General features: G+C 35.1%; 19 protein-coding genes and 3 long non-coding RNA genes across 41 annotated transcripts; 8 read left to right on the forward strand and 14 right to left on the reverse strand.

Annotated features, from left to right (window-relative positions):
• Nucleotides 1–4087: 4087 nt before the first annotated feature.
• Nucleotides 4088–45173, forward strand: BmMET2 (juvenile hormone resistence protein II). 3 transcript variants are annotated; one of them, XM_012693418.4, is made up of 10 exons: nucleotides 4088–4439; nucleotides 25584–25756; nucleotides 36046–36203; nucleotides 36367–36554; nucleotides 37645–37813; nucleotides 38381–38612; nucleotides 40066–40307; nucleotides 40387–41278; nucleotides 41455–41528; nucleotides 41609–45173. In XM_012693418.4, exons 1-10 carry the CDS (start codon nucleotides 4186–4188, stop codon nucleotides 41672–41674), a joined length of 2448 nt encoding a protein of 815 aa, XP_012548872.1. In that variant the 5' UTR covers nucleotides 4088–4185; the 3' UTR covers nucleotides 41675–45173.
• Nucleotides 45174–45175: 2 nt separating this feature from the next.
• Nucleotides 45176–76235, reverse strand: LOC101746809 (BTB/POZ domain-containing protein Tiwaz). Its single transcript, XM_012693449.4, has 5 exons — nucleotides 74831–76235; nucleotides 52800–52963; nucleotides 50607–50812; nucleotides 47204–47358; nucleotides 45176–46908 (listed from the first exon to the last, which is right to left on the reverse strand). Exons 2-4 carry the CDS (start codon nucleotides 52961–52963, stop codon nucleotides 47210–47212), a joined length of 519 nt encoding a protein of 172 aa, XP_012548903.2. The 5' UTR covers nucleotides 74831–76235; the 3' UTR covers nucleotides 45176–46908; nucleotides 47204–47209.
• Nucleotides 76236–76278: 43 nt separating this feature from the next.
• Nucleotides 76279–118203, forward strand: LOC101746951 (uncharacterized). 4 transcript variants are annotated; one of them, XM_038011886.2, is made up of 6 exons: nucleotides 76279–76491; nucleotides 112686–112883; nucleotides 114390–114458; nucleotides 115331–115465; nucleotides 117538–117611; nucleotides 117861–118203. In XM_038011886.2, exons 1-6 carry the CDS (start codon nucleotides 76414–76416, stop codon nucleotides 117952–117954), a joined length of 648 nt encoding a protein of 215 aa, XP_037867814.1. In that variant the 5' UTR covers nucleotides 76279–76413; the 3' UTR covers nucleotides 117955–118203. The 4 variants fall into 4 exon arrangements, with proteins under 4 accessions (XP_037867814.1, XP_062524655.1, XP_037867816.1 ...); XM_062668671.1 differs by lacking the exon at nucleotides 76279–76491 and adding an exon at nucleotides 86273–86418; XM_038011888.2 differs by lacking the exon at nucleotides 76279–76491 and adding an exon at nucleotides 106762–106918.
• On the reverse strand, nucleotides 78947–82447 carry LOC100302628 (cold-related protein; the record flags this gene model as incomplete). The annotated part of the gene is given in 2 exon segments (NM_001163917.1): nucleotides 78947–79073; nucleotides 82357–82447. Coding segments are annotated over 2 exon segments (218 nt in total), but the record flags the coding sequence as incomplete, so codon positions are not given.
• LOC101741399 (serine/threonine-protein kinase OSR1) lies at nucleotides 85526–99200 on the reverse strand. The gene is made up of 11 exons (XM_038011885.2): nucleotides 98870–99200; nucleotides 98064–98188; nucleotides 97562–97655; nucleotides 97225–97369; nucleotides 96797–96962; nucleotides 96415–96562; nucleotides 95791–95993; nucleotides 94838–95017; nucleotides 93700–94721; nucleotides 93042–93243; nucleotides 85526–92816 (listed from the first exon to the last, which is right to left on the reverse strand). The coding sequence occupies exons 1-11, from the start codon at nucleotides 98943–98945 to the stop codon at nucleotides 92742–92744; spliced, it is 2436 nt and encodes an 811-aa protein (XP_037867813.1). The 5' UTR covers nucleotides 98946–99200; the 3' UTR covers nucleotides 85526–92741.
• On the reverse strand, nucleotides 99554–102361 carry LOC134198922 (uncharacterized). The gene is made up of 2 exons (XR_009973207.1): nucleotides 101034–102361; nucleotides 99554–100621 (listed from the first exon to the last, which is right to left on the reverse strand). It is a non-coding gene; the product is annotated as an uncharacterized LOC134198922 (long non-coding RNA).
• A 2993-nt stretch (nucleotides 118204–121196) lies between the features above and the next one.
• On the forward strand, nucleotides 121197–145915 carry LOC101741681 (putative fatty acyl-CoA reductase CG5065). Its single transcript, XM_038011900.2, has 8 exons — nucleotides 121197–121359; nucleotides 137475–137674; nucleotides 137758–138066; nucleotides 138495–138690; nucleotides 140544–140742; nucleotides 141729–141968; nucleotides 142134–142391; nucleotides 142473–145915. The coding sequence occupies exons 2-8, from the start codon at nucleotides 137477–137479 to the stop codon at nucleotides 142627–142629; spliced, it is 1557 nt and encodes a 518-aa protein (XP_037867828.1). The 5' UTR covers nucleotides 121197–121359; nucleotides 137475–137476; the 3' UTR covers nucleotides 142630–145915.
• Nucleotides 124467–125360, forward strand: LOC119628955 (uncharacterized). Its single transcript, XM_038013103.1, has 2 exons — nucleotides 124467–124661; nucleotides 125001–125360. The coding sequence occupies exons 1-2, from the start codon at nucleotides 124467–124469 to the stop codon at nucleotides 125358–125360; spliced, it is 555 nt and encodes a 184-aa protein (XP_037869031.1).
• A 2002-nt stretch (nucleotides 145916–147917) lies between the features above and the next one.
• Nucleotides 147918–151438, reverse strand: Tpi (triosephosphate isomerase). Its single transcript, NM_001126258.2, is given in 6 exon segments — nucleotides 147918–148303; nucleotides 148637–148843; nucleotides 150057–150166; nucleotides 150270–150381; nucleotides 150679–150798; nucleotides 151380–151438. Coding segments are annotated over 5 exon segments (747 nt in total). The 5' UTR covers nucleotides 150790–150798; nucleotides 151380–151438; the 3' UTR covers nucleotides 147918–148096.
• Nucleotides 151439–152414: 976 nt separating this feature from the next.
• On the forward strand, nucleotides 152415–156083 carry LOC101747083 (geminin-like). Its single transcript, NM_001279475.1, is given in 5 exon segments — nucleotides 152415–152755; nucleotides 152829–152947; nucleotides 154703–154834; nucleotides 154911–155037; nucleotides 155887–156083. Coding segments are annotated over 5 exon segments (486 nt in total). The 5' UTR covers nucleotides 152415–152746; the 3' UTR covers nucleotides 155986–156083.
• Nucleotides 156084–162448: 6365 nt separating this feature from the next.
• On the reverse strand, nucleotides 162449–164897 carry LOC134198926 (uncharacterized). The gene is made up of 2 exons (XR_009973211.1): nucleotides 163881–164897; nucleotides 162449–163394 (listed from the first exon to the last, which is right to left on the reverse strand). It is a non-coding gene; the product is annotated as an uncharacterized LOC134198926 (long non-coding RNA).
• Nucleotides 164898–164984: 87 nt separating this feature from the next.
• Nucleotides 164985–180938, forward strand: LOC101747219 (protein disulfide-isomerase A5). Of its 2 annotated transcripts, XM_021350459.3 has the most exons (13): nucleotides 164985–165237; nucleotides 165794–166038; nucleotides 166119–166326; nucleotides 168643–168771; nucleotides 169289–169389; nucleotides 169968–170119; nucleotides 172364–172494; nucleotides 173575–173736; nucleotides 174353–174494; nucleotides 175136–175338; nucleotides 176315–176492; nucleotides 178512–178753; nucleotides 180653–180938. In XM_021350459.3, exons 1-13 carry the CDS (start codon nucleotides 165214–165216, stop codon nucleotides 180728–180730), a joined length of 1995 nt encoding a protein of 664 aa, XP_021206134.1. In that variant the 5' UTR covers nucleotides 164985–165213; the 3' UTR covers nucleotides 180731–180938. The 2 variants fall into 2 exon arrangements, with proteins under 2 accessions (XP_021206134.1, XP_037867845.1); XM_038011917.2 differs by lacking the exons at nucleotides 175136–175338; nucleotides 176315–176492.
• Nucleotides 180939–190946: 10008 nt separating this feature from the next.
• Nucleotides 190947–193756, forward strand: LOC101741824 (uncharacterized). Its single transcript, XM_038014101.2, has 3 exons — nucleotides 190947–191043; nucleotides 191647–191705; nucleotides 192069–193756. Exons 1-3 carry the CDS (start codon nucleotides 191026–191028, stop codon nucleotides 193585–193587), a joined length of 1596 nt encoding a protein of 531 aa, XP_037870029.1. The 5' UTR covers nucleotides 190947–191025; the 3' UTR covers nucleotides 193588–193756.
• Nucleotides 193757–203163: 9407 nt separating this feature from the next.
• Nucleotides 203164–206977, reverse strand: LOC101735522 (uncharacterized). Its single transcript, XM_021350417.3, has 3 exons — nucleotides 206862–206977; nucleotides 206248–206306; nucleotides 203164–205551 (listed from the first exon to the last, which is right to left on the reverse strand). The coding sequence occupies exons 1-3, from the start codon at nucleotides 206901–206903 to the stop codon at nucleotides 203397–203399; spliced, it is 2256 nt and encodes a 751-aa protein (XP_021206092.1). The 5' UTR covers nucleotides 206904–206977; the 3' UTR covers nucleotides 203164–203396.
• A 15493-nt stretch (nucleotides 206978–222470) lies between these two features.
• LOC101735659 (uncharacterized) lies at nucleotides 222471–226314 on the forward strand. Its single transcript, XM_004929780.5, has 3 exons — nucleotides 222471–222577; nucleotides 224495–224726; nucleotides 225292–226314. Exons 1-3 carry the CDS (start codon nucleotides 222560–222562, stop codon nucleotides 225426–225428), a joined length of 387 nt encoding a protein of 128 aa, XP_004929837.1. The 5' UTR covers nucleotides 222471–222559; the 3' UTR covers nucleotides 225429–226314.
• Nucleotides 226315–226542: 228 nt separating this feature from the next.
• Nucleotides 226543–227467, reverse strand: LOC134199779 (uncharacterized). Its single transcript, XR_009974401.1, has 2 exons — nucleotides 227206–227467; nucleotides 226543–226747 (listed from the first exon to the last, which is right to left on the reverse strand). It is a non-coding gene; the product is annotated as an uncharacterized LOC134199779 (long non-coding RNA).
• Nucleotides 227468–232217: 4750 nt separating this feature from the next.
• Nucleotides 232218–234156, reverse strand: LOC119629212 (protein dissatisfaction-like). The gene is made up of 2 exons (XM_038014258.2): nucleotides 233857–234156; nucleotides 232218–233521 (listed from the first exon to the last, which is right to left on the reverse strand). Exons 1-2 carry the CDS (start codon nucleotides 233937–233939, stop codon nucleotides 232465–232467), a joined length of 1140 nt encoding a protein of 379 aa, XP_037870186.1. The 5' UTR covers nucleotides 233940–234156; the 3' UTR covers nucleotides 232218–232464.
• A 1411-nt stretch (nucleotides 234157–235567) lies between these two features.
• On the reverse strand, nucleotides 235568–240075 carry LOC101735804 (putative uncharacterized protein DDB_G0287191). 6 transcript variants are annotated; one of them, XM_021350466.3, is made up of 6 exons: nucleotides 239756–240075; nucleotides 239089–239141; nucleotides 238566–238680; nucleotides 238330–238483; nucleotides 236642–236971; nucleotides 235568–235847 (listed from the first exon to the last, which is right to left on the reverse strand). In XM_021350466.3, the coding sequence occupies exons 4-6, from the start codon at nucleotides 238344–238346 to the stop codon at nucleotides 235826–235828; spliced, it is 369 nt and encodes a 122-aa protein (XP_021206141.1). In that variant the 5' UTR covers nucleotides 238347–238483; nucleotides 238566–238680; nucleotides 239089–239141; nucleotides 239756–240075; the 3' UTR covers nucleotides 235568–235825. The 6 variants fall into 6 exon arrangements, with proteins under 6 accessions (XP_021206141.1, XP_021206140.1, XP_062527437.1 ...); XM_021350465.3 differs by lacking the exon at nucleotides 239756–240075 and adding an exon at nucleotides 239307–239373; XM_062671453.1 differs by lacking the exon at nucleotides 238330–238483 and having other exon boundaries at nucleotides 239756–240073.
• Nucleotides 240076–241193: 1118 nt separating this feature from the next.
• Nucleotides 241194–243530, reverse strand: LOC101735933 (protein EFR3 homolog cmp44E). 5 transcript variants are annotated; one of them, XM_021350469.3, is made up of 4 exons: nucleotides 243298–243529; nucleotides 242181–242249; nucleotides 241579–242082; nucleotides 241194–241484 (listed from the first exon to the last, which is right to left on the reverse strand). In XM_021350469.3, exons 1-4 carry the CDS (start codon nucleotides 243316–243318, stop codon nucleotides 241461–241463), a joined length of 618 nt encoding a protein of 205 aa, XP_021206144.1. In that variant the 5' UTR covers nucleotides 243319–243529; the 3' UTR covers nucleotides 241194–241460. The 5 variants fall into 5 exon arrangements, with proteins under 5 accessions (XP_021206144.1, XP_021206145.1, XP_004929839.1 ...); XM_021350470.3 differs by having other exon boundaries at nucleotides 242181–242289; nucleotides 243298–243528; XM_004929782.5 differs by having other exon boundaries at nucleotides 242336–243528.
• Nucleotides 243531–245538: 2008 nt separating this feature from the next.
• On the reverse strand, nucleotides 245539–258956 carry LOC101736058 (uncharacterized). 2 transcript variants are annotated; one of them, XM_038013961.2, is made up of 4 exons: nucleotides 258828–258956; nucleotides 248965–249105; nucleotides 246528–246601; nucleotides 245539–246248 (listed from the first exon to the last, which is right to left on the reverse strand). In XM_038013961.2, exons 2-4 carry the CDS (start codon nucleotides 248986–248988, stop codon nucleotides 245861–245863), a joined length of 486 nt encoding a protein of 161 aa, XP_037869889.1. In that variant the 5' UTR covers nucleotides 248989–249105; nucleotides 258828–258956; the 3' UTR covers nucleotides 245539–245860. The 2 variants fall into 2 exon arrangements, with proteins under 2 accessions (XP_037869889.1, XP_062524695.1); XM_062668711.1 differs by lacking the exon at nucleotides 248965–249105 and having other exon boundaries at nucleotides 258828–258889.
• Nucleotides 250963–251969, reverse strand: LOC105842174 (uncharacterized). Of its 2 annotated transcripts, none has more exons than XM_012693603.3 (2): nucleotides 251699–251969; nucleotides 250963–251516 (listed from the first exon to the last, which is right to left on the reverse strand). In XM_012693603.3, exons 1-2 carry the CDS (start codon nucleotides 251828–251830, stop codon nucleotides 251205–251207), a joined length of 444 nt encoding a protein of 147 aa, XP_012549057.1. In that variant the 5' UTR covers nucleotides 251831–251969; the 3' UTR covers nucleotides 250963–251204. The 2 variants fall into 2 exon arrangements, with proteins under 2 accessions (XP_012549057.1, XP_012549058.1); XM_012693604.4 differs by having other exon boundaries at nucleotides 251586–251828.
• Nucleotides 251976–262485, reverse strand: LOC101736195 (palmitoyltransferase ZDHHC3). 3 transcript variants are annotated; one of them, XM_062668702.1, is made up of 7 exons: nucleotides 262194–262485; nucleotides 261238–261406; nucleotides 260676–260834; nucleotides 260280–260471; nucleotides 259982–260203; nucleotides 259698–259910; nucleotides 251976–259101 (listed from the first exon to the last, which is right to left on the reverse strand). In XM_062668702.1, the coding sequence occupies exons 3-7, from the start codon at nucleotides 260814–260816 to the stop codon at nucleotides 258943–258945; spliced, it is 927 nt and encodes a 308-aa protein (XP_062524686.1). In that variant the 5' UTR covers nucleotides 260817–260834; nucleotides 261238–261406; nucleotides 262194–262485; the 3' UTR covers nucleotides 251976–258942. The 3 variants fall into 3 exon arrangements, with proteins under 3 accessions (XP_062524686.1, XP_021206028.1, XP_004929841.1); XM_021350353.3 differs by having other exon boundaries at nucleotides 261215–261406; XM_004929784.5 differs by lacking the exon at nucleotides 261238–261406.
• Between the last annotated feature and the right edge of the window lie 1594 nt (nucleotides 262486–264079).

A 264079-nucleotide genomic window follows, 5' to 3' on the forward strand; every position in this document is an offset into this window, starting at 1 on the left:
CGACGTCGAGAAAATAAATTGACGCGGCATTCTCTGATGCTTTTGTAACGAACAAGGCATTCTTGAAAGTAATATAGTTTATTATTTTCTAGAATCAAACAATATTAGTTAATTGCAATATTGTATTAAAGATATCGGGTTATTGGAGCAAATTCATTTTATAATTTCCTTTTCTATAATATGTAATATGATACGAGCCGTAGATTTCTCTGTACTTACGCTGGCTGAAAACATTATCCGATAATAAGTACCTTGATGGCTGCTTCAGAGGGTATGTATCAAGGTTTTTTTTAAAGTGAAATACACAGGTGTCTTAACCGGTGCCTTTTTTACGGTCTTTTGACTATGTCACTATGTTTTCTTGGTATAATGCTTTGCTATATGTTTAATTATTTTTTATTGCCCTTGTAGGCAGACGAGCATACGGCCTACCTGACGGTGAGTGGTTACTGCCGCCCATGGACTTCAGCAATGCCAGGGGCAGAGCTAATCTGCTGCCTACCGAATGAAATCACCAATACGTTGAGTTTATAACACTGGCAAGCTGGATGGCTCGATAGCCGATGAGGAAATCCGGCTCTCCCTCATCGCTATTCGGTGTAACATACGGCGATACAACAACGCGGTTATTCGTGTCCGTAATTAAAGTTTGTTCAAATTGATACATAGTTCTGAAATTGGAAATAAAGTCTACATGTTTTTATAAAAAGCGAACAACGCTTCAGATTTCAAATGTGCAAAAATTCGCAGCTGTAGATAGAAAATTTGGAGCCGTCTGGGTAGCCATCAAGAGTCCAACTTCACAAGCGTGCTTTCTAAGAGCTACGTAATGCTGCCTGAGGATTTATTTACAGTACACGCTGTACCCGAAACAATACAATTAAAGAGTGATGATACCATCTTATCCGCCCTGGCTGATGAAACTGCGGTCTAAGTTATCTTATAACGACTTATCAATCTTAGGACTAAATGGAAAAAAATTAAATGGTACTATAAAAAATTTAAAAGCAATTTGTAAATAATTAATCTTTGCTAGCGATAAACCGAATTTGGAAATTTGGAAGATCGCGCTGAGCCTATGTAACTTTAAAAAAATATGTACCAAATGAATTTTTTCAGCACATGTTATCGGGTTTTTCAAGATTCTGTACCTTAGGTTGCGATGGTGAAATAATGGACTCCCTTATTTCAACACGGATAAAAGAGCTGCGAAGAGAATGTCCGTAAAGTCTAAAATTCGCATTGACCGATCAACGATTGAAATTTTCACAGTTAATTGAAGCACTAAAGATCAGTATGGAACGAATTGTGGAATATTACCTCAATATTTAAATACCTGTACAAATGAAAATAGTTCTCGTTGGGTATTTAATAACGAAATTTATAACCGTTAATGAAACGCGGACTCACCAATATGACACAGACTCAAAACATGAATCCGTACAATAGATAAAAAAAGAGACGTTTAAGTTAATAATAATAAAGTGGAGATATTGACGTCCGAGCTTATGACAACAGCTTTCTGGGATTACGAAGGTATTTTATTGATCGATTACTTGCCTAAGGGAACTACGATGAATGGTCAATATTATGTCAATATATTGACTCAGGTTTGCGAGGCAATCATACAGAAACGACGAGAAAATTGCCGCACCGGACTATTTTTCATCAAGACAACGCAACACCGCACGGATTGCAAGAGAGGCCTTAACAGACACAGATTTTTCAAAAATGGATCGAATCCATCCGAACGTTTCTTTTTTTCATAATTTAAAAAAGACTCCGTACGCAGAAGATTTTCCAATGACTACATGATGAAAGCTGCGATAGGCCTTCTTTTTAAAGACAAAGATAAAGGATATTTTAGGGTCCTTTAAAGGTTAAAATTACTATAACAAAAAAACTCTTCAGCTTTTTGGATGAGATTAAATTGATCGTAGATCAATTAGAAACATCAAGCTGCTTATGCTAATACCAAATAAAATATAACTTTAATTACAAAGATAAACGCTTATTATTAAAGTTGATTCTAAATAAGAATCAGTTGAGTGGAATATTTAAATGTTTTCCACTGATAATAATTTTTAATCATATATATTTTTAATTATCTATATAGTTACATATATTTTTCATGTTTAACTGATGATGGTTAAATGGTAATTTTAAATATATTTCAATGATTCTATGTACACATATGAACTTGTTTCTGAAATAAATCATTTTCAATGATTCATTCATTAACCAAAATGTCGCTTCAACCAAATAGCCTTCACCCCTCCATAATCATATGAAGAGTTTACCTAAATTTAATTGACACCTACCTAGTTATCCCATGACGTAGCCCCCGACGAATATTTTCGGATATAAAACGATCCAAGTGGACAAATTTACCGAACATACTGCTATTTTAGAATGCAACAAGCATAAAGTACTGATGTTATCACATCACAGGTCATAGGACGTAGCAGACAATAAGTGGGATTCTCTGCGTCCTACGCGTCTGACCTTGACGACCTCATTATAGAAATACTCTAAATGAATCTATTGAAGTACTTCGAACCCAAGCCTTCACAAAATAAGATAAAAACAATTTTGGTTAACTTTCAATCTTGGACATTTTTTAATTATTATTGAAACTCAATCATGTATCTTTAGTAATATGGAATAACAGTTTTAAGGTAGGATCCGGCCGTCTTCGCTTGTAATTTTTTTTTTAATTTTGTTGGTGCGTACTAAAGAAGTAGTAAAACGATATTTTTTGGGTGAAAGGTTTTCTTAGATTTTGAAAGTAATCGTAATTTTTTTATTCTTATATTTTTTTAATTATATATTTTATAGCAAAGATCAGGCATTTGTTATAGAGAAATTAAATAGAAACAAAAATATTAATATTATGTATCTTGTTAAAAAGAAAAAATTAGTAAAAAGCATTTGATGTCCGATTTTATTCAATTGTCCCTTTATCACAATTAAAAATAACTCGTAAAAACATGAGGTGAATTGCATCAACTTCTAATAATAATCGCAATGTACTAATTGTCGCGATACACTACAAAACATTTTTATTTATTTCTCGAACACCGGCCAATTTACCGTACCGCTTACCGTAATATTTTCACCCAATCCAAATTCTCTTTTCAGAACGTCAAACTTCATTTAATATGTAACTTCATAAGTTATCGCGAATCTTAGTCAAATTCAAAACCTGATTTCAAAGATTCTAACGGTCTCCGTTTCATGGACGACGTTGTAATCAATAGTTAGAATGTAAATAATGAAAGCGAGATTGTTTTTATTTTATATTATATTTGTTTTTCAATGCACTAAGTGCAAGTGTAAAATTTTAATAAATAGCAATATGGGCTTCGCATTTTTAAAACAAAATCAGGGTAATTAAAATTTAAAACAATATTATTCTTCTGTCTGAAGCGAAACTGTATTTCACTACATAGTATAAAACAAAGTCGCTTTCTCTGTCCCTATATCTCTATGTATGCTTAAATCTTTATAACTACGCAACGGATTTTGATGCGGTTTTTTTTTAATAGATAGAGTGATTGAAGAGGAAGGTTTATAAGTATAATAACATCCATTAAATAGTGGAGAAATCAATAATAAATTACAGTTTCCGAAGCAAAGCGAGGGCGGGTCGCTAGTAAAATATAAAGTAAATACCTTAAGTACATTTCGAGAGTGTCTGTATTTTGAAAATCTTGCGTGCGAACACTCGGGATCGTGTCATAGAGAAACGTATTTTCTTCAACTTCACACTGATCAATGAGTGCCGAAACTCAGCGTTACCCCAAATAAATCAACCAATGTCTTCAATATTTTTATTTTTTTATTGCCCTTGTAGGCAGACGAGCATACGGCCCACCTGATGGTGAGTGGTTACCGTCGCCCATCGACTTCAGCAATCCCAGAACAGAGCCAAGCCGCTGCCTACCAAATTGAAATTTTAGCTAATAAAGTAAATAACAATACGAATATAGTTGAAGATCGACTTTTATCTGGCTAACTACGTGTGTGACGGAATCGTGGCCAGATAAAGGATTTGCAGTTTGTTTATTATGCGTTGCAAGGCGGCGCGGCGCGGGACGGGTGTCAGTGCGCGCGCGATGCGTCCGCCGGTGCACGCGTGCAATTTTTGCGCAGTACCATCCCACCTATTGTAAAGAACGCAACATGGCTGATTGGTCTCTGCTGCACCGCGAGTGGGCCGACTATTACAACCCCTATCTATACCAAGGGTACCCGCCGTACCAGCAACAAGGGGTGGCGGTTCCACAGAATGCGCCCCCGCCGCAAGCGCAACCGTATAATATGCGGCAGAATTCGCCGGCTCTGGCATTGCTGCTGAATACGCAGCGTAACCAGATGCCTCTAGATCCTATTATCTGTCCCCAACCCAGCGGAAGTGATGAGCAGCCACCCAAAGTGTAAGTCACTATCGATCTTGTACATTTATACATTGAATATAACATGATTTGATATTATGATTTGTTGTATAAAAATTCAATAATTCACTACTGCTTGTCGTTGGTTATTTTTTTGTAAAATTTTATCCAATGTATTAAACAATGATGGGATATTATACACATAGACTTTAAAGCAAAATTCAAATCATTTTTATTTATTAGATTTTTTTATTGCTTAGATCGGTAGACGAGCTCAGAGCTGATATAAACGCACCACCCATCTTGAGATATAAGTTCTCAAGAATAGTTACAACGGCTGCCCCAGCCTTCAAACCGAAACGCATTACTACTTCACGGCAAAAATAGGCAGGGTGGTGGTAACTACCCGCGCGGACTCGCAACAGGTCCTACCACCAGTAATTACGCAAATTATAATTTGATTGGGCGGGATTGATTTTTATTACACGATGTTATTCCTTCAACGTGGAAGTCAATCGTGAACATTTGCTAAGTACGTATTTCATTAGAAATATTGGTAACCGCCTGAGATTCGAAAACCGGTGCATCGCTCAACACGAATGCACCGGACGTCTTATCCTTTAAGCCACGACGACTTCTGGATGCTGTTACAAACCATATAAACACCAAATTAAACACACACATGTAACATTCTAATTGAATATAATTTGAGAAAATTAATTAACATTTTACTAGTTCACAATATCTTGATTATGATTTACATTAAAGATAGTCTTAACAAATACTAATAACCAGTGGCTAAACAAATGCGCTCTTGCCTGCTATTGAATTTCCTAAAATTAAATTCTTGTTCATTCGACACATCTCACTTCAATACTTCACAAATCACCGAGCCAATCGATGATTTTTGATTCACTTAGTAGCGCGTTTAGCAAAATTTATTCACTTTTCTTTATATAAACTAGACACCCAATTGAGTAAATTAATACGTATTTTTCCTTTACTTTGTAAAGTTACTAAAGCTACGGTACATACACACGAATCTCGAAAATAGAAAGCACAAGGTATTTTTCGTTGAACTTCCAGAATATTACGGAAATTTCTTTTTCATTTATAAAGAATATGGCATTGAAAAAAATAATGAAATACCAAATAAGAAACTCTTGGTGACACCTATCTACCTTTAGTTGGGGCCTTAAAACATCCTTAGGACCGCGGACTGCCCCAACTACTGCTGACCGCCAAGTCTCACATACACCGCGTGCCCCCTACGAGCGGACATCTTGTATTAGGTGCGGCAATATGCACGAAAAAGGAAATTTAGAAAAAAAAGGGTGCGTGTACTTATGTACGCGCGTAAGAAGCTTTATTTTTATTAAATTTATTTATTTTTTTTTAAATATTAAATAATTATAAAAAATATTTAACGTTAAAAAATTAATGCTAATAACACTTTTTTTTACGAGTGTACATGCGCGAAAGTTCACCTGCGGCTATATTCAGACTCGCCAAGTTACGTCGGTCGTATTGTAATGAGCGATTTAGTGGGCAACTTCTCACTCTCATAAATTTTTCATAACGCGCCTAAAGAAGTATAAATTCAAAAAACACTTGTCTACCTTTAACTGAATATGCTTTAAGTTTCGTCATTAAAACGCACGGTAGGGGAGAGGGCGAAAAGGCGCCTTTTGGTTGTTAGAGCATCGACTAACGACCGTCGCGTCTGCGTTGACAGACTACACAAACCCACACCGGGTCCCCCACATAGACGTAATACCGACATGACTAAGGCTGCACGACAATTTTCACCCAGAATGACAAGATCTCAGTAATGATAGAAAATAAACCTGAAAAAAATCATTCTTGTTTTGGTGAATTATCAAATTTTATGATAACAATCGATAATTTCATCTTACTTTCACGTCATTATGGATCCTCCCGATCCATTAACGGTGCTTTTAGGTACCTCAAGCACCGGTCACCGTCCTCGCCGAACCCATCGCTTGTGACGAAGGGCTCGACGAGTAAATTAACCCATAGACACAGACCATTGAGTTTCTCGGCAAATCTTCTCAGTGGGTCACGTTTCGATCCGGTAGTAGATTCTGCGAAGTACTGCTCTTGCCAGGGCCAGTGTTAGCAACACCGGTTTGAGCCTCGTGAGCTCACCTACACGTCAAGGAGAAGTTGAAATAGCCTCTCAAGGCTATCAGCATTGGTAGCGGGAAAAAAAAAATATTTTTTAAAAGGAAATGAATGAAATCCAATACACTATCGAAAGTACTTAATATAAAATGCTGCAATAATTATTTAATCCAATGGTATTCTTTATTTATTGGCGAAGATAGATGCATGACCTCACAATCCGCTCGGTCTTAAATCGATCCTATACATAAATCGCAACATAAATGCCGCCGTTGAGACATTATGTAACAAGCTAGCAGCAAACAATCGCGAGTTAGCCAAGAATTCTTAGTTATAAATGATACTGATTAAAAATGTATTTGCTAATATTTTGTAAATTGAGTACGTAAGGTAACGTATCATTATAGGGCTAAGCTGTCAACTTAAAATAATTAAATGCAAAATAAAAGCGTATTATGAAACCACGCAGTACTACCACCGCTCTACCAGCCTATCAATATAGGTACCTATATCAGAATCTATATCTGCCGTGGAGCACACGATCACATAGGCAACGACTTGGCTTGTGCCCCTAGTATTACCGACGTCCATTAGCGACGGTAACAGCTCATTACCGTGTGGGCCATTTTCCCGTATTTTTCCCGTACAAAAAGAATAAAAAACATATCAAATCATGATATTCACTTTTGCAGAGTCTGATAAGACTTTAATACGATATAGGTTTACCATAGGATACCAACGTTACAAAGACGTAAAAAACTAGTTAAATATATTTGCTTTTCAAATAAGTCGCAGTGTTTCTGTCGTAATGTTGAAACATCAACAGATGAATTTTCTATTACATATTAAAGAGCTGCAGAAACCTAGCGACACGAACCGTATCGTATTTTAATGAGCAAATATTATTATCATACCTTTTTTTTGCTGCAAAAATAGACAAGGTGCTAGAGAGGTGCTACAATAGCTCTAGGGTTGGAAGTTTTCCTCATCGACCGTACTTACAAGACCTGTACTGACGGGCTTTTTTTTCAAAGTTTGGACATCTTCTTGACAGGGTAAAAATTCAATACACGAGAGACAGAGAAAAATGCCTTTGAAGAGTTTATTGTCTTCCATACCCTTCACCTCTTCAAGAAGGGGACAAGAAGAATTGACAAAATTGCCACTGCGCTGGCAGAGATGCGTTGATAACATGGGCGCATATTTCAAAGGATAAAAAAAAGACTTTAACTTTCTGTAAACGAAACGGGAATTTCATAGCTAAAGATTTAACATATAGAATATCATTTTATAGCTTTAATATAAACATAGCAGTGATCGCGTTGAAAGCACCACACCTTAGTGCTATGACCGAGCTTGACCTGTTAAGTAGGGCTCTTTAGACGGATAATATTGATGAATTAAAACCTACATTCTGAAGGTTTTTATTTTCGTACACATTTTCTAATACATTGCAGATTTATAAACGATATAATCAGATTTATGGATTTAATCTTGATCTGATTTTAGACATTACAACTGAAAATTGTAAAACTGATTTTAATTTAGACTATTGTTAAGAAGTAAATCATTTCATCAGTTGCTAACTATACTTTCTCCTCGTACACACAGACATATTACATTATACTATCTCAATTAACTTTTCTTTATTGACTCATAAAACACAACCTATCCGTAATATTCTGCCAAAATCAATAAAAAACGCATCACGTCCTTACGGATCTATCAAATCCAAAATACGGACCCTTGTATTAGACGCCTTCAGCTGTAATACCGGTCACTCACATGCGCACGAATACGCAAACCCGCAAGTGTAGGACGACATTTGCAAATGATTATGCAAAGTTTTCGCTGCATTCGTGGTTTTCCAAGCTGTGTCGGTTTTTTAACAGACATAAAAGCGCGCGAACCGCGAACCTTCGCGTAGTCTCCCACACATTCGTTTGCCCAGTTGCGCCGACAATTGCGAAGGTAACGGATGTATCGCCATTTTCATAGTTCGTGACGTCTACTGTGTAGCGTATCTTCATCAAAAGAAATCCCTTAAAAACAGCATGGCTGTTGATGATGTCTGGGAAAGAATTGAAAACTCTTTTTCTCTTCAATGTTCTATTGACGAATTAAAAAGGAGGAGAAATTCGTGAGACATTCGTAAACAAGTGTAGGAGGAAGCGCAAACGGGTTCGCAAATTGAGTATGCGAACCCATTTGCACAGCCGCTAGGTTTGCGAATGAATGTTTGACGGCCCTTCATTGTACGAATGTTTGCGCGCATGTCAGTGGCCGGCATAACATTAGGAGCCGGCTTAGAGACCCCGGTAACCATACTCGTCGAACTCGGCAAGGGGCTTGTCGTGCAACCTAACCCATGCATCAGCCCGCTGAGTTTCTCGCCGGATCTTCTCGGCGGGTCGCGATTCCGATCCGGTAGTTGATTCATCCGCGAAGCAGCTGCTCTCGAGTTGTTAGGTCTCCTTCGGAGGCGCTCGGACGGCTGGTAGCTAATTCCACCCTTCCCCCTGGCTGAGTCTTTGGTCACCCACCTGTCCTGGTGAAACTAGAAAGGCCGCTTTTCCAACAAAAATCAATCAATAATAAAAAATAAATAAAAATGAAATCGATAATGTCGCACAACCTACACACTATTTTTAAGTACGTCCCAAATATTTCGTTAAATTGACGTCCACGTTCCATCTTTTACATTTTATGTATTTCAAGCCAGATGATTCTGTTCTTAAGTAGTCTTTCTGGCTAATGACGTGATAATGGCCGCCTTAACCCCCTACTATTTCCACATCAACCGTTCAGAGTAGTCGTACCAGTGCTTTCGTTTTATTTCTCTATGATTCTAAGTTTCAGCATCTATTACGACGAGGTGATCTTTTCGCAGGTACGACTTTAATACCCATCCTGTCTACTTCCTCTGTTCAAAGTATATCTAAAGTATATTCAAAGTATCTGCAACTAGATGACTCAAAGATCTTACATTGGACAGTTGTAAACATATCCTTTTGTTCTTTAAGTTCTAGAGGCGGCTTAATCACGATGACACGTATGCTTGTCCCTTTGTATACAGAGGATGTATTTATATCTGCTTTTTAACTAGTAATTCTAGCTCACTGAGTTTCTCGCCGGATCTTCTTAGTGGGTCGCGTTTCCGATCCGGTGGTAGATTCTGCGAAGCACTGCTCTTGCTAGGGCCAGTGTTAGCACTACTCCGGTTTGAGCCCCGTGAGCTCACCTACACATTAGGGCGAAGCTGAAATAGCTTCTCAAGGCTATCAGCAACGGTAGGAAAAAAAAAGTAATTCTTAGTATACGCTTTTTTTTTTAATTTAGTTTGCACAAATTTCCTTCTAGTAACTTCGAATTCGGTAAGATTTAGGTATAGTACATACATACAGCTGCTATGTTTCACTACACGCGCTGCATGTGACGTGTGAACGCGCATTACTTTGATGATAAAGCCTTGCTCTGATGCATTATTGGAGCGAATTAACAAAATGATTGGACACATCAAAATAACGGACACAAAGGCAATAAATATTAAAAAAAAAACTATTCGTTTTTAAAAATTTCCAAGTCGTAAATGAAATCGCCTAAAATACCCTTAGTAAAAGCAAACCATGTTTGTACAAAATCGTTACAAGATGAACGGAAAAAACCCTAACGAGTATCTTTTGGCTACGTATGAAAATTTTATGAATATCTCATATATCGAAGTATTTTTGTCGTTTCTATAGCAATTTCTCCTCCCCCACATGACAAAAATATGCATACACATCCTACAACGTTCTTAAAATACTTTGAGACATCAAATGATTGCGAATACAGTTCTTTTATAAACAAGTAGGCAGGTGGTAGGTTGTATTGTTATGCAGCGCGGTTAGGCATCACTGTTATTTCTATTTTTGCTATTTTAAGGATAGCACAACCATAAAATATTAAAATTAAGACTTATAGCTCGTGTCTTAAGACGGGTAGATGGAGGCATTCCTATCCGTGTTTTCTACGGCCCCTTTAACTATTTAGTACCAGGTGAGCCCTGAGCTAATCTACCTATATCTACCTATGAAGAATATTACCAAACCATATCCGATCCAAGCGACTGGGCAACGCAAAGCCGCTGTCGCCCTCTTACAGTGAGTCGCAATTGCGATCCGATGGTAGATTCAGCGACTGTCCTTGCTAGGGCTAGTGTTAGCAAATTCGACAGGATGAGCCCCGTGAGCTCGCCTACTCGTTCGATAGGAAGTCAAAAAAAAAACGAAAAAAATAGACTAGAATTGAAGTTATTCATTTATAAACCACAGTAGACACAATGGCTTAGTTTTAGTTAAGATCAACGTAATCGAATTACAACATATCAAATTTTTTATCACACAGCTAATTTTTTTAAATCACAAATTGTGTACCCAAAGATTCAATGATTTATTTAAACAATATCTTTGAGTGCAATCCACCGAATAAACAAGTATCTTAAATGCTATTATTTCTATACAAATCTGTGGCTTTAGCCTGTGCCTAGATCATATTGATAGGTTCATTTCAGACTCTGTAGCCTGAGTGAAACTATCAACCATAAAATCTAGTTACGCTCAGCTCTGATGGAGAACTTTGTAATAGCTTGTGATACAATTTATGATCGCTTGTGAACTAATGCAGTTACACAAGAGCGTAGGACAGGATAGTTTGCTTGCTCGCAACTGAATTGAAACATAATAATTTCCATTCGATCAATGAGTGTACTAGAAAATCGTAAAGTCGGTTACAGGCCGTCTTAGATGACTTTAATCCTTTTCATTATAATAAATACGGAGTATTTAGAAGATATGTAATACGAATTGTTACACAATTCTACGTTACAATACAATAATAATTGCATCTGGAATTCAATTATGGTATTTAGATCTATGTACGTTCACGTATTATGTCACTGGAGAATTAATTTGCTCGTAATATCGACACTCTAAAAATTCGGGCCTACGAAACGAAATAAAAAAAAATTTCCTAACTTGACATTGACTGGGCGGCGGGATGGATGTAATATGGTCTGCAGCAACCCTGTCCCGCCATTTCAATAGCCCCGACTGGGTTCCGGTCTGGTCTGGGGCAGGGCGTCGGCTGTGAGGAGTTTTTAGTGAGGTTCAACTCTCACATACCCCACCTGCCGCGCGGATGGGGATCAGGCGATATTCTCCCGCGGAAAACAACAAAAAAAACTTGCAATAACTAAGGCAAATCGGCCCGGTCAAATATTAAGTATTACCGCCGAAAAGTGAACACTCGAAAAAATTTATGTTTGTTAAATGAGATGTCTCTCATAAATGGTTTTCCTCTAAATTGTGTTTACATGCAACCTTCAAAATGAATAGATTCTGCCTTCGGTCATATCTCACGTACGAGCATACTACTAAACTGTCTCGCTCCTGTTTAATCTAGCTGTCTACATGAACAAAATACAATTTAATTTATTAAAATTGAAAATATTTATAATATCATAATCTAATACGCATTTTTCAATTAATTTTGGTTGTAAAATACAAAAATACGTACAACAGTTTGCTAAATTATGAAAATCCTCATAAATATTTTTTTACTTACAAACGTTTGTTTAACACATTAAAATCTATACAATTATTAGTTAATTATCAATTAAATCGTACCTGCACTTGACTCACAACAACACCATTCTATGGTAATTTAAAATATCTGATAAACATAAATAATCTGGTGATCGTTCGATCTTGAGGAAATAACAAATACTTGAACATTTTAATGCAATACTATGCGCTAGTGATACATATAGAATGTTGATTTCAGTTTATAAAATTAAAATGAGTTGTGTTTGATTGGAAGTCGTCGTGGCCTAATGAATATGACGTCCTATGTACCAGACAATATTTAAAAAGAAGCAGTTGCGCTTATTGTAATAAAATATGTATATCATTCCCTTATCTTCAACCGTTGTAATGATAATCAATCCCTAGAACAAATACTTTTACATCATACGATATGTCGTCATCGCTGTCTTGTTGCTATAAGAAATTTTCTTTGCTTCTCTGTTTCACAAGCGATTTTTTTTTTATAATTAGCCACTGACAGCTTTCATAAAGTTATTAAAAAAACGTTCGGATTATTTTTAAACTTGTTTTCGAATTAACAATATAACTTTTTTTTTTATTCTTTATTAGAGCCATACACCTATTAGGTTAAGTCGGCTACAATATAACTTAAAAAAATAAGAAAACACGTAAAATGAATTTAAACCTTGAGATGGCAGTGATTACTGTCGAATTTCGTTTATCGAGCGAACTCTATATTTACATAAGTAATATAAATATCTACCTACTGATATAACAAACATTATATTTTCACCAAATTATTAATATTATAAGAACTGTTTACAATCACGAATATTGCATATTTTAAATAAAATAAAAGAAATAGTACTCTTGTAGCCGAAATCTTAAGCAATTATATCTTTCACAAACCTCTCACTCTTCTATACTCTCCTTAAATTAGTACTTTATGTGTGTATTCAAACATTTAACTGTATAATATATGTATTTGTGCTTTTATGTGTTTTATTGATAGGGTAAATGAGCATAATTTAATTAATAGGTTTAAAAAGTGTATAATAATCTTCAATTTTCGATGCGAATACACGATTTTTATTTATATTTTCACAATATTTTGAGAGTTTGTCCAGATATAATTTTTACGAAAAAAGAGGGCCTTGATTTATTATATAATAATATAACAAATACTGCGCTATTAAAAATAACATCGTTACAATACATAACTCGAGATGTTCCTTGGCATTTTTAGTTAAATTTATAATCAATTTATTTTAGAATAAACAAATACTCAAAAACAGTTGCACGATTTTAATGATAAAACACCGCGTTAATTAATTCACACAAATCACCCTGTACGCTATTTACGCTAGAGCGATACTACGATGAATTGATTGATTAGTGATAAATACAATAGATGATTTATGGGTGTGTCGTGGTAACAGTATCTAATTATTTTGAAATGCCGTTGTCATTTGATTGAATCTTTATGATGGTTTACAAATAATTCTTGCAATAAAGATAATAATTAGAAGTATTAGATGTATACATTTTTTTTGTACGACTTGGCCATCAACCGTTCTACACTGTAATGGTGAGAGGGGCTGCTAATTTTAAAACTTGGCATGACTCGTCGCGCCGCACTAGCTTTAACGCAAGAACGCCCTTGCACTTTTACTATCAGATTTTTTGAAACAGATGCAATAAACTCTAAAAAAAAATTGTGATTCCATTAAATTTACACCATACTATTACAAAAAAACATAACTGTCTTGAAAGGTTTTTTAATCGAAGCATATTAGTGTTAAAAACAAAAGTATGTCTTTCAAAGAAACATTGTTAGATTTAATACTGAATTAAATTTATTCTATTAAATAAATTGAAATTATATGTATATAATATATGGTAGGTACGGTAGGAGACTTTTAAATAATTACAGGTTATATTTTATTTCCGATAGATAAACTTCTATAGAACGATTCTATCGATTACTGTCATATGTCATAACAATTTCTCATCATGATTTCCAATGTGGTTGGTACACAGTTCGCAAACTACGTCGACATATTATACATTCATAACTTTCAATTTCTCAATTTGTCCCTGCAAAATCTAATGTAATAAATATATATTAATATATCAAAATAAATGTTTCGTTGTATATGATCTATGCGCTCGCATGTTTTTTTTTAGTGGAAACTGAATGTTTGTACAGTTATTTTGTAGTTGTATGTTCTTCTTTTTCTTATCAGCCCACAGACCGGTCCTGCGTTGCTTGCATCCAGCGGATCCCCGCGTACGTCAATAGGTCGTCGGTCGATCTTGTGGGAGGCCTACCCACGTTACGTCTATATATTAGATTGTAGTCGTCGTGGCCTAAAGGATAAGACGTCCAGTGCATTCGTCTGTAGCGATGCACCGGTGTTCGAGCCCCGCAAGCGGGTACCAATTTTTCTAATGAAATACGTACTTAACAATTCTTCACGATTGACTTCCACGATGAAAGAATAGCATCGTGTAATAAAAATCAAACCCGGTAAATTATAATTTGCGTAATTACTGGTAGTAGGACGTCTTGTGAGTCCGCACGGGTAGGTACCACCGCCCTGCCTATTTCTGCCGTGAAGCAGTATAACGCCCTTCGGTTTGAAGGGCGGGGCAGCCGTTGTAACTATACTGAGACCTTAGAACTTATATCTCAAGGTGGGTGGCGCATTTATGTTGTAGATGCTGTGAGCTCGTCCACATACTAAGCAATAAATATACATATGTATATGAAAATATCAGTGAAAGTTTTTTTATTGCCCGTGTAAGTGTGTTTTCGTTAATTTTCGACAGGACGCGAGCTAATAGTTTTAAAAAACCGATGCCTTTCCTTCTTCAATTTATTCCTAATTGAATCTTAAATGTTTTTTTTATTTTTTATTGCTTATGTGTGAGGACGAGCTCACAGCCCACCTGGTGTTAAGTGGTTACTGGAGCCCATAGACATCTACAACGTAAATGCGCCACACACACATGTTCACGTTTAATAAATTTTTTAACGTATTCACAATAGCAAAATCATAAGTAATGCTAATTATTAAAACTTATCTTTAAATTTTGCGATTTAACTCGTAGCTGTAATGCACAAAACAAGTTAACTACTATGGTAAAATAAGAACGCGCATAAACACATGGATCATATTTCACAAATACTAAGAATAATAACAAGGATCCTGTTTATACTTGGAAAATTTATAAATCCATTGCTTTACATTTTTTTTTTCTTTTTATATATCTTGATTCTCCTAAACCTTTGAACGAGCTCAGCGATTACATGAGTCCATTGACATCACCGTGTGAATGCCGCCTCCACCGTGAGACATGAGGTCGAAATCTCAATTGTATTGTGTAACGGCTGTAGGTACTGCTCTTCGAACATATGAGCGTGTGACTACTTACTTCGCGCCAGAAGTAAACAGGCGAGCACACTCCCCACTCAATATTAAGGCAATGTTTTTTCACTGACCGGGTGCATTAGTTAGCGCCCCTGATTACTTAACCGGGGGTCGTGGGTTCGATTCCCACACCAGGAATTCGTGTTAATTTGATATAATAAAAATATATATAGTATAATGTAAAAAAATAAAAATATTTGTTAACACTGAAGCTCGTCAATCGTCAAGAACATAGTACTTAACTGTTTTGTCTTCACTAATCAATCGATAAGATGTTAAAAGTGAATAAGAATAAGAAAGAAATAAACTCAGGCGCATAATCAAATAGCACATCAAGAGGTTATTGGAGCCCACACCTATTCCTGGGAAAGAGAGAGAGAGAGAGAGAGAGAGAAAACCCTAGACTCTTCTGATCTTGATACTTACCTACTGCTGTATCACAGTTACATACACATTTTAGCAGCATAAGCCTTTTCACAACACGTCTTGACACTGATCAATAGAGTTAATAAATTCTTCGCATAAACTTTCATATCACAAAATAAACATAAATGCAGTCGATCAATGAACACAAAATGAAATTCGGCTTAGACTTAGTTGAGCATTTAGCGCTTCGATTAATTAAAAGAAACAATGACGAACAATGACATCGATGATCTGACTTACAAATTCTGTTCTAAAATTTGATTTGCGGGAAAACGACAGGTAATAAATAAATAATACCCTCTAAACGCCCATCACAATTTTGCAGTTTTTAATTTTTTAATTGCCGTATAGGCAGACGATCATACGGGCCACCTGATGGTGAGTGGTTACCGTCGCTCATGGACGTCAGCAATGCCAGGGGCAGAGCCAAGCCGCTGCCTACCTTTAAAATCTTTAGTAATCGATTTCTTCGATAATCTTTAGTTAAGATCTTTAGTAATCGATTCAAATTAATTATCCAATTTACTTACGTTTGATTCTAATTTTACATTTGGCTCCCGGCATTGCTATTGTCCATAGCCGACCCTAAATTCTTTACAGTATATCACCATCTACTGCAAAAAAATGTTTTGTGATTTCCGACGAAAAACTTTTATATCACAGAAAATGAAGTCGTTATTTTTTTTTCCTTTGAATACCTTACAACTTCAAAACTTTTGAAAGGATTCTAATAAGGTTTTCAACATTAATTGAGACATTTCCCCGAAAACACAACCACAAGAACACAACGTTTTACCTTTCATGCACAGAAATGTAAAATATTTTAAACTTTTATGACTTCGAAGAAACATCTAAGAAACTGCTTTATGGCTTGCGCTGGCGAAAAATTGCGCATTAAAAACACAGTGCAAAATCCACCATACCACTTCAGTATTTTGTTGGTAAATGATTCATTTAATTATAGATAAATTATTAAACGACATAAAAAACACAACTGTATTAAAAAACTAATTAAGGAGCGATAAATATTATATTATAATATAACTAAAATCTTAGTGAAGGTATGGCCGACGGGGACATTTAATTAAAATATATGTACCCAGTATATTTAACGCATTGTTTTTTCTTTTCTTTAATATATTATATACGGGGTGTTCCAAAATTCGATGATAACCTGTTACTAAGTGAGAAGTCAACTGATACCAGTTCTGGAAAAAAAAACGAAAAAAATTCCATGACACTTAGTTAAGTTATAGAGGTTTTTTTCAGAAAAAATTAATATGGACCCTTAGTCGCATTTTTACGTACTGTGATTACAGATTTCATAATGATGATGCTGTTATTCGCAACCAGAAATCAATGTGATAGGCATCGTTAATTTATTAAAACTAGTGGTCCCACCACTGTCCCGCAGTAGTCGAAATTCGAATTTCATATGAATGAAATCTATAAATTATCAGTGAAAATGGTGGAATTTCGATAATTGGGCGAGCATTAGTTTATTTAGGCCGAAAAACCCAAGAAAACTACAAATACACTCAAGTGACATCGCAACTATCTAACTTAACATTTCTGAAGTCGGGAATTCACAATCAAGGACCAAAAACACTATACGAAAAAAGATTGAATTCGCGCTGAATTAAGAAACAAGTACAAGATGAAATCATAAATATTTATTGTAGTCAGTGAAATGGTAAATCAAACTAGGAATAACAATATTTATTGAGAGCCTGCCAGTGTCACTATTATAAGGAAATCTCCGTTTTCTTCAACGAAAACTCTTAGAGGTTTTTATGTCGCAGCGCTTAATCCACTCCATTCATAGGAAATTGCCTTCGCAACTGAGTCTGGAGTGCGATTTAATAAGAGCTTTTCAAATTGTGCAACCCCGTCAGATTTATAATAATATCAATTGAATATGAAGTGTTATTTTAAATGTAATTCATAACTACATAATAACAATACATCGACTAGCGAAAAGAAAAATATTTGACAAATAAACCCGGAAATTAATAAATACTTTTGTTATTACTAGTATTAATAATAATTATGATGCAATCAATATAAACCATTAAAATTGTTTGGATCTCGATTTTTTTCTTAGAATCAATACGAATAGATACGTGCAAAATCAATCATGATATTTGTTTACTGTTTACTTGATACAGCCAGCTTAGAACATACAGTAGAACGGCCTTGTATGTACGTGTACATACAACAAAAGCAATATAAATTAATTTAATATACCAATGATTGACTGCAACTAAGTTTGCCTCGTAAAAGAATAAATTTATGAATAAATATACATACATATTTATGAATACACAAGCGGCCCGCTCCGGCTTCGCTCGGGTCTATAACAAAAATTTCAACGATATTTGACATTGTTTTATTTTTTTTAATAAAAAAACACTTATTGAGGCATAACTATAACAGTTAGACATATGCTGTCGCGACATTTTTTGTAATTAATAATGTGTTTTACAAAGTTGTAGTACATTATTTTATTCTATCATCGATAGTTTTCGCAGGGAACGCGATGTAAAGAATATTTTAGGTATTTTTTTTATACCTTGGGTTACATTATTGGAGTTTTAGTAAAGATCCCTAATTTTTTTCAAAAAAGATTATAACCTATGTCACTCGGGAATAGTGTAGCTTCCAAACAGTAAAAGAATTTTTCAAATCGGTTCAGTAGTTTCGGAGCTCATTCAATACAAACAAACAAATCTTTCCTCTTTATAATATTAGTATAGATAAAATTATGGACTGTTTCTTCTGCATTTAGCTATCAAGCGACCGGAGCCTGAAGCGGGTTTCCAATTTCTTCGAACGTCATACGTTTGTCTTTAGATCGGCGCGGCAATCCGCTATTATGCCCGATACCTAAAAGAAAAACGTAAAACCAAAGGCTGTGCATAATTTGTTCAACGTTGTCGTTATAATAATTTCCACATACGTATGCATATACGTTATGGACAATAGCTACTGTTCTAATAACGCTAGCATAACAATTGTACACCTGTGTCGAAGTGCAGATTATCTTGTGATCGTCACATACTTTGCCTTTGATGATTGATGAATGTTAATGTAAGAACTTGATGTCGTTGCCATTCCACTCTGTGTAAAGTAACAAGATGATTTGATTGATTTTGTAATTAAACTGAAAATACAAAATTTTGAAGCAAAGATATTGTCTTTGATTTATTATTTATTTATATTATTATATTATGTTACATTATACACAGATTTTATTTGATAAATGTTATCTAAAGACAAAATTTATGTATAAAAGTAAGAATGCGTTTTTTTTTTCGAAAAAATGACAGACACTTTTTATAGTCAGTAGGAAATCGCCGGACTTCCGCCCTCCACTGTGGATGGAGGGCGGGGCATGTAGGAGTCAAACTGACTAAAACCTCCTGTCGCTCAACAACCCATGTCCGAATCTCGCATGAGACAAACTCATGAAAGAACAAAGAGGGGAAAGTGAAGTGCTTAGAGCGGAACACATCTTTTTTTTTTATTGCTTAGATCCGTGAACGAGCTCACAGCTCACCTGGTGTTAAGTGGTTACTGGAGCCCATAGACATCTACAACTTAAATGCGTCACCCACCTTGAGATATAAGTTCTAAGATCTCAGTATAGATACAACGGCTGCCCTACCCTTCAGACCGAAACGCATTACTGCTTCACAGCAGAAATAAGCAGGGCGGTGGTACCTACCCGCGCTGACTCAGTAGAGGTCCTACCACCAGTAATTACGCAAATTATAATTTTGCGGGTTTGATTTTTATTACACGGTGTTATTCCTTCACCGTGGAAAGTCAATCGTGAATATTTGTTGAGTACATATTTCATTAGAAAAATTGGTACCCGCCTGGGATTCGAACATCGGTGCAGCATCGCTCAACATGAATGCACCCGACGTCTTATCCTTTAGGCCACGACGACTTTTATTTTAAATCACCCCAAGTGAGTAGTTTAAAACAATATTTACTTTTATTATTGTGTCCTGTATTTTATCATCTCTAGTAACGATTTATGAAACATGCGTTTTATGTTTACAAAGAAGCGCTACGACTATTAAATTCTATTTAAAAAGGCAACGAATGATTTGTGATCGAATGATGCCAATTTGGTGACATCTTGCCATACCTGGCCACGGACAGTCATATAAACTACATATAGTTCAGTATCAACATGAATACATACGTTGTAACAAATTGATAATAAATTATGAGTCCTCAAAACGAACTCATTAATAAATTGAACAATAAAAATTATTAAATTTTTCCTTAGGCTTTTTTAGTTGTTCCTTATACTAACTAAAAAATAATTTAATAAAAGTTAATCAACTAAAAGTAATTAATAAAAAGTATTTAACTAAAAAAATATTACAGATTTACCGACTGTACTAGGCGTACGTACGTATCTTACTTTGAGATGCATACATCATGTTGTTTATCACGTTTGAAGTCAACATCACGATAAAAACAATATGCAAATTTGGGATAGAAGGTAAGACCGATAGACGATGATTAAATAAAACAGAATGGATGTTTTCTAAAATGATTCCTATTAAATTCTTTAAATATTTATTAATACACGAACACTTGTTAACAGTGCTACACAGGACGACGTCTTCTACCGAATCATCTGATCGACCCCTTCATTCTATAGGTAGCTCATCATCAGTATATTTTCCGTTAATATTATAATTAAAATATATAAGTAAACTAACTCATTTAAACAATCACATTATGCAAAACACAACTCACGTCATTTTGTTATTTGAAACAATAAAAAAAATCATGATTTTACATATGCCGGTGTTCGATTTCAAATCAATTGGCTATTATCAAACACAAAGTGCGTCTCCTAGCGAATATCTAAATGACATGAACTGCAATTTAACGATCATTGTCCTGATTAATTTTGTAAACGAATAGAATTTTGCGTAAACAAAATTATTGCACTTTGACTCGATTTGATATTTTGCACATTAATTTTCTGATATCAATTTGCAATTAACGATGTTTTGCTTTGAACTGAATCTTGTAATTTTAGAACAGGAATACATTAAATATTCACTGGTGGTAGGACATCTAGTGGGTGACCCCGCACGGGAAGGTGCTACCATCCTGCCTGTTTCTGCCGTGAACCAGTAATTCGTTCCGATTTCAATGGTGGGGCCGTCGTTGTACTTCAAAAACTTAGAACTTAGGTCTCAAAATAGGCAGCAGAATTAATGTGGTTGATGTTTACGGACTCCGGTGTAAGCTCGTCCACTCATCAAATAAAAATATATAAAAAGGACCCGTATGGTCAAGAGGAATTTTCGACTATTTGCTTGAGCACAAATATATTTTCACCAATGAATACCAATAAAAAAATTTGGACAAATATTACAATACATAATAATATCTACAACAAATCGAACTTAAAAAACTCGGTATTCTATGATACAATTTATTCACTATATTCAAAGAGAGTAAAATTATTTATATTTTGCTACAATTTTCTTCAATGTTTTTGTTTTCATACAATATCACACCGGTACTAGAGCGCAGTGACGCTGTTTTTTATGCAACACCTACTATGAAAAATAATACTGGGTGTTATGAGACCGCTTCCAAAAACTAGTCGGGGACGCGAGACCGTGTGGAGCGCTTCGTGATTTGTCGGTGCCGCTCGGAGCCGTTTCGGCAAGCCAATCGCGGCACACTTATTTTTTCGTTTCGTTTCATTTCGTTTCATCGAGTTTGAAATCACAACGATTCTAAAGAAGTTTCACTTCAAAAACATTTTTAAAACGTTTTATTAGCATTATTTACGCTCCATCATGTTAGTACAGCTAAATGAAAGGATAGTTTCACAAAAAATACATTACTAAAAAAAGCGGAAGCGGTCTCCTAACACCCAGTATACATATAGTTACATGTTCTTTTGACGTTCAACAAGTACTTTCATTTTTGTTGAATAATTTTTTTTTGATTTGATTTGATTTGACATGTGTGCGACTAAGCAAAAACAAGATAAGCTAAAGGCATCAATAATAATCTACTCTATGATAATTAATTCGCTAAGTTATTTTTCCGATAGCCATTGTTACAAAATGGAGGTGCAATCGTCATCAGAATCCCTATTTTGTAACGAAGACTGTGTAGGTATGTTATGAAGTATCACTATTGAATCCTGCGCAGTTGTGATTTAATCAATTTAAGATTACAATAATACGATTACAAATTAACTTATTAGAGATCCGACATTCTAATAGCAATAAAACAAGATATTGTTTTTCAAAACTAAGCGTGGGCGAGATTTCTGAGAATTTTTATGTAACTTAGATCAACAAAAAACAATTTGAACAGGACGTTCAATACCGTTATGATTGTAAACTTCAGTATATTTCAAGGATGTTTCGATTGAATCGCTGTTAACTAAATCGTAATATTTAATATTCAACGAATTAATAATTTAAAACTCATTTTTTAGGAACGTAACGCTGCTTATATCGACAATAAATATGAAAGGTTCGAAGAAATTTCTGAATTTAATTTTTTATTTTCCCCGTACTGAAGTCCGAATTAAGCAATTCTTGAAATCAACACTCAACCTTAATATATAATAAAAAAATTTAGAATGGGCTTAATGCGTTTATATTTTCTAATGAATATGTAAGTAAGCTTTTTGGCTACGACAACATCATATAGTTCCAGGAAAATAAAAATATAAATAAAATATGCACATTGGTAAAGTGGCTCTAGGAGTCCATAAAAATCACGTTGTGAATGTCACAACCCGCCTTTTTATTTTTTATCGCTGGGAACTTCATTACCCTTAAATGAAATTTCTCTTGTAATAGGGAATGCTGTGTATAAGAAAAACGACCTAGCTCACTTTGTCCTTTCCCTGTCTCCGGGGTCAAGTGGTTTGCGAGACGCTTTGTCTATCTTCTCATTCTCGCTCTTCCTAAATTGTATCTTTTCTCTCTAGACGTAACGAATCTGTCGAGAATTAAATATTACTCTCAACGCGCCTAAAGAAATTTCACTTCAAAAACGCGAGATTAAATCGTAATTTGAATTATGTAGTACGAAAAGTATCCCGCCTTTGAGACAACCGCTCTATATTACTATTGAGACTTCGACCTTGCGTCTAAAGATGAATGTCGGCATACGCTTTATTGTGAATATGGGCTCCGAACACTGACCTAAGCGCAATGAGGTCCGTGAGATAGTTTACTCAAGTAAGCGAAAAACAATTTACAATTTAATACAATTATTAACCTTATAACTCAAACACTAAAACATAAACTACCTTACCTGGTCGCTGTCTCTGGGAACACTAATATAAATAAGTATAGATATATATCTAGTCAGCCATAAGTTCTGTTACAAATGAAAACGCATTTTTTTAATAAAGAAATGTAATATTATTCAAATTTATACATACTTATAGATTAAAGTTTAAGCAAAAAATAAAAATCTATTCGAAATGGCCACCTTTGGCTTTAATCTATGGATTTACGCACTACTTTCAAGGGAAATTTTGCCACTGCTTGCTTCAAATATTTTTTAAGAGACTCGATATCGCCGTGTCGTTTAGAACAGGCCAGGGACCTCGAGGCCGAAATCTTGGCTGCGGTATACCGGCGTAGGACACAGGCCTTAAGTCGGGGACGGTCACGGTTTTGTGTTTTTTTTATTTTTTTTTATTGCTTAGATGGTTGAACGAGCTCACAGCCCACCTGGTGTTAAGTGGTTACTGGAGCCCATAGACATCTACAACGTAAATGCGCCACCCACCTTGAGATATAAGTTGTAAGCTCTCAGTATAGTTACAACGGCTGCCCCACCCTTCAAACCGAAACGCATTACTGCTTCACGGCAGAAATAGGCAGGGCGGTGGTACCTACCCGCGCGGACTCACAACAGGTCCTACCACCAGTAATTACGCAAATTATAATTTTGCGGGCTTCACTTTTATTACACGATGTTATTCCTTCACCGTGGAAGTCAATCGTGAACATTTGCTGAGTACGTATTTCATTAGAAAAATTGGTACCCGCCTGCGGGATTCGAACACCGGTGCATCGCTTCAACACGAATGCTCCGGACGTCTTATCTTTTAGGCCACGACGACTTAATCTTGATCTGATAATGGCGTTCCGTGAGGCTGAGGAGCGGGAGTGGGATCCCTCTTTAGCTCCTCAGCGCGGCGGGCGGAAGAAGGCGGGGTGGGCGGCGCGGGCGTGAAGCTCCCGCTCAACCCCCGTAGGGACTGTTGGGTGGCGGGTGCGGGGGCGCCCGGTACTCAACTGTCGGTCCGGTGGTGGGGCGGTGCAAGGTGGCTACTGTGCGCCGCCCACGGTGTATCTCCCGTGACGATGTCGTTCGGGATATTTCCGGAGATGAAATCCCGTCTTATCATCAGGACGGGTACCGGCGAAAGCGGACTTTCGGTCTTCGGCGGTACCGTAGGTCTGGTGTAGCCGGTGTGGTGGAGCTCGATGGGGTTTAGGCTGTAGTGGCTGTGCGGAGCGAGCGCCTCGCGCGCCTTTTTCAGGCGTAGTCTCCTGCGAGGAATCCGGCGAGGTGGAGGACCTTGGCCCTCCTCATCTCCCTCTTCCTCTCGGGAGGCGCCGGAATTCGACATAACCCGGTTCGTTACCCCCCGGACTGGATATCCGTAAATGGATACCACAACGTTAAAAAAAAATAGTAAAAAAAGGCCATGTCCTCTAAAACTGACTATAATTTGAAGTCTGGGCTAGATGAGGATTCTTATAAAGTCCGGAACGTTGGTTTCAAGCCAGGCTCGGATAGTTCGTGCTGTGTGACCAGGTACAGAAACTTGCAGAAAAGTCCACGGTATATTTTTAAAAAGTGTCTTGCTGAGAGGTTTCACAACATGATCCAAGACAGTATCGTGATACGCTTTGGCTTTAGTTTTCACTCCTTTTTCACAAAAATGTAGTTTTGTGACTCCTTGATAAGACACGCCCCACCAAACCATAAATGACAAAACGAAACAATACGAACGACGAAAAAATATGTGAAATGGCGTAAAATTGCAAGAAGTTTTTAAAATAATATACATGTTCCAAATTCAAAATAATTAAAAAGGTTAAAAAAAGAAAAGTTTTTATGTAACAATATTTATGGCCAGATTATGGATTATCCAGTATTTATGGATATACAAGCTTTTACTTGTATTTCGCTTACCTACGTAACATTAAAAACAAAGCGAAAAGGAATTTATAAAAAAAAAACCATTCGTTTGAAAACGTAAAAAATTGTGTTTATTTATAAATATAATGAAGCACACAGCCAGATAAAGTCACCCGTCGATTGCACACCTACGCGCTCGCAAAAACCATGATAAAGGCACGTTTCGCACCGTGAAAGCCTTTCTGGCTCCGGCTGGCATTCGCGTCCCATCGGTCGTCGCAGGCGAGTGGCTACAAGAACCGCGTACTTGTAATGGACCTTCGTTCCAAAAACAACAATAGAATAACTTGTATAAACGTCGAATCGCAAACCTCTGGTACTGTGCTTTCTATATCAAGTGACGGATCGTCTACTTTCAGGGAGAGTCCTCGAGAATTACGGAATAAAGCTGAGAAGCAACGGCGCGACAAGCTGAACCAGTCCATAGCTGAATTGGCGTCTATGGTACCCCCTGTCGTCGCTTCTAATAAGAAGATTGACAAAACAGGTGTTCTGCGACTTACCGCTCACTACTTGCGCGCTCACCAGTACGGTACGTCTTACTTATCTACTACCTAATTTTACCTAAACATAAATAATATGGCGAATATTCAATCATATTTCCGGGAGCTACATCTAATTTCATTCGGAGAAAAACAAATTAAATTCACGTAGTTAATGTCAATACTAATAATAGTATTTACTAATAGCGCATATATAGTTAGAATTTGTAGCCACTAATATCCAATAACTGCATATTTCCATGTTTGATTGGTGAACGATTTGAATGATACCAAGTATAAGGAAGTTTTTATCAAATTATCTTCGATCAATTTACAAGTATACATTTTCTGTTCAAATAATTTCTTAACAGGATTGTACTAGACAAATTATAAACAATTCGAGAATCTGACATATTAGTTCAAGTGCGCTAGAAGTTAAAAAGTATATCACTGTTGAATCCAACTAACGAAATAATCATTGAAATTCCTACAAACCAATTAGTTTTAACTAATTTTTTTATCGTTTCTTTGTTATTAACAAGTACACGAGTTTACAACCCACCTGAAGTTAAGTGAGTACCGGAGTTCGTAGACGTCAGCATTGTGAATACGGCCACCCACTGTGAAAAGTCGTGTGTGGTACATAGTATTTATCATATTTTCTTTTATTCGCCATAACATTGTTTTAAAATTACCTGGTACTGTCTGTGTGGTCGTCCTTCGATACCTCCTCCTTAGATTACGTCAGGTCATTTTACATACATACACCTTTAAGCGTTTATCGCGTAGCAGATGTTTTAGTAATTTCAGCACAAATCACACCCTCATTAGGTTCGGATTACTTTGAATTTAATCTAAAATGATTAATTTGGTATTTGTTCCATCGATGTCTTCTACTTATATTCATTAATACAATATATACTAATTTTTTTTAGATAAAAATAAGCGTGTTTTTTTTTACAAAATTCACATATGTGATTTGATATTTCAAAAATAGTAGTGCCAAACATCAGTTTGCTTAATCGCGGCTAACTGGCTTACAATATCAAACAAAAGCTTGCCATAAAATTACATTCAAAATGTTTTCGCATCATCGGAACATTTAGATTAGACTTAATTAGGTACCTAATAAATACTAGTTTACCACCAGTCGACTATGGAAACAAAGAGAGAAGACAAGAATCCAGATCAGGATTGCAAAAAGATAACAACAGGTGAGCCATTTTACGATAAGGTAGTCAAGAAAGCTCACTTGGAGTTTTTTTTAGTTACTTTGTACTATGAATGGCATGTTTAGTCGTTATTGATTTTGTAGTCAAATGCAAGCTATCAGAGTCTGAACAGCTATTTTAGTTTACTTTAACAAACGGGTCTAGTAGCACCACCTCTTTCTGTGGGTGTCGTGAAAGGCGATTCATCGGATAGTCGGCAGCAGCGTTCTCCAAATATGATACCAAGAGATGTTTTCACCACCAACTTCTACTGGGCATATTGTTTTCCCCCACGAGTAGGTTACACTCTCCTACCATGGAGAAATCATGTGTTCTGCTTTCAAGGATATGACAGTTGTTTTACAATAGGTATCAGACTCATGTCTCAAAGTAGGCGGCGGCATTCACATTGTGATATCTATTGGCTCGGCTAAGCTGCTTGCATCAGTTGATCCGTGGCCGCGTTCACCCATCTACGCAATAAATAAATGAATATGCAATTTCGAAAAGGGCACATCTCTGAAAACGTAAAATGTTCAGGAAATGAAAAAGAAACTGATTATATTCTAAAGCAGTGTAAAATTTAAAATATTAAGTTTTGAGATATATTTTAGTGTTAATTAGCAATTGGAAATTACTGGAATTATTATAAAATGGGTAAGCCTCAAAACTACATGTATATGAAAAAACGTATTTGACAAAATATTCGAAATGTACCCTTTTCGAAATTGCATATTCAAATAAAAATCAATCTAAATTGCAATCTATTCATCAATAGATTAAACATAGACAAAACACACCGGTTTTCTACAAACCCAAATAATAACTTTTTTTCCCCTAACTAATCGTTGATAGCCTAAGAGGCTATCCCAACTTCACCCGGACCGGAAGGTGAGTTCACGGGCTCAACCTGAGAGAATTGTTGGGAGTAACGCTAGCCCTAGCAAGACCAGTGCTTCGCTGAATCTACTACTTCTTCTTCTTTTTCTCCACCTTATCCCACTAGGTGGGGTCGGCACAGCTAATTTTTAATTTTCGCTGAATCTACTACTATTAGAGTTTTTATCAAAATATGTAGAAGAATTGCGACAAATGCACCGCACAATTCACTTTTTAAAATACGCTTTTTTTAGCTTCAGACGTATGTATGTTAGTATGTATGTTTGTAACGGAATCTTTGAACATGATTTTGACCCCCTTCAAAACGTCGGATTAACTCGAAATTTGGTATACTTATTAAGGACCGATGAAAATATAATATTGAAAAAAAATTTTGAAAAAATATATTGAGAAGATTAAAATTCAACTAAAAAATGAAAAATAAATAATAGTTTAAAGAAACTAACAAAATACGCTTTTATAGAAAATTCAACTAAAAAATAGAAAATAAAATTTAATAAATTTGAATTAAAAATAGTGCAAGAAAAAATATTTTATTATAAAAAAGCGTGGGGTGCTTTTCAGGATATTATCAAAATAGCCCTTCTACTCATATCTGTTCATAAAATATTTATAGGTACTGATACCATGCACCCCACGCTTTTTTTTACATTAAAATCATTTTTTCTTACACTATTTTAATTCAAATTTATTAAAATTTATTTTCTATTTTTTAGTTGAATTTTCTATAAAAGCGTATTTTGTTAGTTTTTTAAAACTATTATTTATGGTATTGGTTGCTGTTGTATGTGGTTTAACAATGTGTCAGCCCTACATTCATTTATAAACCAATAAAATTTTAAATAGAGTTTTTACCTCCATTTGTATGAGTAATAGCTCTGACAATGGCAAAAGCTTCGTAATTTTTTTAGAAACTTTTTGGAACTATATCTTTACATACTTTTTTCAGAGGTGTTCAACCCCACGGCTGATCGAAATGCTTGAAATTACGCCGTGTTTTCACTAAGCTCATACAAAACATGACTCTTAATTATTTATTACGTTTTTATAAGGCAAATATAACTCACACATCATTATTATTCGTACAAACTGAAATAGGTGAGAGCAAAATAGACGTAGTGTGGGCGACACACAATTTTCCATGGAATTTATAATTTCAGACCGCTTTTTGCGTCATATGCGGATAAAAATCGATGTGACACTTTCGTTGAAAACTACATGTACATTGCTTCTTCATCTTACTTACTGGAAATTGAAAATTATACATGCGAGTCTTTAAAATGTATACAAATATAGGAAATTTCAAAACATAAGGTATTGCTCATGTGTGCCGTCAAAGTATTAACGCTGCCAAATTGTAAATTTCTTCCAATGTAACGACTGCAATAAGTCTGCGAGGAAACAAATTACTGAAACGGATATAAACATCAATTATGAAATACAAATAAAGGAGAATTTGGATTTACACAAATAAAGCTGATGTTGAAATTGATAATTTAGTGCTGCTGTGAATTTTAACGTATTTTAATATACTTATTTTAACTTATACTACAGGAATTTAATAAAACTGATAATTAGTATGACGCAATTATCTTGTATCTACCCGTGCGGACTCACAAGACGTCCTACCACCGGTAAGGTTTATGGTCCCTTAAAAAAATCATGTACCCCGCGTGTTAAATCATGTTCAAACACATGGCTCCTGAGATGTTCCTTTAACCGCGGAAATAGGTAGAAATCACTAGAACTTGGGTTCAATGAATATGCCGGATGGTACGTGACAAAAAAGGCCTATGGAAACGCGCTGTCGATAAACGCAGCGGTTCGAGATAATATGGATGAACTCTGCTCCGATGGCGGGAGGCGCGATGATAAAAAGGAGATGAGAGGATCATCTTAAACAGTTTCTCAGAGCACTCTTCATGGAACATACGGTACAAAATTCAGAGGGAACCGAAGTCCCTCCGCAGACCAAGAGGTTCCAAACGATCCGTGAGAATGAGATTATCGACAATCCGAACGGCCCTCTTCTGTATGGAGTCAAATGGAAAAAGCTGGTATAATGAATGAAACAAAACAGCTATAATTTTTTTTTATTGCCCTTGTAGGCAGACGACCTGGAAGCGCATTGCCTGGAGGGCGGTTGTCGGGAGCATGGGCGACCTAACAGGTCCTACTGCACATACAGCGTCAACGCAACCACGACCACTCTGATAAGAGTGTCCGACTGAGAAGAAGAGGCAGACGAGCATACAGCCCACCTGATGGTGAGTGGTTACCGTCGCCCATGGACTTCAGCAATGCCAGGGGCAGAGCCAAGCCGCTACCTACCGCAAAATAATGAGTTGGCCCCTCCGTTGCTTGCGTATTTCCTCGCGCAACTTTATTATTTGTCCTGTGTACAAAGTCCCCGTAATAGTGGTACCATAATTAAGGTATTGGGTTATTGCTTTCCATGGCTGTCCCAGAAAAAAAACCACCCCATTACCTTAAAATGGCGCGGATGGAATAATATAAAATTTCTTCAAAGTTGGAAATGTCGATTTTTTACAAGTCATGGACAGCTTTTTTCGTTGCCGGGTCATAATAGTGAAGCCATGTTTCGTGAATTGTTATGAATCAAGCCGAAAGTCGGCCAAGATTTTGTTGTAACAAACAAAAACACATTTGTGAAATTCTCAGTCTTGTTTGTTTCTGCGCGACAGAAAGCATTTTGGACACCCAGCTAGCTGCCACGTTTTTTATGCCCAAATGTTTGTGTATAATATTATGGACAATTCCTATAGAAATCTTCATTTCATCTGCTATAAAACCAAACAGTAACACGTCGATCCACCAAGAGAATGTTTTAATTTTTTTTTATCTTTTGTTCAGTCACTACCGATGTAGCGCGTCCCGTGCGGGGGGGGGGGGTCGTCGTTAATGTAACTTCTTCCTCACTTGAACTCAGCACACCAATGCGCAACCGTAGAATATGGAAGAGCATGAACCCCTAATGTTACTTTTAAGTCTTGATTTACCAGCTCCGCGGTAAAAAATTCAAGCAAAGATATTTTATTACCGCGCGAACTTCAATTTTATCCATTTTTAAGAACACGTACCGACACGGTTCAAACACGACTTCTACATATTTATTTTAAAACAAAAGAGACTTGATTGCTTTTTTATTATTATTATATCTAATATTTGGGTTATATCTGCTAGTATTTTTTTTCCAAAGAGTATCGCATTATTACTGTTAGGGGTAAAAGTATGAAATTGTCGATTGTTACTGAAAAATTGAAAAAAACCACTCGAATTTTCATAGTATCATCTTTCTTGTCTAAGCTGAATAAAAAAAAACAACTGAAAGTCGATAATCGAATGTTGCACATTTTTTTAAAACAAGAAACTCATAGGTACCATTTGAAAAAGTTTCACTCAAAAGTCTTAAACCATGAAAGTTCTATCAATTCTATTCGAATTCTATTCAATTCGAAGGACCTATTACAATAAAACGGCAATTTCATACTTTAATCCCTATTATTTATTTAACACCCCTCGTAATTTGATAATGCTTGATTTTCAGAATAATATCACTGAATATTAAATGCGTCATATTTTAAAACGTAAGTTAATTCGGATATTAAAAAGGGCAAGAAAATGTGCTATAAATAATGTAACGTCTATTTCAGACAAAGTTCATAGTTAAGTACCAAATAACTTTGCAGCTAGTGTTTATTACGTATTCGCCATTTCACACACACACACACAAACTAGAATTTACTATTTATAAATATGGCTTTATTTTTAAATATGTATACAGTTCTAGTAATTCGATAAAAAAAATACATTTTGCATTGTACGGAACGTAGCACATATCGGGAGCGTTTACCAACGATTTTTGCTTTAAATTGCTAGCTTATTGTTCTAATTTCGTTCGAAAACATGAAATAGATATAATTATTATTGGTAATATATGATAATATGATTAGTTTCAAACAAAACATATTAAAAAACTGTTCAGCAGTTTTGGGGTGATGCTTGAACGCATTAACACAATATAGACGGACAAAAAAAACAATTTAAATCAGGTAGGTATATAGGTACAATAGGTGTATCTGAAAAATAAAAAAAAAAAAATTTTTATCGTCATTGAATAAAATGTACGGTTAAATTTTCCGAGGTTATATTGGAAATACTAGTCATGTTTGTAAACAATAGCGAAACTATGTTCTCGTTCAAATATTACCCAGCTATCGATACAGCATCTGTTTGACGCCTTCTGAACAAGAAACGTACACACTGTGGCGCAGTTGATATTAATGTAGTTCTATGTTTCAATTTGTAAATATTTTCTAGTTTCGCCACATTCCACAATGTAATTGTTATTTGTCGGAACGCTAACTCCATCCACACTAATTACGCGCAACGATGCTACATTTATCCGGCAAAAACGACGAACACCACATCCAGGAGCGGCGTTGAATACAAATAGTGAATCATTCGTAGTAGGATTATCAAGAATGCAGGTGCATATACTTTGTATCATATCATATTCTTGATGGTATGTCATATTCTACGTACGCGGACATAACTTTGATACGCTAAAGATACTGATACATATGTACGTGACTACTTCTCGGTTTGTTAGAAGACTAGTTTAATTGTTTAAGGGATATGTCTCAATGAATTAAAAAGATATAGACGGCATGAAATCATAAAATTATTTAGCTTGGCTAACGAAAATACAAAAAATAATCTGATTTAACAGTAGAGGGAAAGCCTTTGATATACCTAGTCTTGCCATAAATACTGTTACAATTAAAAATAACAAAAAATTCTATTGCAAATAACATTTATTACTTTTACAGTGTGTTAGTTTAATACATAAATATAAAACAATTTAAACTATAAAAAGCTTATTCGAAGTTGTCTCCATTGGCTGCAATACAGTCCTTTAAACGTTGAGGCCAGTTATCAATAGAAGCACGCACTCTTTCCATGGGAAAAATTTTCACTGCCAATCGTACGGATTGTTTTATCGACTCCAAATTATCATGGCGTTTAGAGCAAGCCGTACTCTCTAAAACTGACCATAAATCATAATCCAGCGGATTAAGATCGGGACTAGACGACGGCCAGTCTTCAGCTCTGATGAAGTCCGAAACGTTCGTTTCCAACCAAGACTGCGTAGACCGAGCTTTATATCCTGGAACCGAGTCTTGCTGGAAGGACCGTTCTTGATTATTGAACATAGTGTTGTTAAGGGGCTTCACTACCTTGTCAAGAATGGTATCTTGATACACTTGTACCGATGTTTTGATACCTTTTTGACAAAAGTATGGCTCAGTCACTCCTTCATAGCTAATACCCCACCAAACCATCACTGAAGTCGGATAGTGCCCACGTTGCACTCTGTCGACTAATTGGGAAGCTTCCTTAGAGCTTTGAGCATAAATACGGTCATATTGTTTGTTAAAATGTTGCACAATTGTAAAAATTTTCTCATCCGTAAACAAAAAATTTTTATGACCTCCCTTTGCGTACCGCTTCAGTAGTTGTTTCGATTTTACCACCCTATTCTCTTTTAGATTATCAGTTAAGAAATGACCAGTACGTCTCTTAAAGGCTACAAGTCCTAAGTGATCTTTTAAAATACGCGACATGGTTCTAGGTGCTATCTTCATCTCCCGAGATAAAATCTTTTGCTTTCGGACAGGATTTCTTCGAATTCTTTCCCTTACTGCTTTGACCACCTTTTTCGTACGAACACTACGTGGACGGCCAGATCTTTTTCTGTCACAAACAGAGGAGGTCTCATTGCACTTATTAATAGCCCGGTACACAAACATTTTACTAATACCAAGCGTATGGAGAGTTTTAAAATTTGCATTTGGCTCCATACCTACTTTGTGTAATGCAATCACAGCGATTCGGTTCTCTTTATCACCCCACTCCATTTTAATATCGCAAAATATTGTACAATGTATTGGCGCCAAAATGAGAAAATTCAATGAGCAATCATATAAAAATGACAGATTCCAAATTCATATGTAATATTTTGTTTATTTTTAATTGTAACAGTATTTATGGCCAGACTAAGTATACATTGTGTACATAACAGAAATGCGCCTTAAAAGCGATGACTCGTTGCTCGGATTAAATGATTCATAAAATTAGCATATTCATTTTATATGATACACATATTATATCAAGAATCCAAGAATGATTACAAATGTTAAATGTAGGTGTGAAATACTTGCATTCTTAATAATCTGATGATAGGCGTTTAATGGCACCTTTATAAATTCAGTATGAAACAGCAATTATTTTATTCAGCTGTGCAGATTATTTTTTGTAAAAAAAACTACTGTTTTCAAGCGGTATGTCATAGAAATTTTATGCGATACATTCCGAGTAATATTTTATAAAGTAATATTCAGTGATGAATTCTGACATGCCATTCAAATAAATTAATTTACGGCCGCCGCCTAACGAATATTGTATGGTTTAAAAGGAATTAATTTGTATGATTGTTGCAATAGCAACAAAACTGCATTTAGACATAAGTACGTACGTATTATACTAGCGCAAAGTGCAGATCTATTCTTAGCTGTGGCTCAGATTTGTGTCATTTCTGCGTGAGCAGGAACATGACTTCTCCATCCTCAAACAATTATTAATTATAATAAGATTTTTTTTAAATATCAACACAAGGTAAACATAAAAAAAATACAACGTTAGCATGGTTGATGTTTGAATTGATAAATACTCTATTTCGTTTTTCAAATTTGTACAAACTACACTGACCTATATATCTGTGCATGTTTTGATCATAACCTTATGCACTTAGATAACTCGCACCGCGTTGCATATTACTGCATGTCTCGAATTATAAACAGAATGAGTCAACTAGATATTTGCGTAGCAAAAAATCTAAATTGCTATAAAGATAACTTTTTTTTTAATTTTCTAAGTAGGTAGGTCATATTAAGTGGCTATCGGAACACCGCTATCTGAACTACACCGCCCACAAGGAGACATGAAGTCCCTATTACAACATTTACTTTCGAATCACTTCCACGATGATGGAATAGCAACGTATAAAAAAATTTAATCAGCATAAAATATAATTTGCCTAATTACTAGCGGAAGGGCGTCTTGTGAGCCCATACGGGTAAGTACCCGGCTTATTTATGGTGCGAATCATTAATTCCTTCCGGCTTGAAGGGTGGATACAACCTTTATGCTATAGAACTGAGATTTAGACCTCCATATCTCAAGGCGGATGGTTTCATTTACGTTTTTGTTGTCTACGGAACATAAGATAAATAATAGAACATAAATAAAGAACCGTATCGCATGAATTTGTTGTGGCCGATTATGATTGTGGATCGACATGACGATCTAGGTCTCGAGCGACCGTAAATTTATGAAGTCGACGTCTGAACGTCACTTCTCTACACGATAACCCTCTTATCGTGACCACCACTAAGTATCTTCCCGGCTCAAATAGCAGTCGACTACTGTTGACGATGGATGGGCCTAATCCAGTCTCAGGGCCGTTAGACTGTTTGGTTCTAAAACTAGAACCAGCCATAACACAGGCTACACCATCTTGGTAAAACGGAAAAGGCTACCCAGACAATAGCTATACCGTCATCCGGAAAAAAACGCGACAATAATATATATATATATATATATATATATCTATATAGCACTACAGTATTACTTAGTATTAATTAGTCTAAAATGTGGCATGCTTATTTTTATATAGACAAGTTTGCAATATCCCTAATTTTAGACACTTAGTATCATAGAGGAAAAAGTAAGTATGTACTCGTATCAATATCAGTAGTATTATAGTATATTGTAGTATTATAGTAATATATTATATTATAGTATTATAAACAGTATTATAAACAGTATTATACACTATTAATATACTATTAACTATTTAAAAATTAATAAAGAAAAAAACTAAAAAATTAAATAAAAATCATAATTTATAATTGAACTATGTCAAAATGTTCGTATTCTATTTAAAATATTATTTTAGGACATAGATAATAATATATTTAAGATATAAACTTTAGTGAAAAAAATACTACGCTTTATGTTTATAGCAAGTATGTATTAAATACATAAAAAAAATGTAATCAACCTTTTAATATAATCCAAAATATCATAAATATAATAGAAAATAAATTAATTTCGATGTCGGTAATTTTTATTGTTTTTCGTAGTTTTCTGCAACAAAATGGTGCATACGAATCCCGATTTCAACCCGGAGTTCACCGACGCCGTGCTGAAATTATTCAACGGATTTTTGATTACTACTACATATAGAGGCATAATTGTCGTGGTGTCAAAAAATGTACACCAATACTTGGGTTTCCCCGAGGTGAGAAGCGTATTGTTAATTTTAGTAATGTAACGTTTTCATTAAAACTGTTATTTGAAGCATTAAAATATTCAATTAACTTCAATATAATTTTGGCACAATCGTTTAATAACCAAGAGACCAATATTGATGCCATTGAAACACCATTTCTTTATGCATTCAGCTTGACCTCCTGGGGCAGAACCTGGTGAATCTGACTCATCCGAGAGATCGCCAAATGCTGCTTGAGAAGCTGAAGCCAAGAAGCCAAGTTTTAGGACCAAACGGAGAGCTGTTGATTCCAAATGAGCCCGATGGTGTTTACAAAGTTGTTGAGGGGTTGCGTCGAGAAAAAAGAAGCTTCACCATCAGGTAAAAAAGAAGGCCAAATTTGTTATGAACACTCCCGAATTAGACATATACTGTATGAATTTTTATATGGTCTTTTTTACTATTACATTTTTTCAATATTTTATTTATTAAATAATTAAGTATATTCGGTTTTCACTCGACCACTTTTACGTTTTAATTTCACGTTTTTTTTTAAGCTATTGCATAGATTTTATCGCGGGCCTTGAGAAAGGAATCGTGAAATTCCGTAACGAAAAAAACCTTCCACCCCTCACTACGCCTACTATGTAGCTCGCGTTCAACACATTCACACGTTGCGCTTGTGTAGTGTTTATAGTAAGAAGTCTAAGCACCGATTTATGTACTATCAAAATATGTGATATAATTTCGTGGGTAACACAACGATAGCGCGATTCAGCTTTTGCGTCAAGCGCCATCTATCGGCGACAAACGGAATTGTAAAATAGAAAATTATATCACATTACAACGCGTTGGGCGTGCCATTTTCTATCGCTTAGTCGAAGAATTTTATTACTACTCCTACTACTCATTCAGTGATTGGAGTGGCATTAAAAATAAACTAGCTAAACCGTTGATTCTGGGCGAATGAGAATTAGAACTAGCATCCAAAGGCGTGTCTCTATCCCATGTAGCGCCCTCTACTGAGTGCGCAGTCAAAATGGAATACTCACAATGTAGCAGATTCATTGAAAGTTAGCCCACTGAGTTTCTCGCCGGATCTTATTTTATTGTTGTTTTCATATTAAATTATTATTGTCGATTTATAATTGCATAAGTTGATAAAAATGCTATGCAATAGCTTTACCGCGGCAGTCTCCGAGTGCCACACGTCTTTTTTTTTTTGACGTTATAATATTTTCGGAACTATGAAAACCGACGACAACCATGATTATAAGAAATTTCAGATATAATATAATATAAATATGATGATTGAAAACACGAAATTATACTGTAAAAGTATTTAATTACTAAACACTGTAATTTTAAACTCAAACTTATAATTTCGTTTCACACCCTAACTAGTTCTTGCTTAATAAATTGTTCGAGTTTAGAATTTACGGAAAATTCGAAGTCGTCATATTATATGCAGGTTGAAGAAGCAGGGACCACGTTCCGAACCAACGCAGTATGTAATGTGCCACATCGAAGGCTCATTCAGGAAGGCGGACGGTGCCAACCACACACTTAGCCGCTGTTGTCAGGTGGTGCGTCGCTCTCGTACACGTGGCGAAGCTCCTGAATGCAGCGGAAACGATATAGTAAGTTTTGTTGAAGTGCTTTTTTAATTAATTTTTGGATCGAAGTTCCTTACGACAGGCTTGGAAGAGATAGGGATTTTGCTGCGCGACCGAACTGTAAAAAATGTGATAGTAAAACCGTAAGAAAAAGTCCGTGGAATAAAACCGTTAAATGAGACGTGCGCAGGCGCGGCAGTCTTATACACAAGCGAGTAGTGTATATTTTGTAATTATTTCTATTTCTATGTAATTTTATGTTGTCAAACAAAAATAAAGATACCTATTTTGTTATTTTAATTTTAATTGATAATTTGAATTACGATTTTTTTTTTATTTTACGTAATTTATTATTTCCTAAAAAAATCAATTTCCTAAATACTTTCCTGTACTTAAATAAAAACTAATCAGCAAAATTTAAGAGAAAAATCAAGAAAACTTACATAAAATTGAGCACGATATTTTTTTTGCAAATTGTGTCGATTCTACATTAGCCAAAGGAACTTCGTTCCTACCTGGTGTCCGACGACACCACATCTTTTTTAAACAACATTGTTTTTGGTAGTACATTTTTTTACCTGTAAATTTCAGGTGTTCATTGGCGTCGTGCGTCCGTCAGTCGAAACCTTCCATTCAGAGAGCCGAATGGAATCGTTTTGTATGGAGTACCGCACTCGCCACTCTGTCGATGGACAGATCGTCCAATGCGAACAGCGTATCTCGTTGGTCACCGGCTATATGACCCACGAAGTCAAGGGCGTTAATGCCATGAATTTTATGCATCGCGATGACGTGCGCTGGGTCGCCACAGCTCTACGAGATAGTAAGTCCGGCTGGTATTAACTAATGCAAGAAATCGAAGGTTTGATATAAAAACCGGCCAAAGTCATTTCGGATCTTCTGCTACTTTTTCGTTGAACAAGAAAGTTATTTCAAGATATTCATTAATCTTAAAATGAGATAGTCTTATCTAAGCATGTATCATTCAATTCCGTCGAATTCAGGATCACAGGTCAAAGTCTTAGTACAATTAAAACTACTTATCTAAAAGGCGATCAAGTACAACGAACAAATCACGTATTTTTTCTAACTCACATATTAGAAATCTAATATATTTAGGTTTCAGAAAACTTCACCTACAGAAAACTCCTCAGTCGGCTTCCGACTTGTTACTTCAGGGTGATCCCAAATATTAATTGTCAAATTAGAATAAGTATATTCTCAAGTCGTTTTATTTGATACATTTCTATGCATGCAGTGAATTGCAGTCAGCGTGTCTACACAGTCTTCCTACAAGCGAAAATTATCCAAGCATTACGCGAATTCTTTTAAATGAAATTAAATTGTAACTTTACTAACAAGAAGGAATCTAAGATAATTGATAGCAATAACTGAGTTTAATTTAATTTAAAATCTACAGCAATGAGAATGATCAAAATCAATCTTTATTTCATCAAGGAAATGTCAATTGCTTAAAGACAATATTATTTTTACATATACTCGTACATGTATATATTTGTTTAACAAAATCTGTTTAGGAAGCTAAACGAACGCATCAAATAAATATAATCCGACAAATTCGAGAACTAATAGATACATACAATCTAAAAAACAGGATGGGTGGACGGGCCGTCAGTAACAAATTAAAAAAAACTATTCAAATGCGACTTTATTTTCGAGAATTCCATAAGTTCACTGCTTCATGTTTAGATATATGGATATATAAAACTTCGCCTGCTTGAACTGCACTTTTAATTGGTTGGGTAGACATCCCTTCTGCTCGGCAGTGAGATGAAAGATAAGCCTATAATTTTTCCTAGGGTTCAAATCAAATCAAATCCTTTGAAAACAGCAGTATTTATCTATTAATTTTTTTATTTAATTATTTCGAAATGACTTGATGTTGTAAAAATTAGATTTATGACATTTTCATTGCTTTATATTAATTAAACTTTAACAGTTTACGATTGGATTTCGAAACAACATATTACTTTGTATATCAAAGCGATTTTAATAGTTAACAATTACTTTAACTTTACTAAGCTTTACTGTACTTAAAAAATATCATTTATCTTAGAACATTTACAAAATAATTTAAAATAACTTACTTTAAGGCAAAGCGAATTGAATACATTAAGAGAATTCGTCGCTTAAAAACACTTAACATACATTATTTTTTTTAATGTTTCAATGGAAGTCGACATTAATCTAAATGGAATATTTAAGGAAACGTTTTAAATAATCGCTGTGTTTTTAAGCGTAACATTTGTTTTTAGTGTATGATCAACATCGATTGTTCGGAGAGTCCTGTTACCGTCTGATCACCAAAAATGGTCAATTCATTTACATGAGGACACGTGGCCATCTTGATATTGAAAAAGACTCTAAGGCTGTAACCACTTTTGTTTGCACAAACACCGTTATTGGAGAAGAGGAGGGAAAGCGTTTGATCAAAATGATGAAAAAAAGGATCGCCTTATTGACAAAAACAAATGACAAACTCCTCAAATATGATGAGGTAAGTTTTAAGTTTTAATCATTTTAAACTAAATAACAAGGTCAGTAAAATAATTTCAACACTAACGTTTGAATTAAAGAATGTAATTGAAACCTTTCAGGGTACTTCAAATCAATTGGTTCCAGTCGAAGATCCCAAGCAGCTTGTGAACGTCGTGTTACATATGGTCACAGATTTGCCAACATCAAAGCCAGGCATAGCTTTGAAACAAAATAATCCTGCTTCTCCATCTCATAACTTGAGCATAATTCCACCAAAGAAAGAGCGTATTGTAAGTGGGGTGGAAAAAATTTACACCATTTTCAAAAACATGATGGGTAATACCCCTCCAGTACAGCAGACGCCAACTTGGACAGTGGATGAACCACAAGATGCTATTTTGGATATTAATATGATAAACCAGCCATTATTTGCGACTGAGAATTCTTCTCGTATCCAAGAAATTGATGAATCGAACACGTTTGAAATTTTCGATATGCCGTCGACATCGACCGCTTTGTGCCAAGTGGAACCAAACTACTTTGAAGAAGGGCAGCTAAATGTCACATCTAACAATTTAATGTTTTCCGAAGCAGTGGCCGTCGAACAATATAATCCCGAATTTGGATTGACGGCTACTTCACCTGACGTAACATATCATGATTACTTAAATGTACAGGAAAATGAGATTACATTGGATGACTTCATATTTCCTGAATTAATTGACGAGCCACAGGGAATACAGAGTCCTACTCAAATTAAATACCATTTGGTAATCGATTCTGAGCAAGATTTAAACGAAGCTTTCCAACAAGCCAACAAAAATTCTGCTGCGAACCTGGAATCTGACCTCAACAAAATTGGCATGAAGCGTCCAAATAACTTTTCTGAAGTAGCTTCAAGTAACAAGAAAATATCTAACCCCAATATCGTTGCTGAGAACGACTTCTCCAGTGAATTTGCGTGTCTCGAAAGTTTCTTGGACGATGTCAGTAAGTAATTTTTTTTACAAATATAGTATAGTACTAGTACACGTGTGTGTAGTCTCATAATTTGATAAAAGCCTCTTTTGCGTACTTTCACTTGCCTCAATCAAATTACAAAATGTTACCCACTTTCGCCCAAAATAATCTGAAAATAATCGATAATTAAACTCCTGTTTTTTCAGCTCTGAACACTCAGATTGAAACGGCCATTAAATCCTTGGAGCAAACCATCGATCCTAGTTTCCCGGAATTGTTGGTGGGTACACGAACTTTATTAAAATGTCTAATCAAAGAGTGAGCTTTTTTGAAATGTTGAAAACGTATTTATTTTTTCAGATTTCATCCGAGGTTCAAGAAATTCTTGGCAAAATAGAAGAGGAACAGAAAAACCAACAACAATAAATATAAACCTTTTAAACCTTTCTAATATAAATGTCTATGTGTCGTGAGGTTTACCCAACGGAGAGTAGATAATTACGTCTAAAGTTTCATAGTAAGTTATTGGAATAATATCAAAAAGAAAATGCAATCAATTTCATTAGGCTGCAATGCGAATTAATATATCTTTGTGTAACTACCATTGAAACATTATTGCTGATTTGAAATTTCCATACTAGTTTCACGAACCTTCTAAATAGGTTTCTCAATATTTTCCGAAATAATTGTAGGATGTACTTCACGTGTTTTTTGTCTCTGAATATCATGATTTATGTAACTTATACGAGTATTATTATGTTCACTGACATTACAGATTGTTGAATTCATTTAATTTAACTTATCCATTATTTGATTATTATTACTTATCCATTATGATGGTTTAACATTTTTTTGTCATCATCTGAACTTTAGATACGTTTTTGTAGTTTTATTTTTTATTTAAGGATTTTATTATCAGTTACGTACAATTTTTATTGGAATCATAAATATATATTTCTTTGTTAACTAACCTAACTTAAATACTATTGGACAAATTAGAAAATTAAAACGTGGTTCGCCACATGAGCTTATAATAATATTCCTAAATATATAATATTTCTTTGGAGAAATTCAAAAATTCATATTTTAAATACAAAAAAAATAAAGTTAAAAAAACTTTAAGGTATAAATCTCAAAAAAAAAATCTCTACCAAAGTCCTCTACCAAACCTAGTCTTTTTATTTGTATCTTTTGTGAAAACGACACGTACAAAATCAAAGCAAACCAAATAGTCTTGAAACACTTAAGATAATTTTAAACCTAGGTTTTTAATTTACGTTTTGTAAGACTGAGTAAATTTTATTTGTTGGGATTTACATCTTTACAGTATTGTGTAAGTCGCTCAGCATTTCATGTTATTTTTTAAATAAGTGTCCCATTACCCTTTTTCCGTTTATTTTATTTTTATGTACATACAAAATACTCAATGCATGATTAAAATTTGCGGATCAATACGACAAATGTTGATTATGATTAAAGATGTTAACTAACGTTTTGACATAATATGTAGCGATATGTACACAAATTCCGTAGACACTTCGAAATTATCAATTTTATTCCAATGTATACCTATATACTACATACATATTAATTATTGTCTAGATATAGTCTTTTGAGTGAAGGATCTTTTGTCAAAGATCAAAGAAGGCGTTTTTGTTGAGATTTTCTGATGATGGATTTTTGAGGGTTGGTTTTTAAAAAGCATGGATTTTGGAACGTCAAACGAGAACGGATTAATTTTAATGTATTGTCGCGATGAAAAATCACGTTTCTATTATAATAATCCTTAATATAGGATATCACCAGAAAAAATCAAAGTAAGCCTATTAGGCGAAACCTTTTTTCTGTGCTAAGCTCACTATCTAGTACTAACTTTGTTAGCGACCGCCGATAGATGTCTCTCTTGGCTACAGAGCCAAACACTCAAGAACCATATCAGTTAAGATATAGGACTATGATAGTGATTGAGAATTTTCGCTAACTACTGTACCCTTTAGGGAATTCGCTATCAAAATATTCCATAAATATGTTAATTTGTGATTTGTATCCGAGTGTAATTAATTGTTTTCTACACATGTTTCTGGCACTAATGATACAGTGACAAACTTAAATCATGCTGTGGAACGTATTATTAGTTTGTCTCTAAACTTCATCGCGACATTTTAGGCTAAGTTTTGATTAATTTTACAGTTAAATCATATTAATTTGTAGCTATTAAAAACTTCAGTGATCTTTATTGTATCGCACCGTGACCGATCATAGAACAGGGGGAAACCAAGAATTTCATGTAACATTAAATGAACAAATGATTCTTAGCTATAAGTATGCCATAATCTGTTGGTAGTAGTTATATTATCTTAATATTAATTGATGTTAGATGCTCCAAGCGTACTTGTAGCGGTGAGCGTAAGATTCTTTTCATATTATTTTTTATTAATTTTGCTTAAAAAGTAAAATATATATATTTTTTTCTATGTCCAGATTGCCAAAGGTAAAGATGACTAATATGTTTTCAAAACCCCTCGAAATGTTTATACGACTGAAGATAAAGGCCTAAACCTTGAAACATCCATAGAGTTCAATCAACCGTTCATTAAATTTACATTTATAAATAACGAAAATAAAATTATTCGCATTCATACTGTCAGACGTAGTATATTGATGACTATTAATACCGAGATAACATATGTACGATCGTAGGGGACGTACTTTGTCTTCATGAGCAGAGTTCTGGTGCCAATAATGCAGAATGTTCTGCCAACAGCATTAAACTTTTATATAATTGTTGAATCTAATCAGACTGAAGTTACTATAGATTAGTTTTTTTTATATATATACTTTTAAAGTCGGCAGGCTGCATAGATAACAGCACTTTGACAATAGCAATCGTTTATTGGATAAAACATATCCAGGGCCGCTTTCTCGTATACGGACCGGCGAATATTATTAGGAAGGTTACTTTTATACATAATTTAAACAAACGTTAGCTACACTTAAAAAGAGAACGCCGTCGCATTGCCGAATGCATCTATATAATTGAATATGCAATTTCGAAAAGGGCACATGTCGCATATTTTGTCAAATATGTTTTTTCAAACATGTAGTTTTGAGGCTTACCTACACCCATTTTATAATAATTCCAGTAATTTTCAATTGCTAATTAACACTAAAATATATCTCAAAAGTTAATATTTTAAATTATACACTGCTTTAGAAAATAATCAGTGTTTTTTCATTTCCTGAACATTTTACATTTTCAGAGATGTGCCCTTTTCGAAATTGAATATTCAATTCACTCTTTTTGTAAATCGTTTAGCCAATCTGTTTCATTTCTTGGAAAATTAAAACATCTAGTCTCACGATGTATGTACGATGTTAGAGTAGCACAACGTCGACGATATGTCGTCATCGTGTCGGTGAATGTAAAAGCTCCTTGACGGGTATAGAATAGCGTGTCGTAACGTGTAACAAAGACGTTCAGTGCGTTACAATAGTGCACCTAAAATCAATTTAGACAATGTTTGTAAAACTTCCTGTTAAATACATATTTATCTCAAAACACACATAACTACTTTGGTTCAAGGCCTTCGGATCGCGATGTTTGAGCTGCGTTCAGACAGGGTCGGTTGTTCGAATTATGTTTAAAAGAAACCTTACCCTGTACACATGATTATAAGGTAAATTTCGCCTTCACAAAAATTGGCGCTTCCGACTTTGTGATTTCTTGATGCAATGTATCTATGTTAATGAAACCTGGAATTCCTGTCATCATATCATAAATAGGATTACAGTCAATAGTCGTCGACGCTGTCAAAGATCATGTTAATAACAGTCTTATTGTCACCAGCTTGTTATCTGTGTAAGTTTTTTTTTATTTCTTATTAATCTGTATTTATGTCTAGTAATTAAATAAATAATATATCCACATGAGTGTTTTATTTATATAATTCATTGATTATTACACTAGTCGCATTTGAAATTACATATCCTTTTCATAGATTTTAAATGTATTAAGCCTAATGTAAAGACGATTAAATGATTATACATTGTCAGTTATAGCATTCGTAAATTATTATTTGGCCATTTTTAGGTTATGTACGTTGTCTTCTGTTACTAATCTGTTTACTTAGATGAGGTCGATCTATCAATATTTTGTCTTGGCATCGATTTAATGCCGACAACACACTGCCGGCGACCGAGCTATAGAGGTTAGCCGCGTGTGTACCGCCGGCTTTAGAGACCTCATGCTAAAGCCATAAAGTAATATTCAATGTAAGACCGTTTACAAACAATTTCATTGTAAATTATTTAACTAAATACAAAAAAAATTAATTCAAATGCTCCAGACGGATAACGTGCTATAAAAAATTTAATAATAAATGATTTGGCTTGAAACAATTCAGCAGCACAACAAAGTCACCATACAAAAAATTTACATAACAAACTATTATAACAACATCGTTAAAATCCCAAAATCAATGACCATAACGCATTTCGTATAACAAATCTAATTACATACATAATTTTTTTCTAATTTACAATTTAATAGAGAGAAAAAATACAATATCCGTTGAGTTCGTACAAACGAACGCTATTTAGGTACTAAATGCGCTTTTTTTTTACGATGTAGGAAATTTTAGAAAAACAATTGAAACTTTACAGAGTACATACGTCAGCTATAAAAAAAGGCGAACAGCTCTCGATAAAGTTTTAAATAAAACTTCTTCTATGGTTTAATGTCGTTTTCATTATTGTCGTTTTCAGCCAGGCCGTCTAACTTATGCTATAAATCCTTTTTTTGTTTTTTTTTATGTTTGAGAGATTACTGGTGGCCCTGGAGGCCTTTTTAGTTTTACCAGGACAGGTGGGCGAGCAAGGGCTCAGCCAGAAGGGGTGGGATTTGCTAATAGCTACCCGAGCGCTTCCAAAGGAGACCTAACAACTCAAGAGTAGCTGCTTCGCGAATGAATCTACTACCGGATCGGAATCGCGACCCGCTGAGAAGATCCGGTGAGAAACTCAGCGGGCTGATGTTTAGGTTAGGTTGCACGTCGAACTCTTTGTCGAGTTCGACGAGTACGGTTACCGAGGCCCTATTCCTAGTGTTAGAGCTAGAGGTGTCTAATGCAAGGGTTATTGGATCTGATCGATCCGTAAGGACGTGGTGATAAATCCTCTAGCGATTCAACGATTATGTCTATGTCGCCTGCAAATCGAAGGCGTGAGATGTACTTGCCGTTTAGTTTATTGCCCCGTTCCCTCCACGCGAGAGTCCTGGTGCAAGATGTCAGTTTTCATTTAACCTTAAAGTTACATTTATACTGAATAAATATTCATAAAGATTTTATGTTAGATTCACTGATATCATAGCAACACGAAAACGTAAGATATATATCGAGAGCTGTTACAATAACATCCAATTTATCTTATAAAACAACTCTTTTATTATAAGTACTATGTTAACAAAAGCATACAATTTGGAATGATATGAAGAAACTAACTAGTGACTTAAATAATGACTATACTACAGTCTACTTTGGAAAAGAGATTGGCGATTTTTTTTACGCCATTTTTACATGTTCGTATACTACCCTCGGAAACTGATGTAATTACAAGCGGCGCCTTTTGAAGTCGTTAACCGCTTGCGAACGTTGTGGTTCCTGTAAAATGAATACATAGATTACAATAGAATAGAATTATTTTCATTGAACACTACAATTACAGCTACAGTGACAACGATATAGTTTGAAACAATGCGTTTTAAATAAATATATTCTACACCTTAGCGTTCAAAGTACTTAAATCAGTATTTGTAATTGATCTTTGAAATTTATTAAAAAATGAGTTGCCGCCACGCATACAACTGAATGTAATCGATAAAATATATAGGTGGCAACCCTACTCAGTAGGAACAGTACGTGTCACGTGTGAAGCTAGAAGAAAAGTAGCTATAACCTCTATTCATGACCATCGTTGCTGCAGCCGGTCTCTTTCCTGCATGAGGAGCTCGGTCTCCTGCTTGAGGCGATCGCTGGCGTCGCTCAACCACTCGCACTCATGCTTCACCCCCTCACGCCCATGTTTCAGTTTCGACAAAGCGAACACCATGTCTGAAGTACATTAAACGGGCATCGTTTTAATGATCTTGTAACATAATTGCTGAATATTGACGAATGTTTGTTAATGCTATTCTTAAGAAATCTTAAAACAGCGATTAATGGGCCAAAAATACGTAATATGATCATAGAATAGTAATTAAATGTATAGTCATTAATAGTAAAAAATACCAAGTACTATAAATATTAGATAAAAAAAAACAAAAAAATGGACAAAAAGTTACTAAATTAAATTAAATCAAAGAGCACTAAAACAAATTGTAAGTGTAGGTAGCGGCTTGGTTTCCCCCTAGCATTGCTGATGTCAATGAGCGATGGTAACCATTCATCTACAGGAGAGCCGTATGATTGTTTGCCTACAAGCGCAATAAAAAAATATAGCGGAAAAAATCATTAAGAGTCATTTTTCTGTTCGCTATCGGTCAATAACTTTCTATAAAAGCTATCTAGAACAAGACGCAGCTATTGGACTAACAGGACATTCTGGATTCGAATGAGTTCAGATCAGCCAATGGTATCAAATGTACTCTAGTAGAGTCTAGTCTAAAAGTGATGATTTTATATTAGCTTACTACCACCACACGTATAGTTCACTCAAAATGTTAATTTAACAACAGAAGGAATATCTATGAAACTTGGCTTCGCAAAGCAACGAACATAATTTCGCCCTGCAGACATCAGTAACAAATGATAAGTATTTAATAAAATATACATTAATTTTATTCTAAAATCAACTGGAGTGTGATGAAAATGCTCCTGAAATAAAGAAGAATGAGAATGTTCGTGATCTTGACAGTATGATATTCAGAATCACTATAAAAAAAGTATATCGGTAAAATAAAATCTGTCCGAGAGCTCTGAGGATTTTATGACCCCAGAATCTATTTTCGAAATCACACCATCCGCTGCCATACTAAAGTTAATGACCAACAGTAACTAAAACCACCAGGCGGGTCGTTGGTTTGTTTATGTATTAAAACTAAACTAACTGAACAGATCAGCTTCTAGCCCACCTGACGTGGCGCTATCAAAGTTTAGGCTAAATGGAAAAGCCATAAAAAGTTCTTAAGCTCTGCAATATGTCCGATATCTAAAGATAAAAACTTCAAGAATTAGGGAGGTAGGCATGAAAATAGACAAGAATATTACTTCCATATATGGACAATAGCTATAAAAGAATATAAAAGAATCTAAGATGTCAATTCCTATATATGTTGGAGTATTTCTACTTTCGGGTAGCGACATGGTAAGCGGGCGGTCTTCGTAAGTCAATAAAACCAGAAATGTTAACTCAGAGCGTATATTACGCAGGAGCGTTCCGTCTGATACGGCGACTCGCTCGCTTCTGCGCTCGAGAGTATTTTTTTTTTAAACTACTTATGCTGATAGCCTTGAGAGGCTATTTCAGCTTCGCCCTAACGTTTGTAGGTGAGCTCACGGGGCTCAAACCTGACGACGATGCTAACACGAACCCTAGCAAGAGCCGTGCTTCGCAGAATCTACCACCGGATCGGAAACGCGACCCACTGAGAAGATCCGGCGAGAAACTCAGTGGGCTGTGTCTGAGAGTTAATTTACTCGTCGAGCCCTTCGTCGCAAGCGACGGGTTCGACGAGAACGGTGACCGGTGCTTGAAGTACCTAAAAGCACCGTTAGTGGATCGGGAGGATCCGAGATGACGTGTTTTGGGCGACGTCGACTGCCTTCTATTCTGTCCGCAGGATCGGGAGCCCGCTCGAAAGACAACAACGGAGCGTTTTTATAGCAAGGTATCGTGGTGGGACGATGTTGTTTACGACTCTTATCTTGCATGTGTTGTTTTCGATGAATGCTTGCACGTGTTGTTTGTCGTCCCATCTTTATTAGTCATGAACTAATGGTTTATAAAAACACGCGCCGATATATATTCTGATTAATAACCCAAATATTATGTTAATATCCAAGGTTGTTCCGAATGCAGTATAGCATCATTAGAATTAGGTGTCGCGCCTAGTCCTCAGTCTTATGTACAGCGGGTTGGAGATTTATGAATTTCATGATTGATAAAAAGATAAATAAATATACTTAAGCTTAGCAAATGAATACTGCTTTTAGCTTATGTTAAGGATTGGTCATACGAAACATTAAGTACCGTTAGTAAAAATTACAGTAAAATCTCCTTATTTCCACTTCTTTCATTCGTGTTTTCACTATTCGCGATTTAAAAAAATGCGACCCAATTCCTACATTCGCGGCTAAAGACTTCTGTATTCGCAGATCTAATCGGTACATCGATTGGTACATACACATTAATAAGGATTCCAATATATAGGTATGCAACCGAATATCCTTTGTAAACGTGCTTTTCCATATTCACGGTACATAAATCCCACAAATTAGGAGCTTTTACTGTACACAAATAGAACATTTCGCATCATTTGAAATTCATCAACCCGTTTGCAATAATGCGCCTTTTGACATCAGATCATCCAGATCAAAAAGCTATTCACTAACCCAAATTGATACATGAATTCATTTGACCTTTGATGTGATTTATCGCATAAATATACTAGGAAAGCTGATGGATTGATTTCAACACACAACAATGATAAACATTTACTAAAAATATTAACGTAGAATAAATTTCCATCTTTATGCATAACTTTAAATATACTTAATTGTATTATATTATAGCAGTCCGCTATACCTAAAACGAACAAAATTTTAAAACATAAAAATAAGTATTAGCTAAGGAGATATGGCTTTCAGTAAGCAGCAGTTACGTTGTATCCCTGGCCTGCATATGCCCATGAGCGACGGTAACTACCCAGATTAGGAGGACTGTTTGCTCGGGTACTTTTACAGTCACGTTCCTTTAATTCTAATATGGCGCAAGATTCGAACATTCGAGAAATCATTCGCTGTGTGACGCATATCTAAACGAATATCATCATTTACCCATGGAATCGATGTTCGTCCTATGGCTTACCTGTATTTTTTTAAATAGCGTCCCCAATTTAAAGTAACCTTAACTATTAAACGTCCCATGTTGGGCGCCAGTATTGTTTCACTAATCTACACGAGTGGATAGGATTATGTATGAAGATCGAAATATATATAAAATCTTGGCGGAGTATAAAACAAAATCGTAACTCTACTAACATTTAAAGTGAAATAAGGCAAAGTCGACTGTACGCTTGGTAAAACAAAACTGACGATCTCTACTTATTGTGTAAATTATTATTAAAACAAAAACAACTCACGATCTAGTTCGAAGTAGTGTGCCTCGTGTAGTAAGAGTTCCATATCGGGGAAATCGGTAGGCAGTAATAGTTTTTTATTACGCAAAAAGTTGAGAATGTGACGGAACATGCCACCGTCCCTGTCGATGAAATAATGCTGCTTCAGCGTATCCAGTACGATGGGAATGGTTCCGTTGAACATCTTGCCGAGGCGAGACTCCGGATAACTGAAAATGTTTCGTTACAATTTTAATTAATAAATATATATTTTTTTTAGTACTCGTGACACACTATTGCCATTAACACGTTTATATAGCGGACACACTACCACGTCTGTCGCATTTTGACAAAATATTGAAGCCAGAAATAGGGTAAATATACGTATTCGTTCTTTATATACACAATAACTCGACTCGATTTTGTCTGTGTGCGAACTTGACAGGATATTAAATTTCCCATTCGAATTGAGGGAAGTGAAACGTCGAATTTTTCAGTTCGTATTGAATCCCAACAACTAAATGGAGATTTAAGAGTCTAAATAATCATGATCGCATTTAAAATCGGTGTTTGCTATAATTAAAATCGTAACTGCCTGGCGAGGTTAACAATTGGTGGGTGTATATTTTAGTGCCCTCGAGCGAGATGATTAAAAGAGTGCGGGTGTATTGGGAACACAGCACGTCCCGCAAAGCCTGCGGCTACACCGCCCGTAGGCGCTTGGGCCCGACTAGCGGTCTCTCCATCGAGGAATAACACGCAGAGCGTAGATAAAACAAGCTTACTTACAATCCAATCACACATTCATATAGCGTATTATATAATCTACTAGCTGTACCCGTCCACTTCGCTGGGCATTTAAAATTAACATTATTATTTCTCACCCCCACAAAGATTCTCATCATGAACGCCCCTAAAACTGGTGTAGGGAGTCCAACACTCATATAAATATTAGCCTATCCATTAAGTACATGTATTTTCTACATGGATACCAAGTTTCAAGTCAATCGGATGCATGGTTCACTAGTTATAACGGAACATCCGTAAAAACCACTGTAGATTTATATATTAGTATAGATAATAAGGCAATCATTAGAGACATAAATTTGAAAACGATTCGTACGTTTTACCTTCAAGGTTCAAATTCGACAGCATTTCATTCTCATCTCAAATTTGGTATTTTCGATAGTATAATCTGTGCCTACAATACTGCTATCTATAATTCCGCTTTGGTACATTTTTTAAATTTTATTTCAGGAGTATTGATTAAAATTAGTTTGCAGTCAGATAACAGTTAAATTGAGTTTAGGATATCCTCCACGGGTCATGTAAAACAAACCTTCAAAAGAGTTGTTTGATTGACTGTTTTCAGGAATTTTTATTTGATCCCCAATAATAATAATAATAATATGATCACAAGACCCTAGTTCGCGATGGGAGTCAGAGTTATTATTAAATCTATATGGTAGTTTGGAGTCGGGGTATATTTTTCCTGATCTCGCACGACGTATAAAATACTAACAAGCGGAATTAAAAGATCTAAATAGTAAATTTTGATGTCTAAATTATGAATAAAAAAATGTGTTTTTGATTTATTTGGCACAGTTTTGTTTCACTCAGCTTCTTTACACTATGTTAGCAAATCGCCGCGATTGTATCTTTAAACAGATGAAGTTTTTATAAAAAAGGCTACGAGTACATTGTATTCAGAAAAATGCACAGTTCCTAAGAAACAAATGTTACCCTTAAAAGTATTGCGGCGAAACTTATCCACTTATTTACATGTATTTCTTTAATTTAGTAAATATTTAGACGTATTTTTTTAATAAAAATAGTCGTCTTATGTCATGGCCCGATTTAAAAGGCTGGTACACTGCCATCTGTCGAACAGTTATATAAACTCTATACTTCCTGCACCTCTACAAAAACTGAATTTGGAATTCTGTAAGACACATACATAGATTTTAGTTTATTTAAAAAAGTAATCGTTTTTCTTCCTATTGCCTACGTCTAGTAATCACTCAATAACAGGTGAGCGATGAGCGCGTTTGCCCATCTGCAGCCGTACAATAATATTTCATAAATATGAATATAGAATGTTTTCAATGTAGTAAAAACATGGCACATATTTAATGACACAAGGCTACCATCTGGAAGCAGTTGTATAGCATACATCTTTAGTTTTGTCTAATATATTCTAATATACTTATTACTTACGCAGTTAGGGTTTCCAGAGAAGATGTGTAGATAGTTCCGCCGACATCAATATGTACCGGGGCGTTATACTTCGTAGTCGCTGCAACTCTAGGGATGCCGGGAATTGGCTTCTTCTCCATCGAGCTACCATCGGGCTGGGGACTTCCTGGTTTAATTGGCAACATCTGAAATAAGTTATTGCCATTATTTTAGGGTTAAATGGTCATTGAAGCCCAAACAAAACACACCCCAAAAGTCCTCAACAACGTCGAGAAATAAGGCCTAAATCTCTAGCCAATGTTTTACTCTTAATTTTGATACCAAATTATAGTATTAACTTTTTTTAACCAATATATGTTGAGAGCCTGAAACTGCATAAATGTATTTTGTAGGTTATAGTCCGTGGACACGAGTTTGTGATCCGCCAGCGTGGGAGCATCCTGCAATCGGCGACCTACTGCCGGCGCTCTCACGAAACACCGCATCAGTAACTCATAACCACAATTTAACGAAATACCGGCGTGCAAATGTGAAATCCAATGAGGATAATCACGTTCTAGTACTGGTTGCATCTTTCTACAAATTTAAGTTGATATTGTATTTTGTTTTTACATTTACAAATCGCCGATCGATAATCGATATCGATATTAATCGATTACTATAATATTGTTTTATTCTTAATTAAAATTGATGCTAAAAAATAATGTCGCATCTCTAATTACATAATCCATAATAATATGGCTATGTACAAAAAAATAAAAGCTACGGCGATTACAGTGCAATTTGTGACGTCATAGATGGCATTTTTGTCTTGATGGTCTTTTTTCATTGACAAACGCCTCTAAAGTATTGACATTTGCAAAGTTGTTAAATGATGCAGTGCTTGAACCGCCGCGGGCACCCACCGGACCAAGTCCAACTTCAATTATTTTTTATCTCTTGAATGCATCTCCGGTGCAGTCGTCTGGTGGCGACCTATCTTGACAACTTTACACCTAGCGCCCTATTCAACAGAAGAAAACCTTTTTATGAAGTGAATGTCTTTCATTCGTGACTACGGAATCATAAATTAATGTCTCAAAGAATTATATTTAATATCAAAATGAATTTATAGCATTTTAACAAACGGATTGCTAGGCAATGAATTTGAGTGTTTTATTGTACTTATCGAGTATACTGATTTCGTACTAAATAGTTCCAATTTTTGATTGGATGACACGACCGAGGCTTATTACCATTTCAGAAATTGAACGTAAGCGTTCGCGTACGAAAAACGAAATTAATTCCAGAGAGCCCATAAATTGACAAGACACAGTTTCAACACAGGTTGCCGTGCGATAGAACCAGTTGTAAAATCCGGTAGCGATATTCCGCTACTGTATTGAGGTAAGGTAGCAGGCCGCTAGAGGGTGTGACGTCGCAAGACCAAGCCACCACTCTTACCTGTCTGGTTTCATTATAAACATGCCGCGGGGTGTTTGCCTGCTCCGCGACAACCCGAATACCTATACCTAATCATTGAAAACGAGTCAGTCCAATAAACACGAGTGATTTAAGCATTATCGGCGCGCGGAAATTCAATCCTATATAATTTTTTTATTTTTTTTGCAAAATCGTTTGTCTGATTAACAAAGAAGTTTATTCTGTTGTTAGTGCTTATTTCAATGATTCCCTTCTTATACAATTATGAATTGATGATAACGAGAGGTATTGCTTTGGTTTTACTATTATCAAGTACACGGCATTGTCCTTTAGCATATTACTTATACTATACTATTATTAAGTAAATTGATTGTGCAATAATTCAAAATAATTTAAAGTCTATCATTTTACTTAGTAAAAATGCATTATGCAAAGCATGCAGTTGTTGATCTCTGTTAGTAAAAAACTTGCTTAACGTGCTTAGTACTTATTAATTATGAAAACTCTTTTTATGAAAAATGTATTCATAACCTGTTAATATTCCAAGACTTTTACTGAAATAATTTTCAAAATTAGTGCTGTTATTGCATTTTTTATCAAACTTTATTTATGTATGTATAGCGCATTTCTATGTAATATTCTAATAATCTCCAGGGCACATAGAAATAAATATATATGATAGTATCCGTACATTAAAATAATTACTTACTGTTATTTCATTAAGCATAATATTCTATTTAATATAACTAGCGTCGATGATACGACGACTGGGTCCACATGTTCATTGTAAATACAGTTTTTTGCGTGAAGCATACCTACATTTTTCCTCATTATTACTCTTATTTTTGAAAGATTTGTACTGTGCGGCAAAATATTAAAAAACCCTCGAATAAAATTAAACGGATAGATATCACCATTCTGCCTATCTCTACTACGAAGCAAACATGTGTTTCGGTCTAGGAATAGAACGGGAATACTACGATAGAATTATAATTATATATAATATAATTTATATCAAATGTCACAACGTGGGTGGTTCTCGTTACGGTGAGTATGACTCCACTAACCACTCAACATCTAGTAACCATTTTATTAAATTAGAACAAACTTTTTACTGGTGGTGGGACCTCTTGTGATTCCGCGCGGGTAGGTACCAACCATCACCCTGCCTATTTTCTGCCGTGAAGCAGTAATGCTTTTCGGTTTGAAGAGCGGGGCAGCCGTTGTAACTATACTGAGACCTTAGAACTTATGTCTCAAGGTGGGTGGCGCATTTACGTTGTAGATATCTATGGGCTCCAGTAACTAATTAACACCAGGAGGGCTGTGAGCTCGTCTACCCATCTAAGCAATAAAAAAAAAATAAAAAACTCATTGACAGAATAATATTGGTCCTTAAAAAGTTAAGTAACTACGAGTAATCATCATGAGTTAAGAGCGGAGAACTAAACGTACGCGGAAGTATTCATTTAGCCGAATACGAAGGAATAATAATCTTTAAAACGCATCGCATTTTTCACAATTCGAAACAAAACGCGAGGCGGAGACGAAGCCCGAAGCGATCGTGCGCCCCTACAGTCTCTGGTGCGCCCGCGGTCCCACCACCGAGATACTCTAACAAAGAACGGCACACACACACTCCTTATTACGGATAGCTACTTTTTATTTATTGCTAAATGGATGGACGAGCTCACAGCCCACCTGGTGTTAAGTGGTTACTGGAGCCCATAGACATTTACAACGTAAATGCGCCACTGGAAATATAAATTCTAAGGTCTCAGTATAGTTAAAACGGCTGTACCACCCTTCACACCGAAACGCTTTACTGCTTCACGGCAGAAATAGGCTACTTGACGTTCTACGTTTTGAACTACGTTAAATTGAAAACGATTAAATATAATCTTATTTTTATTGCATTATTTTAGGTAAATACTTCAATCACATCCAACTAAACTTACCTACACTTTAAGCAGGAAGTCAGTGAAAATTCCAAATGTAGTTTTTTTTTTTTTTTTTCCTACCTCAGCTGATAGCCTTAGGGGCTATTTCAGCGTAACCCTAACGTTTGTAGGTGAGCTCACGGGGCTCAAACCTGATGACGATGCTAACACGAACCCTAGCAAGAGCCGTGCTTCGCAGAATCTACCACCGGATCGAAAACGCGACCCACTGAGAAGATCCGGCGAGAAACTCAGTGGGCTGTGTCTGAGAGTTAATTTACTCGTCGAGCCCTTCGTCGCAAGCGACGGGTTCGACGAGAACGGTGACCGGTGCTTGAAGTACCTAAAAGCACCGTTAGTGGATCGGGAGGATCCGAGATGACGTGAAAATGTACTGTACGGGTGTTTGTAAGTCAGTAGACGCAATCTATCACCAGGCTGGAGATTCGATGTCTAAGTCTCAAATGTATTGTAAAACAACTCATCCGTGACTAAATTGATAACTTTTACCATCTACCAACTATGAATCAAATAGAACACAAATATTTAATTCACTAAAAGAGTTGCTTAACAACTGACCAAAAAAGCCTTTTGCAATAAAACCGCAAAGGCGATAACCAAACTGTTCGACAATAAACACAACATTTAGCTTTTGACCAATATCGTGTGAATTATCAACGATACCTATACGATTTATAATCAAATATACATATTACACTGTGCCACGGGACCAGATTTTCATTTGCTGTCGGATTCCGTATCTCAATGAAAGATATTTTGTATTAAAGGTCTGCGAACATATGTTCTTGTTTCGTTTTTGTTTCCGTCGTCGATAAATAGTGTTAAACGTGAAATATATAATTATACGTATTTCCACTGATATAACTGACTAATGTCATGTTTGACAGTGTGAGCGCACGCAGTATTCTTTTCTAGACATATGATAGTTATGATTATTCAGAAATACGACAAATCGAAGCGGAAGGCGAATTAACGCGGCCTTACAAGAAACATCCTCAACAACTTAACGATCAAGCAATAAATGGAGCTAACTGGACAAACATATGTGTACAAAAAAACTAGAACATAGACGACCTACAAAATTTGTGGTGGCCTGAAGAATATAACGCTGGATTTAATCGTAGCTAGCGATGCGATGGCACTGTTCAAATACGGCAGGCACATATCAACTTTTCAAATGGAATGTGTACCATACTTACATATGTTCTCGTATTACTTCCACGACGAAGGATCGCCGCGATGGTTTAAATATGAAATCCGCAAAAATAAAATTTAAATAATACGTAATGTTATACAATTCTGTACTAAGGCGTTTATGTGCCCGCACTACTTTTGCGAGCGTGCCTTTTTCTGATGCGAAGCCACCGGCTTCTGGCAGTTCCGGCTACAAGTGTGGGACAGCCTTTATACCATATAATTGACACTTACACCTCAAGTTCCAAGACGGATGACGGCATTTATATAGAGATGTCTATAGGCCTCAGTAACGTCTTAAAACCGGTGGGCCATTACAATAACGTAATATTAAAAAAAAGAGTGGACTCTCTATGAAACTGATGAGATTCTCTGTTCAATACCCTATGAGATAAAACGAAAATACTAAATATTTAACAAAATACACGAAACGTTACAAAATCAACCAGACCGACGACCAGTTTTAATAAAGTTATTGACTATTTAAACAGATATATGGAAATCCGGTGCGTCTAATTTAACGTGTGGAATTTACGAAATCGAATTTCTAATAGATACGAATGTAATGTCGAGTACGCAGGTTGCCAGTGCACACATTGGGATTAGTATAAACGTGATTGAAACTACTCTATCCGGTAGTATTAAACGAATTTCATAAAAAAATACATACGAAAAATACATTTTTATTTGTGAACAAAAAGTCTTTCAAACGCCACCTATTTCTCATATTTATAATATCATCCCAGAAACCTTCATTGAGGTAAGAACAAAATCTCTATAGAACTGAATAAACAAAATTAGCGAATACGAACAATTTTTTTTTAAACTATATTAGACGTGAAATAGAAATCGCAATTAAAACGTAATCTGAATCACTTAGATGTCAGCTATATTAGCTACATAATATAATATATGGATTTTTTTTAAAGGTACAAGTGTAAACCGTTTTTGCTTGATTATACTCATGCTAGGATCTTATATTTAATAATCTCCTTTAAAAAGTCTGTTCAAAGAAGGCGTGGTGCTTGCGGCATAGCCTTAGGATAAACTGGCCCTTCTATTCGTATTGTAATTACTAGCTCAAGGCGATCTCTTCCAACCCCGACTTCGTTTGAGGATAGAAAAATGCGCTTCACAGTCAACAGAAAAATTAACTTGAAGAGTAATAATTAATATTTTCCGTTAATAAAAAAATATGTACATAACCCTTTTATATTATATATATTTTAACCCTTTTATTACGCTTCTTTTAAATATTTAGACTTGAATTGAGTGAAAGTTCGAAATAGTAACGTATGTGTGTGTTTATCAAAGATTTCAAGTTGCCGTCAGCAGCCACTGGTTTGCAAGGGCATGATCAAAATGCTTACAGTAGGGTGAACTTTATGTTACCCCTATTATATACTGAATAAAATCAAAAAGGCAAATTTTTGTAATTTATGAAATACAAGTTTGAAAGTTCATGGGTATGGTAAAATAATATGCCATTTTCAAAAACAAACAATGAAATACATTTTCGCTTATCATTTTAATCTGTATCTCGCCAAAATGATACTTTAGTTTACGACGTAATTTCACGAATGGCAGCTACGAGCAAACAAAAGTTTCACCAGGTATATACTTAGATACGATTCTGCGACTAATTTAACCAGATACACACACCGCGATATGAGCTCTGAAAAAACTACACAAAAATTCGATGTTTCGCTCATACAAAAATTTTCGAAGTAAGCAGAGAACAAGAGTTATTGACGTATACCGACACAATAGAATGGTCGTAACACAATGTCGAGGCCGTCGGCGAAGCCCCAGGCCGCAGCGCCCTTCCCGTTTATCAATAGTTTATGTTTGCGCCCGCGGCCGCTCCATGCTTAAGCCACTTCCCACTAGACTATGAGCAGAGCTTTACCTATAGCTTCACATCAAAGCAAATTTAATACGTCGTCAAACATCAATAGTGTTTTCCTTGGATGTTTAAATATACAGTTCAGTATTCAGTCAGTTCAGTCAATGAATATTCAGTTTATTGTCGCCATGTCTTTAGCAGGCTTATGAGATTCTTTATTTAGATTCTTTATCTTATGAAGGTCAATATAGGAACAATCAAAACAAGCTTTGATTACGCCTGGCTCGTATTTAGTACACATAAGGACTACTAATGCATACCTAGTATAGTATTATAGTAGACCCAAGTTTCTTGTCAATTTCAAAGAAAACTGTGAGTCGTATAATTGCCACTTTTAAAGTATTTACGAGATGGAATTCATCAGAAAATTGATGTATTTTACGAAACAGTTTGCGAGCATTGCTTAGTTCTACTAGTAACTAAGAAATGCATCTGTGACCACCGCAGGCAATTAACTATATTTTATGAGGCCTTTTTTTTTTTAACGCTGGGGAATCCATTTACGGATACCCGGTCGAGGGGGGTAAGAGGCCGGGTTATGTCGGACTCCGGCGCCTCCAGAGAAGAACAGGGAGAAGAAGAAGACAGGGGTCCTCCTCTTCTCCCAATTCCTGCCGGGAGACTACGCCTTGAGAAAAGCGCGCGAGGCACTGCACGGCGTCAGCCACCAAGAGCTACCCCGCAAAACCGACTACCGACTAAACCCCATCGAGCCCCACCACTCCGACTCCACGAAACCCACGGTACCGCACAGTGCGCGCCGAAGGCTCGCCGTCGCCGGTACCCATCCTGTTAATAGGACGGCACTCCATCCCCGGGAAAACCCGCAGGACGTCGTCTCGGAGACACACCGTGAGTGGTGCACAGGAGCCACCATGCGCCGCCTCACCACCGGACCAACAGCCGAGTACCGGGCACCCCCGCACCCGGCACCCGACAGCCCCTACGGGAGATGAACGGGAGCTTCGCGCCCGTGCCGCCCACTCCGCCTTCTTCGCTGAGAAGCCGAAGAGGGATCCCACTCCCTTTCGCGCTCCTCAGCCTCCCGGAACGCCATGACCAGGTCGCAAAACCTGGTCATGGCCTCCCAAGAATTCTGGTCCTCTAACATGCGGGCGATGACAGCCCGCAAGGAGAGGTCTCTCCCCACCACCGCGATGAGGTCTCGCCGCGAGCGCTCCCAACGCGGGCACGCTTCGAGTGCGTGCTGAGCGTCATCGTCCGGATGCCCACACTGGTGGCAACCCGGATGTGGCTCTCTTCTGCAGACCTTCCACAGGTACCTCCCGAAGCAACCATGCCCCGAGAGGACCTGCGTTAGGTGGAAGGAGAGCACGCCGTGTCGTCTATCTGACCATGCCTCCAGCACGGGCACCAGGGCCTCGAGGGTGCGTCGGCGAGTGACTGAAGTTTGGCCAAGCTCCTCCAGCAACCGCTCCCTCCACTTGGCGTACGCCAGATGACGCGCAGCACGCCTCCACCGACCGACAGCCCACGGGCCGGGCGTCCGTCCCCGACTCAGGGACTGTGTCCTGCGCCGGTATACCACAGCTATATTTTATGAGGCCTAACTTCAGTATAACCTTGACTTCTTTCAATTGACAGATATTCGTCAACTCTTCATGCAGTGTTTCACGTCTTGGTCTTATGCAAATAAAACACATAAATCGTTTATTTTAAAAAACTCTTATAGTAGAAAACTATGTATTATAAAGTATTTACTTAAAATGTTTACTTTATATGATAGATCTATATAGTATAGACCTCACTTTATACTAGAAGAATATATTTTCGAAGAAAGAAAATTAATTATAATTAATGAAGAAATATATATTTAAATAGGTTTTGTATAGAGATTGAGAAATTTGCTTTTTTCATCTTGTATCCTAGTGTTTACATCACTCGTTTTTAAAACACCGGGCGTCGTGCAATTTAGATCAAGTGCTGTTCAAAATTAGCAGATTTTCAATAATAGTTCAGAATAGTTAAAAGACAAGATTTTAGCAATGGGCAATGACATAATACTGGTGGTAGAACCTCTTGAGAGTCAGCGCGGGTAGGTACCACCACCCTGCTTATTTCTGCCGTGAAGCAGTAATGCGTTTCGATTTGAAGGGCGGGGCAGCCGTTGTAACTATACTTGAGACCTTAGAACTTATATCTCAAGGTGGGTGGCGCATTTACGTTGTAAACGTCTATGGGCTCCAGTAATCACTTAACACCAGGTGGGCTGTGAGCTCGTCCACCCACCTAAGAAATAAATAAAAAATACTACGTATGAAATTAACGCTATTTAGGCTACAAGGCTATAAGGCTACAAGAGGCTACAAACCTTAAAAAAAAAAATCACAATAAATTTTAAGCCTCATCCTATTTATTATGCATTCCAATTTTTTTGTCAATGTCTACAAGAAGCATGTTAACACATATTCAAGCTAACAGTGAGTTTCTACATAAATTTGCAAACTGATGTTGGTTCTGTACGACATTAGAATTATTTAGTGATGTACGATACGAGTTTTTGTTGTATAGTTACAAACATTTTTACTCGGTATTTTGAAAACGGATTTATTTTTAAATAAGATATGTCTTTTTAATTTATTGTTTGAAAGCATATGTTGTAAATCGTGAATATGCAAATGATATTAAATTTTGTATTGAGAGGGTGTATGAATAAGTTGGGTAGCAGCAGCCGCGGTCTCGCCTCAGGCGTATAGCCGCCGGCGAACCACGCCGCCTCCGCCGATGACGCGAAGGCATACCTAGCAGTGCTTCAGATACCTCGAGCAACTTTACCCGAGGCGTTCATCTGCAGAACAATCATTTTGAAAATTATTCCGAAACTGCCTTAAGCATTCAAGTCTGAATCATTGCCAACGTTCAACTCACCAGTGCCTTAGGCTTTTAGATAGATAAATCCAAATGTGAATCATAAAAAAGCGATCGTCAGGTACTAAATATGTAACTTCATAATCAAATTTTCGTATGTTTAATAAGTTTACTCGTACAATCAATGTTGGAACAGAAACATTTTTAAAGATCGCTTCATTGCACCATTGAAATCTTCATTGCAATTAAAATCTTACCGTAAAACGTGAATGAAAGATCCGTTGTGAAAAAATAAATGACTGAAAACTGAAACGGTGCTATAGCCTCGGGGTAGCGAGCCAGTAACGTCATACGATAAATAAGTATTTACCGCCGCAGTCAGAGGTTTTATAATGTACGAACCACGCTCGGTGCGCCCATCGCTTTAGGCCAGCGGGTTGGAGCCTACAGCAATTTTGTTGATGTTGAAGTTGATGCCACACGCGAATACATTTTGATGTATACTTTTCGTACTGTAATATTTACATAGTTCCGTTCGAAATTCCTGCGCGCTCTGTTGTTTTCTGATTAAGTTCGATGCGGGAACATAGACTATGTACATACATATAGCATTCACTCATCTTTCAGCCTTTTCGTGTCCTGGCTACACAGATTACAGAACAAATATTCATAAAAAAAAGCCAATACTAAACCTAAACTAGTTGCGTTTTTGTAACGTTTCTTCCGAGGAAACTTATGTAATCAATGCATTGGATTAAATATTCTAGCTGACTGACTAATTCGTCAATGCAAAGACTAAATTACTGGAACTACAAACTTGAAATAATACAAATAGTATGTGTATAATTACAGTAATGAATGTCCTTTCAAGACAAAATCCTGGATCAACCGCGCGAAAACGGGGCGAGTCGCCAGCAATGTTTAATTTATTTTTTACGAATTAGATTTAGTTAACCCTAACTATATAACTATAATAACTATAAAATTTAGATTCTAAAGTTTAAGAACCGACGTTTCTTTAATTAATTAGTAATGAATAAAAAAACTGGTATAATTAACAATTAACAATTGACAAATATGAACCACAGAACCTGACAACTGATAACCGTATACTTCGTAAAAATAGAGATGATGTAAATCAATATTTTTACGTAAATCATTATCTGATCAAATCTCGACAGCATACAATGTCAATAAAATATTATTATTTTATAGGTAATGACTGGAGATTCTTTGGAATATCTGAATTTTTGAAACCGGTACACTTAACTGAACACTTCAAGTTTTAACAATGTAAATTGAGTGCTTTTTACTTTCTTCCATTGAAATAACACATCGTCGGTACGAATGGTTATGAAATAAACAAAGTAAATTTTAATTAAAATTAAAACATCACGGAGGTCGCTTGAGCGGACTTTATTAAATATGGATCTGTCCCGCGGTTAAGCTCGCGTTAAATATGTAATTATAATGAAACATTTGGTATCCCTGAAAGTGGGCAAACGGTGATTATACAGGCATGCTCCGCCGCCTCATCACGATTTTATTGGCCACTAGAGCCCGGTGCTTCGAGTGCAATTTTAAGCCAACCAATTCCCAACCAAGCAGACACCAATGGAGAAGGAGATCCTTACGCGGAAGTGGCATTAAATTGGTCACATATTGAGGAAGACCGATACCTACCTATCAAGGAGAGCACTGACCTGGAAAGTGTCTGGCAAAAGGAAGAGAGGCCGCCCCAGAACAACTTGGCGTCGCTCGGTGCAGCAGGAGCTAAGGGTCTTGGGTATGACGTGGGAGGCGCTAGAACAGACTGCCCAAGACTGACGTAAATGGAAAGATTTGATTCGAGCCCTACACCCCAGCAGAGGGTAATAAGAAAGAATTATGATGTTGATGAATTCCCAAACCATTCCTTTACCGCTTCCCGAACCGCAACAATAGGTAGTCATAATCGTTAAAGATCAGTTTTGTCTTGCTGCAGAAAGTGTTTCCAGTATTATCTCAATCAGCTTGCCAGACTGCCGGCAGTCAGATGACAGTATTTACTCGCTTAAACCGGCAATGACATAAGCAACGTTACACGCGGTAAAGAAAAAGCCACATTTGAATTTACAAAAAGTAGCCTTGAATTAAATAAGTGTGTGGCTAAACGGAAGGTCAGAATTCAGGACATTAATAGGGAACAAAAATATGGTTTGTTGACGAACTGAATGAAAAAAGCGAGGGACGCTGTTAAAATGTTAATAGTATATCAATAATAGTGTTTTATTTGTAATCGTTTATTAACAGAGCGTGTTTATTTTGTATATTTTATACTCTCAAATTAACATATTTAAACAATGCGGTGGTCAATACAATATTCAGAGATGCAAGCCAATAATACACCGAAAATAATGTACATATTACATATTATGTATATACAAATTATATACATATGTCAATTGTTTGAATCGTCTATCACTTATTTATAGCATAGCACAGCCTTAGTTTGAGTAGTATGTAGTTTGAGCATCTCGCTATCGCATTACGTATTGTTTCATCGACGTACTGTCAAAACTCTAACAAAGCAAACGAACAGAAACAATTATCTATACTAATATATAAATCTACAGTTGTTTTTACGGATGTTCCGTTATAACTACTGAACCATGCATCCGATTGACTTGAAACTTGGTATCCATGTAGTAAATACATGTATTTAATGGATAGGCTAATATTTATATGAGTGTTGAACTCCCTACACTAGTTGCGGGGGCATTAATGATGAGAATATTTGTGGGGTTGAGAAATAATAATGTTAATTTTAAATGCCCAGCGAAGCGGACGGGTTTGTACATTAAAAAGTACTTTTGTTCGTCCGCGTAGAATAAATTACATTTCGATGAATTTTGACCATTAGACGAACACTAGTTTAAATTAACAAAATAAAAAATTAGGAAACAGCGGTGGCGCAGTTGTTAGCGCTCTTGACTGGTAGGCTCGATCTTGGGTCGTGGGTTCGATTCCCTCGCAAGCAATCGTATCGTGAACAAGTTTGTTTGGCCTCTATCTGGGTGTTTAATACCTAAATATTTATATATTTTTACGTATACAACTGTACTCAACGTATATATCTATACATATATCAATATAGAGCATCACCAGTTGATATTGCCAATAATAAAATTCTCGATGCGCTTCTAAACCTCTAATCTGACTGAGATGAAACTAACTAGGTACAGTTACTGTTATTGTGGACAGTTCAAAGACTTCTGTCATAGTACCATAAAAAATTCAAGAGTATCCTTCAATATACCGTCTAGTGCTGTAATGTTCCGATTCGCGATTAAACTAAGCTTGAAAATTGTAATTTTCATAAGAACTAAGCGATAACGTAAACTGTCTCTAGAGGCCTGGATCCATGTATTTTTCTTATTAAAGTAATCCGAGTATTGTGAAGACATATTAATTTTATATTTGACGTAAGGTTATAATCTAATTATTTTTGACCCTTATCACTTTTCAGCACAACTATGCCAGCGTCAGGCTGTGAAGATATATCCACAAACAAGGTTCAAAACAATAAATTATCCCGAAATATTTTAGTATTTCGAAAACATGACATTTTGTTTTAATGGTAAAACTTATTATAAAGCTTGCTACGCTAATTTGTAATTTATTGTTTGTATGCGTGTTTCATGTGTGTTCTGCTAAATGCATTGATCCGAATAAAAGTGATATGTTCGGTTCTTGTTGGTATTTCTTGAATCGCGTTTTTTTAAATTTTTTTTTTATTTTTTTGATATTTTTGGACGAGCTCTCAGCCCACCTGGTGTAAAGTGGTTACTGGAGCCCATAGACATCCACAACGTAAATGCGCCACCCACCTCCAGATATAAGTTCTAAGGCCTCAAGTATAGTTACAAGCGTTTGATGTAAAAGTATCAGTAAATTCAACATACGACCAGCATGCTTGTTAAAAATGTTATTTTTAATACCCCCCCCCACTTGACCGTTGTATTCAACACTTATTTAAGCACCCGAATATCATAATCCACTACCCAACATGAAACGTGGAATCGAAGTCTTCCTTCACAACCAAACAAGTTGAATATAAACATTAATTTAATACAAACTTCTAAAATCTCTTCAACAATTTACGTATAAAGAGGAATGACACCTAAAGAGGTCGCTAACAGAACATAATAAATTAAACAATAATAATTTAGGGGGATAAAGTGCTGCGTTGTCTCTTTCGACTGGTACGTGTTGCAAATTTATTAAAATATTTTGCTGCCGATTGGATTCGTAATCAAAACAATTTTATGTGCAATACATAGTATCGCTATCGGTGTCATGACTTCTGATTTTTGACTGACATTTCAGATTTCTATTTTTAAACAATAGGTATGTTAAAACACTTGCAGGCCTAATAATGGCGGAAAATTTCCTAAACTCATCATTAACTATTAAAAGTATTTAGTTATAGTATTATTTTAATTTTCATTGCATTACATTTTATTTCTATTTAAACATTTACAACACGCTTCTTTATATGATTTCGAATGTATGCTTTTATTAAATCTTAATGGAATAAATATTCATATATATGAATCCAGATAATAAGAATTTTTAAGATTAACATATAGTATACCTATACAGTATCGTAGTTATAATAACTCGAATAACGTGGTCGACTTTCAAATATCCTGTTTAAAATTCCCTCAAAGCTTTTAATACAAACTTTTACTATATTCATTTAGGAAATTAATAAATATTTTTAAAAACGAAGCACGTATTTACGGACATTTTATTTGCGAAAGAACAAAAAAAGATTATTCATAAAGTCTTTCACACTACCTACATTACATAGCTTGTAGTCAACTAAGTTTCTCGATTCCGGGAATACCATCTGGTATTCAGCACACCACTGCCCTTGCTAGGGCTAGTGTTAGCAAATTCGTCAGGCTGAACTCCGTAAGCTCGCCCTACGCGTTCGGCGAAGCTGGCATAGCCCCTCGAGGTTACCAGCATAGATAGGCATAAACATAGCTTGTAGTTAAATTACCACAAAAGCTGGTATTCTGCCCAGCCACTCGAATCAACTGAAATCATAATACGCGCTGAGCTGTACATGAATTCTATGCTACAAACATACATATCCATACGAAATAATGTAAGCTAATCAACATTTTAACAGAGAAAATATATTATGTAATATTTGAATGCCTTTTTCTTAATTATTTCTTTATTTTTATTGCTCAGGTGGGTAGACAAGCCCACGGCCCACCTGGTGTTAAGTGGTTACTAGAGCCCATAGACACTACATCGTAAACGCCGCTACCCACCTTACGATATGAGTTCTAAGGTCTCAGTTTTTACAGTACAACAGCTACCCACCCTTCAAATCGAAACGCATTACTGCATCACGGCAGAAATAGGCGGGGTGGTGGTACCTACCCGTGCGGACTCCCAAGAGGTCCTACCACCAGTGATTACGCAAATTATAATTTTGCGGGTTTGATTTTTATTACACGATGTTATTCCTTCACCGTGGAAGTCAATCGTGAACATTTGTTAAGTACGTATTTCATAACAAAAATTGGTACCTGCCTGCGGGATTCGAACACCGGTACATAGCTATATACGAATGCACCGGACGCCTTATCCTTTAGGCCACGACGACTTCCAGATACGAATAATTCACTTTACATACGCTGTTATCAAAACAGTAGTAGGAAAAATTAAGTGAAGAAAGTAAAAATTCATGTTGTAACTAACGGTAGATATCATAGAACATGATAAAAACCTCAATCGTGCTAACGACATTTCCAACATCAGTTTGGATAAACAAGTTCGGGACAACAACATTCGGAGCACCGGTCGGCCGTGTATAAAACACTCGCTCGGTGGAATATGTTCCTTTAGTTATTTCCCGCCAGAAAGGAGAAATATTTATCAAAAACGACAGTGCAATAAATTCATTTCGAATCACTTATTACTCTTATTATTACCGTCGATACACTTAAGTACAAAACGAGGGCACATGCCCCTAATGCCAGGAAGGACAACATAGTCATTTGTTTATATTCATACTGAATTTATTTTATTTCAATTAAGGTATTAATGATAATACAAGCAGCGTCTTCAATCTATGGATACTAATCTTATACCGTCTTATCTTAGATATGTTGTGAGTCCGCACCGTGCCCGCTGCAAAAGAATCATACGTACCCAGTTTAAATAATGCAAGAGCCGCTAAAAGATACTTTTTTTTATGAAGGCTTACTGTTGACCCGGAGACCTTTGCAGCTTCACTAGGATAGGTGGACGAGCAAAGGCTCAGCCAGGATGGGATGGGATTTGCCAACAGCTACCCAAGTACCTCCAAAGGAGACCTAATAACTTAAGGGCAAATGCTTTGCAAATAAATCTACTGCTATAATCGCGAACCTCTTAGAAAATCCGGCGAGAAACCCAATGGGCTGATATATAGGTTAGGTTGCACGTCGAACGCTTTGCCGAGTTGGACGAGTACGGTTACCAGAGTCCCTAAGTCTGCTCCTACGAGGGCTGCACTAAAAGTATCGAGAATGGAATATTTCCACTGTTCCTGTCATATTAAAATATTTTTAATTGAAAACTCCTTGGTTTTAAAAATCGAATACCATTTATTTATTTTAAAAAAGATTCTCGGTCTTGTCACGAGGTTTTGTCAAACTTGTTTAGTCGTTGAGAAAATGGAATTGACTCGAGAAAATTCAAGAGCGATGATTTATTATGACTTTCGAAGTGGTTTAACACAAAAACAGTGTGTTGACCGGATGATTTCTGCATTTGGTGATGAAGCTCCATCCAAAACCACAATTTATCGCTGGTTTACTGAGTTTCAACGTGGACGTGTCAAGCTCAGTGATGATCCCCGTCAAGGTCGTCCAAAAACTGCAGTCACCCAAGAAAACGTTGATGCTGTGCGTAAGCTGATTGAAGAAGATCGACATGTGACATACCGCGAAATTCAGGCAACTTTAGACATTGGCATGAGTCAAATACAAATAATCTTGCATGAACAATTAGGTGTAAAAAAGTTGTTTTCCCGATGGATACCGCATTCGCTCTGTGAAGAGCAAAAAGCGGCTCGCGTTACTTGGTGCGTCAGAGCTCTCGAAAGATTCCACGCAGGATCCTCAAATGCTGTATACAACATTGTATCAGGTGACGAATCCTGGATATATGCGTACGAACCCGAAACAAAAAACCAGTCACTAGTTTGGGTGTTCGAAAATGAGTGAAAGCCAACAAAAATTGTTCGTTCACGGAGTGTTGCAAAAAAATGGTGGCCACGTTTGTCTCCAAAGCCGGCCATGTTACGACTATTCCTCTTGAGGGACAAAGAACGGTTAATGCAGAATGGTATGCTAGCATTTGTTTGCCACAGGTCGTTTCTGAACTCCATAAAGAGAACTGCAACCGCCGCATCATCCTCCATCACGACAATGCGAGTTCTCACACCGCGCACAGAACAAAAGAGTTTTTAGAGCAAGAAAACATAGAATTATTAGACCATCCGCCGTACAGCCCCGACCTAAGCCCTAATGATTTCTATACTTTCCCTAAAATAAAGAATAAATTGCGTGGACAGAGATTTTCATCACCTGAAGAAGCTGTGGACGCCTACAAAACGGCCATTTTGGAGACCCCAACTTCCGAATGGAATGGTTGCTTCAATGATTGGTTCCTTCGTATGGAAAAATGTGTAAAATTTCGCGGAGAATGCTTCGAAAAGCAATAAATACATTTTTAAATAGTAATGTTGTGTCACTTCGTTAATTCCCGAAATTTTCAGTGCCGCCTAGGTAGAGCTGAAGGTACCTAACGCAACAGTTATTGGAACTGATGGATCCCTAAGGACCGTTAAACGATACAATTTCGATCACAATCTCTCAAAATGGCTGCTTGCGTAGAATTATCAGTAGTACAACTATTGTACCAAAGCGAAACTTTTTCAAAATACGCAATCAAACCGTGAAGTCTGCTTACGGTCATGTCAAGATTGGCAACAGCACAATCCGCTATTTACTCACACAGTCGTGCGAGAGCTACCGCGAAATTTAGCGTTTCTATTCTAGCTACAGGAGTAACATCTTTTGAATAATTTAACTAGATCTCGAGTCTCAAAGCGAAGGAACCCTATGGTTCGGGTATTAATGAACACTGCTCTAACGTATTCACACCAAACGTAATCAAGAACAGTCTAGATTCATTGAATAATTGTTTATTGCTGCCATAAAATCATTAAATTTGAAGCTTATTGTTGTTTTTTGTAATTAAACGCTAAAAATAAGATATGTTTCTTTTGAATTGATTGCATATGCGATTGAATGAGCACCACGTGAATTGAGGCATGAGGCCTGAAATCTCACTCTCAATTGTATGGTATAGTTTAATAACCCTTTATGTACCCTAACTACCCTAATTACACTAACTATAATATATTTTAGCGGATTTGATTTTTACGACACGATGTTAATATTTCATCATGGAATTTCTTTTATTAATATTTTTTTTTTTTTTATTAGGTTCCCGCCTGTAGGATTCGAACATCGACCTAGTCATACGAGTACACCGGACGTCTTATGAATTAGGCCACTCAGATCGTTGAAAATAAAAAACTTTGTACGGCCTTATTAAGTAGATAGTCATAATTAATTTCGCTCGAGCGATAGCTTTCTTTGGTACACTATCTATCTGGTGTCAGGTTATCGGAGCTCAAAAAGATCACCTTGAAACGTTCGCATAAGACAATTTAATTAAAATAACGGCCATCCTATTAAATTAATTGCAACGTTTCCCGAAAACACATTATTAAATCCCGTGCATCTTCAAAAAACGCTTTCTGCCACAATTAAAACACTTGGACTGATAAAATATACATTTATAAATTTGGTAATTCACAACCGCTTAACAATTCTTCAAATAAGTTGTTTGGCTGTAAAATGATCAACAGCTTACAGCATTCATTTTTCTTTGTCGCCGTTCAAAATTGGTTCGATTATAGAATAAAATCATTAGTGGGCTCACTTATTCAGCACATCGGTTAGTGTGTTTCCTCTATTGTCATTCATGAACAAAGATAACGAATAATAAAAATCGAATGGACTATAAAAATAGATAGTTATTATTAATAATTTTAGTATGTATTATTAAATAGTATTATGTATTCCTAATAAAATCTGTGAACATATATATAAAAAATCGTAATTATGAAATGTGCCGATGATATCCTTTATATTATGCATCATACACTTAAATTTCAAATCTTACTACATATATGATATCTCACACTCACGATATAATGTGTTGACAAAAAATTGGCAAACGTTTTTTTATTGTTTCGACTAATTACTGGTGGTGGGACGCTTGTGAGTCCGCACGGGTAGGTACCACCTCCCTGCCTATTTCTGCCGTGAGCCAGGAGCAGAGCCAAACCGCTGTCTACCGCTTCTTCAAATCAAGTAGACCGCAAGCTCGTCTACCCATGTGGGCAATAAAAAATATACTTTCCTACTCTAAGAGTGGTGACTTTCGTCTGAGACTTTCGTCTGAAAACGAATATGTCTGATAAACAACATTCACTACTTTGTCTGGCCATAAATATTGTTACAATTAAAAATAAACAAAATATTACATTTGAATTTGGAATCAGTCATTTTTATATGATTACTCATTGCGTTTTCTCATTTTGGCGCCAAAATATTGTACAATATTTTGCGATATTAAAATGGAGTGGGATCATAAAGAGAACCAAATCGCTGTGATTGCATTACACAAAGTAGGTATGGAGCCAAATGCAATTTTTAAAACTCTCCATACGCTTGGTATTAGTAAAATGTTTGTGTACCGGGCTATTAATAGGTGCAATGAGACCTCCTCTGTTTATGACAGAAAAAGATCTGGCCATCCACGTAGTGTTCGCACGAAAAAGGTGGTCAAAGCAGTAAGGGAAAGAATTCGAAGAAATCCCGTCCGAAAGCAAAAGATTTTATCTCGGGAGATGAAGATAGCACCTAGAACCATGTCGCGTATTTTAAAAGATGACTAAGGACTTGCAGCCTATAAGAGACGTACTGGTCATTTCTTAACTGATAATTTAAAATAGGGGGTAATTTAGAATAGGGCGGTAAAATCGAAAAAACTACTGAAGCGGTACGCAAAGGGAGGTCATAGAAAAATTTTGTTTACGGATGAGAATTTTTTTACAATTGAGCCACATTTTAACAAACAAAATGACCGTATTTATGCTCAAAGCTCTAAGGAAGCTTCCCAATTAGTCGACAAAGTGCAACGTGGCCACTATCCGACTTCAGTGATGGTTTGGTGGGGTATTAGCTATGAAGGAGTGACTGGGCCATACTTTTGTGAAAAAGGTATCAAGACATCGGCACAAGTGTATCAAGATACCATTCTTGAGAAGGTAGTGAAGCCCCTTAACAACATCACGTTCAATAATCAAGAATTGTCCTTCCAGCAAGACTCGGCGCCAGGTCATAAAGCTCGGTCTACGCAGTCTTGGTTGGAAACGAACGTTTCGGACTTCATCAGAGCTGAAGACTGTCCGTCGTCTAGTCCCGATCTTAATCCGCTGGATTATGATTTATGGAAGTTTTAGAGAGTACGGCATGCTCTAAACGTCATGATAATTTGGAGTCCCATAAACAATCCGTACGATTGGCAGTGAAAATTTTTCCCATGGAAAGAATGCGTGCTTCTATTGATAACTGGCCTCACTGTATTGCAGCCAATGGAGACCACTTCGAATAAGCTTTTTATACTTTAAATTCTTTTATATTTATGTTTTAAACTAACACACTGTAAAAGTAATAAATGTTATTTGCCATAGAATTTTTTTTGTTTTCCTTTGTAACAGTATTTATGGCCAGAATAAGTATATTTATTATCCTCTTATTGACCTGCTTTAATGAAAAAATACTAGTCAATTGAATAATAGTAATAGGTAAGCCAATCCTCCTCTATATGTCCTATATGTCCCATATAACAGGGTTTGTGCGAAACCGTGTTATATGGGACAAAAACTCTGTAAAAAAAAAGGAGAGTAACTTTTCTGAACGAAACATCTCAACCGTGCCTGTATTTACATTTTTACCTATTACAGATAAAAAAGAAGCAGTAAAAATTCGGTTATTCTCATAAATTGCGAATCCATAGTGCATAATGTAATTTTCTAAATATTTTCTAACAAAAATCTCGTTATCGTATTGTAAAATATCGTATTATAAGATTTAGAAAAGAGTTACCCTTATAAGAAGGGTTAGATACATGTAATACATTGTAGTTTTAATTCCAGAAGGTGCATGTAACGACATTACGTTGCATACCAGCCGCATTGACTAGTGTCAGGTTGGTTTGTTTTTTTCACGGATAAGTACTTTTTGGCTAATACTGCCGAAAGGTAATTAATCCTTTGAAGACTGGGACAATCAGGACCAGACTTATTTTAAGAACCACCCTGTTCCTACATGAATTAACTAGTATTGGAGCATAATTTCTGAAATTTCCAAATAGTATCACATTTGTAGCGTGAAAATATTAAATAATACATAATAAAATACGACATATAATAATAATACGTGATATTGAATAAAGTTGAATTTTAAAATAAATGTTAGTCGAAACAAAAGTATGTATAACCATATAACTAAAATATTTCTTTGGCGAGACCAATGCGAGCCTCGTTATTATAATAATCACATTTTTTTTTCTAAGTGATGATAAAACTTCTTGAAACTTCTTTAATAAAACTCAGAAACACGTTTTTCGTTCAACCCTAAATATTACCGCCCTTGAAATTCCGTTGCCCTAGGCTTAAACTCCTAGTGCCGGTAGTGCAAAACCAACACCCGGAACAACGGTTCAATAATAAGTACCATTGAAAATTCAAGCTCAAGTCTCAAGGTGACTGTATGATGTATATAGCCCAAAGATAATGAAAATACTGCTTCTGTCATTTGTTATTAGTGAATTCTAAATTTATTTAAAAAAAACATGACGTTCTTTAAAAAGACTGTAATTATGATTAGCGCGTCGCGTGTGTAAAATAATTCCTAAAGAAAATACATTCAGAGACAAAACAAAAAAAAAGTTATAAAATAAAGCTAATGCAAAAAAAATGTGCTTCAATCTAGATTTATCAGATTAAAAACTGGTAGGTACGTGGCTTACTTTCAAAACATCAAAAACGAATTGAGTATCTCCGGATTAGCTCCGGAATCGAAAAACCTAATTAAATTCTGGTAGATCAAATTGAGGTACCGAGTCGTAGCAACTTTATCTAATGTAGAGTTTCAAATAAAAAAACGTACTGAGAAATTTTTCTGAAGGTTTTTTCGGACGTTACCTAAATCAAAGTGTGCTGTTGAAAAAAGTGTGCTGTTTCATATTTGTATTTTAAAGCTTAGAAATAACGAGTTTACCTAATACTAATTTAATGGTACTAATTGAAAAAAATATAATACAAATGTAAAAAGTTGTTATTGCATGGAATATAGTAAAATGTATATTATTTACACAGTCTTAAATAAAAAGAAAGTATGAGAAAGTAAAGCGTACTATTATGTCTTAAAACTTATTTAATAGACATAATTCAGATTACCTATGTCCTAAAAATAAAATAAAAAACAAATAGTATTTGTTAGTAGTAACTTTCTTAACATTAGATATTTACAATAAAAAATTCTTACCTTGAATAGAGGATAAATTTTGATGAGTTGCGCTTAAATTGGCGGCAAATAATACGCAAACGCGACGCAGCCACACGCAACTGAACCTCCGAGAAACTTGATACGAGTTCAAATGAGAGTGAGTGAGTGAACTGATTGAATACCAAGTCGCTAGTTTCAAGTGTTGCCAGTTGATAGAATGGAAAATACGGTATAGACAAGAAATAGGAACCAAAGCAACATGATTAACGAATTTAGATTATCTTATCTATCCTGCTTGATTTATTATTATTGGATCCGAAAAGGAAATTTTTACAAATTAAATATATTACGAAAACAAGGTACATATTATACAGTTTGTCTTCTGATTTTAGGATATTAATATAATGATGCAGTTGTTACTTTTTTCCTGTCTAGCCCACATGCGAATCGTAGTTTTGTTGGGAAAATAGACATCTCAACAATGACATGACATCTGAACAATGGTGTTTAATTGAAAAATGATGATGAGCCGAATTTTTTTTGGTATTGTTAAATTGCCATTTACTTCACTACCACGAATGGGCGGACTCGAGAGCTAAGCTGTAAGTGCAGTAGCTTTCTATCGAGCTCCGAAGCTCCTCTTAATAAGGTCGATAAACTCGGAAAGTTTTGCGAAAGAACCCAGTGAGAAAGTCTTGCAAGAACCTCGGTGAGCCAATGCTATAAGCTTAGTGTCTTATTGTTGAGTTTGATGAGTACGGTACGGTAATCTGGTTGGATTTGATAGAACTAGTATCACTATCACCAAAAGCGGACCAGTGAAACCCATAAAGATAATGATGAAGTAATGGAAAACTGAAACATCAGTAATGTGTGAGTTAAATGAAGCCGTAAAGATATACAAAAAATAGAAATAAAAATCTTGATATCTCGCAACATAATAGTCCGCTGGTAAAATTCATTGCTAGCGCTGAACTTAAATTATTCACATATTCGATTTATTTAAATATTCTGATTTTCTTCACTTTGCCTTTAATAAGAATTTTAGTTTTCAGAATGATTCCTAATTCTTCTGATTCAATTATTTCTCGCTGGCATTTTATTCTAACTCTACTACATTACACTACACAGAGCAGTTTAGTTAGTTCAGTTTGTTATTTGCAAATATTGTTCACCAGTTTTCCACTGAATCTAAATTAATGTGATTGACGGTTCAAGTTCTTTTTAAATACTTCTACTATAAATAATAAGCCAAATGCAAACACTTTCCAATACGGTACAAATTTAATTCAATTTAAAATCTGAATTATTTTTTATTATATATCTGGATAACGTCGAAATATTTTATTTAATAGCAACCCAAGATGAGATTATCTGAAAAAACTGCCATCTAGCGATTAATGAGCACACTAACATGTAAGGCAACATTTTATTTGTTGCTCTATTGTTTCAGTTGCTACGATTTGTTAACTCATTAAACTCATGACATTCTATAGATGGCACTGAATTATTCGAAATATCTTTCTATGGGTTTCTTAAAAGGCACCTGACATTTACTAAATGTAAGGAATATTGTAAGCCCGCACGAGTAGTTACCACCACCCTGCCTGTTTCTGCCGCGAATGAGTCGTGTATCTCGAATTGGAAAGCTGGGACACCCGTTATACAATAAAATTGGGATGTCGACTTCACATCTGAAGGTCAGTAAAGCCACTAATTTTGTGATGTGTCTAGGCTAAGGTAAGTTTTTACTAATTAGGTCGTGAGTTCTTTCCCCATCTAAGGAAATAAAGTTCAGGAGTCGAGTGAATTCTTTTATTTTGTAAATTTAGCATTTCTCATGCTTAAAGGTGTGTAAATGTTGGTTTTGTTGTGTGTAATACTGTTTGTTAGCTTATTACCGTTTTGCATATGTGAAACTGTAAGTGAATAAAAAAGGCACTGGATGTAGATTCTTGGTATCCGCTAAAAAGTCTCAGTGAATTCTTAGCATTTTATAAAGACATGATAACATTTCATCTCACCTCATTTCATTTGAATTCATTCAATTTCATCCTAACTAATTAACCAATTTATTATTAAACATTTAAATCTTACTTCTTTTCAATGCGCATCATTTTAATTTTCATAGTCATATCAAAGTATATCGTGTATAACATGTCGATGTACAATAAGTAATATCTGAAGGCTGCTTAAAGTCAACGCTGGCCATATTAGCATGTCAAAAAGCCAATTACCATACTGAACAAAATAAGAATAAGAAATTGCGGCCTATGCTCACTCGTACGCGTATTTTAAACATATTTTATCTAGTCGTTTGGTATAGTTTCTGCGAGTCATTATTTTCAGAGAAGAAGAACATCTCGCTTAACAACCGATTGGCAAATGGCCCTAGTTCAGCGTCTGTTTTGCTAAAAGTAAACTCTCACTAATGTAAGTAAATTCTCATTTATTCTGCCACAACAACAGAAATGACACTACCTTACTTTGACATGTAAAAATAAAATCGTTATTAGAACTTTTTAATTGCGAATATATTATTTTGGGAAAATGTAATGTATTGGAAAAACGTAACGTAGCTAAGCTTCCCACAGTGTGAGTGTATCCAAGCGCGCAGCGCAGGATCGGATATTGTGGCCTGATAAATTTGGAACATAATATATTATTTCTAATATCCCTTCGTCGCCTCGATGGGTTCGATTTAAAATACTGTGAAATAAAGTTAAAAAAGTAATAGTAAAATAGTATGGATGCTTGTCGAAGTCCGTGTGACCAACCATATAGGTTGCTTAGTATTAATTCATTATAAATTATGTAACTATAACTTTTTACGATTTATTTTCTCATTCCGCACGCTCATAGCTTAGAGAACGATACTACCCGTTCTCCAGCGAAATCCTTGATAACTGCTCACAGAAGAGATGCAGTGGTGCGTGCTATTACAGGAACAAAAGCAATTGACACACAGACTGCAGACGCGACTTGGACGCGGCAAAGCACACGCTCGCGCTCGAGAGATTCGGTGCTGTGTGCGACTGACAAATTATCGCAAAACCGGCTAATAGCTGCCGAGCTTTATAGCTGTGATACTTGACTGCGACGAATCTCGTTAGTAGATTGCTAGTAACCACGAGCCTGGTAGCTTTACTGAACGTGTAGACAAGCTCACGATAATCAACCTGGAAACTTTGCAAGCACTAGCCCTAGCAAGACCAACGCTGAATCTGCCACGCGAATCGGAACATACTGAAAAAATCCATCGAGAAACTCAGTGATCTGTACCTGTGAGTTAATTTTCACGACGAACCCTTCGTCGCATTGGACGGGTTCAACGAGAACGGTGATCGAAGTTTGGATTGCCTAAAAGCATCGATAGTGGATCGGGAGTTTGCAATTTGAGAGTGCTACTCGACTACTGTGTGTGCCACAATGCTCTATTTAGTTGAAATTAGCTTCGAACAATATCTAATTAATTTGAATTTGAATTAATGGTGGTACGACCCTTAGAAACGAGTTTGCTCATAAGACTTATTCCACAAATGAAATATTAGAAATCCGTGTAATATATTTATGGACACGAAAATGAAACAATATCTTATATTAAATTTATTTTAAGATTAATATTAAATCTAAGCATAATAAAATAAAAATAATGTAAAATAATGTAAATGGGCATTATATAAACATTTTACATTTCAACATGTTCCTTAAATATTAAAGCTAAGTTTAACCATATAGTTTGATTATATCATTCGTCGGTAAGAAGACACCGAGTTTCTTCAGACCTGTAAAATTAATGATTTTTAAATAACACTTATTGGTAAGGAAATTATAGTTACTGGAATAATAAATTGAGACCGTACTATATTTTTTTTGCTTAGATGGATGGACTAGCTCAAGGCTCGCCTGGTGTTAAATGGCTATCGGAGCCAATTCAATTCCATTAAATAACAGGCGAGCTAGTCCGTAAACGTCTTGAGCCCGAAATAGTATTTACAATATATAATTTTATAGGTTTCGAAGGGTTAACCACTGTACTATTGTGGCTTCTGGTAATCACTTACCATAAACTCGTCCATACAAAAAAAACTTTGTTACAATTTTCATTTTTTGTTTCTTCTTCATTTAATTTGTTATAATTTTGAGAAGTTACTTACATAGCAGCAGGCTACTCCAAGGTGCGCTTGGTTTGGACATAGAAATTGCGAAATCGTCGATATGTTGTCTGGATCACATTCCTCCGTGCGCACGCATATACCTCCTTGTCTGATGCAATCCTCCTCTAATAAAAACACAAATAAATCAAAGATTATTATCATCATAATTATTATTAACATAAATACGATCGTCGCGACATCGATGGTCGCGACGAATGAATCAATCGCAATACGATCCATTCATGGTTAACGGCATATTTCCATTGACGTAATCAGGATGGTTGGTATTAATTATCAGCTTTTTGCACTAAAGTGTTGAATAGCGCTGTAATGGCATCCGCTGCTAACCTCAATATGTTACCCGCAGAATGAAAAGTCCTACTATATAATAGGACTTTAGAAATAACATAATAGAAATTTCCATTATATAGTTGGAGTTTTTTTTAAATAATTATAATTAAAATTAATAATGATTAATAAAAATCTGACAAGTTCAAACTATTAGTTAATTATCTGATACCTATTAGATTCGGATGAGAGTATTATTTATGATAATCTTACTTTTTTTATAATAAACACTGTTTTTTGTTAAGTACATATTTGTTACATGCTTACTGACGATTTCACTTTTGATAGCGTAAATAAAATAAGTAAATAAACATTATTGTAATTTATGATTAATGACAAAAGTAAATTAAGAACGACAAATGAAAACTATCACAAAGATTTTAATCTTTACCTAAAAACACAATGTATTATTCGCAAAACAGGAAAAGGAAGAAATTGCCTCTAAAAATGATTTTGTTTCTTCAATCAAGTTCCTATTATCAAGATTTTATCTCCTTTTCATAGCTGTGTGGAAGATGATTTTTATTTAGTTTTGTTTTACCGAAATTATGTTTATATTATTGTATTGCATTAAACAACAGAATCATAATATAAGATTCATAAGTAGTTCTGTGTACACCACACTTCGTCATAAATTTTCAAAATATAATTTTAGTCGCTCGTGATCCGAACAAAATGTGGCAGCTCCAGTATGATTTAACATTCACGTTGTGAGTCGAAAATTTATTTAAAACATCACATATTATTACACAGATACGCTTAGATAAAAAAAATCACAAATCGTAATGGTATTTATTTTACGCGGGAAAATTTAGGAAATGAAATAAAAATATAACGTTAGTACATAGTTAAAAAGTGGTTTTCTGGAATGATCAAGAAGTATTGATTACGAAGAATATTATTTGTGCAGTCTCATTTAACGAACTCGACATCTTAGTGCTTCACCGTAAAAACTATTTAAAACCAGACCAAGGTCTTGGATCGGGAGACAAAAAGAGTCCAGACTATAATTCTAAATTATCAACAAGAATTTAATTTAATTACGAAGTACAGAGATAAAATTCTTAAAAAAAAATTATATTTGTTATATTGATGTTATGAATTTATAAATTGTATTTGTTAATCGAAATATCAACGTTATTTACGTAGATTACAAAAATATAGGTCCCGTAATTACAGGAAAATTCTTAAAATATATCTAGAAGCAAAAATAAAGCCATTCATAAATCTCTGTACTCAATCCTGTCTGTCGGTCTGAGGAAGTTCTTGAATCGGGTCACCTTGACATATTTTTAGATATCTGCTAATGGCGTATTCACAGTGAAATTCGAAAACAGATCGGTTTAATGTTGAACAAACACTATGCTGTTTATTTAGTTTGACTCAACTGTTAACATTTTCTATGGTAATTAATGAACATAAGTTTTTTTTTTTAAATTCTATCTCAACTTATTTTACTCCCATCTTGTTCCTTGGTGGCAGAAAATCGTAATTTATTTTTATTATCATTAATAGTTTCGATTGAATAAATTAAGAAGCGAATTAAAACTAATTTAATTGAATTAACTAAATTACGTTAAAATGAACATGAACTAATAATATAACAATTGGACAACTATTTACGGTAAACCCGATTCTTCTAAAATCATTGCCACGTCACTGATTTTAAGTTTGGTTAACTGCACCAAATAGTACCTATCTATTTAACTCACGCTGGAAAAAAGTATGTCTTTCAAAAACACGTGTCGGTCGGGCTTGCATTTTTTCCTGCCGTGATGAGTAAATATTGTTTTCAGGGAGGAATCAAAAGTTAACTTAACTTAACCTTTGTTATTTATTAAATTTATTTACCTCTAAGAATTAGATAAAGTGTTACAAGAGAACCAGAGACGTGGAAATTGAGGCGAAGAGCTTGTGGTGGATTGAAGCCTTCCCTTACTCATATAGAACAAGGAGAATGCAATCAATTGCAAATGATAATATGAACCAATAAAAATATGCAAAAAAATAACACTACATTGCAAATAAATCGTTTGCGAACTTATGTGTTAACAAGAACAAGTAAGCATGCGCCAAGAAAATAAAAGAATGTGTAATTTATTATATTATAATATTTAACCAGGGCCGTGAATGGCACTTTTCTATCTGAAAATAATGCTCAAAAATCGAAATTTCCATCTCGACATGATATGAAATAAAAATTAAATACGTACATTACTGCCCACCCGATAAAAACCAGTGCGCATCGCGATTATACCTATCAATGATCAATACAGGATCAAGGTACATATGCACGTTAATAAATAATTTTATTGATTCAATCCGCCCATCCTAAGCAAAAATTAGATATCATGAATTGGACTACCAAAATTAAAAACATATGGTGGCCGACCGATTTGGCTGTGCTGGCTCCCACTAGGAAACCAATCATACACTGTCATAAAACCGTATATTTATGATTTTTCTTATTCATTTTAATGAAATTAAAACATTAATAATACCACATTTCTGAACAATGTAAAAAATATAATATAGGTATAATGTATCAGGTATAATTGCAAATTGTATCAAAAACTTGATTTTTTGTTGTTTTCCAAACCAATTAAATTAAATCAATAAGCAAAATTAAACTTTTTAGATACGTCATGTATCCTTTCATTAAAAAAAATGCGTTAGGCATTGCCTCAAAACATTTCTAGTATTACCTACACAAGTCTATCACGCTATTAAAATTTAATAATTTTTAATCTATAATTACAATTTATGTACATACGTTATGGTATTCATATTTCGATATCCAAAACTGATAACATTAAGCACATTTGAAATTTTTGCTAATTCTAAAAACGTCTTCTATTGTTCTTTGAGCTAGTTAACGATGTTGTTATCAGTCATTCACTAAAGCAGATTGCGGTTCACGAAATTTCTAAGCTTCTAGCTTCCCTCATCGAACAAATAGAATCGCCAGCTTTTAAGCATGATTGTCACAAAATTGTTTAAAGCTATCAAACGAGCTATTGCGTTTCATTAAAAATCTTAACAACGTTAAAACTAACTTACCACTGAATGGTGTTTGTGTTAGCAAAGGACTGCTGCACACCGTTACTGCCATTAGCAAAACAATGACAAAAACACATTGTATTAGTTTCATTTTTAATTTTTTAGGTGTTGGTACCGCTCCCTGCGTTCGGTTGTAGTGGCTTACGAAGTATACGCACGTTGCAAGACATGACGATCGTTTTTATAGTCGCGAACGATAAACAACGTTGCGAACGCGTCAACATTATTTTCTACTACATTTATTGTAATTCGAACTACTTGCGTTTGTCATAATATACGGATTGACTGCATAATTTTCCACAGGTATAGTTATTGAATCATGGTTCACTATGCCTCAGACAATCAATGTACCTATTTATTGTAGTAACTTTTCAGAATGAACACCATTGATTTAAATATACACTCTCTGATGAACACCCAGTTAAAGTTTTCTGGAAAAATAGGTACATATTTTTGTTGGAAGTAATCAAGTGTTTCAAATTGAAGCATTGGATAGCCATTAGGTATATAACCACATAATAAAACTATAACAATGTATAAGAACTATTTATGCAAGGATTTCAGAATATAAAAATCTCTCTTAAATTCGCAAATTTGCAAAGATATTGTTATTACCAACACAAATGATTATTGTGTCAGAATTAAATACGTTCTTGACCTTGATATGATTTGTTTGTCGGCTACTAGTATGACCTGTGGGCCTCCCCGCTCATGTGACTATATTTAATGTATTTTGGGACGTATTGTAATCTTTCTCGGAACTCTTTTTAACGTGTTAAATTATTTACGATGAAAATGTAGTTTTAACCTTTTAATAGCCGATTCTCACTTACCCAGAACAGCTTCGATGACATACCCTGAAGTCACACTTTTAGGAATACCTAAATTGACTTCAGATTAATTTTTCAATAATTGTAAGATATAAAGTCATGATTATTATGGAGTTGTAATTCAAATAAGAGTAAATAATTCCTGAAAAGGAAACTGTATCAAGTCGTGGAAAAATTGTTTCTTCTGACAACTGAATCTTTAGTAAAACATTTTGTTGAACGAGAATTAGTCTAACTTAGTGTGAGTATAAAATGATAATTATTGGACGATATAGGTACTAGAACTACAGAGACTTGGTACAAAAATAACTGAAGGAACCTAGGTTCAGAAATAATAATTTTACAAAATAGCCTAAAATAATTTTCAATATTCATCTATCTTTGCGACAAGTGAAGTCATTTAGCCGTATTAAAATTATGTATCGTCCTGTGGATAATCTCTTCTTAGTTTGACAGAAATTACAAAGGAAAAATCTTCCACCGAGCGAGTGGTATTGCTACCGACCGATAGTCTTTATAGTTTTATCGGAACGAATGGGCGGGATTGAGGGCTTGGGGGGCAGGTTTGTTAACCACCCTAGCAGACCCTAGCAAATTATCATACGGTCCACCACCTTCGCTCATGGACGTCAGCAATGAAGGAGCACAGCGACGCCGTGGCCTACGGCTGAGAGCTCCCATTTGAAACTCGCAATCTTGCAAACCTTATTTGTCATATGTCATAGCGCTCTGAAAATACATACACAAGGGGAGAGCTCATTCTAGAGCTCGATGGCATATAGCAAAAAGTATCTCAGGAAACGCAGTATGGATGAATGCAGCGATTCTATATAAAGGAATATAGAGATAATCTCGAAAAATCCTCAAAGCTACTAAATGTTATTCTAAAAACTTGAACATCATACTCGTATGTAAATACGTTGCTAATGTTGCTAGCGCGAACCGGATTTCTTCTACACTATGATAACCACTGATATAGGGAACATAATCATGAAATTCTTTTTTATTGTGTTTGGAGGCAAACTAGTTTACGAGTCACATGATATTGTTGGTCATCGGCATTGCCAAGGGCAAACCTAACGTCTACCTATATACCTATATTATAAGACTTAAAATGTCGTTTTAGAAAGCCATATCATATCTCTGCAGAAAACTGGAGAAGTGCAGTTGACTTCCAATAATAATTTATATAATCCACAAAAAAATTAGAAGAATTGCTAGGTAATACACTATAAACAAACATAGCAATGGTGGTAGTTATTATTATTGCTGCGGTGTACTCTCCCACATCGGAGTGATTTTAAAAACTAGAGTACGGAAATGTTTTAAACGAATCTTAGAGCATTAATTTCAATTACTAAATATTTAATTAAAATTCACCGAGACAAAATACGTTCCAGATCCTAAGCATTGCAACGATGTGAATATTTTTAACTGCAAGTTTTATGTGTTAAAATTAGGTCAGGGCTAGTATAGATTAACGTTTTATTTTCAAACATTGCGCTCCAAACAGATCTTTCCGTGTTATGATGAGAAAATAAATTGGGTCAGTTTTTTGTTTATCGTGTAGTGTAAACATGTGAATGAGCTCACAAATCACTTGCATTAAGTGGTTACCGGAGTCCATGGACATATAAAATAGATGACGGTACTTTAACAGCTCTCGTACTCTTCAAAAAGAAATAAGTTTCAACTTCGCTAGACGCCCTTGCCACCACTAATTGCCGACTCTAATTTGCGGGTATGATTTATTCATTACACTCTCTTTTTCCCTCATCTACTATTTATTTACTGGAAATAATAAACAATTTTTCTAATGAAATACGTACTACGTATACTACGTAATAAATACCAAACCCGCAAAATTATAATTTGCGTAATTACTGGTGGTAGGACCTCTTGAGAGTCCGCACGGGTAGGTACGACCACCCTGCCAATTTCTGCCGTAAAACAGTAATGCGATTCGGTTTGAAGGGCGGGCAACCGTTGTAACTATACTGAGACTTTAGAACTTGTATCTCAAGGTGGGTGGCGACATTTACATTGTAGATGTCTATGGGCTCTGGTAACCACTTAACACCGGGTAGGAAGTAGCTGGTCCACCTACGCAAAAAAAAAATTAAAAATATCCTGAACATGTGTTAAGTACCAATTTCATTAGAAAAATAGTAACTGTCTGCGAGATTTGGACACCCTCATAGTTGCATCGCACAGTTGGAGTACATCTGGCGCCCTATCTTTTAAGCTACGACGGTTACGAAATATTTCACATCTATTTGGTTGTAATTTGATTGTTCCTCTAGATATTATAACATTCAATTAAAATGAAAAAAAATGAGGTATTTCCATAAATTTAATAAACATTTACTTCGTTTTATTTAGATTATAACACACAAAAATAGGATTACTTATTTCCATATAAGTTTGAGAATACATATTCGAAGACTAAGATAACTAAGCTAACACCTACGACCATCGATAGATATTAAAAAATATCTTATATTTAAATCTAAATACAGGTACTTTGGGTACTACTAATATGGCTCTACAAAACATATGTATGAAGATAGTATTATTAGATAATTCAGTTCTAAAATGAACTTCACATGTTTCTATTAGTACTAATGATAATATTATTGTGGTAAAAATAAAAAATAAATCAGATCTTATTTCTAACGCAACAGGTAACCGTATTATACATGTTGAATGATCAACAGAGATGTACTTGTTCTTATATGTATAATCTTATCTAATAATATGAGATTTATATTAAGGAAGATGCAAATGCAGCATAATTAAAGTTCTTTGGTTCTAGTTAACTAGTTACCGATAGACGTGCGATTTAAAAAAAATCGCGTTTTATACAACGTGGCAACTCGGTTTTAGCTCAATCAGTTACGCGACATCGTCCGCACCAAGGAGTATGTTATCTAGTCATGTATAAAAAAAAAAAGAGAACCCGAGCAACAGATTCAAATAGATTTTTATCGTCAACGAAGAAATCTCGTATTTTTTTAAAAGTCTATTATTATTTATTCGTTGAGTTTGCGTACTTCGGATATCACGTGATCGAAAGATGTCTTCAAACCATTGGTTCGCGTGCTCACTTAATCGAAAGTCTTAATCTAATAAATGCTTGCAGTACGAACAGATAAGATCCGCAGATAATTATTATAAGTTCTAGTAGTGGTTGAATCCTTTCTATAATTTCTCTACGTGAGTTGTTCGAAAGGTTCGTTGCTTTTTTTTTTTATTTAATGCGAAAAGTTATTAAACTAAACGTTGACTTTAACAAACTTATCAAACATTAAAGAGTATTTAACACACTTATGGGCAGGTACTGTAAGCTCAATGATAGAAACTCGACCATAATTACAGCTTAAGATTTAAATTTATTTTATGTGATTTATTCTCTTCTTTTATATTTAGTCTTTTTGAAGAAAATAACTTTTCCGAAAGGAAACCTTTAAACTAAATATTTTCAATCATTATTACACTTAACAGCCAAAAATATTGATGGGTTGAGAGCACATGAAAAACTGATACTTTAATGTTTTGTCTTTTCCAGTTAAAATATATTTTGAGTAAACGAATTTACTAAGAAAGTAACTTTAAGTTTGTGATAGTTTATAAAATAGTAAAATACACATCATACTATGTTTGTCGAAAAATATATCATCGATTAACGTTTTGTTTTTTGGTCATATTATTTCATTAATTAAAGAATATTATTATTGGCAAGGTCACCCGCGATATGCGGATAAATTTTGCGAACGCGCATTTACGTGCGATAAGTTTTTTTAATAACAAACCACATATTGACATTTGACACGAATATTCTAGTAATTATTGAATACTTGTACTTCCTTCGTATTTCATAAAATCACAAATTATAATAATTGGAACGTTTTTAATTTGTAGAGATTTTAATTGCGTATGTTGTTGAAAAAAAAAGGAAGTTTGATATAAATTTAAAATAACTTAAATTCAGGCAGATTACTTAATTGCTAAACGTATCGTCGCTGTTCATATTCTATCGAAGCTGACGCAATTCGCATCGCGCGATAGGAAAGCTACGGATAGCATAAACGCAAATTTATAATCTATATAAATAAGGTGAATATAAAAAAGGTGAAACGAAAACAGTTAAATATAAATACTATTTTCTCCTGTTTTCGAACAGATTCGATTTTTTTCTGTTTTGTTTACTAGCTATTGACGACCTTTAGTGTTATCAATAAATAAAAACTGGAAATAGTCGGTTAAAAAAAGACACGGCGCTATAATTAAGTATCATTTTCTGCTCTGTTTTTCAATAGCTCTTTTATTTTGTCAGTATAATATCAACTATAAGTAAAAAGAATATTTCAGATGTTTCCCGACATTGCATTAGGTATAAAATCTATAACAGAATGCAAGCGAAAATATAAACATAAAATTATTTGGAATCTTGAGCTGTCAATGATTATGTTCGTATTTCCACCAATGAACGACGACTAACTAATCTAAACAAAATATGGATAGCTGGCGGTCACCTGTAAATCGAAAAATGAAGAAAAGCGCGGTGTTAACAATGTCGTGTGAAATATGAAGCACCTTTGCTTTCCAAAATGCGATTTCACGAAATTTGATAATGTTAACAATTACATTACCTTACTTTTGGTTTAGCTTAGCAAATCAGTATTATTTTTCGTTTATGTTATGAATTAATGTCTTATACACGATGTATTATTAAATATCATACGACTAATAAATTAATTTAAAAAAATTATAATACTATTTTCTTTTTCATTGCACCCAATTTTAAACAGTTGAAAATCAGCTGATACGCGTCACGTGGTTCGTCTAGTAAAATTTGCATTACATCGCGGTCGAATGCCAACTTATTAGCTATTTATGTTAAAATAGTAGTTAATTTTATTTCAAAAGTTCAACTTCAGCCAGGTTAATTTAATTGCCTACAAAAATTAGTTGGTTTGCAATAGATCGAAATACATTTTCAGTCCAACATTAATTGATCGAATGTTTCAAATTAATCACACATTTATAAATTAAATCGATCAATAGCTACAAAAATACGCAATTTTTGGATATGCTTTCAAAATAACGATATCTTACAAGATATGTTTAGAATTCTTATTGTCAAAATACTGTACTTATAAATAAAATCAATACTAATGGTAGGTTCATTTATCATCCGCATTTCATTTTAGTTTTGTTTATTATTGAATTATTTTTGAAGTATCTTTGTTAACCGCAAAATATATACGAAAGATGAAGGACACTACCAAAGTAATTAATGTGGTATTTCTAATTTAATCAGATTATCTCTAGAGGTCATTTATTTGTTTTAATTACGTAGACAATGATACTCAGAGGACAATTACCGATAAAGTAACATGATCAAACGTATTTTCTTGTATGAATTGAAAACAGTTTTTTTTTATCAATACAAAAAAACTATACTGCAAAAAGTCTAAAAGATTTTTTTCGTCAAATTAGCTTTGAGTGCGGTCCAAAAAATTATCTGCGGCCTCGTTGTCTAAACTAGTTAATTCAGAGCAAAATAAAATTATTTTAGTAAAGTTAAACTTTATAAGCATGCTAGACAACAATCCTTATTAGATTAAATTTTCAATAAAATATATTCTATTTATCTCTAAAGTATACACAATATAATAGGTAATAATAGTAGTATGTAGTAATATAATAATAGTAGGAGCTGATTTATATTGATCCAATAGTCTCGGACAATTCCAATAATAACGAATAAAGTCACTAGAGCTTGTTGTTAAACACGTGCTAAATTTATACGTAACCGAGGCATTCGCTAAATGAATGCGTGACAGTGAGTGAGCGCGACACAATTACATTTGTTCTCAATACTGATTATGAGTTACGCAGACGGAAAATACTGCAACGAAATAAAAATGGTCAATGGCCATTCGTTACATATAAAAAAAAAAAAAACTTAATTTGCATACCATTTGGTATCTTACACATTTACCTTGGATCAACGTAAAACTGCTTAACGTCACATTTAAGTACATTTAAATAGTAGAGTTTTATTTTTTTACGAAACTAAAATAACTTACTACTACTATAATAATCAAGATATAAGATTTAAAATCTTTTGCAAAATGCAATATGGAGATTCTCATAAACATCAAATTACTATCATAATTTTATTGATAACCTTACATTAAGTAATGAATTACATTCCAAACTAGTGTTAAGATGAGATTACATTATAAGGTGACTAAAAGTCACAAAAAGAGTTATTTTTTTTTTATAAATTAACATTTAATACTGTTAAAGGGATCGAACCCTTTAATATAGAGATTAAGAATATTTCTTCATCGCGAAATTAACAAAAAACACCACAAATCTGAAGCGAAAACTGTAATTAAACTATACAAACCTTAAATCTCGTACGAGTTTAGGGAAATTTATCAATGTATAATATATTATAGTATAAATGTTGCGACATAAGATAAAGCACATTTCCGAGGAAATATACAGGGTGGCCCATAAGTCCTTTGAAAAGTAAAATTTGAATAAAACGAACAGGGCGCGCGTGAGCGGTGCAGGGGAAGCGGGGGGAGTAACTTCGGTGTCTGGGAATTTAGTCGCGATGGAGCGTTTTACCGGAGCGGACCGTGCGTTTTGTGTGCGCGAGTTTTATAAAAACGACAATTCGGCAACCGTTGCGCGGCGTAAATTTCGAGAACACAAAGGTTTACACAACTTTGACGACACTCCAACTCTTCAAACGATTAAGAACTGGGTTGCTAAGTTCGAGGAGACCGGTTCGACGTTAGATAAACCGCGGTTGGGTCGCCCAAGGACGTCACGTACGGAACAAAACATAGACACAGTGACACAGTCTATTCGCGAAAATCCGACACAGTCAACTCGTAAGCGCGCCAGAGCATTAAACGTATCCAGGACATCGTTACAACGGATTTTGAAGAAAGATTTACATATGCACCCTTACAAAATTCAGTTGGTTCAAGAATTAAAGGAAACTGACGGTATTCAAAGACAAAATTATGCGAATGAAATGTTGAATCGGTTTACTTCCTTCAATAACATAATGTTCTCTGACGAGGCTCATTTCCATCTTAACGGGCATGTTAGTAAACAAAATTGCCGCTATTGGAGCCCCATCAATCCAAAACTTAAGCATCAGAAGCCCTTACATAGTCCGAAAGTGACTGTTTGGGCCGCTATGTCAGCCCATGGTATCCTAGGGCCTTACTTCTTTGAGGATGGCAGAGGGCGCGCAGTTACTGTTACGTCGGAGCGATATGTGGCTATGATCGAAGAGTTTTTCATACCAGAATTGCAAAACTTTTCAGGCTTTAATGCCAGGACGTGGTTTCAACAGGATGGGGCCACTTCTCACACCTCTAACACTGCTATGCCCGTTATCCGTCAACTTTTTCCTGGCAAAGTTATCTCTAAGAGAGGAGACATTTCCTGGCCTCCACGTAGTCCAGATCTGACTCCGACGGATTTTTTTTTGTGGGGCTACCTTAAGGCTAAAGTATACGACACAAACCTGCAGTCAATTGAGGCCCTAAAAGAAAACATCCGCAGAGAAATGACAAGCATTTCAGCAGTGACGTGCCGCGCAGTCATCGACAATTTTAGACGTCGTTTGCAAGAGTGCCGTGATCGCAACGGATTACATTTAGGAGATGTTATTTTCAAAAAATAATTCCCGTTTTTTAAGCTTTTTATGTAAATAAAAATTTAATTCATAATGTAATTAGTTTTATTTTAATAAATTTTTTTTCATATCAAAGGACTTATGGGCCACCCTGTATATTGATGTTAAATCATTATCATCATAACTGATCTATTTATTTCAGTTGTCTTTACACTAAAATACATCAAAACCGTAAATTCACGTACCTTTCATAGTTTATGAATTTAATTTAAAAGGAAAGGGGATTAAAAGTTACACAATGTCCAAGGGGAACAATCCCCAGAAACAGAGATAGTAATTAGTAATGCTGATAATTCCAGATTTGAAATAATCAGATCAGCTGACGCCCGAGGTCGACGACCTCGTGCAATGGGGGATCATGCAGATTCCTTCGCATTAGATTACGCCTTCATGAACATACTTTTTCTAAGACCAAGTGCTTAACTTAGTAATTAGCCTTTTTCTTTCATATTTAACCTTTCAGAGAAAGAATCTGTACCTATTTCAAAGAAGATGCACTAAAATAATTATTAAATTTGTACATACGAAACAAGTTTTGCACTTATTACTCGCCTTAAAAAAGTGCATTAAATTTGAGGATTTGAATTCAATTAATCTAAAAAATTAAGGATTTATTAACAAAAGTACATTTAATATTAGTAGTAGTACCTACCTATTTGTTAAATTCCATTGACCGTTGCCTAAAATGAATCGCCAGATGTTAGGGGGAACAGCAATCTATAGATATTACAACGTAAATGACGCCTCACACCTTCAGATATGAACTCATTTTATTGTATAACGGCTGGTCTACTGTTCCCGAAATCAGAAGGCAAATCTACTGCACGGCATAAATAGGCAGGTACTATCTTTTGTTCACTCTATGATTAAACAGCGTCTGATAATTTAAAGGTGTAAAAAGTAATATACATTGTTTTTCAATACAAGATAATGGAATTCCCAGAATTATTATTACTAATATTACAGATGAGGAATGGATGTACAATAATTTCACAGAAATTTTAATATGAACCATCAAAGTGTGCCTAGAAAAAAACCTTTAAGTATATTTAATTTGAAACAGGCAGTATAGATTAATAAATCCAACAATTGAACTTATTAAAAAATCAATCAATAATTTAATTTAATCAAAAATAAATCAAATAGTACTACCAATAACCTATGTGCCTATGTTTCTGGATTTTGTGCTAAATCGACAGTCAGATCCAAAATATAATGAAAACTCATTCTTTTCAAATTCCCTTTTTAATATATACCTGTACTGTAAGTCTTCACCAGTCTTTCAATCACTTTACTCAGTACTATAAAAATTCTTAATAGCCCTGCACTATAGTTCAAGATCATTACTTTTCTTTCTAGCTTCATTCAAGCCTGTTTTAAACATATAATTTAATTTAATTCCCGGCATGCTGTTCTAGTTTAAGCTATCCTAACTAGAATTCTGTATTTCATACACAGCACACTATCCACTATAAATTAAGTTTGATATTGAATCTGTTAAGACTACGATTCTTTGGTTTGATGGAACACTAACCAGCGATTTAAAGTAACATATAAAAATATTGCAAGTCACTAAGCCCAGCTTGTTCATAACCGTTGAAATCTAATATAAATGGTTTCATAAATTAAAAACTATCGAACATATAGAAAAATTACAATACGACCTTCAATTGCCTAAAATTCATATGGAAGTGTTTCAATTTCTGCTCAAAAAACTTCATTCTTGAATTTAGTTATCAATAGTTTTCTGTTTTTATATAGAAGCTTGTCCTAGTTTTGTTCATTATATTCAGTACACCAATGCTACCCAATCTTCAACATTACTCAACGATTGTTATTTGTGCAAATCCAATCAAAGCTTTGTCGTCATAAGTTTGATTGGGCCTGGATGAATTCTGTGAAAAAATGGTTAATATTTATTAATCGATGTTTATTTTTCTTAAATAACGAAATATTGTTTTGATATGGGTACATGTGACTTTTAGTGGAAATTATTGCTTTATTATCTAAGGCCTCAATGAGATCAGATACCCATAGAACACCCCAACACACCATAAGTGTATTCATGCAAAGACCTTTGAAATTTGTAAAGAAAAATGTTAAAATTTTACTTTTCTTACCAAATGGAATGTAATAGCTTTAGGAGCGGTCTGCATAGCAGCAACATGGCCATTAAGTAGTTTTGCCAAATTCGACGATATAGGCACTGAATCATTAGGGTCAATCAACCCAGCACCTACTAGTTCTGAAGCTATCCCTTCAGCAGTGTCCTTCCCAATGACGTACTCAAATCGAATGTCATTTAACTCGCCGCGAGAATTCCTGTTAAGTTCAATTAAGAATCAAGACCTCTGTAATTTTTCAAATACATAGAAAGAAGAAATAATAGAAGAAAATAAAATAGAGCTTTGTATATTATATAAGCTTAAACAGGTATTGAATTTTCGTATGAAGATGTAATTTAAGCATTTTATCAGAATATTTTCATAAAAACTCATGATGGACATAAGAAATATGCCAGTTTTTTTTATATAATGACAGCTGCTAAACTATGTAGGCAGCTGTTTGGCTGTGTCTTCGGCATTAGTGATGTTCATGACCTATGGTGACCATTTACCATCAGCTATGGCATATGCTGATATTTCCTACAAAGGTAATTAAAAAAATTTAAACTGTTCACCCAGAGTTGTGGTAAAGGTATATAGATAAATCCATAGATTCAGAGTGAAGAAGAATATTACGTATATATAACTAAGTAAATTATTCAAAGTTACAAACCTCAATCTTAGGACCAAATTGACAACTGTGGGAACAATCTTCATAATAACAGGTTGTGCTTTTGGTGGTTGTTCAGGTTGCGACTGCGACTGAGTTGGTTGTGGTTTTGGTTGCACTGGTGGGGGTTTTGGCTGTGTTGATTGCGGGTTTGACTGTGCCAATTGTAGTTGCGGTTGTGCTGATTGGGGTTGCAGTTGTGTTGATTGGGGTTGCGGTTGTACTGATTGGGGTTGCGGCTGTACTGATTGGGGTTGCGGCTGTGCCGATTGGGGTTGCGGCTGTGCCGATTGGTGTTGCGGCTGTGGTGATTGGGGTTGTGGCTGTGCTGATTGAGGTTGCGGCTGTGCTGATTGCATTTGCGGTAGTACTGGTTGTAATTGCGGTATTGACGATTGCAATTGGGGTAATACCGATTGCATTTGGGGTAAATTTGACTGCAGTTGCAGCATTCCCGATTGCAACTGTGATACACCACATTGCAGTTGTGGCAGAGCAGATTGTAGTTGTGGCAGAGCTGTTTGCAATTGTGGCAGAGCCGATTGCAATTGTGGCAGTGCTGATTGCAATTGTGGCAATGCCAATTGAGGATGTGGTAGTGCCAATTGCGGTGGCATCTGTGCTGATTGCGGTTGTGTGGTTGCCGCCTGTAATTGATTTTGCGCCTGCACCAATTGTGATTGTAACTGTAGCGACTGTGGTTGGGGCTGAACCATTTGTGACTGCGATTGCATCATTCGCGGTTGCGACGCAATAATTTGCGGTTGGGATTGTGGCTGTGCCAACAATAACTGCGGCTGAACGACTTGACGCTGTGGCTGCGCAGCTTGCGGCTGCTGCGATGTAGATTGAGATAGCGGTTGATCTAGTTGCAATTTTTGTGCAGGTAGCTGTGTTTGGTGTGGTTGTGGCAATGCCTGTAGTGATTGGGTCTGAGACATATTCGATAGTGGTTGCGCCTGGACTACTTGAGGCTGTGTTTGTTGCGGCTGAACTGGCTGTTGCTTAGAATCAGTTGAAATTTCCTATTAAAAAGAATAATCAGTATTAATATTAATGACAGCTTTGTATTCTTAATGTTTTTAAAATACATGAATGTCATGCAGCTTAATAAACCTGAGTGTTATTGGTGTAAACTTACGTCTTCATTTTCACTGGCACTAGATTCTGCCTTTTGAATCTTGTTCATAGGAAGTTGATCATCTTTGGTAGGAGTATCATCATCGGAATCAACACCGCCTTCCTCTTCTTCACTCCACACCCATTCTCCAGTCATTGTACGATGAAGACGACCTGACGTAGCAGAATGCTTTTTGCTTGCCTGGAATATGTTCTTATTTTACACTACTATACATGAGTCGTCTATTATCAAAGGCGGCAATCTGTACATTTGGACAAAAATTTTTTATTGATATGTCAATACAGATTTATTTGAATATAATCGTCTCCTTCAAAGAATACGGTTCAAAACCTGCATTAAATAAAGGTTAATAGTTAACCTGTTATTTATCTAAGATGTCGTTCCGAAGAGTTTTGTGACTGCCAATGGAATACAAAGTCAATAATTCGTTTTTCTGATTTACCAATCATTGTCCAAAAGTCAGATTGCCGCCTTTGATAATAGTCGACTCACATCATGTAACATCAATATCACGTTGAAAAGTAAAAAGCTTGCTATAACGTTTTATCATCATAATTACACCACTGGTTGTGAAACAATAATGCAAAGTTAAATATGATGTGAAAATTTGAATACTTAGGCTTAAATGGAAATTGTTAACATTAAACTGACCACTAATTGGTTTAAGTTATAACCATATGAATACCAATTATCCATAAACTAAATAAAAATTTACATTTTGCCACTTTACCAAACTTTAATATAGTCTTAGGTTATTCTGTGTGCAAAGAAATATAAATGTCAAAATGTTAGGTTTAGAAAATTTTATGGTAGTTAGCACTTTATTGAAATGACAACGAATAACACCTAAGTTGTCTATATATCAAATGTCTAAAATAATAAATGCAAGATTAAGCCTGAAAGGTATATTTTATTATGATTACAGCTCCCGGTAACTAAAAAGAGCACCACACCTTTGTTACTCTAGTTTCCATGCTGGGCCCTATGGCAACCAAAGTTTGAGTTAAATATTTTCTATCTTTGGCTTTTTTGAAAAAAGGATGCTTTAACAACTCTGTAGCAGTTGGACGCTTGGTTGGATCCTTTTGTAAGCAATCCACTATCATTTTCCTGAATGTTTTCCCATAAGCTTTATATTGATCTTTTTCTTCAGCTCCTAAAACAATAAGTATGAATAAAACATACTTAAATTCAGAAATGTTATTTTTTTTTTATTTACACATTTAATTATAAAACCTGATCACTTTCATGTCTACCTTATTCTCAATAAGTACTTATACTCAAAATAATTTTATTTCTTTCATTTTTTCATACAACAGTAGGCAGTTTGACTGTGTTGTCAATTTACCTACAAATCTTACTTACCTGTCAAAAAACTTACTCTGCAGACAATGTTATTTATATTATCTTGTTCAAATGTTGTCTACATCTGCTATTCAATAATATACTATCGGTAGACTATTTAGTGTCTGTGACCACTTTTGATAACACTTAATACTTTATGTATAGACAATACGCATTATATATAAATCTTATGTATAGACAATACAGAGTGAAGTATAAAGTACTCCACGTACCTGTATCTAAATTAGGAGGATCATTCTGCAATGTCAACATCAACACTTTCATTGGAGGGTATTTATGGTATGGAGCAGTTCCTGTAGCCATTTCTATGGCAGTTATTCCAAATGACCAAATGTCAGCTTTGAAATCATAGCCATGATCCTGTGAAGGCAATTTTTAAATCATACTGAAATTTCATTTCAAATTGAATGTAGTTAAATAATGCCTACATAATTAAACCATTTTATTACAAGCTGTCCCCAATATAACATGGTTACATTTAATTTGTTTAAAATACAAATTTCAAGATGAACAAAATTATTTTACTGAGAATTGTCATTGCAGGCCAATTTATGAGCACACTTTTTTGACATTATGCAACAAATGATTATTTACTTGTTCCATGACTTCTGGTGCCATCCAGCATGGTGTACCAACAAAAGTATGTCTAACTTTTTGTCTAGACATATCTCTACCAGTAGCCAGCCATGCAGAAACACCAAAATCTGCCAACTGCACAGTTCCATCTTCACCTAGTAATATATTACCAGCTTTGACATCCCTAAAACAAAAAGTATAATATATCCTTACCTTTAAATAAACCCAATAAGATCTACTTCAAGCAATTCGCTACTATGCAAACATCGCTATGAATATTTCAAACACATGGATATTTTGTAAAATGTGTTCACATAATAATATGTTCGCAATAGCAAAATTTAGATGTATAACATTCAATATAATACACATAGAAAGCAAAAAAGTAACTTATAAAAATATAAAATAACAAAAAAATAAAACATGCATATTTCAGTTTACAATACCTGTGGATTTGTCCATTGCTATGGAAATATTCCAAACCTTTTAGCACTTCCTTTAAAACAGTAGCAATTGTAGCTTCATCAAAAACTCCATTGACACAATTGCTTACTCTTATTTTATGTTTGATGACATCTAAAAGACTGCCTCCTGTAATTACAATATCATTTAGGTTGGAAACTACTAATATAGATGATAGATTTCATCACCTTCTTTCATTAATTGATTGTATGTTGTAAAACATAAAACTTTATTTACTAAAGATAACTTAGAGTTTTATATGAAACAATTTGGTTGTACTTGTTTTATTTTTTATTTTACCTTTATTTATAATGAGTTTACCTTCAAGAAGCTTTAAGATCAACCACAGCTCATCATGCACCACAAAACTTGTATAATATGTAACGACATTCTCATGATTACAACTTGACATTGCCTGAAAAATTTAAGCCATATGTAAACTTAAATTTTGATAAGATTTAATACTGTCTATAAAACATTACGTAAATTCCTCATGCGACATTATTCCTACATAATTATAATTTTCTGCAATCTCAATTTTCTCATAGACAACTTCTAGTAAAATCATCATTATATTCTCCTGTTGATGAGAGCCTTTCTTACAAGAATAAAAACACACAGAACTGGCTTGCCTTTTTTTACACATAACATACTAGCTCACTCTAATAAGACTACTATGATAAGTATTATTACTTGAAAATTCCCAAACATAGTAAAAGTATTGAAAATTAAAGAGCCAAAACCCAACTACAAACTATGAAATTATAAAAAATAAATAATTGTATTCATAACTTTATTGATCCCTTAATGAAAACACACTTACCTGTATTTCCTTTAATAACTCATCCATCGAAGTATTCCATTTTTCTAAATTTATTCTTTTTATAGCACACTTTTCACCTCTTGGCTTACAGTATGCACTGTACACTACTGCTGTGGCACCAACACCTAGAATTTGCTGATTAATAATAAAAGCACCAAATATTTCACATAAAATTTTGTTTATTTATAGTTTAGATAATACACATGCAGTAGTCATCTGAGTAATGTTATGAGCTGCAGTATGCCCCTTTTTTATGGATTTTTACCATCATATGTTATCTGTCTACTTATATTTCAATACAAAAGACATAGTTCTCTAGCTACTGATTTATTCTCTCCTTCATTTATTCATGATTAGCAATTAATTCAATTTTTGAATGAAAACTTTAACTATAAATATAAACTAGCCTCCATTACTGTCAAATAATCAATAACTCATAACCAAATTATAATAAATTCTATATAATGGTAGATATTGGTCACGTTGTTTGATAAATTATTAACAAAGTGATATATTTCATGTATTCTTAGATCAATTTTATTTATGAAGTTCAATGTTGTTGTTCCATTATTATGAATAAATTTATATTCTCTGTACATATGTACTTACTTTATATTAACTTTTAGTATTAATATTTATGCCTATCAAACTTGTTTATAACAATCATTTGGGTGAAATTACAAATAATTTTCAAGAATTTTGTCTATCATCAGAAACATGGACATCATGAAATAAAATTTCTATGAACATTGTGGATATGTAGAGAGAAATTTATTTACAAATATTTGTAACAATATTCCACATACCGATTACATCCCCTATTTCATAGTCATCTTCGGTATTTGACCAAGGAATCGTGTTTGTGTTTGTACTGGCTGCCATTTTGCGCGAGAATAAATTTCCGATCCCAGCAGCAGCCGTACCGATCGACAAACGAGCTGTCCGCGCATATGACGACAGCGCATTTAGTTTACGGTCACATGCTCCCTCCGATTTCTATGCATATATAACAAACTACATTTTGCAATCTTAAAACAGCAATTCACACTAAAACCCATACAGGTTTTTAATGACAATGGATTATACAGATTATAATCCATTAAAAATGAGAACCTAAGTACCCACTGAACAGAGACTAACGGCATCTATTGTTCAGATAACGATAACTATTAAAAAATCGGAACACTCCTCACCTATCCAATATTTAGATGGCGTTCATTATGAATGGGAGTTTTAAGAAAAAACTGCAACTGGGTGATTTTCAGAAAAATTAACCCACGTGACGATCAGGAAATATAATTTTGGGATTAAATGAAATTGCTTAAATTTACTTTGGTATCAAATTATATGTAATTAACTAGCTAAATATGCTATTTAAATTAAAATTTTAATCATAAATAAGAGAAATATTCAAGTTTTTCGGTCATATGTTGACGGAAAGTGTTCCTGTACGTCACTTAATTTATTCAGTCAGAAATAAAACAACCAGGTATTGAAACAAAATCAACTTATATTAGCATAAGGATATGCTAAAAATGTTTCCAAAAATTTAGCATAATTCTATCGCAATTATAAATAATCAGCCAAATAGTTTCATTTTCGTCACTTCTTAGACACATCGCCCTAGAAAAGTTGTTGTTTACTAATGATACGTGTTACAAATTCATAAATCAAGCAAAGTGAGGAATTTTCGGCAATAACAAAATTCTAATAGTTTCAAAACTTAATACTCTAAAGAAATCTAGATACTTTTAAAACTAGTTTTGTACAATTTAGAATATAGCACAGTGACTATTATGAAAATTGCGTGACGAATAGGAATAATTTAAGCAGTATCCACACTGCCAATTTAAAACACAGTCACAAAGAGCGTAAAATTAAGATTCATTAAACCTTTTTTTATACACATAAAAGTATTCAAAGACTTAGGAGTCGTTGGTGATTATTTTATATTTTTACTTACACCTACCTACAGGATTATTTTTCAGAATTTTGCTTTAATTTTTCGCGATATCGCTTGGCTCTTTCTGCTGCGCTAAGCGCCATTCTCTACCGAACGAAATAATACTTTCTCCAATAACTATTAATTATTTCCTCCCACGGCACGTTGGATGCAGATGCCAACGGACCGGCCGCACTGGACATCAGTTGAAGAGGCCTATGTTCAGCAGTGGACAGTGGACAGGCAGAGATGATGATGATGATGATGATGATTTCCTTCCAAACCTCGCGCTCGTCTTCGGGAAAATGATCATAAATAGAATGCATACAAAAAGAGCACCAAAAAATGGAGCACTGCAGTAATTTTCTAATATCGCTTTAACTCATCGCAAGAGTAAAATGCTGCAGTTTTATACTCTTGTTGATTTTTCGCTGACATCCGAAATACTTCTCAGTGATTATGAAATGTGTAACAGGCCAGGGCCGCCTGGCATTATTAATGTAACATTGATTTAAATCAAAACATGTTAGAATTTTGTCAACGTCCCAATATACTACCATATCGGCTAGCAGAGCGATCATACATACGAGTAGGTATGTTAAATGCGAACTTATATCTGAAACAAGAAAAGTACCATTGTTTGTAGTAAAATTGGATAATATATCTATAGCAATTTTTTCAGTCAATTTAGATTCAAATCCAATGAGTCGTCACGGCTATTACGTGCGTACAAACAAACAATACAAATTTTACCTCTTAACAAATTAGGTAACACGTAGAGAAGTATCAATTACAGGATTAAATATTTCGTTGTACACTAAGCTTTATAATTCAAGTTCGTCACGATTTTATTCCGGTAGTATGTCACATGACGCTCAGGAGGTGACGTATTCATACGACAAAACTTTTAAAATTAAAAATAACTAATACTCTGTTAAATTAACTTGTTTTTAGTTTTATTAATCTAATATAGGTTAGTTTATATTTTAAACACAATATGCCAAAGTAAAGAAAATTGGTTTATTTACCTTTAAATACTGTCACTATCTAGAAAACTTTTTCTGCACGCCGAAGACAACAACACTTTCGTCACAGATTTTGTCGCAAATAAAGTTTAAACAGTAATGCCGGTATAGTAATCGGCAAACTTCTTGAGCAAATGACCTTGACTGCGCAGAACCGAATTTTAGATCACTTTGGTGGTGAGGATGAGGCGCGACGGCAGGGGAAATCGTATCGAGCGCGTTATTGGTAGATCAGTCGAACCTTGCGTCCCGCACCGCGCCCTCATTCCGCTTGCTCCCAAAAGTACGCTTGCGTACAGTGGAAAGTCTATCGTTATTAATCGTTACGTTATTTGTTATAATTGCTTGTGGACTTTGTTGCCATTGCTATTTGTTGAGTGTTTGTTGATTTTTTATAAAACGTACACCATGCCGTGACAAACTGGTGTAGTACTTAAAAGAAAGAGTAGAAAATTTGTGTACGACGTATATTGCTTCATTATAAAACAGGGGAAGAATGATATGGAAAAATTAAAACAGACTTCGGAAGCAACAAAAACATCAGTGAGTACTGTTAGGTGCATTATTAACGAAGCTAAAGGCTCTGGCTTGCTCGCCGTGTTGCGGACTCCGGGTAAGAAAAGATCAGGGAAGAAGAAATTTACCGGAATGCATAGTTTCGTTCAATCTGTAATAAAAAGATGTAATCATAATAACTACATAACAAGCAGCGAAACTCCGTACCGTAGAAAGGCTTCGAAAAATTTAAAGAAGATATAAATTTTAATGGCTCGGTATGAAGTTTACGACGAATTATGAAAGAGCTAGGCTTCAGATGGAAAAAAAACAGAAAATAATCGGAAGCTGGTAATTGAAAAAAGTTACATTCGATTACTACGAATCGAATATCTTCAAAAAATAATTAATTATAGACAAAAAAGTAGACCGAACCGACCGAGTTGTAAACTACACCGATGATCCCTATGTCGACTCATCACGATGATAGCAACTCGGGTGATAAAAACAGTGATGATGATGGTCAAGATTATGATAACGAAAAAAAAAATTACAAATACCAGCTTCGCTTCAACTGAACCAAGACCTGGCAACAGCTCTAGTTTTGACTTAATAGAAGGAATATCTATTTTACCCCAAGATTAAATTATTACAATTATTAACCTATATGTTTTGTTGATGTTCTAATAAATATATAAATAAATACATATGTTGATTTTAATAATTTAATTGCATTATGACGCAGAGTAAGTAATGTTTTTGCACGTGAGTGTACCATGCGCAAACTTACCCCCACTACGTCAACAAATGCTCAAGAAGTTTGCCGGTTATTATATCAAAATACGATCACAACGTTGTTAGGAAAGTAGAAAAAACACAAATTAGTAGATTTTGTCTTATGTAAGATATCAAATTCGCCGTGACGATACCGGATTTTTCGGTACTATAGTTTTCGTAGGACAACATTAATTTAATGATATTTCTTAAAAATAACCATACATTAATCACATAAAGACCGAAAAAACACTTTTAGATATAAAGACATTATGTTCGAACACCTAAACATACTCAAAGCTCAATAGTCTACAAGTACGAAGTATTCGAAATCTCCGAGAGCACCGTGGGACACAGGAAGTCATCACCTCCTGTGGTGCTTTTTTTTTTAAATATAAATATATCTATCGTCTTTTAATGGTGTTTTTCAATTTAACTTGATTTTAAAATGTCTGCCTTAATCATATAACATTTTACATCTACATGTGCCATATAAAAAAACAAAAATAAAAGTGTTTGAAGTTGTGGGACAGTCCGATTTTGCTAGTCATTTTTTTTGAAAAACACCCAACTACATAATGAACATTCATTCTTCTTTTGATTAAATGATTCAAGTTGGATATTAAAATGGTTTGTTAAAATCGTTTATTTTTGGCGTTATAGAATATACATATGGCATACAGAACATGATATAGGAAATACTCTAACACCGTAAGTATAATACAATAACAATAATCTTTATTGAAAGCTAAATGATTTCACACATTCATTCAGAATACCTACATTTATTGACAAAATTAAAACAGTCCTTTCTCAACCAACTATATTCCTCAAGCAACTTGAAATTAGTTTGTATTATCTATTGTAAAATTAACAAGTAATAAGCTGCCAATAGGCAAGATCCGTTTTCACTAGCCACTAAATCAAGTTGGTGATCAAACTTAAGCACTAATTATATATTATTATTATGATATTAAAACTACGTACTTTTCCAAGAACTCTCTGAAAGCGTGATCGGACTGTTTCAACCGGCAAATTACTGTAATCAAAGAAATCATTACCTTTATTAGCATTGTTTGATGTAAATATCACACAACGCTATTTTGTCCTAATAACTAGATTTAAAGCAAACCTTATGTCTAGTTTTTGCGCGAGGTCTTTTATCTAGTTTTAACCGCTGGCCTTTTACCTAGATTCTACGGCAAAAGGTAAACGAATCTCAAATATTATTTGTACGGAAGCTTATCTTGAAAATGTTGCTTGCTAGATTCTATGAAAACCGCTAGAACTCTCACTAAAATAACGTACCTAAAGTAAATAAAAAAACTAATACCTTAAAATTACTGAGCAGAAGGAAATAATCTAGCTATGAATTTGTAACCATACTCCCTCGTCAACTACATCTCATTACTTTTTATACCTACTTTATAATTACCGTTACATTAACCACGCAACGTAGGTAATCGTATCAATTTTATTTACACGCAGAAAGAATATACAGCCACAGTGACAGTAACACTCGGAAAATCCTATTTGAAATTGTAACTTTTTTTTTTTTTGTTCCTACCTAATCTGATAGCCTTGAGAGGCTATATCAGCGTCGCCTTAACTAGTAGGTGAGCTCACGGGGCTCAAACCTGATGACGTTGCTAACACGAACCCTAGCAAGAGCCGTGCTTCGCAGAATCTACCACCGGATCGGAAACGCGACCCACTGAGAAGATCAGGCGAGAAACTCAGTGGGCTGTGTCTGAGGGTTATGTAACTTCAATTTACCTATAGTAATCGGCAAACTTCTTGAGCAAATGACCTTGACTGCGCAGAACCGAATTTTAGATCACTTTGGTGGTGAGGATGAGGCGCGACGGCAGGGGAAATCGTATCGAGCGCGTTATTGGTAGATCAGTCGAACCTTGCGTCCCGCACCGCGCCCTCATTCCGCTTGCTCCCAAAAGTACGCTTGCGTACAGTGGAAAGTCTATCGTTATTAATCGTTACGTTATTTGTTATAATTGCTTGTGGACTTTGTTGCCATTGCTATTTGTTGAGTGTTTGTTGATTTTTTATAAAACGTACACCATGCCGTGACAAACTGGTGTAGTACTTAAAAGAAAGAGTAGAAAATTTGTGTACGACGTATATTGCTTCATTATAAAACAGGGGAAGAATGATATGGAAAAATTAAAACAGACTTCGGAAGCAACAAAAACATCAGTGAGTACTGTTAGGTGCATTATTAACGAAGCTAAAGGCTCTGGCTTGCTCGCCGTGTTGCGGACTCTGGGTAAGAAAAGATCAGGGAAGAAGAAATTTACCGGAATGCATAGTTTCGTTCAATCTGTAATAAAAAGATGTAATCATAATAACTACATAACAAGCAGCGAAACTCCGTACCGTAGAAAGGCTTCGAAAAATTTAAAGAAGATATAAATTTTAATGGCTCGGTATGAAGTTTACGACGAATTATGAAAGAGCTAGGCTTCAGATGGAAAAAAAACAGAAAATAATCGGAAGCTGGTAATTGAAAAAAGTTACATTCGATTACTACGAATCGAATATCTTCAAAAAATAATTAATTATAGACAAAAAAGTAGACCGAACCGACCGAGTTGTAAACTACACCGATGATCCCTATGTCGACTCATCACGATGATAGCAACTCGGGTGATAAAAACAGTGATGATGATGGTCAAGATTATGATAACGAAAAAAAAAATTACAAATACCAGCTTCGCTTCAACTGAACCAAGACCTGGCAACAGCTCTAGTTTTGACTTAATAGAAGGAATATCTATTTTACCCCAAGATTAAATTATTACAATTATTAACCTATATGTTTTGTTGATGTTCTAATAAATATATAAATAAATACATATGTTGATTTTAATAATTTAATTGCATTATGACGCAGAGTAAGTAATGTTTTTGCACGTGAGTGTACCATGCGCAAACTTACCCCCACTACGTCAACAAATGCTCAAGAAGTTTGCCGGTTATTATACCTACTTCGCTATTGGTTTAATCTAAGGGTTTTCTGGAAGAAATTGCTTTAAGCAAACCCCATAATAATCCACTATAGTTTTATTTGCTTATATATTTTATTACGACTATATAAAAATATCTGACCATTATACAATAAAAAGTAGCCAATTCAAGAAAACAAAAAGTATTTACCGTCGTAAAAATCTGAAGATAAGTAATTAATTGGTATAAAAGAAAAAAGTGAATCGTTTGCCCTTGTGTTATAAATAAAATATTTCACGAAGAAATTAATTCTTCTCCATTCATTTCATTAGAACACGGATTACTTTTTCGTGTTTACGTTTCACTGCGATATTGTCGGAACAATCACAGCGGTCGTCGATAAAGCTGCTTTAATCTAACTGTTGTTAAAACTGGCAACTAATATACAAAATGAAACTTTTCTCTCAGATTAATAATTTGCGTAGGTACGAACCTATTATGGACAGGACTTATTTCCATCAGTTATAAAAGTTTCTACGGTTTGTGGTTAGCTTTTTAGTTATGTTAGTATTATTAAGAAGATAATAGTCTACCAAGCTATGGAAAAGCAAACACTTGGACTGGATCTCTCAAAGTAGGTGTTGGCATTCGAGTTGTGATATCTAGCTGTATTCTCGTCGGATCTTCACAGTGGGTCGTGTTTGCGATTCGGTTGTAGATTCAATGATGCAACCCTCTTGCTAGGGATAGTGTTAGCAAGACCTAGCTCACCGACCAAACCGGTGAAGCTGGCATAACCCTTCGAAGCTACCAGCAATTATGTAAGATAACGTACTAAGGTTACTAATGGTAACAAAGAAAAGTACTAAATATGCGGTGAAACATCAGCTTGTTTGCCCATTTACTACTGCTACTACATGGATATGTTTCGCCCACGAACTAGTATAGTAGACGTAACGTGAAATCCATCGACCATCATGTGATATGAGATCGAAGTTTAACTGTTTACATGTTAGAAAAAATATTATTGTACTGTTCTCTAACGCCAGATCAATTTTGCTTTGGAGCAGAGGCTGGCAAGACCGACTTAGCCACCTACCTATTTTGGCAATACATTACTCGTGAGAAAGCGTTGTAAAACTCTTTGTTTTCTGTGTTCTTAGTGCGAGTTTTCTAACGTTCTCGATAGCGTAAAAGTTAGCTCATATTTGTATGGAATGGGATCGTTTGCTTACGTTTGCCGCTAGGGGCGCTGTCGCAACTGCATACAAAACTGGATTAACTTTTACGCTATCGAGAAAGTTGAAAAACTCGCACTAAGCATACTGACCTGTTTACTGCCTTTACCCCACCCGTACGTACGTACGCATATAACGATTCTAAAATACTTTTTTAAATTGAAAACGATCACAATAAGGGCTAGTATAATTGCACAAAAGTTACTTTGGGCATCCATGTTTTTCCAACAACGGGCTTAACATCAACATTTTTATTAAAGCAATTGTAAGGGATTGAGATGATAACTCGTTATATAAAAGGCGAACAATACTGAACGAAAATCATTCATACAATTTCACGAGTTGAATCAGTTCTATCTACGTAATTAAAATATTTTGAAAGTGCGCACTATGTCCATAAAACATCTCATTATAAAGGTAAAGTTGTAAAATATATTAAATGTCAGAAGTACTTTAATTACGCTTAATAATTTTTAATTCATTTGTAGTCCGTCTTTCGGTGACCACATGATGTAAAATAGATATTACAAACGTTGATAAAATATAATAAGATTATGCATTTTTTTAATTCGTGTAAACGTATAAAATTACACTCCGTCTCCATTTTCATCATTGATACTTCTGTTTCCTGAACAGTCTCGCTGTATCCAAGTAAGCTTCTGAGAAACAAAACAGATCTATACGAAAATAAAACAAACTACTTATATTCGAAGCTACATTAAAAGTTGTTACTTACATGTTAAAAAATTATTCTATAAAATATAATGACTCACCTTTGGTTCGAGTGAACGTTGATATTAGCTTCAGTACCGGATGCATTATCCGGCAGCTCTTCTATTTTAAAAGTTTCGCAAAAACTACTACGCATTTTTATGTAGAATGCACTGAAACTATGAATTAAGGACTGATTAAACATATTGTGTCTGCATATATTAAGTGTCATCAGTTTCCTGAGTAAAAAATTGTGACTAGAATTTGACTTCCATCTAATAGATAACTGTTTCCATCACAATGCAATTTTAGTGTAAATAATAAGGGAAACTATGTAAATGAGAAAAAAAATTTAGCTAACATCTAAATAATCTATAAACCTATCAGAATAACTCTTTTGTGGTTTTTTAAGATAGGCAGACGGACTAACATTTTAACTGATATCAAGCTTTTATTGGATGGATCGCAAAATTTATTATTTATTATAAATTATTTATTATTATTTATTTAAAAAAGACTTAGATGAGAAATACCGGCTATAAATGACTGAGTTGTGGCAAATACGTTTAGAATATTGCCCATACAATATCTAAAATTTAGTAGTAGCTCGATAGACAAAATATCTAACCACTTTAAGTAATTAATAAATTTTAATAAAATCAAAAAAACTGTTCTTAATTTGCCACTTATTGTAAGTATTTTCGAATATGCAGTTAGATTCCAAATAGGTACGCGTATTTCAAAGAATGGCTTCTCATACAATGTTGCAGGCAGTGGGCCGTTCTAAGGGATAAAGCTGACCTTTTTTGCGTTCATATTCACTATTATTTTAATGATTTTAATTTTATAATTATTTAGTTAATTTATTTATTTATTTTTGATTATAAAATATAGCTGATTTTCAATTTTACAACGAAAAGTTTTTTTTTCTATTTGATTTTATTACAAAAGGAAAACCAAAAAATACAATTTTAGAGACAACAGAGATAAATATTCATCCACCAAGCCAAGCGCACGTACTTGTTATTTTAAGAAATTCATACAAACGTAAATCTTCAACGTAACACGTGCGTGGATGGCAAATGCTACTAAATTATAATTTTTTACCATTAAATAGATTCATACTAATATTACAATGAAATTATTCTATAATAACTTTATCCAAGTGACTAAAAACAAAAATATACATTTAATTCCATTTCAGCGCAGGATACTTAAATGTCGGCAACATGACCAAGGACTCGATATTCTTTCTTCACTTGAATCTCACTAGTATACATTACTTACTTTCGTTGACTTCTGATTGAAGTATTTAATTCGTATTATTTTCTTTTAATTATTTCATTACATATAATCAGAATTAGTTATGTTAGAAGAAAATCTATTTTTAATACCTTACCTTTTTAGAACAGTTGAAACTATATGAAATATAATTACAAATATGTATTTTAGCATATTAGTTAGATTAATGTTAAATTAAAATTCACTTAAACGAATTTCTACTCGAATAACTCGGAAATATAACAATGATAACATCACGCATCAAGAGAATTGGAAGTAATGTGCGCAAAAGTCAACCCACGGGCCAAAGTTGTGACCGCAGGGTTCGCCGATCACAGCTAGTTAACAATTTATTGAAATAATGCTTCAGTCTTTGTCCACTGCGTCAACACATAAAATTTAAATTTTTATTCACAAACTATCAGTTGAATTTATCAAGAACGGCGCCTCAAATGTTAGAAGCTTTCGTCTCCTTTATAGATCAAATTAACGCTTCCACCATTACTGCACTTTTATTCCAATACTCAATGTAAGGTAATGCTCGCGATATTCTCTTTTAGAAACAATCTTTTTAAGAAACGTCATCAGTATTGTTTCCTTAAGCAAATTGAACATCGTCTAAGGGAAAACGAGAGAGAACAGCTAGCTACATTCGCTTCATATTGCAGAATCACGAGTAAATCTATTATAACATATTAATCTTATTACCGTTTCGACTTTGACACACGCTTCTGCTACATCCTGTAGTTAGTATTAATCTTTTGAAACATTTCAGAAAAATCTTAGTAACCAATATAAGATTCTTATTAAGTAACATGCATAACATACTTAAAACATTTTTTTTTCTTGTATCTACTTAGATTTTAGTTTTAACATTTTTAATTTTTATTTACTCCCAACTGTTTCGAACTACTGTCGTACAGCATAAGTGGCTATGGGTCGATCTACATCTACAATGAAACTAATTTGGTACCTACATACATATATGACGAAACGCATATAGTAGGATATAAACTAACAAATGAAGAGATAAACGTTAAGCCCTAATTGGACATCAGTATTTTAGAACGCGAATACGAACCGGAAATAAAATGTTTCTGAAATCGGTAGACACAACAACGTAAATATCTCCTCTCACTTTAACATGAGATCAGAGCTTCAATAAAATAACAAATATCCAAGAAGACACCCCTACCAACACAAGTAGGCTCGTAATTCTCGTCCGCTCAAATACATATGTATGTCGATATCCTCAGGACTAAGAATTGCGACCTCTATACATAATTTCATCAAGAATTGTTATTCCTCCTTTTATACCTACGAGCCGCTAAAGCCGTCACAAATGGTAGAGACGCGCGTAGATCGGATTTGATTGTTCAGAATTGTGATTCTCCGTGGATTCTTTTTTTCAACCTTACCTGTTACACCGTTTTTCAAGGTATTGTCTAACCCTTTCTGGCAATAGGTCGAAAGTTAACGAGAATTCTGGTTTCATCCTCATCATAACATTAATAACTTAACATATAATTTAAGGGAAAAGTTAGCTCTTATCTTAGCTGTTAGCGCCTATGAGGATGCTTAAATCGTGTAGTTTTGAAAAAATGAACTCCGAAACATTTTAATTCATTTTTCTTTAATTCGAATGATCAAATTTTCACGATTGTTCTAAACGAAACAAAAAAGAAGACATATCTTAATCTAAACCATTTGTTAAACCATTAGTATTGATATCACAGTAGTATTCATTATAACATGTGCGCACTCACGTTCTGACGCACTGTTACAGTGCTCATACCGCCCGATTAGCCTCATGTCTCTAGGTAAACTGTATGAGCGTCTGCTTTACAAACGCCTCAGAGAGTTCGTCTCATCCAAGAACATTCTTATCGATGACCAATTCGGATTCCGCACAAATCACTCATGCATACAACAGGTACACCGCTTCACGGAGTACATTCTCGTAGGGCTTAATCAACCAAAACTGCTCTACACAGGAATTCTCTTCTTCGACGTCGCAAAAGCGTTCGTCAAATTGTGGCATGACGGTTTGATTTTCAGACTATTCAACATGGGCGTGCTGGACAGTCTCGTGCTTATAATACGTCACTTCAGAGCGACTGCTCACGGCTGGAGTCTTGCAAGGTTCCGTCCTCTCCGCTCCTATTCAGTTTATTTATCAACGATATTTCCCGGTCGCCGCCGACCCAGTTAGCCTTATTCGCCGATGACATGACCGTTTACTACTCGAGTAGAAACAAGTCCCTAATAGCGAGGAAGCTCCAGCGCGCAGCCGTAACCCTCTACAGTGGTTCCGAAAATGGCGCACATCAACCTTGGTGCTCTTTCAAATAGGGAAACCCAACCCGTATTTCCTCCGGCATTAGAAGGACAAATCTCACAACACTGATCACCCTCTTCGGCCAACCAATACCCTGACCCAGGAAGGTCAAGTACCTGGGAGTCAACCTGGATGCATCGATGACATTTCACCAGAACATAAAATCAGTCAATCAGTCAGACTACTGCCCAAATCCTGATCACGCAAGAGACAGTCACCGTCGCCCTAGACATGTCCTTACTGATCCATCAGATCCAATAACCGTTGCATTAGACACCTTTAGCTCTAACACTAGAAGTAGGCTCAGAGACTCCGGTAACCGTACTCGTCGAACTCGCAAAGAGTTCGACGTGCAACCTAATCTAAACATCATCCCGCTGAGTTTTTCGCCGGATCTTCTCAGCGGGTCGCGTTTCCGAAATCTGATAATAGGTTCATTCGCGAAGCAGCTGCTCTTGAATTGTTAGGTCTCCTTTGGAGGCGCTCGGACAGCTTTTAACTAATCCCACCCCTCCTGGCTAAGCCTTTGCTCGCCCATCTGTCCTGGTGAAACTGGAAAGGCCTCCGGGCCACCAGTAATCCTTAAACCATAAAAAAACGATGCTCAACATACATACGTGTCAGCACCATATGAAGCTTATCAAATACATACTACTAACATAACGTGTGAATTTCAAGGCTCCGTAGCTAAATAGTAAAATCCCTTAAAAAATCGTGCAGTATCGTTAGCCGTTTATTATGATACAGCCGATTTTTGATAGTAAATGTACGACCTATTGTACAACGAAAACTAGGACTGTCCCTTGTATTATCTAACATAGATAAAGAGAAAAAAAACCAAATAAACACGTAAAAAACCAGATGCCATTAAATTGTATTTATTTAAAAACAATACCAGTGTCACTGCGACCTGAGAATCGTGATACTTTAAGTTAATGTAAACTGTAGATGCATTATACTCATGTAAGTGACGTAAAAGAATATAAATTTTAATGTGATATTTTCTTTGTTATGCTAGCTCTCTCGCCTCTGAATCTATTATTACTGTTATTATTTTTAGTTTTTGTTGTTTTTTATTTATTGATTTTAGTCAGTTTTTTTTAGTGCAAGCGCTTTTAGATTTTTAGTTACTAGAGTTTAGAGTAATCAATTGTTTTAATATCATTAATTTTTAAATATGTAACGTTCATTATTTTGGTAATAAACCAATAAATATATTTCGATTATTATGAACTCACAGTTATACCGCTTTTCAGATCAGAAAACTTGTATATTTCAAGAAATATTTTATTTTTATCACAAATGCGAACATTCATAATATTACCAATTTCATGGCAAATAAGTGTAGGATAGTATCTATTTTTTACACTTCAATGTACCTACTACGAGTATCACGAAAATACGATTAGGTTACAAAATTTTGTAATGAACTCCGCTGACTTCAATCTGCTGTAACTGTAAATCGCTTTCAACTATAACTGTAACTCCCACAATAATATTAGAAGAAAATACAAAGAAGAAGAGAATCGTCTTTTTGGCTATTCATCTTGAGATACCGATATATGCCCACATAGCACCCGCAGAATAGAAACTATATTGTTTCACCAATTAGTTTTCACTCACGAATTGTTCTTGTTTCTAACTTCTCACTAAATCCTTTTGACAAATGATTTTTTGACAAAATCATCAATTTGAACAAAGCCCACTAGTTTTAGAGCCTCTAGGTCTACCTATCGAGTACCTATCAATATTATACTATTTCTAGCTCATAGCATTTGAGATTTATGATTTTAATAATATTATACATTTATTGCCATTTCAAGCTGATAGTTTAACAATGAATTATGTCGGCAGGCGTTATGTGTAACTTTATGTCTCGGGTCGATGAGCAGCAGTGAAGAGTCAGCCAGAGACTTCATAGAACATGTTCTCCGTATCCCGAATCCTGACAGAGTCCTCAATTCAGTTCTTGGAAGGCTTGAGAGAAACAGACAAGCATTAGCTAAGGAAGCACGTCTCGACAACAGCGATTGTCAAGACTCTGAGACTGTGGTAATTTATTATTGATTTAATTCTTTACTTTGGCACAGATTCCGAATTCGTGTATTAAGCCGCATGGTAAGCTACCTTTATTTTGCCTACTTATACCACAAAGCGTTACGTTGCGGTTTAAAGGGTAAGACGGTGGTACAATAGAGTCGAATCGGAGACTTTATGTCACTGTCCTCGAACTCGTGACTTGCGACGAAGGGCTCGACGAACGAATTAACCCATAGACACAGCCCACTGAGTTTCTCGCCGGATCTTCTCAGTGAGTCGCGTTTCCCATCCGGTGGTAGAGTCTGTGAAGCACTGCTCTTGCTAGGGCCATTGTTAGCAACACTCCGGTTTGAGCCCCGTGAGGCTACATGTTAGGGCGAAGCTGAAGTAGCCTCTTAAGGTTATCAGCATAGGTAGGAAAAAAAGAAAAAAAAGAGAAAAAAGAAATAAAAAAGGAGACTTCATGTCTCAGGATGGATAGCAACACTCTATTCCAATTTTTTAAATTGCGGAATCACGAGTCTTGGTAAACCGTAAGCCCGTCTAACGTATTTCTGCCGCGAAACTGTAACTTACTTCCTTATAAGGGTCGAACATCCGATATTAATGCAATCGAGACTTTGAGTTCATATATGAGTTCCTAGATGAGCGACGGTACTGAATTCAACTCAAGTCATTGAATAACCAGCCCCACTGACACAACCCAGTGAGTTTCTCGCTGGATCTTCTCAGTGGGTCGAGATTCCTATTCAGTGGTAGATTCGGCGAAGCACTGTTCTTACAACAAGGGAACAAGTAAAGCTGTCTCTCAAAGTATCTCAGGCTAGGCTCATTGAGCTCCTAGGTCAGGGAAGCTGGAATAGCCCCTCGGGGCTACCAGTGAATAGCTTAGACAAAAATCACAGAGAATAGACCGCGAAGTCATTCACTCGTTTGTTTTACTTACCTATACGAGTAAGAGTACGTAATAGTAACACTGACATGTGTAACTGATATATGTAATAGTACCATTTTACGTTCTTGAGTTGTTTTTCGCTTTGGTTTACATATAATATTGACATTTAAAATAAAATACATTTCCCGTCTTTTTTATTGATAATGCCCGTGAATAGCACTGAAAACACTGTACGTAAGTAGCTGTTTTGTCATTGACCATTTATAAATTGATTTATGTGCATTTTAAATATGTGCCTTAAAATCTGTACGTGCTACGTCGTCTCACCTTTTTTGGACTTGATATGAGGGCGGTTAACTAGGTACATGATGCTTCAATCAACAGCAGTAGTAATTTGGAATGAAAACTTCATGTTGAAAACATTATTTTGTCATAATAAATACTCATAAATGACTGTCTCGCTTCGTTATGCGAAATATATTATACATTCGGTGAAGCTAACAACGTGCCGCATATATTTTATCCTGATGGTACTAGGACAAGCACCTCTTCTGAATTACAACACATACAAGCCAATAAAACGGGATGTATATTTTAAATATTTATTTACTTTAATGTTTCAGGTTTTGCCTGAGTATACTGAATCAATACAGCCTTCGAGAGAAAAGGAATTGAGGCATGTGACTACGCAGGTAAGATATAATAATAACTTCATACACCGTTCAGTGTGTCCAAAAACCTATTGAGGGATTTTGATCTAAATTGAACTCTATTTGCTATTATTGTCAATTAAGATTAAAAACAAGTTTATCAATTTATGATCAAAACCCATGAAAAAAAAAAAAAAAAACCTTTGAAAAATAATAAGTACGCTTTTACTAAGCAAGTCGCAAATTATGTTAAAGAAGTTCAGGTCATAATGCCTGATCCTTACTAAGTCTTACATTATTTGATTACTTTCTAGTTGGAAAACATTTTCCGAAAATAGTAGATAATTAATTTAAGTACCTAAAATATTTATATGTGCCAACGTATACAAAAGGCAAAAACAAATCTTAAAAGCAAATAAATAAAACCGTAATGTGTAGTTAAATCATATTTTGGTATAGGTAGATTAAGTATTGGATTTTAACGGAATTTGTAGTAAATCTATATTTACTACAGTAAATATCTTCGAGTGCCTGACGATGTTATCAGAGCATTACACGGTAACACGTAAATAATACTCGTCTTAGGTTACGTACAACCTTCGCAACGGTATTATTTCACTGTTATGTAGACAACAACGGAAGAAAGTTGGACTTTTAAAATCTCATCAAGAGCAATGCTGTAATGACGTAACAACCAGGCTACTGTTAGAAGACAGATATAGCTTTAATATTTCGTCATAGAGTGATTGTTAAAGAGGACACGATAGAATTACCAGTTGAAATTGTTAGTTGAATAATTCTAAGCTTCAAAAGATGAATGCAGTTTAAATTCTATCAACTACTATAGCTAACAATATATACTAGCAATCAATATAAGATCATATAATTATGTATAGCCGAACCTTACTTTTCAGAAACATTACCCAATCTGCCATCTCGAGAGGAAGATAAAAAAGTTGAATACCGACGAATACGAATATCGACCCGCCTACTACGAAGAAGTTCGATGCACAATGGCTACAAGTGAAGATCTCGGAGTAACGAATGAGGTATACAATCGACTCTACTCTATCGACTCTCGACTCTATTCTATCGTTAACTTGTTGTTATATTTTCTTTGAAATAAATAAATATAAATAAAACCCACTCTTGTGACCTAGAATCTTCAAAAAGGTCGGCAGCCATAACTAAATCTTTATCATAAGATATTTTTGCAATTAAATCATGCCACACCAAAGCTAAATATTATTTTAAAATTTACTCTTATTGCCAACTACATTATTTCGATCTAATCGATAAGCATTTTTTTCGGTTAAGCTGATTCATTAGCTCACAGCCAACACACCTTAAATTACAAAATTAAATATAAGAGGCTTGTTCAATAGTGACAACACGTTACATTCTCCTTGGAAAGAAAAAAGATACTGACATGTATTAGATATAATAACAATAATAATAAAGCAATCAATTCTTTGTTATTTTAAAAAAATAGAAGTCATTTGTTTACGATGTATCGGAAAGTGTTCATAAAAATGGATAAAATTCGAGTTTGCGCAGTAATATCTCTGCTTGAATTTTTTTACTACGAGGCTGACATATCATGACTCGAGAGCAACATTAGGGGTTCATGCTCCTTCATATTCTACGGTTGTGCAGTGGTGTCTTGAGTTCAAATGAGAAAGAACTTACATTAACGATGTCCCTCACACGGACCTACGTCGGTAGTGACTGAACAAATGATTTAAAACTGGATAAAATTGTCTTGACGAATCATCGTGTTACTGTTTCTTTGTAACAGAACAAATGAAAATTTCTATAGGAATTGTCCATAATATTATTTATACACAACCATTTTGCTATGAAAACAGTGTCAGCACGCTGGGTGTCCAGAATGCTTTCTGACGCGCAGAAACAAACAAGACTGAGAATTTCATAAAATCTGTTTGGGTTGTAACACACAACGAGATCTTGATCGATTTTTGGCAGGAATCATAACTATTGTCGAAACATTGTTTCAAATTTGTAAGAGACCGCCATCTCCAACTTCGAAGAAATTAAGGTGCTTTCATCCGCCGGTAAGATCATGTGGGCAGTTTTTCTGGGACAGCGAAAGTGTGGTAAAGATCCAATACCTTAATCATGGAGCCACTATTATAGGGACTTTGTACGCAGGACAAATAACAAAGTTTCATGAGGAAATACGCGAGCCACGACGTGGCAAACTCGCTGAAGTTATTTTGTATCACGAAGATAAGCCCCCATGCACAAGTCCCGAGCTGCGATGGCTGCCATTCAAGAAGCTGGCTTTGAAATGATAGAATATCCTTCATATTCACCGAACCTAGCTCCTAATGATTCTTACTTATTGCTGCGGTTAAAGGAACATCGTAGAAGCCATAAATTTAAAGATGATGACGAAGCGGTCGCCCCGTTATACGATTTTTTAAGGCATCAGGAATATAAAAAAGGGTTATTTTAGCTTTAGAATAAAAATATACAAAGTGTAATAACCTCAAAGGTGACTACGTCGAAACATAAAATTACTTTTGATCTTCGATCAATAATAGTCTTTTGATAGTAGATAGTTGCGTCATAACCATTATCACCTTTACACGTTTACCCCTAGTACTTTTATTTAATTTTGATATAGCCGTTACGTCGTGTTTCAGCTACGGTCCAAATACGCAGCCTGCGCTAATACGTACTGATCACTTGTTTATGAACAACTTCGACAATGAAAGAAAAACATCGAATAATAAAAATCAAACCGCAAAATTAATAAATTTGCGTAATTATTACTTATATTAATAACGTAATAATTAGGCAAATTCATTAATTTTATGGTAGAGCGTTATTAAAAAATCCGTGGGTAAATGCCACCATCGGCAGACGTGCCGGACAACTGATAAACATATAATACAACTGACATTTTGACCATAAATCATTGAACATCATTGTTAAGATCGATATTTCGAAACACTTTTGGCACAAATACTCTTTGTATTTCCTATTATAATAATCTAATGAAACTATATTTAGAACGAATTCAACAGCAAGTTTTCAGTTTGGATTCTATTTCTTCATTCATTTATATACTAATTATAGAATGGTCGTTTTTTAGATTTGTTCGAGTCTCGGCTTTTCTTGCGTTCAATGGAATAAGACCATACATTTGACAAGGAGGCGGTATTCCAGGTATAAATAGAAATATTTATTTATATAATCTTCACAGTCATACCAACTTCCTACCAAACGTAAACGATCTGAACCAGTGCGAGCGGTTTAAGAATATTAATAGCATATTTCGAATCAAACGACTCATTTTAATGAATAGCTTTTAAAATTAACATACGTTACCTAATTTGTTTTTGACGATTTTGCTAGTTTTAGCGAAATCTAAACGAATATATTAAATTAATTTAAATACCATTCTCGATTTTCTAGTGATTGTTGGGAGACTAGGACGCTGGTGATACCTGCTGGATGCGAATGTATGTGGCCCGTATACAGACTGGGCGACATGAAGTTACACGTGTAAAGCATACCCTAAATAAACGTAACCTGGAGGATTGATTGATCCAAGTTTGCACAACGTTGTAAGATAATAATGTTTCATCCAGTTACTTAATTATTGTTTAAATTAACTTATATGGAATAATACATGTTTAATAGAAAAAAATAATGAAGATGAAGTTATCGTCCTGTTTAAGTGTATTATTTACTTAATAAACGTTTATTGTTAAGTATGTCTGAAATCCGTGGGCCATTATTAAAATGCTACCACATATTTCATTATATTTTATTGTCAAATTTTTTCAACAACTTACGATTACTGAAGTTCCAGTGACATAAAGCAAGAATTTAGTTCTCTGGAAATTGAGTTAAATCCCTTTTATGAAGTCAGTATATAAAAATTAACACAAAAAAATATAAAAAAAACTTACGGGCTCTTTACCTACTTGTGGATTATATTTTACAATAAAAGTGCATTTTACATAAAATTAAAGCACGCATGTGCTTATCAGTATCAGCTAGTAACTAGTTTTATCATAAAGAGGGATTTTCATTAAATATACAATAGGCAAAGGAAGACAAAAATATTAAAAGCTTGTACCTATGTACTTTGATTGTGATTTATTTTATTCAATAAATGTATAATAATGCATAATCGTAGGTATTATATAGAGTATATAATAAAACATCGTAATTTTATTTAACAATTATTTAATTATTTAACTTTAGTTATACCATGTTGAAATATTTTACTTGGATAGCACTAACAGAATAACATGTTCAATTAAAATTATTATAACATAACTAAAATATAGAATACTAATCTAATATTTAACATTTTTATGTTAACTATTTCATTAATAATTTAAACTATTGACACCTATTCCAAATATTGGCACACTTACTCAATTTTTGGTAAATTGAAATTTTAAAAAGACTTTACTACACTAAACTCGATACAGCGTGACAATTAATTCAATAAAGTTTATTTTTATAGTTGAAAGAAAAACATAATTTTTTTTATGGAAACACTCGGTTTTAGTGAGCGTTCAACGGTCGATTAAATCGATTATGAAAGAGTAAATATAACCTCCAAAATTTCTACCGCCGAAAAGTTTGACCATAGATTATACACTTAATATATTTGATAGTTTGACGATAAAAAAATTGAACTGAAAATACACCCTAACATGTGTATTCTATTCTATCAAAACTGACTTAATTCAAAAACATGCAACAGGATCGTGTATGTCTACTTCTTTTATAAACAAACCTCACCTAATTAGTTTAACTTTTTTTAAATATATTATATATCTTCTATCCCTAAACCCTCAGTGGCTGCACCGATATTGATGAAATGTCTTTGAAGCTTAACCCATACATCAACCCGCTGAAATTCTCGCCAGATCTTATCAAAAGATCGCCATTCCTATCGAGATTGCGATCCGATGCAGCTACTGCATTCGCGAAGAAGCTGCAGTTGAAAAACAGTTAGGTCTCCTTTATAACCTCTCGGGTAACTGTTAGCAAATCCCCCTCCAGACTAAGCCCGTACTCTCCCGCCTGTCCTGGTGAAAAACTGGAAGTGGAAAAACCTCCGAGGGTGTCGCGTTATCCCTCATTCCTAAAAAAACATCTGACTGATGTTGTCTATGTCCCTTTAAGATGATTTCATAAATAATTATTTTTTCAATATTTTTATGCCAAATAAAGTAACTTCTAAGGTTAAATTCTACGGTATAGAAAGTATCTATTAAAATTTCGTTTAATTATAGTAACAGGCGAAGTAATTATTTTAAATAATTACTTGGGTGGGTGGGCCTGGTGTTAAATGGTAACTGGAGCCCACAGACATCTACAGCGTAAATGCCGCCACCCACCTTGAGATATGAGTTCTAAGGTCTCAATATAGTTACAACGGCTGCCCGACCCTTCAAACCGAAACGCATTACTGCTTCACGGCAGAAATAGGCGGGGTGGTGGTACCTATCCGTGCGAACTCACAAGAGGTCCTACCACCAGTAATATAGAAACTTCAATAAAATTCAATTTAGAAATCATACACAACATCAGTTTCACTTTTAAAGTCTAATTTATAGGCATAATATTACATCAACACGTAGAGGGGGTAACTTTCTTATCAATCGACGAAATAAACAACTAAAATGAAGCCAAAATGGCTACAAATAAACTTATTTTTAGTGTGCTGCCGCTAACTGTATTGCAACTGCAACTGCTTCGCGAATACATTTACTACCGGGTTGGAATCGCAACGCAACTCGACAAAAAGTTCGTCGTGCAACCTAACCCATATAAAAGTCCGCTGAGTTTCTCGCTGGATTTTCTCAGCAGGTTGCGATTTCAATCCCAAAGCTCTTTGTAGAGTTCGACGAGTACGGCTATCAGGGTCCCTAAGCCTGCTCCTAGAGCTGCTCCTGCTAGAGCCGAAAGCGTCTAATGATAGAATTAACAGATCTGATACATGCGTAAGGACGTATTTAGGGCGCCGACGGTGACTAGCTCCTGCATGCCAGAGCCGCGAAGTAGTCAACGGCGACAACAATGAGGCGATCATCATGACCTTATGGCCTTATCGAAGTAATTGAATTGATTTCAAAACATTTTTTTTGGATGGCAGGTGGAGCATGTCGGAGTCGAACCGACTAAAACCTCCTATCGCTCAACAACAAACGTCCAAACCTCGCATGAAACAGAACTCATGAAAAGGCAAAGGGGGAAAAGTGAAGCATTTAGTGCGGCACATCTCTCCCGTCACCTTCAAATATTTCAAGACAGCAATAATATGCGAAATTTAATGAAATGTTCCAATTTTTATGATTTAGAACTCAATCTTTGTCTTTTAATTTCTAATGAACTGGGATGCTGTGAAATCAACAAATTGCGATTGACAGACATTTATCACAATACGCCTTACTAGGTAAAATTCGGTAATTTTTTTAAGTCCTCGTATGAATCAGGAAAAGGTAGGCAGCGGCTTGGCTCTGCTTCTGGCATTGCTGAAGTCCATGGGCGACGGTAACCACTCACCATCAGGTGGGCCGTGTGCTTTTCTGCCTACAAAGGCCATAAAATAATAATAATAATATGTAAAAATATTTGAATCTATATACTTAATGGGTTTATTTTCCTAACGCCTTACCTACACCTATTTCTCAAAGACACAAAAAATAATTTCAAGTACAGCAGCTACTCCGCCCCGCGTTCCCATTTAGAGTACACAATCGCAATACATCTGATACCCCCTATGACAATTGTACTCCACCTCGTATACAATCTTATACGGCCACTTTTACTTACTGCAGGCTCCACCGGCTTTATCCATTCAGTCGGCTACAGGCTGTACGCGCGCAAGTTTGTTTGCAATCGCCACGCAACCTTTACACGCAACGCGCTAAGCAAAATCAAAACAGTAAGTGTGTATTTTTTTGTATCTCTATTTCAGTTACGTAACCATCTCGCCTGATAGTTTAACATACGAAAACAATAAATATCTCTGGAACGTTCCTTTTTTTTTCTTTTCAAAAGATAGTAGGTAGGTACAAAGCGATGCTTCGTTCAACTTTCTCGTTTTATAATCTCGTTGAATGTGTAGTAAATGTTACTTTTATAAATTGTATCATGATCATTTTACCGACCTTCGATACTCGTACACCTTACAAAACACTACTTATATCAGATACGATATGAAATTCTAGTTCTTAAAGCGATGATGCTTTACTTACTACTTACTTTAAAAAAACTCCGACTTATAGAAGCGACGGAGTTTGTTTAAACTTATGTATTAATACTTATTTTGATCCTTACGAAAACTTTTTAATTTTTATTTTCTTTGGCGAGGGCTTGTGTCTTCATAAATATATATAGGTATGTGATCATCAATAGAACACATTATGTCAAGTAAGAGTGTTAGAACGAAATTTGCAAAAATTAAAATAAAACAAAGGTTAACCTATATACAACGGAGTTTAAACAAGAAAAAAAGAGCTTACTTTTACAGTTCGGTTGTATTTATTATTAAATAGATTACTTTTTGTTGAAATTATAAATTTGCAAAGCGAATGAACCTTTGTATACAATTTTTAAGCTGAAGTATTTTTATAATACATATATCCGTATTGACATATTACATGTATTGTATTTAATTGTGTATTCAAATTTAAAATTATTGATAACTATTGCGAAATTTATATTCTTACAGAAGCTCAGTTAATGTATTTGAAATTATAAAGCACTTAACACATCTTTTTCGCAAAAAGCTCCAATATATACACGATGCCTAGTTAATCAGATACAAATAATTGTGAAATACCTACAATTTTGAGGTGGTAAAACACACACAAACGTTCAAATGTTAGGACACTAGCTCTAACGATAAAAAAATCGATCTTTCATCAGTTTAATGAAATTAATTGATAAATTCAAACTTCGGAAACAAAATTTTAATCATTTTACACGTATAAATCGATTTTTTTACTTTTTAAATATGCAATATTTTTGAGCGATTCACATGCTATGTCGGCATAACTACTACGTCGCATATTTTACACATTTTACATACTTCTTATTTTTTCACTTTTCGGTGGGAGCCACCCTTTTCAATTTCTTTGAGAAAATTCATATTAATAATGATATTAGTATTTCAGATCAAAAAACAATAGTTGAAAATATACCATTACAAGCATTTAAATATATATTTTTTTTTTTTTTTTTTTTAAACTTTTTTTTTTTTGCATTCTTCCGCAGTAAATATAGCGCGTGCTATAATTTCCCAAATAAAGAAAGGTGGTAAAGATACGAGGAGGGATCAAAAAGTAGTGAGAACAACATACATCCTTGGTAAGAAAAAAAATATACTGGCAGGCATAGCTCAGATCACCTCGTGATCGGAGGCGTCCGCGTCGGGGTCGGGGTGACCGGTCTTCGGTACCTCGGCCTCGAACTGGACGGTCGGTGGAGCTTCCGCGCTCACTTCGAAAAATTGGGCCCTCGGCTGATGGCGACAGCCGGCTCTCTGAGCCGGCTCCTTCCAAACGTCGGGGGTCCCGATCAGGTGGCGCGCCGCCTCTACATGGGGGTGGTGCGGTCGATGGCACTATACGGTGCTCCCGTATGGTGCCACGCCCTGACCCGCGAGAACGTCGCGGCGCTGCGACGTCCGCAGCGCGCGATCGCGGTCAGGGCGATCCGAGGATACCGCACCGTCTCCTTCGAGGCGGCGTGCTTGCTCGCCGGGGCGCCACCCTGGGACCTGGAGGCGGAGGCGCTCGCTGCCGATTACCGGTGGCGTAGCGACCTCCGCTCTAGGGGGGAAGGGCGCCCCGGCGAAGGAGTAGTTCGAGCGCGGAGGCTCCAATCTCGGCGGTCCGTGCTGGAGGCGTGGTCTCGCCGCTTGGCGGACCCGTCGGCCGGCCTCCGTACCGTCGAGGCGGTCCGTCCGGTCCTCGCGGACTGGGTGGGCCGCGACCGCGGATGCCTCACCTTCCGGCTGACGCAAATGTTGACCGGCCATGGTTGTTTTGGCCGGTACTTGCACAAGATAGCCGGAAGGGAACCGACGGCGCAGTGCCATCACTGCGCGGACCGCGACGAGGATGACACAGCGGAACACACGCTGGCGCGTTGCTCTGGATTCGACGAGCAACGCGCCGCCCTCGTCGCGGTCATTGGAGAGGACCTCTCGCTGTCGCGCGTCGTGGCTACGATGCTCGGCAGCGATGCGTCCTGGAAGGCGATGCTCGACTTCTGCGAGTCCACCATCTCGCAGAAGGAGGCGGCGGAGCGAGAGAGGGAGAGCTCTTCCCTTTCCGCACCGATCCGTTGCCGTCGAGCCGGGGGCCGGAGGCGGGAATACGCCCGTACGTCCCGGCCCCTGTAGGTGGCGGTCTCCCCCCGGTGAAGGTCAAGGGGCGACCTGAGGGGGTGAGGCCGCGCGGCGCGCTACCAGCACTCTAGCGCGCTGCCGTGGAGTGAATAGAGCGACCGGTCGACGGTGTATCGCGTCCCGACCCGGCAGGCTGGTTCTGGTCCAGCGGGGTATTCCGGGACACCAGCGGCACCGTCTGGGCGGCCCGACGGGCTGCCGTACCGAGACGGCCGACGTTTCAGAGCCTTCGATTCGCCTCGAAGGCTCCGTCGGCTGGGCGTCCTTGGGGTGAGCCGCGCCGTCTGGTTGTAGTGTTGACCGCGGTAGCCCCCCTACCTCATCCGGGTTCTGACCTCGGAGGGGATCGGGCGTCGGGTGTAAGAGTGCAGGGGAGTCGTTTAGTGGGTGGGTCCTAAAATCCTTGGGCCCGCGGTCTGCTCACAACACCATGCAGATCGTTGAGTCTCACATACCCCGCGCGCCCCTTTTGCGCGGGGACCTCGTAGGAGGTTCGGCCCTCTACCCGAAAAAAAAAAAAAAAAAGGCATAGCTCAGATACATATTTGTAATAGTAAGAAAAAATCTTCGATTCTCTTTTGTTTTTTTCTGAATGTAGTCATTTGTTTGCTTCGTGTCAGAACGTGTTCTCGAAAATGGAGAAAAACGAAGTGCGAGCCGTTATTAAATACCTCTGTATAAAAAAGTTAACGACCCAAGATATTCATTGCGATTTGGAGGCAACATTAGGAGAGTCGGCTCCGCCGTATTCAACTGTCGCAAGGTGGGCTTCTCAATTTCGAGTAGGGAGAACGAGCACGGAAGACGAAATCTTTGGGTCGTCCATCGACGTCAGTCACCCAAGAAAATGTTGTGAAAGTCGAGAAAATTGTATTGAGCGATTGAAGAGCTGCCATCCGATACTTAATACAAGAAACGGGCATTTCATATGGAAGTATTCAATCCATATTGAAGCAATCTTTGAATATAAGAAAAGTCTCCGCAAGATGGGTGCCAAGAACGTTTACCGACAGTCAGAACCAAAATCGACTTGACAATTCGAAGATATTGTTGGACAAGTTTTAAGAAGATTCTTAATATTTTGGAACTCAGAAGGGATATTGTTGATTGATTACCTGGAGCGTGGAACCACTATTACAGACCAATATTATGCAGCTTTAATTTTCAAGTTGAGAAATACCCATAAAAAAAAGGAGAGGGAAACTTCGAAGGGGCGTGCTGTTTCATCACGACAATGCACCCGTGCACAGGCAGTTGCAATAGCTGCCATTCAGCAAGCTGGCTTCGAATTGGTTGACCATCCCCCTTATTCACTAGGTCTGGTGCCTAGCAATTTTTACCTATTCCCCAAATTGAAAGAATACTTAAGGGGAAACAGGTACGAAGATGATAACGAAGTGATGGATGCCATAGAGAGCTTTTTGCAGGATCAAGACAGAACTCTTTTTTTAAGGAGTCGAAGCCTTGCAAAAGCGCTGGAATCGGTGTGTAGAGAGACTCGGGGACTATGTAGAAAAAGAAAGTATTAAGTTATCAATAGCCATTATGTTCTATCTCATTATCACTACTTTTTGATCCTCCTAGTAGAAACAATTCCATTTTACACGCATTCACTCTACATAATGCAATATATACAAAGAATAAATAGAAATAATAAAGTTTTACTGCAATTATTTTTTTAAATAGAGACAGCGGAACTAATTTTCTATTCGGTTCGTTAATTTATAAATTATATGTTAATCCACTCATAATAACCAACCTGCAGTTGTTACGGTATTCTTTCCGCATTTTGATCATCTTATCTACAGTTTCCATCTTAATAATCCTTAAGTTATAGGTGTTTTTAATAAGGCCCATTTTGTCATTCTCACGACACCATCTCTTCAAATTACAGCTTCCTCTTATCCCTTTCTTCGGTCGCAAACGTGTTTTTCACTGAAGTTTTTTAAATATTTTGAATTTTCCTACTAAGTGTATGAAAATTAATATCAAAAATTGAAATTTTATAAACTGTACTAACACAATACAAAAAATTGTAATTACATTAGAATTAAAAATAAATTTAAATATCGCCATTAGGTATTATTATATTATAGTATGTATTATTATTATTATTATGTGTATTAAACACTGCCTCGCCTGAGTAGACGGCAGGACACATTCCGGCGAGGTGGTCAACAATCAGCCAGAGCGTTAGGGACTATTAGGCGAGAATCCGGCGAACTAGAGGGGCATTGTCCAGCAAGACTGCTTTTTGCATTTGGGCCACCACCGACTTTCTCTTGAAACCAAGCCTCTCGAGATGTTTTGAGAGGCTTTTAGGGACCAAACCATTCACCAATACAACTACCGGGATTATTTCTGTAGATACCACCCTCGCCATGTCGGTCACCTCGTGCGACATGTCCAAATATTTGGTCTTTTTATCTGCCTCGGCCCGCACGAGGTTCTCGTCGTAGGGGATGGTGATATCCACCAGAAATACCCGAGACTCCATCTGGTCCATCAACACGATATCAAGCTTATTCGCAAGAATAGTCCTGTCCGTGATGATGGGTCGGTCCCAGTAGAGCTTGGCGCGGTCGTTTTCGAGTACGGCGTCCGGCTGGTACTTATTATACGGTAGCCGCTGTTCGATGAGGCCATACTTAAGGGCGAGCTCGTGGTGGAGGATTCTGGCTGCTTGGTTATGTCTGTGCAAGTACTCAGTGTTAGCAAGCATAGAAGTATTATTATTATTATTATGTGTATTAAACACTGCCTCGCCTGAGAAGACGGCAGGACACACTCCGGCGAGGTGGGTAACAATCGGCCGGAGCGTTAGGGACTATTGGGCGAGAAACCGGCGAACAATACCTACGGGCATTGTCCAGCAAGACTGCTTTTTGTTATTATTATTATTATGCACCGTTATAGGTATCAGAAACACTTAGCCGAAGTGATTATTTTTGCGATGTATTGACATCTTGGAGAAAAGAGTAAGTAAAAAAAAGCATGTAACAGCAGCTACCCTCAAAAATAAAGAGATCACATTATGGTGTGTAGAAATATAATGTGAAAAAATAAACCATTTCGAAATAACAATATTTGCATTTAGAATATTTTGAGAATATTATAGATAGCTGCTCTTTGAATTACAATTAAGAGTATTCCTAGCAAGACTATAACGTCATAGATTGAAAACCTATTATTTTACTATTTAGATCGACTTTAAGAACACTAATAATTATGACACTAACTGCGTTTATTAGTTTATGTAATTATAAATACAGACAATTATCATCAATATTGTTGAAAATCATTTTTCTAAATAGCGAAATGCAGCTAGTTTTTATATATAGGATTTATTACGTAAACCTGTAGTGTCCTGGCCATCAGTAAGTTTTAATTATCAATCATTAATCTAGTTTTTCGTTGATTTCTTAAAATTTGTAAAAAATAAATGCTGCACTGTAAACATTTTCAAGAAACAAACAATTGCGCGTAAACATATTATGAACACAAAATAAAATAAACATTCCTCGTCCAATTTGGGCCAAATATAAAAACGATATATTTTCTTAATACATATATGCGTATGCATAAGCTGTGCGTAGTATATGCAGCTTATGAAAACAAAGACAAAAGACCCTACAAGGTCCAAGTGTCAAGCTAATATTTGCCATTCAAGACAATATAGGTACTAAATGACTGAATAGTCTACTATATAGATCTATGGAATAGTCACTTAGTCTGACATAAAATATCACCATAACGATATATTAAATCTATGAAGAATTCCAAATTAAAAAAAAAAAGTATTGAGTCATTAAAATCAAAAAACTTTTTCTTTGTAGGAAAATATAATAAAAAATTTCATGTAGGTTATGAAATTAATGACTATCGCAATAATCGAAACTTACCACAGATTACAAATGTGAAATATTTTATGGGTGTGTTGCATTATCAAAATGTCTATCATAAATCAATTTTGTTTTAATTTTAGAAAAAATTTGTATGCGGATTTTCCATTTATTATTCCATTCCATTTGTATTTGGGACATCTTAGCATATATTTTCATAACATAATTTACATAAAAATGTATTCGATATGTTAAAATTGTTGCGCTCTCACTATCGTGGTAGGGGGGCTTGGCATCGGAGGTACGCAACAGAGGCGCAAACTTCAGGGCCACAATAAAAGTTAAGAACGAGAATTTAAATCAACGTTTAATTGTACCATGGTCTTGAATCGATCGAAATTAACGACTTAATTGGAGTCATTAGCGCCCAAAGCAAAAATCAGATTAATATTCAGATAAAGATTAAAATAGAAATCCACTCACCGACAAAAGATAGCTAGGTATGTAGGTGAACACGAAAAAGCGAATTCATGCGTAAAATTATATAATAAGTACTATTCTAATTTAAGTTTTTAATATATGTTTGTATATATTTCTTTAAAACAAGCATAATGTAAATCTAAACTCTAGGTATCAACTTTTAAAGAAATATTATGAAAATTTAATATTATAGAAAATTTTGTGATTATTTACTATTGCAAAGATTATCTTCTACAAGTTAAATTTAGTTTGTAAATATTTAATTCTTACGTAATTTGAATTCGTCAAGCATTTCTGAGCAAAACTATGACTTAGATATTCGTGGTGTGTATCACTGAGTGGAGAAAGAAAAAAGGTAGTGGAGACTTCTTACGCTAAATTGTAAAACGGTTCAGTTACTAGATATTGTAGTTGTTTTGTTTAAATCACTTGCTATTTTCTTTTCAAAACAATTTTAGATGAGGGCTTAAAATAATGTTGCCTATTTTATAAATTGCAATATATATGTATTATATTTGGGTTCTTATATATCCTATTACATGTCACTACTTTGTGAAATTTATTCGATTCGCTTTCATCGTATAAAAATTCAATTTGCATCCAAGCGAAGTGTTTTGCCACGCTTTCGGCTGTGATTAGAAATCAAAACACATTTGGCTTATACAAAATTTAGTATGAAAGATCAGATGTAAATAATAACGTGTGTTAACATCCAAACGCAAAACAGCTCAAAATTTTTAGCACTTCACATCAATTACTTTAAATTGCAAAATACCGACATTACGATACGCAACTCAAGTCATTCAGTAGGTCAATACAAACAACTATGACGTAGTTACATATAATAAATTCGGTTTTAGACTCGAGTGATACTCTGGCATGTTTGCCAAGGCTGCTACGCATATCCTGGATAGAAAGCTGAATTAAGGCATCTCTATACTACGAGAACTAAGCATCATCACATGACTTCCAACTTCCTCCGTGGAATAACTGATATAATTCAGAAAAAAAACCTACTATCTTGAACGGCATGCATGGGTGCATACGCCCACAGTATGCTTTCAGATAGGTAGATATTGCCCATAATCTTTCTATTTAGTTCTGGAATCGACTAATTCACGTTTTTTGAGCCTAGTGGCCTGCCCATCTTCAAACGATGTTCAAAAAGTTCTAATGGGTAGAAGTAGAAGTAAGGTTCAACATCCACATACCTACGGTCCCACATACCCGCCGTGCGGGTGGGAACCGGCGATTTTCTCATGTGGGAAAAAAAAAGCGGTACCAAGAAACTTGGTTTTGTCGCCTCTGGAATGGCTGATCTCAGTGAGCGATCGTAACCGCTCAAAATACCACAGGATGTTCGTTCGCTTCCTTCGAAAAAAAATATCAAGATCACCTAACCGTTGATAGAGCTAATTTCGAAATCATAGTCTCGGACGGTATACGTTGCTCAATACTCAACATCGAGCTGCTTGCGAGTAAATTGTAATTCGCCAGAAAGTCACGAGGTCACGACCCTCAGTACCGCAGCGTACGATGCGTAAATGAGACATCAGCGTTTACATCACTTATTTAATCTCCGACGGTGTTTGCCCACCGAAGCTGTAAAGCATTTCAAACGTCAGAGTTTTGACTCATATCAACGACACGACAAAAAATATTAAATCTTGTTATCCTCGAACTTTTAAAAGCTGCCTCTACTTCCTCATTATCTTTCTTTTGTATAATATTATAATATGTATTTTCGATATTGTTGTCTGATCGGCCGAAACATAATTTTAGGGTACTAATAATGCTGACGAGAAACGCGATCACTGCGTTACGTGCTCGTCCCTTCACGGACTATATTCTCAAAGTCGCCATAGCCGACATAGTATTGTTGTCGATTTAAATTTACTATAGAAAAGAATCCATCATCTAATTTTTCAACTTCGCTTTTTTTTATTGCACTTGTAGGCTGATGAGCATACGGCCCACCCGATGGTAAGTGGTTACCGTCGGCCATGGACTTCGGCAATGCCAGCGGCACAGCCAAGCCGCTGCCTACCGTTAAGTACTCTCCACAAGCCTCGTTTCAAGAAGGACATATCATAGCGCCCGGGCAACACCGTGGAGGGGAGGTCATTCCAAAGTCGGATAGTACGTGACAAAAAATATCTCTGGAAACGCACTATGGATGAACGCAGTGGCTCCAGATAGTATGCATGCACTCTACTCCGGTGGCGAGCGGTGCGATGGTAAAAACGAGATGATGGAATCATCTCAAACAATTCTTTCTTCATCATCCTCTCAAAAAATTATTTCTTAGTCTTTTCACTAAATTCTGTACCGATTATAATATTGCTGTATTATGCACTTTATTAATACTATATATGGCCAATGCAAAAATATCGCAAAACAAAGCTACGTTCTTTCATTCGCAAATGGAATAATATTTGCCAATTTATTTTACCACTAACTAAACCTCGTTAACCTTTAAGGTGATGAAATTATTTATTTAACAGTTAGTATAGAAAATAAACTACTTACAGTCAATACGATAAACCATTCATTGAAAATACTTGAAACGTCATGTTTATTGAAATTTTCATTCTGATAGGGAGGCAAGGACAACAGAAGATTTGTGGTATGAGCAATATGTTGTTATGTTAATATGGCCTTGTTCTATTGTCTCGTCTGTGCATGTTTCTGATACTCATAAGAAATGAGGGCATCTTTTGCTACTAGGAAATTAGAACGTTGAATGTGAAACTTTTATTTGTAATATCGGGGTATCCACCCCGATAAATGAAAATGGTTTATAAAAAAAACAGCTATACATATAGCTTAAACTGTAGTGTAAGTTACAATTACCTAAAGGATATAGTTATCGATTAATGTGATTTAATAATATACATTACGAAAATGCCACTAAGTGCACAGTTGTTTGCGGTGAGACGAGTGAAACGTGATCTTACGAGTAAGTAGTAAGCACTCTGACATTTCATTTAGGGCTACCATTAATTCATGTTAGATCGCGAAAAAAATAAGACGGTTACTTTTACTTTATTCAACTTATCGATCACTACATAGTATAAAACAAAGTCGCTTTCTCTGTCCCTATATCCCTATGTATGCTTAAATCTTAAAAACTACGCAACGGATTTTGATGCGGTTTTTTTTAATAGATAGAGTGATTGATGAGGAAGGTTTATGTGTATAATAACATCCATTTAATAGTGGAGAAATCAATAATAAATTACAGTTTCCGAAGCGAAGCGAGGGCGGGTCGCTAGTTTTATTATTATCTGCATCTCTTTATCTATTATCTGTTTGTCAATTCATTATTTGGTTGTGATGAAACTTGGTACATTTACTGTGGTCAGCTGCAGCAGTTAATATCATAGCCCCATATAAATAAGAGAGGTGGCGCGCGAGTAGTTTCAAGAACTCGATGCTTTTCATAGATTTAGTGATAGTAACATCGGGGCCTGTCGCTTTATTAGTAATTTATAAATGCCAAAGTGTCATAGGTTATTTATTTAAATAAAGTTACGTCATAATTCTCCGCGAGCCCTACGTAGTGCATGGGGTTTCTCGCAATTAATCTAAGCCCAATCTTCATTAAATTTCGAAGAAAAGAAAGTGGCAATACAGTTAGACAATTTAACATATTTTGTTAATATTCTGTTTAAATATCTACCGATAGAGTCACCTGCAGACTATTCATGATTACCTATTAATTAGTTCAATTAGCACACTGATTTGCCAATAGCTGGCTTACCATTTCCATGGAAGGTTGGAACTTTTGTGTTTAGTAACTCTTAGTAGGTACACTTTGCCTAGTCTTCGGCATACTTCTCATAATTATACACAATCTCATTATTATTTAACACACCAATATTTTTTATTCCATGAGAATTGCCACGAATAGTTTTGACAATAGATATAAATATAAGATTCAACAATTCATTCTTTAGAAATGAAAATATGTTTGTACGGGTTTTTTTTATTTAAAGTAGGAAATCATAAAACCATGAACACGCTATCGTTTCATTTTGGTTTTGTTTCGCCTTGAAATAAATTAAGATGTGAATTATTCAAATCATTTCGCAATGAGCATTAGAAATCTGACAACTTCCACACACGGAAATTCAGTTTAAATTTTGTAAGTAAGCCACTGACAGAATTTGATTATTTTTTTTGCGCTGTATTACATAAATCATACAAGAAAATATTTTAATAAACAATCAATATTTTTTTTATGTAATGAAATTCTATACTGATTCTATATTCTATAAATATCTATTTCTATATTTATTCGTGTTTTTCTAGTACTAGACGTCTTGACGAGCTCTTGGCGTATTATATAATTGTCAGGGCCTGTAGAAATCACTGTGACTGCTCCATGACTAATGCTTCACATCAGAGCGCTTGACCTATCATCGTGGAATCAATCGCGGACATTTGTTAGGTATATATTTCTTTTGAACAACTAGCGCATGCCCACGAGCGGTATACCATACCACAACATATCACATTCCTTAATACGAGTACACTGAACTTGTGTACTTCAATGATTGTGCATGCTAATCTTGAAGAAGGATGAATGAATTTGAACATAATCCACTTATAGGCTGCATAAAGATATCCCTGGTCTTAAATTATTTCGTTTAAACTTGATTAAATTAGTAGGCGAAACTAAAAAAAATAATTTTAATGGAATTAGTGAGATGATTATTGCTTGCGTTTTTAAAACCGTGATCATGTGGTAAAAAATATAACTCAAATATGTTTTTTAAAGAAGTTGTATAAGTTTTTGTTTTTAACAACCTATTTACGATTTTAAACCGGTTTACATATTTATTCATACACTAACAATGAGGAATAATAGAATCAGTGAGATGATTATTGCTTGCGTTAAAAACGCAAATACGCACGCAAACTGTGATCATGTGGTAAAAAATACAACACAAATATGTTTGTGTATAGAATTTATATATTTTTTGTCTTTAACAACCTATTTACGATTTTAAACCGGTTTACACATTTATTCATACAGTAACAATGAAGATACCACACCAGCTTGTATCTCTAGGCTCTACCACTCGCTTCATGTAACTGAATAACGGTCGTGTTAGTAGCCAAATTTCAAAGCTAAAGCAAGCCTAATACTAAACGTCCAATGTCATTGTGGTATCTATCTATCTATGCCGTGGGTTGATCATTGCGCAGAGACCAATTTTCCATAGCAGTTAACTAGGTAGTTAGCATTGGTTCACAAACGACCTACACGATGAAGAAATACCATCGTGGTTTCGTAACGCAATCAAATCAAATCGATCTTTATTTTTCAACACAGTAACACAGTAAGGCTTCATTTAATAATTTCCACTATAAACTCGAAATGTTATTGAAGTTGAAGAAAAATCGTATCATCATTCATCATTATCCTGCCCTTCTCCCAGTCACCTGGGGTCGGTGCAACATGTTTTCTCCTTCCATACTCTTCTATCATATACCATTTCTTCGCTCACTCCCCTCTTACTCATATCGTCTTTCACACAATCTATCCATTTCTTCTTAGGTCTACCTCTTCCTCTATATCCTTCCACATTCATAGTTAACACTCCCTTACCAACCTCATTTTCATTTCGTCTCATCACATGTCCATACCATCCCAAACGCGCACTCCTCAGCTTCTCTGTCACAGGTGCCACTTTCAGACTTGAAGAAAAATCGTATATCATACAAAAATTGCTCTTGCCGAACAGTTATGAATTCAACTAAATATATTATTATTTAGACTGTAAATTTTAACAATGAAGTAAATTCCAACGTATTTCTATTTATGTACTGAGCGTTCCATAGGTTAAAACCAAAAAATATACGGTGAAAATAAAATGAGAAAGTTAAAATACATATTGCAATCTGAAACAGTTTATGCACCTTTTGCCGGTTCAAGATTACTATAAAACGTGACTAGAACTTACCTGTTTTAAATAGTACATTTACAATGAATCAAAATAAAATAAAGTCAACAATGGTAACATTGAACTCGTGGTCTCTGAGTTCAAGGTCGAATTATACGTCGTAAAGCATTGACATGAACTGCAGTACCATGCATTGCGATGTCGTAAGAACCATGTTACGACAACTTTATGAACAACTTTATAACAATAGACATAGTAGTTGGAGTGTGTATTGCGTCATAAAATCATGAAACTGTAAAGTAAATTATAATTCTCATGATTATAATTATATGAGCTACGCTGCACATAAATAGAAGTAATTATTCTAGCCATAACATTTTATTAGGCAACATTATCTCAGCAATGTAATTAATACTGTAAAATCAGACAGAAATTATTTTTTTGCTCAGGGTTTTTTTGGATATCGTAAATTATAAAAAAAAAAAAATTAAATTACGATATTTTTTTCGAATTTACTGCAAAAAGTTTAATTACATACCACACACCACTCTTGTCTGGGTAATTAACTAGTGTTTGTAAATGGTATCTACACAAATTTCGTGTATTCTTATGTTCCTCTCGTGTGATAATATTGAAAATAAAAAATAAATATACATAATAACATTAATTTCACCTTTAGCTATCTATTTATATAGGGTCAAGGGTCCTAGTTGGTCTTTAGCTGGGCTTTTAATACATATTATATTAATAATAAAATATACACAAATCAGTCGCAAAATCCCGTAAGTACAGGGAATCTTAGTTTATAGCCAACCGTGTGTGATTTATCCTCGATTATTTATTATATTTATTTATTTATTTATGTAATGTAATCCTACAACATAAATTTATCCAACTACCAGTGGTCTCGTTAATATGAAAAAATGCATACGTATCAAAGACCGATAAAAATACTGGGATGATGATATTACTTAGACCTAATATCCTAATAATAAAAAAAAGATTATTTTTATATTAATTCGGCTTGTAATTATAGGCTGTTTTTTAAGTTTCTAAACTATGTTTAATTATGTATGCTTAGATATTCATGAGTGTTAAAAGTCAAAGGTTCGTAGTTTCGGCCATCTGCCAGCGAAGTCCCTAAAAGAATTAGACAAGGTCTAATGAGAGAAACCCATTACAAAAATGTATGGAATCAAAACGCAGGACTGCTTCAAGGCAGAATGACAAAATCTCCCCGTGTAAGTTTGGAAGACGCCCTACAAGTAGTGAATGGCCTGATAGCGAACTCAATATATAAATATAAAATATTTAGTGTATGCCACTTGCACATTCTACGATAAACCCGTTTGTCGCTTTTTAAGACACCCGCGGGAAGTGATCGGATGATGGCATTCTTTATGGCAGGCCAATGCCAAACAGCGAGCATAAATATATTAGTGTTCTCGTCTCATTCCAACAATTGGCTTCATTAGCGAATATCCAAAACATATGTATCTAGGTCTGGTCTAGGTATCTGAGGAATTGTTTGAGATGATCCCCTCATCTCCTTTTTATCATCGCACCTCCCGCCATCGGAGCAGAGTTCATCCATATCATCTGGAACCGCTGCGTTCATCGACAGTGCGTTTCCAGAGGTCTTTTTTGCCACGTACCATCCGGCTATGGAATGAGCTCCCCTCCACGGTGTTTCCTGAGCGCTTTGACATGTCCTTCTTTAAAAAAGGCTTGTGGAGAGTATTAAGCGGTAGGCAGCGGCTTGGCTCTGCCCCTGGCATTGCTGAAGTCCATGGGCGACGGTAACCACTCACCATCAGGTGGGCCGTATGCTCGTCTGCCTGCAAGGGCAATAAAACTAAGAAAAGATTGAGCACTGGCACTGTATATAAATTTTTAGAATGTAGGTACCTAATTTAATTTTTTTTTAACTCTACCCAAAATCGATTTAGTAAAAATAGCATGGGTTATTTTTTTGCTAACATTCAAACTTCTGTTTAACTAGATCAATAACATTCAAATTGCAAAATAAAATATCTACGTGAAAGTAATGAAACTATATACCTACCCGTTACTTTATTTTTGGTAACAAACTTTCAACGTCACAAGAGCAACGAAACTTTCTATTTCAATAATGATGATGTTGATTCTCAAACTACCTGGTAGATTTATTTATCGCTGGGCTTGAAATGTACAATCTAAAAAAATAATTATAATGGCCACTCGAGATAACAAAAAGGTTTATTATTCGACCAGTCGATTTCACATTTTTATCCTTGGTCGAATATTTTCCTACAGTTACGTGATTACGTTAGCTTCACACTAACAATTAAATTACGTTCTCGACAACATAGTATGAGTTACACACAACTTATTAACTCCCATGCACACAACCGAGTCGAATATTTTTCTACACAGTTTTACGTGATTACGTAAGCTTCACAGTACCAATTAAATTAAGTTCTCGACAACATAGTGTGAGTTACACACAACCGAGATGAATTATTATTGTTATGTATATTTTAATGTATACTGTTGCTTCATAAAATTTACATACCAAATTTTATGACCAAAAAACGGAACGCGTACGAAATTGGCAATTTTGAATTTTAAAACATTTCTAACCCTCAGCATACCAGAACGAAGGTTGATTTCGCTGAGGGTTCATCTCAAAATCTCACTTATATTTCTATTATTTAATATGATATGTTATTATATAACTAGTATGATCAACTTTCAACCGTGCTGTCTTTTTACAGCTACACAAATATTAGACAGGATTAGATATTATACTCAGGAGAATTACATGTTTTTTGGTATGTGGTCATGACAGCACGGACAGCAAGTAAATGTTAGTCATTGACGTTGTTCACATATATATAGACACCGGTAACCACTCACTACCCGGTGTGCTGTGAGCTCGTTCATCCGTCTACAGTCTACGCAATAAAAAAGAAAATTAATAAGTAGTAGCAGATACACTTTTTGATTATAAATATTATTATTCTACTGTATTTGTTAGAATCTTATTAGTTACACAATTTCTTATGAAAAATATTATTCTTCCTTTTCTTCTTATTCTTATGAAAGCTTAATCATAACTCACAACTTTTGCCTTTATTGCATCATGTTGTGACAACTCTTGTATGTGTCCTTTCGCGTATAAATTACTGTTTTTTTTTTGGTTTGTTAATCTTTTTAAATCAAACACTTATACATATAAAATTATCCAAAAGAAGTAGTCTATCTAAAAAAACGTATCAACATTTTATTTATTTGAAAATAAGACTTCCTATAAGTCTACACTCTACTTCGTATTTTTTATAAAAATATGTCATATTTTAATGTTAAAAATAACACTAAAACGGAACCTATGTAATATAACAATTAACTAATGTTAATATTATTATAGGAATGTCGTCGGCTACCAGTGTGAGGGATTTCTACGCCGGCAGAAACATCCTAGTAACAGGCGGCACCGGCTTCATGGGAAAAGTTCTTGTGGAAAAACTATTGTATTCTGTACCAGAAATCGGTAATGTGTATATTCTAATGAGACCTAAGAAAGCGAAAACGGTAGCCCAACGACTCGAGGACTTGCAAAGGCTACCGGTATGCTAATTCAATTGAATGCTTAATGTATTAAATACTATCAGTGTTTTTTCTTCTATTTGTTGAATTCGGGTTTTTTCCAGCTGTTTGATCGATTGAAAAATGAACGACCAAACGCCTTAAATAAAATTAAAGCAATACAAGGGGACGTTCTCTTTGAAGATTTTGGACTGTCTAATTTGGAGATTGAAAATTTATCCAAAGAAGTGACGGTCGTCTTTCACTTCGCCGCCACGTTGAGACTGGAGGCCCCTTTGAAAGATAATGTCAACATGAATACTTCTGGTACATTAAGAACGATCAAGGTTGCGAAGAAATTAAAAAACCTTCAAATTTTTGTGCATCTTTCAACCGCTTTCTGCTATCCGGATTACGAAGTATTAGGAGAAAAGGTATTTTTTTTATATCTCGATTATAAAATTAAATAGCTCAAATATTGCTCGCGTGCCGTTTGACATAGGTAATGTTAATGGCGCTATACGCTTGCGTAAACTAGCTGATCCGGCAGACATCGTAATGCCTCAAACGATAAATAAAAGACCTAAACTTTTGTATAAAATAAACTTATAACAAAAAAAAGGAATCCGTCCGACGGGGGGGACATCAAAGGAAAAACTAAATTGTTTTTATTTCCGAGCATTTTCATATTTATCTAAACCTTTTAAACCTTCTCTGGACTTCCACAAATAATTTAAGACCAAAATTAGCCAAATCGGTCCAGCCGTTCTCGAGTTTTAGCGAGACTAACGAACAGCAATTCATTTTTATATATAGAGATAATTAATTACGTAAAATGATAGTGGTATTCGGTTAATTTCAGCTTTACGCACCACCGGCGAAACCAGAGCATGTAATGCGTTTGATAGAATGGCTCGACGATCGGCAACTCACACTATTGACACCATCCCTTTTAGGACCTCATCCGAATTGTTATACGTTTTCTAAAAGACTAGCAGAAAATGTAGTGGAACAAGCCTACAAGGATCTACCAATCGTGATAGCTCGCCCAAGCATAGGTACCTACTTGAAAAAATATATATATAATACTAGCTGACCCGGCAAACGTTGTGTTGCCTTAAATAAGTTTCTAGGGAAATTCTACTGTAGAAAAAAAAACCTCCTTTAACCACATAATAACTCATTATAAACAAAAAAAAATATCCAAAAAAATTCACTTAGGGGTATGAAAAACAGATAGTAGCCGATTCTCAGACCTACTGAACATACTATTGATACACAAATAAAACCAAAAAAACATGGCTGAAAAATGTATAGTATTGTATAGCTCTCAAATATATTAGGTGTATAATCTATGATGTATAGTGAGTACGTAAGACAGGAGACCGGCTTCGTCCTCATCCCTACTACGTGATGTTTGCTGGATGAGTGGTGACACCTGGCGGGGATAGCTGATCGATTGATAGTTGATCAGTAGTCGACCGCCGAGGGCGGGAGATCAAATTCAATTTTAAAAAAATCATAATTAAAGGAACTTGATATTATAAACTCTGAATAAGAATTTATCGTACTACAATTATAATATTTGATTGCCATCTTGCAACCTTATTGCGGATCTGTGCATAGAATAAAAAAAATATTAATCGGGATGGAAAAATAGGGGTTGATCTTATAAGAGTGAAAATTGAGAGTAATATGATTTTTTTTATTTTAAGTCATGACAAAACAAAATAAAAAACTTGCCGAAAAAATTAAAGTTTATAATTAACAAATAAAAAATAGGGGTTGATCATAGAGGGATGAAAAATTGAGAGTAACATCAGATTTTTTATTTTAATTCATGACAAAATAAAAATGAAAATCTTGCCAAAAAAATTAAAGTTTATAATTAACCAATAAAAAATAGGGGTTGATCGTAGAGGAGTGAAAATTGAGGATTGTATGTATTTTTGTATGTTGTATCATAAAAAAATAGAAATTAAAAATTTTGTCTAAAAAATAAATAAATAAATTTAGGGGTGGACTACCCCTAACATTTAGGGGGATGAAAAATAGATGTTGGCCGATTCTCATAGATACCGGATAAGCACAAAAAATTTCATCAAAATCGGTCAAGCCGTTTCGGAGGAGTATGGCAACGAAAACTGTGACACGAGAATTTTATATATTAGATATACTTTGAGCGTTGCTCACAATCATAAAGCTCTTGCTGTAGGACAGTACTAGCTTAGGCCTAGAATAGTGCCAATCCATATCTACCCGTGAGTGTCGTGATAGGTGGCTAAGAGATTCACCGAGAAACGCAAAGCAACTTGTGTACTGTGCTGGCCAGTGTACTGTGATCGCCAACTTTAGTTTACTGGATGTAAGGCATTGTAAGTCTCCGCGGCTAGGTCCACCATCTTATTTCTGCTGCGAAGCAGTAATGCAGCTTGAAGAATGGGTCCGCCGTTGTGTAATATTAAAGTGACATTGACCTCGTGTATAAAAGTGAATGACAGTTGTGATGGCTATTGGCTCTAGTAAGCACGTTATACCAGTGTGCTTGGTGCGAGTTTTTTAACGTGCTCGATAGCTTTAAAGTTAACTCAAATTTGTATGAAGTTGGAACGTTTGCCTACGTTTGTCGCTAGTGGAGCTGTTCCGATTTCATACAAATTTGTGTTAACTTTTACGCTATCGAGAACGTTAAAAAACTCGCACTAAGCACAAAGGGGGACCAGGTGAGCCTCTTCACCCGTCTACAAAATAACCAAATCAAAGCAAAGGTCTTCAAAGAAATGTGGAACAATGTAATTGAAAAAATGTCAAGATTTGTTATTAACATCTTTTTACTTCGGATTACTACGATACTTAGGCGTGTTTTTTGTTTCTTAAAGCTACATATAGTATTATTATTTATGCATTTCAGTCTGTCCATCATATTCGGAGCCGATGCCAGGTTGGGTTGACAACCTCAATGGACCAGTCGGAGTTATGATTGGAGCTGGCAAAGGAGTAATACGCACTATGCTCTGTGATGGCACCCTAAGCGCTCAAGTAATACCAGTAGATATAGCTATCAATGCAATAATAGCTATAGGAATGATTGAAGGAACAAAAAAAGAAAAGTGAGTAGTGGCTCAAGGCTTTAAAGGCGCCCACAAATTATTTCAAATGCCCGTTAAATATTTTTATTAATAATTCTAATTTAAATTCCTGCCTATATGTTTAACTTAATAAAACGGATATATTAAAGATGGCAATCCGAGAGCACTTTATCGAAAAAAAATTTTAATCAAAAAAATACTGCGAATTTCAAATCAATATTATGCAATAAATTGAACCAGCGAACAGATCCCAGATAGTAATATAATCAACATTATATATTTTATATTTCGATAAGAACGCAATTACAATATAGTTTACAGTTAAGGGTAAAAAAACATGTCAAACTTTTATTACTTACTTAATTATTGAAAGAAAATGGGTCTTGCGAAATCGTGCCGACTGTTGTTCTTATAAATTCTTCAATCGATCGATCGCTTTTTTTCGAGAAGATTAACCATTCCTAAATTAAGTGACAAGTTGTATATTTTAAACCTTAGAAGAATCATTATAATCAAAGTTATTAAAAGACGAAAACAAGATATATATACCTCTCGTACTTCAGTTCTTAATTTTAAAAAGCATTGATGAGTAGGCGAGCTCCTATTGATGTTGAGAATTTATCTTTGCCTCTACGCATCTCAACCTGAATGCCGCCAAACAAATTGAAACATTATGATCACATGAATCAACTCTAACTAATTTGGACCAAAATAAAGAGTTAGCTTGGCGTTTATTTTATAATTTTGTCTAAACGTTTGTCGTAACGATAATTAAGACTAATATATTATGAGACTTTTGTCCAGATATATAAAATAGCGTAATTTAAATTTATAAAAACCATAAGTTAGTGTAAATGGTGCCGCAATTAACACGCACAGCTAAAGCACCTAAAATTAATTAAGAAATTTAGGTATTGATCGCAACATCTCAATAAACACATATAAAACTAAACAATAAAATCGCATTAAATTTTTGCATCCCAAACCTATTCTGTACGAATTTTCAGATCATTAACAATCCCAGTTTACAATGTAAACATAGGCCACCAAAAACCCATGACTTGGGGGGATGTACTCACCGTCGCGAAAGATTACGGAAGGAAATATCCACTCTCTTGGCCGCTGTGGTATCCAAATGGAGATATAACCACCAACTACACACTTCATGAAATTCGCCGTATATTCTACCACCTTGTACCCGCCTATTGTATAGATTTCCTTCTCTTCCTAATGGGACAGAAACGATTGTAAGTACCCACTATTAAAAAGGCATTACAATTCTGTTAATTGCAATTACAAGTACCTAAATACAATTCGCTAACGTTGAACAATTTTTTTTAAAGTATTTCACACATCTGTCTTCTTCATTTTCGTTATCGCTATCAATACTTAAAACTATAATTCAATTTCAGCATGGTCAGAGTACAAGATCGAATCAGTCAGGGTTTACAAGTTTTGCAATATTTCACAATGCGGCCCTGGTCCTTCCCGTGTCCTAACTTTGACAGTATCCCATCAAAACTGAACGAAGAAGAGAGAATTATCTTTAAAGTAGACGTATCTGATGCTGATCCTGCTGAATATATGAAAAGGAGCGTCGAAGGTGGCAGAGTGTTCTGCTTAAAGGAAGATGTTACCAAAATACACCTCAACCGGTCATATCACAATTTGTAAGTAGCTTAATTATGGTGATGTTAAATATTGAAATCTGAACTGTGATATTTTACGTAATATTATTTTCTTTGTTTCAGCCTCTTTGTAGTGCACTGGGTCTGCAAGATTCTATTTTGGCTTCTTATTTTGTCATTTGTTGCGGCTTATTTTGAACCTGTCAGATATGTACTATCACAGGGCGAACCAGTGGTCAAATATCTTCCATTCGTAGCTTCTGCTGTATTCAAAAACTAAGTGACTATTCTTCAAGTATTGGATCTTTTCATTTCAAAAGTTAAAAAACAAAAGAAGAGTCATAGTTAACTGTTCTTGTGAATTTTTGGTATAATGACCAATAATTTAACGTATGTGACATTTTGTAGTTTTGAGTATCGAATTAACATTTAGTTCAAAAGCTTTGAAAACAATTCTTAAGATGGATCGATGTATCATTATTAATTATAATTATGCAATCTACGAAATCCGACCGCGTTTATTGTGTTCAGCTTTGAATATACATACGTATTTTTTCACATTAATATATTATTATGTGCATCACTATAAAAACTTTCGACATGAACTTTTTACCTATGTGATTATGATAGGTTGTTTACTTTCGTCGCAAAAACCTACGTCAGATAGGAAGAAGATTCTCGGTTTATCGGTTTTATTGTAAGAAAGTTAAGGAAGGCAAGACTTTTTGACTCGCGCGGTACCTTTATGCCGATGTCATACTTTTATGTGGTTTTGGTGTTGTGGTTAGTACCTATATAGTTTTTTATCACTGAGGGAGGGATATTCCGCTAAAAAAAGATTTCTTAAAATCCTAAATCATGGATTTTATAAATATGTAAAAAAAAACTTACAATGTAGGTATGTACTAAGAAAATTAGGTTAAGCTTAATTAGGTTAGTTATGATTTATTACAAAATCTAACCCAGAAAAGTCAATTTTCGTTCCCAGTATGACAAAAATCATATGTATGGTCTACTTAGGTACTATATACTTGTGTTCTGTTCTTGATCTTTATCGAGTTTTTATCGATACTTTATCGATGTTACACATTATTGAGTAATGTTCGTAGGTAATGACGATTTTTAATGCCATATCATGGGCATTGACTTTTTTTAAATGAAAAACCATATCGAGGACTGAAAATTTTAGATGCAAAATAATTTTTAATTATGTACTAACATTTTAATGAAATATCTTTGTCCTCTAATATATTGATTAGCTTTGTTGGAACAGACAATTTCGTCTAAATATTTACTCTTTGTAAGACTCAAATGTCAATTTTTATAAAGGCCTTAAAATCTTCAAAAAAAAACAATTTGTCCTGATATTATTGATAACCTCAACACTTTTCTAATTTCAATTACAGTCTAAGTCTGAAAGTAGTCAAGACTTGAAATCTGTTAAGACAGTCTTGTTTATCAATGCGGTTTTTATCAATCCGAACATAAAATTAAGAGAAAAAAAATCAGTGAACGGGTGACATAGATGAAAGGAGCACCATGTCACAGGAAAAAATCTTTATGGCAATAGCTCAACTTTCTTGTGCCACTGGTGATATCCCGGTGACCTTGAAATGCGATAGTTTGTTCAATTAATTGTTAAAAAATTTACTAGTGAATACTTATGACATTCTTAAATTAGTTTCTTAAATAGGTCTTTATTGTTATTTTATAAAACAAATATTAAAATTACAGAATTTTTTATCAATGCTGTCTGATTAATTCGTTCATGCGCCTTCTTTCCGCTTCTTTTTTAAGTATTAAAGTAAATTCATGTCACCATTAATAATTGATATAAGAATTTTTGCGAGCAGAGGTATATACGTACATTTCCACTGAAAATAAACCATTTTCATTTAATATTAGAAGCATCAGCATAAAATATAGTGAATTAAAATTTATCAGTTTTACGTAATTTCTGCTATTCACCTAGATTTAGAAATGTTTAAGTTTAGTGTTAGGTACTTATCTACCTCTATATTTTAAGTTCAGCTTATGACCCCAGATACCTTAGCATTTTTTCACATAACAAAGCGAAGATTTCATCAATATATAAATTAGTACAACCTACTGGCTAACTTAACGCGGCCTAGATACCTACTTGTTGCATGTAAAATAAGCAACTAGCAAAAAAAATTTTATTTTTTTCCTCCCGTATCATTTCATCGTGTTAAACAATATTACGACAGTAATAAGAAGCGAAACTCATATTCCTAATACATCTATCTTCGACTTTCAAACTACAAGACCGGGTCGGTTTGAATCACTACGTTACATTCGCCACTTTCGTTCGCATTTATAAATCCTACTGGTGCTAGAAAGAAAAGTGCTTTACTGAATATAATCTAGAAAAAAAAAACTCAGAGAAGTCGTTAATATTTAAAATCCGGTGTTTATGTCCAATGCTTAGGTAGGTACCTACTATCACTGTTTTTTTTCTTTCCTTTTTTCCTACCTATTCTAGTAACCTCCAGGGGTTATACTAGATTCACAGAGCTAGGCTGTGTTTTATTGATCTGTAATTCGATCGTAAAATTTACAAGAATTTTAATTCGAACTGTGGTTTTCGTGCGATTTTTCCGGCTTATTTTTAATTCACTTTCAAATCAATTCAATAAAAATGTAGACTTTAGAAGTTTTATCGGTAACGTATTTAAAGAAAGTGATTGACTGAATATTATCTGATATTAATTAATACCCAACTGACTACCGCGGTCGCCTAAGTAAGCCATCACAGGTTCAAAGCATCCAGGTGTTTTGAAGTGAAAACTTCTTTAGAATCGTTGTGATTTCAAACCGGATGCAACGGGAAAAACGACAGGTAAGAGACACAAATACAAAAATGTGTAGGTTGAAGCCAGCAAAGAATGAGACAGAAATATACATACTATTTAATACAGCGCCATCTGTGAGATTTTTTAATACTAACGTATGTATGAAAGCTCTTGTAGTGAATTTTAATTTAGGATTGTACGTGAAATTAAAATATCAATTCACAGAGGGCGCTACCTTACAATTATTTACTAAAGACAAAATTTTACATATACTTAAGACGTTTAGGATAATTGTATTTTAATTTTGGAAGGTTTCACTTCTACCACGTGTGAATTGCACACATGTATTTTTTGGATAACAATTTAATTTAAGGCATGGTTGTTGTGTAATTTTCACAAACGTTGCCGAGCAAAGAGTAGAAAATCTGGGAACAGCAGTTCGCTTACTGCGACGAGCGGTCAACCTAAGCACGGTCCACTAATCACCTAACAAATCTCCCTTCATACTGATTTCTCGAGTTCGCCCACACATCTCGTTCATGCGACAAGTCCTGCTAGCCAACCGCATTCTTCATTCCAAAGAAGAAAAACAAACAGTAATAATAATTTTGCAAATTATTCGTCTAATTTGTAGGTATGTTGTAATTAATATAGATTGGCTTGGGAAATAAGAAATTAGATCGGTGGTGTATAAATGTAGTTTTGTAACATTTTTCATGTTTTTTATTAAATAAAATGTGTTTGTAACATCAATGTTTTGACTATTTATTCATGACTGGCTTTATGCTAATATCATCTAAGTAATGTCGTTCAACTGAATGGTCGCATACTTATAAATAATCTGGTCTTTCCCAATTGTCATCATAACCCATGTGTTTGGACACTAGAAGAGAAAACGTTTGACCACACAGATATTTTTTTTTTGTTTTGAAAATACCTATTCTACTAACCTCGAAGGGTTATACTAGATTCACAGAATTAGTAAGTGAGCTCACGGGGCTCAAGCCTGACGACGTTGTTAACACTAATCCTAGCAAAAGCAGTGCTTCGCAGAATCTATCATCGAATCGGAAACGCGACCCATTGAGATGATCCGGCGAGAAACTCTGGGCTGCGTCTGTGCGTTAATTTACTTGTCGAGCCCTTCGTCACAAGCGACAAGTTCGACATTATAATACATTATAAATTATAAATACATTATAAATATTTACTGACAATCACGCCACGTTAACTAGTCCCGTGGTAAGTTCGTAAAGAACTTGTGTTACAAGTACCAGATAACGGAAATAAATGTAAGATTTTTATTATACACATACATATATTTAATATACATCTATAACCCTGGAAAATACATTTTATATTATTCACACAAATATCTTCCCTTGGCGGGATTCGAACCCGCGACCACCTTGTGTAGTGACCATGTCACTTACCACTACACCAGACGGCCGACAAGAACGATTACCGGTGCTTGAGATACCTAAAAGCACCGTTAGTGGATCGGGAGCATCCGAAATGATGTGTTTAGAGCGACGTCGACTGTTTACCATTTGGTCCGCAGGATCGGGAATGCAGTTACCGGCAGCCACAATGAGAGGGTTCTCGTGTCGTGCCATTTTCTCGAAGTGGCGCATTGATGCCTACTGTAAATACTTACTGATGGACTCTAGGTCCATATCGTCGTGAAGATCCACATTTCTCACAAACCACGGTGCTCCGACGGCTATCCTGCAAAAACAGGATTGAATAGTTTGAAGGGATTTTAAGGTAGTGGGTACCGTCTGAGCGAGCACTACATAGGTCATGACTGGAAGTATGCAAGTTTTTTAGTTTCACCTTATTACAAATGGACAATTTACTTCGCTTGCAAATCATCGAATAGAAGCAAATCGTTCTAAGAATGCCAAGTAGACTATCTTTATTTAGAAATACTTGTCCAATATGAAGTCTCTAAGCTTAGTTACATGATGAATATTCTAGTATAAAACCATCTGGCTATAAGATATAAGATAGCACAAAGAAAAAATGGGAGATGTTAAAATATAAATTTGAAATTATATTTAAAAAGCCATAACGTAGTACTGAAATTCTTAAAAACAATGCCGACTACATCTCATGAGCTGGATGATTGCCGATTCATAATAAAAAAACTTACAAATAAACTCTCCTCAGGTCATCCAATCTCATTTCTACAGGATAGCCGTTGAAGCGCCGACCCGTATGTATATTAATGTAGCGTCAGAAGGCTACTTCGACAAAACGGCACGACACGATAATCCTCTTATCGTAGCTCCCGCTAATTATATCTATATCCGACCCAGACGACGGGGCAACGCAAAGCCGCCGTCACCCAAAACATGTCTTGTCGGATCCTCGGGATCCAATCTCGATGCTTTTAGCCTCTTCAAGCGCCCGTCACCGACCTCGTCGTAACCGATGAGTTCGACGAGCGAGCTAACCTATAGATACAGCCTAGTAAGTTTCTCGCTATATCTTCACAGTTGGTCGTGATTCCAATCCGATGATAGATTCTACAAAGCACTGCTCTTACTAGGGCTGGTAAATTCGCTCAGGTTGAGCCCCTGAGCTCACCTAGTCGTCGGCACGTAGATGAAGTAGACCAGCAAATAGGTAGCAAAATATATATATATATATATATACATATAATTATATTCTACTCTTCCACCAATCGACTGACTGCAGTGATAGTAAAATGCATTAAATACATCATTAATATTATATAATATAAAAGGAATACAACAAAAAGAGCAAAATTTATTTCAAATACATTGATAATAAATATTCATAAAAGCATGAAAAATTATCACTTACACATGATTACGCTTAAAGAATATGTTTCATTAAAAATAATCTATGTTTGAAGTAGCATATCAACAAGTGTGATAACATTTTTTTAATAATCAATGCATTATTTTATTGATTAGCATTTACAATTTCTACAAACTCAGGCTTAAGACTGGCTCCACCAACTAAGAAACCATCAATGTCTTTGCAGGATGCAAGCTCCTTAGCATTAGCAGCTGTGACCGAGCCACCGTACTGAATACGTACAGCGTCAGATACACTCCCACTCACATTGGCCGACAACCAGTTACGAAGAGCATGGTGGACATCTTGAGCCTAAAAGAAATTTAAAAGTAAACAACAACTGCAACCTTTTTCTGCACTTATAATCCAATTAAAAAATAATCTTATAACTTTTAGACATGACAACAAGTACTTTGCTAGACGTAAGTCCAAAACATATTATTATCATAAATTAATATAATATTATGTACCAATAAAATGCAGTAAAATACTATTGATAAAATTAATTGGTAAACATGCAGACTACAGGTTAATAATATGATGCAATACAAATATGGACATAAGCATAGAGATAGGTCGAATAAACTTAAATCATAATTAACATAAATAAAACAAAATGTGTGTAGAGTTCTGTGATAAACAAACCTGTTGGGGAGTAGCAGTCTTGCCTGTACCAATAGCCCATACAGGTTCATAGGCAAGCACAATATTTTCCCATTTGTCACCAATGGCCGATACTAAAGCTTTTAATTGTCTAAAAACAACTTCCTCAGTCTTGCCAGATTCTCTCTCTTCGAGAGTCTCACCAATACAGGCAATGACTTTCAAGCCAGATTCAAGGGCATGAGCAACCTGGTAAAAAAAATTACAATAAATGGACAGAACTAAATTGAATAATACCTATCCCATCTTTCAAACTCAAACACCTGGTTACTTTAGAGCACATATAGATAAAACACATAACGCATCCTAGTGCACACACGACACTACCGGCACACTATGATGGCCGTTTTGACGTTTGTCCACCCATGAAGTTTCGTATTAATAGTAATTACATTTGTGTTCCGTACCGTACTTATTTACCACACAAATCAGCATTTGTTTTTCGAAATTCAAACCAACCCAGATACGATACGTCATTGAAGAAATAGCATTAGAACAGGGGCACAGAGTTATACGGTTACCGCCTTACCATTGTGAATATTATGCAAATGAGTTGGTGTTGGCACAAATTAAGGGATATGCTACAAGACACGATACAAAACCCCCTTTACCACATCAAAAATGCTAAAAATATTAGAAGTTTGTGAACATGTGACTAAAAGAGACTGGGAAAAGGTTGTGGAAAGAACTGTTAAACTAATAAGGGAAGATTACGAAAGAAATCTGAACATAGATAATATTTTAGAAAACAAACTTATAATTAATGTAGGTGATGATAACAGTGATGACAGTGAAAATAGCAGAATGGACGTATCTGATTAAATATAGCCTTTTGGGGCACTTTTTTTGGTCTCTTTTTGTATTAATTTATTTCTTGTAGTATGTATATTAATTTTTATTCCAATATACAGATCGTTCAAATATATTAAGTAAGCATTTATATTTTTGTTTTATTAAACTTTTTTAATCAGGTACTACCTGCAATAAAAACTTAGACTTCATTACATTTTTTGGAGAATAAATAATAATTGACAATTTACATCACTATTGTAGTATGTCAAAATGGCCCTCATAGCGTGCTGATAGTGTAGCTAGTGCTTAAAGTGGGATTTAAGAAAAAAATTAGAAAATACAACACAATGAAAATACTAATAGAGGTCAACAGATTTATAGTGCATTATTTAAATTTTGTCTTAGCTTTGCACTTTGTTAGCTTGTTAATTAATACATGATTAGTCTGATTATTATAAATATACCATTGCACAAAATACTGCGGTGGAGTACTGTGCTAATCATTTTGAAACCCCATTAGAGAAATCAAAAAGGTTATGCTATAAGCTCTCACAAGCTTCATAAATTTTCATTAAAAAAATACATTTAATGTATCAACAATTCAAACTACCTTTTCAGCAACAAGTTCATCTTTTTCACCAAAAATTGTTCTTCTTTCAGAATGACCAAGTATAACCCAATTTACTCCAACGTCTTTGATCATAGCGGGTGAAATTTCACCTGAAGCAACAGTAAAACATTACTTAGTACTCTGTATATCATAATTGGAACATTGTTTTGATGTTATACAAAAATTCCGATAACTATGATAAACCACATTTACCAGTAAAAGCTCCTTTTGGAGACTTCCAACAGTTCTGGGCTGCAACTTCGACATTATCAGGAATGATAGTCTTCACATAAGACAGGTAAATAGCAGGAACACCAACAATTACCTGACAACAAGTTGATACATTTCTCAAAAAAGTAACATTGTCACTTAACAAAATAATGAAATTTGTTTTTTTTTTTTGTGGAGTGAACACACAATATTTAATTAAATGCATATGACATACAATAAAAGTAGTATGTTTAGGAAGACTACAGCCAACAAAAAATCAGTTTTCCTGTTCAAACTACTTTTAAGAAAAAAGTCTTAAAAGATCATATTTTGAAAAGCATTGCTTAAAATATAATAAATTGAAGCCTAAATCAATTTTAAAATTAACATTATAGTATTGAATTTCATTTACCTCAACATTAGGATCTAGAGGTCCCTTTTTTAGATTATTAACTATTTCGTTGATTTGATTTTTGTCACCATTCATCTTCCAGTTACCTCCAACAACAAATTTGCGACCCATTTCTGTTATCTGTTAAGGCAATATAATATATTATTAATATATAAAGCAAAGTGAATATATTAAGGTTTACCATGTCAATCTATATTAGATAGGGAGTAACAGAATGAAAATATGATTTTTCCTTTATGCAAGTTTTTTTATGAGCTTCTCTACAGGGAGATATTGCAGCCCGAAATGTGAAGCCAATGTCATCAGTCGTCTCTTAAGAAATGATGTTAAAATCTTAACTTTATTAATGTAACGGCTGTACTGCCCAATAATTGGGAAGACAATTGCTTTGGTTCAGAAGCCGGATACCAGTACAGATCCGTGCAAACTGTTAGCAGACCGTAAGTTGACGAAAAATTATGATTTCATAATTTTCCTATGAAGATACTTACCTATTATTATTTAGTTTAGTATAAATAAATAATTATTCGTGAAGTTCTTATATTACTGGATTGTTAGAAGAGGGGTGTTTAAAATTAGCAGAAATAACACAGCCGATAACACGGTATTTATTTCTGAATTTTACTTCTTCTAGATTATTTATACGATAGGACTAAACAATTTGACTTTTTATTAAGTTAAACTAAAAATATTTAACTTACCTTATTTGAGCTTCCAACTTTTCAACAAATATCGTGTATCAACTGCAGTGTACTGTTAAGTTTAAGTTACCACATACGACAAAAATAAATTAAAACGATTCTTTTTGAGCTTTCTTTTATCAGACTCTAAAATATATTTTTGCAATTGGTCACTTTCTTCTTGATCTTAAAATCTGTCCAATCACAAAATTGTTAGATAATAGGCAGAATGTTTATCATGTAATTTAAAATAGAATAAACAACGAGAACAAAATTAAGAATAACGTCAATGATGACCTCTATGACATTGAATATCAAAGATAATTTTATTTGATTCGTCCATTGAAAAGGCAAAGAACTCATTGAATACAAATTAATCTTAGTTATAAAAGACCAAGTCATTTGAACAAATCTGAAATGGAACGAATACATTAAATAAAATGAAATTAAAATAAAGGAACTCAGATGAGATAATAGAGAGTAAGTATACGATTACATGAAACGAAAGTCGAAAAGCCACGTCCAGCTTTCTTATTTAAATTCCCGACTCGAGCACTGACACGTTTACAAGTTTTTTCTCCTTTAATTCAATTATGGTACAATGAAAACTTCTTATTATCAATACCTTACATTAATGCTGTCTTAGTTTCATTTCACACAACTTACTGACACATACAAAATATGTATTAGAAGTGTATTGAGACTAGTCAAAATGATGTATGTATAAGGAAGACTATGATACACCGACAATATATGACATATATACTGACAATGTCCGAAAATAGAAAGTTATATAAAAAAAAGAAACCTGGTTAGTACAAAAAATCCATGAAAGTACATTTCAGTAAATTTTCATAATTTGACCGAGAGCTTAACAATTATATGTCATCTAATTTCCACTTGGAATTATTTTTTCATGTAATTTAATTCCATGTATTTCATTTTGTTTCATTTCATTATAAATTTCAGTTCATATAGACATTTCTGTTATCTAAGATTATTATGATAAGTGGTGCGAGTCTATTCTGTTTAAAAAAAATTAAGCTAATAGACTAAAATCAATGCAAACTTCAAACAAACGTCAAATGATTTAATTAATTAAATTGTACCTACCTACATACCTTACCTACTTACCTACATGTAATAGCTACGTACTTACGTTTATTTCTTTTTCGTTAATTTAATTTAATTTAGTTTTTTTGGTATATTCTTTTCTTAATCAATTGTTTTTCTTTTTGTCGATACGGTTCAAATAAATGACTAAACTGTCAATTTTGACCGTTGGCATTTTTATATTAAGAAACCCTCGATAAACATTCAAACAAGTTTTAATAATTACTAATGCTCTGTTTCTTCTTACATCACTTTGATTCATTATTTTATTCATAATGAGTGAGGTCAGTGTTAAAATCAACTTTATCTAATTATCGCTATTAGCAAATGTTTTCTTAAAATAAAAATCTATTCTAGCATTCTGGCGAAGAAAGCAAAATAAATTCAAACACTGCAACAACTATACTAAAATCAGTCGACAAAGATTTATTGGCTGGTCGAAAGAAAGGCAGCATCAAGGAATACTTCAGTCCAAGGTAAATATTAAGTATCTATATAATAATATATTAAATTAATGAATAGCATTCCAAATTCCAGCAAAGCTTTCTTGTACTTTCCTATTTATAAATTTAGCTAACAAAAGAAATGGGCAGGATAGTTTTAACAACACTTGAAGTTCTAGCAATAAAACCCACCTGATAAATTTTACCTACTCAACCCAATTTTCTGCTTGTTTGTTTTGTGAAGGGTGCTCTAACCCATTTGTATTGCAATCTCATATAAAAACTGTATCTCCCAATTTTTTAGTAAAGTTAATACCTGTCTAGAACGTTTGCTTTGTCTACAGTGCCATTTAACACATTCATTTGTAGTATTTTCTTCAGTTGTTGACATATTTAAAAGTACTTTTAAAGCTTAGACAAGCATTTTTATTGTCATTATATTCTTTTTTACATTCTAAATTTTAGTCGTCTTGGGTTGAATTATAAATGTCTTTGCAAACACAAAAGGACACAACCAAAGTTTTTATTTAAGACGAACACGAAATATAGAAAGAAGGAGAAAGTACACAAGAAATAGATAGTCCAAACAACACAAGCAGGTACACGAAACAAAAAGCAAAAATTATAAAAGGCGTAGAACAGAAAAGATAATACGGGATGCGCGCTCGCAAGTCAGATTTCGACTGGTGGCGGTGGATCGGTAAAAATGCGACCGATGAACTAGCGAAATATATCGCCGCCGCTATACTTCAGTTATCGCCTGACTTTGCTTGTGAATTTTATTTTGTTTAGTGTAATTAATGTTTTGTATGATTGTGAGATAAATGAATGTATTGATATAAAATAAAGTATGTATGTGTTGTTGTTTAGTGTAATTATAATTAAATAATATAAAATAAATAAATACATGTGAGTCACCCACATAAATACTTAAAGATGTTACTTAGATGTACAAACTATTGAAATTGATATTTTTCACTGGTGGTAGGACCTATTGTGAGTCCGCACGGGTAGGTACCACCGCCCTGCCTATTTCTGCCGTGAAGCAGTAATGCGTTTCGGTTTGAAGGGTGGGGTAGCCGTTTAAACTATACTGAGACCTTAGAACTTATATCTCAAGGTTGGTGGCGCATTTACGTTGTAGATGTCTATGGGCTCCAGTAACCACTTAACACCAGGTGGGCTGTGAGCTCGTCCACCCATCTAAGCAATAAAAAAAAAAATGAATAAATGCAATATTGTAATAACTGAGCACACACAAAATCAAACAGAAATGATGAAAATTATTCACAGCATGTAATGCAATGTAGATAGATGCCTTCATTGTTAACTGTGTAATACGGAGTATTTACCAATTTTAGTAATTACAATATGTAAATTACGAGACATTTTCAGTCAACTTCAGTATGTTTGAGTTGATCCTAGCTTGTCTCTTTAACAACATACCACAACACACAGGTGCAGATTTCTTCCCTAAGATCACTGTATTTATCCATAGTGTTTCTAGAGATAATATGTACTAATAAAATATCTATTACCTGGCTGTAGAATTGAATTCCCACCGTGGTATTTCCTGAGCATTATGATATTTCCTCCTTCAAAGGACATGTGATATTCATTCTCAGTCATAGTTGGTGAACTGGTTGTGTCCATGACTTTGATCATGAGTGATGATAATATTAGGCAACAAGTGGTTCAAATGAATGATGGAATTTGTAAGATAATTATCAATAACTACTAAATTAAAACTATACATAAAGAATATGCTAATATCTATAACTATTACAGGAATATTGTGACTAAGAAGAAAAATTCATCTAAATCTATTCAAGTAAATTTAGATAAATGGATCTCAGAGAACGACTTGTGCCTTGAAGTTCCTTCTGAAACCTATTGGAAAGTTGTTGCAGAAAAGAGAAGGTAATTTCATAGAAAAATATATAACAAGCAGGACATTATATTAATATCTTTATGAGCATTGCTTTTAAATTTTCAGGAAAGCTTTAGCTGAAGCTTTGAATGAAAATGAAATTTTACATAAAAGTCTTTCTTTGTTGACAGAAGAAAACTTAAAATATAAGAAACTACTTGATGAAGCAAATAGTTTCATTGAAGTGTGCAAAGTAAATAACTTTTATATTACTTTTTATTGCTTAGCATTAATTTTATGGTTTTCAGACACAAAAAAATAGTTGTTCATTGACAGGATTGCAATCCATGGGTGTAAAACAAAATATGGAATTTATTAGTTTATTCAATTTAACACAAAAAAATAATAATTATAAAATTTTAAAAGTTAACCATCTAAAGAAAAAAGTTGTACAAATGTGAGTCACACTCGCACCCTGACATTTATGTGTGAAGGCTAAGGCTCATGCTGACTAGTTGTCAACCTGTGCCATAAAAATAAGGCGGTTAATATAGTATTTATTAAGCTCAGAAGTCAAACTGTAGAATAAAATGAAAAATAAACATGAATACTGAAGAAATTATCAGTATAAGTTATCAAGTTTTTATTTGAATTTCGTCACTAAGTAATTATAGCTATATTATGGTACATTACTTTCAAGCAAATCATAGAATAACTATTGAAATACCCCAAAGAGTAAACAAAGTCTTAAAGATAACGTAAAGTGTAAGAATGCACTATGTCTAGTATAAAATTAAAATGTTCATAACTTCCTTAATATCAAGAGATTTAATGTTGTTTTAATTGAAGGGTCCTATTTATAGTAAATGTCTTTTGAGAAGAAAAATGTAAATGAGCACAGGACTCCAATTTTATTTTATTACAGTTTTTTGCTATTGTGATACAATATGTTGAACCTTAAACATTGTTGTTATCGCTCAGGAGGACTTTTAACCAACAAGTGTATATATAATGTAAAGGATTTTAATTATCAGCTTTATTTCAATATACAATTTTTGTTTTACTGTTGCTGTCTTTTAACAATACTTCTTAATTATTACAGGAGTTAATGTCAGACACTGCTGATGATACTGGCATTGAAATAGATGATACTAAAATATGCAATGGCACTATTGAAAATGGAATTGAACCAATAGAATAAGCATTACTCCTTATCATAATAAATCATTATAACTGATCCAAAGACAAATACAGCTTGAATAAGAGATCTATGCTGTGGTTTGTGAAATAAATAAACCAAAAGGAGTGTTAAATACAGCTTGATACATGGGCTAATAATAATGTTTCTGAGGTCAGATTCAATTCGTAAAAATGAATTATCGGACGAAATTGATAAAAATGAAGCCTTGTAGTTAGCTGTTTAACAAAACTAGTATGTATCGTAAACTACCATGTATCATAATGTTCTGTTATCTATTATAGTAGTAATATAGATTGTGTTTAGTGTATAAGATTGTACATATTTCAATTAAATTTGATAACAGACATAACTCTCCAATATTAAATAGAATTATTCAAAAATAAAATTGGATATTTTTTTTCGCCCAAGCGACTGTTTCGACGAGAACGGTGAGTGGTGCTTGAGGTACCTAAAAGCACCGTTGGTGGATCGAGAGGATCCGAAATGACATGTTTAGGGCGACGTCTACTGTTTAACATACAGTCCGCAGGATCGGGTATGTAATCTCCCACGGCCACGACATGAGGTTTTTCGTGTCGTACCGCCTTCTCACAGTGGCGAACTGATACCGACTGAAGATACTTACTGATGGAGTCAAACTCCAGATCATCATAGAGATCCGTTCCTCATGAACCACGGTGCTCCGACGGCTATCCTGCAAAAACGGGATTGAAGTGGTTTCAAATTAGTGCGGGCCGCGTGAATCAACACTACACTTGCATAGGTCATGACCATCATTAATTGTTTTATTTTGTTCGTCGTGTCTGTGATAGCACACAAACTTGTGAAAATGCGAAAAACGCAGGATGTGGCCTCCAAAAGGTTCATTAAACTTCTTATTTAAATTCCCGCCATTTTACTGAATGGTTAATTTATTTCATCTTACACTCATTACGTCTTAGATCACCTCATTTAATTATATTTTACTAGCTGACCCGGCAGACTTCGTAGTGCCTCTATCGATAAATAAAAGACCTAAACTTTTGTGTAAAATAAACTTAAAACAAACAAAAGGAACTCGTCCGACGGGGGACACGTCAAAGGAAAAACAAAATTGTTATTTTTATTTAATTTTAATAATAATTCAACCTTCTCTGGACTTCTACAAATAATTCATGACCAAAATTAGCCAAATCGGTCCAGCCGTTCTCGAGTTTTAGCGAGACTAACGAACAGCAATTCATTTATATATATATAATAATATATAGATACATTTCATTTCTTAATGATAACATTCATTTACATTTTAATACATTTCGTTCCAACTCACTTCAAACGACAAAACTGAAATAATACACTTCTTAATATTTAAGAAATAGGCGGCTTCGGCTTTTGGTACAGAAGAACTGTACGGACTCATTATTACCTCTACGATGGACGAATCAGAAATGTAAAATAACAGGGCTTTTTGATGGGAAAGCTAGGAGCGAAGTTGCCCAAACTGTTTTATTTGTAAATCTAGGGTTTTTCAGGCTTCATTAAGGAAGGACGGTAGTTTATTAAATGTTAAGTACCTCCATCAAATATATGAACCTCATAAATAAGGCCGCGCGTCCAGGACAAAGGATCAGATTAGTAAAAATAGGTTGATCATCTGGACATTCTCGAGCGTGGTTAATTTTTTTTTTTATCTGGAGCAAATAATTCAAGGATAACGAAAACTATATAATCTTACGATTTCCACAAGCCGAAATAACAAAAATTTGTCTATAAAGTTGAACGCGTGCAGCTGCGTAATGTATAATCCCCTCTCCCCCTTTTTTGGAACATGTTTTTTTAAATTCTTGCAAATACAATAATTTTACTTAAAAAACATACACTTTTTTATTTGCATGCTATTTCCTGAGCTTTTCATTGATTAAGTTCAATGATTTAAAAATATTTTTTTGTCGGTTTAGGCGAATCCCTCTAGATAATCGTCAGATATGCGTCAGATTATGAGACAGCACGTCTAGCATATAAAGATGAACCATAATACCTACTATGTCTTAATCTGACACGCTTGAGTACCTATTTCAAAAGGGCTTTTTTTTAAATAATGGCTGCGAGTTTGCGTCACATCGAAATCGTCAGATTATTGCATGAGACCTTTATATAAGGCTCATTTATGACCTCTAAGAAAATCTGACACGCTCGATTATTATTTTTTTTCATTTCCAGTCCTTATCTTCGACCACCCCCATAATGCAATCGATCAGATTAACATACACACAATTTATTAAAAATACGTAGGACATATAAGCTATCTGACGCACTCGAGTATATCCATGCAACAGCTTTTTTACAAATTTGAAAATCTATAGCCCCACCGCTCCAAAGGAATACATTATATGACATTTTTTTCTTATTATCCTCTAAGCTTTGCAACCCCATAGGTCTCTATGACGCTCGAGTAAATCCCCATTTAGCATCGTGGGCTCCCCTACTATAATGCTCGCTCACGCGGCCCGCACCAATTTGAAGCCTCTTCAAGTCATCCAATCCCGTTTTTGCAGGATAACCGTCGGAGCACGACGGTTCCTAAGGAACGTGGATCTCCATGATGACCTGGAGCTTGACTCAGTCAATAAGTATCTACATTTGGCATAATTGCGCCATTTTGACCTGAAAACCCTCTTGTCGTGGGCGCCGGTAATTACATACCCGATCCTGTGGACCGAATGGTATCATTTCATACCGAATGGTATGAATCCTCCCGATCCATTATTGGTGGTTTTAGGTACCTCAAGCATCGGTCACCGTCCTCGCCAAAACCTTCGCTTGCGACGAAGGGCTCGACGAGTAAATTAACTCTTAGACACAGCCCACTGAGTTTCTCGCCGGATCTTCTCAGTGGGTCGCGTTTCCGATCCGGTGGTAAATTCTGCGAAGCACGGCTCTTGCTAGGGTTCGTGTTAGCATCGTCATCAGGTTTGAGCCCCGTGAGCTCACCTACTAGCCACGGTTACGCTGAAATAGCCCCTAAGGCTATCAGATTAGGTAGGAAAAAAAAAAAAAAAAAGAGAAGCTGAAATAGTCTCTCAAAGCTATCAGGGGTGAATGAAGTTAGCCCCTCAAAAAAATTTTTTTTTCCTGTTTTCTACTTATTTTCTATTAATTCGTTTGTTCATCATTTGTTCTTGATTGTTCACTGTTAATAATTGTTTGTTCCCCATTTATTTATTTTAAAAAATATATTAAAAATATATCTAAAAGTTAGCCCCTCGATTGCAATTTTTAATATTTTTTCGTCCTTAATTACTCGTAAATATTCATTTTCGATTGTTCTTATAAAAAATACGTTTGTTCTCTTTCGAAATTACTCATTTTTTGTTTAATTAATTGTATTAGTTGAATAAATGTATACAAAATATGTGTACTGCGCATGCCATAAGTGTATAATCTATGGCGAATGCGTCAACTATAATGCCTAAACTTTCTACGCGGTTTTAATCGTGAAAAAAAAACAATTATAAATCCTGAAGGATCAATTAATTGGTATACAGTTTAATTAAAAAAAATAAAAAATAAATAAATAAAATAATGTGCATTCGCGTAAAGTTAGCCCAAATACATTTTTTCCATCCTCCTATATACCTATCGCTATGAAGGTATAAAAAAGATAGGTTAAGAGTTCACATAGGTAATATAAACAAATAAGTAAATATGTTCATTATTTATCTTTCAAGAGATAATGTAGGTATACATTATAATAACATTTTGATACAGTCGAAATTATATTCCTAACATTAGTAAAATAACATTTTAATATTTTTTTTATAGGTTATGTATTGAAATTGTTGGAAAATTATTTCATGTTTTAGCTGGAAAACTACATGGAGAATTATATGCAATACAAGATAATGAGCTCCATTAAATGAATTCGAATGAAACCAAACTGTTTACCATCCAAATTCGATTGTCGGGCAGATAGAAAACAAAAATTCACTCATAGTGAACCTCGGCCTGCATTTGTGAAACGGCAAAGACTCACTATTATCAAGGAAATTGAAGAGACAACTAAAAATGAGATGTGTCGTATTATTATACCTTTGCCATCTTGTAGTCAAGGTAGGTGTAACTGTCAATAATTAGTTACACTCACAGATCTCCTAATCAAATAACAATATCAGAAAAAATGAGAATAGTTAGTTAGTGGAAGTAGCCAAAATGGGCAAGTGGATCTCAGTTCCTATTACATAAGGTACTAGGAAGTTTGTGAAAATGAAAATTTATCACAGTGTAATATCACTTACTTACTTTAACAGTGAAGGAAAACATTGTGATGAAACCTGCACACCTAAATGTTCTTAGGATTTTCTTAGGTGTGTAATCCACCAACCAGCACTAGGCCAGCGTGGTGGACTAAGGCCTAAAAACCCTCTCAATGGTAGTGAAGGCCAGTGTCCAGCAAGGGGATATATTATATGGGCTGATGATGATGACTAGGAAGTTAAATACTACTACTACTACTACGACAGTACACATATAATCCTATATATTTACAAACTATACGTTTGTTGGAAATTGCTAACATTATTTCATATTTCCAGATGTCCAGCCACTTGAAAATAGGTGTAGCAATGACAAAGCTATCCAAGTAGCTCCAGCACAGGAACACAAAGGCAAGGCAAGTGTGTATTGCCACATCACCCCTTAATATATCTGAAGCAAGTATAAGTAAACAATCAGAACCAGCAAAAAAAAAACTGTTGTTCCTGAGGACAAATTTGACAGTGATGAGTCAAATGCACCAGCAACAGAAGGATCAACTGTTGACTATGGGTTATAGAAGAAGAAGATTAATTCATATTTATTTAAATTAATATTAATGAATATTAATTTAAATTATCGTGCAAAATTCGTGGTCAAAACATATGTGTATTTTATAAATAAATATTCATTCTCAGTATTAATGTTGTTTTAATCATCGATTGAAAAATTGGTTCTTAATGAATTTAGTTGGAGCTAAATGCTGCTTGGAGCTTAATACTTTCGAATAACATAAACACGTGACTTTAAGCATAAACATATTTTTTAGGTAAATACTTTATTTAGCTTTGCTGGATTTATCCAAGATTTCGACATACCAAAATTTCATACAGGAACGACAGATAGATAGCTATATGATTGAATACCCTTGTAGAATTGAGCTTCGAAGAAAAGTTTATTCTTATTCTTTATTAGACTTTATTCTAGTTGCAGTGTCGGTTAGAGAAGCTTGCACAGATACTGCATAGAATAAATAGTCATTATAATTATAAAATATATTTCTGTTTACATACCATACAATTTTCATAGTTCAAATATGAATTTGGATTGATATGAATTTATTTCGATTATCAAAATAATTTGTATTAAACATTTATATTTCCTCAAAATTTCTATTTTTATAATAATGACTGTGACCACCCCATAAATCACAAAATTAAAAATATTAAAGATAACTTATTTTTAAATCATATATTAAAAATTATAAACAGATCGCGAATTAAAATATTATATTATGCCTATCATTCTTAAATAATTCAGTAATGAATTTTCGCATCGCCGCGCCGTATATAATTAATATGAATAATAGGGTATTGCCCACTGTGCTAAAAAAAACATAAATTATATTTTTTTGATAGATCTACAAACAAGCAAGTGAGTAATGCTATGTTTCCATAAATAAAAAGGCAAAAAAAAATTAAAGAAAGATATTATGCACAAGTTCAAATGCATATGTATTGTGCTAAAAGTAAAACTTGCTACTTTTGTGTAGCATTCAGCAACTTTGAAAAAACTAATCAGGTCACTATAATTAGTAGGTATTGATTTTGATTCCGAGTAAGTTGCACAGTTGTTAGATAATGTAGTTTCTTTTTGGAAGAATAACAATTTTCTAATCTTACACAAAAATGTAATGTTAAATATTTAAAAAAAACTTTATACCTATTTTCCTTTTAGGGAGTCGTCGTGGCCTAAAGGTTAAGACGTCCGGTGCATTCGTATCGAGCGATGCACTGGTGTTCGAATCTCGCTGGCGGGTACCAATTTTTCTAATGAAATACGTACTCAACAAATGTTCACGATTGACTTCCACGATGAAGGAATAACATCGTGCAATAAAAATCAAACCCGCAAAATTATCATTTGCGTAATTACTGGTGGTAGGACCTCTTGTGAGTCCGCACGGGTAGGTACCACCGCCCCGCTTATTTCTGCCGTGAAGCAGTAATGCGTTTCGGTTTGAAGGGTGGGGCAGCCGTTGTGACTATACTGAGACCTTAGAACTATATCTCAAGGTGTGTGGCGCATTTACGTTGTAGATGTCTATGGGCTCCAGTAACCACTTAACACCAGGTGGGCTGTGAGCTCGTCCACACATCTAAGCAATAAAAAAAAAATAGGGAGTACAAAATATTGATGTGTACAAAGTGAATGTGATTTAATAAAAATAATATTTCAATTTAAATTGTTTTATTAAAAATTATTCTTAACATACAGGTACAAAGGTTACATAACATTAATATTTATTCCTTTTCATATATATAAGCCCATATTTAGCACATTTGTGGAAAACAGAATCAAAATAATAATGAGTTGCTAGCCATAGAAGACCAGCATAAAAGTCTTATTAAAATCTGTTCAGTAGTTTTTGAATGAAGAGTGAAAATACTTACAAAACTTCCTATTTATAAGTAAGGATTACTTATTTAATTAAAGAGTTTTGTAGGTGGCAAACTATCTAAAAACTTTCTATTTTCCACCAAGTTGACATCAATTATCCTTCCTGCATATATATTTATTGTATTGTTTTTTTTATAGTCTAACAAGGGGTGATATAACATTTGCAATTTCTGGGAGTTTGTTGAAAAATATATTGCTTGCTTGACTTACAGATAAATCGAAATCATCAGCCAATTGAGAGAATGTTCTATTTAATGTTATTCTCATCAGACATAATATAATATTTTGTTCAGAAACATTTGTATGTTTCTCAATCAAGCCTATTATGAAACATAATTCTTGTGGAAGACCAATATATAAACGTTGTTTATTTTTCACTTTAGATAAAGTTGTTAACACATTCATTTTTTCAACTTTTTAGTCTTCTTGAGAGCTATAGTCTGAAGTGCACAAGTCTTTGATGGAGTGGAGATATAGAGAGATAACTCATAGTCAACAGTTGATCCTTCTGTTGCTGGTGCATTTGACTCATCACTGTCAAATTTGTCCTCAGGAACAACAGTTTTTTTTTTTGCTGGTTCTGATTGTTTACTTATACTTGCTTCAGATATATTAAGGGGTGATGTGGCAATGCACACTTGCCTTGCCTTTGTGTTCCTGTGCTGGAGCTACTTGGATAGCTTTGTCATTACTACACCTATTTTCAAGTGGCTGGACATCTGGAAATATGAAATAATGTTAGCAATTTCCAACAAACGTATAGTTTGTAAATATATAGGATTATATGTGTACTGTCGTAGTAGTAGTAGTAGTATTTAACTTCCTAGTCATCATCATCAGCCCATATAATATATCCCCTTGCTGGACACTGGCCTTCACTACCATTGAGAGGGTTTTTAGGCCTTAGTCCACCGCGCTGGCCTAGTGCTGGTTGGTGGATTACACACCTAAGAAAATCCTAAGAACATTTAGGTGTGCAGGTTTCATCACAATGTTTTCCTTCACTGTTAAAGTAAGTAAGTGATATTACACTGTGATAAATTTTCATTTTCACAAACTTCCTAGTACCTTATGTAATAGGAACTGAGATCCACTTGCCCATTTTGGCTACTTCCACTAACTAACTAACTATTCTCATTTTTTCTGATATTGTTATTTGATTAGGAGATCTGTGAGTGTAACTAATTATTGACAGTTACACCTACCTTGACTACAAGATGGAAAAGGTATAATAATACGACACATCTCATTTTTAGTTGTCTCTTCAATTTCCTTGATAATAGTGAGTCTTTGCCGTTTCACAAATGCAGGCCGAGGTTCACTATGAGTGAATTTTCGTTTTCTATCTGCCCGACAATCGAATTTGGATGGTAAACAGTTTGGTTTCATTCGAATTCATTTAATGGAGCTCATTATCTTGTATTGCATATAATTCTCCATGTAGTTTTCCAGCTAAAACATGAAATAATTTTCCAACAATTTCAATACATAACCTATAAAAAAAATATTAAAATGTTATTTTACTAATGTTAGGAATATAATTTCGACTGTGTCAAAATGTTATTATAATGTATACCTACATTATCTCTTGAAAGATAAATAATGAACATATTTACTTATTTGTTTATATTACCTATGTGAACTCTTAACCTATCTTTTTTATACCTTCATAGCGATAGGTATATAGGAGGATGGAAAAAATGTATTTGGTCTAACTTTACGCGAATGCACATTATTTTATTTATTTTGTTTTTAAATTTTTTAATTAAACTGTATACCAATTAATTGATCCTTCAGGATTTATAATTGTTTTTTTTTTCACGATTAAAACCGCGTAGAAAGTTTAGGCATTATAGTTGACGCATGCGCCATAGATTATACACTTATGGCATGCGCAGTACACATATTTTGTATACATTTATTCAACTAATACAATTAATTAAACAAAAAATGAGTAATTTCGAAAGAGAACAAACGTATTTTATATAAGAACAATCGAAAATGAATATTTACGAGTAATTAAGGACGAAAAAATATTAAAAATTGCAATCGAGGGGCTAACTTTTAGATATATTTTTAATATTTTTTTTAAAATAAATAAATGGGGAACAAACAATTATTAACAGTGAACAATCAAGAACAAATGATGAACAAACGAATTAATAGAAAATAAGTAGAAAACAGGAAAAAAAAATTTTTTTGAGGGGCTAACTTCATTCACCTAGCTATCAGCATATGTAGGAAAAAAAAGATAAAACCAATTGCTTTACATACTTCAACAAAAAATACTGTGGTCTATCTACTATCTATGGTTCATAGACAGTGATGTGTACTCTATGTGTGTACCGTATTTAGGTTTATTGTAGGTAGTTAGTACTAGACAAAAGTTAGAATTATATTTTTAATGATTTTCTTTAACTCATATTTAAAAAAAGTAAACGAAATAAAAATTTAATGATACTCGTTTATTATCTGATGTTTTCAAACCGTACTTATAATTCTTTATATCTGTTATAAGTTCATTAGTCGGCCAACATCATGGTCAGTAAAATGCATTGGACGGTAAGTCAAATCAAAATTTCAATTAAGCCATTCTGTAATTATAACTTTTAATTTTGGACACACCCTAATTAATTTCTAAAAAAGTAAAGTAAAGTAAAAAAAAATATGGTAAAACCATTAGCATTTAAAAATAAGATTAATGCTTCATTTGTTGTACATTGATGTACTCATTAACCAACTCATTTATGTTAAACTCATATCTTTCGCGAACTATTTTAGATACTCTTCATTAATAAAGCTCCCCTTACTAGCATAGTAAACTGTTAATGATCACAAAAGTTGAAATAAAACAAATTCCGAGAATTGGTATCTGATATAGTGTAAGGTAGACTTAAATAACTCACTGCCTTACATTATTCGAAGCATTAAGAGCTTAGGCAAAACGCAATAGAATGAAATGCTAAGATTAAATTATGTCATTGTGAAGTTACTCAAATTAATTCTTAGTATTCTTTAAATAGGCTTACTGTAGAATGCATATTTAGTAAGCCTATTGAGTTTTGAATGCAACATTTAACCTACTACTACCCTATTTCATAAAAAAAAATCTTTCTAGGTGCTCACATTGATGACCATATCACTAGTGTTATCTTCAGTTGAAACTAAGAAGCAGAAGACTGCAGTTTTATCAGATATAAGTGACATAAAAGATTTTAAAAAGATACTTAGAACTAAAACCAATGTTTTAGTTTTATTTGTCAATGAAATGAAAAAGGCACATAATATGGTAGAGGTATTTAAAGAAACTGCTGATACAATGAGAGGGCAAGCTACGTTAATTTTGATTGATTGTAACAACAGGTAATTATTTAAAACACTACTTTAAGAATCAATTGATTTAAATGAGTTTGTAAACTAATAAGACACAAAAATTATTTCAGTGACAACAAAAAACTATGTAAGAAGTTGAAAGTATCACCAGAAAAGCCATTCATTTTAAAACACTATAAAGACGGAGACTTCAATAAGGATTATGACAGAAGTGAATCTGTCAGTTCAATGTGCAATTTCCTGCGAGATCCTACTGGAGACTTGCCTTGGGAAGAGGATCCTACAGCTGTTGATATTTATCACCTTCTTGATGGAGAGGTAACTGGAACTATTAATTATTGCTAATGCCATATCATAGTTATACCATGGCGAATTTTTATCACTTCATCTATACATATAAATAAAATTGGAGTGTCTGTTCGTAATATTGAAATAACCGCTTTTTACTACATGCATATGAATATATATACGGTACATACACCAAAATAACATTTTTTACAATTTTTGTCTGTCTGTCTGTCTGTCTATTTGTTCCGGCTAATCTCTGGAACGGCTGGACCGATTTCGACAGGACTTTCACTGACAGGTAGCTGATGATATAAGGTGTAACTTAAGCTACTTTTTTAAACTAGCTTCGCCCCGCGGCGTCATCCGCGGTACGACAATAACTGCGGGTAACATCGCGGGACTCAACTATCTATAATAAAATTTAATGTTTCCGAAGCGAAGAGAGGGCGGGTCGCTAGTTTAAACAATTTACACCATTTTCATTGTAGAATGCAATAATTTGATGATTTTGATTCATTAGTTGATGTGATGTCATGATTTTGAGACATTAGCCCTACATTTAGAAAAATTCTCTAGTCATTATATTCCCTGAAAGAGCCTCATAAAATATATAAATAATGAAAAGCTTTGTTAAAACTATTTTCTACATAAAATTGACTACAAGTAAATTAGCTGTTTTCATTACTTAATCAAATTGACATATTTTATTAACTATTCATTTAATTAATTTAATAAACAATACCTTTGTGAGGTTTTGTAATGTTAAAGGCTTATTAACCTCACCTGAGTGGTCAATAAAACACTTACTATTATTACATGTCTTTTCGCATCAGCAACCGCGATGGATCGCTGCACGTTGACCACTGACTGACTAACTTATGTTGCTCATTACTATAAATGCATAGTAAGCTAAGCGGGGCGGAGTATCATTCCCCTACACCTTTAATTTAAATTAATCAAATAATAACAGTAAAATGAATAGTTTGTGTTATCAAAAATTATTTTGTTTAAGGCTATGAAATCAAAAGATTTCAGGCAAAGGGAGTTTTGTAAAACTTAATTTTGGTGATGCAGGTATGTTCAAACTAGACTGGTGAATTAAATTAAACGATGGAATGCGAATAAATACATTGAATAGTATTAAAATGACTATTGCTAAGATGTATTTAGAAGATATTAGTGAAACACAACAAAACGATACAGCAACTACCTATCACTATTCTAAATTTGTTGTTTATGCCCTCATCTAATTTATTTATTACGACAAAGTGTTCGACGAACAAACTAACCCATAGACACAACACAATGAGTTTCTTGCCACATCTTCTCAGTGGTCATGATGTGGGTACTGTGTATCGATCAAGTGGTAGATCCTACAAAGTACTGTTTTTGTTAGGACTAGTCATAGCAAATTCTCTCAGGTTGAGCTTGTGACCTCACCTACTCATACATAAGACGCTGGAATAGTCTGGATAAAACTGACAAATGCAGTTCTTGAAGAATTGTTAAATGGAATGTCCAGAGCTAACGAATATGCATGAATGCTTATAATACCACATCCTACTAATTTTTAGGACCCACTTTACAAACAAGAATTTGATTAAGTCATAAGCTTATAATATGTTGCGCTCTGATGATACTGTAAATGGCGTAAGCACATATTGATAAGAAATATATTAATCTCAGACACTAGACAAACACGGAAAATTTGCCTTACTAATGTAAATGGACTAGGCCATCCAAAATTTTGATTATGTTCACTGAAACATAAAACGAAAACAAAAGGACAGTGCCAAATTCTTCAACTCTTTGGAACATTGATTTATTGTTAGTGGCGATTGTAGTCCTAAGATCGTTTTCAGGAGTTCACATAACATTATTCTGAAACTCATCAACTCATATAAATATACCTGACCGCATCGACTTTCATTGCAGACATATCTTTTGCTAAAACATATTTCACATGTAAATAGAAAATATTTAGTTGCCCATACTCGTGTTTAAACCTAATGGGGAGTAACACTGCTCAAAACACAAAACGGGTTTGACTATACATTATCTTGTTGACATACCATGATATGTAACCAATAAAAGGCATCAAGTAAGAAACTGAATAACCCATGCCAGTATATAAAAACAACATTGCCACATCTTAATATATTTGTGAAAAACTTTATGAATCAGCTAACTCTCCCTTGCAGCTTTAAATGAAAAAACCATTAGATTACAAAAGTTCCACTTATTATTTTACTAAACTAAATGCCCACCAGTCAATTGCTCTGTGTAAATTAGATAGATATCAAAATTCTGTTAATTTATTTGCACAAAGTTTACTTTTTGTTCTAGGCCATTGTGAAATTCTTGAAGAAAGGTCCTGGTTCACACAAGAGATCTATGATAATGTTTTATGCTCCTTGGTGTGGGTACTGTAAATCAATGAAACCTGATTATGTTGAGGCAGCTGGGGATCTCAAGGTATGTTAGAATATTAGATTAATACAATTCATTAACATAATATTATTTTAATTACAATATGTATGACAAGTTATCTACAATAAATACCTTTCAATTTTCAATTCAACTTCAAAATGTTCCTTTGTCATGAAACTTGGCTATTATTGTGGATACTTATAAAAATATAATACTTTGATGCCAACAAGTTAGTCTGGAAGATCGAAGATGGATCACAGAAGCTTTCTGTAGCTATTGTTGAAACTCCATTTGATTTCTTAGAGAGGGAGAGAGATTAGAGTCCTTATCATGTAACTTGATATAGAAATCGAGATCGATATTTTGAAGTGAAAGAGAAAAAGAGAAATGTTCTGTGGAAAGGTTCTCTATTCTATAATTTCTTTTGGGGCAAAACTACTTGGTATATTTTCTATATTTTTAGTTTTTGATGTAGTATTGACCTATGATCCTATATACAGGTGTTATTAAGGGTTTTAAAATAATTTAAGTAAGTAATTTAAGTAAGGAAACCTTTTTCCAGGGCGAGTCAATTTTAGCTGCAATTGATGTAGCTAAGCCTGGAAATTCTAAAATAAGACAGTTGTATAATATAACTGGGTTTCCTACTCTGTTGTATTTTGAGTGAGTATTTGAAATCATCATATAATATTATACAGCGCAATGATTAAAGCCATCAAATTGTTGTGTTAGACCATTCACGGAACAGCTGATACACATGATTCAAAAGAGTGATGTGCCTGTAATTTTCTTACCTGGACTTTTGGGAATGGAATAACATGCTACATATCGATCCCTAGTAATAGAGGCTTACATAATTTTCAGCTTCGTGGGTTTTTAAAGAATATTACTGTCTGGCTACTGTCGTAGATAGTGAGACACACATCAGAATGGGCTCATCTGAATATACGAAAATGTGTACAATATTAAGATAATGGTTTTCCTAGCAGTAATTTAACATGTAATTGACTAGTGAAATCAAGTTTAAACAGATATTGCTTGTAGCATACTAAAAGTTTCTACATAATGTCATTCATCATGTTTTTGTATTGCCCTTGTAGGCAGACGAGCATACGGCCCACCCGATGGTGAGTGGTTACCGTCGCCCACGGACTTGAGCAATGCCAGGGGCAAAGCCAAGCCGCTGCCTACCGTCAAAAACAGTGTTTCCCTATTATTCTTATTGTTTTACATTGCTCCAGGAGGGGCCAGTTTCGCTTTCCATATAATGGTGAAAACAAAAGGCAAGCCATAGTCGAGTTTATGAGAGATCCCGTAGCTCAGCCGAAACAGAAAAAGAAAGACGTTGTTGATGAAAGCTGGGCTCGTGACACTGATGTGGTGCATTTAAATGGTTAGTAAAACGAATACTTTCATATCATTGTCAATCGTGCTTCAAAACGAACATAAACATACTAATAAAAATAAACATTAGTCACGAAACGTGTTACGTAGCGAGCAATAAAAATATGAAATAAAACGAATTAATATCGAAGCGATCATTTATTTTTCATTTACAGATAATTTAACTACATAAAAAGAATTTTACTCCTTTTGAATTAGTTAAATTATTATGTTCTAAATATTCGACATCCGAAACAAGGTCGGATCTATTTATGCAAAAGCCGTTCGTTATCTGTGTACCTACTACATACATAGATTTTTTTGCCTTTTGTGCAAAAATATTACACTACTATCACAACTACTTCTAGACTTTCAAGATTGCTAACTTAGGTTTATATCAGCTTATAAAATTTCAGTTTATTATATTAATATTTCAACTCTTTAGCTTATACATGTATTTCGAAGTTTAAAAAAGATAAAACAAGAAACAAGAAAAACTTAGTCATCCCCCATTGCTAAAATAAATATTTAAACTTTTTTTTTTTTATTGCTTTCTATGTGTGGACGAGCTCACAACCCACTTGGTGTTAAGTGGTTACTGAAGCCCATAGACATTTACAAGGTAAATGCGCCACCCATCTTCAGATATAAGTTCTAAGATCTCAGTATAGTTACAACGGCTGCCCCACCCTTCAAACCGAAACGCATTACTGCTTCACGGCAGAAATAGGCAGGGCGGTGGTTCCTACCCGCGCGGACTCGCAAGAGGTCCTACCACCAGTAATTACTCAAATTATATTTTTTTGTAAAGGTCACTGTTATCACTGTCATGCTGTCAGTAAGGCGTGCTTTTCATGAGAAAAAAGGCTAGTGAAAAAGACGAGTAGAAACTTTAATGTAATCTTCTTGACATTGAGAATGAACTAATAACATGATAAAAAAACAAATTGACATATACGTAAAATAATTATTCTTGTCAATGTGACTCGAGTATAAATAAATTTCGTGAGTTTAGGAATTTTATTTTTGGAACCATTATGATAGTTTTTTATCGTTAACGATGCGTTTTCTTCAATTGATATATCAGAATTTTTTTAAAGGTAACTCCCGAAATTTTTATTAACATAACATGTATAGAATAGCAAAGAAACGTATCTTGTAACGTAGTAGTAAGAAAAAAACCGGGTTAAACTTTCCTTTATGGGCCATCGATTTATGAGGCGATGAAGGAGGGGGTAAGGGCTTACCCCTGTACCATCCCCACCCCGCACAACCCCATGATTATGAAGATATCCATGGTTAATGTTTTTAGGTTAGAATAGCACTATTTATTGTATGTATATTAAAATAGTAAAATATATTTAGGTTAAAAACATGACATAAAATTGAATAAAATACACTTCTGCCGCGAATGGAACGTGAAACGTCAACTTTGACGTCTACATAGACGATTTTCTATGTAATGGAATTTGTATGGAAAAAAATTATATCTCGTAAACCGAAACTTGAAATTTTGCAAAAAGCTTTCTATTTATGAGTACTATCTACAAAAAATCAAACCTCAGTTCGCGAACTAGGGAGAACAGTTGTCAAGGCTTTAATAAACAAGGATCCACATGAACACGACTGCTGTGCCAAGAGTAACCGACCATGATGATGATGATGATGATTATCTATCTACAAAAAATTAAATTTCAAATCGATGGACGATAAAGGAAAGTTTAGCCAAAAACCGCTCTGTCAATTATCTCCCGTACCTACTTTTTGTGATATTGCGTTCTTCGAGCAAGAACAATCAGTAAGGGAAATCTATTGGAGAACGAAAGCTATATATAAAATAAAACATATCGTATAGGCTTCCAACTAAACGAGGTACTATATACTAACTAGATACTGATACTTTTTAATAACGCTAAATGAAGTACCTTTATTTGGAAATCCAATGTCGAACAGTAAATAAAAATGCTTATGACCGACGTATGTGTGTGGGGTAATAAATAAAAGACAAAATCTAAAAACTCCCAAACTTCCAGAGAAATATTAAGTAAACAAATTAGGTAAACAAACACAACAATTGGTAAAACACAGATAAAACAAAAAAATTCGAAAAAAAATAAATGTCGTGCTAAAAAAAGTTCTTACCACAAACTGGCTTACATACATTTTCGGTATTGGTATCCTATAATTATTATTGTATCGCATTGCACGTAAATAGCTATTAAAGCGGGTGATATTATTATTATTCTTTTCCCAGGGGACAGTTTTGACGCTATTCTAGCAAAGGCGGAACACGCACTGGTCGTATTCTACGCGCCCTGGTGTGGACACTGCAAACGTATTAAACCAGAGTTCGAAAAAGCGGCCACAAAGATAAAGACTGAAAAGGTATGTATGTATGTACACCAAGAGGCTGATGTACCGTAGATTGGGGGGAATCAGGACCCTTTCCAAATCCAACACAAATTTTTAATGGTTTTTCTTAGGGTAATACCAATAAAATTGAGATTAAAATGGTTCCGGAGGCTTAAATTTTTATATACAATGCGTTGTTATACATACTTCATTACGAAATATGCACTTGGCATTGGGGTGAATCAGGTTACGTATGTAGAAAATAGAGTTTTTCCATAGGGTTGGCACTATTTAGTTGTTAGGTATGTACCTAACTTTAGATAATTATCTTTTTAATATCTTTAATGAGTTACAAAACTTTGAAGACTAAATTAAACTATTTAATATTCTTATACACTAAATAGAAGTAATTTTCAGTTCAACAAAGTTTAATCTAACAACTCCACAAAAGTTTGTGACATCCCAGAGCTATTCCTATTCTAAATCTAGTTTGTATTCCCATCAATCTACTGTAGTTTATCGCTCGCATCAGATTAAACCGATATATACCGTAAAATCAGAAATAAAGCGAATCAGTATTGTTAATTATAAAATACACATTTTTCCAATAAGCCATGGAAGGCTTTGTCTCTTTTGAGGAGGACATCGAAATCTATAAATATAATTTATAATTATTGTATATCAGGTAATCAAGACTAAGCAGTTCTGTGCAAATCAGTATTTGAAATTTTTAGATAATGTAATGTTGCTAAAAATACAAGGCTATACATATATCAATGATACAAAAATGATTATTGTGTTTATTTGTTTGTGTTCTATGCGGACTGCCATATTTTTTTTAATAGAATTAATTATTTGATAGAATATTTTCACAAAGTTAGAATGTCTTTATAGCTTTCAGTAGATGAATAAACAAGTGAGAATTGAAAACAGGTTATTATTACTATATTATATAGTAATATTCTGTAGTAATATAGTATATCTCTTTAGCAATATAATATATCTGTAGTAATATAATATAGTAATATATGGTTTCAATTAAATGTACATCTATAGAAGGTTGCCATTTGTAGTAAAAGGCGATACTAACTAATTAACTATATGTTATAACAGATTAACGGAATATTAGCAGCTGTCGATGCTACAAAGGAGCCAGATTTAGCGTCGAGATTTGGTGTCAAGGGATATCCGACTCTGAAATATTTTAATAAAGGCGAATTTAAGTTCGACGCTGGACATGCCCGACAAGAAGACCAGATTATTAGTTTTATCAAGGTTAGATATCTAACATATAATATGTATATATACAGGGCAAAGACGAGACAGTTGAGTGCCATTTTTTTCTTTGGCCACTGAACATTTTTTTCTGGATATGAGCTATTGAAGAACTTTATTTTAAAAATTAAGAAATTTCTGGAATTTTTCAGTGTTTTTCTCTCAAAATGTCAAATAATTAAACAACAGCGAAAACGCAGTCTCAAGCGTACGTAATTATGGTCGAATTTCGATCATTGGGAGTACGCTAGTTTCATTTCATAAATAAGTCAACAGTTATTGATTACACTTCATTAGTTCTTCAATATATAATTTTTTTTTACCAGAAGCAGTGTTATTGGCCGCACTGTCACGTACCACCACCATCTGTCTATTTTAGCTACAAAGCGGTCACATGTACTGGGTTAAATGATTAGACACCCATCATATAAGATTGAGACTTACATCTCATTGTGATGCGGAATTTACGTTCTGATGTCTGTAGACTCCAGTAACCACATGGAGTTTCACCGCCCGTCTATGCATTAAAAAAAATTTTTTAAGGCATCTATTTACTTTTCTATGTTGATTTATCTTGTCTAGTTCTCAAGGTTTCGTTTGAAATTTTTTTTTACAGGACCCGCAAGAGCCACCCCCACCCCCACCACCAGAAAAGCCATGGTCCGAGGAAGAGTCTCCCGTGCGCCACCTCGACTCCTCGACTTTCAGAAACACACTCCGGAAAATCAAACACAGCATTGTCATGTTCTACGCGCCATGTTAGTTTCTAATTCAATAATCACACTTCGACAAGATTTCTATACATCTAACGAAAAATACCAAAATATTTACTTAATTCATTATACTAAATTTAAAATTGATTATTTAAAGAGTGAGGCGTCGATGGCCAAGTATCTTGATCAAGTAGCCTGATCTCCATATGCTTTTTTTTATTTGTTAGTAATCCAATGTTTATCCGAATCTGATGAGTTTTTTTAATGCGTTTTCATACGTTGCGACATAAAAGTGGATGTAGACAATTTTATTAACTAAATATCAAAGTGATTCAAGTAAGTAATCATTGTGTGACTACTCATAGTTTTTTTAATATCGAATCATATTGAATTGCGCTTAAGAAATGGCATGGCAAGATATTTCTTTCTTCGGATCGATTATTATAATTGAACTCTATCTAATATAATATAATATTTGTCTTCATATTGTAATTTCAGTTGGATTGGTTGACAGCCTTAACGCGAAACTATGAGTCAATAAATTTATTGAAGAAATCTGACATTCCAGATCTTAACGTGCTATTTTTGTATTGTAAAATCGTTGGCTTGAGGCCGTTTATACATACTTCGAGTAAATTTGTGTTGTGAATATTGTGTATATTTGCTTGTCTTTTTTTTCTTTGTAGGGTGCGGCCACTGCAAAAGCACCAAGCCTGAATTCGTTAAGGCGGCGGAACAGTTTGCCGATGAACTGATGGTTGCTTTTGGAGCTGTCGATTGTACTCTACATCAGGATTTGTGCGCTAACTACAACGTCAAGGGCTACCCGACCATTAAGTATTTTAGTTACTTTGATAAAGCGGTTAAGGACTACACGGGAGGCCAGAAGGTAACTTGTGTTGAGATGTTATTATTTTAGTAATTTGAATTAAGAAGGGTTGATGGATGTTGCTAATCGTGAGGGCTTTACATATCATATGAGATGAATGGAGGTGTTCAGAAAATTCTAGATTGCGAGTTAGACATGTAGTTTACACGTTGTCTACACATGTAGGTGCAAATGTTATATTATTACTTTTTGCTATTTTATCATCTTTGTTGTAAATTGTTGTATTTCTTAAATATATCAGAGCGCAGAGAGCGTGTATGTTCTTATAAAGAAAAGTTATGAATGTGCAACATTTTCTTTACGAGACCCTACAAAACAAAAGTGTATTTACAACACAGCTTGACAACTCTTGAAAGATAGGAGTGCGAATAGTAAAACTGTACAATAGTTGAATTAATGCGTTACACTTTTGTTTTGAAGTGTTAATGAATAAATATAATGGAGGGAGTCTAAGAACCTTACGAGTGATCAGCGCACCTGTTAGATTTCTGAATCTTCTTATGATTTTTATGTTTTAATATAAAATAGTATTTTGTCGCGGGCGCAGCTATTTCTCATTAATAGTGGTCCCGCTGTAGTCAAAATTCGACTATATTTAATTGAAATTTTAGTTTTGAACATTATTATGGTTTTATTGTCGAAGACTATTATTATACTTCTTTAATCACAGATTTCGCCAAGATTACACTATAGACAAATAATATTTAAGACAAACAATATTAATCTAGATCGGGTTATATCGTACTCCAGCACCTCCTGAGGGAAACGAGGAGGACTAAGGTCCTCCACCTCTCCCAATACCTCGCAGGAGACAACGCTTTGAAAAAGACGTGCTAGGCACTCGCCCCTTAAAACCGACTACCGACTAAACCTAATAAAATTAACTTAACTAACCAGACTAAACATACGAATAATAGAAATAATTTTAGCCTGCTTTGGAATAGGCGCGTTTTTACATGTTTTGTTTTTGTTTCAGGAAGGCGACTTTGTTTCGTTTATACACAATCAAATGGGGACTAAGCAGACTTCACAAAAGGCCCCCAAGACAACCCAGGACGCGGGTTTCGGTGCTAACGTCTTATTGGCCTTCGACGATGACTTTGAGAAGATAATATCTGTGCCCACGCCCACGATTGTCATGTTCTATGCTACATGTAAGAATATTGGCGTCGTTTGTTTGTATTATAACAATGCGATATTACAGCACTGTCGGAATTTGCGGCGATAAGCGAAAATATAAAATCTAATATTAACGTGTTTAGCACACGCTACCAATGTCTTACATTAGGCAATATTTTTTTTTTGTTAGGAGTGTGGTACACCCGTTTTCCTACAGTCGATGGTATTGATGTTATTATTATTGCCTCATGTCTCAAGGTGGGCGATGGTATTCAAAGTTTGATGTACACGGTCGTTGTTGTTGTAACGATTTAACTTAAACCAGTCGGCCTGTCAGTTCGATTTCATAATTAAATAAAAATAAAATATATCAAGGGATGAAAGGCTATTTGGTTTAAACGACATTTTAGCAGCAATAGATCCATTTAAAGTTTAAAATTTAGAAAAAATATAACGAAAAATATTCTTCAGCTATTTGAATTCAATAAACTTAATTGAAGTTCAGTTAAAAACATCGAACTGTTGATGCTTATGACAAATAAAACGCACCTTTAATGACGAAGATAAATATCGCGTACTAGCTGACCCGGCAGACTTCGTAGTGCCTCAATCGATAAATAAAAGACCTAAATTTTTCAATCAATCAAAGGAAAAACAAAATTGTTATTTTTATTTAATTCCGAGCATTTTCATATTTATCTACCTTTTAAATCTTCTCTAGACTTCCACAAATAATTCAAGACCAAAATTAGCCAAATCGGTCCGGCCGTTATCGTGGTTTAGCGAGACTAACTAACAGCAATTCATTTATATATATATATATATAAACGGAGCGAAATGTCCAAATAGCATTTGACCCCCTAGATATGTATTAAACGAATTTATTGAATTAACACACCAGAGCCACAGCTTAAATGATTTGTTGAAAATATAATTTCAAGTTACAACTAGTTAGTAATATAGTTCCGATGACCACAAGTCTTCGAACGGAAGGATGTCTACAAAAGTTTTATCTAATTATTCATGGGAGATTTGTGAATGCATATTAGTGGAAAGGCTAATTGTCGTGTGATTTTTTTTCTCATTGTTGTTTGTCCGCTATTGTTTCTGGACTTCCGACATTGACACAATGGGTGACGAAATTGATTATTAAAAATCAACACCGCGCCAGTCGTTAATTTCGACACGTAACATCTTTTGTTGGTTTAGACAACTGGCCTTAGTTAAGTGTAATCTAATATCGTTAATGCTTGCAGGAAGGAACACAAATGTATTATCAGTTTGATTCGTGTTAACTTGCTTGTGTTTTAAAACCTGAACGGATAATTGGTTCACGCCCGAAATGAGAACGGATAATTGGTTCGCGACTGAAATGAGAATGAATAATTGGTTCGCGACTGAAATGAGAATGAATAATTGGTTCGCGACTGAAATGAGAATGAATAATTGGTTCGCGACTGAAATAGGTTGTAAAGTGGTCAGTCGGACTCGCATTACGACTAGCCTTTCGTCTTATCGCATTAAAACTGTATAATCCCAAAACTTGCTAATTTTACAGGAGAGTGTTTTATTTTATTTATTTTATTTATTACACTTCATGTAAAATTTACATTGGCGGACTTAATGCCTAAGGCATTCTCTACCAGTCAACCAAAGGTAGTGCAGAGTAAATAGTGGTGGTTTTATAGGTTCAACATGTTATATTTTTCATATTAATCATCTTGGCAACATTTACTTTTTATTTTTTACCAGTTACATTATGTCTTTTAAAGTAAGATAAAATTATGTATTAATTTTGTCAATAGTAGTCAAAACATATTAGTTAAACTAAAAAAAAAAAAACTAAAACCAAACTACGTTCTTTTGACAGTATTTATGAGAAAAATACTGGTGGTACCAAATGATTCCGCATATTATTAACTCAATTTCGAATATTTTTGGAAATTGTACATTTTTAATGCGAAAAAGCGCTTTGTCTCTTGTCATCTACTGGTCACTTCATCAATGGCAAAAAGAAAATGTGGAAAGAAATTAAAATGAAAATTTAATTTCAGGGTGCAGCCACTGCGTGACAGCGAAGCCGGCCTTCAGCAGACTCGCTACAGCGCTTAAGACGGAAAATGTACCGGTGAAAGCGGTCGCTTTAGAAGCGGCTGAAAATCCGAAAGCGGCTGACTTCGCAGGCATACAAACTCTGCCCACGTTCAAACTGTTTGCGGCCGGAAAATACGTGACCGACTACGACGGAGATCGGTCCACAGAAGACTTGCTCAAATTCTGCAAGAGGCACGCCGAGGTTAAAGACGAACTGTGATCATGAAAACTTAATTAGTCAACGTGAATGATACGTATCGATTGCATTTCTGATGGTGGGCCTTAAGTGTTTTGGTTTACAATTGCGAAAAAAATGCGGTATTAGTATAATAACCTATCACCATCATCATGTAACTAAAAATATCACTATAGTTTTCTATAGTCAGTTTTTAATTGTTTTTTTCTTTCTATATACTGATTATGAATTGTATCACAGATCACTTTAGGTCCACCGTCGTCATTATTTTTTGTACTTTTTTTAATTATATTTATAGCAAATATTGGGTGCTGGTCACGTTTCCACGGTAGTTAATTATATGTAAGCAATATTTGTGGACGTGACGTTTATCACATGATAGAGCTTATCGATTTCGATCTTCTTTTTTTTAATATATAATATACAAATCATTAACGTAAAATAGTAACGTATTCGATAATTTTTTTGTCTTCTTGTATAAACATTAATTGGTGCATAATTGAGTTAATTAAGCGGAAAATCGTTAATAGATTTGTCTTTTATTTCTTAGGGCTCAAATTGCACTTGTTAATTGAACAATAATGAGTTTTGAAATGGTATATTTGTGTTATATGAAGTATATTTTTATAGCAATATTACTGTATCGATAGAACGTAGTAAATTTAGTTTATACATATCGGATATCTTTCTAATTCACTTTTTGTAATGCACCTATTCATAGTATAAAAATAATATTATATATACGTAATATTAAATATCTTTTTACATCTGTGTATTGTATGCGATCAAACTATTTATAAAGTGTAATGAAACTAACTTAATGACAATACTGTAATTCTAAACTGCCACTGTAATTAATGTATGCTAGTGTATGAACACATTCCTTGTACTTAATATTTAGTAGTAGCAGATTTAACTTAGTGAAATGTATTGATAGCGAGAAGTTTGTTGCTAGTATTTACTAGTGATAGATTTAGGCTTAAACCCCCAGGCCCGCACCGCTCTTAATGTTAGAATAATTTTCCAAAATAAAAAAAAAAAAAATTTTAATTTAATATCAATTTATATTTTTTTATAAAAAATTATCAGAACTCATTTTCAAAGGAGACTGACTGTCTTTATGTTGATTTCGTCTCTGAAATTTTAGCATTTTTTAAATTTTGCTGTCTCTCAAACCCTGCCGTCCTGTGGGCCTCACGGGGCCTAAGGGTAAATCCATCACTGAGTATTTACCGTGTTTTCAAGCATCGGATGACCTACGAATAGTTCATTAAAATTTTGTTTTCAATGAGTACACGACAATATAGGCTTTATCGGATTTGTTCCAACTTCTAAAGTAAACAATTAAAATTTTTCTTGATTCTAATTTCGACATTTCCAAAGAAAACTATCTAAAACAACGCAGTTTTAATGAAAAGTTTGAATTGTTGTGTAACACAAGAGTAGTTTCATAATACGAGCATGGAATGAATTTAATGAGAGAATAATAATGTGATGAATTTACAAAATTTTGTATAAATTCAACATATCGAGTCTAAATTCAATATTGTCTATACATAAATGAATCACCTCAATAATGTATGTTTTGGTTTTGTTGCTATTTTGAGTCTGTTATTACTCATTCGTAAATTTAATGTAAAATATACTTTAATCAAATCTTTCAACCTCCATTCATGTTTCAAACGCTTATTTGAAATTTTAAGTACAACAAACCTCTATTAATATTATATGATCTATTAATAATACAAAATTGAACTCTACTTACATACGTTCGGTGGACTAAATTTAGAAAATATAATTATTTTATATGTTGTTAAAATTCTTGGTAGCAGAATCAAAAGACAATAATGCTTGCTCCTAAAATTATACCTTGTTAAATTTTTATAAATCTTTGTTCTTTTTTAGGTAACTTGGGCTTCCAAATTAAAATTAATTCAATTCTTTGCTGACAATTTTGATTTTGATTATCTTCATATTTTTTAAAAGTATATCTATTTTCTGACCTGAAAATGAAACCTTATGAAGATTTTTATGTCCTCATCAAATTGTCTGTCTGAAATTGTAAAATTTGGAGTCGCTGATTATGGCTCTGAGAAATGGAAAGTCAGTTTAACGATTATCCTAATGTTTTTGATCGTAAAAGATTGTTTTGTAATCATAAAGCTTTGATTAATATATTGGTTTATACATTTGTCAGTGTTTTATTTGATCCCTCTACTTTGTTAGCACTTTTAACATGGACTTCTGGCCCATCGACATATGTGACAATGATGACTAGGTAAATACCAATTAATAGTTTCATGGTCCGAAATTTGTGTAAGAGAAGTGTTACGGGGTAGAAACCGAATCCTAGCACTAAAGGTTTGGATTTGAAGGTGGTTCTAAAATACATTCATGTAATTAGAATCGATCGATTTACAAAAGTCATAAAAAAACGAGTTGAACAACAACTCTATTTCTAAATATTAGTATGTTGAAATGTGTGAAGAGCGATTTTGTTTTAATTCCGCACTTAATAGGCAATAGTTACGTAGCTTTGGTTCGTTTGTAAAGTTTGTTGCAACTTTAACACAAAATCAAATCGTCGCAAAAAATAAGCCATACAAGACTACATGTTTTATTATAATAATAAAATTATTACGATACACGTAAAATTTCGAATAACTTCAAATAATTCTAACGTAACGAGAAAGATTTTACTGTGGGCGTCTAAATAATCATAATTATTTTAAGTATAGGTCCGTTTGTGGTGAACGTATGTTTATCCACACCCATCGGCCAGTTAACACAATAATAAGCGACGTTCTCCGTGGAATAACGTATAATAACGTAAGCGAGCGAAGGAGAGTAAGTATACTAGTTTTCGGAACGGGTTGAGGTAACAAACGATTTCCTTACTTCCTGGCTTTAGAAGTGCACTGTCCGTGGCTTTCTACTACGATACGGCCTCTCGTTACGAGACATTTATAATATTCGAACATCAACATGTTTCTTGTCAATAAAATTGCCTACTGTTTATGCACGTAAATACTTAAATTATTTTTAAATACAGGACTTCAAATTAAAATAATTATATTACAACCCTTTCAGAAGAAAAGTACGAGGCTAGTGCTAGTATTTACGCACTGTTTATCATATATATATCAGTGCTTTACGACTTAAATTACACTTTTAAGATTCACATTTTAGTTCATGATAATTTATAAATTTTAAAGTCGTTAAATTCTTGAAATTTAGTTTTAATTGAATCGGAGGAAATGAGAAAAGTAGTGTGATAAGTCGATATTATTATATACTACCACTAACTTGACTTATTAGTCAAGAAAATAATTACATCCAGTTGTTTCTTCTATTCGAATCAATTCGCAGGATATCTGCCTATTACTCGTACCTTTACAAGAGGTAATATCGAGTTATCTATAAAATATTCGCCGTTAAGAGATCTAGTCCTTTACATATTATATGATAGTGTTGCTATGGTAACAATCGAAGCAGGGTGAACCAAATAAAAAAAAACTTAAAATACTTAAATAAAAAATTGTGAACAACGGTACAAGCCTGTGCAAATGAAAAGGACAAGAAAGTGTATTACTGCCAAGTACTATTCCTAATTTAATTTTTTCTGGTTCCCACCAAAGGCAAACGAGCGTACGCCCGTACATACGTAATCATGGTTAACGATGTTCATGGATTTCCGCACTGCCAAAAGCACATTCAAGACGCTGCTGATTTCGAATTTTGTTTTAATAAATACAAAAATGATGCTTTAAAACACGCTATGCATAAGCGCAGAGGCTCTCTATCGAAAAGACGATTTATGTATTTATCTAACAGAGAGCAGCAAAGCCTCCATTATTGTGCTTCAATAAGATACCTAACAATAATTATAATGCAGCGGTGTATATTAATCATTGTAGAGCTTAAGCAAATTGATAAAACCCTTTTTATACAAACTAAAATTAAAATTGAAAAAAACATATTACATTTAATATTGAATATAATTGCAACAGATAATTTATTTGTGGTAGAAATACTGATCCAACCTCACCCATATTCTATAGTAAAACCTACCTCATATTATTATCACAATTCACAGAGCTCAAATGTTAAAACGAATTAGTATTTTTTATTTTTCCTCATACGAATACTAGATAAACATTCAAACAATATGTAACAAGCAAGTCACAGATGAAATGCAATGATCACAGGGGTCACACGTTGAGTGGGCACAGGGCGATGTTGCATAACTTAGACACACACAGCGGATATTTCCTCTCTAAAAATAAAAGTGAACGTACTCACGTAACCGAAGTCGTATAATTATTTCTGTTATAAACACGAAGATATTTCAAATCTGATGCTTCGTTGTTCAGATGACCGTTTTTTAACAGACCGAATTTTTGTTATATTAACCGGTCATAAGAGTGAAAATCGTGTAAACTAGGGCACGTCACATTTAAAATTAAATCGTTGGGTTATAATGTTATTGTGTTCGTGTTTATTGTTCTTATTTGTACTTTGTATTCGTTCAATGACAATGAACTTCTGTTTGTATTTTTGTGAAGCTTGAGCGCCTGAAAAAACGTCGAATTGCCTACATGCTATACCTATGGAATTTTTGTTTTATCATACATCATGTAGTTTCTTTTAAAATGATAGATTAATAATAAATAAACAAATAAAAATTACAAGTAAATAATAAAAATTTTAGGTAATTGTTTAAGTCCTATTATTAATGGGGTTATTTCTCCAAGATTATTTTGTCTTTTGTCCGTTACGATCGTGTTTGAATCTAACTCACAATTTACTGGTGGTAGGACCTCTTGTGAGTCCGCACGGGTAGGTAACACCACCCCGCATATTTCTGCCGTGAAGCAGTAATGTGTTTCGGTTTGAAGGGTGGAGTAGCCGTTGTAACTATACTGATACCTTAGAACTTATATCTCAAGGTGGGTGGCGCATTTACGTTGTTGATGTTTATGGGCTACAGTAATCACTTAACACCAGGTGGTGAAGTCGTCGTGGCCTAACAGATAAGACGTCCGGTGCATTCGTGTTGAGCGATGCACCGGTGTTCGAATCTCAGGCGGGTACCAATTTTTCTAATGAAATATGTACTCGACAAATGTTCACGATTGACTTCCATGGTGAAGGAACAACATCGTGTAATAAAAATGAAACCCGCAAAATTATAATTTGCGTAATTACTGGTGGTAGGACCTCTTGTGAGTCCGCGCGGGTGGGTACCACCACCCTGCCTATTTCTGCCGTGAAGCAGTAATGCGTTTCGGTATGAAGAGTGGGGCAGCCGTTGTAACTACTCGTATACTTGAGACCTTCAAACTTATATCTCAAGGTGGGTGGCGCATTTACGTTGTGGATGTCTATGGGCTCCAGTAACCACTTAACACCAGGTGGGCTGTGAGCTCGGCCCCCCATCCAGGCAATAAAAAAATATCATAAAAGACGAACGACGATAGACTAGATTTATTTCTAGGTAAACAATGCTTACTAGTAAATCCTTAAAACTATAAAATAAGTGCTTAAAATAAAGCAGAGTTTGCCACTTATTTTCGATCTCAATTCTTTTAATCTTAATTTCGTATATTATAAAACGACTTAATCAAATTTTGGTTCTAAATCAATACTTGTAATTGAAAAAAATAATCAAATATTCAAAAGTCTAAGGTAATATTATATCGTGTGTTATGGTTACCAGAAAGTAATATGTACCTGTAACAAGAGAAACCTAGGCCACTGAATCCAAAACACTGTGATAAATCGTGAATTGGTTAACCCGAATAAACGACAAAAAAAAACAATTTTTATGCAATGACTATCACAGGGAATCTAGAATACAAGCATCGTGATACTGTTAGTCGGAGTCGCAAATCAACAATGTTAGTCGAAATATTAGTATTCCATTCAAGTATTGAATCGAGCGTTCAGTTACATCACAGCACACTAGCCTCTTGGCCTCTTTTTGTTGCTGTTAAAATATCTGGTTGTGATTATGAGTGTAACCATAAGAAATGTAATTACGTACACTCAGTTATTCGGTACTGGAACAAATATTTTATAACCTTTGATTTACGTCGTACGTGGTTAGTCTATCGATCGATTGTTTAATTGTCATTGGGTCATATCAAAGCTTGGATATTTTACATAATGTTCTGAGATGTTATGTTTGTTAAAAACTTTCCTCGAATACGTAAAATAAATGCGAAATGTACAGTGTTTCGATACTGTTCACTAGGGATTAGCAATTTTGTAGTATAGATTTTATGTAATATCTACTAAATTATTGCATGAATATTCGATAACTGTTAAAAATATTTACTAGGTCCTTATTATCATGTCCTGTTAATCCCGTTATTATCCTGTTAATTTGTTCTAGATTAAATAAATAAATAAATAAATCAAAGCTACACTTTTAGCACAATTTATTCTAAGTTCAAACGAAGTAGATCAAACTGTAAGCATACATTTTTTTTATGTTTGGAAGATGGTATGGGTTTCTGAAAAGTTGTGAAATTTATTATGGCCATCTCAATATGCCATAATTTAGACATATGTAATATAATTACTTGTTTTGAAAGAGATTTTAAAAGAATGAACACAAGTCTCACATTTTCAAAGTAAGAAGCACGAGATTTCTTATACCTGCTTCTGGTTAGAAATAAGTGTTGGCCTATAGGTATTGACATTATTCCTAGTTTTAGGGAATTGAGCATTTATATTAGAAGTTTGTTACCTTTGAAGGATAAAGCATAAAAATATATTTTAAAGATCCTTAAATAATGCTTATAAAAAGTTATAAAAAATTATTCATAAATAAACATATATTCTTTAATATAACGCACTTTTAGAACATGCGTGCTAAGTCGGAGCGATTGGCTAGTATTATAAAAAAAATTTCTGGCGCGAATATTTTCGAAAAATATTTCTGGTTTTAACAGCGGGACAGCTGTACACAATATAATCGGGACTTCAACTAGGCATGTGTCAAGCAAAGTGCAAGGTGGCGTTCTCGTGACGTTTATGGCTTCCGTTAACCATCAGGCTTGTTTTACACGTTCTGTAAATTTGTTTTGTGTGTTATTGGCATAATTGGCTGGGGCACCAACGAGCCTTGATATTAATTGATTACCGGAGCATATAGGAACACGAATTTCGAACAATTTTAAAACTATTGTATAGAATGAGGGCGTGTGTTCCTTTGAAATCTTAGACAATTGCTGAGCTGCCGAAATACACTCGTCGATACTGTCCGTTAGCTCAACTCGGTCAGCGCTCAGTCACCGCAAACAAGCACGATTAAACTACAACCAACACTGCGTGACTGCTGTAACTTGGTTGACGTAAATGGTGTGACGAACTCACCCTATTTATCTAGTCCTGAGTCCCATAAAAGCGAGCGTTAGGCGCGAGTAAGCACGTGAACCTACGTGAACCGAATATAAACGCGTTTTACGTTTATTTAAATTTCATCCATTAATATCGTTTAAGGTCTCAAATTATATGGTGTTATGAAAGAGATGCCGTAGATTAATTGTACGAGTAATTCCAGTGCTACATTACGTCAATCACGTAAGCGATGTTTAAATTTAGCGCGCTTTTGCTTTTAGAGCGGGAATACAAGTTTGTCGAACCCCTCGTGTTGAGCAGTTACTAGACTAAATACATATGAATCTACATATTATTATGTACATAGCGCCCACAGTACCGCAGGCCTGAATTTTAATCTTATTTAAATTTTCTAGTTTTTCGGTGTTGTAAATGTTGTAAAATAATAGTTAAGTCCAAAAAAATTACACATGAACTATGAATGCATGAAATAGCTTAAAAAATATTTTGAAAAGAAAAAAAAGAAGATCTGACGTTGTACTTTTGGTGTAGAGTTTGTCCTGTCAAATATTCATGTTAGTATATATGTATTTTCTTAAAATACCATATCCGAGTATAAGTAGGTACATAAGTAGTTCTGTATTGATATTTTCTAAGAAACGTCACGAATATGGTGAACATTATATGCAATAAAACAGCTAAGGAAAACCGCACAGTAAAAGCGATCTAGGTACATATTTGTTCTCAGATTGCTTCGCCGGAAGGTATCATTTTAGGGCAGGGCCCTGAGTGAAGCGGAAACGGATAAGTATCCATATCATTGCTACACATATTCCGAATGGTTTTAAATAAAAACTCAAACATGACGACACAATTATATTAATGCAAGAACAAAACGATAGTTCACACGAGTGTATTTGAAGAGATACGAAGCGTAAGAATTGATGACTTTCGATTTTAACAAACGGCTAAAGCGTAATGACTGGGTCGACCTAGTTAATAGTAAATCCAACGGGTTTGTTTGAAGAGTTCTACGGTGATGTAATATTAATTGGGAAGCAGTTGTCTTACGGCTGTTAATAAAAAAAAGATATCTATATACATTGTAATACACGAGCAGTTCCTGTGTGGTGTAATAAATACATTTAATTGATTTACCTCGAAAGCAATTACTATTCATTAAGAATAATTTCGAAGTTAAAAAAATGGCGAAAAACATAATATTCATTCGTTATTGTTTTTTTTCATAAGACTCGAACTTTTTTTAATTTTGACTAATTGAAGTTGGCATATATTTTATTACGAAACCCAACCGTGATAGTTTAAATGAAACTTTTATTAATTAAAGCCGTCGTAATTTTACATCGTATGTAAATTAAATGCATATTTGAACTTCACTCCAACTTCATATTAAAACTGTAATTATGAAATATATTATATGCAAATAAATAATTAGTTAGTAACTCTCTTTTTTTTAAATAATCTTTCCGTGACGAAATTGTTAAGACGCCCGGTGTATACGTTAGGCTTGCGGTTACGATGTGGTATGATGCAGGTACCATTTTTATAAATGATTATTTTTATTACGGAAAAAATCGTGTAGTGAGCTCTCTAGAGTAATAACCATTAATTATCCTGAATGTATCCGCCGGGAAGATAAAGCTTTTATTACAAAAACAATTGTTATCAAATTCACCTTTTAGGGAGGGTGGCAGACAGGTTTACTGGTGGTAAGGAAGGCGTATGATCACGAGTAGGTACCACCACCCTGCTTATTTCTGCCATTATTGCTGCTTGTAATGCGTCTCGGTTTGAAGGGTGAGGCGGGCGTTGTACAATAAAACTGAGACTTAGAACTTATGTATCAAGGTGAATGGCGGCATTTACGTTGTTGATGTCTGTGGGCTCCGGTAACCACTAATCACCAGCTGGGCCGTGAGCTCATCCACCAATGTATGCAATAACAAAAATAATTAACATTATAATGTCCGTAATGTAGACTCTAGTTTCTATCCAAATCTCGTGGTCCATGAGTTCTAGTAACAGCTAAATGATGAGTGTTCTATAAAAACTATTATATTATATTCTAAAGCATGTTTATCTCCAATTTTTTTTTTATTTTCGTCTACTTTATAAAAAAGTTTTTTCAAATGAGTACTTAAAACGTGGCATGCCTTATATTACAGTTTCCTTCATTAGAAAAGACACATATTAGGCACTGGAATGAAGATTGTTATGTGACCTTCTTTTTGTGTTTCATACAATTTTTTTTTTTTTTATTGCTTAGATCGGTGGACGAGCTCACAGCCCACCTGGTGTTAAGTGGTTACTGGAGCCCATAGACATCTACAACGTAAATGCGCCACCCACCTTGAGATATAAGTTCTAAGGTCTCAGTATAGTTACAACGGCTACTCCACCCTTCGAACCGAAACGCATTACTGCTTCACGGCGGAAATAGGCGGGGTGGTGGTACCTACCCGTGCGGACTCCCAAGAGGTCCTACCACCAGTGATTACGCAAATTATAATTCTGCGGGTTTGATTTTTATTACACGATGTTATTCCTTCACCGTGGAAGTCAATCGTGAACATTTTTTGAGTACGTATTTCATTAGAAAAATTGGTACCCGCCTGCGGCATTCGAACACCGGTGCATCGCTACACACGAATGCACCGGATGTCTTATTCTTTAGGCCACGACGACTTCAGTTCAGTTTCTTCTCTCGATATTCACTCTCAAGTTATACAAATTAAGTGTACCAGTATACAAGTGTATCTTTGATCTTGAGTCTTGAACCCGAATTATTCTTACTAGCACAGATTCCCTTAGTTCTCTGACCGAGAATGTATTACGAATTTGTTAAATCTAGACAAAGACAAACTTCACGGTGGACGTTAATCGAATATTCTTTAAATATTAGAAATTGACTGGTCGGTAAGCGAAGTATGTAACATCCATATATCTGTCAATGAAGAAATGACAATAGAATTCAATGACAATAGAAACGCGAGCTTGTACACTGCACATAAACAAGCTTCAGGATAAGAACGTGAGAAAATACTAAATTATCAATGACTTTGTTTGATTTAACACCTAACGTGATCGTTAGCGTCAGCATTGAATGTCAAGAAAAAACGAAATCTGTAAAATCTTCTTCTGTGACCAAGAAATAAATATATGTAGTAATAATTGGTCTGATTGTTTTGGTTTTTTTCTATGTTCTGTAAATACTGTGTTTGACAGACGTGTTACATTGATAGATTGAAAATGTTTAATTAAGGAAAATATACGATTGAGTGAACCTGACCACAGATTATTAATTTGATTTTTTTTTGTTTGCCTTTTTTGGGTCGGGTTGGTCGTAAAATCGCTAAGCAACCTTTCCCGCCTTGAGGGCGTTAGCAAATACATTTTGAAGTTGTATTGACTAAAATCCTCTATCGTTCAACAGTCCGTGTCTGAGCCCTAGGAAGAGCTCATTCGAGCAGGCTGTGTTTGAAGATCCTTAAACCACCGTTTGATTTATTTTCACGAAACTTCTTTTACTTTTTAATGTCCTTTGTAAGTAGACGAGCATACGGCGCACCTGATGGTAAGTAGTCGCCGTCGCTCAGGGACATTAAAAATAATTCCTAGGGCGAAGTCAAGCCGCTGCCTAGTGATGAGCTTATAGTAATTTTTTTTTAAACTTATTAGATGCATTTAATGAAGTGCAATCAATTACGTGATAAATAAACATTGAGAAGACTATTGAACAGATCAAAATTTTAATTTTCATTCAAATTTTAAATATTAAATCGGTGAAACTGTGAGACACAGAGACAGTTATGTCTATAATTGCATAACAGACTGGACTCGACCAGTTTGATTTATTACGAAGAACAACTTGCGAATAATATGAATGAACTAATAATTTACATTTGGTTTGAAATTGCTTCCTTGAACCCTTCTCGAAGAATAGGTGGAGAATTGTTTTTATTATAATATCCTAAAACCTATCCTAAAACCAATATTATTGCAAATAATAATAATTAAATATATTTTCTGGAATAATATGGAATGTACAGGCCTGGAGAACTTAATCATTAAATCCAAATTTTCATTTATATTATATTTGAGGTGATCACGATGTCATTCTTAAAAGTACAGACAAGTGACAGAATGCACAAACAGAAATTTTACACAACACCAGAAATGCAAGAAATATATTTTACTTAACAAAAAACAAAGTAGGTATATTAGACTCTATACTTATATTATAGACTAAATGAAAGTGATAGTTTTATGACTTAATTAATTTTTACACATAATGAAATTCCGGTAGTCTGTTTTTTTTATTTACCAAATTCTCGTATGTATTTAATTTTGCCATAATTTAACTTTTGATACTTACCGTACTCTTTCTTACTTACTCGTTATAATTAACTTGGTTGATTATTTACGTGATAAATTTTTTATAATTTAAACACCTATATTACATAAGAATAACATAAGAACAAATAATAATAGAACTATTCTAAACATTGCTGTCAGTAAAAGCGTTCATACGATTTGTGTTTTTAAAGAGTCGTTTACGGAACTGGTAATACAAATGCAGAAATAGTAATAATTTGTTAACTTACTGAATAGGCTTTGTACGTAATAAACAGATAAAAAAAAATACTCACAAGAAACAGGTATTTTGCTAGTAATATTATAAACGTGATTTTTATTTTCCTACATATTTTTTTTGGTCAACATTAAATTGTAGAATATTAAGATTTTAGTCACAGTGTTTTTAAAGGCGGGAGTAGGGGATGGACATTCACTGTCATATAAAATGGCTGGTGCCTTTGCAGATCGTCATAAGAAGTAGATTCGTGAAGTCGCTTGTACTGAGTGTTGCATAGGAAGCCACAAACTCGGAGCACCTTCACTCCCCACGCATCATGGCTTTTCGCTTAGCCGTGAGTAATGCACTAATGAGTAACTCCACATTACGCGAGAGAGCGAATTCATTTCGGAGTACTAACATTTAACGCTATGTAACCTACATTAGATGATAACGATTTTAAAATGTTTCTATTTCAGGAAGTTAATCTACTCGGTTTAAAATTATTATTTTGTTCAGTGACCTCTGACATACACTTATATAACAGACTTCTGTAATACAAAATGATATGCCGTTTTTAACGAAGTAAAGTTCAATATTTTAAAGACATTAGTAACCTACATTCAATAAGATAATGGATCATTTAAAAAAAAATGTAAACATTTTGAGCTCTTTTCACGTTTTCGGTTAAGCTTCAGTGAAAGTTCCGGCTCTCAGAACGATTAAGTTCTGAGTAAGGAATGACCGATAAAATTATATAACCGAACTTGCTTGTGCTTATAGCGTGTGGGGTCTATTTACGTGTTCTATGTCTTAAAAACAAGAGGCCCTTTTTGGGCCAGAGCTGTACAGCAACTTTCAATTTTTGCGCAACAATGAGTACATAAGGAAGCTTACTTGGATCCAAGAGTTTGTGTTTTTTTAGTAATTAAACATATTTTCATCGTTGTTGTTCCAGCTGAGTTGCTTTCTACTGACTTGCGTTGGCGTCTGCTTCGCGACTTTCGGAACTGAACAGTTAGTATAACATTATGTTCCTCCGTATTTATAATATGTGTACGTGAGTTTTGTTGTTATCGCGTATTTAAAGTCTATAAATTGTTCAACTACAAAGTGCCACCACAAAACGATAGGTACATACCGGATAAAGTAATTTGCTTAAGATTTCTTTTCATAAGAGATTCTCAGTTCTCACGCACCTATTCGTTGCGGTAAATGGTGAAAATCGACCTATTGTCTTTAAAATAAGTGTTTTCAACTTCGTATTTTGTTTTCTCTGATAAATAATAAGCTTTGCGATCTGATGTTTCGTACACTTTATATGCTGAAGGAAATTTGTAGTTGTGTGGCATGCTTTTAATCGTGTTGCTTTTGTTACAGTGTGCACATCCGAGTCCATATTCCTGAACCACATCATTCTTCAAAAGAAGTAGTAGTTCATGAACATCATGAAGAACACGGAAGTGGAGGCGGCGGGGGAGGCTACGGAGGTGGACATGGAGGTGGATTTGCAGAACATTTACACGGTGGATTTGTTGATCATATAAAAGGTCACGGTGGATTCGGCGGCCATGGAGGTGGATCCGGCGGCCATGGAGGTGGATCCGGAGGCTACGGCGGTGGTGGTGGCGGAGGCGGACACGGAGGTCACGACTTTGGCGGACATGGAGGACTAGACTTAGGTGGTCACGGTGGATTAGATCTTGGTGGACACGGAGGACTAGAACTTGGTGGACACGATATCGGACATAGTACGACTAATGATCTCGGAGGCGGCTATGACTTAGGCGGGCATGGTGGCAGTTTCAGCGGGGGTCACGGGAGTGGAATTGGCGGGGGTCATGGAGGATTCAGCGGAGGTCATGAGTTAATCGCCATCAGTGGCGGTCATGATGATGGATTTGGCGACGGTCATGGCGGTGGTTTCGGCGGCGGTCATGGCGGTGGATTTGGCGGCGGTCATGGCGGTGGGTTCGGCGGCGGTCACGGCGGCGGTCATAGTGGTGGATTGGGTGGTGGATTCGGCGGTGGTCATGGCGGTGGATTCGAAGGCGGTCATGGCGGTGGATTCGAAGGCGGTCATGGCGGTGGATTCGGAGACGGTCATGGCGGCGGATTCGGAGGCGCTCACGGCGGTGGATTCGGCGGTGGTCATGGCGGTGGATTCGGAGGCGGTCATGACGGTGGATTTGGAGGCGGTCATGGCGGTGGATTCGGCGGAGGTCATGGTGGTGGATTTGGCGGCGGACATGGAGGTGGATTTGAGGGTGGCCATGGAGGTGGACACAGTGGTGGATTCGGAGGGCTCGACCACGGCGTTGAAAGTTTCGGGGGTAGTCACGCTGCTGGTGGTTTTTCATCAAGTGGTCATGACAGCTATGGCAGTAGCGGAGGACATGACAGTCACGGATCCGGTATAGGCGTTGGATCTGGTGGTGGTTTTGGCGGTCATGGAGGTGGAGGTCACGACAGTTACTCCACAATAGCCAGCTTTGACTCCTATAGCGCCGGAGGACACGGAGGCGATAGCTATAGCCTCGGAGGAGGCGGGGGCGGTGGTCATGGCGGTGGTTTTGGAGATCACGGAGGAGACAGCTACAGTATCTTAGGAGGAGGAGGAGGAGGAGATGGTCACGGTGGTAGTTTCGATAGCCATGGAGGAGATAGTTATAGCCTTGGAGGAGGAGGAGGTGGAGGTGGTCATGGTAGTGACTTCGGAGGCCATGGAGGAGATAGTTACAGTCTTGGAGGAGGAGGCGGTCACGGCGGAGGTTTCGGAGGAGGTTACAGCTTATCTAATGTCGGAGGTGGACACAGTCATGGCAGTTTTGGGGGTGACAGCTATACGAACGCAATAGCCGCAGGCCATGGAGGGGGGCCTTATCATAAAAAAAAGTAAGCCTACGTAGAGATAAGGCAGTCAACTAAGTCATAGTTTTTCTATTTTCTAATTCATAAGGACGTATATTCTTCGTTCAGCCTTAATAGTACAACCACTAGGTATTTGTAAATAGATTTAAATCTAAGTTATTAAATTGTTGTTTTTATTGAGTAAATGTTATAATATATATATAATAGTTTTATTTACTTTGAGTGACTGATTTTCAAATGTTAAGGTGAATGGTGATCGCATGATGTTTTAGATTATATTATACGGGCTCTACATTCGCCCGCGAACCACAGCCGCGAATCACGGCCGCGGTTCGCGCATGAACACGACGTGAAAAACATAGCCCCTCTATACATGCAATCTTCGGCATTTACGTTCGCGCATTTGACTGAAATAGACGTTGAAGTTGCTGCTGCTCTGACATTGTGCGCCTTAGCGTGTTACAATTATGCGTTTATATAATCAAAAAAAAACAAATAAAAAAATAAATAGAGGAGAAGAAGGTGGTGGACGATACAAATCCAACGCAAGAATCCTTAACTTTTTTCTATATATTCTGTAGCTGAACATTAAGGAATCCTTTTCCTTCTTTAAATATGGCACAGGAATTTCCATGATTACACTAGTTCTCAGCCATGCATCATGTACTTTATTTTTGTTTTTATGATCTCCATCTTGAGTTTGCCAAAGCACGGGCTCAACTTGATAACATTCAAGGAACGTTAGTTGCCGATCGTTACTCCATTCTATACTCATGACGTCCGCTTGTCACTGCATCTCGTACACAGCTGCGAACATACCCGAGTGTGGATGTCTTCGCGTTCGCGCTTCGCAGGCCCTTTGTCGCGGCCCAAAAAACCGCCACCGGACGGGGAACACCGCGAAGTCGCGAAACCATCCACAATCGCGGTTCGCGCCCTTCGCGGACATTCGCGCCGCGAATGTGGAGCCGGCTTTAAATCCATACCGCGGCTTCGCGCCGTGACAATTATTAAAGCGCCTTATCGTAAATTATAAATACTTTACTTGAGTTTGTTAACGAACATTTGGTAGTAGTTTTGTTAGTGGAATCTATTATTATCACCATGATGAATCATGTCAACTAAACATGATAAACTTTTGCTACAACAGTCCAATCACAAATTAAAACAGCAACATCATAAAATGGTCGACCAATTTCACGTTGTGTTGTCTATATGAAATTTCTGAGGGGAGTTCGTACAGACATCACAGTGTGAACTCTCCTCAGTGGGTAACATTTGGTAGACAAATTTCAGCTCCTGTGCCTTTATTATCCTTTTTGTTTAAACGCTGGGGAATCCATTTACGGATACCCGGTCGAGGGAGGTAACGGGCCGGGCTATGTCCGGACTCCGGCGCCTCCAGAGAGGAAAGAAGGAGACGACGACGACGAGCCTTTATTATCCTGTAACTTTTCGTAAGTAATTATGCCGTGGCTCTTCGTAATGAATAATAATAATATAATGATATTTGCAGGATAATCAATACAACAATAAGAATATATAATAAATCCCAAGTCCACTATTGTCAAAGAGGCGTAAATTCAAGCAGGCAGGCGTTTTTTTTTTTATCGCCTTTTGTAGGCAGACGAGCATACGGCCCACCTGATGGTGAGTGGTTACCGTCACCCATGGACTTCAGCAATGCCAAGGGCAGAGCCAAGCCGCTGCCTACCGCTTAATACTCTCCACAAGCCTCGTTTGAAGAAGGACATATCATAGCGCTCGGGAAACACCGTGGAGGGGAGCTCATCCCATAGCCGGATGGTACGTGGCAAAAAAGATCTCTGGAAACGCACTGTGGATGACCGCAGTGGCTCCAGGTAGTATGGATGAACTCTACTCCGGTGGCGGGCGGTGCGATGGTAAAAACGAGACGTTGGTATCATCTCGAACAATTCCTCAGAGCACTCCCTATGGAACATGCGGTACAAAATACAGAGGGAACCGAAGTCCCTCCGCAGACCCAGAGGCTCCAAACGATCCGTGAGAATGGGATTATCGACAATCCGAACGGCTCTCTTCTGTATGGAGTCAAATGGAAGAAGTTGGTATTTGGGAGCCCCGGCCCAGAGATGGGAGCAGTACTCCACGCGAGGCCGGACTTGTGCTTTATAGAGCAAAAGTCTTTGTCCAGGCGTGAAGTACCGCTTCGCTTTGTTGAGGACTCCCAGCATTTTGGACGCCAACTTGGCTTTGCATTCCAAATGACTCCGAAATTAGACATCGCTCGAAATGTCGACCCCAAGTATCCCGATACTCTCGGAAGGTTGCAGGGATACTCCTTGGAATTGCGGCGCCATGACAAAGGGGTCCTTCTTCGCAGTGAACGCGCAAACTTGTGTCTTTATCGGGTTGAATTGAACCAAGTTCAATTCACCCCATTCGGAGACCCGCCCCAGAGAGTTCACCACTTCAGACACAGGTTTTGACCGTCTCTCTTGCACCATGCTCCGAGAGAGACTCTGATGGCCGATATATCGTGCATCCCCCGTGCTGTCATCCGCATAGCAATACATGCTATCAATAGACAGCATGTCATTGATATACAGGATGAAAAGCGTGGGGGAGAGCACCGAACCTTGCGGAACGCCACCGTCTACAACGACCATGATGCTCTGCCCATCCAAGAAGCTAGCGATCCACTTGCGGATACCCTCGGGGATTCCGTAAGATGGTAACTTCGATAGAAGTGCCCTATGCCAGATCCTGTCGAAGGCCTTCGCGATATCAAGGCTCACAGCAAGAGCCTCGCCCTTGCTCTCCAAGGCTTCAGCCCACCTGTGAGTAAGGTATACAAGAAGATCGCCAGCTGAGCGACCGTGACGGAAACCGTACTGTCGGTCACTGATCAGCTGGCGATCCTCCAGATACTTCAGGAGTTGTATATTTATTACTCGCTCCATCACCTTGGAAAGCAAGGAAGTTATCGCGATAGGCCTATAACTCGATGGGTCCGACCGGTCACCCTTCTTGGGGTTAGGGTGGACGTGGGCAGTCTTCCATGAAGACGGAACCCTGTTAGTGCAATAAGAGAGGCGATACAAACGCGTTAGCGCAGGCGTCAGCTCAGGGGCGCACGTTTTCAGAACCACTGCAGGGATGCCGTCTGGCCCACTCGACTTATGGACGTACAGGAGTCGGAGCTCCCGCCTGACTGCACACTGCGTGAAGCAGATCTCAGGCAGGGAGCTATTACCCCGGGGGATGTTCGGTGGTGTGGCACCCCCGTCGTCCACGGCCGAGTTCGAGGCGAAGAGTTTGACCAGAAGGTCAGCCTTCTCTTTCGCACTATGGGCCAGACTGTCATCGGACTTGCGTAGTGGTGGGAGACTAGACCTGCAGAAGTTACCTTCTGCAGCCTTAGCGAGCGACCAGAAAGCACGGCTCCCGGCGGGATAGCTCTTCAGTCGCTCGCCAATTCTGGCAACATGCTCTGACTTCGCCTAGGCAATAGCCCTCTTATAGGACCTAGAAGCGGCGTTAAATTTCCGCCTTTCCTCTGAGGTATTAGGATCCCGACGTCTCCTGGCATCATTCCATGCCACGTATGCGAACCGCTTGAGGCATGCAGCGTCCCGACTGGCATTGTTGTACCAGGGTCTACTGCGACCCCCGACGGGCACCTTGGAAGAAGGAATGAACAATTCCTACCCCCGAAGCACCACGTTTTTAAATCGGTCCGCACAGACGTCAGGATCACCAGAGGAAAAGCAGAGCCGCCCCCATGGGTAGGATGCGTAAAATTCACGCAATCCATCCCAATCTGCTGACATATACCGCCAAACCCTTCGATACCCGGTCGTCGTTCGACGACCAGGACGAGAGAGAGAGAGAGAGAGAGAATACACTTTATTGCACACCAACACAATTTACATTTTAAATAAACAAACAGTCAAAAAGCACATATGTACAATAGGCGGTCTTATCGCTAAAAGCGATCTCTTCCAGACAACCATTTAATTTACAGAAATTCTGTAAAATATAAAAAATATAGCAGGTGCGGTGTACCATATACAATACATTATTATAGAAAATATATACATATAATAAACAAATATATACCGTTTACATAATATAATATATACCAATATACATACTTACATACAATACATACTAATATACTTACACACAAACAATAAATCAACAGTATGGAAATTATAAATGATAATGATGCAACAAACAGCACTAAGCAGATAAGTAGTGTTCCTTCACCATTCTTTTAAAACAGTTTAAAGTTGGAGCACTTCTCACTGCATCCGGCAGAGCATTCCACAATCGAACCGCCTGGACGGTGAATGAATTGTCAAAGAATGATGATGAATGCACCGGCATTTTCAGTCTCAGGTTATCTGATGATCTCAGAGAAAAATTATGCGTATCACCTAGGAACTCGAAACGTTCTTTGAGATATGTAGGGGTATGGGGGTTAAAGAGAGTACAGTATAGTAATGAAAGGACATGAGTATTGCGGCGAAGGCGAATTGGTAACCACTTGAGCTTAGTGCGAAATTCAGATATATGATCATATTTCCGTAACCCAAATATGAATCTTATGCAGAAATTTTGTAGCCGCTCAAGTTTATCAAGTTGTGTTTCGGTTAGATCCGGATAGCTGGAATCAGCGTAGTCAAGAATTGGAAGAAGTAAAGACTGTGCAAGCGCAGTTTTAGTGGCAGTTGGAAGAAAATTTCGTAACCGTCTCAACGATCCAGCTGATGCAAACACCTTCCGGCTAACCTCTTTTATTTGTGCGTTCCATGAAAGGTTTTTATCAATTAAGATACCCAAATTTTTCACAGTATCGCTGATAGGAATTTGTGCGCCGTCAAATAAAATAGCCGGAAGCTGCGACCATGTAACTTTCGAACACATTCTTGAACTACCGACAACAATGACCTGTGTCTTTGACGGGTTCACCCTCAATCCATGAGACTTACTCCAACGGGACAATATCGATAAGTCATTGTTCAGGATCTTTATCGCGTTGGTCAGCTCTGGTAAAGAAGATTGCGTATATATCTGTAGATCATCTGCGTACAGGTGGTAGGAAGAAGTAAGTTGTAAAGAAATAGAATTTATAAAAATTGAAAAGAGTAAAGGAGATAAAACGCCACCCTGCGGTACACCTACGTGCGTTTCACACCATGAAGAATAAGCATTCTCACAGTGAATACGCTGTCGGCGACCAGACAGGTAACTGCGAAACCAATCAACCACGGTTGGAGATATGTTAATGGAGCTAAGGATGGCTAGAAGTATGTCGAAATCGACGGTGCCAAAAGCATTACTGAAATCCAGCAATGCCAACACCGTCAGTTTCCCACTCTCCATGCCAAATCTGATGGCATCCGTAATATGCACCAGGGCTGTGACCGTGCTATGGCCAGGACGAAAGCCGGACTGATAAGGGTTTAAAAGCTCGTTTCTCGTAAGAAACTCACTGAGCTGGTTGTGAATCAGGCGTTCTAAAACCTTTGAAAGAAACGGTAGAATGGAAATTGGACGGTATTCTGAAAAGGATGTAGGATTCGGCTTTTTTGGCAGTGGTGTAATCTGTGCTTCTTTCCAAGCCTTTGGAAAGATGCCGCTAGATAATGATTCATTCAGGATATGACAAATAATGGGAAGGATTTGGTCTAGGATAGGAAGGATCATATTACGGGCCACACAGTCACTTCCAACAGCATTGGAAGTTATGGATAATATGCTCCGCTTAACATCACAAGCCGTTAGGTGATTAAAAACAAATGGAGAACAATTTGGGATCGGAAGAGATAAAATGTGATTTAATGTATTAGATTTAATTGTCCCGTCATAAAGGGATGACGCACAGAAATGTTGATTTAATAAATCAATACTCGAATGTGATAGATGAGAGTCATGTTGTAATTTTCCAATCCCCAGTGATTTAAGAAATTTCCAGACTCTAGCTGGATCACCATTTTCGATAGCACTATGGATATGCTGGCGTTGTGCATCCCTACACACTCTGTTGCAGTGATTGCGGATTCGGTGATAATTTGTACTATTGTCAGAGGTTGGTTTTTTTTTATATTTTAATTTAGCAGCTGCCTTCCTGGTCAGTAGACTTTTAATTTCATCAGTAAGCCACGGCGCTGGCATATGTTTAATTCTTACTGGTCGGAAGGGTGCGTACTTGTCATATAGATCAGTTAGCTTGGCATTGAACTGATCAACTTTCTCATTGATTGAGGTAGAGCACGTCAAAGCAGTCCAGTCAATGCTGCCAGCATCTTCTCGAAGACTTTCAAGATCCATACCATTAAAACTGCGCAGCAGAAGAGTTTTTGATTTTGCTTTGGGAGGTCGTACTTTATATGAAACGAAGATAAGATCATGGTATGAGAAAGCGTCAGCTGAACACTGTCCATGGTCAGCCACGTGGTCACGAGAAGAAACGAAAATAAGATCAAGAAGTGAAGGAGCACAGTTTGGAAAATGATGAGTCGAGTTCAACGGTAGAACAGTTAAGTTTACTGATTCGATCATCGAGCGAAATAAAGTGGTTCGAGAATTGTTTTTAAGTAGGCATGTGTTAAAGTCACCCATGATAATGGTATGAGTATATGAAGGCATTGTATTTTCTAGCAGAGTTTCAAAAGAAGTAAAGAAATCTATACTTGACGAAGGACAATAATAAACACCAAGTAACATCTTCGTGTGTTGAAGTTCTATTTCAAGAAATAAGTGCTCGCCCGCATATGGCGGCGTAGGCTGTGCCGATACATTAACAACTGCACAATTAAAATACGAACGGATATAAATGGCAACGCCACCACCACCGCCATTAATACGATCGTTCCTAAAAAGTTGAAAACCAGGAATGGTATAAGATGTAGAAGGAAGACATGGCTTAAGCCAAGACTCTGAAACAAGTATAGCATGGATATTCTTAGAATCAAAACTTGCAAGCATGTCAGGGAAATGAGCCGCAATACTCTGGGCATTGATATGAACGACATTAAAATTCCTAGGAACACCAGAGAACCGTGAAGACAATGTTTCTGCTAAAGAAGGCACACTAATATCGCTATCGTCGCTGTTAGCTGAATAAAAAGTTTCAGATTCACTTGTATCTGTTGAATTGAACATATAAGCAAATATATATATACAATTAAAAAAGAAATAAATAAACAAAAAAAATATGTATAAATATGATTATAAATAAATACACTAATTAATAATACTAATAACTCCCACCAACTGGGAAAGTGTCTATGAAATATTAATTTAAATAAAACAGAGACAAAACAAGCCAAAAGATAAAAAAATACGTGGAAATTGAAATACAAAACAGAATATTTAAATCAAACGTAATAATTAATGCAATCAAATTAATAAAAAGATATCAGGCAAAAACGAAGATAAAAAAAAAAAAAAAAAAAAATTAAAATTAAATAAAAAAATTAAAATTAAAAAAAAAAACATTAAAAAGTATATACTAAAGAAAAAAAAAAAAGAAGACAGTATTAAGAAAGAAATGAAACATTAAAATTAAAGAAATACAAACCAAAAGCATGGGTAACAGTGAAAAGATAATATTATAATGAAATTCCTCAGATAATTCTTTTGTTCAGTAAGTGTGACTTTAGAATTTTATTACGTGAATCTATTCTGTATGGGTGATGATCCTTTTGCCTTTTTACAGTTGACAGTTAGTAAAGCAACGGTCAATAATTCAATATCGTTCACTGTCACTCAGCCAAATTTAAAATTAAAATTATTTAAAATTAATGTACCGACAAATATTTAAACTATTTGTAAGATAAAAAACAGGTAGTTTTCAGATTAATACTACAACAATTAAAACATAAAACAAAATAAATGAGAGAAATAAGGAGAACTAATTTCGTTTTGTCCCATGTTTTGCACACGAATGAAGAGTACAGGAAACAAAATTATCACTGTTACTTTCTAGCAGCAGCGCGTTTAACCTTTACTACAGCCGGCTTTGTAACAGCGCGTTTAGGAGCAGCATCAACCTCTGGGATTGCTTCCGAAGTGTTCTTTTGCAGACGATCAAGATCTCGCTGCGTGAAGACTCGATGTTTGATGCCATCCTCTCCCAAAATGTAGACGCAGCCATCCTTGGTCCAGACCTTCTTCATGCCGAATCTACTGCGTGCAGCCATGAAAATGCCGTGGCGCGCCTTCGTCAGAAACTCCGAAACAGTAAAGCCGGTGCCCTTCAGTTTTGTTTTAGAAAACCAAACCTGACTGCGCATTTCATATGTTTGGAATTTTACTAGGATGGGCCGAGGGCCATCAGATGCTGACAATCGTTTCATACGGTGACATCGTTTAATATCAGTTGTGGAAAACTCAGCTACAGCAAGACGACTGCTTATGAAATCAGATAGTGCCTGTTCAATTTGCTCACCCTTAGTCTCAGTGACTCCATGAATAATCAGCATTTTTCTACGGCTGCGAGTCTCTGTATTGTCCTGCATACGAGCAAGCGTCTCCACTTGCTGTTGTAAGTTATTGAGTGCCTCAGTAATAAATGTCCGAAATGATGAAAATTCTGTTGCCAAGCTTGATGATGTGATTGAGGGTTCTGAAGACTTGTTGAGCTGAGCTTCAAACTTCGCCATACGTGCATTAAACAGCTCTGACATCTCAGTCAGTGAAGATTCAAGTGGATTCATAGTAACAGTTTAGTGAAGTGTGCAGAAGTGATTGATTGTAAAGATAACACTTTTCCAGCTGGTAGGTGCAGTTACTTGATAGAATAAATCATATAAGTAATTATATTGTAATTTTCCTTTATTTTACACTATTTCCACAAAAAACAGTATTTCCGTTTCAACACACAACTACCCACCTCAGAGATTGATATCTCAGCTCGGATAAGGCAGTGATCAGACGATCCAAGTGGAGCGTCGACCACCACACTGTATCCGGCCGGATCGGTGGTCAGCAGAAGGTCCAACAGAGAAGGCTCGTGCCCCTCAATATCTGGGACACGGCTTGTGGCAAAGAAGAAGCTAAATGTTGTTAATCTTATAATCTCGATTTTTACTTTTATTTCACGTCGGCCATTTACATACCTTTTGTTCTGTGCAATTTTCTTCTGTGCTTACCAACCGCTTTTCATAAAAAAATTTCAAAATATTAATAACAAAAATAAGGAGAAACTGAATCTAAATCAGTCAGTCTTTGTCAGTCAAAAATTAGCGAATTCTAATATCTTAAAAAATAAATCAAGAAGTTTGAAGTTTAAAAAAATAATGTCTAACATTATGAATATTTTATTCTTTATTATTTCTCTCTTTCTAGCTTAAAAAACAGTAAACTGATAATATACTCGGTCATTTACATATATTAAATACATATAAGGATCATACATATATTCTAGATCTTCATACATTACCTCTAGTAGATGATAAATGGACTATCATTTTCTTGAAACTGCATGAAATCATGCGTTTTTTTACAAAATCTGAATTTGAATGTATTAAAACCCACCGAAAGTAACACTCAAATTAACTATTGTTCGCGGTATCGAATTCATAAATTCTAACACAATGAAACAAGTTAATCCCTTTTTTATTTTATTTATTTACTGTCGCACAAATGCATAAATTTGGTATTGGTTTATCTAAATCGAGCACAAATTGAAATAGTTTTATCAATTGCTTTAGCTTCAAACTGTTAAATTATCAATAAATAAGTAATACATACATCAATGGCTACAAATGTACAGGCTACTCACTATTAATTCGGTTGAAATAAAATTAGATCACGAACACTTATTGCCTAATAGATGCACGATCAAATTTTATCACCGTAATTTAATTTACTTGTTGTAGCCGGAGATTCTAGAAGATATGACAGCTTATTCGACTTTGACCGAATGGTTCCCACATTTGTTTTTTCTTTATTATTTTCTTCCGGCAATGTATTCAATTTCAATGCCCGAATTCTTTTTCTTGGTCGACTGTTATGTGAAACGTTAGAATTATCTTCTTTATTACTACTTCGTTGTCTTGCTTTAGCCTCTTGATATTGAGATTGTTCAAATGCTACAGTATCTACGGTTTCCACATCTTTTTTTTCAGGAGGTACAGCTGTTGTTGCTAATAAAGAGAAATACGGAGTAGTTGTTGAGACAGGTGCTTCGACATACTGGAAATTATCGTTTGAAGCTTGCGGTACGGATAAATTGTGAGAATGTAATGCTTTTCTTGCCATATCGGAATAGTAAGAATGCATTGGGGATGATTCTTTTATTGTGAAAGGCATAGGAGTTACAGTGCCTAAAGGTTGTGTTTGTTCAAAATTATAATTTCCGTTACCACTAGGGGACTGTTCGTTAGGGAAGGAAGCTATATCAGTATCATCCCAATGATCTACCGTTGTTTGATGACCGGAACCGCCAAAACTTATATTTTGTGTAGATATCGATTTCTTTTTACCCCTTTTAGCCGAAAATGTTCGCGGTGCATTAATATTTTTATCTTCTGATGTGACTATGTTCGATGATGATGCAGAAGTATCGAATGCATAGTTGCTTGTGAAACTATTGTCCTTAAAATTAAGTAAAGGATTTGCAAATTTTTGAAATCCTTGCCCTGTTAAAGTCTTTGGTTTATAGTTGTGAATCACTGTTGAAGAGACTGAAAATGGATCTTGTATGCCTGTTTGTGATGTGCCATAATCATTTACATGTTTATCGATATTAAAATCGAAGGCTGGTACTAAGTTTTTGGTTTTTTTTATTCTCTTGTTTTTGAAATTAAAATCTGGTATAGGACGGAAATCGTTTTGTACATTTTCGGAAGAAGTATCAAATTGCGAAGTCGGTCGAAATTTTAGTTTCTTAATCTTGTTCACTGAAGAATACATGTTTTCATAAGACAAATCGGGAAATGGCGTAGTTGTTGGCTTTCCGTATTTACGCATATATTTATTTTTGATTCTATTGTTTACCCCTCCGTTTCTAATATCTTCATGGGCGTGGGAAATTCTTAGTGGAGTCGATGAAGGATCCGGTATTATATCTAGTTCAGGAGGTATTTCACCATGGTCGTGGAATATATGATCATGTGTAACATCTCTTGGGTTATAAGCGGCATATTCTAAATGCGATGGAGTTCCCATAGATCCTATTGCTGTGTATCCTGTTAGAGTATCTGGAGAAAAAGTTAGAATCGGTTGAGAGCTTCTTAAGGGAATAAGCGAATGCTGTACTGGTAAGGAAGATACACCTCCTGCTGAGTGTATTCCAGATATTTTAGCGTCGTCATCTAATACTAGTTTATGAATATGTTCCTCGTTGTATGTGTGAATGTGCTCAGTGTCTCCGTCAATAATTTTCTCAACTCTTGGTGGTTTTTTTATTTTTCTTATGGTACCAGACCCGTCCAATTCAGAATAAAATTGTTCATGAAAAACAGATACTGGATGTTCCTCTTCTAGTTGAGGTCGACCTCGTACAATTAAGCGCTTTGGTTTGTTTTTTCGTACAATCTTTTTTCGTGGCGTTTCGTTTATCTTCACAACTTTAACTTTCTTCGGTGCATGATTATGAGGTACAATGCTAGGCCCCGGAGGTTCTGCGAAAGCTGTCGGTAAATATGAAGAATCCGATGCTTCATGAGGAGCAACCAAATCGTATTCCTGATCTTCCCAGTCCGTTGGTGTGGGTCCATAATAGCCTCTTGCGCGATAAAGAGGCAAAAGCTTTGAAGCAGTAACTGACGTTCCGGGCGTTCGTGTCGGAGACTCTTCATATATTTCGACAGAGTTTAGGGGTACGATGCTGGCTACTGCAGGCAGGGCGATGTTAGTAGGCACTGCTACAGCGCCCTTGGCACTTGGCATGTATGCCGGCGCATACTGTGAGGACGGGTGGTTGGTTATGTAAATCTTCTTATGATGATGAATATGCTTTACCTTCTGCGGTAAGTGGATGCGAATCTTTTTTCTGGAACAAAAAATAATTGATTACGAATATTGTACTGCAAGTGTTTGGTAGCTGTGTTGTATAAATGTCGTAAATTGAAGCGCATCGCTATAAAGTCTTCCCTCACGACATCGCGGCGTCGTTGTTACGAATACAGTGCCTCTCCATATCATAGGAGCACGTCTCCATAACCGATAACGGCGCGTGTATAACCGCAACCGCGAGTTACACTAAATTAAGTAACGACAACGAGTGTGGTTCCTTGTAGGTGCACTGACACTTTCTAATGATTACGCGCCTGGCTAGTTTTCAGTTCAACGTTCAGGTAATTAGGTGAGCGAAGCGGTCATATGTACATAACAATTTGTATAGCCGGCACATTGACATTGACTTTGGTTCACAGATTCCGTCGCAGAGCACATTAAACACTTTCGCTAGTTCGTACGTTCTTAACGACATAAAACCTCGTAACTAGTATTTTAAAATTATAAAATACAAAATGTTTCGTAGTATTGTAGAATCCAGTTCAGTGTTAAACATTGATGGTTTCGCCAGCAGTAGAACTAAAGTTTATTTCTATGTAAATTTACGTACCCTACGGCCCTTAGTTTCTTTGTTTAACAATAAAGTTTTTTTTTACCAAAATTTAATTAGTGAAAGTTATGTTTTATTTGTGATTAGTAATAACTATTTAGAAATTTAATGTTCAATACTCACTTTGGTCCTTCTGCAGAAACTTGAACGGTGATGACTGCTGATACAGCCAGAAGGACAAACTGTAACAAATAACAATAAAGCATATTGATTGTATGTGTTTTTTAGTCTTAAAATTTAGAAATTTACACCATAAATTCGTTAAACGATGTATTATTATAGTAAGGTTATTAAGTAAATCCTCCTTCGATATCTATTCACTTTAGAACTCTTATTTAAGAGCACCCACGATTTTTTTTAAATTAGTTATAATGTAATGTTTGTAAGTGTAATTAAAGTAAATGAAGCTGCTCCTTACAGTTTATTATTTATAGTAATGACATTGCTTTTTTTTACAACAAAGCATACTGTAAGTTTTGTTTATATATATAAGATATATAAGAAATAAACACAATGTTTATTTCTCATAAAATACAAATTTCTTGCAGAATTAATGTTCTTTTGATAAGATATAAGTGTGACAGAAGGTTAACAGAAATATATTAGTTTCACAGTTTTGTAGTTTTAACTGCCTACAAAAACACGTTAAACTTTATTTATTATTATATATATATTCACTTAACACTAAGTAATAGCACGTGCACACAAAATCTTCCAGAACAAAACAGAATACGGACCAACTTTAACCAATCCATTATATGTGCTGCAGCTACTTTCATATATAGGTATAGTTTATTTAATCACTTTTACGAGACATTAGACGAACCCGCACTGGCCTTCAATCACATATGATAATTATTCGCGATGCACTTGGTTTTATAACATTCATTTTCACAGCTGAATGCGTCCAAGTGTGTCATGCATTACTGTGGACTCATACTTACTGCACTTTGCAACGCTATCCCTCTGATTATAAGTTTCGCATATTGGAATTTCTCTTTACTTGAAAAAAGAAAACGAAAAATCTTATTTATTAGGTACTATGCACCGAAAACAAAACGAGCCAATTTTGATAAATTACGAATAACAATTTTACCAACGCGAGCAATAATTGAATTATCTATCTATGAATTATTGTAGATTTACAGGCTTTGTTCGTTTTTGTGTTCCCATGCTTGTGTATATATTATAAATTAAATAATACATAAATACATATATAGGAGAACTGCATAAAAAGTTAACAACTAAAACTTTGTAATAAGATTCATTTTTGTTTGTAAATATTGAATATAATGAATATTCACAATATTAATTTAGTAAACGGAATGCAGTAAGTTAGCGGTAGAGGTATTAAGGATCAACCCTTGCATTAGACGCCTTCAGCTCTAACACTAGGAGTAGGGACCCCGGTAACCGTATTCGTCGAACTTGGCAAAGAGTTCGACGTGCAACCTAACCCAAACATTGGAAAACATCGAATAAAAATTTTCAAATCGTATAGAAGTAGACGAAGGGGACGGAGTGAAGAGACCAATGAATAAGTTTGTCCATTTATACTTTCGGTTATTTGATTAATATGCCTCTGAAATCTTAATGTAACTGAATATAGAAGAATAAATAACGCATTTAATGGATTGCTTCCACTCTGAACACTATTTGAACAAAATTATGTAAACAAACTTAATTGGATTGTGTAATTTTTTTTTGAATAATGATCTCACTACTTACATGATGAGATTATGAAGTAGTGGCCGTAGTGGGACTCCAGTTAGCCATCACAAGTTATGAGATCGAAGTATGAATTTATTATCAAAATTAGGATTGACGAGTTATTTGTTATAATCATACCGTATTTACTGTTGCGATTTTAAATTTATGAAACAACGATATTTCATATTATTTTTTATGTTTGAGAGCTTACCGGTGTCCCGGAGGCTTTTCAGTTTTACCAGGGCAGGTGGGCGAGCAAAGGCTCAGCCAGGAGGGGTGGGATTTGCTAACAGCTGCCCGAGCGCCTCCAAAGGAGACCTAACAACTCCACAGTAGCTGCCTCACGAATGAATCTGCTACCGGATCGGAATCGCGACCCGCTGAGAAGATCCGGCGAGAAACTCAGCAGGCTGATGCTTAGGTTAGGTACGGCTACCGAGGTTAGTACGGCTACTCCTAGTGTTAGTGCTAAAGGTGTATAATGCAAGGGTTATTGGATCTAATGGATCCGTAAGGACGTGTCTAGGGCGTCGACGGTGACTGGCTCCTGCGTGATCAGGATTCGGGGAGTAATCAGCGGTGGCAACGATAAGGCGATTATCATGACGCATAGCCTTATTGAAGTACCGTTCCGACGCTGACTTTATATGTTTCCGGAGGGATTCGAGGCAAAGGTCGTCGTGTAGGTCAACGTTCCTCACGAACCACGAAGCTCCGGCGACTAACCTGCAAAAGCGGGATTGTAGGGGTTGGAAGGTGTCTACGTGTCTGCGGGCCGCGTGAGCGAACACCACACTCGCATAAATCATGACGGTCCTTATGTAAGTTTTGTAAAGTGTCACCTTGTTCCGAAGGGACATTTTACTCCGCTTACAGATCATGTGGTAGAGTCTGACGAGAATAAATGCATCACGGTCACTGACTGATTTTATATGTGGGCGGAATGTAATGGATGCATCCAGGGTGACACCCAGGTACTTCATCTTCTTGGCCCAAGGTATGAATTGGCCGAAGAGGGTGATCGGGGGTGTGAGATCCCTCCTCCTAGTCCGGGAGGGAATCTGTTTGGAGGACCACTTTGAAATAGCATCGCAGTACTTTTCGCTGGGTTGATGTCTATATGCCATTTTTGGAACCACTGTCCTAGGGCTACCGCTGCACTCTGAATTTCCTCGCGACTAGGGACTTGTTTCTTCTCGAATAGTAAACAGTCGTGTCGTCGGCGAATAAAGCTAACTGAGCCGGCAACGACCGGGGAATATCGTTGACGAATAAAATAAATAGGAGGGGCAAGAGGACAGAGCCTTGCGGGACTCCAGCCGTGAGAAGTCGCGGGGAGGAGCTGGTTCCTTCATCTCGATATTGAAGAGAGCGGTTTGACAAGAAGTCCCGTATGGTGAGCACGAGACTATCCGGCACGCGTATGTTGAATAGTTTGAAAATCAAACTGTTGTGCCAGACTTTGTCGGACGCTTTTGCGACGTCGAAGAAGAGAGCTCCCGTGTAAGAGCGGTTTTGGTCGTTTAAGCCCTACGAGAATGAGTGCCTAAACCATTTAGGTGCCTAGTTCGAATAACATTTTAAAGTAAATTACCGCAATGTCAATCATGAACGAATCCTTATTTTTTAACTGATTTCAAATAAAACAGATATCAATCAGCTTTTTTAAATTTGGACTATTATTTTCTTTCTTACATAATGTAACATAATAATTAAGTAGTCGGATCACACTTTCTGTATTACCTTACAAGGACACATTGAATCCTAGTTGAATCAACTAATATATTATTGTGTTAGCGTCCAACATTACATAAAACGATTATATGCAACATATTACGCGTTTGGTAGCAAATTCGGTTGAATAAATAAATCACTTTCGCGGCAATATTTCCCCGATCATGGACGTTTTTTCATGAGTTTCACTGCCGCCGTCGTAAGAATAGGAAGCGATGTGTGCACGCAACCTATCATAGTATTCGAATACATGTTCAATTCTTACATCGGTTCGATCGGATCGACGCTGTAATGCTCAATTCAGGTATAAAGTAATAAACTGCCAATATGTATTTTTACACATAAATCTCTCAGTGTTCTTGTCACTAAACTCCTCCGAAGCGGCTGGAACGATTTTTTGGTGTTTAACCCATTTAAATAAACAAAAAATTGATGACTTAGATTTATAATTTGAGTCGGTAGTGGGCGCTGCAACCAGATTGCATTATTTTTCGACATGTACAAATATTTTACCGCTATCATAGAAATTTACGTAATATATTACTGGTAAAATTAAAAATAAACCTTCATCATAAATGTAGATTAATACGTAAAATGAGAAATAAAAGAAAATAAACGTTTCATTCTCAATGGGTCCAAATTATGGTTTTCTTTACCAACTTGTACACCCAGATCTAGAATCCCAAATATCAAACCAAGGTACAGACTGCGAGCTCAGGTACTAATCCAACGAAGCGATTTAATCGTCTGTCCAGACAGGACTATTCACATAAAAATGAATTTTTTTAGTACCGTCACGTTATTTTTTCATATTAAATGTTATTGGATAATTTTGGGATTACATTTCCCAATTAGATAAAAGTTAGCCATCAAGTCAATTACATCCATAATCAACAGCTGAACTTTTAATTTGTTTCGGTTGTATTTTGTGCTATGGTTAACTGTTGTGGTGTGGTATTATTGACCAAATTGGATCTCAGGTTAAGATTTTTTTTCATGCCTAGCTGAGAGCCTTGAGAGGCTATTTCAGCGTAACCTTAACTAGTAGGTGAGCTCACGGGGCTCAAGCCTGACGACGTTGCTAACACGAACCTTAGCAAGAACCGTGCTTCGCAGAATCTATCACCGGATCGGAAACGCGCCCCACTGAGAAGATCCGGCGAGAAACTCAGTGGGCTGCGTCTGAGGGTTAATTTACTCGTCGAACCCTTCGTCGCGTTTCCGCTAGGGTTCGTGTTAGCAACGTCGCCGCGTCGTCAGGTTTGAGCCCCGTGAGCTCACCTACCGGTCCGCCTGTAGTAGAAATAGCTATTTAGGCTTCCAAGTAGGAAGGGAAAGGTAGGGAAGATTAGGTAGGAGAAAAAAAGATGAAATCGAAAAAAATATATTAGCAAACTATCGATTGGAAATTTTTAAATGAAACTCAAACAGAAGCATAAAATAAAATGTCTTTTATGAATTGGGCATTAATAGAATTAAAATTAATTTGTCATCAAGCTTTTTAGAATTTGTTTTGTCAAAAACATAACAACAGAATCAATGAACACTTTCAATTCACATGTGGTTTATGTAAGCCGTTTTGCTTTCAACAAAGTAGGTGCTAATTGAAACTACAAGGTGATGATCGGCAATCATTAATCCTGAACACTTCTACACATCTATGAGTGCTATAAAGATTACAAAGTTATCACTTCTGTACTACAATTCATTGTATATTGAATTACAATAATAATGTGACCTCTCTATTATATTATAATAATAGCTAAAGCTTATTTCAGACAAAAGTTTGTTAAACCAAAAGTTTTGTATGGTTTTCTGGCTAATAATATTATATAAAATCCAAGATAATGGAAACAATTAAAAGTAGTAAGCACTACTACCCTATAATTCCTATTCTAGTTTCGGAGACAATAAATCAATATTAGTTTATTTTTTAAATGTAGGTACCTAACTCTGACCTAATCACTTTCATATTCAATTGTTATTTAATCGTGTCACCTGTGAAATGAATACAGCGTCAATGATTGATATTAATTAAAAGATAAAGATTACATTCCTTAAACTAGTAAATTATATCTTAAAACAAAACTCAAATTCCAAAAGCGTTCGAATAAGTATCTACTGTCACAAACAACACGTGGCCTCTCGGGTTCATTCACTATATCATGCATTCCTCGGCTTTTAACGGTCCAAGCTCTTATTACGAGAAGCAATATTTAAAGACAAAAAGAGAAAAAGACCGAGATAAGAGCGCCCTAAGGAACAGTACTTCTCGACGGAGGCATCAATCTAGAGCCATGCTAAAGCCCACCGGTACCCTTCTAACTTTTTTATTCGTTTTCTGATTATTAGGCCACATTAAAATGTCAGTCAGAGGTTCTCGAACCTTCCAAGACAATGAATATCTACGATAAAGTTTTTGTCACACTATTTATAGCTGATGGTTTTAGGTACTTTTGTGAAAACATATTTATATTTAATTTTGAACGGCTAATGATTCTGACGGTAATTACGACGTAAAATCCAATGCTATTCCATTTAAATGAGTTCGAAGTCTAAAATGATACGGATAATGGGTCATCCCACCCGTTTAGAACCCCAAATTAGAACACACCAATGCTTCGCACTAGATCTGCAGACAAGCTGGATACTACTACCAACCTGTGCGGGCTCAATGTTAATGATGCGTGAACTTTTATAGATTAAATTTAAGCTGTCCCTTAATAATTATAATAAAATACGTCAAGATTGAGAATAGCTGCTTTAAAGAGGAGAACTTCTTAAGATTTATTATGTACAAGTAAGAAGGGCAGGTTTATTAGAAAGTCGGTTTATCTAAACATTTTTTTTTGTGTTACGGTAAATCGGCTTCTCGGCACCAGACTGGAACAGCTGTGGCGACCCGTCTCTAACCACGCGACCTAAGGCATCATTTGTATTTTTTTTACGTAAAACTCATTTCAAAATTTACATATTAAAACTTAGTCCAATTACAGAAAATAATTAAGGTGAGTTATGTTTTTTATACGCAAGACAGATATTACTTCAATAGAAAACTTCTATGAGGCTGTCAGCGCAAAAGTGACCTAAGATTACTATAGTTACTATAGTTATTATGGAGCAATGAGGAGCAATTAAGTTTTCATGAATTAGAATTTGAGTAGGCAAAAAACAATACGCGCAAAAATAATGTTTACAAAGCCATCTGACTTATCTACGGGTGAAACTATGGATAGGCCAGGCCGGATTTGCATTAAAATTTATTATATTTTAAATAAATTGCAATATACATAATTATAAGCATGATTATAAAAAATTGTGGATTAGGCCACTTCTGCGCTGACGGCCTAATAATATGTCTTATTAATCTATTTGCCCGTGAAAATCGCCATCTGCGCATAAAAGTCAGCAACTATTCGACAACGTATTTAGCTAAACATACAACGCAACGCTATTTTTGCAACTGCCTTTCTACAAGATCGTGGTTTCGCTGTAGTATTAAAGTGAAAACACAGATGGAGCTGTTCAACTTAAAATTTAAAAATGGCCAACTCAAAGTTAATGATTTTTTTCCCTTTTCTAAGATTACAAGTCGTTAGGCAAATAAATATAAAATATAAACATTTTTCATACGATCACACATCTTGAAACGTTAGTAGAATTTAAGAATATTTTTTTATTTCAACAACCAATCGACTTTGTTTACAAGATTGTCATTACAGTGTTCATTTCCATTCACTGATATTATATGTACTAACTTACACAAACTCGTACAAATAAAGCAATTGCCCTCTCTAAAAATAAAAGTAAAGAATGAATAAGCCCTCGTAACGCCAAGTTCAAAATAAAAGAATGAAACTTATAAGAAATGTAAAAGTTATTTCCATTCAACAAATGACTACCGTCAATTGCCGTAGGCTTAATTAATTGGAATATTTTAAACGATGGGACGTTGTAACTTTAAATAAACTGTCATTGAAAACGTTCAGTGGGATAAGAGGGACTAAAGTGTATACAGCTATCTGTGTGCCACCCACATCGATAAAATTGAGAACATGTCGTGTTCTCACGCTTTTTGCACTCACAAGCAGTTTTTCGACTACAAACAATAATAATATCAAGTAGAATATATTATTATTATAATTGCTATTTAACTGTGAGTACGTCTAGATTTAAACATGTCTGTAATTTTTTTTTATTGCCCTTGTAGGCAGACGAGCATACGGCCCACCTGATGGTGAGTGGTTACCGTCGCCCATGGACTTCAGCAATGCCAGGAGCAGAGCCAAGCCGCTGTCTACCGCCTACCTACCTAAATTTTCTACACAATTTATTATAGTTTGAAACATATTCGCTGTTTAATATACCGAAATTTATATTATAAATAATAATTTATCTACAGACTGTATTTATTTAAAAAAACTTATAGATTTATTTTAGAAATGAAATATATTTAATGTAGCTCAAAAGTTTACAGCCTTAATAGGGCTAGTGGGCGGTCTCAGCATGGCAACATTACTCTCGCTGCATTTAAAATGCGGCCCGGACAACGTGAAAGTATCAAACCCGTCTAATGTTTTTTCTGTTAACTCCACTATTGATTATATTGGAATGCAGGGCGGTCGTACTGATGTTTAAAGGATTATTTAAAATAACGCTCTCCAACTTAGAGGAACTAGAGACGTGCGGCATTCGTACGTATTAATATCAACAGCGATACTTTAATCATGATCGCTTTATTTGTGAACCACATTTTGTGTCTACAATTTGAATAAAACCGATCTTAACACGTCCTCGAATTGAATTCGAATGTTTAATAGGAATATGCTAATGAACCTGATCTCCTTTAATATTAACGGATTCGTTCATTATAGAGATGTTATTTGAGATTTATGTAAATTTGTACCTATCCGTACTAATTAATATTTATAGTAAAGTACTGGACGCATAATAAGACTATTAGGTTGGAGTACTAGAGAGTATAACGAAGAGCTGACAAATTAAAAAATATGGTTTGAAAATTCCTCCTGTACGCTTCGTACCAACGCTTTATCCCAATTTAAGCATAGTGGACGAATAAAGCACGTCTGCTGATCTCAATAGGAAGTGGAATGAGTTGGCCAATCGGTGATTGAGAAAGTATAGCTCCATCTCATTACTCTCACTCTGTTCGGATTCTTTTTCGATGATGATCTCACTCGGAGTTCGACTGCTACACTGCAATCTGCCGGCCCACGTTGTGATGGCATTTTCTTCCCGAACTAATATTCAAATTGGAACACAAGAATGAAGCATCCGCTGCCTGGCAGTTAAGATGCATAATTGTAATGGAATTTCTAAGCAAACTTGCAGCTTATCTTGAAGAATTAAAAATTTTAAAGTGACATACACTTTGGCAAAACACGTAGGTATGTTTCCCGAGCGCTATGATATGTCCTTCTTCAAACGAGGCTTGTGGAGAGTATTAAGCGGTAGGCAGCGGCTTGGTTCTGCCCCTGGCATTGATGAAGTCCATGGCCGACGGTAACCACTCACCATCAAGTGGGCCGTATGCTCGTCTGCCTACAAGGGCAACAAAAAAAAATACGTTTGCAAACTTTGAATTTGTTCAACGAACAATAAACCTTAATTTGTATATAATATAAATCTAGATAAATAACTAAATAAAACGAAATATTATAATATATATTGAAATATTATAATAATTTGGATTATTTATAATTATATAATATATATAATTATAAATGATCCAAATTTAGGTATAATTAAAACAAATTGGCAATTCAGTCACTTTTTTATTCTTCCCGATCTAACCGATTTCGATATGGCTTCCACCCACTATTAGGAAGGTTTTTGTAAGTATCTAAAGCGTTCAGTACATTAAAGCAGATAAAGATGATAAAAACACTTTTATGACTTAACAATCCGCTTTTATGACACACTCTGACCAAGCCATAGGCGGCCTATTGATAAACAAGTTTTGACTCTCCTGATTTTGTTTGAAGATGACTGTCAACGCAAAGTATAACTATATAGTATTAGTAATTAGTAGTTAGTATTTCCAGTAAACTGAGCTTTGGTTGCATGACATTGTCGATGTTCATAAACAGCTGTACTCATTTATGGGCTCATCTGGTGGATTTTGTTCCTAATTGTCCAATTTCTTTTCATCAGCAGTTTTTACAGGTGGTAAGGCATCTTGGGAGCATGAGGAGTGCTCTGAGGAATTGCTTGAAGTTATCCAGTCAGCTTGTTTTACCGTCGCACCGCCCACCGATACCACCACCCTGCCTACTTTCTGCCTTGCAGCAGTAATGGGTTTTGGATTGAAGGGCGGGGCAGCCGTTATAACTATACTTGAGACCTTAGAACCTATATCTCAATATGAGTGGCGCATTTACGTTGTAGATGTCTATGGGCTCCAGTAACCACTTAATACCAGGTGGGCTGCGCGCTCGTCCACCTATCTAAGCAATAAAAAGTGGCAAAAAAGTTCTCTGTGGATAAACGCAGAAGATCTCAGAAACTCTGCGTTTAGCCACAGTGCGTTTTCAGAGATCTTTTTTGCCAGGCACCATTAGACTTTGCGGTCAAAACCCCTCCATGGTTTTACCTTTTTTTTTTATAGCTTAGATGTGTGAACGAGCTCGCAGCCCACCTGGTGTTAAGTAGTTACTGGAGCCCATAGACATCTACAACGTAAATGCGCCCCCCAACTTCAGATATAAGTTCTAAAGTTTCAAGTATAGTTACAGCGGCTGCCCCACCCTTCAAACCGAAACGCATTACTACTTCACGGTAGAAATAGGTAGGGCGGTGGTACCTATCCGCGCGGACTCACAAGAGGTCCTACCACCAGTAATTACGCAAACTATAATTTTGCGGGTTTGATTTTTATTACACGATGTTATTCCTTCACCGTGGAAGTCAATCGTGAACACTTGTTGAGTACGTATTTCATTAGAAAAATTTGTACCCGCCTGAGATTCGAACACCGGTGCATCGCTCGACACGTATGCACCGGACATCTTATCCTTTAGGCCACGACGACGACCGTCGACCGTCGATCGACATACCTGAGCGATATGACACGTATTTTTTCAAATTAGGTTTGCGATGAGCACTCAGTGGTAAGCAAGCTTCGCTGTGGCCCTGGCATCTATTAGCGACGGTAACCGCTCACCACCACACCGCCTATATGGTTGTCTGTCTACAAGGGCAAAAAAATATAACAAGCCATTGGTCATTAATAAATATTATTATTAAATCAATATAAAATTTTAAGATGTAAACGTAATTATGGTAGTCCAATTTAAGAGAATTTTCATAATAGTCCTGAATAAAGCTATTCAATAAGTTATAGACTGCAGTCTAAAAAAGTCCTAGCTTATGATGATCATGATCATTCAAAGAAAAATATTCGGAACTATCGTATCACCCGCAGATACACCTCACCCCTCTCCATTGCGGCGCAAATATACAGGAAATCCTATCAATTTAATAATAATGTGAAATAACATCATCATGGACTCTCAGCTTAATTAAAGATGGCAACATTGTTAATTGTGAATAGCCAGTTGTTCAAATGAAATAATACATAAATTTTCAAAACCAACAATACATTTTTTTCATTCACTAATGAATTAAGTGAAACTAGGCACAGATTTTTTTTGTAGCATTTGGAAATGTTTAGATTTCATTTGTGACCTTCTGAAAGTGGACAGGAAAATGTCTCCCCAGACGTCATGGCCGAATGAACGGAAGTCGGGGCCATTGACGCAGACCAAACAATAACGTGGTTGTTAATTTTTGCTTAGAGACGTTGAACTATTTGTTACTTACTAAAGTTCGCCCAATGATCGAAATTTGATTGTAACATTTGACACTTCAAGATTTAGTTTTGTTATAAGTATTACATTTTCTCTTTTGTTTTGTTGTAATAATTTAAAAAGAAACTAAGTAGTTTCTCAATTTCATTTCTGATAAAACTGATAAACAGAGAATATGCTACTTAAATGTTTTGTTCGTAGCTTCATCAATATTTCTGACAGAAAGTTCGTGATCTTTTCGATAAAATGCCCGGGGCGGACGTCAATCTACTATACCGCGAATCCCAAAGTAAATGGCGAAATTAAAGCAATTACGTTACGACCTGTATATATTCAGATTTAGGGATGCCCACGACAAGGAAGGATCTTCCGTGTTTAATGATATCCAAATTCAAAATCTCGATAATACCGTATATATTATATATACGTATATACACATATCAGTATTAAAGAGTGTTGTACTGCTTATTTTTGCAGGGAAGCGTCCAGGCAGTCATCCAGGCAGGGTTAAAAGTAAATTAATAATTTTTTAAGCATATTACTAGTATTGATTACTACCAAAATAAAAAGTACGAATACAAATCCTTCTGTAAGAAAGATTAAGAAAAAAAGGAACCATAAACAGTAGAATATAATAATATCCATTTCCCATCTGTTGTTAGATAGATATCCATCGATTATGTCCAAGTATTGCGAACATACGTAATAGCAGCGCAACGTACCTAATTGCAGTATTTATCTTATAATCAGCTTCCCTCTCCGTAAATGATAGTAAAAGTAAGAGCTTGGGTTTTGCGCACCTCGAAGCGGGTCATGTGTGCACGCGCATTTTTTATCTGCTTCAAACACGATAGATCGATCTAGTTATGTAGAACAATTAGTTACATAAACTCAGTAGTCAACTGATAAATTGTCTGTAGTCAAATGACACTCGGCATAATTAGGTTTATTGTTATTTTGTTTTTATTGCTTAGATGTTTGGACGAGCTCACAGCCCATCTGGTGTTAAATGGTTACTGGAGCCCATAGACATCTACAACGTCTCATCTATGAAAGGTTGACGTTGTGTAATAGAATAAAGACGGCGCGGCGGCATATTGAAGTAATTATATGATAGGACGTCTGCGAACTAACACACGGTCTTATATCTGCTGCTAAAAAATCGTATCGGATGAAAGGATGGAAATGGCAATTTTGTTCACAACCGTATTTTTTCAATCTCACGACTCAGTCTCTGTGAGTGGGCCCCGATAACTCTTTCATTATCATCAGCCTACAGTAGTCCACTGCTGGATGTTCGACTATCCTTTAATTATTCAACTCTCTGATAATATATATATATATAATTATGACTAGGCAAACGGTAAACGAGCCACGTAGGAAGTTATACTTTTTCTCCTACCGACGCCGAAAGTTCGGTTTTCGTTCCGCTGTACAAGGAAGAAAATGTGTAACTTTTCGTCCTGCTGTACAGGGAAGAAAGTGTAACTGTTCCTCCCTGGGTACTGACAAGTGCGCATGCGCGTTAGTGTCTAAGTCTGCTCTCACGCACCTAAAGTTCTCCGCCATTGTTAGGCTCGTGTAATTTGCAATATTGTGTTTAGTGTAAAAATGAAATAAACAAAAGGCAATAAAATTGAATAGTGAGGTATTAAACAAAGATGAGTTCATCAGACAGTTCTTATTCAATTAGTAGAAGTTTATATAAAAATTACAAAACAGTTTTTTTTTTATGAGTACAATAAGATTTTTTTTATGAGTATTTAAATATATATTACTTCAAAAATGTAACATTGATTGAATCGATTCTTATGATTTTTAGGTCTGTCGAGTACCTCACCGCCTTGTAGTTTTTATAACTCAACCCTCCTATTTAGTTTATTCGTTAACGATATTCCCCGGTCGGCGGCGACCCATTTAGCTTTATTCGCCGACGACACGACTGTTTATTATTCCAGTAGAAACAAGTCCCTAATCGCGAAGAAGCTTCAGAGCGCAGCCCTAGCCCTAGGACAGTGGTTCCGAAAATGGCGCATAGACATCAACCCAGCGAAAAGTACTGCGGTGCTACAGGGTGGCCCATAAGTCCTTTGATATGAAAAAAAAATTATTAAAATAAAACTAATTACATTATGAATTAAATTTTTATTTACATAAAAAGCTTAAAAAACGGGAATTATTTTTTGAAAATAACATCTCCTAAATGTAATCCGTTGCGATCACGGCACTCTTGCAAACGACGTCTAAAATTGTCGATGACTGCGCGGCACGTCACTGCTGAAATGCTTGTCATTTCTCTGCGGATGTTTTCTTTTAGGGCCTCAATTGACCGCGGGTTTGTGTCGTATACTTTAGCCTTAAGGTAGCCCCACAAAAAAAATCCATCGGGGTCAGATCTGGACTACGTGGAGGCCAGGAAATGTCTCCTCTCTTAGAGATAACTTTGCCAGGAAAAAGTTGACGGATAACGGGCATAGCAGTGTTAGAGGTGTGAGAAGTGGCCCCATCCTGTTGAAACCATGTCCTGGCATTAAAGCCTGAAAAGTTTTGCAATTCTGGTATGAAAAACTCTTCGATCATAGCCACATATCGCTCCGACGTAACAGTAACTGCGCGCCCTCTGCCATCCTCAAAGAAGTAAGGCCCTAGGATACCATGGGCTGACATAGCGGCCCAAACAGTCACTTTCGGACTATGTAAGGGCTTCTGATGCTTAAGTTTTGGATTGATGGGGCTCCAATAGCGGCAATTTTGTTTACTAACATGCCCGTTAAGATGGAAATGAGCCTCGTCAGAGAACATTATGTTATTGAAGGAAGTAAACCGATTCAACATTTCATTCGCATAATTTTGTCTTTGAATACCGTCAGTTTCCTTTAATTCTTGAACCAACTGAATTTTGTAAGGGTGCATATGTAAATCTTTCTTCAAAATCCGTTGTAACGATGTCCTGGATACGTTTAATGCTCTGGCGCGCTTACGAGTTGACTGTGTCGGATTTTCGCGAATAGACTGTGTCACTGTGTCTATGTTTTGTTCCGTACGTGACGTCCTTGGGCGACCCAACCGCGGTTTATCTCACGTCGAACCGGTCTCCTCGAACTTAGCAACCCAGTTCTTAATCGTTTGAAGAGTTGGAGTGTCGTCAAAGTTGTGTAAACCTTTGTGTTCTCGAAATTTACGCCGCGCAACGGTTGCCGAATTGTCGTTTTTATAAAACTCGCGCACACAAAACGCACGGTCCGCTCCGGTAAAACGCTCCATCGCGACTAAATTCCCAGAAACCGAAGTTACTCCCCCCGCTTCCCCTGCACCGCTCACGCGCGCCCTGTTCGTTTTATTCAAATTTTACTTTTCAAAGGACTTATGGGCCACCCTGTATTTCAGAGGGGAAGCTCCACACGGATTTCCTCCCGAATTAGGAGGAGGAATCTCACACCCCCGATTACTCTCTTTACAGCCCCTTTACAGCTTACAACCCATACCCTGGACCAGGAAGGTCAAGTACCTGGGCGTTACCCTGGATGCATCGATGACATTCCGCCCGCATATAAAATCAGTCCGTGACCGTGCCGCGTTTATTCTCGGTAGACTCTACCCCATGATCTGTAAGCGGAGTAAAATGTCCCTTCGGAACAAGGTGACACTTTACAAAACTTGCATAAGGCCCGTCATGACTTACGCGAGTGTGGTGTTCGCTCACGCGGCCCGCACACACATAGACACCCTCCAATCTCTACAATCCCGCTTTTGCAGGTTAGCCGTCGGAGCTCCGTGGTTCGTGAGGAACGTTGACCTACACGACGACCTGGGCCTCGAATCTATCCAGAAATACATGAAGTCAGCGTCGGAACGATACTTCGATAAGGCTATGCGTCATGATAATCGCCTTATCGTTGCCGCCGTTGACTACTCCCCGAATCCTGATCACGCAGGAGCCAGTCACCGTCGACGCCCTAGACACGTCCTTACGGATCCATTAGATCCAATAACCTTTGCATTAGACGCCTTCAGCTCTAACACTAGGAGCAGGCTTAGGGACCCCGGTAACCGTACTCGTCGAACTCGACAAAGAGTTCGCCGCGTAACCTAACCCATGAATCAGCTCGCTAAGTTTGGCGTCGAATCTTCTCAGCGGGTCGCGATTCCGATCCGGTAGTAGATTCATTCGCGAAGCAGCTGCTCTTGAGCTGTTAGGTCTCCTTCGGAGGCGCTCGGGTAGCTGTTAGCAAATCCCACCCCTCCTGGCTGAGCCTTTGCTTGCCCACCTGTCCTGGTGAAACTGGAAAGGCCTCCGGGCCACCAGTAATACTTCAATAATAAAAAAATAAAAAAGTTTTTATAAGAAATTGATCATCAACATGCGTGATTATAGTCAGCGTACATGACTGCGAAAATGTTTAGATAAACTATAATTTAATATTTCGTGCAGGTAATAGGAAGATGAGCTCCCGGCTGAACCGGTGTCAGATGGTTACCAGTATCAACAAACTTCACAATATGAAGGCTACCGCTTACCTTAAGACCTGCCATCATAGTCTAAAATGTATTGCAGCACCTGCCCCACCCTTCAGACTGGAAAGCATGAATGAAACACACGAAAACCAGTCAGCCATTTATATCTCAGTAGCACAGTTTCACTGAACTTTATCCGTTTAGGGACCGAAATACTTCGATTAATAAATACCACTGTTTCATCTTACTAATCCAGTAATAATTTATCTTAGCGATTTTAGATATGACTGAAACAGATATTCATCAGTTATATTTTGGTTTTGCCTTCACGAACAAGCCCCTCTACTGAACAAGGCAGACTATATTTTCACTTTAAATGAACCTTCATAATACAAGAAGCTGAATTTGCATTTTCTACGAAAATAGTTTTTACACAAATGACTTTTGGGTTCTATTCACATTGCAATTCGGGATTGTTTGTGACAATATTGAACTATGCCAAATTGATCTTTCGGTGTTCGTGCTAGAAGCTAAACTCGTTTGATTTTTTTCAAATATAAATTAGATCGAAACCGTCAAGAGGCAGTGTCGCGAAACGCGACCACGTTGCCATATAAAAGGAAGTTTTGTTCAAATTTCTTTATCACATAACGTTTGTAAGTTACCGCGTTCAGACACTCACCTCAGCATCTCTAGATTCTCTCAAGATGTCTGCACGTTTTCTGGTGAGTTACAACTGTATTACGATTTACCTATTAAGAATTTATTTAAGAAGAACCTGTTAAAAGAATGATTACTCCAAAGTAAGCTTTTAGTATTGAAAAAGCAATGAAATTATTCGCTGTACTGTGAAGTTAACTTGATTAAATTAATTTTTATTTTTTACGAGCTTAATTTACGACTTACTACATAAACAAACCTTAAAGTCGAATTTAACATATTACGTACGTCTAAAAGTTGTATCTATTTAAAACTGCAAAAAAATACATAATACTTTACTAATTAATAGTATACAAGTGGAGTTTGGGATCACCATATTTGTCAACAATATAGTTTTATTATAAAACTATTAAAAATGTTATCTTTCAAAAATCATAGTTTAATGTCAATAAGTTATTAGTCAAATATAAATAGTTTAATGAAATAATCATGTTTCAACTAAAATTGTCTTAAATTTATTCAGGAAAATTTTCTAGGAAGATAAGGTTTATATAATATACAACGTACTTATGTAATGTATAATGCAACGTATAGGTAAAGGATGCAATACAAAGTTTTTATTGCATGAATTTATTCGTTTTTCAATTTTTTACAATTTGTATTCTTAGATGAGTCTCGTGAACCATATATACATGCATATATATGAACTTATGAAAAATTTAATACCCAAGCAATATAATACCTAGTCCCCAATATTCTAGATGCATCTCTTTATAAGCGCGCGAAAATCACCGAAGTGCTCCTTAATCTATGCTTTACAAGTTGTTTAGTCATTCTTATGCTTTAAACGTAGTTCAATCGATTACAATCCCGGACTAAAACGATAACAAGTCAAAGTAAAAGGCATAACGAGATTCGCTTCTGAAGTTTTATTTTCTTTATTTGGGTCTACTCAAATTGCACAACACAAATAACTTGCACTAAATCCTATCAGCAGCGTTCGTTCTAGACGTTTTTGCAACAAATATTTAAAATTAATTATGTATGTATTTCATTGTGTTTTTATGTAATTTCGAATAAAAAATCTAATATATAATTTGAAGGGTACCCGATTACACTAACTACAAATGCTTTTAGAGCAAAAAGTCAAAATGTCGTGATTTCAAACTCACCATAATTTAACCAAATATTCATATTTATGGATTCAACATGCATGTTCTTAGATTATTTATCAAAGAAATTATTGTTGTTGGACCTGTCCCAATTATACATGTTAAGTGGCTCGCTCAATTTTCCTATCATAACAATCTCCAAGTCCCTTGATGACTGTCTTATTTACATTTCCGTCCACTTCAAATATCACAAATGCGTAAAGATTTATGTTTTGATACGGCTTCTAACAATGTAGTGTACATTTACTGTCATTAGAAAGCATTCACAATTCCCTGTATTTTTTTTGTGACTGTGCAACTCTGTTCTGCTATTATGTAAACGCATCGTGCCTGATATTATGTATTTTGAATGCACAATGTACTCTTGTTCGTTTTGAGCAAAGCGATTTTTTTAATATTTGTTATGTAAATGACTTAAGTGCTTTAGCGATTGAACGTCTGTCCTAATGTGAAGACGATGTTCTAGCATTTCCAGATAAAAGTGAACTAATTTCTGAGAAAATATAAAGGAACATATTGCTGTTACAATAAATGTACATACCTAATAAAACGTAATAGAGAATTGAGGTGGACGGAAATAATAATTAAAAAGTAAAGCGAAAGGAATTAATTAGTTCGATTCGTTTAAAATGTGTTTAAATTAGAAAATTGGTGAAAAGTCGATAATGTTGAGGTGTGTCTTAAACTAGCTCTGGAAAACTCAAAAAAATCTGTCAATCTTAAATTTTGTATTTATAGCGCGTACTTCCTTTATTTCACTTTAGAAATTGTTTTAATGGCTTTGTTTCGATATTAATTCGATATTTCCAGATAACCTTGGTATGTGTGGTGGAACTCGCGTCACTAATCATGGCGGGTGGCGGCGGCGGTGGCCACAAGAAAGTCATTATCCACGTGCCTTTGTTTGTAAAGCATCATCATCACAAACACACAATAGTGAAACACATACATCATAAGAGCGGAGGCGGCGGCGGCGACGACCACTACGAGGTGCTTGGCTACACATACGGCGAACCTAAGGCTGCGCCACACGGAGGAGGAGGTAATAAATACCTATTATTATAAACACAATTATAATTTATGATTTATGTAATAAGTTTCGGAATATTAAAATTAAGCCTTTTCAAAACGATAGATGGTACTAGACTGTGTTTTTTTTTTAAATATGTTTAGACGACAACAATAAAGGGAAAATCTTTCAGCTTTTTTTTTCCTACTTAATAGCTTTCGACGGGCTATTCTAGATTCACTGGTTTAGTAGGTTCACGATACTCAGCCTGAGAAAACTTGCTAACACTTGCCCTAGCAAGAGTAATGCTTCGCTTCATTTTCCCTCCGGATCTGAATCTGACGAGAAAATCAATGGGCTGTGTCCAGGGGCTATGTCGCACGTCAAACTTTTTGAACTCTACCGAGCTGTTCTTTTTGTTCTGTGATTGACAGTCTTAATGTTACTCTTCGGAGCTATATTTACAATCTTATCTTGATAATGACTTTGGAGCGATACAGGTTGCCGTATTTCCTCTATTCCATGATAATAGCTACGTACGTTTTGGAAAATAAATAAACTTGTCATATAAAAATATTTATTTTATTCATAATTGTAGGTCACGGCTGGGGAGCAGCTGATGAAAGCCACGATGGAAGTTACGGCGACTCACCCGTGAGCTTCGAAGGAGGCGACAGTGGAAGTTATGCGCTTTCAGGAACGGGCGAGGAATACACAGGACACGAAGGATATTAGGATAGACAGCCTGTCCTGGTGAAACTGGAAAGGCCTCCGGGCCACCAGTAATCCTTCAATCATAAAAAAAAAGGATAGACAGTAAATTATATTGTAAATATAGATTAGGAAATTCGTTTCGTCAGTATTAAAATACCTCGTGTAATACGTACCTGACTGTTACGGTACGATAAATTCAATATGACTGTATTTGTGAACAAATAACTTACCTGTTATTTGAGTCGACTATTATCAAAGGCGGCAATCTGACTTTTGGACAATGATTGGTAAATCAGAAAAACGAATTATTGACTTTGTATTCCATTGGCAGTCACAAAACTCTTCGGAACGACATCTTAGATAGATAACAGGTTAAGTATTAACCTTTATTTAATGCAGGTTTTGAACCGTATTCTTTGAAGGAGACGATTATATTCAAATCAATCTGTATTGACATATCAATAATTTTTTTTTGTCCAAATGCACAGATTGCCACCTTTGATAATAGACGACTCAAATAACTTACCTGTTATTTGTAATGAAATAAACTTTTGAGATTAATGTCGTCCTTAAATATTGTTAAAAATGTATGCAATATTTTACATTTTAATGAGTATTTGAGATACAATCGCATTTGAAATACAATCCGAGGCTCCGCTATCGAAACTATTAATAAAACCTGGACGGTTATTACTGGAAGTATGTTTAAGATATTGTGGTCATTTTTTACGTCTACGTACTTTAATAGCTTTGACTAATACCTGATTAATCTTATTTAGTAAATGTTTTATAGTTTTAAGAATTGTTGTTATCGTTAGAAATGTTATTAATTATATTATTATTATGTTTGTAACGTTTAAATAAATTTTTGACTTATTTGTGTTTTACTGAAAAGTAAGTTTTGTAATGATCTTGTTTTCTTTTTTTTTTTTAGAACCCTAATAAGTATTTTTGTACTTGTATCTTATCAAATATATTACAACGCATATCGATTATTCAATATCAATCAGGCAAGAAATAATTGAATATGCAGTATCAAAAACTACCGTTTAAAATACGTGTTTTCAAATATTATTATGGTTAAAGAAATTGTAGGTAGTAGTAATAAGGTAATTAAAATAATTAAAAGATAGAATTAGATAGAAACTATACATATTTATTTCTCGTATTAAAACGGACGACAATTCTACTAAACTAGGTACCTAATCATTGAATTTTTTGCTATGTAAACAATAAAGTCAATTAATTAAATCGTTACGGTGAATGACCACGGTGCGCCATCTTTCGTATTCATCCATCCATTTGTCAGCGTAATTTAGGTCCGAAGCTGAAATAGTCCCCTAGGCTCCCAGCGAAGAGATACAAAAAATTAAGTCAGTCTTGTTAGTAAAATTTTATGTATTTTAAGAATTGAAATTATTTAACATTAACAATACAATTCTCTTCTTATTCTAAAATCAAGTTTTCTATCACGTTTACCCAATAAATTGAAAACCCAATTGAAAACCCAAAAAATTGCGAATTTCCCAAAATTAGTTGAACTCATTAAATTGCAAATTAAGTAAATCCAGTCAGAAAAGGACAAAAAGAAAATGACCTTAGTAGCCCTGTTCTGAATTATTACTAAGCAAGAACATAAGAACAAGTGATCTTCTGTAGTTCGTTTCCCTAAACGAACCTATTCAGGTATCAATTACGGTAATCAAATAATTAATGTCTACCCAAACCCAGCGGGTAGTTAATGTTGTTGATACTGCTTTTTATTACATTTTTAATATATTGTTATGTAGGCACATACCGTAATAACGATTCCTTGATTGCATCAATAAGAGCTTTAGTAATCTTGAATTCGAGTTTCGGTTTCGATTCACTGAACTCATAATAAGTATGTTTTATTAAGAAATCTCTACTTTAATAAATCTGTTCTCGGTCTATCTGTATATTCAACATATTGATTAATACATATAAGTACTAAAGATTTTGAAGTAGAAGTTAAAAACTTTGACTTATTTTTGTCTGCATTGTTCCTTTCTAGTTTGTTAACAACAGTATCCTTACAAGTACGTACTTTCGATGAAAATTGGCATGGCTTATACCCTGGAATGATATTGAGTTTTTTTTTTTAAACTGTCAACAGCACCGTCCAATATGAAAATGACATTTTATGCCATATTTATATTTATACCATTGTTGCATTGTGGTAATTAAGCGTGGACTGTATTTGTTGTTTTGAGATATTTATTGTACCTTTATATGACAAATGAAAGACATAATATAAAAGAAATATATAATCGATGCGTCGCTCTTGGCGGCTGGATTTGGAAGGGGATTGTTGTCATGGCGGACGTCGCTCGCTGACATTTTGACGTTCAGAAACTGAACCTACTCCCCGGTTGAAGCATTGAAGTATCTTCAATAATTGATGGGAAGTGGACAGATAGTGTTGAAAGCTCGACGAATGACACCTCGTCGTATGTAGAAATGTCTGCAACTCTTCCAACACCGTTGCTTCCATTGTACAGCTATAGTATACGTCCAAGTGGCCACAATAGCGGAGATGATGATGGTTCGTTCAAGGAGGGTGATCCAGTCATTACGATGACTGGATCACCCTCCTTGAAGGGCTCCACGGATGTTTTACACCATTTAGATTTTTGTTGTAACCATGTAACCAGATCTATTCTTAAGAGAATATTATCGAAAAATGTTGTTTGAGACATTCTATTCTGCGAAATCGTTGTAAACTGGTGGTTTTGGCACTATCTGGTACTTGAGGTTGTGGTGCATCAGTAATTGTCCGATAAGGAAATGAGCTGGGGTTAATGGAGTGAGATCGGATGGGTGATCCGATAAAGAAGTTAAAGGTCTTGAATTTAGAATTGCTTCGATTTGTGTCAAACATGTTTGGGGATATATATACGACAAAGGGAAGATCTTCCACCGAGCAGGTGATATTGCTCGGTAGACCGACGGTCCGAATGTTGTTGTTCGGAACTTGTATATATGCGCTTTATTTTGAAAATGTCGTAAGCGAGATTCAGGCATCTGTCAATTATCTTGCGTTGTGTGATGGCTACCGCCACATCACTCCCCTCCGAGACCGGAGGTCGTGTCATTTTAGTTATCGTTGTCCGTGCTGAGATTAGCTTGCAAGTGCCAGTGCTGCTCGAAGTTTGCGGTGAGTCGAAACTGAGCTTGAATGCTGCGTGATTGTCGCCAGTGCTGCTCGAAGTCTGCGGTGAGTCGAGACTGAGCTTGAATGCTGCGTGATGAGGCAGTGTAGGTGCGTGCCGTAGGGCCAGGAAGCGCGGTGAGTCGGCTGCGATGGTCCTGTTGAGGCTGCGATGCTGGCTTGCTGTGGGACAACTGTCGATGACTTGCTTTTATCTGCGAGAATGCGGGGATTGTGGTAGCCGAAGTTTTTGATGCGCTGATGATGAATCAGAAGGTTGCGATTGTTCCGTCGCAGGTCACCAGTTTGGGAATATACGACAAAGGGAAGATCTTCCACCGAGCGGGTGATATTGCTCGGTAGACCGACGGTCCGAATGTTGTTGTTCGGAACTTGTATATATGCGCTTTATTTTGAAAATGTCGTAAGCGAGATTCAGGCATCTGTCAATTATCTTGCGTTGTGTGATGGCTACCGCCACACATGTTGCTATTTTTCGGAAAGTTAAATTTGTTAGACCTTATGTGCGTTTTAAATGACATTTTGTTGGTTTTACTGCTGACTCCCAAAGATCTCCGAAATGTGAACTTCAATCGAAATTACTATGTTCTAAATCTTGTGACAGAAATCGAGTCATCTCGTTGAAGGCTCCTACAAAGGTTGTGCCGTTGTCTGAGAAAATGTTGCGTAGTTTTCCCCTCCGGGTAATAAAACGGCGAAGAGCAGCCATAAAGGCTTCTTTTATCATATCTGAAACAAGCTCAAGCTCTCGTAGCGTCGTAGCGAGATACACATATATGTAAATGATTTTATAAGTTTGTTTCCCCGCCTCTGTGGTCAACTATCACGATTGGCACCGCATAGCCAATTTCAGTGTCTAAGAATGGAAATTCTAAATGTAAACGTTGTTCTGGAAGATTAGCCATCACAGGTTTAAGTGTATTTGCCTTTATACGGCAGCATCTTATGCATTGATGAAATGCTTTCTTTCCTAAATTTCTATCGCCAATGGACCAGTAGTGATCAAGATTGCTTGCTAACAAAAGCTGAGGGTCTGTATATTTTAATGTTTCATGAAACATGTTGAAAATAACGACAGATCTTCGGAGATTATCCGTTGAACAAGTAGTACAAAACACAGAAATTATCAGAGTTCTTCTTTATGCTGATATATCGAGGGTTTTAAAAAAAATATCCTCATTTGCGAACGTCTGCACGACTGAATTCGCAAAGCCATCTCAGATAATAATTTCATAAAATATGTTAGTATATCTACGTAAATTGATCAAGTAAATATTAGATCTTTACCTATGAAGTTGCCGATTATAATACAGAAATACGAAGTAAGTTTTATAGTAAGTTTCTATCGAATAAAATATGCATTTCTGTCACAGCAGTAGTAATATTTCGATGTTCTTCTTGAAGAAATCAGCTGTACCGAAGCCAGCCAACTCTTCAAAGGCATTTTGAACTGCCTCTTGGGTGTGAAATAATTGTCCATGTCGAGAAGTAATCCAAACTTTGGAAAAAGTAAAAGTTGGTCAGTGCAAGGTTTGATGAACACTGTGGATGACGCAAAACATACAACCCTAGCTCTTTCTAGCTTAGAGACCATTGATTGTACCGTATGAGGTCGAGGGTTTTCGTGTAGCAGCAGCGGGGACGAGTGACTACCTAAGGCTGGCTATAGATTCGGGAGCTTCTCCATCACCGTGTCCAGTTCCTCACATTGCATATCCGCAGGAATGCTGGTGACATTTTTTAAGAAGTTTTCAGGGGTAAGTTTTCGTTTAGGGCATTGCTTAGGCACTCAACCAGGGTCTAAACAGCAAGATGACCGCTTAACTTTATAAAAAAGGATCAACTTTTCGTCATAAGCGACAATGCTGTTCAAAATCCCTTCCTTTCTGTGTTCGCTAGCAACGCAAGGGGCATACTTTACGCGGTCGTCGCACCGGCGATCGTTCATCCCTTGTCAATATCGTTTTGATGCTAACGTTGAAAGACACGCTAACTAAGCGGTAGATTGGTATCGTCAGCTTCAATTATCACTTTCAATTCATCGTTGTTGACTTTAGTTTTCGGATAACCACAGGGCTAATTTTTTAAATTATATTTCCCACGTCGGAAGTGTTCCAACTAATAATCTTACGTTCGTTTGTAGTATTCTCTCCATACGCGTCATTAATGTTGTGAGGCGTTTGTGGGGCAATGCCGCGATGGCACTCGTATTCTAGTATTATTGTCGTGTCTATATTGATAAAAAGAAAAAAAACATAGTGAAGACAAAACACTAATCACTATTCAATTAATTGAATTTGAAATGCATAAATTATATAGTAAATGGCCAATATTGTAAAATGGCAACTATATAGCCAAAGGACTATAATCTTTCTCAATTTTTTTTGTCGAATTGAAAACGTTCGTTAGGTATATGTAATACACAAAACTTAATATACTATAAATATAAGGGAAAAGAGATTTTTGAAGAAAGTCGTCGAGGAAATGCCAGAAAATTCTAAGCAGGTTGTAAACGATTTTCAAAAGATGAACTGATGAGCTGAGCAGATTTTTGATTTTGTTCATCACAGTATGAAACTTTTGACAAGAGTAGTCGTAGCTGACTACGACTTTATGGTGATAAGATACATAATTTGTATTATTCTAGGACAGTTTTCTCGAATTTTTCGCTCTGAAATTCGTCAAGGGGAGCGTCTATATGGATTTTCCTCCGCTTCGTAAATCACGACCTAATTTTATTTTCTCTTTGATTTTAGTACGTGCGTTTTTAATTCGTTAACTCGCAACGATATCCGACCAAGGCGACGGGGCGACGCAAAGCCACCGTCACTCGAAGCATGTTTTGTCGGATCCCCCAGAACCACTCTCGGTGCTTTTAAGCTCTTCAAGCACCGGTCACCGTCCTGGTCTCGTCGATTAAGACGAAAAGTTCGACGAGTAAACTAACCCACTAAGTTTCTCGCCGGATCTTCACAGTAGCTCGCGATTCTGATCCGGTAGTAGACTCAGGAAAGCACTGTTCTTGCTAGGGTTATTGTTAGCAATTCTCTCAAGTTGAGCCTGTGTGCTCACCTTACGGTCCACGTAAGTTGGAATAGGCCTCCCCTTGGTAGCCAACAATTAGGTAGGGAAAAAAAATGAAACCCTTGAAATTTATAAATTTATAATTGGATTAATTTCCATCTTGCCTATTTTAACCATCTATATCTTGGTTTGAATGGTAGAATACCCGCATTTTTAATGTAATAAGACAAAAGAAGAGACTGGACATTTCATGGTGGGTGGTATAATTCCTGTTATAATGTCCATAGGTTCGGACACTGCTTAATACCAGATAGGCCGGAAACTTGTTTATTCATCTTATATCAAATAAAAAAAATCAACAGATTCTGAGATGAAACGTGACAAATTTTTCGTCGTCGTTAATCATTTAATAAAATTACTTCGGTTACGCCGGAATCTGTGACGGAGTATTTTTTTTTATACTTTGTGCAATTCCGGATCTAGGGCGTATCGAATTGTGGTTAATGTTGACTTTTTATGTGCACCAAATTATTAGATAATGATGTAATACATTTCCGCAATACGTACCTATATTATTGTGGAAACGGAAAGTATGATCGTTCTAATAACTTTTAATTTCTTTTCTTTTATTATACATTCACTCAGTTTAAAAACAAATATTTTACTCAATACTTATCGTTATTATAACTAAGAGTTATTTTTGTACTAAATATGTATAAGTAAGTCATTTATCCTAAGCGCTATGATAAATTACGAATAATGTTTTTTTTTTATTATATTAAGACAAAATATTATGATAATATGACGACTTTATAAAATATAATATAATAATAAATTGATTTAATAAATTAAAGTTTCGATTTCTCCTGTTTTCGTCCTTTGTTGGATGCCCGCTTCTCGTGAAACTGACACGGGTGTTTCATCGATTATAGAACGATCGCCTGCATCAAATCCAGAAATACCACCTACGGCTCCAGCAAAAGAAGTCGGCGTTCCGTCTTCTGCTTGGAACGTTACTGGGAACTGATCTGCCGATTCTCCGCTAGATAGTCCAACGTTACCAGCTGCAGCGGAAGACGTGAAATGATCGATTGGAACGTTTCCTTCGTAAGACTCTCCACTAGCAAACAGTACGGCAGGCGGAGCGCCCGCAGAAAACGGATCGGGACTGTTTGTTTGTGCCGTGTCTCGAGGCGTTAACTCCGCAAACGGATCATGGACGCCCGCAGCACCTCGTATATAACCATATGTGGCTGGAAACGATTGTTGTAAAGAATTCACTGAAGTAAATACGTCGTCATTGGAGTCATCTCCGTTTTCCGTTACTTCATATCCATGAGAACCAATGCTTGCTGGAATCCCATTAGGTAAAGAATCGTAAACCTTAACCTGTTTTATAGTATGAGAAATTCCACGGACATGTGGCTCATTCTGAGCTATATTGCTGCCATATGATGGTGCTGAAGACGTAAAGGATGGTCCGAAGTCATCTTCAAAGGATGGAATTGCCGGCGGCTCGTAATGAAATGAAGGCGATTCGTGGTGGTTATGGCCGTGTCCATGGTGGCTAGAATGTCCGTGGTGACCATGATGGCTAGAATGACCGTGGTGACCAGAATGCCCGTGATGCCCATGATTTTTGTGATGGCCATGATGCTTGTGGTGATGTCCGTGATGGCCATGCTCACTACCTTTTGACACAGAATGAGATGTCGAGTGCGATTTCTTGTGATGATGATGGTAATGATGCCCATGGGGTATTTGAGGTTTTTTGTGATGATGATGGTGATGGTGATGATGTTCCTTTTTTGGTTTGTGATGATGATGGTGAATTGTTATTACTTTTGTGTGACGATCATGATGGATAAATTTCGGCAGATGTATTCGGAGCTGATCACTGAAAAACAATTAAAGTAATAAATATAAACGATAGAAAGATTTGAATAAATCACAACAAAATTAAGCTGAAGCAGAGAAATTCGCTTTTGTTTTAATTTATATTAGTAACAGCGACCATTAATACAGTCATTTAATTTCGACGGCAATATAAAAACTTTTTCAAAACGTTGAATTTCACGACGTATCTTCGAGACTCTTTTACATTATACACATGTATGCATACACAAAGCCTCTCGCAATAGCAGCTGAATTTTGTGTGAGATAACATTATCGCACTCAAAATTAGGAATACAAAATTTAAGTTTTTAATTATAAAACCAAAAGAATCCTTACTGATGCTTTTCCCCGTGCCCTCCGGTTTCACCGCTTTCAAAGAACAACACGACTAAAACCGACAAATACTTTATGAAGTCCATGTTATTATTTCACTTATCAGCAAGCACAATTAAGCTCACAATGTTCTAATTCAGTCGACTAAGCACCGGCGTACCGGAGCTGCGTTCACATTTTGTATAACATCACAGTGAATACTCTCTTTTCTTCTTGATTTTCGGGTTTTATTTTTACTGTAATAATACAGCTAGCATCACGGAAACGAGTACCGCACTGTGGCCACGCCGCACTGGTTTGAATAGCGCAACATCGTGAGATGACCATTTATCCAATTTCACTTAAATAAACCCGTAATATCAACAAAAAGACAATAAACTGTATTGTCGCTGAAGCGTGCCAAAAGTTCTTTTCGAGACACGGATACGACGATTCTCGATCTAATGGCCGAGGGTATAAGGTGCGGTTCGGAAACACGGAAACGCGCTGCTCGATCCATTTCTTACGTACAATTGTGTGTAACAAGTATTTCACTACCGTTCCAAAACAACGCATTCGATCGGACCGCAGCGAACTGGATGGCGTAATATTATAGTAGTAGATTGCACGCAACATGGGCATATTAGTCTACTCATATTTTTACTATTCTAAATAACTGATACACTAATCAGACATCAGCGGTTTGAAATTCGAGTGACTCTCAAAATTGTTTGATTTGAATTCCACGAACCTATAGTATCACAGCCAGATACATGTCTTTTTTTATTTTATGAGAATCAAATAAAATTAAATGGCTTGCCAGCCACTATTAAATTCAACTTGTAGGGCGTTAGATTGTGCTCGTAAATAAATCGAGCTGTAAACGTGACCCATTAAAATTTTAATTATCCTTACATTCCAACTTATTGATTTCCCTCGGGAACAGATATTGTGAGCAAGCAACGCAACTGGACCGAGTAGCACGGTTAAAGAACAAAATCGTATCGAATTAAAAATAAAATCAAAGCGACGTTCATTTAACGAAATCGACACTAACATTTCATTTAATTGGTTGCTTATCAATAATTAACATATTATTAAACTTACTTACATTATGTAAATATAACGGATAGTTAAATATAATTAAAACTTACGATATTATAATTGGAAACTTAAACACATAAACACACGCACATATCAAATCGATTTTTAAGAAACCCAGTGAACACAACACGTTCCGAGTTTCCGTAAGTTCTATCATTTAGGTAAATCGATTTCTTGAAATTACTCGCGCGCCACCTAATTTATGACAGTAACCTTCCCTGGAGGGCTCACAAAAGTTGTACATACTAAATTTCATCAAAAACGAATAAATGATTTAGAATTTGGTATAGATGATTTTAAGGAATCAAAATAAAAGTATTTTACTATTACTTTTACTAGGTACTGAGTGGTATTTAGTTAGATATTATTATATATTTGTTTATTTATATTAGGATATCAGCAATTTGGCATGCCTTGTGGTGACCGGCAAAATCGAGGGAAAAAGGCCTAGGGGTAGAGGTCCCACACGATGGTAGGACCAAATAGCGGAGGAACTAGAAATACCTGTCAGCGACGCACTCCACCAAGCTACATATGGGGATCGATGGAGACAGCTAGTTGACAGAATCAAACGGAGTCACGATCCTCAGCATTGAGGGACCGGTTGAAGAGAGAGAGAGAGAGAGAGATATTTAGTTTGTTTTTAGTAATTGCTATTTATTAATAAAAAAACTAACATAACATGTAATAACAACTACAAAAGATTTATATTATTACAATTAATTATTTACTGGCAAGAACAAGTCCGCTTTTTTAAATCTATCAAAAACGAATGAAAAGCTACGAATAAATAATAAGTCTATAAATAATTTATTTTGATTAGAATTCATAAGTTTATTCAATATATTTAAGTTTTATCTTAGCTTATCTAAAATTACTTGTAGTGCGGTCAGTCGTCTCTTTTAATATTCCTGAAACAAATGCGAAATAAAATTTTGAATTATAAATTAGTATTATAATAATATACGTTACGTACGTATGTTACAAATCAGTGTACAGAGGTTTATCGTTATATCGAAGTATTCCGGGGGGACATAGTAAATAAGATAAAATAATTGAATAAATTCAAAAATATCATGGGTCTTTTTACAGTGACATTTAAATATTTTGAAATATTTTCTCACTTGAGTTCAGTGCTCAACTGTTAAAAATAATACACAGCTCAAACATTCAATCAACCAATTAAAATGATGCCTGGATCAATTTTTAAATTTCGCGTTGTAAGCCACCGAAATAAGGTATTAAAAAAATGCTATTTCATAAATATCTTAAAAACTACTAACTTTTGGCCAAACATTGAGGGACCTGAATTTGTAGCGTTTTTAGCCCTTCTATCTAATCTTGGCTGGAACACATCGAATCTATACTAATATTATAAAGAGGAAAAATTTGTTTGTTTGTTTGTTTCGAATAGGCTCCGAAACTACTGGACCGATTTGAAAAATTCTTTTTCCATTAGAAGCCGACATTGTCCCTTATGAACATAGGCTACTTTTTTAAATTTTTATTTTTTTTTTTTTTTTGGTTTCATGTGTGTTTTAATGTTTCCGAAGCGAAGCGAGGGCGGGTCGCTAGTTACCAATAACTCTGTTTAACTAAATTATGTTGTTTTGCATAAATTAACACAGACGAATCGGAAGTTTTAACTGACAAGGAAATCTTGAATACGTCCTAATCGGACTATTATGACTTTTTTATAACTTACTTTAACTTGTAAAGAGACATGGGAAGTCGCGGTGTCAGCCCTCTGATTTCATTAGGTATATCTGGAATGTCAAGTGGGGAAAGCAAATCATCATCCGGTAAGAACTCTGGAATTTCGACTCCTGGAATAGGCTGGTTGTATTGTCCTGTAGGCGGTTCCTCATGCAGATGCACGTGATGGAAGTGCTCGTGCTCTTCAGAAGGTGATAGGTTGTAATCGGAATTCGGATCGTGGTGGGTATGATGGTGATGAATCGTCTTGTACACGGTATGTGTGTGCTTTATTTTCTTCAGTTTATAAGGTACATGTATTATAACCTTTTTAGTGCGCCTGAAAAACGTTTCCCTTTTTAAGTAAATAAAAAGTTATGGTTATCAAAATATGAGGAGCGAATCACTTGAACGTATAAGATGTATATGCCGTTAAGCTATGGTCCATTAGCAATGATGTAATATTTTTGGAAGTAATTGAAATCCCTAATTTCAGATATACTAATAATAATACAGACACAGTAAAGTTTATCATTTTTAATAATCTTGCGATGTAACGGAAATTTTAGATTCCATTCCAATGAAAATTCAAAGGAACACCAGCATAACCTTATTCTGTTTAAAAATTCTAAGCTATATATATAAGGCAAGTTTTAGGAAATAAATTAGTGGTTACTAAAATTTTGATAGCGAATTAAGGTTTTTTTTTTAAGAAATGGCCAACAAACCATTATTTCTGTACAAACGACTTTGGAAAGCGACTTCATTCTTAGAATTCGAACAATAGTAAAGACACGAGCATGAACATTATTGTAATTTTATTGTGATGATCATTAGAAAATACGTCGGTTTGATACAGATTTTTGACGATTCATAATTCTTTTAAGAAGAACCTAAGCGCTTTTATATTTCTAAACTGAAATGGCCAATAATAATTTTATTACAAGTTGTATTTTGCCGACTTTATAACAATTCTACGTTGCATATAAGTTTCGTGAACTAATTCTGTGTTTTGTGATTATTCAGAATATCTTTATTATTTCGAAGGCATGTCATATTCTTAACTTTAGCGTATTAACATGCGTGATACATATATTATTTAGTGAGAAAATTAGTGACTTTTCTGTAATAGGCGTCGTTTGATTTTAGTAAGCCCGTCTGTGTAAGCTCATAGAAATAATAATATAATAAAATCATTTATTGCCTTTCACATAAAATAAAATAAAATACAAAAACAAGAAAAGAAAAAAAAGAGAAAAGGCAAAAGGAGGTGGCTCAGCTAGAGCTGTTCAAAGTCGATAAATCGAATAGCGCTGATTTTCAGTCACCCCCGTTTGACTTTGGTTCTTTGCGGGAATGAAGGCTAGGTACGTGTGTACAGACTTAGAACATGGTATAAACTATGTAGTATAAAAATAAGAAAAAATAAAACAAAAGTCGAATTAAATGGTGAACCCGAATACAAAACATACATAAGCAAATACTATCACTAATAATTATTTTAACCTAAGATTGGTAAAAAATCATGTTTTCATTTCAAATAATTATAATATATAAGTTAAAAATAACTGTAGGCAGCTAGCTGGCTGTGCCCCTGGGATTGCTGACTTCCATGAGCCACGGTAACGGTTAGAATCCACATTTTCTTTTAATTTCTTTAGTAAGAAATTTTTCCCTTTCACGATAACCACTACTAACCTTCTAATAAAATCCATCGGTCACTACGGCAGTTTTATTCAAAATATAAAAATGGTTTCTGTCTTACTAAAGTAGTTCGTATTTGTTGTTGTGTTTTGATGTATTTCTTTTATTTAATTATTACTTTGAATTCTCAGTGGTTCAATTTTCATATCTAATTAGTTAAGAAAAACATTGATTTATTGAGGGGACCTAAATTAAATTATTAATTTAGTTAATAAAGTAAAGGCACATACATGCCTTTCCTTAATTCAATCCCACATATTTATGTCCTTTTCTACAAGCGTCAACGGTAGTAGAAGGCGCACCTGGCCTCGTCCCAAGCTTGTTAAGCCATTTTTTCATTTCGTGCTTCGAATAAAAAAAGTCAGACATTATATATATATAGCTGCGAAGCAAGTCGAGTATCAGAACAATGGGTCGCCTTATATTTACTGTTTTCACCAAAGAAAGTGATTCTTAGTGAAACTAATAATCGAGAAAATTCCAACATTAAGGTGACTGATTGCGTAACAGCCTTATTACGTTACGTATTTTTTTTATTTTTTTTTGCTACCGGCCCACCTGATGGTGAGTGGTTGCCGTCGCCCATGGATTTCAGCAATGCCATGGACAGAGCCAAGCCGCTGCCTACCTACCTACGAGACCTGCCAAAGAAGCTTATGACCTTATGTAGTTTGAATGTAGACCAAGAAAGGCGCAGTAAAGCTTGATAAAGAAATTATTAACATTATAATTATTATTTAATTCATAACTCACCCCTCCGTGTATGTTACTAATAGTATTAATGCCAAAAACAGGTAAACAAACACCTGAAACACAGCAGAAGAAATGTTGTAAATTATTTTGTGATATGTCTCATTTACCTTGCGTCAAAACTGTGATTTCGTTGCAAAGAAACTTTATTCTCTTAACGAATAGTTAAGTTCTTTGTTTTTTGTTGTCATTATACATATTATTTCCAAAGTTTCGAATACTTTCAAGTTTTCGCGGCCGCGGACGACATTTCAAGCACTATTCGTCGACATTTCAATATTGTGTACTGTTGTTTTTTTTTGTGATAAAAATATTTCTAGACTTTACGTTTCATTTCACACTAAAGATAACACTAACTAAATAAAGAAACCGGAAAAGTACCTTTATTTCTACGACTCGCGAAAACCGATAAAGATACTTAACTACTGTGGTTGGGCCAACGTGTTGACCTAGCGCCTGATGCTATACAGGCAAACTGAATTTTCTAACTTCACTAGCATTTAGCGTGTAATACAATATCATGTTTAATTTGAAATGTGACATTTCTAAACGCGAGATTCACTCTATAATTTCGCATGAGCTCACACGAACACAATTTCAGCACTACGTCAGCATTATTTGAATGCACTATCAGGAATTTAAGCGAAAGGTGACCTAATTACTAACTCACCGTAAGTATATGGCCCATTATCAGCGTAATAATGTTATCTCAAAGTTACAGGCGGTGTACCAACAATTTGTTTTTAATGATTTCGTAAAATATAGAAAAATGCACTTTCCCAATGTTAAGCAATGATAATGTATTCGAGCCTAACGATGAACAAACAATGAAAGCTGAACCACATATTATTTCACTTTTATATGTTACGAATGCAACTTGCGAACATCCAGACCTACATGTGGCTATCTTCTGTTCCTCTCTGAGCAACTGTTTCTGTAATAAACCATCCTTTTCTTTTCGATAAGAGTCTAGAATGATCTCGGTGCTGTTAAAGCAGAAGACTTAAATTATCAATTAAAGTAGTAAAAGCGTAGTGACATCAAGCAAACAGTAAACAAATATCACTGGTCAAGACACCGTCATACATTATTAAAGGTACTGCAATATATTAAACACTATATTATTATTCATCGGTGCGTATAATAATGTAGTATTATGTAACATACACATACAGCAAAGTAATTATTTAAGAAAATAAATTTACAAAGTTTACAGATACTTCTCTCTGCTCCGATAGAAATAGCCAGTTTCAAATTCATTGTGATGAAACCCATGAAATTGATTCAGAATTTACAATTATTCTTGCCTTACATAAGTGTTCCAATTACCTCTTTGAAGTTTGTTCACCTTGATTAAAGTAGGTACCTTTTTTCCTATTATAGCTATTTCAGTTGGGTTGGTCGGTCCATGTTCAAATGTAGGTACAAACTTATTTTAATTAAATACTTCAAACCTTAACATAATAATATATTGTTTAAATCTGAATTTGTAAAATATGATTTGCTAGATGAAAGCAAGAGAATATTTTTTTTAAATTTGTGATGGTAGGACCTCTTGTGAATCCGCACGGGTAGGTATCACCACCCCGCCTATTTCTGCCGTGAAGCAGTAATGCGTTTCGGTTTGAAGGATGGGGCAGCCGTTGTAACTATACTGAGACCTTCGAACTCATATCTCAAGGTGGGTGGCGGCCTATGGGCTCCAGTAATCACTTAACATCAGGTGGGCTGTGAGCTCGTCCAACCATCTAAGCAATAAATAAATAAAAAAGAGAAAATCTCGCCAAACTTCGTTATGTATTGTTAACATATACATACTTACGTGCATCATCTGTGACTGTGTTAGCTTATTTCGAAAAAAAATATGTATCGAGTTTTTTTATAGTAAAAAGTTGTGTTGCGTATTTCTACTAATTGTACTATATTGAGACCTTAGAACTTATTTCTCAACGTGGGTAGCGGCATTTACGTTATTAATGTCTGTGGGTTCCGGTAACTACTTAACACCAGGAGGGCTGTGAGTTCGTCCAACCATTTAAGCAATAAATAAAAAAATAATAAATACGTTGCCTGTTCGTGAAGCCGTAACAAATAACAACTGCATTCAATACCAATTCCAAGAATTCTATAATATAATTAGGAACGCACATACATATTCTACGCCTATAATATTATTTAACTAGTTTGGGAATAATAAAAAAAAAAGGATTTATTATCATGTCTCACAGATAATTACTAAAAAAATAGCACGATATATTTTCACTTGTAATTTCGTGGTCAAAATTCGAGACTATCCTTTCATCTGTAAAGAAGGATGTTCATAATCTCAATTATTACTGTGACAAGTCCATTATGGGTGTTTTTCTGCTACATTTTTAAGCTTTATTTCCTGTAATTGGCTGAAAATAAATAATAGATTTAATTAAATATGTTGTATTTTTATGTTTGAGATACAATCATATACAATGAATATAAAAAAAGAAAAAACGGTACCTGGGCATCTTTAAAGTGCTTCCATAAGCCAAAACGCATTTCCCAATCTTCAAAAAAAAGTGTAGGTTTATTCCAAGTGACATGACCATGGCCAATTTTGTAAGATTGCATTAGAGGCGGATTGAGATGCGGTGCCTCTTTTGCTCTTCTTGAAATAACTTGATTTACGTAACGATAAAGCACCGAAGCTTTATGAACCCAGCAGATAAGCGACATCACTGAAATCACTATTGCGTGCATCCAATAACGGCTTGACGCAACTAAATTTTCTTCGTTGAGGGCATAATCTTGGATTTCCATACATAAACAGGCTGCCATTGCGGCTGTCAATCCACAAGGTACTTCCAATACTATTGAGCAAATTATAGCAAATATGACCTTTAAATTAGATATGTTGTGGCAATGCGTTTTAACGGCCACTAGACAATGTTCGTGAATTTTATCTCTATAATGCCGGAAGAATGTTTTGTCACAGCTTTCATAAGATCCAAGTCTCAACTGGGCCTGTGGGTGTACAAACAAATTTTTATATAGTATTATCAAGGCTAAGGGTAAAATTATGTAAAATAACAAGATTTATTTTATACAAAAAAAAAACTAACTTGCGAAAATTCATAGTAAATAGTGGGCACCATTAGCAACGCTGCGTTACGCTGTCTGTCTAGAAATCTCTGTAAAAGACGGCACCCGATAAAAGAGTGCAACGTATTTCTGGAAGCAACGAAATTAACTAGAACCTGTTCAAAAACACCCTCACCAAAACTCTCTGTGTAACTTTCTACAGTGTAAAGTTCTGCGGCACGATCCAATAGTGACGAAAACTCAAGCACGTGGTCACTGTTTAAATTTACCACCGAAAACCAATTTAGCATTGTAGTTATTATGAATATCCGATGGTGATTCTCGACTCTCTCAAAAATTCTACGCAAGCAAACTTCGAATCCCTTTCGCAGAAAGCCGTAAGCCGACAATTTTAAGTCGTTCTTTTCGATACTGTAGGAAAAAAGCTCTAAAAGCCGGGATACAAACGGTAGCAGATATTGTTTCTCAATTATCCAATTTTCACTTTTCAGCAGATCATATAAGACCCGTATTCGGTGCCGGGCTGATTTTACATCGGAAAACAAAGTACTTTGAATATCTGATAGCATTAAATTAAAAATTGTTGTTTGTCCGTTGTTGTAGTAAAGAATTACTTCCAAAATTTGTACAACGAAACTTTCAAACTGCCATAAGTCGACGTTACTTAAAAATTTAAAGGTTATTTTGATGGTGATTTCACTTCGTTCTGGGCTTAAATTGTTTATAGTGTCTTGGAAAACTGTTTCAGCCCTAATAAAATTACGCTTAAGGCACCAATTCCAGTTACGTGATTTGAGATTATTAATTTTCAATCTCATGCCAAAGAAATATAAAATAGTCAAAACACAAAGCAGCAGTTCTTCAAAATCAACTTCTTGTAAATTTTTTCTAGTACTTTCATGTAAAATTTGTTCGATTTTATTCATAGCGCTGATTTTAAGTCGTTCATAGGATGGATTTAAGTTCATTGGCAGATAGTTGACATGAAGTTGGTTAATTTTGTCTTGTAAATCCTGGGTACTCAAGATCGTTTTTGCTTTAAAAAGCATAGTAATATTATGCAGTATATGTCTCTTAAATTATCATTTCGTTTCCATAGTAGCTGTTAGAAACAATAGCGTTTTTTCTAGTAACTACCTGAATCAATCCACTCAACATCTTTGATTGTTTTTGAAAACATAACGAAAAATCTAAAACTCTTACGGCATTGTGCTTATTGTAATTTAAATTACTTGACACAAAAAGTTTCTATACAATCACACACGATAACATTATTGACGCTAGTTTATAAATACGTAGGAACCTCTTATTTTATTTTATTTTTGAACATATCCACCTGACAACTAAAACAGTAAGTTTATATCTTTGGACAGTTTTATTTATTTATTATCTATGATGATATCGTTCTAATGTCAAAATTAGGAAAGTATATTGATTACTTACAAATTCTCCTTGACAATAGTGGTCTGGAAATGTAGGTTTCATTCTCAACACGATTGCCATTTCATATTTGACTATAAAATTTGTTTATTTATTTATAATTTTTAAATTATAAAATTACATAAATAAAAATCACATACTTAATATTAAAACAGTTGATAACTGTAACTCTTGTAAAGGACAATCTCAGCCTGCATTGAGTAAAACGAAAAACAAAGATTAAAAAATTAAAGAAAACCCAAAATAATAAACCTACTAAGCAGTAATGAGAGGTTGAGTTTTAATAAACATTTATTAATTTGTTTATTTTTATTGCTTAGATGGGTGGACGAGCTCACAGCCCAACTGGTGTTAAGTGATTACTGGAGCCCATAGACATCCACAACGTAAATGCGCCACCCACCTTGAGATATAAGTTCTAAGGTCTCAAGTATAGTTATAACAGCTGCCCCACCCTTCAAACCGAAACGCATTACTGCTTCACGGCAGAAATAGACAGGGTGGTGGTACCCACCCGCACGGACTCACAAGAGATCCTACCACCAGTATTTCTGGAAATAGGAAGGGAATCGCTAAATATGTAAAAGTTTTCAGCTTAACTAATTGAATTATTATTTATCAAACTTAGAGGTTCCGTTGTAGAAATATAGCGCATCGGTCAATCCGTGTATGCATTTTGCTGGTCGAAAACGATATGATCTTTGTCGTCATCGAAAATTTCATAAAGACGTTTTAGTCATGAAGCCCTCCTGAAATGGGAACAATTACTTGCGATTCCGATCCGGTCGTAGATTTTGCGAAGCACTGCTGTTGCTAGTGCCAATTAGCACTCTTCCAGGCTGAGCTGCGTTAGCTTATCTACCACCACCCAGAGCGTAGCTACCGGGCAGCGAATAAGTAGGGGAAAAAAGTTACTTAGTTGTAAATATGAGGATAAACTAAAATTTCATACATTAAAAAGGACAGGAATAGGTCGGTAATTCGATATCGTTTTTGCGTTTCTATAAAAGGGAACAATTCTAGCTTTGGTGGGAGATTATTTTGCCTTACTGAGTTCAATTAATATTTTATATACTAATAAATAAAAAAGCACTCAGCAACGGTCGCGAAATTTAAAAAAAAAGTTGAAATTGAATTGCTGTTTAATCTGCAATTCAAAGTAGACTGGCCTCTAACCAAATAATTACATTGCCACTTATGTCTCATAAAACGAATCAATAGAGCGTGAAAATAGAAGCCTGCTTATAATAATAACCCGATGAATGGTATCTGCTGATTGGTATCGAAAACAGAATGAAAGTGTTTACGTAACTTAACTTCCAATGTTTCCGAGTGCAGACTCGGCACGCACTGCGTTCAAGTGAAGGCGCGTATCAAACAAAACACCCATTTACGAAGCGAACAATTGCTACGAAATATTACGACATATACTGAACGCCTCAATTACGTATATCACTTACGTATTATTACAATTTTCCAATTTTGAAGTTGTACCGAACAAATAATTTAGTTGTTAACTGTGGCGTGGACGGTGCATAGAAAGCAGTTTGTTAATATTCTTTTAAAAAAAAATAGATCCAGCAAGTAATTACTAGTATTGAACTGTAACCGATAAAACTTACAAGCTAACGTTCATTTTTGAGTTGTTGTGATAATAGGGCATATTGGAAAATATTATACCATTATTATAAGAATTAAAAGTGGTCGTTTTGTTGTTGTTGTACATATTTTACGCAACAATGAAACAGCTGATGCCCATAATTATTTTGAAGGACAGGTTGTGGGCAGGGGAGTGACATAAACAACTAAATTAATGTTATATCAAAATAATAATTTGGATGACACCGTAGGTAGCTAGTTATGAAGACGAAAGTAATCGGCCTCTGGATGGGAAATTTGTCATATAAATTAAAAGGTTTGATTAATAATAAAAACATATCTCAATCAATCTTATATTAAATGTATCCAGTCTCATTACAAATCAGTCTTCAAAATTATGTATATATATAAATTATGAATGGACTGAAATCTTAAATCTAGTTTTATTATTCCACGACATATCTAACCTACGCCAATTAAACAATTTGTATGACTCTCGCGTAACATAATAGCGACAATGAACTCTTTTTACGAACTAATTCCATGTTTACAAAGAGATGCATTAGCGGTTTTCACTTACATGCTGCTGATGTGAACTATTAGTAATTAAATGAAATAAATTACACATAAAAAGGTAGAACCATTGGTGGGAATTTTGAAGCTATTGTTTGTTCGTTGTCTTCGAGCTATCTTGTGCGACGGGAACTTGCTGTGCCACAGGGTATGACGCGGGCGTGTAGGTTTGTGCTACGTACGGACCGGGGCCGGTTTGTTCTTGCAGCTTCTCCGCCTCTTCAGGAGCTACTGGGCACATGCAGGGCACAAGTTGAACGTGTTGCAAAGAGACAGGCGTCAGGCTTGCACCGGCCGGAATACTAATGGGGATAGGTGCCATGCTCTGCTGCATCTGAAGCTCAGGTTGGTATTGTGGTGCTTGCATCTGATACATCTTGCGCGAGTCATAAGGCGTGTACGTATATTGGTAGCGGATGGCCGGCGAAATATTAGGTGACATCGGTTGCAGCCATGTCTTCTGTTGTGTTGGTTGTCTGTTCGAATAAGGAATCATTGAAGTATCTTTAATTAAGCATAACTTGAAAATTTTGTTTTTTATGTTAAATAGTCTAGAGGAAGAGGTGGACCTAAGAAGAAATGGATGGATTGTGTGAAAGACGATATGGGTAGGAGGGGAGTGAGCGAAGAAATGGTATATGATAGAAGAGTATGGAAGGAGAAAACATGTTGCGCCGACCCCAGGTGACTGGGAGAAGGGCAGGATAATGATGATGATGTTAAATAGTCTAGAATTTGCGACAACAAGTACTCACGAAGGTTCCGAGCCCCACTTCAGGAAGAAAGCCTCGGATGATGCAACAAGGCCGACGCTCACGAGGAAGAACATCTGCAAATATACTCCACTTACATTTCCAGATCTGAACATAGCGCGCGAACGGAGGTAAAATAAAACAATAGCAATGGAGAACGGCGACAATAGACTTGGAAAAAAAAAACTACAGCACAGCAAAGCATTCTGCATACAACAATTTTAACATTAACGTTTCTAATGCATTGCATTATACATACAATGTTATTGGGTTAACAGAAAAATACTTCCGTACAAAATCAGTGAAGTCGTCTTGCCTGAACTTTTGATATAAGAATATTATTTATTTAACTATTACATAAAACAGAAGGATTTATAGTAAACAAATAATTCGCATAGAAGCTTCTGTGTGTTTTATTGAAATCGGGTAAGTTAAAATGACATGTGATTGATATACAAGTTAAAAAGTTCAAATTATTAAGATACCATTTCATGACACTATTCTTTTTTTAAATTTTATATTCCAAAAAGCCTGAGAAACATAGTTTAGAGGCGAGCTATGTCTCGACCTATACAATAAACAGATCCATTAAAAGGATACCCATAACTAGCCTACTTATATTTTTCAAGACAATTCTATCTAATAATTATCTTTTTAAGAGGTTGGTCAAGTCTTGTCAATCACAACCCGCTTTCGAGACTGTAATTAGATACGTATGTATGTCGTTAACATAAAACATCTTCATCACGATTGGACCATGTTGAAGATTTAATTATACGTTTTTTAACTTTTTATAAACATCAAAGACTTTTTGAACAAAGCGATTTCAAAAAATCTGGCTTTGCTATGATTGTTTTCATAGCTTTTTTGATACTGTTAATTGTTGTCCGGAATAGATCGCTTTTAGAAATAAGTTTGCCTATGTTGGCCTCTTGTTTTCTGATTGATTTGTAATTCATATTTATTTTTTGTTGTGCAATAAAGAATAATCTACTCTAATCATTCGTATATCACTTTAATCTTATCCATTCACACGCTACATGAATCAGATTACATCAGAGCTTAAGTTAGCTTTTTTTTCAATAACATAAAAAATCCAATAATTTGCTAGACGGAAACATTACAAAGTAATTTGGAGCGACCCGTGGATAATCGTTAAATGCTACGCTAGTCCCGGCCCATAAATGTTTTCTTTCATGGGTCTTCAATTCGGTCAATGACATTCAAAATACTAGACGAGACAACACATTCTCAATTACCAGAATAGTACTGTAGTAATAATAAGAAGTACGAATGCTTTAAAAATATAAAAAACGGCTTGTCATTGCATCTGAAATAACACTATGAATGAGATAACACTCAAAACACTTTCAATTTGTGTTGATATGTCCATTAAACTCAATGCATAGCTGGGCGTTAGATCTCGGCGGTTAACAAAAAACTGACAACGAGCAACAAAGGGATGACTTGCACTGCATCTGTTCTCATCAGGTAACCATTGAACCTTGTTATTGACTATTAAATTGAAAGTTTGTCCAACAATAGACAAATCACTGAGCACGATCAATGTAAACATGTTAAGTGATAAACGCATTATCTATTCGGCTTTTATATAGACCGGTATTGATTCAATGACAATTTCACGAGATTTAACTTAAACGATTGATTTTTATGTATCATTAGGGAGTTTTTATGTCCCGTTTGAATTATTTTATGTTGTTGAATGAAAAGTCTAAATTTAACATTTTATACGCAATAAGATGAATGGAATGTTTGTCAAAATTGATAATGGTTTCTAAGACTTGCCTTAACCTGGAAAACAACACGTAAAAAGACCGAATATAGTACCAACATGTTTGGACTGCATTGGTAATTAATTAACTAATGTTTTGTTCATTCATTTATTTTGACGCTAACTTGAGCTTGTATGCACTATGATACACAGTGTGTTTAAGAGTCAGTTCGAGGTTTTTTTTTTACTTTCGAAATTAAAATATAAAACTAAGGAACATTAAATTTTATTAAAATTAAATGATTCTTGATTGATTTTGAATATGGATCTCAACTGAAAATTTACTTAATGAAATAATATTAAAATTAAATAAATATCTGTATGAGCTTGAATCTAAAATAAGTATACGTCTAATATCAAGTAAGTTTATATGTTATATATTAATATTAATATTTAGTTATTCAATTCATTAAGTTCTTAATTTCATGGAGCGAAATTAAGTTTGAGACAAAATGTTTACAGCATTGAGTCAGCCTGTGTACACTCGATAGTTTTCTGAACTATATAAAATTAAATTTTTATTATTATTATTTTTATTAGGTATTAAAAATAAAGTATATAATTTTAAAATGCAATCCGAGAAACAATGCTTATTTAAGTATATAAATTCGCATTAAGTAAAAACGCAAAGCTCATAATTCAACTCACCATTCTGTTAATATCCGGATGCATTTCACTGGTCAAGTTGCAGTAATGAGAAGAACTAAACAAAACAACGGCTTCCACGTTCGGCACCTGCGGGCCTTATCCCAATACTGGTGCTCGAAGCCGACTTAAGGATTAAGAAGCCTTAACACAAAAAAAGCCTCAGTTATTTTGGGAACGAAGATGCGTGCACCTACTTCGGGCGCGGAATGACCGATCCCTGGAGACCAGTCGTTTTTTATACACCGTTTCAGAAACATTCCGCCTTTAAAAGCCGGTCTCCGACCTCAACATGATGTATAATAATAATCTTATTAACTTATCTACACTCCTATCTTTACTAAGAGGTACCGTTACATTAGCCCGATTTTAAATAGGAGTTTCGTAGACACTGTCCACTTAAGATAATTTCACACTTTTTTCCCGAAGCGGCTTAAGTGTTTTGACATGAATTTTTTGAGAGGATGTTCGGGTGAGTAGCCCGCGCTCGCGCTCCGGTGCACCCTAATAGTAGGGAAGGATGCGGCTGACACTCGTGTCGAATTGCACCGACGAGTCCATTACTGGTTGCACTTGCATCAGTACGCTTCAGCGCGATGACTTTTTCTGATTCTCCATGCATGAAATCATAAATCGGTCGGACTCTACGTAATGAACACACAAGATAATGTAAAATTGTTTAGATTGAAATCATTATTAGTACATTTTATAACTACATATTACTCAAGCTAACGAAGCTTAAGGAAGTAATGATTTTGCTACTAATTGTGTTATGTTAACCAAATGGTTATGCATAATGTAAATCCTTTTTTTTTCACTCATGTAAAATTTTCATTAGTATGATATATAAATTGCTTTATTAAAAAAAAATCGTTATACAGCCCCGAAAGCTGGGACTTTTATAGAATAACTAGCTGTACCCATCCGCTACGCTGGGCATTTAAAATTAACATTATTATTCCTCACTCCCGCAAAGATTCTCATCATTAACGCCCCCGCAACTGGTGTAGAGAGTCCAACACTCATATAAATATTAGCCTATCCATTAAGTACACATATTTTCTACATGGATACCAAGTTACAAGTCAATCGGATGCATGGTTCAGTAGTTAAAACGGAACATCCGTAAAAACCACTATAGATTTATATATTAGTATAGATATAGATAGATTACAATCGTCATTAACGGCAAACCATACTTTTTGTTAACTTATGGTAATTAATTATTAAAGGTTTTAGCTCATTACATTTCGTGAAAGTGCCATGTATTTACTAGATAACTTTTTTTTATTATATTCTTAATATTAATTAAATTCCGTTCCATTTTACCGTTCTATCTACGCTTTTTTGTAAAATTCTAATTAGATCCTGCATTATTCACGGTTTATGTCTTGAGATCAATACAATTATACTCGTACCTTGCATTTAAAACAAAAAAAAGAAGGTCCGAATTGAGAAGGTTATCATGAAAATAAGTAGGGGTATGTATATTAATAATACGCTTTTATTAGTTTCTGACGTATGTATGTTAGTATGTAACGGAATCTTTTAACATGATCTTGACCCCTTTCAAATCGTCGGATTAACTCGAAATTTAGCATACTTATTAAGGACCGATTACAATTCAATATTTTAAAAAAAAATTGCAAAAATTTAAATTTAACTAAAAAATGAAAAATAAATAATAGTTTAAAACGCTTTTATAGAAGATCCAACTAAAAAATAGAAAATAAATCTTAATAAATTTGAATTAAAATTAATGTAAAAAAATGATTTTATTGTAAAAAAAGCGTGGGTTGCATGGTATCAGTAGTAGTTATAAATATTTTATGAACAGATATGAGTTGAAGGGTTATTTTGATAATAGCCTATACACATCAATATAAATACAATCCTATTTGATAATAAAAGCGTATTTTTTGAGTTTTGTAAAACTATTATTTTTTTGATTTTTTTTTGCAACTTAAACACTCTTTTGTGAAATCATTAAAAAAACGCAGCATGGTTTAAGATCTTTAATATCTTTTTCATAAATAATTCGGTAATTTAATACATATCATTATTATTAAGTTTGGTACAAACAATCTATACTTGAGTAAAGACTGACACAACGAATCAATTTTTTTTAAAGGCCTAATTTAGATTGATAGTGCAAAAATATGTACTGCTGTATTGGGGATATTATATAGCAGAAGAAGCAAAATATTATGAAACCATTATTATTACATTTACAGATTCTATTTTTACTCTTCCTGATCGTCATTCTCTTCGTCAAAGTTAAATCTTCGCATTCCATCGAAACGAAAACCGTAGGCGGGCGCGTTCTTCACATCCACCAGCGCCGGGTTGCGGTAGTTGTAGAAACTACCATGTCCATGAGCAGGTCTCGACGACCCGTTTGGTATGCCGTGTGTTTCTCGTGGATAAAACGCTTCGAACTGTCCGCTAGATGGCAGGACATCTTTTAAGCTTTTGTCTTCGGGATCGTAGGGACGACACATAGATGGCACCACTATTAATAAGGCACCGCAAAATATGAGCAGCATTATACGCATCTGGAAAAACAATTTTTAAGCAACTAAAACTCTATGTGCGTGAATATACCAAACAATGAACATACATACGGAGATTGTCTAGGACGTTGCAGTTGAAAAACACGATTTAATCAGAAACAGAGGACGATTGCGCAATGAATTCGCGTAGAAAACTAAATAGGCAATAGGTAGCAGTTGATCACCTTGAAACAACAAAAAAATATGCTAAAACAAAACGGGGGACAGTGACGCGCGCGGTTCCGTAACACAACACTTTCCCTTTGAACGTTACTGAGGCACTGACGTTGTTTGTTGCCACAATTCAACTTGATCATACATGAAATATTTCGCGTTAAATGTTATTAAGCTATTAGACCATAGGTGGTTCTGCTGCGTAGAGTTTATTGACGTTACACTTCATAGATTCCAATGCGCAGTGACCGGTAGTTATTTGAGAGGACCAAAAATAATAAACGCTAATGCCGTATGTTGTATTTATTTAAAAATATCTTCACAACTTACGTTTACCTACTAGTTAAAAACGCTAAATGGCAAAAAGTAGGTACATTTTTACACAGGAAACTCACTTAGTCCTGGAAAAACACCAGGTCTCACAATTTGTGATTTTGTCTTTTAATAAATAACAAAAATAATTAAATAAGATTTGTAAAAAAAAAACGATTTATTACAAAGTTACAAACTAATATAATATCAAAAGCAATAGACACTGGGACGTGTTAGTTTGCTTGAAACGTTTCATTATTCGAGTGAGTTAACATGGAAGAATAGGTATATTTAGAAGTTATAATAACGGTAGTTGCCGTTTCGTTAAGAAATACAATGTATGCTAAACTATATTCGGGCAATTTTGGGCGAAAACTATTACAAATCGAGTATGCTCTACCTGTTCAACTGAAGCTACACAAACAACTAATTGAAAATATAATTACTACCTAATTAAATTATTAGACGCTACCCTTCACATGTAAACTCTATGATCAATCCCTACAATTGCATTCGGACGTTGTTCTACAGTGACATTTAAAAAAGAAATACTGGTGAATACAGCATCTATTAATCGAACCTAAACAATCTTCCCATATCACTCTCATACATACTCATACATGTAAAAAATTGTGAATACAAATTTACCAACGGTATTTTTATTCCAAATTCAATAATACTTTGTTTTTAAATTACCTTATGATTACATTCCTTACTTTTACACAAACATACATAAGAAGTTTGTTTAGTTCCAATTTCAGTGGTTTAATTTGTCATTGTATAAATTTTTCTTTAAATCAAACATTAGCTATTTCTACGGTTATGTACAAAACAATAAAATAGTGATATTCAACATATTTTCTAAAGTAGTCACAAATAGAGAATCGAAGATAATTAATAGAACATTGTTATGTGAAACGTACATATACCAATAAGTGTTTTTTATTATATAAATACATCATGATAAAGATGCATAAGTTAATTGTAAATTATTCAATGCCGTTATTTTGCTTTATTTGGTATAACAATATCAATCGGAGCGCCATAGCTTTGTTCCTACATCCAAAGGAAGTATCTAATTTTAATTAAAAATAAACTATTTATTTTAAATTCGACTATTATATATATTTTAGCTACACATTTTTCCTAATTAGTTTGTTTTTAGGTCCTTTTTAATTATTCTATGCACCCGACAACGAGATCCTAACACAATTTGAACTCGAGTAGTTTATCTGTGGTGGACGTAATGGGGATGGCAATAACTTTTATATGTTGTACAGACAATAACAGAAAGTCGCGAAGTCTTGTAACTTGTCAAGTTTTATATAAATTCAACGATTCAGTATGACACTTGAATAAACCGAACCTTAACGATGCCTCTAATCTAATCATTACCGTATAAATATCAGAGGGATTTTTATTTCCCAAAAATAAATACAAACGATAAATAAAATAATATTTAGCAGGAATCGAATAAAAAATTTATTACAAAAACAATTTGAAAATAAATGAACCCGTGTACAAGAATATGAACTGGCAACACGATAGCAACGGGCCTTTTTTTATGAATGGTAACATCTAAAACATAAACACTTCGTTCATTGTGTTGTTTACACATATGATTCCGACATTTCCATGTGACGTTCTGGGCGGATAGGCCGATCTCGATAGGGCGATGTTCAAAGTCCATACTCATATTTTTTTTGGATTACTTCAATCTGAGTAATAAAATTTTATGCGTGTTCCCCAATTAGTGTTGGAATTGTGTAGGAATATGAACTACTGATGGCTATATTTATTTATATAAAAACCATCAGCGTGGTCGGGTGCACGTTGTTAATTACAATCTTATAATATTAACATTATTTTATGCCAGCAATAGGGAATGTGAAATCCTAAGAGAACATATCATGTTCTTAATAGTTTAATATTATGTTGGTAACTGGCCTAATACTTAAAGTTTATTTATTAAAAACGTAAACCATTACTGATAAACGAGTAACATCTTTAACATTTTTCTTTATTTCCTATTAACCGTCACATCGCATTATTCGTTGTAATTCGTGAATTCTACGCATAATATATATATTTTTATTTAATAAATTTTCATCAACTTCTAATACAATTTCAACATGTTTTGAACTAATGTCAGGCAATACGTAATACAGTACATCAGTTTAACCGCATATCAAAATTTTTAACAATTCGCGCATACACCGGCTTCAGAAAAAATATATATTTATATATTTTAATTTAATTTGTAATATTTTAATACTTTTGTAGAATATAAACGGCTAGTAAACGATTTACGTTAACAGCTCGAGGCTTTAAACATTATTATTTAATACTAAATTGCACTTTAATGTTACACTCAAAAAACCAACAATCTAATTGTATAGATAAATTTTCTCTTATAGCTTATATAGCATGTTGTTGTTCTCGTAGAGGCACATTGTGAAGCGAAATACTAAAATAGTTGTCAGAATACAGACATCTTCATCTTTCAACACAATTGGTGTTATCCTTATTTGTACATTAAACAGTTAATAATCTTGCAACATTACATATCGACGCTTGAAAGGCAAACGTGACTAAACGACAATGCGTGAACTTTACAGTAGACTAATTTAAAGTTGAAATACCTAAAAAAAAATCTATTTTAACGAATCTAGCTGTAGGATTAAAATGATTTTAATAGACCTAAAAATATTTTTTTTTTGCGAATCGAATATGGTTATTGCCTATCATTTATGTATAAAGCAGTTATTGTCTCTTAGTCACGTTTGCCTTTCAAGAGTCGATATGTATATGACCGTGTATATTAAAAAGTAATTTCTACGAACAAAATTTAGTGGGTATTTCAAATCTCATATTAAAGAATGACCCAAAATTACGAAGTTAAATATATTGTGACATTTACATAAATGTACTTGTGACATCGTTTGCATGTTATATTGTACTGTGTATTCATTTCAATATATTTTTTTATTAAATTTTGTCGCCGGCATATTGTTTGTTCGAATAATAAACATTTTTAGATTATTCCGTCGAAACTCCAGTTAATCTAAATTTTTTTTTATAAATTCGCTACAAAATTAAATAACTACCACAAATCATTCCACATGTTAATGAGTTTTCGTTTTAAAATTGCCCTTATGAATCTTTTCACAAATCGATTTATTAAACACTTAATATTTGCATAAAAACGATTATTTTTTTTCATAGCCAAGTAATCGAGCAATCGTTTATGAGTGTATTTTAAGTTAACCCTACTCCCATTACATTTATTTAATTAGTGGAATATAATTAACAATAAATAATATTAATTATTTGTATGATATGCGAGTGCTCAGTATGGTTTTAATACTAAAAAATTAATAAAACATCTAGAGCATCTTACAGTAGCTAGTGAAGATAGAAAAATTTAAAATATCGATTCCGGTCAATTGCTATTCGACTCAACTACTGAGACTAATCGTGACTACAACAAACAAATTTTAATCATGATAGCGAAAACATTAATTAGAGTCAAAAAACTTAATAATTTATTGGTGATAATGATACCTTAATATATTGTACACATATTTTAGAAATCGATTATGTTGTCTATGCAAAAAAAGACGAAGGAAATAGAATCTTATCCAAAACCATTTTTTACCTTATATTCAATGCTATTTTCTACTCTAGCAATATTTTTTTATCAAACAAAACTATTCACGCCAACAAATAAATACTGCATTAAAAATAATAACAGCTATAATTTCCATAAATATACATAAACTATATACCTAAATGTATTTCGTTGATTTATTGTGTACTTTCATGTTAATTTAATCACAACGATTTCTTTCAAATTCCTTAGTTGCACTCTTCTGATGATAATATAATTAGTCCCTTTGACTCAGACAGTATTATCTATTTTATATGTAGACATTTAAATGTCCATTCAAGTTATAATATTCAAATATATGCATATAAAATAATTATTTATTGATCCCAAGACTCTTTGTCCAAAACTATTTTCATTAATATACACAAAACGTACAACAAAAAGTCAAAAGCATTCTAATAACATAATATAGTGTGCATTACGAAAGAAAAATTGAACGAAAGATATTAACTTAACTTATGATCAATATACACATATAGATTGAAATTAAATTACCTGAATACAGTTGAAAATTAAATAAATACATACACGAAATATGCAAGCACTAAAGAATCAAATATTATTTATATTCTTCAATGACCGATCTTCTTTGACATCATTATATATTTAAAAATAAATAATCTGTTTCAAGGTGAACTCTATAAAAATAGAAACGATCGATCGAGGCCATTACGTTGAAATTTTGTAGAAATACATAACCAAAATAATTACGTTTAACACTTATCTCATAACAAAAACGCTTATACAGTATGTGTAAAACATACAGGGCGTTTGTGAAATACTTCAATGAAGTAAGCTGAAAAATCGCTCCAATAATTCCGGTATAATCATGAACATTATGTTCGAAATAAAAATATTTCGAATTGAGAACAGTCCTCCTGCCTTGAAGTCAGTAAATTGAATTAAAACCGAAAAATCCACGCCAAAGTCGAACAAAAGTCAAAGTCACGTTGACTATTTTCTTTGACTATTGCGGTGTAGGGCTCTGTAAATTCTTGCCGGAAGGTCGAAAATTATCGAATATTATTTGTGCGTTATGCGGAGATTAAGAGAACAAACTGTACGCAAAAAAGCTAAATTTGTGAAAAAGAAAATTCTTGGATTTTTCACGACGATCATGGATGGCCCTTCGCACGAAACCATAATGTGGACGGTTTTTTTTAACCAAAAACTCAACAAATACCATCGAGCAACCGCCTTATTCACCACATATGACTCCAGCCGACTTCTTTCTCTTTCCTAAACTTAAATTACCACTGCGGCATCGTTTTCAGTTGGTAGAAGACATAAAGGAAAAATCGCTGCAAAAACTGCACTCAATTCCAAAAAAAATGATTTGATTTTGATTTCATTGATGTGATTATTCATTGGCTTAAGCATATTGATACTGAAGGAGCCACACTTTGATCAAATAAATTTTTGCATGAATAACTGACATTTTATGTATTACTGAACGTTTCCCGGTACTTTCTTGACATCATGGTAGTACATCACGAAAATCAACATTATTATGATTCAATGGCGTCGACTGTCTCGTAATTTTTAACTTAACATGAAAAAAAAATACACAAACTAAATATATTTTTAACACCCATTTGAAAGCAAAGTTTTCATTTTTGTTAAATATTAAACATTACCTTTAAGCACTACTAACTAATTAAATATATCCTTATATTAAATATATTTTGTGATTTCAATTCTTATTATAGATTTTTTAATGTCAAATCCGGAATAGCGACGCTATTAGAGATCTATTCAATCATTATTTCAATGTAGTTTAACATCAAAGATTCATAGTTTCACCCAAACTACATCTAAAAAGTAAATACATCAAACATTAAATTAAGGCAAAATGATTTGTGCCAATCAATTAATATCATCAAATGTTAAGCTAATATTGTCATTTTCTATTAATTATATTTACGTATTTAGCCCGAGCCCGATGTACGTGATCTTTTGTTGTTATTAATAATAAGCTTGACCTTCGAATTTGGTTTACTTTTTTTAACTGTTCGAGTAAATTTGGCTACACGGAAACACAGTTTATGGAGCACGTATCTATATCTAAGAAATTTGGGTGGCAGCATTGAAGACGTTCTAAATTGAAAGAGAAAAATGGATATGAAAACTGGAAAAGGGGAAAGAGGATAGGGGGGAAAAGGAGAAAGGAAAACGGTTAGAAAAGGACGAAAATAAAGCTTCAGCTTGATTGTGAAGGTACCTTGCTTACAAGCTTATCTGGTACCTTAACTACTTTCGATGATAAGGGTTGAAGTAACTCAGAACTAATTTCCGCAGAGAATCAAAACAAAAAGCCTATAAAAGTTTCCGATTAATAGGTAATAATTTGATCACACAAACTCTGACGAGAAATTAATGTGATTGTCACAATTCAAGACACCGTTCAACTTGGGAGTCTTGATGAAAAACACATTATATCGCGCATAGCCAAAATACAAGAACAATAAACGAACGGAACATGGTTGATGTTTAAATAGTAAATTTGTTTGTAGTAGGCAGTTAAAAAAGATCGTGGAAATTGCAAACGACTAAACAGGTAAATATGACTAAAATACTACGCAAATCTTTCGCTAGTAACTAAGATATCAATTAATTTTTTTGTGAACGATATAAAAATAAAGTAATAAATGCGAATATAAGCTTCCCTAAATCTATGCACTACATCATATACACATTATCAGTCACGAACATTTAAAATTATATTTATAGCAGTGAACTCTTACAAAGCAACAACACATACTTATTTGTAATCAAATATAGAAATAAAAATATTGCTTCATGATATATTCTGTTGCGATTTTGCACAGATAGTTTTTTTGTACCTAAGTGTATTTTTTATCAAAGCTTTTCCCGAAAAAAAATCTGGACCGAAAAAAACCGCCGCTTTCTGAATATGTGTTTGATTTGTGTACGCAGGGTACACGTGTAACAACAATGCTATATTTAGTTCAGTAAAAGAAATAACCAATACCACTACATTTCCAAAGAGAATTGATTGTAATCAGAACCATTGATTGATTCATTACAATTTAATAAGTATGTAAATCAGTTTTCGCGACCCAATATCATTTTCATTTTGTAAATAAATAATCAAACTTATATTACTGATTTTTAATTAGAATAGGCGCGAAACTTACTATATGGTTGAGCCGAACGAACATAGATATATTGAAATTTCGCAAATTTGCCAACAACGAAATATAGTTGCGAAGCAAATTGTTATCGGTCCACTCAAACGCCCAGCACACTGTTTTACACGCTGTAAAGGTAACTTTCTAATTTCGTTTTCGGCGAAGGCTGAGTGAAAGGTGAAAACCATAGTAGGGAAAATCGGCCGAATACGGATTGAATGCTCTTCCAACGAGATTTTCGGACCCATCGAGCCTGTTCCTTTTTCAATTGTTCAATGCCCTGCAAATCAACATTTTATTATATATTTATTTGTTTTTTTTTTATGATTGTAAGATTACTGGTGGCCTGAAGGCCTTTCCAGTTCTAATCTGTAAATACATATGAGTCGTCTTGTCGACCAGCAAATCGGCCGGAGTTTAGTCTACTTAATTAGAATAATGCGTATAAAAGATAATTGAAACATTGAACAGATTGTAGAAATAGAAATCCTTCAAGTTTTTATTTAAAAGTTCATTAAAGACATTTTACGGTTAAAATAATGGACACCAGCAAATTCTTGATATTGAATTTTTTAACTGATTTTATTAATGTGTTAATTTTTTGGAGGGTATTTAAATTCTTGCATAGTTTTAATTTGATTTGGTTAAGATTTTGTTTTTTAAATATTTTCATTCCTGATTTACATAATGGTTTTATCATTTTGTATAAGTATATATGTGTCTGAATTTTCCTGTAATGTAAAGGATACATAATATGCTAAGAATGATTACTCACTTAATGACAATTTGTCATGTGTAAATTCTTGTTCAAAAACCAAAACAAATAATGCATTTTCCATAATAACAACGAATGAGATATTTAAAACCTTAACTCACTGTTTCATCATTCCATATAGCATGTAACTGTGTTCCGAGCATAACGGCAGTGAATATTGCGAACAGCAAAGCTTCAGCAATTAAGAACAAAAGTAAGACAACAGTGGCCGGAGGCGAGTATGTGCTACATTCACGCCATTCGTGTCTTATGCACGTTATAAACTGGTAAACAGACAAGCACACGGCGTGAATTGATATTGCTGCAATGTAGAACTGAAAAAATATATATTTTCTATTAATATTTACAAAATTTATTTATCTGTAATTTATGCAAAAATACATACCGTGAACAAAACGAAATATTTCTGATTATTTTCTCCTACACAATTATTAACCCACGGACAATGATGATCCATTTTTCTTATACAACGCTGACACACTGAGCAGTGATGAGCACGTTCAGGCTTAATACTGCAACACTTCGTGCACTTAAATATTACTTGCCCTTCTCGAAAACTCATTTGTTTAATCATTTCCTTAGTTGCATTACCTTTGGGTACGGCACCCTTTAAGAAAAAGTATTAATTTACAATAAAATCATGTGAATACATTTTCAGACAAAACGATTGGGTCGGATCTTACCGGATCTGTAAACATAGTCCTAAGATGTGAGGCAAATGCGAGGAATGCTAGACTTTGGAATATAAATATGTTAACGTAACTGTATATTGGATATGTAGATATGCTCGGGAGTAACATTACCATCATAACAACAAATTCTGCATATAAAATTAAGAGCCATGTCAAGACAGCACATATTATACCACAAATATCCTGAAACAAAGTAACAATGGTAAACATATATGTATCACACAATAATTTCAAACTGATGTATTTCTTTCATTCAACATGTATGCACGAGTATAGGTGTTACAAATGTGATAGCATGTGGAAAATCAATATGCATTTGCACCCGAATGCAAAAAAAATGTTAAAAACTTTTAAAAGAAATTATTCTTTTTATAGAAATGAAATTACCTTGATGCACCAAGCTTTACCACCACAACAACGATTATGCATATCCTTGTCAGGTCTTGTTAAAACCTGACATTCGGAATCTATCTGATACTTGCTTTCCATTTCATCATCCTCAGAACTGTCGTAAAATTCTCGTATCATTTATTCTTTTTTTTTTATCTAAAAATCGATTTACATCCACTTTAAACAACCATATTGGTACAGCAAATCTTTAAATTAACATTTACAAAAGTACAATATTTGTCTACATTTCATACATATCGTGCCTTTTACAACAATGAAAATGAAAATACAATACAGGAGGCAAGAAAAAGTGAAACTGATAAACATACAATATGTGAACTGAAAAAGAACTCAACTACACAGCGCTGTTGCAAACATTCGCAAGTATCAGCATAAATCAAAACACTATAATTTCAACTACAAATAAATATTTCAGCATACTTTCTAACATGAATTTACTAAATGTATTTTAAAAAAATAATTAAATAAGTTTTTGTTTATAACATATGTTAAGAAACTTGCAAAACAAACCCTACATTTCATAGTCAATCATAATTACAGGTAACATCGTTTCAGGCTTCCGAAAGATGCTGCAATGGATCTTGAATAGAGTACAAATACTTATGGAATCCTGGTTTAATTTTACGATAAGATAGCTTACAAATTATTGATTAAATATTGACTTATTCTTCTTTGATAAGGCATCCCTAAATTTGTACCTTAATTTCCTGTAAGTTAAAAGTTTAGTACAGAATTACAGGACCACTTTTCTATAAAAGTATGATATCCTTAATTGATATTTTAAAAATATTTTTATGTGTAACTTTCTTTGGAGGGTTGATATAAGCTTTTGGTGTAATTAAGTTCATTCTCTTATTTGCTTTCTATTGCTTTTCTAAAATAATATTCTTTCTCATTGATAAATGTATATTTTAGTGATAATTTTAATTCTTGTTATCTACTGTCATCATTTTAATTGAGATGTATGTATATATGAATGTTCTTAATTAAATATACTTTGCAAATTTGAAACTAGCTCTAATACATGTTACTAACAATGATATCATTTATAGAATAGCAGATGATAAAATCCTATCTGTTTTTGGTTCAGGATACTAATGTGCACTAACAATTAAAAAACAACAAATATCAAATAAGTACTGAAAAAAATAAGTAGAAAAATATCACTTTCATCACTTAAATGTTCCTGCAGGTTTTAAACGGATTGCCCAGTGTTAAATAAAAGGTTGTTCCATGAGAATTATCTGGTGTTGATGCAAGAAGATGAATAAATTGTTGCATGTTACCTTTTTTCTCTGAACGAATTAATCTAATTACTATTTACGTAGTTAGAAAATATTTTTAAGCAAACTTTGAATTTCAATGAAAGACATTCAACAGATAAACTAGATCTTCCGTACAAATACCGTTGATACTATGCGTAAAACAATAATTATTTCTACAGAATAATTCCCACGATGTACCTAGAATGTCTTAAAGGAAAAAAAAACTCACCTTTCTACATACACAAGGCAGCTTCTTTTTTGGAAAATAGTAGCCGGATAATTTTCAAAAATTATACAAAATGTGGATTTTAAATCATTTAAAAGTGTACATTGTAGATTATTTCTTAATTATTAAAGTTTTTTGAAATTAAAGCAAATCCAATTTATTTTTTCTTTTGCGACAGTTATGCTAAAATAAGCATGAAATTTTGTGGGATTGAGGATTTGTCATTAAATTTGATTTGATTGATTGAACTAGCTTTAGAACGCAAGAAAATCGATTTTAGTTTTGACGTTTGACACTTATTTGACAAAGGACAGTGTGTAGGTACATACCTACCTGACTACTTTTCTTAGATTAAAATTTTTTACATAGAGTGTAACACCGGTCACTCACATGCGCACGAATACGCAAACCCGCAAGTGTAGGACGACATTTGCGAATGATTAAGCAAAGTTTTCGCTGCATTCGTGGTTTTCCAAGCTGTGTCGGTTTTTTAACAGACATAAAAGCGCGCGAACGTCGAACCTTCGCGTAGTCTCCCACACACTACACATTCGCTTGCCCAGTTGCGCCTCAAATAAAGACCTGGATTTAACTCAACGTATAATTTTCAATTGGAAGAATTATGTTTTCCAATTATAAGCGCACCAAAATCTAAAATATAAATAGGCTATGTGAATTTTTCCCAATCTTCTCTTTTTTTCTCAAATCGCTTACTTATTGCTGAGCATCGTGTTAAATGATGACATCATGTTGAATGATTCGTTAATGAAAATAAAAATGAACGTGATATTCGAAATATAAATTTGTTATACTGAGTAAAGTTATTTATCTGCTTATCATGAAAATTAAGCTGTTTACAAATGCTTTATTCGGTTACTGCCTTTTCATATGACAAATTAAATATTTAATTATTTGTTAAAAGATGATACCGTCATATTTTGTAGTATAAAAATATAAAATACATGGGTACATGAATTATTTCACTTCTACATTATGTCAACATTGCCTAGAATTGAATAAATTTATTTTGAGTGGAAAACTATCCAGGGCTTTAAATATTTTTTTTATTTGTTGCCTGTTTTTGTAGCCAATAAATTGTGAATTATAATAACTTATTCATTCACATTATTGTTCAAAGGTTCAAACCTCAATAATATCTTTCTACACAAAGGTTTTGGTTCAAGGTGTCTATGGTACTATGTTAAGTTACTGGTTGTAGCCACTAGTAGCTAGTTACTACACTGTATAGTTGTCGCTGTCACTAGCTACACTAGCCCTTCCTGGCTGAGCCTGTGCTCCCCCGCATATGCTGGTGAAAGAACCAACGGTAACCCTTCCTTCCGAAAATAAAATGAAAAACAATGTAAATAGTTTATAACTTATTTGTTTGTCTCATAAATATAGACGTCAAATTTAAATACTTTTGAGGGTCGATTAGGCACGTAAATATGGATGCTTAGTTAAATAACGCAATTAATATGCAAACTGTATTTAAAATAAATTAGGAACTGGTACAAGGTGTCCCGTATGTCCTTTAAATTTTAATTTTTTTTTGTTGGTGTAGTATTTATGTAGATTATTAATTATTACACAATAAAAACAAAAATTCATACTGCACATTGTTTTTCAGTTTAACGAAATTATAGGACCCCCTCTTTAATACATAAATACAATTTAAATATATGAAGTGCAAAAATGATGTTTTTGTTTTTAACCTTCAACAGTGCAGTAACCGGATTCCGGAGGGACCAATTGTCATTTTAATTGTTTTAATTATTCAACTGATGAGCTTTCTGTCTTCATTACAGACTAGCAATGTGCGTAGTTAATTTTCTTAGTAGCTGTGTATAAATCTACCATCCATTATATAGTTACTACATTCGCAGTTT

Source organism: Bombyx mori, chromosome 1 (assembly GCF_030269925.1).
Source record: "Bombyx mori chromosome 1, ASM3026992v2".
Taxonomy (NCBI): domain Eukaryota; kingdom Metazoa; phylum Arthropoda; class Insecta; order Lepidoptera; family Bombycidae; genus Bombyx; species Bombyx mori.

Excerpts from the sequence above, each read along its gene's own strand:
- BmMET2 (XM_012693418.4), top strand. The coding sequence starts at position 4,186 with ATGGCTGATTGGTCTCTGCTGCACCGCGAGTGGGCCGACTATTACAAC. Across the intron at positions 4,440-25,583 it reads GATGAGCAGCCACCCAAAGT|GGAGAGTCCTCGAGAATTAC; the intron begins GTAAGTCACTAT and ends GTCTACTTTCAG. Across the intron at positions 37,814-38,380 it reads AATGCAGCGGAAACGATATA|GTGTTCATTGGCGTCGTGCG; the intron begins GTAAGTTTTGTT and ends TGTAAATTTCAG.
- LOC101746809 (XM_012693449.4), bottom strand. The coding sequence starts at position 52,963 with ATGTTGCCAATTAAACCAGGAAGTCCCCAGCCCGATGGTAGCTCGATG. Across the intron at positions 50,813-52,799 it reads TCTCTGGAAACCCTAACTGC|TTATCCGGAGTCTCGCCTCG; the intron begins GTAAGTAATAAG and ends AAACATTTTCAG. Across the intron at positions 47,359-50,606 it reads ACACTACTTCGAACTAGATC|ACATGGTGTTCGCTTTGTCG; the intron begins GTGAGTTGTTTT and ends AATGTACTTCAG.
- LOC101746951 (XM_038011886.2), top strand. The coding sequence starts at position 76,414 with ATGAGTCGTGTATCTCGAATTGGAAAGCTGGGACACCCGTTATACAAT. Across the intron at positions 112,884-114,389 it reads GTCAAGACTCTGAGACTGTG|GTTTTGCCTGAGTATACTGA; the intron begins GTAATTTATTAT and ends TTAATGTTTCAG. Across the intron at positions 117,612-117,860 it reads ACAAGGAGGCGGTATTCCAG|TGATTGTTGGGAGACTAGGA; the intron begins GTATAAATAGAA and ends TCGATTTTCTAG.
- LOC101741399 (XM_038011885.2), bottom strand. The coding sequence starts at position 98,945 with ATGGCAGCCAGTACAAACACAAACACGATTCCTTGGTCAAATACCGAA. Across the intron at positions 97,656-98,063 it reads AGTTATTAAAGGAAATACAG|GCAATGTCAAGTTGTAATCA; the intron begins GTAAGTGTGTTT and ends TAAATTTTTCAG. Across the intron at positions 92,817-93,041 it reads AAGCTATTACATTCCATTTG|AATTCATCCAGGCCCAATCA; the intron begins GTAAGAAAAGTA and ends ATTTTTTCACAG.
- LOC119628955 (XM_038013103.1), top strand. The coding sequence starts at position 124,467 with ATGGAGAAAAACGAAGTGCGAGCCGTTATTAAATACCTCTGTATAAAA. Across the intron at positions 124,662-125,000 it reads TCTTTGGGTCGTCCATCGAC|TTGAGAAATACCCATAAAAA; the intron begins GTCAGTCACCCA and ends TTAATTTTCAAG.
- LOC101741681 (XM_038011900.2), top strand. The coding sequence starts at position 137,477 with ATGTCGTCGGCTACCAGTGTGAGGGATTTCTACGCCGGCAGAAACATC. Across the intron at positions 137,675-137,757 it reads AGGACTTGCAAAGGCTACCG|CTGTTTGATCGATTGAAAAA; the intron begins GTATGCTAATTC and ends GGTTTTTTCCAG. Across the intron at positions 140,743-141,728 it reads GAAGGAACAAAAAAAGAAAA|ATCATTAACAATCCCAGTTT; the intron begins GTGAGTAGTGGC and ends ACGAATTTTCAG.
- LOC101747219 (XM_021350459.3), top strand. The coding sequence starts at position 165,214 with ATGGTCAGTAAAATGCATTGGACG. Across the intron at positions 165,238-165,793 it reads TCAGTAAAATGCATTGGACG|GTGCTCACATTGATGACCAT; the intron begins GTAAGTCAAATC and ends AAATCTTTCTAG. Across the intron at positions 168,772-169,288 it reads AGGCAGCTGGGGATCTCAAG|GGCGAGTCAATTTTAGCTGC; the intron begins GTATGTTAGAAT and ends ACCTTTTTCCAG.
- LOC101741824 (XM_038014101.2), top strand. Across the intron at positions 191,706-192,068 it reads GCGACTTTCGGAACTGAACA|TGTGCACATCCGAGTCCATA; the intron begins GTTAGTATAACA and ends CTTTTGTTACAG.
- LOC101735522 (XM_021350417.3), bottom strand. The coding sequence starts at position 206,903 with ATGAAAGTAGCTGCAGCACATATAATGGATTGGTTAAAGTTG. Across the intron at positions 206,307-206,861 it reads TAATGGATTGGTTAAAGTTG|TTTGTCCTTCTGGCTGTATC; the intron begins GTCCGTATTCTG and ends TATTTGTTACAG. Across the intron at positions 205,552-206,247 it reads GTTTCTGCAGAAGGACCAAA|AAAAAAGATTCGCATCCACT; the intron begins GTGAGTATTGAA and ends TTTTTGTTCCAG.
- LOC101735659 (XM_004929780.5), top strand. Across the intron at positions 224,727-225,291 it reads TGCGCCACACGGAGGAGGAG|GTCACGGCTGGGGAGCAGCT; the intron begins GTAATAAATACC and ends TCATAATTGTAG.
- LOC119629212 (XM_038014258.2), bottom strand. The coding sequence starts at position 233,939 with ATGGACTTCATAAAGTATTTGTCGGTTTTAGTCGTGTTGTTCTTTGAA. Across the intron at positions 233,522-233,856 it reads GGGCACGGGGAAAAGCATCA|TGATCAGCTCCGAATACATC; the intron begins GTAAGGATTCTT and ends ATTGTTTTTCAG.
- LOC101735804 (XM_004929781.5), bottom strand. Across the intron at positions 236,972-239,088 it reads TTAGTAACATACACGGAGGG|GCGCACTAAAAAGGTTATAA; the intron begins GTGAGTTATGAA and ends AACGTTTTTCAG. Across the intron at positions 235,848-236,641 it reads ATGTCTCTTTACAAGTTAAA|GAATATTAAAAGAGACGACT; the intron begins GTAAGTTATAAA and ends CATTTGTTTCAG.
- LOC101735933 (XM_021350468.3), bottom strand. The coding sequence starts at position 243,209 with ATGCTTTTTAAAGCAAAAACGATCTTGAGTACCCAGGATTTACAAGAC. Across the intron at positions 242,083-242,180 it reads TTTACTATGAATTTTCGCAA|GCCCAGTTGAGACTTGGATC; the intron begins GTTAGTTTTTTT and ends GTACACCCACAG. Across the intron at positions 241,485-241,578 it reads AGCACTTTAAAGATGCCCAG|CCAATTACAGGAAATAAAGC; the intron begins GTACCGTTTTTT and ends ATTTATTTTCAG.
- LOC101736058 (XM_038013961.2), bottom strand. The coding sequence starts at position 248,988 with ATGCATCCGGATATTAACAGAATG. Across the intron at positions 246,602-248,964 it reads ATCCGGATATTAACAGAATG|ATGTTCTTCCTCGTGAGCGT; the intron begins GTGAGTTGAATT and ends GTATATTTGCAG. Across the intron at positions 246,249-246,527 it reads AAGTGGGGCTCGGAACCTTC|ACAACCAACACAACAGAAGA; the intron begins GTGAGTACTTGT and ends TTATTCGAACAG.
- LOC105842174 (XM_012693603.3), bottom strand. The coding sequence starts at position 251,830 with ATGATCAAGTTGAATTGTGGCAACAAACAACGTCAGTGCCTCAGTAAC. Across the intron at positions 251,517-251,698 it reads TATTTTTTTGTTGTTTCAAG|ATGCGTATAATGCTGCTCAT; the intron begins GTGATCAACTGC and ends TTGTTTTTCCAG.
- LOC101736195 (XM_004929784.5), bottom strand. The coding sequence starts at position 260,816 with ATGATACGAGAATTTTACGACAGTTCTGAGGATGATGAAATGGAAAGC. Across the intron at positions 260,472-260,675 it reads GTAAAGCTTGGTGCATCAAG|GATATTTGTGGTATAATATG; the intron begins GTAATTTCATTT and ends ACTTTGTTTCAG. Across the intron at positions 259,911-259,981 it reads AATATTTCGTTTTGTTCACG|TTCTACATTGCAGCAATATC; the intron begins GTATGTATTTTT and ends ATATTTTTTCAG.